General features: G+C 51.8%; 9 protein-coding genes across 18 annotated transcripts; 6 read left to right on the forward strand and 3 right to left on the reverse strand.

Annotated features, from left to right (window-relative positions):
- Nucleotides 1-28,660: 28,660 nt before the first annotated feature.
- Nucleotides 28,661-38,549, reverse strand: IZUMO2 (IZUMO family member 2; the record flags this gene model as incomplete). The annotated part of the gene is made up of 3 exons (XM_082861925.1): nt 28,661-28,758; nt 38,047-38,121; nt 38,318-38,549. The coding sequence occupies 3 exons, from the start codon at nt 38,547-38,549 to the stop codon at nt 28,661-28,663; spliced, it is 405 nt and encodes a 134-aa protein (XP_082718051.1).
- A 29,223-nt stretch (nt 38,550-67,772) lies between these two features.
- On the forward strand, nt 67,773-158,976 carry MYH14 (myosin heavy chain 14). 4 transcript variants are annotated; one of them, XM_082863465.1, is made up of 43 exons: nt 69,380-69,434; nt 69,977-70,030; nt 72,878-73,288; nt 78,036-78,192; nt 81,252-81,279; nt 81,409-81,511; nt 82,205-82,228; nt 83,787-83,879; nt 84,250-84,313; nt 86,903-87,001; nt 87,958-88,098; nt 98,677-98,772; nt 101,047-101,165; nt 102,396-102,548; nt 102,758-102,931; nt 103,229-103,402; nt 105,439-105,553; nt 108,888-109,075; nt 112,345-112,466; nt 114,762-114,831; nt 114,969-115,129; nt 116,183-116,291; nt 119,055-119,186; nt 120,024-120,230; nt 122,823-122,960; nt 124,768-124,891; nt 125,450-125,621; nt 127,557-127,769; nt 128,345-128,489; nt 129,152-129,358; nt 133,724-133,828; nt 133,921-134,073; nt 135,304-135,552; nt 139,966-140,178; nt 142,486-142,698; nt 143,869-144,030; nt 146,268-146,396; nt 146,980-147,068; nt 147,153-147,276; nt 154,084-154,292; nt 156,026-156,134; nt 157,811-157,983; nt 158,143-158,976. In XM_082863465.1, exons 3-43 carry the CDS (start codon nt 72,881-72,883, stop codon nt 158,300-158,302), a joined length of 6,024 nt encoding a protein of 2,007 aa, XP_082719591.1. In that variant the 5' UTR covers nt 69,380-69,434; nt 69,977-70,030; nt 72,878-72,880; the 3' UTR covers nt 158,303-158,976. The 4 variants fall into 4 exon arrangements, with proteins under 4 accessions (XP_082719592.1, XP_082719590.1, XP_082719591.1 ...); XM_082863466.1 differs by lacking the exons at nt 69,380-69,434; nt 69,977-70,030 and adding an exon at nt 67,773-67,801; XM_082863464.1 differs by lacking the exon at nt 69,977-70,030 and having other exon boundaries at nt 69,344-69,434.
- A 3,773-nt stretch (nt 158,977-162,749) lies between these two features.
- KCNC3 (potassium voltage-gated channel subfamily C member 3) lies at nt 162,750-174,493 on the reverse strand (the record flags this gene model as incomplete). 3 transcript variants are annotated; one of them, XM_082863472.1, is made up of 4 exons in its annotated part: nt 162,750-162,886; nt 166,984-167,175; nt 168,364-169,471; nt 173,597-174,493. In XM_082863472.1, 4 exons carry the CDS (start codon nt 174,491-174,493, stop codon nt 162,750-162,752), a joined length of 2,334 nt encoding a protein of 777 aa, XP_082719598.1. The 3 variants fall into 3 exon arrangements, with proteins under 3 accessions (XP_082719598.1, XP_082719599.1, XP_082719597.1); XM_082863473.1 differs by lacking the exon at nt 162,750-162,886 and adding an exon at nt 166,643-166,746; XM_082863471.1 differs by lacking the exon at nt 162,750-162,886 and adding an exon at nt 166,643-166,746 and having other exon boundaries at nt 168,319-169,471.
- A 16,704-nt stretch (nt 174,494-191,197) lies between these two features.
- On the forward strand, nt 191,198-197,330 carry NR1H2 (nuclear receptor subfamily 1 group H member 2). Its single transcript, XM_082863484.1, has 9 exons — nt 191,198-191,328; nt 191,819-191,880; nt 191,964-192,083; nt 192,402-192,692; nt 192,775-193,034; nt 193,248-193,427; nt 194,089-194,188; nt 196,259-196,467; nt 196,783-197,330. Exons 2-9 carry the CDS (start codon nt 191,838-191,840, stop codon nt 196,927-196,929), a joined length of 1,350 nt encoding a protein of 449 aa, XP_082719610.1. The 5' UTR covers nt 191,198-191,328; nt 191,819-191,837; the 3' UTR covers nt 196,930-197,330.
- Nucleotides 197,331-208,083: 10,753 nt separating this feature from the next.
- POLD1 (DNA polymerase delta 1, catalytic subunit) lies at nt 208,084-224,410 on the forward strand. The gene is made up of 26 exons (XM_082863470.1): nt 208,084-208,286; nt 208,649-208,762; nt 210,767-210,913; nt 210,999-211,124; nt 211,195-211,363; nt 211,454-211,535; nt 211,611-211,740; nt 212,313-212,479; nt 212,740-212,844; nt 214,164-214,304; nt 214,384-214,494; nt 214,822-215,013; nt 215,111-215,199; nt 215,268-215,384; nt 215,569-215,682; nt 215,997-216,144; nt 219,657-219,752; nt 219,869-220,006; nt 221,121-221,296; nt 221,614-221,766; nt 221,907-222,009; nt 222,828-222,960; nt 223,049-223,162; nt 223,482-223,534; nt 223,609-223,706; nt 224,273-224,410. Exons 1-26 carry the CDS (start codon nt 208,085-208,087, stop codon nt 224,376-224,378), a joined length of 3,324 nt encoding a protein of 1,107 aa, XP_082719596.1. The 5' UTR covers nt 208,084; the 3' UTR covers nt 224,379-224,410.
- A 1,894-nt stretch (nt 224,411-226,304) lies between these two features.
- Nucleotides 226,305-230,621, forward strand: SPIB (Spi-B transcription factor; the record flags this gene model as incomplete). Of its 3 annotated transcripts, XM_082863496.1 has the most annotated exons (5): nt 226,305-226,358; nt 227,960-228,032; nt 228,322-228,533; nt 228,940-229,090; nt 230,323-230,621. In XM_082863496.1, the coding sequence occupies 5 exons, from the start codon at nt 226,305-226,307 to the stop codon at nt 230,619-230,621; spliced, it is 789 nt and encodes a 262-aa protein (XP_082719622.1). The 3 variants fall into 3 exon arrangements, with proteins under 3 accessions (XP_082719622.1, XP_082719623.1, XP_082719624.1); XM_082863497.1 differs by lacking the exon at nt 226,305-226,358 and having other exon boundaries at nt 227,967-228,032; nt 228,975-229,090; XM_082863498.1 differs by lacking the exons at nt 226,305-226,358; nt 228,322-228,533 and having other exon boundaries at nt 227,967-228,032.
- Nucleotides 230,622-233,968: 3,347 nt separating this feature from the next.
- MYBPC2 (myosin binding protein C2) lies at nt 233,969-258,260 on the forward strand. Its single transcript, XM_082863469.1, has 28 exons — nt 233,969-234,002; nt 235,121-235,210; nt 235,730-235,816; nt 235,966-236,114; nt 236,429-236,546; nt 237,359-237,407; nt 237,595-237,654; nt 239,801-239,994; nt 240,242-240,374; nt 242,543-242,667; nt 242,758-242,863; nt 244,363-244,535; nt 245,983-246,148; nt 247,224-247,330; nt 247,569-247,598; nt 247,794-247,933; nt 249,048-249,207; nt 249,297-249,401; nt 249,849-250,037; nt 250,490-250,624; nt 252,106-252,273; nt 252,429-252,517; nt 252,618-252,813; nt 253,071-253,210; nt 254,440-254,599; nt 254,961-255,097; nt 256,633-256,819; nt 258,172-258,260. The coding sequence occupies exons 1-28, from the start codon at nt 233,984-233,986 to the stop codon at nt 258,180-258,182; spliced, it is 3,423 nt and encodes a 1,140-aa protein (XP_082719595.1). The 5' UTR covers nt 233,969-233,983; the 3' UTR covers nt 258,183-258,260.
- A 1,343-nt stretch (nt 258,261-259,603) lies between these two features.
- On the reverse strand, nt 259,604-263,877 carry GARIN5A (golgi associated RAB2 interactor 5A; the record flags this gene model as incomplete). The annotated part of the gene is made up of 4 exons (XM_082863506.1): nt 259,604-259,859; nt 263,053-263,183; nt 263,514-263,671; nt 263,835-263,877. The coding sequence occupies 4 exons, from the start codon at nt 263,875-263,877 to the stop codon at nt 259,604-259,606; spliced, it is 588 nt and encodes a 195-aa protein (XP_082719632.1).
- A 253-nt stretch (nt 263,878-264,130) lies between these two features.
- On the forward strand, nt 264,131-270,825 carry EMC10 (ER membrane protein complex subunit 10). Of its 3 annotated transcripts, none has more exons than XR_014327049.1 (8): nt 264,131-264,328; nt 265,578-265,650; nt 266,497-266,606; nt 267,506-267,610; nt 267,914-268,095; nt 268,257-268,350; nt 269,648-269,880; nt 270,026-270,825. XR_014327049.1 is itself a non-coding variant. In XM_082863495.1 (8 exons), exons 1-7 carry the CDS (start codon nt 264,215-264,217, stop codon nt 269,426-269,428), a joined length of 765 nt encoding a protein of 254 aa, XP_082719621.1. In that variant the 5' UTR covers nt 264,131-264,214; the 3' UTR covers nt 269,648-269,719. The 3 variants fall into 3 exon arrangements, 2 of the variants coding, with proteins under 2 accessions (XP_082719621.1, XP_082719620.1); XM_082863495.1 differs by lacking the exon at nt 270,026-270,825 and adding an exon at nt 269,342-269,428 and having other exon boundaries at nt 269,648-269,719; XM_082863494.1 differs by having other exon boundaries at nt 269,648-270,825.
- Nucleotides 270,826-280,672: the final 9,847 nt, after the last annotated feature.

Here is a 280,672-nt window from a genome sequence, read left to right on the forward strand (position 1 = left end):
TGCCGAATGTGGGAAAGCCTTCACCCAGAAAGCAAATCTGATGCAGCATCAGAGAACTCACACTGGGGAGAAGCCTTATGCTTGTGATGTGTGTGGGAAAGCCTTTGGCCTTAGAGCCCATCTCAGTCAGCATCAGAAAATTCACACCAAGGAGAAACCACATCAGTGTCCACATTGTCAGAAAGCCTTGTGCTGCTGCTTAGGTCTTAGCCGACATCAGTGAGTTCACACTCCAAAGTAGCAGGTAGCAATTCTGCGCATGGCTGCTGGGTGGCAGCAGGATCCCAGACATCTGAGAATGTGTTCATCCGAGGCCTAAAGTTGAAACCATCCCAGTGTAAGCCCCTCCCCCCCAAGAGTAATAAATCTCTTTATTAATAAAGATTGATTAGAAAATTTGCACACATGAGTTTCATTAAAACAATGAAAACACAAACATTGAGAAGCTGTGGAGCTTTTGAAGTCAGAGTTAGACTGGAGCCAGTCTGCTGAGTTAAATCTCAGCTCTTCCATCTGCCACCTAAGTGACCTAGGGAAAGTCAAGGAACCTTTCAGGGCTTCAGTGTCCTCATCTGTAAGGTGGGCAAAATAATAGCTACCTAATTCATAGGGCTGTTGTGAGGATAAAGAGATGTGAAGCACTTTAGAACTAAGTGCCCAGCACATAGTAAGTACTCACCAAGTGTGAGCTACAAACACACATCAGATATAACAAATACACACTTTTACATTAAAAGGAAGAGAAAATTAAGCAACCCTCTATCTTTATTTCACTGCAGTTAACGTTATTACTAATAACGTGCATGGCTTTTATTTTTAAAGTTTTCCACCAAAATATCCTTGGCTTCGTTGGATCCAAAAACCCAGCACTTTGCTCTTAAAAAAAAAAAAAAAAAAATGCCTAGCCTTTTTCTTCCCTCCATCTCTCAGCTCTGTCCTAGTACTTTCTTTCTTTTTAAATTATTTTATTTGTTTATTTTTTTGGCTGCATTGTGTCTTCGTTGCTGCACACGGGCTCTTCTCTGGTTGCGGCGAGTGGAGGCTACTCCTTGTTGCGATGCACAGGCTTCTCACTGCGGTGACTTCTCTTGTTGTGGAGCATGGGCTTTAGGCACGCAGGCTTCAGTAGTTGTGGCACACAGTCTCAGTAGTTGTGGCTCACGGGCTCTAGAGCACAGGCTCAGTAGTTGTGGTGCATGGGCTTAGTTGCTCCACGGCCTGTGGGATCTTCCTGGACCAGGGCTTGAACCTGCATCCCCTGCATTGGCAGGTGGATTCTTAGCCACTGCACCACCAGGGAAGCCCTGTCCTAGTACTTTCTTAACCCACAAAAAGCCAAGAAGAACATGTAAACTAACATTGCATAGCAAGAACTTTCCACTCCTAACCTCCCAAACCTCTCACTCAAAAGGACCACCTCCCATATCCACATGCCACCCCTTCCCATAATCTCCTCCTACTTAAAGTTGTTGGTTAAATGATGAGACCCACTTTATCGTGAGAGTTAATACCGTAAACAGCTGGGAGTTAATACCGTAAACAGTTAGGAAAGCTGCATTGGATGTCGCTGTCTCCACACAGTTCACACCATTTATACAGAAGATGTGCTTGGTAGCAAAAACTGTGATGCACAGAAACGACTGCTGGAATGTTCCTCCTTTACCAGTTGTCCAAGGTGGCCACTCACCAGGCGCTTCCCTAGGCTCCAGGGTGGGGAACACCAATAGGGTAATCCCTGCCCTTGCCTTGAAGCTTCTAGAATCAAAGGGAAATGGATGGCCTCGTTTCCATTGCCAAGTGACGTCTTAAAATACCACATTCTCTTATATGACAGCAATTCCCCTGAGGATTGTTGGCGAGCCCAGTGAGGACACAGTCCTTCCTGTTGGAGCCCCAGAGTTCACTGCTCACCTTGGCCAGGCTTGTTCCACAGCTGAGTCTCACCGCAGGGAACCACACCGCCAGCTCTCTTGATGGCACCTCCTCGGCCCTGAGCTTTTGTGTCCCACCAGCTAAGTGACCCAGTCACCTCTTTGCTGAAGCACAATCTTACAAAGACATTGGACTCTTGACACTTTTAATATTCTTTCATATTTTTGGTGCTAAAAAAAGTTCAGGAGTATGTGCTCTGGGCTCTTAGGATTTTCAAACCTTGCACCTTGAGTTGTGCTGGTTGGTTTTGTCGTTGAAACTGGGACCTTGTTGGCTGACCGTTCACACCACAGTGGGGAGTGTACTGGTTTTCAAATGGCGGAAACGTCCAACTCCCCACCTGTTGTATCTGGGCAACAGGCCTGATAGATACCTAAGGGGCAGGGCAGGGCAGGGGCGGAAACTCAACTTGATAAGTGTGTTCAACCAAGAGTTTTGACACCACAGATAGAGGTCAGAGGTCTTGTAGAAAGTTGGCAGCCATTGTATGTGGGGGGAGGCGGGGGGGCATCTATGTAACTAGTGACCTGTGTTCTGCGGGCCAGTGTAGAAATGCCCGACCTCATGTTTGCGTGTTGGTTCTCTGATTAAAGTTTTGAGTTTCTAAGTGTTGGTTGCTTTTCTCAGCTCAGTGCCACACACCTGGGCAGAGGCTGGGCATGCACAGTCACTACCTGCCAAGTGCTCACATTCTAGGACGGGAGGGCTCCTAATGGTGAAAACCACCCCACGATGAGATGGTTAAATCTGTTTTCCCAAAGTCTGGGAGGGGCAAGGACCACCAGGGAACCACTCAATTTCAGTTGGTCCTCAGCACATCATCAACTGGCACTTTTCCATTCTCATGCAATCCTACTTGATCAAGGAGGAAGCGTGGACGGCATGTTTATTCCTCTCTAGTTACAAAGATACAGTAGGCCTCAGGCTCAGGCAAGAGTTGTTGCTAGAATTTAATATTGTTTTGCTCTCCTGGTACTTATTTTACTTCCCCTCTCCCCCTTTTTCCTCTACTGACAAGAGATACCAGTTTCTCACTCATGGTAGTGGTAGGAAGTCCTCTTTAAAAATAAATTGATCTGTTTTGTTTTGTTTTGTTTTTAAGCTGATTTAAAGGAAAATGCATGGCACACAACTACAGCAAAACAAATTGACGGTGGTATGTCATCGAATGAGGTTGGGGAACACCCGGCTAAGGCCTAGCATCCTGCCAATGGACTCTTAATTGTATCCATCAGGATGAACTAGATTATGCTATGGTCACACAGTTGTGTGTCAGATTTTGGTGGCTGTTTATTTCCCTCATGTCATGCTACATGTCCACTGTGGGCTGGCAGGGGTGGGGAATGGGGTGGGGCTGGCATCTTACTCTATCCAACCCGAGAGACCAGTGTTCCCTTTTTGAGTCTGTTGATCCCTCTTGGTCACCCCAATGAGAAAGTAGCTTTAACACTTAGCCTCTCCCCAGGACCCCAAACTCTGCACTTTGGGTGGGCAATGCTATCCACTGAAAATGTGCAAATAGTAGTTTTCGTTGCATTTACTTTTACAGCAAACTTCCATTCACGGCAAGTGATACCGATTGTTCAGTCACAATTGCGGTTGAAAGTTTCAAAGGGGATGGAAATAAATAGAATCTTGGGACAGGCAGTGGCGTCTTAGGAGGATGGAAAGGGGCCGCTCTGCATAAACCAAGGAGGTGGGATGTGGATGCCTAATGTTGAGAAGATACTGTTCTAGGAAAATCGTACCTAGGAGTGGTGGTTGCAAGGAGCTGGAGAAAGGGGCAGTTTTACAAGCTGAAAACAGTTGTGGGGATGGGTGGTGGTGATGGCCACACAAGTGATGAATGTATTTAATACCATTGATCTGTACACTTACAAATAGTTAAGATGGTAAATTTTATGTGTATTTATCCACAATAAAAAATTGACAAAATTAAATGGATCAGAGATATATCTAAATGTAAGAGCTAAAACTATAAACTCTTAGAAGAAAACATAGGTATAAATTTTAATAACCTTAAATTAGGTAATGGATTCTTAGATATGACACCAAAAGCACAAGCAAAAAAAGACAAAAAAGATAAATTGGACTTCATCAAAATTAAAGACTTTTGTGCTTCAAAGGACAACATGGAGAAAGTGAAAAGACAACACAAAGGATGAGGACAAATTGTTGCAAAGCATATATCTGATATAGCACCTGTAGCTGGGCTATATAAGGAACCCTTATGGCTCAATAGTAAGATAAATAATCCACTTAAAAATGGCAAAGGATCTGAATATAGATTTCTTCAAAGAAAATACACAAATGGCCAATAAGCACATGAAAAGATGTTCAACATCATTCGTCATTAGGGAAATACAATCCAAACCACAATGAAATACTACCCACTAGGATGGCTATAATCAAAAAGACAAGTATTGGTGAGGATGTAGAGAAACTGGAACTTCATACCCTGCTGGTAGACTTGTAAAATGGTTCAGCCACTTTGGAAAACAGTCTGGCAGTTCCTCAAAAAGTTAAACCTAGACTTACCCTATGACCCAGCAACTACACTCCTAGGTATTTCCCAAGAGAAAAGAAAACACATGTCCACATAAAAACGTGTACATGATTGCTCATATCACCATCATTTATAATAGCTTCCAAGTGGAAACTAATGTCTATCAACTGATGAACTGATAAATAAAATGTGGTATAATCCATACAATGGAATACTGTTTTGCAATAAAAAGGAATCCAGTACCGATAGATGCTACAACAAGAATGAACCTTGAAAACATTATGCTAAGTAAAAAGATCAGATATAAGAGGCCCCATATTGTATGATTCCATTTAAATGAAATGTCCGGAATAGGCAAATCCACAAGACACAGGAAGTAGATTAGTGGTTGCCAGGGGCTGGGGAACGGGAGGATCGAGAGAGGCCGGCTAAGGGATTTCTTTTTTAGGGTGATGAAAATGTTCTACACTTGGGACTTCCCTGGTGGTCCAGTGGTTAAGACTCAATGCTTTTACTGCAGAGGGCATGGGTTCAATCCCTGGTCAGGGAACTAAAGATCCTGCATGCCTCGTGACGTGGTTAAAAAAAAAAAAAAGTTCTAAACTTGTTTGTGGTGATGGTTGCACAACTCTGCGAATATACTAATTATTTGTGCTGTGAATGAAGAAATGTGCTTCACCCTCCATCACTGAAGGCTTGTTACCCTGGAGGCAGCCTCTGGGGGTCATCTTCCCCAGAAAGCCCTTCCAAAGTGGGAGATCTTGCCCCACGTTTTGAACCCTCAACTGTCTGAACTGTGACTGAACCCAATTCACAAGGGTCAGATCAGGGCTGGGGCCAGCAGGTGGGACATAACAGCCTCGGTTGCTCAAGCATCTGCAAGGAGGGCTGGGAACCCATTAAGTGTAAATGAGCACCACGTGAGCAGTAATCCAACCTGTCATTCAGCTCAGCTTTCCTGAGCTCTAACCCATGAGGATGCAGGACATTACACTTCTGTGCTCCATCTGATAATGATCTTAGGCTCCCTGTTCCTGGACCATGTTACAAGAACGGAGCTTCTGAAGAACTATGGCCAAACAGGATGCCCCCCCCCCCCACCAAATTTGCTTTGAACATCCAGACTGATGTCGGCACACACACACAGCAAGAAGGTATGAAACGATTTACTAGTCACAAAATGTGACTTTCTTTAGGGAGCAGGCAGGCTTCCCAAGCTGGTTCGAAAGTGGCTTGAAAGAGAGCAAGGACCGGCTTGGGGTTAGTATAGTGGTTAATGGGTGGGGCCAGGGTGAGGGTTCCTGCCTTTGGTTTGAACTTCCCACTGGCACCAAAAGAGGGCACAGCCAGGCTTTCCAATCTGCTTCCCCAGATGTGGGACACGGGAAAAGGGAGGGGTGAGCCTCAATGCTTTCAGCAAACATTGAAAAAAACGGAGTTGGGAATTCCCTGGCAGTCCAGTGGTTAGGACTTGGTGTTTTCATTGCCTGTGGTCCCAGGTTCAGTCCCTGGTCGGGGAGCTAAGATCCCGCAAGCTGCGTGGTGTGGGCAAAAAAAAAAAAAAAGAAGAAGAAAGAAAGAAAAACGGGACCTCCCTGGCGGTCCAGTGGTTAAGACTTTGTCTTCCAATGCACGGAGTGAGGGTTTGATCCCTGGTCGGGGAGCTAAGATCCCACGTGCCTTGTGGCCAAAAACCCAAAACATAAAACAGAAGCAATATTGTAACAAATCCAATAAAGACTTAAAAAAAAATGGTCCACATCAAAAAGAATCTTAAAAAGAAAAAGTAAAAAAAAATAATGGAGTCACTCTTTATTACATGAGGACTTTTTTTGTTGTCTAATAGCATTTCGTTGCTTGGCTTTGAAAATTATGTGTAGGCCTACCTATCTGCTGGTGAAAGAAATCCCAACAAGATAGAAAAGAGTTGTTCCCTTTGTACCATAAGCTGCATAAAAGCAGATCTCCACTGAGTCAGAAAACTTCCGTGCTTGATAAGTTTCAGCTGTTACAGAGGGACAGAAAGACCTGATAAACTCACCAGGAAAACACGGCGTCACAAGGCTTGGGCCATCCCATTCCTGAGAGATCATTTACACCCGTTACGACAAGGAGTGAGAGCCAAAAAGTGACACATGCTTCAGTCTTGTATTACTCATAAAACAATAATAACGATAAATTTCTTATTACAAAACATTTACTAATTACCTTCCTTAGAAAGTTAGCTTAGAAACTGAACTGGTTCAACACCATTTAATTCAGCCAATGAGTCCCTAAACCAAGAATGAAAGATCAGTGAACAGCCCTGGACGAATCTCCACTCTTCTCTAAGCCTCACTTTCGCCCGTGGACTCAAGAAGGATATTGGATAGGAGGATTCTCAGGACAGTCAGCGAATTCCGCCTACTCCAGCTTCATTGGCTCAATTCCACCTGAGGTCCCGCCTCTTTTCCAGGGTCGCCCTCCCGTCCACGCCCATTCCAGCCAATTCCCGCTCTAGTCCTGCTCATAACCCCGCCTCATAACCCCGCCCCTACAACCGCCTCGCCTCAAAGCCCGCCCCCCTTCCAGCCTCAGGCTCCTCGACGGCATGCCCCAGCCTCGCCCAGCTTCTCATTCCCCTCTGTCCTCTAGATCAGCGGTCCCTAATCTTTTTGGCACCAGGGACCGGTTTCGTGGAAGACAAGTTTTCTACTGACCTGTGGCGGGCGGTGGGGTATGGTTCAGGCGGTAATGAGAGCAGTGGGGAGCCCCAGATGAAGTTTTGCTCGCTCGCTGTTCACCTCCTGTTGTGCCGCCCGGTTCCTAACAGGCCATGGACTGGTGGGTACACCAGCCAGAGGGTTGGGAACCCCTGCTCTAGATGGCCTAAGACTCCGAGACCGCTCCGAGCCTCTCTTCTGGCCAAAGACGGGGAGGACACAATGAGTGTCATGGACACTCGTATCCTGAAGTACCTGGCAATTTGGTCTTGGACTGAGAGTGGGTCCCCCACAGACAGTCCCCACGAAGGCGGTGCCGCGGAGTGCGCAGCCCCTGTGCCATGAATGCCTCTGCGCCTGCGCAGGCTCCCTAACTACATTTCCCAGGTCCTCGCGGGATTCCGGCTCCTCAGGGCGACGGTTCTCTGAGGGCAAAGGTGGAGGAAACCCTGGAGTTCCGGGGCGGCCTCCGCTTTGGGTACAGCGGTGTCAAAGGCTTCTTCTATCTTCCGTAGGCGGAGTGGTGAAGGAGAAGGTGGTTACACAGTTCGTTTCCTCTCGACCAATCACAGGCTGCGTTCTGAAAGCTAACCACCGCGCGTCCGTTGTCAGGGCAACCGTCAATTCCGGAAGCCTGTCTTCATGATAACTGTCCAAGCACTGACGCTAGGCGAGGGGCCCTCTTTATTTATTTTATAAAATAAATAAATAAATTTATTTATTTTTGGTTACATTGGGTCTTCGTTGCTGCGCAGGCTTTCTCTAGTTGCGGCGAGTGGAGGCTACTCTTCCTTGCTGTGCGCGGGCTTCTCATTGCGGTGGCTTCTCTTGTTGCAGAGCTCGGGCTCTAGGCGCGTGGGCTGCAGTAGTTGTGGCACTCGGGCTCAGTAGTTGTGGCTCGCGGGCTCTAGAGCGCAGGCTCAGTAGTTGTTGCGCACGGGCTCCGCGGCATGTGTGATCTTCCCAGACCAGGGCTCGAACCCGTGTTCCCTGCATTGGCAGGCGGATTCTTAACCACTGCACCACCAAGGAAGTCCCAAGGGGTCTTCTTTAAAGGCGTTTCTAAGTAGTAGGGATGCTCAACAAAACAGCGTGCTTTGCTCATAAAACTTAATGAAAAATGTGTTACAGCACAAAGAAGGGAGAAAAACTGGGTAGGGCGGGACTGAAAGGGTTGATGTGAGGAAGGTTTCTCAGGGGAGGGGTCTTGAATAAAGCTTTGAGGGATGTGTAGGAGAGCGCCAGGAAGAGAAAAAGGAAAAATGCTATCTTTATTTATATATCCGGCCAAAATTTAAAGCTGTATGATATACTTACCTTGAGGGAGTGGGGAAACTAACATTCTCTTACCGTGCAAGTGGGGATGGGAATGGCTCAGGCTTGAAATAAATCAATCAGTCAGTGACTATTTTCTGAGAACCTACCACGTTCCAGGCAGTGCTCTAGGCGCTGGAGATATAGTGGTGACAGACACAAAGGACCTGCCTTCAGGGAGTCAGAGCAGGCAGTAAATAGGGGACCTATAATAGGAAATTACGGTAAGTACTATGAAGTAAACAGGGAAGTGGCTGAGGTAGGAATGAAAAGGTGATCAGGCAATATAATTATTTGAGAAGATAATTGTGAAATAAAACCATATAAATCACAAGTAAATTGTAGGGAAATATTAATGTATAGCAGGTGGAGCTTGCCTTACCTGTAGATTTCTTCTTCCTAGTGTTTGTGAGGTGGAGTTGGGGTTTTCTCTTACTTGCCACTGAAGGCATCCTGAAGTACTAGGATAAACAAGATGAATGCCTTGTTTTGGTCCTTTTGGCTACTTGAGCTAGTAAACTGTCTTTCTTGTTTGAACTCTTTTAAGTTTTCTGTTATTTGAAACCTAAAACATCTTTTGTAATATAGCTTATTATTCTCATTTAAAATATGAAGAAACTGGATCAGACAGCAAGGCAATGGCAAAGGCAAGATTCAAAATTAGGTTCTCTTAGACTAAGAATTCAATTATTCTACATCAGTATGTTAGTACAGGAGGGGTGAATCTTCGAGAAGGGAGTGGACCAAGTGTGCTGAGAAATTTACATATATGGTGGAATATATTAGGATGGGTGATTTAAAGATGCTACACTGCTGGCTTTGAGGATGAAGGGGCCACAAGCCAAGGAATGCAGGTGGCCTCTAGGAACTGAAATTTTATACCATAAGCCATAAAAATGCAGAAGGAATAAACATTTACTTGTTAAAAAATCGTAACAGTACTAGAATAAAATATAGAACTTTCTTCATAATCCTGGGGGGGTGAGGCAGGTTTTTCTTAGTGTGAAGCTGGTCCAAGAACTATAAAAGAAAATACAGATAGAGTTGAATACCTAAAAAGTTTAAAATTCTGTATAGCAAAATACACCATAAACAAAACTGGAAGAGAAATAATAAACTGGCAGAAAATATTAGTAATGTATATACCAAAGAGTTAGTATATGTAATACATAGACTTGCTCCTATAAATCAATAAAAAAGGCAGCCCAATTAAAAATGGGCAAAATATATAAATAAGCAATTTGAAGAAGGCAAAACATCAATAAAGGCATAAGAAGATCATTAATCTCCCTACCAATAGGACATTTTTACTTATTAGATGAGAAATGTTAAAAATAATAAAAGACTAATACCGAGTATTTGTGAAGGAAGTGGAGGAAAGAAATAGGCACTCATGTACACTTTCAGGAGTTTTGTAAATTGGGTCATCCTTTTTTGGAGGATTATTTAGCAATAACTATCAAAATTTTAAACATGGACATTCTATGATCCCACAAGATTACTTCTAGGAATTCATCTTATGGAGATAATTTGCACAAGTGTCAAATAATATATGTCCAATGATGGAAAAGAAAATAAAACAACCCAAATGCTCATTAATAGAATTTGGTTAAATAAATTCAAGAAACTCTAGCATGGACTATTATGCAGCTGTTAAAAGTGGCAAATGGTGATACATATATATATACATATATACATGTGTATATATTTTTGTACAATATGTACTATATATATATTTTGGATTGTCATGGGAAAATATTAATATTATATCAAGTGAAAAAAGTCACTTAAAATCACGTCTGTGATTATGCCATATAAATAATATTTTATGTACATATATATTTCATACCAACAGAAAGGGAGAAACAACAGAAAACAGTCTAGAATCTTTGGAATGAAGATTTATAGAGAGCCATAGTGTTCTTCATTCTTGTGTTGTTTGAATTATTCACAATAAACGAGTATTTCATCAACCATGAAGGAAGTCACAGAAGAAATACCTGAGCAAAGACTTTTAAACATGGTAACTACCAGTGATGATGTTGGTGAGATGCAGTCCCATCCACTGCCAATCAGATGCAGAAATTTCAGGAAGCCATTAACTATGTGCACAGGGTCATTAAAATGTTCTCTTTGACCCCACAGACTCCCTGCCAGGATTCTACTTGGGAGCTGGTAGGGTGCTCAGCCTAAGACTTCAGTAGAAGGGATGTTTATAAAAGTCAAAAACTGGAAGCAACCAAAGTATCCAACAGGGGACTGGCTACTACTAAACACAAACTATGCAAAGCCCCCAAACATCAGGTTGTTAAAGATTATTTAATGACGTGGGTATTTAATGATATCGGTAAATCATATTTAATGATAGGGGCCTGTGATATAAAGTTAAGTAAACACAGAAGTATGCTAAACTGTATATTAACTATGTCCCAGATTTATTAAAGCATTATAATACTGTGATTAAGTTTTAAAAATAGCAGAAGTATACCAAAATGTTAAGAGTTATCTCTGGGTAGCACTGGCCTTTGCATAAAATCTTCTGGATTTCTTGGATCTTGTAAATTTTTTATAAAAAGCATGTACTGGTTTTTATAATAAGATAATAAACATTATTTTAGGAAGGAAATGTTATATGTGAAATGTGTTCAATCCCAATAGAAGTTCAATGCATAGCTCCTGGAGCTTGACTACTTGACCTTGAGTTCAGGCTCCATGACCTCATAGCTGTGGGGCTTTGTCTACATTATCAGCATGCCTCGGTATCCTCATCTGTGAAATGGGATAATACAGCCCTGAACATATGTGGTTGTTTGAAGAATGAAAGGAGTTCACACGTACCAAGGACTTAGCACAAAATTGGCACACAGTAAGTTACTGAAATCACTGGCCATTTTATATGTTTGACATGGGAAAACATTATATGATTGATGTTCAGTGTTGGTTATAATGTAACAGAACTGTAGTCCTCACTTCCTAGCTTGCTCCAGGTAGATTAGGTCCAGCCCCTTTAGAAAGCAATTTAACAATATGTTCCAGGAACCAAGAAAATGGTTAGAGTCTTGATTCTGTTATTCCCATCCTGGGAATTTGACTTAGAGAAATAATCCCCCCAAAAGGAGAGAGGAAGTTAGCATGGAAATACTCATTATTACATGGTTCATAATTGGGAAAATTGGTGAATAACCTGTGTCAATCTGGGGCTTAGAGCAAAGTCTAAATGGGGGCATGGATTTATAGATTATTCTATGCCCACCAAAGAAACATCGTTAGCCCTAATAATGATGAGGATGGAGTTTACGTGGTGACAAAGGACAATGTCATGGTATAGTGAGGGCAAAACAGAGAAGCCAAAATTGTTTCTGATTACAATTAAATAAAGTAACACTTATTTTAAAATGATATTCAGAAGGAAAGATGAAAAAAAATCAAAACAACCTGACTTCTGAGGATGGCCAAGTTGTAGGTGAGTATATAGCTTTTTGTTTTATGATCCAAAATTTTCAACATTAAAAAATATGGATATGGAATACAGAGTGAAACGAAACCAGAAAGACATAGACCCAAAAATGACTAGTGGGTCTCTCTGGCCTGTGGGATTATGGGGAATTGGTATTTTAGTTCATACTTCTCTACACTTTTCAAATTATCCTTTAAAATAAGCTTATCTTATTCTACTTTAAATTTTTTCCTGTTATAAAAGTGTATGTATTATTTTTCTAATAGAAAATACTATGTTTCAAAAATATGAGGGAATAAAAACCTCCTTTTGAGCATGACTAAAATCAGAAAATGATGTCTAACAGGGCAATTACTTTGTAAAGCACAATTCCTGGAAGTGGAAAAGACAGAAACAATAGGACATAAGAAATGGCTGGAAATATGTGAAACATATTCCATGTTTAAGCCAACTGCAGATTTTTCAGTGAAATTTGTAGCTTAAAGTTTTAAAGGAAACTAAAATCACCTGGCATTTATCTTTAGTTACATATATTTGTGAATTTTACTCTAACAAATGAATCTTTCCAGCTGTGTTTGTTTTTTCTTGAATTTCCAGGCTCCAATTTAACACATAATGAATAAATTTTAAAAGCTCAGAGAGACCTTATTAAAGATCCCAGATGAAGTTGCAGCCTATGTAGACCACCCCATACCTACCACCATCCAGGGACGTTGTAGGGTTGAGAAATGGGGGGGAAGCTTAGATTTTAGGGGGGAGCCCTTTAAATGATCAGAAGCTGTCTCTGCTGGTGATAAACAGTGCCATCCTCCTTCTAGGAGGCAAAAAGGAACCAACTATCTCAATATATAGTGTTATGGCTCCTCTCTGGGAAGAAGCTTCTACTGCTGATGAAGGCTGAACGGAACCCAGAAGAAGAATCACCAGTTTGTTTCATTCTCAGGCTCTCTAGTCAGCATGAGTTCTCTGATGATCACTAAGCTGCATGTTCCAAGCAAAGGCTTTCTCAAAATTACCGCAGACATAGCCATCATGCACAGTGTGAAGTCTCTGATGTTCGGCCAGGTGTGAACCCCAGCTGAAATCCTCTCCGCATTCTTTACATGCATAGCGCTTGCCACCCATATGAACTTTCTGGTGTTGAACGAGGTGTGAAATCTGGGCATAGGTTTTCCCACAGTTCTTACATTTGTAGGGCCTCTCCCCGGTATGAATCCTCTGATGCTGAATGAGGTGGATACTTTGATTGAAGGCTTTCCCGCATTCCTTACAGGTGTAGGGTTTCTCGCCAGTGTGAATCCTCTGATGTTGAGTTAGGGATGAGTTGTGACTGAATGTTTTCCCACACTCCTTACACTTATAGGGTTTCTCGCCCGTGTGGATCTTCTGATGCTCGATGAGATGGGCGCTCCGGCTGAAGGCTTTCCCACACTCACTGCACTCATAAGGTTTCTCTCCGGTGTGAGCCCTCTGGTGTTGGATGAGGTGGGAAATCTGGGTGTAGGCTCTCCCGCAAATTGTACACTCATAGGGCTTCTCCCCGGTGTGAATTCTCTGGTGGCGCATAAGTGAGGAGTTCTGGCTGAAGGTTTTCCCGCATTCGTTACACTTGTAGGGTTTCTCACCAGTGTGGATCGTCTGATGTTGAGTAAAGGAGGAGGTGTGACTGAAAGCCTTTCCACACTCATTACATATATAGGGTTTCTCCCCCACGTGAACGCTCTGGTGCCTCATGAGGTGGGAGATCTGCGTGTAAGCCTTCCCGCACTCATGACACTCATAGGGCTTCTCACCAGTATGAATTCTCTGATGCTGAGTCAGGGATGAACTGTGGCTAAAGGCTTTGCCACACTCGGGGCACTCGTAAGGTTTCTCTCCAGTGTGGACTCGCTGGTGCTGGGTCAGTGACGAGCTGTGGCTGAAGGTTTTCCCACACTCGTTACACTTGTAGGGTTTCTCACCAGTGTGGATTGTCTGGTGCTGAGTCAGGGAGGAGGTGTGACAGAAAGCCTTGCCACACTCACTGCATTTGTAGGGCTTCTCCCCTGTGTGTATTTTCTGGTGGCGGGTGAGGTGGGACACCTGGGAGTAGAACTTCCCACACTGGTTGCATTTATAGGGTTTCTCCCCAGTATGGCATCGCTGGTGTTTGATGAGGGAGGAGCTCTGGGTGAAGGCTTTCCCACACTCCTTGCATTTGTAGGGTTTCTCTCCAGTGTGGATCCTCTGATGCTCAGTGAGCGATGAGCTCTGGGTAAAGGTCTTGCCACATTCGTTGCAGGCGTAGGGCTTCTCTCCTGTGTGGATGATGTGGTGCTGGATGAAATATGAGCTGTTGCTGAATGCTTTCCCGCACTCGTTACACTTGTAGGGCTTCTCTCCAGTGTGAATTCTCTGGTGTAGGACATAATCCGAATGGTAGATGAAGGCTTTCCCACATTCCGTGCAGTTAAATGGTTTCCTTTGGTGTTTCAGGCTCTTTCTTGACCTGGTCCACTTCTGAGGATCCTCTCCCCCAGGCACTCTTTGCTTCCCAACGAAAGCTGAGGTCTGCCTGAAGTGTCTCAACTCACCATGGGTGTTTTCCTCGGGAGTAGTAAAGAACCATCTCAAACGCCTCTCCTGCTTTCCCTGGTCTTCCAGTTGACGGCCGCATGTCCAGGAGTCCCCCAACTTGGTGTCTCCAAGCACTGCCCTTAAAATGCCCTCCATCTTTCCCATTGGGGAAGCCACGTCTTTGGAAATACTCTTTTTTGGAAGTGTCTCCTGAGTAGTTTCAGAGTTTGTCTCCAAGTCTGAAAGAAATGGAAAATATGAACTTCATCTGTCCCAGGACAAAAGAAGCTGGTTATTTAGATCTGGCATTGTAATTTTTTTTTTTTTTTTTTGGCTGTGCGGCTTGTGGGATCTTAGTTCCCCAACCAGGGATGGAACCCGTGTCCCCTGCAGTGGAAGTGCAGGGTCCTAACCACTGGACCGCCAGGGAATTCCCTGACATTGTAATCTTAAAAAGAAAGATTTCAAAGTTTATATTGCTAGTTCTAAAGGCATGTTGTGACACAGAAGAATGGTCTCAGTATATTCTAAACATGCAAAAAAATGAGTTGCAAAGCAGTTTATATGCACAGTGGTTTCTTAGCCATATGTGTAATACATTTTCACAAATCGATAAGAAAAAGAGAAACAATCTAATGAAATAGTGAAGCAGGAATGTGAATAGACATTTTGCAGAAGAAAAACAAGTGGCTGATAAATATGTGAAAAATATGCTCAACATCAGTAATAGTCTAAAAAGTCAAATTTCTCAGATGCCATTTGACACTTTTTACATTGGAAAATATTAAAAATATCCAATGTTGGCAAACGAGCATGGTAGAAGCATTCTCACACTATGTTGGTGGACATGTGCAGGGAAAGAGTTAACACAGAAGGTCCACTTTACTCAGTTTTTATCTCTGTAACCATGGCAATGACCCTTAGCTAAGCTCTGAGAATTGAATTCCTGGTATTTTACATAATTACTGGTTAATGATCTTTTTCTGTGTGCTCAAGACGATGGGTCAAAAGGTACTAGGCTGTCAGCATTGTTTACTGTATAATTTGCTGGGATTTAAAAAAGAAAATCAATATTTTCTTGGCCACGTGGCATGTACGATTTTAGCTCCCTGAGCAGGGATTGAACGCACGCCCCTTGCATTGGAAGCGCGGAGTCTTAACCAGTGGACTGCCCGAGAAGTCCCAGCATTGTTTACTGTAAATGGAAGATTCATGATGCCCGTCTGGTGCCTGATTTGGGGTCTTCACCACGGCTGGTCATGTAGCAGGTATGTGCTAATGATATCAAGCATCTTTTCTTATGCTTACTGATCATTTGTGTGTCTTTGAAGAAACGGCTACTGAGATCTTTGGCCCATTTTTAACTGGATTATTTGTCTTTTTATTGTTGAGTTGTAAGAAGGATCAGTCCCTTATCAGACATATAATTTACAAAATTTTTCTTGCTTTCTGTGGGTTGCCTTTTCATTTTCTTTATAGTGTCTTTTGAAGCACAAAAGTTTTGAATTTTGATAATGTCCAATTTATTTTTCTTTTCTTGCTTGTTCCTTTGATGTCATATCTAAGAAACCATTGCCTAATCCAATGACAACAGGATTATTTTCAAAATCCCGCAGAGCATTTAGTTGCTATGACTCTGTTTGGGGTGATCCCACAACCATCCACTAATTTGGTGATTTTTCTGGAAGGATTTACATGACTCAACAACAAGTTGTATGCACAGCTAAAATTTCTTACAGCAAAGTATGTAACAAATATGTGTGTAGGTGAAGGCTAGAGAGATGATGTGAGGGCTTCCATGTCAGCCTCTCTCTGCAAGAGTCACTTGGATGTGCTTTTCTGTACTGATGTGAACTTCGGAGACACATGGTAGAGGTCTTCACCCAGGGAAATCCACTTGAGTCTTAGAGCCTAGAGTTCTCTAATTCAGTCCCCAAAATAAATTCAGTGAAGCGGGTACTATCAGTGTCCCCAGTCAATGTCCCCACTTGACAGATAAGCACCAAGAGCTTAAGTCACTTACCCACAGTCACACGGCCTGACAGTGGCAGAGCTGGGATTTGAACTCAGAGAGTCTGGCTCCAGAGCCCACACTCTTCACTGCCACATGAACAAGTGCAGTAATAGCAGCTCAAGCAAGGAGCTGTGAAAGCACCGAGAAGGGGCAGGTCACTCAGCCTGGAAGTCAGGGAAGGCCTCCTGGAAGAAGTGACCTGTAGCCTTGAGGATCATGAAGGTGTCTGCCAGGCAGACAAAGCAGGGAAGGGTGTTCCAGGCAGAGGGAACAGCATGTGCACAAGCCCAAAGGTGGGAACACACATTCAAGTTCAGAGAGGAACAGGCACTTCAGGGAGTGAGGTCAGGGCGTGAGGTACCAACACCGGTGGATGGTGATGAGAGATGAGGCCAGAGACAGAGTAGGCTGGATCACACAGGGCCTTGATGCCAGGTGTGCGGCTAGGACTTTGTCTCAGGGTTACTGGGGAGACAGACACATGAGGGCTATGAGCAGGGGAGGGACGGGATCTGGGGCTGTGTGTAAGATGAACCAGAAGACTGGAAGCTGGGAGGCCAGGGAGGAGGCTGGGGTGAGGGTCCAGGTGAGGGTCGCTGAGGGCTGAGCCAGGGCTGTTGGCGGGGGGTGGGGTGGGGAATGGGGAAAGAGAGCGGGCAGGAGGGACGAGACTGGGCCCTGATGGGCTATGGTGAGTGAGGGGGTAGGAAGGGGTAAGTACTGGCCCCACAACAGGATGGACAAGTGATGGAAAAAAGGATGCTTCAATTCCCTCCTCTGATGAGGTCACGGGCCAGTAGGGGCAGAAATCTGGCCTCTTCCTGTCCCCCAACACGTCAGGCCAGATCCCACTTCTGGGTCTCTTACACAAGTGATTTCCAATAAATAATCATAACGATAACCATTGTAGCCTCTTCTTTTTTTTTGGCCACGTTGCGTGGCTTGTGGGATCTTAGTTACCCGACCAGGGATTGAACCTGGGCCCACAGCAGTGAAAGCCCAGAGTCTGCCATGGAACTCCCCATCGTAGCCTATTCTGAGCAGAGGGTTCTGGGTGCCCTCTGTATGTATTAACTCACTTATTCTTCCCAACCCCAGGTGCTATTATTGACCCCATTTTGCAGATGAGGAAATTGAGGCACAGAGGAGCTAAATGACTTGCCTGAAGGTCACACAGCCAGGAAGCAGTGGAGCTGGGATTTGAACCCAGCACCCACAGTGATAGCCTGTATGGTACACTCCCTCACTCTCAAGCGACCGTCACTGATCATGACAGATGGAGGGTAGGAAGACAGCTCGCATCTGCTGGACATCCTCACCCACCTGAACAGGTAACTCGCCAGGCTTCTCTCCTCTCCATCCTGGGCTCTTCCCCTCGCTCCAGACGGGAGATCACATCGGGTTTGGACCCAGGAAGCCCTGCCCCTGAAAAAAATGTGAGACTTGGCCATGGGTGCCGCAGTCACAGGGAGGCCTCAGGGCTGGGCCCCAAGCCCTGGGTCTGCAGGGGAGATGCATACATTGGACACCTACTGATTAGAAGATCTGCAAGACTCGTTTATTGAGTGCCTACTACATTCCAGAGAGAACCTGAGCCCTGACATCACTGTTTAAGGCTCCAGCGCTGTGTTCAAGTTGAGTGAAAAATACACATAGCATTTCAAGGACTTGATATGGAGAAAAAAGGAAACAATCTCACCTAATAATTCATAGATTGATTATGATGTCAACATGTGCCTAAATGATCATATTTTGGCTAGGCTGGGTGCAACAAAACAGATTACTAAAATTCATCTCATCTGTTTCTTTTGACTTTTTCAGGCCTGCTGTCTTTGAGATCACTAATTCCTCTCTTCCTGCAGTGGGGGAATATTACGCCCCCAGGAACCTCAGCATGTGGCCTGATTTGGAAAGAGGGGCTTTGCAGATGTAAACGGTTAAGATGGGGTCCTACTGGATTCGGGCAGGCCCTAAATCCAATGACTGGTGTCCTTATAAGAAGAGGAGAGACACACAGACACATTTGGAGGGCAAAAGGCCAGGTGAAGATGGAGGCAAAGATTGGGGTGATGCAGGTACAGGGCAAAGAATGCCAAGAATGCCACGAGTCTTCAGACGCTGGAGAAATCCAGGAGGGACTCTCCGCAGGAGTCTTCAGAAGGAGCCCGGCCCTGCCTGCACCTTGGTTTTGCGCTCCTGGCCTCCTGAACTGTGAGAGAATACATTTCTGCTGTTGTGAGTCCCCAGGTTTGTGACAATTTGGTACAGCCGCCCTAGGAAACAAACATACTCCCTAATGATCATTCCTGTGAGCAAACATGCTGAAAAATCGCTCCCACCTTAAATGGAGAAGCGGAGGAGGAAGAGAATGGAAGGGGGTAACACTGAGGAGGTGGGCAGGGGCCAGGTCACATAAGGCTATGAAGCAGTGGGTACAGGCCATGCCCAGGACTGGCCTGGTGACTGGATGGGCGGAAACTGTCCCTGAGATGCGGGAACCGGAGGAGGAGTGGGTCCAGGGGGATATGGGGAGCTCAGTGGGGACAGGGAGCATGGGATCTCCCCAGGGAGGTATTCTGCAGGCCACCAGCAGCACAGATTGAAGCTCGGGGGGCAGACTGAGGGGACCTCATCTGTATGTGCAGATTGTGCAGAAAGAGGTTTAACACAGCAGGCTGACTGCTCTCCGTGGCAAGGCCTGCTTGCAAGGTTGCCCTTGCTGGCATCTGGGAACCTGGGTTTCAGGAGGGTTCCAGAACTCTCTAACTGATAAGAGGGACTCCCTGTGCCTGAACTGTTTGTTCAAAACAATGTGTTTTCTCTCCTGGGCATATATCCAGAGAAAACTCTAATTCAAAAAGATACACGCATACCCTACTATGTATAAAATAGATAACTAATGAGAACCTATTGTTTAGCACAGGGAACTCTACCCAGTGCTCTGTGGTCACCTAAATGGGAAGGAAATCTAAAAAAGAGTAGATGTAGGTATACGTATAACTGATTCACTTTGCTGTACAGCAGAAACGAACACAACATTGTAAAGCAATTATACTCCAATAAAAATAAAAAAAAGGGCTTCCCTGGTGGCGCAGTGGTTGACAGTCTGCCTGCCGATGCAGGGGACACAGGTTCGTGCCCTGGTCCGGGAAGATCCCACATGCTGCGGAGCGGCTAGGCCCGTAAGCCACGGCCACTGAGCCTGTGCATCCGGAGCCTGTGCTCCACAATGGGAGAGGCCACAACAGTGAGAGGCCCACGTACCGCAAAAAAAAAAGACGCACCCGTATGTGCATAGAAGCACTATTCACAATAGCCAAGATGTGGAAGCAACCTAAGTGTCCATCAATAGATGAATGGATAAAGAAGATGTGGTACATATATACAATGGAATATTACTCGGCCATAAAAAGAATGAAATAATGCCGTCTGCAGCAACATGGATGGACCTAGAGTTTTTCATACTAAGCAAAGTAAGCCAGAAAGAGAAAGACAAATACCATATGATACTTATATGTGGAATCTAAAATATGACACAAATCAACATATCTACGAAACAGAAACAGACTCACAGACATTGAGAACAGACTTGTGGTTGCCAAGGGGGAGGGGTGGGGGAGGGATGGATTGGGAGCTTGGGATTAGCAGAGGCGAACTATTATACATAGGATGGTTAAACAAGGTCCTACTGTATAGCACAGGGAAATATATTCAATAATATATAATATATATTTATCCTGAGATAAATCATAATGGAAAAGAACATGAAAAAGAATACATATGTATGTATACCTGAGTTACTTTGCTGTACAGAAGAAATTAACACCACATTGTAAATCAACTATACTTCAATAAAATTTAAAAAAAAAAGAAGAGGGCAGGGGCACAGGCTGAAGATTTTGTGGGACAGGCAGAGGACTTGGGGCCCTCGGGGATGCTGGGACTCTGGGAGAAGCCAGCAGAGAGACAGAGAGATGGACAGGGGCCGCCCAGGAGGGTCCGGTGAGAGGTGCAGAGAGGACCCCCGTGAATGCCCACAGTTAAGCAGTGGGTGGGCATGGAGGAGATGAGGGCTGAAGGGGGCATCCTGCCTCTTCCTGGGAGGGCAGGGGGCAGGGCCTCACCCAGCGAGAGAAGGTTCTGGTAGTTCTCCAGCATCACATCCCGATACAGCTCCCTCTGGCCAGGCCCCAGCTGGCCCCACTCCTCCAGGGTGAAGTCCACAGCCACATCTTTGAAGGTCACCGATTCCTGCAAGGGCCAATTTTATATCATGGACAGGCACGTCTTTCCAGAACTCTGGGGTGGGACAGGTCACGTGTCAAGAGCCTACCACTTGTTCCCTGCGCTGGAACGTTCTGACTTGGCAGATTTGGGACGACTGAATTAAACCGGCCCATGGGAATGAATGTAAAATGTCTAGGTAGGGCAGCCGTTAGCCCACAGGCACCTTGGTAGAAAGTAGAACAAGGTTCCCCCCACCCCCCACCCCCCGCATTCACATGACTCTTTACTGCCATCTGTTGGAAAATTGTTATAATACACCAATTATTTCTAGCATGTGACAGTTGACTGCCATCTGCGTGTAAATTGCTATAATCAATATACCGATGTAGGAGGTGGAAGATGCAAATCATGCCACTGAGATGAGGCACCCTTGTGCAGTACGTAACCTACACACCTGTACATGACAGCCCTGAGAAACACTTTTAAAAAACTACCGGACTTCCCTGGTGGTCCAGTGGTTAAGACTCCGCTTTTCCAGTGCAGGGGGGCACAGGTTCAGTCCCTAGTTGGGGGATTTCTGCATGCTGTGCGGCGCGGCCAAAATAAAAAACAAACTACCAGTCATGGTATGTCGGAGCTACTCCTAAGTCGCACTCCTTCCCACACTCCAACTCTGATCCCAACCCCCACTCCTGATTCCAAGAATAAGGCTCAGGATGAAGCAAAACCATCCACTGTCCACTTCACCTGGTAACCAAAAGGCTGCTGAGCATTAGATGATTGATTTTTAGACCGTGTCATAATGTCCCATCTCAGAGAATCCTGCCCCAGACCCCGCACCTCCCAGTCTCAGAGAAACTCCCATCACTGTATCTCTCCCAGTATTGGGAGGGGCAGAAGATCTTGGCACAGGCAGAGACGTGGAAAGCCATCTGGGGTCCACAAAGTCATCTCGGGGAAGAGGGAGCCCAGACTCACCTGGCCTTTGCCCGTCAGGGTCCTGATGGCCATTGCTGGGTCCCAGGCATGCACCTCCAGAAGAAAGAACCAGGTCTAAGTCTGCAAAGCTACAGGAGGAAGATGGAGCAGAGAGGGGGTCAGTTCTGGCCTAGACAGACAGACACTTTGCCAAAGAGGCCTCATGACAGAGGGGCCCCTGGTCTCCTGAGAGCCAAAGCAAAGGCTCAGGGCAGGGTGCCTGAGGCCCCCGTTCTTTTTATATATATATATAATTTTATTTTATTTATTTTTGGCTGCATTGGGTCTTTGTTGCTGTGCGTGGGCTTTTCTCTAGTTGGGGCGAGCGGGGGCTACTCTTCGTTGCGGTGAGCGGGCTTCTCATTGCGGTCGCTTCTCTTGTTGTGGAGCATGGGCTCTAGGTGCGTGGGCTTCGATAGTTGAGGCACGAGGGCTCAGCAGTTGTGGCTCGGAGGCTCAGCAGTTGTGGCGTGCGGGCTTAGTTGCTCCGCGGCATGTGGGATCTTCCTGGACCAGGGCTCGAACCCATGTCCTCTGCATTGGCAGGGGGATTCTTCACCACTGCGCCAACAGGGAGGTCCCGAGGCCCCCATTCTGTAGTGATCACCACTAGTAATCAAGGGGCTCAGCTCACTGCACCCAAACAGCAGCTCTCAGAGAAGTAACTACAGTTATCCCCAGATGAGGAAATCCAAGCACAGGAGGTCATGGCCATTGCTCAAGGTCATAGAGACGTCAAGTGTCAGAGTGAGATTCAAACCCAGAAGTCTGCCCCCAGAGCCAACCCCTCCTTTTTTTTCTTATAAATTTTATTTATTTTAAAAAATTTTAATTTTATTGGAGTAGAATTGATTTGCAGTGTTGTGTCAGTTTCAGGTGTGCAGCAAAGTGAATCAGTTACACATACACACATATTCATTCTTTTTCAGATTATTTTCTCTCATAGGTCATTACAGAATATTGAGTAGAGTTCCCTGTACTATACAGTAGGTCCTTGTTGGTTATCTATCTTATATACAGTAGTGTCTTATAATTTTTAAATTGTGGTAAAACACAGAAAATATACCATTTTAACCATTTGAATATATACAATTCAGTGGCATTTAATACAGTCACAACGGTGCGCAACCATCACTGCTATCTAGTCGCAGGACATTTTCATCATCGTCCTAAAAGGAAACCTTGTACTTAATCAGTTACCCCTGAATCTCTCTTCCCCCATGCCAGCCCCTCCTCATAACCACTAACCTTTCTGTCTCAAGGGATTTGCCTGTTCTGGACATTTCGTATCAATGGAACCATACCATATGTGACATTTTGTGTCTGGCTTCTTTCATTCAGCACAACGTGTTCAAGGATCATCCATGCTACAGCATGTCATCAGTGTCTTATTCGTTTTTATGGCTGAATAATATTCCATTGTGTGGATGGACCACATTTTGCAGAGCTCCTTCTATCTGCCCTAAAATCCAAGGATCCTGGACTCCTGCTTAAGATGTCATTTAAAGAAGGATTCCAGCTGTTGAGATGAAGTTGAAGAATCCTTTACAAAGAGAAGTTGGTGCTCAGATTGTGGTCACCCCCATTCGTTCGTCAAACATGCTCTGTGCCCCATGTGAGTAACAGGCTCCATTTGGGGTTCTGAGGGCAGAGAGATGAGTGAGATGTGATCCTGCCCTCGAGGGACTTCCTGCCTGTGAGGGAGACAGGCCTGGACATAGACCAGGTGGTGGGCTGAATAATGGTCCCAAAAGATATCCCTGGGATGCACTACTGGGCATGTACCCTGAGAAAACCATAATTCAAAAAGAGTCATGTACCACAATGTTCATTGCAGCTCTATCTACAATAGCCTGGAGATGGAAACAACCTAAGTGTCCAGCATCGGATGAATGGATAAAGATGTGGCGCATATATACAATGGAATATTACTCAGCCATAAAAAGAAACGAAATTGAGCTATTTGTAATGAGGTGGATGGACCCAGAGTCTGTCATACAGAGTGAAGTAAGTCAGAAAGAGAAAGACAAATACCGTATGCCAGCACATATATATGGAATTTAAGAAAAAAAAATGTCATGAAGAACCTATGGGTAAGATAGGAATAAAGACACAGACCTACTAGAGAATGGACTTGAGGATATGGGGAGGGGGAAGGGTAAGCTGTGACAAAGTGAGAGAGAGGCATGGACATATATACACTACCAAACGTAAAATAGATAGCTAGTGGGAAGCAGCCGCATAGCACAGGGAGATCAGCTCTGTGCTTTGTGACCACCTAGAGGGGTGGGATAGGGAGGGTGGGAGGGAGGGAGACGCAAGAGGGAAGAGATATGGGAACATATGTATATGTATAACTGATTCACTTTGTTATAAAGCAGAAACTAACACACCATTGTAAAGCAATTATACTCCAATAAAGATGTAAAAAAAAAAAGATATCCCTGGGATGAACTTTTAAAAACAATTAATTAATTAATTAATTTTTAAATTTTTGGCTGCCGTTGGGTCTTCTTTGCTGTGCTCAGGCTTTCTCTAGTTGCGGTGAGCGGGGGCTACTCTTTGTTGCATGTGCGGGCTTCTCATTGTGGTGGCTTCTCTTGTTGTGGAGCACGGGTTCTAAGCGCGCAGGCTCAGTAGTTGTGGCTCACAGGCTCTAGAGCACAGGCTCAGTAGTTGTGGCGCTGCGGCTTAGTTGCTCCGCGTCATGTGGGATCTTCCCGGACCAGGGCTTGAACCCGTGGACCCTGAATTAGCGGGCGGATTCTTAACCACTGCGCCACTAGGGAAGGCCTGGGATGAACTTTTGATGTGATTAAGTTAAGCATCTTTTCTTTCCTTTTTTGGGGGCTGATGAGTTCCTGAATGCAGCCAGCCTCTCCTGACTCAGAGCAGAGCGGGTTGTGTGCAGACCACACCCACTTGTAACATTTGTAACAGAGCCAGGCTGTGAGCTCAGAGCCCCAGCAAGTTCTTAGAAAAACCAAGCTAAATATGTGACCTTTCCACAGGCTGCCTGGAGGGATGGATATCTGTGGGCTCTGGAAAGCCCCATACACTGCAAGGTAGATAAAAAACACTAGGTTTGAGTCTTCGGGCAGGACTGTAACCCCAGCCTGGAACACTGCCTCTCAGGTTAAGCCTCTTGAGATGGGAAGATGATCCTGGATTATCTGGGTGGACTCTGAATGCAATGACAAGGGTCCTTATAAGAGGGAGGCAGAGGGAGATCTGACACGGAGGGGAAGCCCATGTGATGGAAGTAAAGAGGAGCAGAGTCAGAGAGACAAGGCACTATGCCTCTGGCTTTGAAGCCGAAGGAAGGGGCCACGAGCCACGGGATGCAAGCAGCCTCTAGAAGCTGCTAAAGGCCAGGAAACGGATTCTCCCCTAGAGCCTCTGGGGGAAGCATGGCTCTGCTGACACCTTGATTGCTGCCCAGTGAAAACCAGTTCAGACTTCTGGCCTCCAGAACTGTAAGAGAATATTACATCTGTATTGTCTGAAGCCCTAAGTTTCTGGTAATTTGTTAGAGCAGAAATGGGAAACTAACACGGTCCAGAAACAAAGACTCAGAGCCTCACGTGCTTCCAGGCTAACAGCTGCACGTACACCCAGCTACACAGGAACGCACCCACCTGAGGGCTGAAACCAGTGGGTGAAATTTTGATGAGGAACAGAGGCTTAACCACCTCCTCATGAGTCCCTTATTACAGCAGTGCCCCCTTATCCGCGGCTTCGCTTTCCACGGTTTCAGTTACCTGAGGTCAACTGTGGTCCAAAAACACTGAATGGAAAGTTCCATAAAGAAACAATTCACAAGTTTTAAATCACACACCATTCTGAGTATCGTGATAAAATCTTGCGCCGTCCCGCTCTATCCCACCTGGGGCATGAATCATCCTCTTGTCCAGCGTATCCTGCCCCACAGTCACTTAGTAGTTGTCTCGATGGACTGTCGCGGTATCACAGTGCTTGAGTTCAAGTAACCCTTATTTTACTTAGTAATGGCCCCAAAGTGCAAGAGTAACGATGCTGATAATTCGAATATGCCAAAGAGAAGCTGTAAAGTGCTTCCTTTAAGTGAAAAGGTAAAAGATCTCAATAAAGACGGAAAAAAATATCAGACTTCCCTGGTGGCGCAGTGGTTAAGAATCCGCCTGCCAATGCAGGTGACATGGGCTCGAGCCCTGGTCTGGGAAGACCCCACATGCCGCGGAGCAACTAAGCCCGTGCGCCACAACTACTGAGCCTGCGCTCTAGAACCCACGTGGCACAACTACTGAGCTCGCGGGCCACAGCTACTGAAGCCCGTGCGCCTAGAGCCCGTGCTCCATAACAAGAGAAGCCACCGCAATGAGAAGCCAGCGCACCGCAATGAAGAGTAGTCCCCGCTCGCCGTAACTAGAGAAAGCCTGCGCACAGCAACGAAGACCCAACACAGCCAAGAATAAATAAAATTTAAAAAACAAAAGAAAAAAAATCATATGCTGAGGGTGCTAAGATCTACGTTAAGAATGAATCTTCTATCTGTGAAATTGTGATGAAAGAAAAAGAAATTCAGGACTTTGCTGGTGGTCCAGTGGTTAGGACTCAGCGCTTACACTGCCATGGCCCCGGGTCCAATCCCAGGTTGGGGAAGATCCCACAAGCCGCGTGGCCAAAAAAACAAAAAAACAAAAAACCCCCAACAAACTGCAAAAGTTACAGCCACAGCGCATAAGCATAAGTGCTTTACAGAAGAGGCATTAAATTTGTACAATGAGATTTTTTGAGAGAGCCCACATTCACAAAACTTTTATTACTGTATATTCTTAAAGTTGTTCTATTTTATTATTAGTTATTATTGTTAATCTCTTACTGTGCCTAATTTGTAAATGAAATTTTATCATAGGTACGAATGTTTAGAAAAAAACTGTGTGAAAATTAATAAAAGTGAACCTCATTTAAAGTGGAGTTGGGGGACTTCCCTGGCGGTCCAGTGGTTAAGACTCCATGCTTCCAATGCAGGGGGCGTGGGTTTGATCCCTGTTCAGGGAAGTAAGATCCCATATGCCGCGTGGCGCAGCCAAAAATTAAATTAAATTAGATTAGATTAGATCAGATTATTTAAAAAGTGGAGTTGGGAGGCCAGGAGGGGGAGTTCTCAAGCAGCACCACTCCACAACCATCACAGGCCCTAATGGAAGAAGCTTCAGCAGGAAAGAACCATCTATTATAGGCCCCAACCAGAAAAGATGTACATTGCATCCCCTACAAGAAATCAACTACCACAGCAACTAGGCCAATGAGAAACCATCACCACTCTGAATTCTCACTTTTCTCTAATGGACTTTCATTCAAAAGAACTCCTCTCAATTTCCTGTGTTTTTTTTTTTCTCTATAAGATAAAGTTCCTCTCTTGTTTGTTGGACTTCCTATGGCTTTTGCTATAGCCTGCTTGTCCCGAATTGCAATTCTTTGCTGTTCCTGAATAAGCCCATTTTGCTGGTAAAATAACCCGCTGCTTTATTCTTTAGGTTAACAACAGTATATAGAGGGTTCAGTACTATCCAAGATTTCAGCCATCCACTGGGGGTCTTGGAATGTACCCTCCGAGGATAATGGGATCTACTGTAATTACAAAACGAAGAGGATAACTTTTTTTTTAATTAATTTTATTTATTTATTTATTTTTGGCTGTATTGGGTCTTCATTGCTGCGCGTGGGCTCTCTCCAGTCGCGGCTAGCAGGGGCTACTCTTCGTTGCGGTGCGTGGTCTTTTCATTGCGGTGGCTTCTCTTGTTGCGGAGCATGAGCTCTAGGCACGCAGGCTTCAGTAGTTGTGGCACACGGGCTCAGTAGTTGTGGCTCCCGGGCTCTAGAGCGCAGACTCAGCAGTTGTGGCGCAAGGGCTTAGTTGCTCGGCAGCATATGGGATCTTCCCAGACCAGAGCTCGAACCCATGTCCCCTGCATTGGCAGGCGGATTCCTAACCACTGCGCAACCAGGGAAGCCCGAGGATAACTTTTTAAACGGGAGAAACTTGGCAGATGCCACCTTAGCCAAGTGATCGAGGCCAATGTGACCAGTGATGGGCAAGCGGACATCACAGGCTCCTGCTCTGTTAAGGACACAGCATCATTCCTAAGGTATTCCTGTCAAAAGCAGGTAGGCTAAATCTAATCACAAGGAAACAAACAACACATCCAAACTGAGGGACATTCTAGAAGTATGTGGTCTGCAATCTTCAGAATTGCTAAGATCATGAAGGTCAAAGAAAGACTGAACAACTGTTCCAGGTTAACGGAGACTAAAGTGTCGACAACGAATGCAGTGCATGACACGGGATCTTCTTTTGCTATTAAGGACATTATTGGGACAATTAGCAAAATCTGAAAAAGGCCTGCAGATTAGCTAATCAATAGTATTGTATGGATGTTCATTTCCTGATGTGAGCGTAGTGCAATGGTTTTGGAAGAAAATGACTGTTTTTAGAAAAGACACACAGACTTATGGAGGCTGGGGGCACGCAGAGGCCCAGAGAGAAGGGGACAGACACAGAGAAAGAGAAGCAGAGACACAGGGAGAGAGAGAGAGAGAGGCAGAATGGGGGTTGGGGTGGTGGTGGGAGATTAGAGAGGGGAGATGAGACCCAGAGGGGCTAGGGCTTTCGGGTCAGACATCCCTGGTTTCACACCATGTGGACAACTCAATCGGCATTGTGATCTGGAAGAAGCCATGGAATCTCCCTTGCCTGTTCTTCACCTGCTAAGTGAGGAAAAGGTACGTTCTCCCTCCTGGGAAATGGCCGCAGAACCGCACTCGGCTAGACTCCTGGAAAACAGCGGGCTCCCAATTCCTGTGCGCTGAGTCCATGGCAGTGGAGCTCTGGGGCAGTCTCACGAGTGACAGGAGGGGGCGGGGCGCCGCCCACAGCGCCCTTCCCCTCCCACCCAGGCAGACTCGGTCCGCCTCCTGCGCGCCTGCCTCAGTCAGCCCACACCCACCGGCAGCCTCTCGGGTCCGCCAGTGCGGAACTCACCTGTGCGCCTCCGCAGGTTGTGCACGGCGGCCAGGCCTTCCCGCCCTCCTTCGGGCCCCGGAAGGCGCCTGCGCGGTCGCTGTCTCGGAACCTCAAGTCCTGGTTCTTTAAACTGCGCTCCGCAGCTGGACTGTATTTCCCAGAAACCACTGCGGCTCACGCTCCTCTAAGCCTAAGGTCTCTGAGGGCAGGGGAATGCTGGGAAATGGAGTCCTCCAGTAGAACGTGGGGCGGGAGAAAGAACGCTGTAAACAGCTACTTGGCAGCTGGCCGAAACATGGTATTTGGCAACTGTATGGCTGTACTGGCACCGTGAATATTTCCATTATAGCCAGAGTTTTTCACTGCCCTCCACAGGAGGCGACATCATAGTCCAGTTAACCCATCTAACTCAAATTTCTCCTACCAAAGCAAAAGTTTTCAAGACACCACCTAAACTGATGGTGAATGAATCGAGACTCTGTTACTTAATTATTCAATTTCCCTGGGCAACCGCCTTCCTGTTTGGCTCAGTTTCATCCATCACCTCTTAAAGGGCAGCGTGGTAAAGGAAATAGACCCCTATAGTGGGAGCTGGAGATGGCCAGGAATGCAAGGATGCGCTGGGTTATTATAAATTCGTCTGTTAATATATCAGAATAATAAAATCCTGTTGCTGAAACTCAGACTCTGTTCATCGGTGCTGAATAGAAACGCGGAGTCAGAGTTTTGGGTGAAGTAGAAAAGAGTAGCTTTTATTGCTTTGCCAGGCAAAGGGGCCACAGGGGGCTAATGCCCTCAAGACTGTGTGACCCACCTTGGAGTGGGTAGTGAGGAGTTTTACAGTGTTCAAGGAGCAGGGAGTGATCAGCTTGTGGACAATTCTCGGATTGCTTGGCATCAAAGTGAAGTTTCAAGCATCATCAGTCTTCTGGTTTCAAACAGTCTAGGGTCTATGTTCTTTTTTTTTTTAAAATAAATTTATTTATTTTATTTATTTATTTTTGGCTGTGTTGGGTCTTCATTGCTGAGTTGCCTTTCTCTAGGTGCGGTGAGCATGGGGCCACTCTTCCTTGCCATGTGCGGGCTACTCATTGTGGTGGCTTCTCTTGCTTCCAAGCACCGGCTCTAGGCATGTGGGCTTCAGTAGTTGCAGCAAGTGGGGCTCAGTAGTTGTGGCTCACAGGTCCTGAAACACAGGCTCAGTAGTTGTGACACACGGGCTTAGTTGCTCCGTAGCACGTGGGATCTTCCTGGACCAGGGATCAAACTGATGTCCCTTGCATTGGCAGGCGGATTCTTACCCACTGCGCCACCAGGGAAGTCTACCTCTACTTTTTTTTTTTTTTTTCATTTTCTCCTCTTTTTATTAAGGATTACATAATCTTCACAGAGTTGTGAACATTGCTGCAACTTTAAAAACAGTTAACTATAAAGCATCACACAAATGAAACCTCTTTTTATGAATTCTTTGAATTCAGATAAACTGAGTCACTCTATAACCCTTACACACACCAAAATACAATAATTTTTATATTGACAGTCACATGTTCAATCTGGTTGGGTTTATCATATTGACAAATGCACATGTCTCCATTTCCCTTTCCCTAAAATTGGGGTGAATTTGGCTTCAAAGGAACTACTTTTTTTTTAACATCTTTATTGTAGTATAATTGCTTTATAATGCTGTGTTCGTTTCTGCTGTATAACAAAGTGAATCAGCTATATGCATACGTATATTCCCATATCCCCTCCCTCTTGCGTCTCCCTCCCACCCTCCTTATGCCACCCCCTAGGTGGTCGCAAAGCACCAAGCTGATCTCCCTGTGCTATGCAGCTGCTTCCCACTAGCTATCTATTTTACATTTGGTAGTGTATATACATCAGTGTTACTCTCTCACTTTGTCCCAGCTTACCCTTACCCCTCCCTGTGTCCTCAAGTCCATTCTCTACGTCTGTGTCTTTATTCCTATCCTGCCCCTAGGTTCATCAGAACCTTTTTTTTTTTTTTTTTTAGATTCCATATATATGTGTTAGCATATGGTATTTTTTTTTCTCTTTCTGATTTACTTCACTCTGTATGACAGACTCTGGGTCCATCCACCTCATTACAAATAGCTCAATTTCGTTTCTTTTTATGGCTGAGTAATATTCCATTGTATATATGTGCCACATCTTCTTTATCCATTCATCTGTCAGTGGACACTTAGCTTGCTTCCATGTCCTGGCTATTGTAAATAGTGCTGCAATGAACATTGTGGTACATGACTCTTTTTGAATTATGGCTTTTTCAGGGTATATGCCCAGTAGTGGAATTGCTGGGTCATACGGTAGTTCTATTTTTAGTTTTTTAAGGAACCTCCATAATGTTCTCCATAGTGGCTGTATCAATTTACATTCCCACCAACAATGCAAGAGGGTTCCATTTTCTCTACACCCTCTCCAGCATTTGTTTGTAGATTTTTTGATGATGGCCATTCTGACCAGTGTGAGGTGATACCTCATTGAAGTTTTGATTTGCATTTCTCTAATGATTAGTGATGCTGAGCATCTTTTCATGTGTTAGTATATCTTCTTTGGAGGAATACCTATTTAGGTCTTTTGCCCATCTTTGGATTGGTTTTTTTTTTTTTTTTTTTTTTGATATTGTGCTGCATGAGCTGCTTGTGTATTTTGGAGATTAATCCTTTGTCAGTTGCGTCGTTTGCTGTGCAAAAGGTTTTAAGCTTCATTAGGTACCTTTTGTTTATTTTTGTTTTTATTTCCATTTATCTAGGAGGTGGGTCAAAAAGGACCTTTCTGTGATTTATGTCATAGAGTGTTCTGCCTATGTTTTCCTCTAAGAGTTTGATGGTGTCTGGCCTTACATTTAGGTCTTTAATCCATTTTGAGTTTATTTTTGTGTACAGTGTTAGGAAGTGTTCTAGTTTCATTCTTTTAAATGTAGCTGTCCAGTTTTCCCAGCACCACTTATTAAAGAGGTTGTCTTTTCTCTATTGTATACTCTTGCCTCCTTTATCAAAGGTAAGGTGACCATATGTGTGTGGGTTTATCTCTGTGCTTTCTATCCTGTTCCATTGGTCTATATATCTGTTTTTGTACCAGTACCATACTGTCTTGATTACTGTAGCTTTGTAGTATAGTCTGAAGACTGGGAACCTGATTCCTCCTGCTCCGTTTTTCTTTCTCAAGATTGCTTTGGCTATTCGGGGTCTTTTGTGTTTCCATACAAATTGTGAAATTTTTTATTCTAGTTCTGTGAAAAATGCCAGTGGTAGTTTGATAGGGATTGCATTGAATCTGTACATTGCTTTGTGTAGTATAGTCATTTTCACAATGTTGATTCTTCCAATACAAGGACATGGTATATCCCTCCATCTGTTTGTATCATCTTTAATTTCTTTCATCAGTGTCTTACAGTTTTCTGCATACAGGTCTTTTGTCTCCTTAGGTAGGTTTATTCCTAGGTATTTGGTTCTTTTTGTTGCAATGGTAAATGGGAATGTTTCCTTAATTTCTCTTTCAGATTTTTCATCATTAGTGTATAGGAATGCACAAGATTTCTGTGCATTAATTTTGTATCCTGCTCCTCTACCAAATTCATTGATTAGCTCTAGTAGTTTTCTGGTAGCATCTTTAGGATTATGTATGTATAGCATCATGTCATCTGCAAACAGTGACAGTTTTACTTCTTCTTTTCTGATTTGGATTCCTTTTGTTTCTTTTTCTTCTTTGACTGCTGTGGCTAAAACTTCCAAAACTATATTTAGTAACAGTGGTGAGAGTGGGCAACCTTGTCTTGTTCCTGATCTTAGAGGAAATGGTTTCAGTTTTTCACCATTGAGAACAATGTTGGCAGTGGGTTTGTCATATGGCCTTTATTATGTTGAGGTAGCTTCCCTCTATACCTACTTTCTGGAGAGTTTTTATCATAAATGGGTGTGGACTTTTGTCAAAAGCTTTTTCTGCATCTATTGAGATTATCATATGGTTTTTATCCTTCAGTTTGTTAATATGGTGTATCACATTGATTGATTTGTGTATATTGAAGAATCCTTGCATTCCTGGGATAAACTCCACTTGCTCATGGTGTATGATCCTTTTAATGTGCTGTTGGATTCTGTTTGCTAGTATTTTGTTGAGGATTTTTGCATCTATGTTCATCAGTGATATTGGCCTGTAGTTTTCTTTTTGTGTGACATCTTTGTCTGGTTTGGGTATGAGCGTGATGATGGCCTTGTAGAATGAGTTTGGGAGTGTTCCTCCCTGTGCTATATTTTGGAAGAGTTTGAGAAGGATAGGTGTTAACTCTTCTCTAAAGGTTTGGTAGAAGTCACCTGTGAAGCCATCTGGTCCTGGGCTTTTGTTTGTTGGAAGATTTTTAATCACAGTTTCGATTTCAGTGCTTGAGATTAGTCTGTTTATATTTTCAGTTTCTTCCTGGTTCAGTCTCGGAAGGTTGTGCTTTTCTAAGAATTTGTCCATTTCTTCCAGGTTGTCCATTTTATTGGCATATAGTTGCTTTTAGTAATATCTCATGATCCTTTGTATTTCTGCAGTGTCAGTTGTTACTTCTCTTTTTCATTTCTAATTCTGTTGATTTGTCTTCTCCCTTTTTTTCTTGATGAGCCTGGCTCATGATTTATCAATTTTGTTTATTTTCTCAAAGAACCAGCTTTTAGTTTTATTGATCTTTGCTATTGTTTCCTTCATTTCTTTTTCATTTATTTCTGATCTGATCTTTATGATTTCTTTCCTTCTGCTAACTTTGGGGTGTTTTTGTCTGCTAACTTTGGAGTGTTTTTGTTCTTCTTTCTCTAATTGCTTTAGGTGTAAGGTTAGGTTGTTTATTTGAGATTTTTCTTGTTTCTTGAGGTAGGGTTGTATTGTTATAACCTTCCCTCTTAGAACTGCTTTTGCTGCATCCCATAGGTTTTGGGTCATCGTGTTTTCATTGTTATTTGTTTCTAGGTATTTTTTGATTTCCTCTTTAATTTCTTCAGTGATCTCTTGGTTGTTTAGTAGGGTATTGTTTAGCCTCCATGTGTTTGTATTTTTTACAGATCTTTTCCTGTAATTGATATCTAGTCTCATAGCTTTGTGGTCAGAAAAGACACTTGATATGATTTCAATTTTCTTAAATATACCAAGGCTTGATTTGCGACCCAAGATATGGTCTATCCTGGAGAATGTTCCATGAACACTTGAGAAGAAAGTGTATTCTGTTGTTTTTGGATGGAATGTCCTATAAATATTAATTAAGTCCATCTTGTTTAATGTGTCATTTAAAGCTTGTGTTTCCTTATTTATTTTCATTTTGGATGGTCTGTCCATTGGTGAAAGTGGGGTGTTAAAGTCTCCTACTATGAATGTGTTACTGTCAATTTCCCCTTTTATGGCTGTTAGCATTTGCCTTATGAATTGAGGTGCTCCTATGTTGGGTGCATAAATATTTACAATTGCTATATCTTCTTCTTGGATTGATCCCTTGATCATTATGTAGTGTCCTTCTTTGTCTCTTGTAATAGTCTTTAAAGTCTATTTTGTCTGATATGAGACTTGCTACTCCAGCTTTCTTTTGAGTTCTATTTGCATGGAATGTTTTTTCTATCACCTCACTTTCAGTCTGTATGTGTCCCTATGTCTGAAGTAGGTCTCTTGTAGACAGCATATGTACAGGTCTTGTTTTTGTATCCACTCAGCCGGTCTATGTCTTTTGGTTGGAGCATTTAATCCATTTACATTTAAGGTAATTATCAATATGTATGTTCCTATTACCATTTTCTTAATTGTTTTGGGTTTGTTTCTGTAGGCCTTTTCCTTCTCTTGTGTTTCCTGCCTAGAGAAGTTCCTTTAGCATTTGTTGTAAAGTTGGTTTGGTGGTGCTGAATTCTCTTAACTTTTGCTTATCTGTAAAGGTTTTAATTTCTCCATCGAATATGAATGAGATCTTTGCTAGGTAGAGTAATCTTGGTTGTAGAGTAATCTTGGTTGTAGCTTTTTCCCTTTCATCACTTTAAATAGGTCCTGCCACTCCCTTCTGGCTTGCAGAGTTTCTGCTGAAAAATCAGCTGTTAACCTTATGGGATTAACATATAACCTTGTATGTTATTTGTTGCTTTTCCCTTGTTGCTTTTAGTATTTTTTCTTTGTATTTAATTTTTGATAGTTTGATTAATATGTGTCTTGGTGTGTTTCTCTTTGGGTTTATCCTGTGTGGTACTCTCTGTGCTTCCTGGATTTGATTGACTATTTCCTTTCCCATGTTAGGGAAGTTTTCAGCTATAATCTCTTCAGTGGTCCAGTGGTCCAGTGGTTAGGACTCCACGCTTTCATTGCCGAGGGTGTGGGTTCAATCCCTGGTTGCGGTGCAGCCAAAAAATAAAAAAATAAAAAAAGAGAAGTGATGAGGAAAGTCCTTACCATTATAAGTCCCTTCCAGTTGATGGGTACCAACCTACCCATCCCCTTCCCCTTACCTCTAGGACCTCAGCTTCTACATCTCTCCCTCTCTCTCCACTCCAGCCTCCCTGGCCTCTTCAAGGTTCTGTGAATATGCCAATCACAGTCTCATCTCAGGCACTGCAGTCGCTGTCCTTTCTGCCTACAGCCTTCTAGCCTAGACTTCTACCCTTTCATAGCTGCTTCCCCCTCTCCTCCACATCTTTTCTCACATGCTGACCTTTCAGTGACATCCTTCTTGGCTGTCCTATTTTAACCTGCAAGCCCTGCCCCTATTCCCAGTACTCCCCATCCCCTGGTCCCTGCTTTATTTTTTTTCTCTGTAGTATTTGTCCCCATTTGACATGTTATATTTTACAGTAAAGGGTTAACTCAGCAGGTCTGAGTTTTCCAAACCCTGCACATTCCAAAAAAAAAAAAAAGGCTTGGTTCTTGCCTCGTTCCTGGGAGGTAATCTCTAAGTCCTTGGAATATCCCACCTGTTAAGTGTGTCTTTCTTTACTTGGAAGCCTTGGGTCACACCACACCGTCTGTGCTAACAATGTGATTCATGGTGGTGGCCTTGGGCCAACACAGTAGCAGCTTGACCTCTGGTGGGGCTGGAGACAGAATAACTGAGAAAAGACACTTGGGTGCTCCTTGCCTATGTAACCAACCCCAATAATATAATAATAGTTGGTAAAATCATTGGCCTGGACTCTTCAAAAATGTCATCATCATAAAAGACAACTGAATGCAATGCATGATCCCAGAACAGGTCTAGCACTGAAAGAAAACTAGCCATGAAGGGCATGACTGAGACAGTTGGGGAAATTTTAATGAGGTTTGAATATTAGAGGATAGTATGGAATTGATTAAATTCCTAGGTACACTCACTGTGTAAGAGAATGTCTTTCCTTGTTTTTAGGAGATTGTCTGATTGCCTGCTGAAGAATTTAGGGTTGAAGTATCACTAAGTCTCAGATGGTACACACACACACACACACACACACACACACACACACACACACACACCAAATGTGGCAATGGTTACCATATAGTGAAATGTTAAGAATGGTGTATAGGTGTTTATTGTACTACTCTTGCCACTTTTCTATCCATTTGAATTTTTTCAAAATATAAAAATCACTTTTTTTAAAAGGTGAGAGTTTAAAAATGACTGATGTTCAGGCCCCGCCCCCTGATATTCTGATTTAATTGGCATGGGCTGCTGCCTGGGCTCCTGGATTGTCTTAAAAGTTCCCCAGGGGATTCCAACCTGCAGCCTGAGTTGAGACCTCCTGCTCTAAGCTTTTTCTGCGAAGGTCCAGACAGTCAATATTTTCAGCTTTGAGGGCCATATGGTCATTGTCCCCACTCAGCTCTGCCTTGGAGAGCAAAAGCTACATAGACAGTAAATACATGAATGGGTGTGGCTGTGTTCCAATAAAACTTTATTTGCAGATTTGGCCCCCAGGCTATATCTTGCCAATTCCTGCTCTAGACAGAGACACAAGATGCAGCATAATCATCTTAATAACTAACATTTATTGAGCACTTACTGTGGGCTAAATGCACCTTCACAGACCTCTTTATGGTTCTCAGTGACTATGGGGTGAGTGCTATTATTCCCATTTTACAGATGAGGAAACCGAGGCACAAAGATGTTAACTAGCTTGCTGAAGGTTAGCCAGGCTTTGATTCCAGGGCAGTCCACCCTCAGGACCTCCACTGTAATTTCTACACCTCTCTCAAAGGTCTGGAATGAGAACCCAAACTCACTCCCTGTCCGCCAGCTGAGAACAGACCTTCCAGTGTTTAAAGTTCCCAGGAAGGGGCCTGGTCAAAGGGGACTATACACATTTGGATTTTTTTTTTGGACAGCTTTACTGAGACATAATTCACATACTATACAATTCACCCATTTAAAGTACACAATTTAACGGCTTTTAGATTATTCCCAGAGTCATGTAACCATCGCCACAATTTTAGAATATTCATTACCTCTCCCTGCCCCCGCAAAAGCCCTGCACTCCTTAGTATGCATTGTTTTTTAAAGTTTCATATTCACTAAATGGTAGGGCAATTCTAAAAATTGAGATAAAATTTAATTTTTTAATGTAATTAAAATGATTGTTATTTCCTCCTGATTCTGTGACTACTGCATATTCGTTATTAAAAAGGGGAGGGAGGGAAAAAGAAAAGGAAATGGAAATCCACAGCAATTTGACAAGCATAGGCAAGAAAAGCATACATCACCTTCTGTTCCCTTATCCTAGGACAACAGACATCAGTATTCTGCGAATCTACCCACCGCCCCACCCCCATTCCTCTTTCAGGGCTCGCTTTATACAAACTACACACACACAAATATTTCATATCTTTAAAAAAAAAATGGTGGGCTCTTCCGTGGTGCCCTTCTCCCTGCTCCATCCCTCAAAGTGGGGTGAGGTTCCTGGGGCTTAGATTCGTCCTCCCACCCCAGTCCACAGGGCCCTCTACTGCCCTCCCGTTGGGAACTGTCTTAACGGCCACAATGATTTCCAAGGACCAACCCTGAGAGTGGCGTCCCAGGAGCCGCTGAATACAAAACCAGGAGAAACCTCATGGGGTGATGGTTACGAATATAAGGGTCTAAGCTGGATGTCCCAGGTTCAAATCCTCAGCTCTGTTATTCCTAGCTGTGTGACTTTGGGTATGTCGCCTAACCTCTCTGAGCCTCAGCCTCCCCCTCTGTAAAGGGCAGATCACAATACCGCCCACCTTGATGACCTGTCCTAGACTTTTCTAGAACTCTGACACAGTAAAGGCTGTACAGCGTGTTTGCTTTTATTTTTACATCAAGAGAAGGCGTAGTGAACCGGTGGAAAGGAAGGGAAAGGGGGTTGGAAAAAGGCTTTCCCTCTTAGCTCCTACCTCTAAGAGAATTAACCATTAAGTTGTTTGTTTGATTCTTGATAAAGGATGCCACAAGGTCCAGGTGCTCTATCCCTGGGGGCGAGAGGGGAGGAAATTCCAGTGGGTCCCTGCGAGAGCCAAGTGATCCCCTCCAGCTCCCTCCGAGATGGGCCCCGCCCTCCCCCTTGGGGGCGTGGTCCCCAAAGGTCGGTCTCCCGGCCCAGCCTCGGGCTGCCCCACTGGTCCCTTTCTCCACCGTGCTAGGCACCCTCCCCTCCCCAGCACTCACCCACTCTCCCCACAAAGGCGTTCAGCGCGTAGTCCCGGAAGAAAGGCCCCTCCATGCCCAGCAGCAGGGCCCGAGCGCGGGCCTGCAGCTGCTTTTGATGGAAGCGGTCGGGGATGAGGGCGACGCGCAGCTGGCTCAGGGCCTCCCGCACCGAGTGGTCACAATGCAGGCAGCCCCAGCCTCGTCGGGCGCTCAGGTCCAGGAGCAGCAGAAGGGCTAAGGTCAGAGGCATGGCACGGCCTTTGTGACTTCACAGAGAACCCGGTCGGCCCCGCCCCCCAGCCAGGGGCGGAGTCAGTGAGGCCCGGGGAGAAACACTCCGTGAGTGCGTGAGTGCGCAGGCGCGCGTTTGCTGAGCACCTGCTTTGTGCCAGGCGTGGAGCTGGGAGCTAAGGAGAGAATCTCAAAAAGCAGAGGTCTGCCCTGCCTTCTTGGATCTTACATTCATTCTTCAAACTTATGTGTATTGAGCACCTACTGTGTGCCAGGTCTGCTCCAGGAGCTAGGGTTAGAGCTGAGAAAAACAGGAGATCCCTGCTCTTTTCAGAACTTACATTCTTCAATTCAACAAATATTTATTGAACACCTACTGTGTACCGGGCCCTGTCCTAGGCGCCTGATGGAGCACTGAGGCAAACAGACACAGTCTCTGCTCACGTGGAGTTTACAGTTCAAGACCTGTCAATGGAGCACCCACTATCTCCAGCGGAGCGCTGGAGATAGACTGAATGAGATGGACACAGTTCCTGCTCATGGGGTTCCTTCTAGCAGGAGTGGAAGGATGTGCACGGGAGAGAAATGTAAAACCTAGTAAACAGATTAGTAAATAAGATCATGACAAACCGCATTAAGTGCTGGGAAGTAAATAAACCATATGATATATCATGAGTTCCCAGTACGCTAGTGCCCGGAGGTCAGGGTTTGTGTTCCCTGCCCTTGTCCAATGCCTGACATGTCCTAGGTGCTCAATAAATATTTATTGAATTCAATGAATCCACAGAAGACGAAAACGCACCCTGTTTTTTCCCTGGATTTTTTTTTTTTTTTGGAAAAATCTTCAAACCTAGAGAAAAGCTACAGGAACAGTACAATAAACACTTGAATATGCCTTATTAACACTTGCATCCACTGTCTCTCTCTCTCTCTCTATGTATATATTATATAGAGATTGTTAATTTCGATTAAAAATGGGCAAAGGATTTGAATAGATATTTCTCCAAAGAAGATATAAGAATGGCTAATAAGTACGTGAAAAGATGTCCAACATCACTGAGCATTAGGGGACTGCAAGTCAAAACCACAATGAGCTACCATCTCACCCCCATGAAGATGGCTACTATCTAAAAAACAGAAAATAATGTGTTGGCAAAGATGTGGAGAAATTGGAACCCTTGTGCACTGTTGGTGGAAATGTAAAATGGTACCGCCGCTATGGAAAACAATATGGACATTCCTCAAATAATTAAAAGTAGAATTACTATATGATGAAGCAATTCCACTTCTGGATATACATCCAAAAGAACTGAAAGCAGGGACTGGAAGAGATCTTTGCACACCCATGTTCTTAGCAGCATTATTCACAAAAACTGAAATGTGGAAACAACCTATCAATTAACAAATCGGTAAACAAAATGTGGTATATACATGCAATGGGATATTATTCAGTCTTAAAAAGGAAGGAAATTCTGACATATGCGACAACATGGATGAACCTTGAGGTCATTATGCTAAGTGGAATAAAGCCAGTCACAAAAGGTAAATACTGTATGATTCCACTTATATGAGGTATTGAGAGTACCTAGAGTAGTTAAATTCACATTCAGGATATTTAACATTGGCTTGATCGGTTCAACCATATTCAGACTTTCGTAAATGCCTCCTGACTCTTCTCTGCTTCAATATCACCTCCTCTGAAAAGTCCTCCCAGATTACCCCCTCTCTGTAAAGCATGCCTGCCTCTTTACTCTCTATTTTAGGAATCGGCAAACACTTTCTGTAAGGAGCCAGGTTGTAAATATTTTCGGCTTTGTCGTCCATAGTTCTCTTGCTACTGTAACAGGAAAGCAGCCACCGACAATATAGAAATGAATAGATGCAGCTGTGTTCCAATAAAACTTTATTTATAAACACTGAAATTCGAATTACATATAATTTTCACGTGTCACAAAATATTCTTCTTTTGACTTTTTTCAACCCTTTAGAGATGTAAAAGCCATTTTCAGCTGAGGAGTCATGGTTTGCCATTAACTCTAATTATCCTGTTAGTTTCTTCCGCAGCTTTAATTACAATTTATAATTCTTTTTTTGTCTTTCTCCTATATCATCCAATAAACCCCTTGAGGCGAGGAACCACATGTATCTTGTTCACCAGTATGTCCCCAACCCCTAGGAGGGAATTTGTAATAGATTTAAACTTAGATTTAAAAAAATGGAACCTCAGTTCAGTTATTGGGAACCCTTTAAACATGTTTGGAACAACGTAAGTATGGGAATCTACCTCTTCTACTGTAAATGTTATGAAATCTAAGTAGAGATCAAATGTTTTTAGTGAAAAAATTAGTGTCCGCATTGACCTGGGCTGTCCTGAGAACATTTTGAAGGCTTAGTACAATAAAAGGTAAAAAAAGAAATCTCAATAATTTTTATATTGGTTGCACGTTGAAGTGATCGTTTTTTGGGCCTATTAGGTTAAAGAAAATATTATAATTAGTGTCACCTGTTTCTTTTTACCTTTTTAATTTGGCTAGCAGAAAGTTTGAAATCACATGTGGGGCTCGAATTATATTTAAATTGGACATCGCTGGTGCCTAATAAGTATCATTTGAATTGAATTAGGTGTGATTAAAGTAACTGGGGTTAATGGGGAGAATCACTCAAGTTGTAATGAGGAGATTAGACCACAAGGGGGTGCTCACACCACACTGAAATTCTCTTTTTCCCACCTGAGAAATCTCACTCTTGGCCTCCTGCTGCCCTCGCCTACCTTTCCCAGGATTAGCCACTTATAATAATAGCTAATGCGCTGCAGATGATACTTTGAGATACGAACCGAGATATGAACTTGCCCGGCCTTTCCCCTTCCCCCATTACCATGCCGCAGGCAGGCAGTAGTGAGTCAAGGGGGGCTATTTGCCCCAAGGTAAGGAGTTGTCAGAATGGGACTGAAAATAAATGTGGGGAAACAAAAGCTGCAAATTCCTCTGCTTCTAAGCCCCAAAGCCTCAGGTCCAGGTGGGAGGCAGGAAGAATCTGGAAGCAGAACCGGTTTTGTTTCTCTGATGATGTAGCCACGCTAAAGGGCCATTTGGTAAAACTTCGTTAACTTAATTACCTGCAGATTTCACAACCTGGCAATTCCACTGTCTTTGGTGAAGAGGCTGAAGAAGTTCTCACGCTCGCCCATCAGGGGCAAAGATGTTCATCCCAGTGCTGTTTATAGTGGGGGTGGGGGGAGAGGGTGAAAGGCAAGCTGGTGTCCATCACTGGGGAGGAGGAGGTGCAGGGGAGGGTGGAGGTCCAGGACGGAGGAGTCTGTGGGTGCGAAGCAACAGACCAGGCTGTGCACACAGCAAGAATGCATCTGAGTGAAAATAGTAAGAAACAACCCAATACTGTTGACATAAATGTAAAATTTATATGTCCCAAACAAAAATACACAATGTGTAAGAGCACCTACAAACGAAAGAACCACAATAAACATGATAAAATAGTGACTCTGGCTGGGAAGGAAAAGGAAGCAGGTGGTGAGGGCAAAATGGAGTAAATGAATAAGAAATAAATAAAACTAACACTGGGTTTTGTATGAACCAGGTGGTTAAGTGTGCCTCTGGGGTCAGACTGCCCACTTTAATTAATTAATTAAAATTAAGCTCTGCCTCTTAATTACTGGGGGCCCTCAGTGAAATTAGGTAATTTCTCTGTGCCTCAGCTGCCTCATCTATAAAATGGGATGATAGGAGTGCTGACATTACATTACGGGGTCGTCCCGACAAGAATGAAATAACATAAAACGTATAAAGAGTTTACATAGTACATAGCAAGTGCTATTACCTGCCGGCTATTTTTTACACATTTTATGAACTGAAGATTATTTACTTAATCTTCTGCACCTGAGGTTGTTAGAAATGTAAGGGAAAAGGGAGGCCCTCTGAGCTGGAGGGGAGAGAGATGCGAGAAGGAGAGAAAATAAAAAATTTGGACGTGAATGTGGGGCCTTCTGAGTCTGGCAGAGGTGAGGCGACCTGAAAGATGCATGCTGTATCAGTGTGGGCTGGGTTATGCTGCTGTAACAAAGAGCACAAATGCCTCAGTGGCTTAAAACAGCAAACTTATTTTTTTGCTGTGTCATTACGGTTGGCTGGTCAGAACTCTGGGGCGGGGAAAAAAGAGGAGAACCCACAGTTGTTCTTAAATGCTTCCACCCTCAAATGACACCTGCTTGTTGGCCAAACTGAGTCACAAGGCCACATCACCCTTCACAAGAGTGAGGAAGAATGATCTTTTATGGGCCCAGAAGGATTGAGAGTTGGAATATTTGTGAGCAGCTTGACTGACCAGCTCAAAACCCTCTTTAAACTTAGGGACCTGAGAGCTGAGAAAACTCATCCTGAACGTCTGGGGTTTGCTCAGAAAGAAGACAAACCTGTCAGAGAAGTTCCCTCATGCCATCAGGGTGGGGCAGTGTAATAGTCACTTACTGCTGTAACAAAGTACTGCCCCCCCCCAAAAAAAAACAACAATAAGCATTTGTTATCTCACAGTTTCTGTGGGTGAGGAATTGGGAAGTGGCTTAGCTGGACTGTTCTGGCTCAGTGTCTCATGACGTCAGCTTGGGCTGCAGTCATCCATCAGAAGGCAAGACTGAGGCTGGAGAACCTGCTTCGAAGATGGCTCACTGGCAAGTTGGCCCTGGCTCTTGGCAGAACGCCTCGTGTCCTTGCTATGTGGGCCTCCCCACAGGCTTCTCAAAGGTCCACAGGATAGAGTATCTGGCTTCCCACAGAGTGAACATTCCAAGAGAAAGCCAGGAGGAAGTCGTCATGTCTTTTGTGACTGACCTAGCCTCCGAAGACACACACCATTACTTCTAGTATATTCTGTTAGAAGCAAGCCATTGAGTCTGGCTCACATTCAAAGGAAGGGGAATCAGCCTCCACCTTTGGAAGGGACGAGGGTCAAGGAATTTGTGGATATATTCTAAAACGACCGCTGGCAGCCGTATGGTGGAATGGTGGTGTGTGCATTTGGCCATCAGAAGCCTCCGTAAACGTCCTATAGGCTCCGGGGCACAAAGGAAATGGGGTAGAGACTGCTGGTTGCCACCCAAATCGGATCCCCCCTTGAGCATGCGTTAAGTACCACACATCTTCCTAGCTACTCATATACGTTCATTCAAGTCATTCTCATGACAACCACATGAGGTCATGAACAATACCTTACATGTATTGAGCCCTTACTAAGTGTCAGGCACAGTCCTAAGTGCTTTACACGTATCAACTCATTTAATCTCACGACTCAGTGAGACAGGTACTGTTTTGACTCCCATTCATAAGTAGGAAACTGGATCAGAGAGGTTAAGTAACTATTCTAAGGTGGCACAGCTAGTTAGTGGGAGGGCTGGGCTTTGAACCTGGGCAGTCCGGTTCCAGGGTCCAGGCTCTAGAACACAACTCTGTATTATAAAGAAAAGACTTTATGCTTTATGCGCACATTGTGATTGTAAAAAGTGGTACCCGCGGCTCAGATATTTTCAGAGGTTTTGCTGTGCTCCGTGAACCTTGTAAAGTAATTGACATAAAATAGTGTATCGCCCAAATGAAGGCATGACTTGGCACGTTTAATGGGCATGCCTCTTTTTTTTTTAAAAAAAAATTACCATTTGACAGATGTGGAAACTGAGGCTTAGCAGGGTCAAGCCACTTGTGCTGGGTCGCGCAGGTAGAGACAGAAGCAGGAGTCGGACCGGGCAACCAGGTTGGGGTCCTGACCATGAGCCCCGCTGGGCAACACTAATGGCCCTGTTTGGCGTTGGCTGAGGCAGGCAGAAAAGAATGCCAGGGAAACGGTCGGAGGGATTTGGCTTTGAGCCCGGTGGAGGAGGAGGTGGAATTAGAAGAGGCCGTGCCAGCGCCTGGGGTGGGGATGGGGGAGGGGGGCTGTTTCCCACCAGCCACTGTCCGTGCCCAGCCCCCTCCCCAGTCCACATCGCGTGGCTCCAGAAAGAGTGGCCTGTTCCCTAGCGCTGCCGTGGGAGGAGAAATTGGGACAAGCTCTTTGGAAAGCTGGCAGGATCTACAAGAGCTGGCCGTCCGCGTGTCCCCTCTGTGTGTACCGGTGAGAAACGGGTGCACGCGGCCGCCAGGGGACACGAATGCCCACAGTCCCCACTCTGTGAGGATCCCAAGCCGGAAACCACCCAAATGTCCATCAACAGGAGACTCACTAGATAAACCTACTGTGTTTTTTTGTATTGATTAAACTGCATTCCTGTTTTCATGGTTTTTTTTTTTTTCATTTAAAACTAATAAGTGCTTCCCTTCGTTTTCTAGTAACTCGGTGTAAATATCAGGTGTTGCAGCTTTATGGTGTTTAAAATTTTAAAAAAAATTTTTTTAATTGAAAAATTATTATTATTATTTTTTCATTGACATTGTCTTTGTAAAATATTTTAGATACCGTATTCTTTTTTTTTTTTTTTGCGGTACGCGGGCCTTTCACTGTTGTGGCCTCTCCCTTTGCGGAGCACAGGCTCCGGACGCGCAGGCTCAGCGGCCATGGCTCACGGGCCCAGCCGCTCCGCGGCATGTGGGATCTTCCCGGACCGGGGCACGAACCCGCGTTCCCTGCATTGGCAGGTGGACTCTCAACCACTGCGCCACCGGGGAAGCCCCATTTTCACCATTTTTAAGTGTACAACGTGGTGGCATCTAGTACATTCACATTGTTGTGCAGTCATCACCACCATCTGTCTCCAGAACGGTTTTCATCTTGCAAAACTGAAACTCAGTACCCATTAAACACTAAGTCCGTTTTCCCCCTCCCCTCAACCGCTGGTATCCAATATTCTACTTTCTGTCTCTATGAATTTAACTACTCTAAGTATCTAAGATAAGTGGAATCATGAAATACTTGTATTTCTGGGACTGGCTTATTTCACTAATGTCCTCAAGGTTCATCCACATTGTAGTGTGTGTCAGAATTTCCTTCCTTTTTTTCCTTTTTTCTTTTGTGGCTGTGCCCAGCAGCATGTGGGATCTTAGTTCCCCGACCGGGGATCAAACCCATGTCCCCTGCAGTGGAAGCGTACAGTCTTAACCACTGGACCGCCAGGGAAGTCCCTTCTTCCTTTTTAAGGCTGATTGATATTACATTGGTTGGATAGACCACATTTTGTGTATCCAGTCATCCATCAGCAAACATGTGGGTTGCTTTGACATTATGTGTTATGTCCTTTTCTGGATGTGTGTTATATTTCACAATAAAGAAACTTCATAACTAAATAATGTGCATCAAAAAACTAAAAGTAGAGTTGCCATATGACCCAGCAATCCCACTCCTGGACATATATCCAGACAAAAGTACAATTAAAAAAATACATGCACCCCTATGTTCATAGCAGCATTGTTCACAGTAGCCAAGACATGGAAACAACCTAAATGTCCATCAACAGATGAATGGATAAAGAAGATGTGGCACATATATATGGATATAACTGAGCCATAAAAAAGAATGAAACGATGCCATTTGCAGCAACATGGATGGACCTAGAGATTATCACACTAAGTGAAGTGTGTCAGACAGAGAAAGACAAATATCATATGATATCACTTACATGTGGAATCTAAAATATGACACAAATGAACTTATCTATGAAACAGAAACAGACTCACAGACATAGAGAACAGACTTGTGGCTGGCAAGGCGAAGGGGGTGGGGGAAGGAAGGATTGGGAGTTGAGGATTAGCAGATGCAAGCCATTATATACACAAGGGATAAACAACAAGGTCCTACTGTATAGCACAGGAAGCACTATTCAATATCCTGTGATGAACTATAGTGGAAAAGAATATGAAAAAGAATGTATACATGTATATGTAAAACTGAATTACTTTGCTGTACAGTAGAAATTAACACATTATAAATCAACTGAACTGCAATTTAAAAATTAAAATTAATGTGCAGTGCTATTTGCTGAATTAATAGTGTACACACTGTCTCTCTCTCTCACACACACACATGCACACACACACGCACACACACACACACATCCTGGCCTGGGCCTTGGTGTTGCCCCGAGGCAGAGCTGGGGCCCATCACCTGGGGCATCTCTGGGGTCACTTCTGCCCTGGTTCAGTGAGTCTCACACCCACAGGGTGGGGCACTGTTACACCCACAAGCTACTGTTACACCCACAAGCTCCAGGCTCCAAATACTGTCACACCCACTGTCTGGGTTCCTCTCAACTCTTGTCACCCAGGCTGGGTGGGGGGCTATGACATTTCTGTTCAGACTTTGGCTCTGAGGCTGCTCCTGGGGCCAGAGCGCCCCACACCCTCCCCAGGTCCTTCCTGTTCTTCAAGCTCTGTCCCTCACTCTGTTTTTCTCTCTTTTTGTCTTTCCCTTTGTCTGGTCTCTGTCCTCCATCTCTGGATCTCCATCTTCCTGTGTCTCTCCTTTTCCTTGGCTTACTTTTTCTTTTCTTTCCTTCCTGGCGTCCTTTAACCTCTGTTCGAGGAGCCACACACTTGCTGTGTGACCTTGAGCAAGAGCCTTTGCCTCTCTGTGCCTCAGTTTCTCATCTGTACCACAGCGCTTGCAGGGCCGATGTGAAGCTGGAGGGAGTTACCACGTGTCCCAAGGGCATCTGGTGTACAGCTAGTGCTCAATCAAGATCACGGCCAACATTGGCAACTCTGCGCCAAGCCCTGGGCTAAGATTTAAGACATAATGATTCATTTACTCCTCACAGTATCCCTATAAAGGAGGTAAGGTATTGCCCCCAGTTTACAGATGAGGAGACTGAGGTTTACAGGCTAGACTTGCCCCAAATCAAACAGCGAGTAAGTGGTGGGGCCAGAATTTGAATGCAGGTCACCTGGCCCGACCCCTAACCCTGAGCTATGAGACTTCTAGTGTATTAACTGTTATGTTTATCAATAAATATCAGAATTTCTGAGGTACTACTGACACCTGAGGCTGTATGATTCATCTCGTGGGGGCCATCCGTGCACTGTAGGATGTTCAGCTGCATCTCTGGGCTCCATCCACGAGATGCAGGTATCACCCCCATAAACATAAGCTGAAAGCAGCAGGAGAGGTATTTCATTGATCTACTCAGAAATTCTGATTGGGGAAGACTCAGACTCTGTCCACTCCCCTAGCCTCCTCCCTGGCCTCCCTGCCTCCAATCTCCCCAACCAGCCCATTCCCTCCAGGACCCCAGAGCTGATCCTGCCCCTCCTTTGCTCACAGCCCTCTCATAACTCCCCAGTGGCCCCAGGACGGCACCCAGCCCTTCATTGGAGACACGTGGCATCACCCCCTCTTGCACGTCTATATCACCATGCCCACGAGATGCGGGCACTCGGGGATAGTCTGACTCACACCTCCAGACTTTGTGCAGGCAGGTCCCTCTGCCCAGAATGCCCTCCCCATTCTCTCCTTCCCTACCTGCCCAGTGGACTCAACTCCATGCCCGAGTCACAGCCTGGCATGTGCCCTTTGACCAGCTACTCCAGTCTAGGAATTCAGCCTTCAGATAACAGTCACACATGAACTTGAAGAACCAAGCACATGGATATTCACCTCAGCACTGCTAATCCTAGCAGATTAGAGGGGAAATAACCTAAATGTTCATCAGGAAGGGACTTCAGATAGATTCCAGGAGGAGGCTGTAAAGTAAACAAATTTGATAGCTGCCCACAATTACGAACAGAATCCTCTTCAAATATGTTACTAAGGGAAAAACACAAGGTGCAAAATCAAGCGTACTCTGTGCCCTGCCCCTCCGTCGCTCGCTGTGTGAGCTTGGGAAAATCACCTCACCTCTCTGAACCTCCATTTCCTCGTCCATAAAATGGGATATTCATAATCTCAAAGGTTGAGGTGAAGATTACATAACAAAACATGAGGGGGAGAACCATATATATAAATATAAATATTCAGAAAATGTGAGCTTTTAACGTTAAGGCAGAGGTTGGCAAACTTTTTCTGTAAAGGGTCAGTTAGTAAATATTTTTTGCTTTGCAGACTATGTGGTCTCTCTTGCAATGACTCAACTCTGTTATCATTGTGCAAAAGCACCATGCGTCAAAGAATGGACGAGGCTGTGTTCCAATAAAACTTTATTTAATATAACAGACAGCTGGCCCATGGGTCATAGTTGACCCGCGTATTAGCATTGAAGAAGAGGCAACTGTTTATTTTTACAGGCTTTGTATGCCCCTCCAGCCTCCAAACTCATTTCCCTTTATCAGACAATATTGTGGTATTGGTTTCTCTTTCCCTTTAGGGGTCAGCCCTCCCCACGCCCAGACCTTGAACTCCCAGGTCAGGAGCCTTATCTGAGCTCTGTGGGTCTCCAGAACCAGCCTCCACCCCTGTCCTAGGAGCACAGCAGAAATATTTGTTGAATTCATCCATTCATTCATTCGTTCATAGAGACAGAGCATGCCAGGCACTGTTCTAGACACTGAGGCTATAACAGTGACCAACACAGACACAAACCCCTGGAGCTTATGTTCTAAAGGGGGAGACAGACCATAAATAAAATAAACACTTAAAACATGTAACCTATTAGATGGTCTTATGCACCACAGAGAAGTAAATAAAGCAGGAAAAGAGAATGAGAGTGTGTCGGGGGGGTGTTGATAATTTCCATAGTTCTGCCAGGGGAGGCCTCATTGATGAAGGTGAAGTCTGGATGGAGATGAGGGAGTGAGTCATGGGAATATCCCAGGGGAAAGCTTTCTGGGCAGCGGGAACAGCAAGTGCAAAGGCCCTGGGGTGCGAACGTGCCTGGCATTTTCAATGAACAGTAAAGAAACCAGTGTGATAGCAACTGAGTGCATGATGGAAAGAGTGGAAGATCTGAGACAGGGTCAGAGGGGAGACGGGGTGGGTTGTACAAAGCCTTATGGTGAGAAGTTTGCTTTCACTCTGAGTGAGGTAGAAGCCAGGTGGTATCTTAGTCTGCTCAGGCCGCCATAAAAAATACCATAGACTGGGTGGCTCCAACAACAGGAATTTACTTCTCACAGTCTGGAGGCTGGGAAGTCCAAGATCAAGGTGTCAGCAGATACTTTCCCCAGTAAGAGCTGTCTCCCTGGCTTGCAGACGGTGGCTTCTCCCTCTGTCCTACGGCAGAGAGAACACGAGCTCTGTTTTCTCTTCCTCTTCTTATAGGGCCACAACACTAATCCCATCCTGGGGGCTCCAGCCTCATGAACTCAGCTAAACCTAATTCTCTCCAAAGACCCCACCTCCTAATACTGTCACACTGGGGGTTTGGGGCTTCAACAGATATGTTTTGGAGCGACACAAACATTCAGTCCATATTGGGAGAATTTTGAGCAGAGGAGGGATGAGATCTGTCTGAGGTTTTAACAGGATTCTTCCGGCTGCCAGGTGGGGAATAGGCTGTGGATGGAAGCGGAGAGCCCAGCAAGGAGGCAATAGATAAATCAGGAGGTGATGGTGGGCTGGACCAGGGTGGTGGCAGCTGGGTAATGGGGAGTGGTGGAAACTGGAACATATTTTTGAAGGTACAGGCTACAGAATCTATTGACAAGTTGGTTATGAGATGTGAGAGAAAGTGAGGAATCCAGGATGACTCCAGAGGTTTTGGCCTGGAAGGATGGACCTTCCTCCCCCTGAGACAGGGAGACAGAGAGGAGGAGGTCTAAGGATGGTGGGGTAGGCTGAATAATGACACGCCCCCCATAGATGGCCAGGGCCTAATCACCAGAATCTGTGAGTATGTGACGTTACATGGTAAAAGGGACTTTGCAGTGGTGAGTTACATGAAGGATCTTGAGGCAGGAAGATGATTCTGGATGACCTGAATGGGCCCAGTATCATCACAAGCGTTCTTGTAAGAGGGACGCAGGAGGACCAAAGGCAGTAGTATGAGATGTAACCATGGAAACAGAGGTTGCAATGGGCCATGAGCCAAGGTGTGCAGGCAGCCCCTAGAAGCTGGGAAAAGGCCAGGAGACAGATTCTCCCCTCAGAGCCTCCAGAGGAAACAGCCAACAAGCCCTGTCGACACCTTGATTTTAGCCTAGTGAGACTGATGACAGACTTCTGGCCTCCAGAACCGGAAGAAAATAAACTTGTGTTGTTTGAAGCCACGAAATGTGTGAGAATTGGTTACAGCAGCAACAGGGAACGAAGACAGAGGGGGAGCGGTTAGGAGTTCGGCTCGGGACAGGATGAAATGTCTGTTTGACACCCATGGGGACATGTCAGGCGGACAGGTGGGTAAGTGAGTCTGGGGTTTAGAGGAGAGGTCTTGTTGTGAACAAATGAATGAATGAAGTCATCTCGGTCACTCCAGAGGGATCAACGGCTCCCTATCTGCTCTCCCTACCCTGCCCCCGCCAGTCCATTCTCCATTCTTTGTTGTGGGGACCCTTCTGATACAAAATCCCATCCTGTCCTCTCCGCTTCAAGTGTCCGGAGGCTCCCTGTGAGCTCAGGATTCCGTCCACATTCCTCGCCACTGAGCCGTGCCCACATCTCCAGCCTCACCTCACACTCCATCCTGCTTGCTTCTCTCCAGCTGCACTGACCTTTCTGTTTTCTGCGTGAACCTTGTATCTTCCTGTTACGGGACCGTTGCCTATGCTGTTCCTTCTGCCTGGACCACCTTTCCCTCCCGTTCTACCTAATAACTCCTGCTCACTCTTCAAGTCAAAGCTCAATAAGGACACCTCCTCAGGGAAGCACTCTGGATGGTCCCAACAAGGTCAGATCCCTCTGTTATATATTCTCAGAGCATCACGCGTCTTTCCCTGGAAGCCGTCGGCAGGGAGGGGATTTTACATAAGAAGGAAGCTCTAAGAGGACAAGAACTTCCTGCCTGCTGCACCCCCAGCATCTAGACCAGCACCTGGTACACAGTAGGTGCTCAATAAATATTTGTTGGATGAGTGAATGAATGAGCAAATGTATGAATGACAAAAATAACAAGGATGCGTACTGACAGCCACGGACTCAGAGAGGAAGGGATAAATGTCAACCCTTTGGCAAAGGAAGCATGGGCTGGGGATGGTGTGAGGGGAGAGAAGGAGACGGATTTGGAGAGAAAGAATGATAATAACCTTGGCCGAGAGAAGGAAATCCAGCCAAGAGAGTGGAAGCTTAGTCCAGACCTAAAAGGACTCCCCCTTTTTTTTTAAAGAAGATGTTGGGGGTAGGGGATTATTAATTACCCCTCGCTCGTTTCTGTGCGAGTGCTTTCTCTAGTTGTGGCAAGCGGGGGCCACTCTTCATCGCGGTGCGCAGGCCTCTCACTATCGCGGCCTCTCTTGTTGCGGAGCACAGGCTCCAGACGTGCAGGCTCAGTAGTTGTGGCTCACGGGCTCAGTTGCTCCACGGCATGTGGGATCTTCCCATACCAGGGCTCGAACCCGTGTCCCCTGCATTAGCAGGCAGATTCTCAACCACTGTGCCACCAGGGAAGCCCCAGGACTCCACTTTTAAGCTGCATTGTCCAATGTGGCAGCCAGTTGCTACCTCTCACTCTTCTTTTTTCTTAAAATTTATTATTTTTTATTTATTTACTTTTGGCTGTGTTGGGTCTTCGTTGCTGTGCGCAGGCTTTCTCTAGTTGCAGCGAGCAGGGGCCGCTCTTCATTGCAGTGCGTGGGCTTCTCACTGCGGTGGCTTCTCTTGTTGCGGAGCACGGGCTCTAGGCGCGCGGGCTTCAGTAGTTGTGGCTTGAGGGCTTCAGTAGTTGTGGCTCGCGGGCTCTAGAGCGCAGGCTCAATAGTTGTGGCACAAGATAAGGAAAGGCGCACCGTGCAGGTGAGGCAGGAGATAGACGGGCTGCAGGCTGAGCCGCTGGAATTTATCCTCTGTGGACAGATACTCCAAGATGAAGACAATAGCAGGAGAGAGGAGCTGAGCCCTGCCCAGATAAGAGATAAGTAGACCACATATTTCTCATTCTCAAGGTCAAGGAGACCTTCCCAACTACACATGTACAGAAAGGCTCCTCAGAGGTCGAAAAGGGAGGGGGCGCCTTCCCATAGTAGGTGCTGTCAACCTACCCATAGACCTCTTTGCTAGAATCCATCTTGGCTAAGAGATGTGCGCGCACGCAGGGGAGGACCCTGAGATATACGAAATACAGACTCAGAGCCAGGCAAAGCAAGATGATTGACCGAGGAAACCCGGAAGAATTGTCCCATATAAGTGATTCAAACTACCATGAGGGCGCGACTCCCTCTCTGAGCCCACTCATTTGAGTCTATTCACACGTACCCTTCTTCCTCCTAATAAACAATTTATTTGTTTCACTACTTTCTCTTTGTGGGAATTCATTTCTACACAGCTGATGGGCCAGGGCCTTGTCACTGGCCAATGGTCCCTGGTGGTCTAGTGGCTAGGATTCAGCCTTCTCACTGCCATGGTTTGACTTCAATCTCTGCCTGGGGAACCGAAATCCTGCTTCAAGCCGCTGCAGGCTGAGGCCACCTGGGATCACAGGGACTTCTGTCTTGTTCAGTGCTGTATCCCCGGCGCCTGGCACACAATAGATACCCAGTATATATATTTATTGGATGAATGATGAATGAATGCATGAAAGAACGAGTAAGTGCAGGAATGGAGTAACCAGGACACGTGCTTGTCTTTTGAAGATAGTAATGGAAGGTTAGACTCCTGGCTGTGTGGCTTCGGTCAGGCAACGTCAGCTTCTTGGGTCCTGGTAGCCAAGGGGAAGAGAATTTGGGCAGATGGAAAACCTGTTTATAATGATCTGACCCTGGAACTTAACTCTGTTTTGCCCATAAACACAAAATACTTCTTACTCAGTCTGAGTTATACCAACAGTTCCAGGGGTGTGGCTGGCATGTACATTGAGAGATTTTGCTCCATCGTACTCTGAGATCATCAGAAGAGTTGACCGCGATTTTGGAAAAAAATCCCACGTCTGACAGCACAGTATCTCCTGGTTTTTGACTTCATACGTATCCCCGTGTCAGGCTGGGTTTCTAGCTGTTGCTTTCATGTTGATTGCTATCCGTACATTGTCATCCATGCAAGCCCTGGCTATTTCTTTATGTAGGCTGGGTCTCAAACTTTAATGAACATATAACTCCTCTGGGGGGAGGCTGTTCAGAGGCAGATTCTGATTTACAAGGTCTGGGATGGGGCTGGAGAGTCTGCATTTCTAACAAGCTTCTCAGATTTGCTCTGCGGCCGGTCCATGGATTGCACTTCCAGAGTAAAGTTCTGGGGTGGGGTTTCTCAGCCTCTGCACTGCTGACGTTTGGGGCCCATGATGCTTCGTCGTGGGGCAGCCCTGTGCATCGTAGGATGTAGCAGCGTCCCTGGGCTCTACCCAGCAGCACTCCTTACCAGTCATGACAATTGTCTTAGTCTGTTTGGGCTGCTATAACAAAATACCATAGATAGGTAGCTTATAAACAACAGATATTTATTTATCACAGTTCTGGAGGCTTAAAGTGGAAGATCAGAGTATCAACACGGTTGGGTGAGGGTCACAGACTTCTTATTGCATCCAAACATGATTGTAAGGGTAAGGGGGTTCTTGGGGTCCCTTTTAGAAGGGCACTAATCCCGATTGTGAAGGCTCCATCTTCATGACTTAATCACCGCCCCAAAGTCCCACCTCCAGGTACCATCCCTTGGGGATTAGGATTTCAACATATGGATTTTGGAGGTACACAGACATTCAGACCTTAGCAACAAACAAAATGGTCTTCAGACATTGTCAAGTGTCTCCTGAGTGACACAATTGCTCCCTGTGGAGAATCACTGATCTAATTAGAAAAAGATCAGAAAAAGTTTGACAACTCTTGTTCTAGAATGTTCTTAGCAGCCTTATTGTAATACCCCCAACTGGAAATTACACAAATACCCATTCACAGTTGGATGAATAAATAGACAGTGTTGTATTCGTACAATGGAATGTCATCCAGCAGGGGCTGACAAACTTTTTCTGTGAGGACCAAATAGTAAATATTTTCAGCTTTCTGGGCCATATGGGCTCTGGCACAGCCACTGAGGCATGCAAGCAGCTACTGACAACAGTAGATGAATGGGAGTGACTGTGTTCCAATAAAACTTTATTTATACAAACAGTCAACAAGCTGGCTCTGACCCCCAGGCTGTAGTTTGCCAACACCCACCATACAGCAATGAGAATAAACAATCCACAACATAGAACCTTGATACATTATGTTAAATGAAAGGGGCACAGACTGTCCAATTCCATTTATATGAAATTCAAGAACAGGAAGAACCGAAAGAAAAAAAAAAAGAGAGAGAGATGAAAAGAGAAAAAAGAACAGGAGGAACTAATCTATGGCGATAGAAGTGAGGACAAAGGCGACCCTTGAGGGAAGGAACACAAGGAGAGCTATCCTGATTTTTTAATCTGGCTTCCTGGACATGCTCGCTTTGTGATAATTCATTGAGCTGTACACCTACGGAGTGAGCCCCCCTTTTGTGTGCATATTATTGTAAATAAAGATGGCAGGGGCGTTGGCCGGGATACAGCAGCTGGGACTCACTAGAGGCCCCTGATCTCTCGGTGGCATAGGGATCTGACGGCTTCGCAGCCTCACAGCTGTTGGGGCTTCTCAGAACCGCTGACAGAGTGAATTCGACAGGGTGTAAAAATTCTCAGATTCTTACGAGAACCACACCCCCATGAGTCTACTCCCTTTTAATCTCACCAGTTTCAGACCAGGAAATGAGCAGGAAAAAAAAGCAAATTAAACACCTCCAAGATACCAGGGGAAATGTCGTAAACACCAGGCGGTGAAATTTATATCTGTTACTCCTAGGAGAACACAGTCAACTCCTCTCCTTCAGGCTATGACTCGAGTGACAGAGAGACCTTCCCAGACCACTCTATCTAGGGGAGCAGCCCCTCACCCCACCACTTCCTGTCCCCCTTCTCTGTTTGTGCTTTGCCTTAGTGTGTGTGAGGGGTTGAATTGTGTGCCCCTCAAGAGGGTGTGTCGTAGTCCTAGCTTCCAGTAGGTCAGAATGTGACCTTATTTGGAAATAGGGTCATTGCAGATGTAATTAGTTAAAATGAGCTCATACTGGAGCAGGGTGGACCCCTAATCGAACGGGATGGGTGTCCTTATAAAGAGAACACCATGTATAGACAGAGATGCACAGGGATAATGCCATGTGACAACAAAATTAGAGACTGGAGGGGCACAATTGCAAGCCAAGGAGTGCCAAAGATTGCTGACAGCCATCAGAGGCTAGGAAGAGACAAGGAAGAATTCTTCCCTACAGGTTCCAGAGGGAACATGGCCCTGCTGACAATTTGATCTCAGGCTTCTGGCCTCCAGAACCATGAGACAGTAAATTTCTTCTTTTTTTAAAAAAAAAAATTTATTTATTTAATTTATTTTGGCTGCATCAGGTCTTGGTTGTGGCATGTGAAGTCTTAGTTGCGGCATGCGTGAGGGATCTAGTTCCCTGACCAGGGATCGAACCCAGGCCCCCTACAAAGTCTTACTCACTGGACTACCAGTGAAGTCCTGAGACAGTAAATTTCTATTGTTCTAAGCCATCCAGTTTGTGGTACTTTTATTTATTTTTTTAATATTTATTTATTTATTGGCCACACACATGGCATGTGAGATCTTAGTTCCCCAACCAGGGATCAAACTCATGCCCCCTGCAGTGGAAGCACAGAGCCTTAACCACTGGACCACCAGGGAAGTCCCTGTGGTCCTTTTTTTAACGGCCACACCAGAAAACAAATAGAGTGTGCATTACCATCTGACTTATTTACCTTGTTTATTCTCTCCCCACTGGGATGTAAAATCCATGAAGGTAAGGATTTTTGTTTGTCTTGTCCACTCCTGCATCACCATGGACTAGCACAGAGATTGTCATTAGTAGGTGCTCAATAAATATTTGTTGAATCAATTAATTCATTAATTTTGAAAACGTAGAGTGAGCACTTTCTTTTATATCAATGCACTGCGTGGACAGAGAGGGTGTCTAAGGCATTGATGCTGCCCTTGGTGAGCTCCCATCCTAAGAGGACAATTACAAAATACAGACCAAAATAACTAGACAAGTCTGCATGAAATGAGTCTGGAGGACAAGGCTCTGGAGATTTAGGAGATAGAGCAGTGAGGGTTAGGCGATGAGGGAACACTTTAAGGAGGAATCTGGATTTCAGCTAAGCCTTGACAGGTTGAATTATGTCCCCGCCCCACCAAAGATGTTGGAGTCCTGACTCCAGGGACCTGCAAATGTGATCTTATTTGGAAACAGGATCTTTGCAGATGCTCAAGTTAAACTGTGATCATTAGCGTGGACACTAATCCAATATGACTGATGTCTTTATTAAAAAAAAAGGGGAAACTTGGACACAGACACATACAGAGGGCAGATGATGTAAAGACATGGAGAACATTATCTACAAGGCAAGGAATGCATGAGACTACAAGAAGCTAGGAGAGAGGGCTGGGACAGATTCTCATAGCCCTCACAAGGAACCAACCCAACCTGCACCTTGATTTTGAACTCCTACATTCCAGAACTGTGGGACAATACATCTGTTTTTTAAGCCACTCAGTTTGTAGAACTTTGTTCTAGTCATCCCTAGCAAACTACTACAGATGGGTGAAATTCAGATATGTGGAAGAGAGAGGTTGGGCATTCAAGGTGAGGGAGCAGACTGGGCATAGGTAAGGAGGCAGGAAACCACTGGGCTTACACAGAGAAGAAAGCACAGGTTAGTTTTATGGGGCTGTGGCATGCAGTATTATAGGGTGCTGCATCTCTAGGACACCTAACCCAGACATCTTAACCTTGCATCTCTAGGACACTTAACCTCCTTCTCAGTTCCAGACACATATCTCTTCTCCTGGAAGAGGGGATATTTGAGTTAGGTGTTAAAGGATGAATAGGAGTTCACAAGGGAGAGAGGGGGAGGGAATTCTGGGTAAAGGGGGCAGTGCTTGTACAGAGATGAAAATTGAAGGGCTGGGATGTTGTCCTAGAAGCACTGGGGAGCCCTGGGAGGACTGAGCAGAGGATGAGCTCTGGGTGTAGAAAGACCTGGGACCACATGGGGGACAGGCCAGAGGGGAAATCTGGAGGCCTGGGAGGAGGATGGGGTAAGAGCCTGAACTGAGGCTGTAGCCATGGGGATGGAGAGAAAGGCTTGGGCAGAGATGGGAGCCAGAGGGCCCAGCTGTGGGAGAGGTGCAAGGAGGAGAGAGGCAGTGATGATGGTGCCTCTGTTATCTAACCTAGACAACTGGATGTATGGAGAAGCCATTTACCAAGAGAGAAAATACAGGTATTAGAGCAGGTTTGGCAGGAAAGATAATGAGTCTTGTTTTAGGGTAGGTGCACAGAACATTTATGAGAGACTTCCTTCCAGGATGTCTGGCCCCAAGAGGTGTGGAATTTAAAGAGTTAATCCCTCTGCTATTTGGAAAAGAAAGGGCTTGGCTGGAGTGTCTTTCTCTCTTGCCCCTCCTTTATGTCTCTGGGAATAAACATATGTCAGATAACCTAGTCAAGAAAGCACCTGGCACTCAGTAAATAATCATTAGATGGTAATTGTGTATTTTTTTTAATGTAATGAGTGGAATGGTTGGAATTTTTTCTCATTCTTGCCACTTCTTTATTTCTTCTTCTCTTCACCCGCAGTGGGAAGGCAGTTGTCTGGCATAATAACACATTTGTGTAATCTTAAGAAAGGCAGTCACTTCTGCAAGAGACAGGTTGATTTCCCTGTAGATACTTCTAGAATTTTCCACGAAAGGGAAACGTTGCATGTCTGTGCTGCCAACATGGTAGCAACCAGCCTCACGTGGCTGTTGAGCATTTGAAATATGGCTAGCAGGACTGAGGAATTGAATTTTCAAACTTATTTAATTTTAATTCATTTAAATAAACTTAAACAAACTTATGTGACTAGTGGCGACCATGTTGGGCAAAGTGGTCCTAAAACTAAACCTACTCCCCAGGAAGTGTAAAGAAATACCCTGCTTTCCTCAAAGACACAGAAAGCCTCAAGGACTTCTGAGGTGGCAGTGGGGGGGAGATAAGAGAGATAGAAGAATAAAAAAGAGGGACAAGTTGGGAACTTTCTATGTGGATGACAGGAGTGTGAATTGAATCAGTCAAATAAAAAAGGCACACATCCCTCCTGGAACTCAGAAAGAAAAAGACAAAAAAACCCAATTCAAATATGGGCAAAAGATCTGAACAGACACTTCATGAAGGAGAAAATACAGATGGCCAATAAGCTCATGGAGAAATGGCCAACATCATTCGTCATCAGGGAAGTGCAAATTGAAACTGTAATGAGACACAGCCCATCTGCCATGATGGTTGATATTAAATAACACTTAAAATAAGTGTTAAATGTTGGTGAGGAGGTGGAGCAACCAGAATGCTCATTCACTGATGGTGGAAACGTAAACGGCAGGCAGAGTCATATCCCCCAAAGATGTCCACATCCTGATCCCCAGGACCTGTGAACATTACCTTACGTGGCAAAAGGGACTTGGCAGATGTGTAAATTCAGAATCTTGAGTTGGGGAGATTATCCCGGATTATCCAGGAGGGTCCTGAATGTCATCACAAGGGTCTTAGTAAGAGGGAGGCAGGAGCGTCAGGGTCAGAGAGGAAGATGGAAACAGAGGTTGGAGTGATGAGGCCAGGAGCCAAGGAATGAAGGCAGCCTTGAGAAGGGTTGGAAATTAAAGTTCCAGATCTGTGCTGCTGACATGGTAGCCACAAGCCTCGTGTGTCTACTGAGCATTTGCACTATGGCTAGCGACACTAAGGAACTGAATTTTCAATCTTATTTCATTTTAATTCATTTAAACTTAAACAGACTCATGTGACTAGTGGGCCGCCATACTGGGCGGTATGATCCTAAAACTCAGTCTAAGGGATGGATTAGAGCCTCCAGAAGAGACACATTTCCGCTGACACCTTGATTTTAGACCTGTAAGACCCATTTCAGACATCTGACCTCCAGAACTATATAATTTGTGCTGTTTTAAGCTACTAAGATTGTGGCAATTTGTCATAGCAGCAATAGGAAGCTAATACAGCCACCTCAGGAAAAGATGTGGCATTTTCTTAGACATTAAACCCACATCCACTCTGTGACTAAGAAATTCCACGCTAGAGAAATAAAAACATGTACCCACAGAAAAGACTGGTAAAATATTTGGGGGGGGGTAAATTCTATAATAATTTTATTTATTTTTTTATGGGTGTCTTTTTTTAAACATCTTTATTGGCGTATAATTGCTTTACAATGGTGTGTTAGTTTCTGCTTTATAACAAAGTGAATCAGCTATACATATACCTATATCCTCATATCTCCTCCCTCTTGCGTCTCCCTCCCACCCTCCCTATCCCACCCCTCTAGGTGGTCACAAAGCACCGAGCTGATCTCCCTGTGCTATGCAGCTGTATTGATAGCAGCTTTATTCATAATAACCCCAAACTGGAAATATGTGTCCAATAGCAGGAGAAGGGATCAACAAATGTGTACGTCCATACAATGGGATACCACACAGTGATAAAAAGGAAGATACTACGGATTCATACAGCAACATGGATGAATATCAAAACCACTTTGAGGAGTGAAGGAAACCAGACACAGAATATTACCAACTGTAGGTTTCTGTTTATGAAAAGGTCTAGAACAGATAAAACTTAATCTATGGTGATAAAAATCAGAGCAGTAGTTGCCTGGGGTCGGGTGAGGGGCGGGGTGGAGTCAGGGATTGACAGGGAAGGAGCATGTGGTAACTTTCCGGGGCATGAAAATGTTCTCTATATTTTCATAGTTGGGTATATATTTGTCAAAACGTATCGAACGGTATCTTTAGGACTTGTGCATTTTGCTGTATATACATTTTACCTCAAAGAAAGAACCATTGAAGAAATAACAAACTCTAGCTGATAATGTGTGTGTTGAAGTGTGTAGGATGAACTGGACTGATGTCTGCAAATTATTTTAGCGAATGAGCAGACTGCCATGTTTCTCAACTTCAGCGTTATTAACATGTGGGGTCAGAGAATGCTTCGTTGTGGGGGACCGTCCTGTGGGTTGCAGGATGCTAATAAGATTCTCTCCCACACACACAGGTTGCGACAATAAAAAAAAAAGACTTCCAGACAATGCCAGATGTCCCCCCAGGAGCAAATTTGCTCCTGGTTCAGAACCACTGAGATAGAGCGAAGGAAAAAGGGATACATTTGTAATAAAGCACATACAGTAAAATGGTACAACTGTGGGATCTAACTGTGTGTTCATTGCATACTTGTTTTCAATGTTTCTATGTGCTTGAAATGTTTCATAATAAAAATTAGGGAACAATGCACGTGCCCTACGATCTACCAGTACTAGTACTAGTATCCACTAGGGAGAAACAATTGCTCTGTATTCATAAGGAGACATATATGAGAACATTCACCATTCCCCCATTTCCTTATTTATAATAGCAAAACGCTGGAGACAATCTAAGGGGTTCTATCAGTGTAAATGTCCATCAACCCCATCAACTGGGGATTGTGTAAAATAAGCCACGATGCGTTTGTGTTACGGAATTCTGTGCTGCCTTTTTTTTTTTTTGAATGAGAAAGACATGAATGGACTGACACAGAGAAATTTTTAGGACATATGATCAAATGTAGCGCTGCCTGTAGAACTGGGCAACAGAAACTACAAAAGGGGCAAGGGAATTTCAGGGGTGATGGACCTGCCCTGTATTTTGATCGCGGCGGTGGTTACACCACTGTCAGCACTTGTCAAAACTTCACAGACTGTACACTAGAAAGAATGAATTTTACCTAGGAAAACTATACATATATCTATGATATGATTATACATTTGTCTATAAATTATACCTCATAAACTTAATTATTCTGAGAAAGAGCCCGTAGGTTTTATCAGATGCTGAAGGGATCCACGACAAAGGAAGGCTTGTCTGGTGTGCAAAGGTGAGCTCACGTGGGTGAGGTGTGGGCATTGCCTGAATCACCTGTCACAGTGGGAATGGAAGAAAGGAAAAGAAGGACATTCCAAGGAGAGGTCCTTGCATGGGCTCAGGCTGGGGCTCAGAGGTGGGTCCTGGGACAGGTGTGCCCCCAGGAGGCTGGAATGCAGGGGAGGGGGAGACGAGGAGGCAGGAGGCAAGTTGAAACCAGATGGGGACCCTTGGCATATATAGTTTCCACCCTGTCACCAGGCTATTATCATATACAGCCTGCTATATATTCATTAATGATACACCTGCCTTATCTGCCCCCTCAGCCTGCATTTCGTTCAGGTTAGCAGATGGTTCTGGAGGCCCGAGGGACACCGGCCGCTGTGTCGGGCTCCGAGGAACCCGAGGGGAACCGACCCTGGTCCCTGTCCTTGAGGAGTTCCAGCCCCGCGGGGGAGATAGACAGCTGAGTGCCCTCACCTGGGGAAGAGGCTATACTGGAAGGACCCCAAGCGCTGGATGACAGAGCAGGAATTGCCCCTTGATCTGGGCCAAGTTGCTTCACCTCTCTGAGCCTAATATCCAAGACAGTTTTATACTGCTGCATAACAAAAAATTTAGTGACTTAAAATAACACATATTTATCATTTCATAGTTTCTGTGGGTCAGGAAACTCATAAAATTACATAGTAAACTTTTTGTGAATACACACCAAAATATTACCAGGGGTACATCTGGCTAGGGAAATGAGATGGAGGATGCTGGTCTATAAAGGTACCTGCAGACATTATTCCAATCCAGTGTGATCAGAGCCCATCCATCCATCCATCATCAGTCCTTCCGTCCATCTGTCCAGCTGTTCCACCATTTATGCATGAATTGATTCTTCCATCCATCTGCCCACTTATTTATTCATTGTGTATACCTCCATGCATTCATTTATTAATCCATCCATTCAAACATCTATGCCCTCATTCATTCATTTATTCCACCAGTTACACATCCATCCATTCATGTGTTTATTCATCAGTATCCACGGTCATATGATCTTTCCACTCCAAATGTCACCTCCTCAGGGAGCCTTTCCTGACCCCCTTTCTGAAAGAACATACCCCACCCCTTCCCTCTCTTACCTTCCATTGCTATTTCTTTGTAGCACTTGCTCTGACTTGTCACTGTGCTCTGTAATTATGTGTTCACTTGTTTGGTGTCTGTGTCCACCACCCAGAAAGTATTTGTTGAGGATCTACAGAGCGCCAGGCTCTGTTGTAGGCACTGGGAACACAGCAGGGGACAAGACAGACAAAAATCCCCACCCACACAGAGCTGACATTCTAGTCGGGGGCTTCAGGCAATAAACAATAAGTGTAATAAGTAAATTACTGGCAGGTTGGAGAATGCTTAGTGCTGTGGTCAAAGAAAATGTAGAACAGGTGAGGGGTATCAGGGGTCCAAAGGAGAGGTTGCTCAGAGAAGTCCTCATGGAGGAGGTGGTATTTGAGTAAAGACTGGAAGGAGATGAGGGAGCCAAGTGGTTTTCTAAGGGAAGTGCATTCTAGTAGAGAGAGAATGGCACGTGCAAAAGTCCTGAGGCAGGGCTGAGCCCTGTGTGTTTGAGAAGCATTGAGGAGGCCAGCATGGCTGGAGCAAATTAATCAAGGGGGAGAGGGTGGGAGCTGTGGATAGAGAGGGGACAAAGAGGGCCTGTTGGTATAGGGCCTGTGGGACCTGGTGAGGACTTTGCTTTAACTTTGAGACTGGACCCAGGGGTGGGCCCTGAGCAGAGGAGGGACAAGATCTAACTTAGATGTGAACAGCTTTCCTCTGCCTGCCATATAGGAGTAGATTAATATCTGAATTCTCTGAGGGCTGAGACTACATCTTTGTTCACTCCATCTCCTCGGCTTCCGGAACAGGGGTCTGCAAACTACAGCCCACAGGCTAAATGCTCCCACTTCCTGTTGGTATAAATAAAGTTTTATTGAAACAAACCCACACCCATTCATTTACATATTGTCTATGGCTGCTTTCCTTCTCTGCCACCAAGTAGAGTAGTTATAGCAGAGACCATCTGGCTCTCAAAGCTGAAAATATTTACTGTTTGGCTTTTACAGAAAACGTGTGCAGACCCCTGGTCAGGAACAAGACCTGGCACATGGTAGGCACTCAGTAAATATTTGTTGTCGCATAACTGAGCCTGTCACTCATCTGTGACCCACACAAGGCTGCCAGATTACTCTTGTCTCAAAGCCAGTTCCAGTCACATGCAGGAAAACAACAGCCCAGGGACCAAAAATAAAATACTGGAACCAATCACATCTTTGCCACAGAGGAATTGCCCAGGCAGGAATACAGTCAGGACCCACAGAGAAACTTAACACACTCTTTGTCCCTTTCTTTTTCTCTATTAAGACTTGGGGCTCCTTAACCCCTGCCAGGCATGGAAACTGCTCCCCCATTTTTTTCTCACTTAAAAAATCCCCCTAACCCTCTTCCATAGAGAAGCCCCCTCCCTGACTCTCCTGTCTCCTCCCGTCTCAGCTCCAACATTTCGTTTCTGTACATGAACTTAGCTCCCTGCTGTTTTTTTCCCACACTTGTGCTGCCCATTACTAAGATTCTGCATAACAAGGTAGTTATGAGTTACGAATAATGGGGCTGTTTCAGCTGGAAGGAATCCCGCTGGTGACTGAAAAAGCTCCCACACTCCTATTTCCTTTTCTTCTTATACACATTTATCCCAGTATTCTATCCATCCCCATTTTCCGAGTTCCCTCTCTACTGCAGTTTATCCTGCACCCTCGGGACCCAGAGAGGAATCGGACCTGGTCCCTCATAGCCAAGGACTCACAGTTTAGTGGAGACAATCCCAGTGCCTGGGGCGAAGAGGTGGATGCATGGTGGGGATGCCTTGACCGTCAAGGGAATGAGTTTGAAGTTTTATCCTGAGGACCCTCTCTGGCAGACTTGGATGGAGGCCAGATGGAGGGCTCTGAGGCAGCAGAGTGTCTCCTTCTGACCTGGTTTCCTGGGTCTCAGCTACATTCTGGTGGTTTCACATAGGGATCCACAACGCAAGCTCTGGGGCCAGACTGCTTGGGTTCAAATCCAGGCTCTCATGCTTTCTAGCTGTGCAGTCTTGGGCCGTTTTCCCTCAGTGTCCTCACCTATAAAATGAGTATGACACTAGTACCTACCATTTAGAGTTATTGGGAGGATTATGGGACTTAGTACATATAAAGAGCTTAGAACTGTGCCTGGCACACAGTAGGCACTCAGTAAATATCAGCAACTATTAATGTGCTTAGTACAGGCATCCAGCTCATAGAAAACCCTCAGCAAAAGGAAGCTCAATATTATCCTTTGGTGATGTCATCACTTACCCACATAGATCTCCAGTTTAGACCCTCGGTGGGAATGATGACATCACTAGTTGCCAGGTAGATTTAATCCCAGAGGGTGTTGATGACATCACCAGTCACAAGGCAGGAAATGGTTAGAATGTGCATGCCCGAGGCTTCCTTCCTGTTTGAACTTCTGTTGTGTCCCAGGCCACACTCTTCCCTGGGGCACATGAGCTTTTCATCTATTTGAGTCCAGTTTTCTATCAGTCAAATGCAGATAATAAAAGTATCAATCTCGTAGGATTGTTGAGAGAATCCAATGAGTTAAATACATACGAAGGGCACAATGTCAAGCACACAGTCGGCACTCAATAAACAGCAGCTCCTGTTAGCCTCACGGCAGGAGGCTTCCATGGTGGACACTCGGGCCAGAGTAACAGGTGCTCTCCTCTCTGTCTTGGTTAACAGCACAGACTCAGGAGTCTGACCTACTGCCGTCTGAGCCCAGATCTGCCATCAGGAGCAGGTGGGAGACCCTGGGCACATTGCGGGACTGTAAAGTGAGGTAATGACAGTGCCAACTCATAGGACTGGCATGAGGAGGCATTGACATGATGGTCATGTTCCCAGCACACAGTCAAGCTTATACCCGTGAGCTGCGTTATCACTGAGGATGTCCTTGGAAAGGTCCTCCCCTCCTTGGAACTCAGTTTCCCTGTCTGCAAAGAAATGGGCAGTGGCCATGGCAATCTCAAGGCTTCTTGCCTACAAGGACTCACCTTTGCCATTGCTGAGCAAATGCGCTGGGAGTTGGATGCTCTCACTTGTATCTGCTCTCAGCCCAACTCCAGCTCTCTCCTTCTGTCTCTTCATTTCCCACCTCTTACCTGTCTATTTTTCCCTTTCTCTGGCATCTTTCCCTTGCTCTGGACTTTCTCTCTCTTGTTTCTCTCCTGCATGCTATCAGCAGGCCATTTGCAGAGCAATAAATATCAACAGTAATCATCATCATAATTTGTTTATTTAGTCTTTCCCCGAGGCCAGGACTGCTCTAAGCTCTTTGCACGTATTAACTCATTTAATTCACACAATACAAGGACTTGTTACTATTGATTCAACAAACACTTATTGAGCGCCTACTGTGTGCCAGGCCCAGAGGAGCCAGCATGGAGCAAAACAAAGATCCTCATCCTTGTGGGGCTGACGTTCTAGTGGGGAGACAGAAGATAAACAGGTAAACAAGTAGAAAAAAAAACAACAACCAAACAAACCTCTACTCGTGCTATGAGGCAAAAAAAACAAAGCAAAGTCAAAGGGAGAGAGAGTGATGAGGGGAAATGTTTTCTACAGAATGGTTAGGAAACACCTCCTGAAGGAGGTGACATTGGATCTGACCTGATGACGTGAGAGGGAGGCAGCCATGCAACACCTGGGGGAAGAAAGATTCCTGGTGAAAGGAACAGCCAGTGCAAAGGCTCTGAGGCAGCACCATGCCTGGGGAGTGTTTGAGGAATTGAGAAACAGCCAGAAGGCCTGTATCACTGGAGCTGAATGAAGGGAAAACAGTATCACACAGGGCCCCTGGGGACCACATCATGCAGGGCTTTGTGGGCCATAGTGAGGACTTTCGCTTTTACTCTGAGAAGGAGCCATGAAAGGTTTGGAGCAGAGGAGGGGCACGGTCTGAATAAAGTCTGATAGGATCCCATGGGCAATAGGCTGTGGGGGGAGGGGGAGAGGGAGGTGAAGGTAGAGGCAGAGAGACCATCCTCCCCATTTTACAGATGCAGAAATAAATGGACCCTCACAAAAGGCCAGCAAAGCGGGCTCAAGCCCACACAGCTGTTGAGCAGCAGAGCCAGGTTGGCAGGCTGGCTGGGACTTGAGCCCCAAGCAGCCACCCCCACTGCCAGCCCAGCTGCTCACTCCTCCTGGAGCCTCAATGTACACCTGTAAACTGGGGACACAGCTCAGTGGTGCAGGGCTCTCCAGCGACATGCTGGCTTCGGACATGGACACCACCTCGGGGTTCAGTGGAGCCTTCACTCTGTGACCTTGGGCAGGTGCCTACCTCTCCTGAGCTTCAGTTTTTCCATCTGTAATTTGGGAAGCATTAACTAACGCCTGGGTGTAGCCTGGTGGTTAAGAGCGCAAGTTCTAGCGTCAGATTTGGCGGGATCTGAGTCCTTGCTCTGCCACTTGCCAGCTCCATGACTTTCCGCAATTAAACACCTTCTTTCTAAGCTTCGGTTTATCTCACCTGGAAGATGAAGCTCTTAACAGCACCAATTCCAAGAGGTAGTTGCAAGGATTAAATGAGATCATGCAGGTAAAGCGCTTAGCACAGTTCCTGTCATACATCGGGCACTCAATAAATGATCATTATTATTACTGACAGTAATGCCCACACCTCTGGGTGGGTGAGAGCCTGGGAGAGTGCCTGGTGGTACGCGGTCGGCGTTCGACAAAAGTGAATTCTCTCTCCCTTCCTTCATGTCCGCCGGCTCCCGGGGGACCCAGGCATTCCGGCCTCCGGCCGCCCCCCCACGCCGACCCTTACAAAGGCCCTCATTCATGCCTCGTGCACAAAGCGGCCCATTCACCCGGGTCCCTTGGGCTTCCCGCCCCTGGCCGCCCCCCGAGTCTCGCCATTGGTCTCACCCCTTGCCTGTCAGACTTTGGGTCCCGCCTATGACCGCGCCGCCTAGCTCCACGCTCCGGCGCCGTTCTTTTCCCACGGCTGGCACACTCCGGCAACTTCTGATTGGCCCCGCCCGCCAGCCGCTCCTCTTGATTGGCGGGAGCGTCCCTCGTGGGCGGGTCCATAGCTTGTCGCAGCGGGCGCCTATTGGCCCCTTTTGCGCTTGTGTGGGTGGGGCTTTCCTGACTGGCCCGCCTCTCTTTCTCCCAAGGCCGAAGCCTCTGGACGGCCCTGGAAGCCGGTGAGTGAGTGCCCGGGGCCAAATGCCCGCCTGAGGCGGCGAAGTGGGACTGGGCCCGGGGAGGCTGGAGCTTCGGGGCTCCGGTCGGGGCTCCGGAGGCCGGCGCGAGCTGCGGGGGAGGGGCGGTGACGCGGACAGTCACCTCGGGCGAGCCGCCGGACGGCAGCGGGGGTCGAAGGGAGGGGGGTGGGGCGGGACGCCTACACTCCCCCAACTCGAGCTCCTACTATGTGCGAGGCCGGGTCGGGGTCCTCGCCGGAGCCCCAGGCCTACTCCGCAGAAGGGGAAACTGAGGCTCGCTTTGGGACCTTGGACGCTTTAATACCTGAGTCATTGCCTTCAATCCCCCACTCCCAGATGACAGTGTCTCTATTTTCACGTGTAAAAATTGCGGACCAGAGACAGGGATCATCATGACTGGCGGAACAGAGGGGTGGGGAAGGACATCTTTGAGCCCCCACGGTGTACTTGGGTGCTTTTATTTTTCTAACTAAATAATTACCTTTAATTATATTAACTCGAGATGGGTTATATTGCACCCATTTTACAGGGAGGGTAAACAGGCTGGACAGAGGCGGTGACTGCAGGGGGACAGGGTTGAGAACAACACTTCAGAGACCAACTGTGTGCTGGATTCCTTTACCTTTTTAATCCCACAGTAGTCCCCCAAGGAAGACTGTAGTCTCTAATAGATGGGGAAGCAGGTTGAGGGAATTACCAGTTGGGAGGAGGAAATTGACATCTTTGAGGACACGTTGCTCTCAAATCCCCTCTTTAGAATGACAGAAAATGGTCTGGGCTTGAATCCCATTTCTCCCTTTTACTGACCATATGACCTTGAGCAGTTTACTTCGTTCACCTCTCCATGCCTCAGTTTCCCCATCAGAGAAGTGGAGATTCTGACTGTCCCTATCTTACTGTTTTTCGAGATCATTCTATGAATTTGGACAGCTGTTCTAAAAGCAGGAAAACACCCGGCACATAGTAGGTGCGCTTACCACTATTTAGTCCTCAGTTCACCCCTGAGAGAAATGAACTGAAGCTGCAGAGCCTAGAAGAACATTTTGTCGTCTTCTTTGCTACTCCTAGTGCTTTCTGTGGATTGTGTGGGCCCATTTCCAGGGTCGGGGAACCTGAAGTTCAGCGAGATTAAATGATGTCGTGAGGCATTACTTGTTTAAGCGCTGGGCTGGGCACTTTCTCCCACATCGGCTTATTCATTTCATTGGCCTCAATTCGCGGAGAGGAAAGCCGATGCCCAGGAAGCTTGAGCGGGATTTGAACCCCCGGAGTCCTCAGCCCCCTCTGACGCGGGTCCTTGACATTTGCTCGCCAGAAGAAGGAGGGGCCCCTGGCGCTGCTGCTGCCGCCGCTGCCGCCCACCTGGCAACAGGCTTATCCCCGCCTCCCGCCGTCCCCCTGTCTAGAGCCTTGCAACTCCAGGACCCGCCCCCTTCCCAAGCCGGGCAGGTGCTGGGTGACATCAGAGCCGGGCTCCCTCCCGGTGACGTGACGTGGCCCCGCCCCGCGCTGGACCGCGGAGGTAGCCGCACCTGAGAGCTCGGAAGAGGACTTGGGTTCCCGTGCCTCCTCCCCATCTTCCCGCTTCCTGTACCAAGCCGGCGCCCCCCAGGTAGCCCCGAGGATCCGCGGGTTGAGGGGACAGCTACACGGGCACTTGGGTCTCAGGGAGATGGGGGTTGGGTGCTGAGATTCCGAGATCTGAGGAGAGGGGCTGGGGGTCAGGAATGCCAGGTCTGATTAAGGACTGCTCTGGGAGTCTGGGCTCCTAGGTCTGGAGGGAGGAAGGCACTGGTGCCAGGACTCTGTGTCTGGGAGCCTGAATTTGTGGGTCTTGAAGGAGGAAGGGGCTGGGGACCTGGACTCCTGGGTCTGGGGGCCCAGGTTTCCGAGTCTGGGGGCAGAGCAGACCCCTGAATCCTAGCACTAGACTGAGGTCAGAGGGCCAGATGCCAAGGGCCCCAGCCCCTGCCCCTGCCCCAGGGGCGGGTCCCTAGCTCCTTTTCCTTTCCAGCCCGGCAGTCTCTGCCCCTCCCAGGGTAGGTGCTTTCACCTGCGCTGGTGACAGAAATGAGCCCTGGCAAAGGTGTTCCTGCAGGCTAAGGAGGGTGGGGCTGCCAAAGGGGCAGGCCCACCTCATCAGAGCTGTATCAGCCCTCAGAATCTGGATGTCCCAGGCGTCTTCAGCTCTAGCCCGCCTGCAGTAAGGTGAGGGGGCTCGGACTCCTGGGTCCAAGGGAGGAGGGGGCTGTAGGTTCCGATTCCTGGATCCTGGATGAGTAGCCTGCTGGGGGCCCAGACTCCTGAGTCTGGAGGAGGAGGGGGCTGGGGGCCTGGACTCCAAGGGAGGAGGGACTGGGGGCCCAGATTCCTGGCTCTAGGGAGGGGAAGCATAGGGCTGGGTGATTGCAAAAAACTCCCAAACCCTTCCTGGTCAAAGGCCGCAGGCTGGAGAGGAAGTGGGTGGGGTGAGGGTGGGGGTAAAGTCCCAGGGATGGGCCTTGGCTATGAATGGATCAGGGCCGCTGGCTGTGAATGGATCAGGGCCGCACGGGAGGCCTGGGGTGAGCCTGGGCAACTTGGGGCCTGGGAAGTGGAGAAATGGTATCCAGCGGTGGGAGAAGCCTGCTGTTGGAGTGCAGGGGCCTTGGGTTTGAGGCCCGAGAGCATCAGGACCAAATGAGAGCATCAGGGCCAAACGTCACGGGGTGGGCTGGGGGCCTGGGACTGCTGGTGGTGAGGAGAGGGTCTGGGGGGAAGAGGGACATGTGGCCTGGAGCTGAGATTCTGGGTGAGGGAAAGACAAGAGCCTGATGGGACCAGATTTAGGGATGCCCCAAGAGGAGCTGGGTGTTTGGAGGGACTTCTGCAGGGATATGTCGGAGGTGGGGGGGCCTGGAGGGCAGAGGCAGAGGCACCGAGGTGGGAGAGACAGAACACTGGGGGGTTCCTGTGACAGGGGTGGCGGTGGCCAGGCCGTGATGTGGCCGTTTGAGGAGAGAATAGAGGCCGACTTTTTTCCTGACCTGTGCTTAGACTGCTGTAGAATTGCCGTGGTCTGTTCACTACTGGTCTGCAGCCCCTTTAAGGGCGGGGAGGAGTCTAGCACAGGCTGGCTCCCCCAGTGCCTCCGCTATCAGCTCACAGCTCATCTTGGGTTCTGGCTGTCTGAGCCTAGAACTGTCCGAGACTAGATCACCCCCAGACCAGGAGCTCCTCCAAGCAGGGCCCTGCCTGACTCACCTCTGGGTCTCCAGACTCACTCTTGGCAGAGCCTGGTACTTGAACAGCCTCAGGGAGTGTTGAGTGAATGCAGAAGTGAATGAATGGGGCCAGTCTCCCCATTATAAAGAGAAGGAAGTCAGGTCACAGGGAAGGAAGCCATTAACCGAGGGATGAGATTCAGGTCTGGTCCCTAATCTTACCTTACCTACCACCCTCTCTGCCTGGATCACCTGGCACCAGCCACACTGGCCTCTCACAATGCCACAGACATACAGGCACACACCTGCCCCAGGGCCTTTGCACGGAGCTACTCTCCCAGCCTGGAATGCTTTTCCTCCTGACGTTCCCATGGCCTGCTTCCTTCATCTCCCTCAGATCTTTATTCTGATGCCACATCAAAGAGGCTTTCCCTGGCCACCCCAATTAAAACTTCAGCTCCCCTCAACCCCTAACATCTCCTGTTCCCTGCTTCATTTTTCTACTTGGCGTGTATCATCATTTAACATACTATATAATTTACTTAGTTATCTTTGAATCCATCTCCTGGGATTAGAGCAGTGCGAACTCATACAAACACAATGCAAGCCAAATGTGTAATTTAAAAATTTCTAGCCACTTTCAACATAAAAATGTAAAAAGGAACAAGTGACATGAATGTTAATGATGTATTTTATTTAACCCAATACATCCAAAATATTATCAGTGCAATATGTCATCCAATGTAAAAAACACGAATGAGCTTTTTGTCGTACTGTCTTTGAAACTGGCTGTGTGTCTTATGCTCAGAACCCACCTCAGTTTGGATTCTCCATTTCAACTTTCCAGTAGCCACACAGGGCCATGGCTCCCAAAATAGCCAGAGCAGGGCTAGAATGTAAACACCTTAGGAAGGCAGGGATCTTTTTCTGGCTGGTCTTTGGCTATATGGCTGATGCCTTGAATAGTGCCTGGCTCACAGCTTGGCTTATTAGAGAATTAATTCTTAAAAATCTGTTTTATTGAAGTATAGTTGGTTTACAATGTGGTGTTAATTTCTGCTGTACAGCAAAGTGACTCAGTTATACATATATATATTCTTTTTCATATTCTTTTCCATTAGGGTTTATCACAGGATATTGAATATGTGTCCCTGTGCTATACAGTAGGACCTTGTGGTTTATCCATTCTATATATAATAGTTGGCATCTGCTAATCCCAAACTCCCAATCCTTCCCTCCCTCATCCCCCACCCCTTGGCAACCACAAATCTGTTCTCTATGTCTGCGAATCTGTTTCAGTTTCGTAGATAAGTTCGTTTGTGTCATATTTTAGATTCCACATAGAAGTGATATCATATGATATTTGTCTTTGTCTCACTTCACTTAGTATGATAATCTCTAGGTCCATCCATGTTGCTGCCAATGGCATTATTTCATTCTTTTTTTAATGGCTGAGGAGCATTCCACTGTATATATGTACCACATCTTTGTCCATTCATCTGTTGATGAACATTTAGGTTGTTATTAAAGAATTATTGAATCAGGGATTCCCTGGGGGTCCAGTGGTTATGGCTTGGAGCTTTCATTGCTGTGGCCAGGGTTCAATCCTTCGTCAGGGAATTAAGATCCAACAAGCCACGTAGTGTGGCCACACACACACAAACAGAATTATTTAATGAATGAATGGATAGAGGTGAATGGGTGGAATGAGTAAAGGAAGATCTGTGGATCCATTTTGCAGACGTGTAAATCGAGGTCTGGTGGAGAAAGGCAGTGGCGACTGCCTGGGGGATCTGGGGTGGGGATGGAGCCCCCCCTTCCCTGAACCTCGCCCTCTGCTCTCTCCCTGCAGACCATGGCAGCAGTGACCGTGTCGGTGCCCGGGCGGAAGGCACCCCCCAGGCCTGGCCCAGTGCCTGAGGCGGCTCAGCCGTTCCTGTTCGCGCCCCGTGGGCCGGGCGTGGGGAGTGTGCCCGGGGGCTCGGCCATGTCCCCGCAGGTGGAGTGGACGGCACGGCGCCTGGTGTGGGTGCCTTCGGAGTTGCACGGCTTCGAGGCGGCGGCCCTGCGGGACGAGGGCGAGGAGGAAGCCGAGGTGGAGCTGGCGGAGAGTGGGCGGCGGCTGCGGCTGCCGCGGGACCAGATCCAGCGCATGAACCCACCCAAGTTCAGCAAGGCCGAGGACATGGCTGAGCTGACCTGCCTCAATGAGGCCTCCGTGCTGCACAACCTCCGCGAGCGATACTACTCCGGCCTCATCTATGTGAGTGGCCTCCTTCCCCGGGAGGGCATTGCGCGGGGTGCGGGTCTGGGTGTCAGCACCACAACCTGAACCAACCTGAGCCTGTTTATAATCTTTATCCCATGTCGAATGACTCTGCCTACGCTTACTTGCCAAATGATAAACTATTGCATATCGAGAGTGCCTCAGACCCCACTGGGGGCGTCCTGTAATATTATAGGGTAGATGCTCCTTATTATTTTCCTTAAGTTAAAAAAATTCTGAATCCTCAAATAGAACACATCCAAAGGTTTTGAGAAAGGGATATGGATCTGTAATGATAATTAAAGGGAGCCAGTGAGTACGGAAAACTGCCTGCCTGGCTCTGTGCATTTGTTTCCTTTCATCTTACAAATAGTAGAGTGTTTTATACCTAAAAGGAAACCGAGGCCCAGAGAGATTTAATAACAGTAAAAACTAACATTTATTAAGCATGTACTAGGTACTCTAAAATATATTGTTTCAATACATTTGCACAATTATAAAGCATTTTGTCCCCATTTTACAGATAAAGAAACTGAGGCACAGAAAGGTCAAGTTCCTTGACCAAGGTCACCCAGTTGGACTTGGCAGACGTGGGTAGTCTGGCTCCAGGCCCCACCACTTTGCTATGATGCCTCTTAGGATTAAGACGGGATTGATGATAGTGAGGTTGACTATGGTCTAGTCTCTGTTAAGCATTCACTGTCTCACATTAAAAGCAAACAGGTGGAGTAGGGCGGCAGTTCTTAACTCTGCCTTCACGTTAGAATCATGTTAGGAATTTTTTTTAAAAACCGACACTCAGGCCCCGCCTCACCCCATTTAAATCAGGCTCTCTGAGGGTGTGACTGGTCTTGTTAATAAGCTTCCAGGGTGGTTCTAAGGGACAGCCAAAGCGTTATTCAGGGCAAACAGGATTGGAGAGAGTGACAAGGAATGTGGACTATAATAATGAGAAATAATGATCATGGGTGGCTAGCAAATATTTATCAAGCACTTGTGATGTGCCAAGTGCTGTTCTAAGTGCTTCCTGTGGGTTATGAGCTCACTTCTGGGGCGGAGCTTGTTCTTATCACCTGATGTTTCAGGAATGTTAAGTGACTTGGGTCCCAGGTCACATGGACATGAAGGATTTGAACCCAGGCAGCTGGCCCCAGAGTCATGCTCCAAACACTGGCTTAGAGTGCTGGGGTCTCACTACCTTACTCATTTCAACTGACCCCACAAGAAAAACTACAGAATACCTCGCTAAAACCCTAAAAGGAAAAGTGCTGGTTTTATATTTTTTAAAAAACCACAAAACTTTAATGAGAGTAATAAAAGAATATTTCAATAAATGGTGAGATGTATCAAAAAATAAAGGTAAATAAACTGGCCCCAGTATCCACCCCATTAAGGGTCACAAGCACAAGATTAGAATATTTTTTATGAAATCTGATTCCTGTTTGGGGAGGAGACTAAGGTTGTGAGAGGGACAGTGGCTGGCTCAGGGACCCTCAGCTTTTGGTGGCAGGGGTGGGATTTGAACTGAGGGCTGTCTGGCCCTGGATGGAGGTGGCAGCTTCTCCAGGCTGTACTGGGCCCTTATGATTCCTCACTAACCTTTGCGAGTCCTGGGAAAGAGACCTCTGTACAGGCCACTCCCCTGGACCTCACCAAAGACAGGGGATCAGAGGGGCACCCAAAACACTGAGCCACCCTTTTCCTGTTAATAAACACTCTGAACCCTCATGGCAACTTTGTAAGGTATCTCCTATCATCCCCATTGTGCAGCTGGGGACACTGAGCCTCAGAGAGCCTCAAATCCTGGGGCCAGGATTTGGACAAAGCCCCACCAGCTATAAACCAGCTTAACTGGGATTTGAACCCAGGCCATCTGACTCCAGACCCTACATCCTATCCACTGCATTAGGAAGATTATTGGGAAAGTTCAGGGGAAAAAATGGTAAGGCCTGAGCTAAGGCTATGGCCCAAGAGCCAGAGAATTGGGACCTGAAAAATGAAAGTGAGATAGAAGATTCCAGAAGCCCAGACAGGAAGCAAATAGGGCCTTAACAATAATCATTGGCAATTAGTGAGGGCCTGCTTTCTCCATCAGGAGCTGTGCTAAACTTCTTTCCAATATGATCTGTTGACCCCCTCTCCACGTAAGGCTGTGAGGTAGGGGTTATCACTTCCTTTGTCCACGGCTTGGAGAGGAGAAGCCATTAGCTCAGGAGTAGCTAACAGCTAACATATTAAACACACACAGGGAGCTCCCTGGAGGTCCAGTGGTTAAGGCTGCAGTGGCAGCGCAGTTTTGATCCCTGGTCGGAGAACTAAGATCCTCGCATGCCGCGCGGCCAATAAATACACAAACAAACAAATAAATAAATATGCATGCACAGGGCTCCAGGGCCCACGCTGAGCCCTGTACTTGCAACGGGAACTTGTGGATGGCTCCCAGCAGCCCTCTGGGGAAGCGCTGTTCCCGTCCCTGTGTGATGAGAAAATGGGACCCAGAAAAGTTAAGGTGCTTTTGCTCAGGCCACACAGCTAGAAGATTCGATTCAAACTCCACCTTGTTCGTCCTTGGGCCCTGCTTAGTAAATACTAACTGGCCAACTGGTGACGGGGAAGACAGCGCTTCCCAGTGCAAGGAGTGGGGGGCGTCCAGGGTTCTAGAAACCCAGTTTCTGTCGCTAATAGGCTGTTTGGCCTTGAGTGGCTCAAGGTCTCGGTCCCTTCACTGGGATGCTCAGGGCAGGAAGGGAACCCATCTGCTGGACACTGGCCATGTTCTCTGCTCCGTGAGGCACTGGAAGATGCATGGTGGCGTGCCACTCTCAGAATCCTTCTAGACTGTGCGGGGGGCGGGGGTTACAGCTCCATTTTACCAGGACTGGCAACTGAGTCTCAGAGAGGGCGAGCCCCTTGTGCTAAGTCACACAGGGCTCGAAACCCAGGATGACGCGGCATCCGAGTCTGAGTGAACTCTTAGCTTTCAGGTGGGATGGGAACGTGAGCGTCTTGGGACCCATGGCTGGAGTGCCTTTCATGGGGCCCCGCCTTGGGCTGGCTGGTTTTTATTCATTATCATCCTTAATCCCCACAGCCTCTGTAATGAGGTGGGGAGGGTTTCTCAGGGAGAAAACCGAGACTGTGGGGAGAGCCACGGGGCTGAGGAGAGGGGGAGGCAGGGAGCTGCACCCGGTGGGTCTGCCTTCAGAGCTCCGAGGGCCGGAGCAGCTACCCCAGACCCGGCCAGCCAGGTTTTCCGCAGCTGTGCCCCGGCCACTCAGGTGTCCCCGACCCTCTCTAGGCACACCAGCCTCTGCCCTTTGCCCCCTGGCCTTGGCAGCCAGCTCAGGTTCCATCTGGGGTGTCGCCCTGGCCACAAGGTACGGTTGGCAGGAGGGGGCTGAGATGGGGAGTGGCACGGGTCGGGGAGGCTCCTCTGTCAGCCAGGAGTGGGGGCCTGGGCGCCAGCAGCCATGAGATACCCTCCCTGGGAATGTGGTCCGGCCGCCCTGCCCTCGAGAGCTCCTGGGAGCTGCTGGCAGGGAGGGCAGACACCCAGCAAACCGGTTGTGCCACCCGCCCTCCCATCCTTAAGAGCTTGGCACCTGGGAGCCGGCAGCCTGTGGTGGCCACACCCTCGCGCTGCCTGAGAAGCTCTAGCCATCTGGGAGCTTAAAGCAGCTCTGCTACCAACCAGCAAGTAACCGGCTAGCCATTTAGCTAGCTAAGTAGCTAACTAGCTGGCTAAGTAGCTAACTGGTTTCATAGTTAACTAGCTAAGCCCCTAAGCAGCTAACTCTCTGCTGGATTAGCTAGCTTAGTCCAGCTAACTTAGCTCCTTAGCTCTCTGGGTTGGGTTAGCTAGGTGATCAGCTAGCCCTCTAGCTGTCTAACTGCCTCTATCCATCCTAAGTGCGTCTTGTCTACCCGAGACTCTGTCCGAGCTGGAACAGTTCTTAAACCGTTACAGGGTCCTGCACTCAGGCCCAACAGCTGTGTGGACAAATTCAGGGTGTCCATGAACTTGGATGCAAAAAAAAAAAAAAAAATCACATCTTTATTTTCACTCACCTTGAGAACCTGTTTAGCACTTCCTCCAATAAGAAGGAACCACCAAGACGGTCGTGGAAGCAGGTCCTGTGAGTCTGTTATGAACAGAAACTGCAGACACGCTCTTGTTGTGTTTCAGCTGCTGCAGATACTGGGAGCACCCTTCCAGAAATATTCTATGTGTATTCAAGCAAATTCATAAAAATATTCTTCGTGTACCCCTTTCAGTGCAAACAGTTCTTACCTTGTCTCCTTTCCGTGATAATGTTTTGGAGATAGTTCTCTACCTGTATACAGTACACCAGAAGCATCACAGGAATCCATTATATGACCGAGCATCCAGATTGTCTCCAGTCTTTCGCTGTTTTAAAAATGATGCTACAGATGAACTTGCACATGGTCCTTTCACGCATGTGCGAGTCCAAGCAGTGACAGGGCTACAGAGCCTACATTCTCTCTCTGTGTGTGAATCCTCATCTGTACAGCACCTTTGTGCAGTTTGGAAAGCTTCTTTTCAACCATCCGCCTGAAACTGTAACAAATGTTCAAATCTACATTGTCATGGTGAATGGCAGCCCCTTTGCCAGATGTCCTTGTGCAGTGCACAACCTGCCCAGCTGTACACGGCAGCCCCATGCCGCCCTCTGGGCCACAGGCAGGCAGCTAGCTGAGGCCCTCTCGTTCTTGCCCACTGCAGACCTACTCCGGCCTTTTCTGTGTGGTCATCAACCCGTACAAGCAGCTTCCCATCTATACGGAGGCGATTGTGGAGATGTACCGGGGCAAAAAGCGCCACGAAGTGCCGCCCCACGTGTACGCGGTGACTGAAGGGGCCTACCGAAGCATGCTGCAGGGTGAGTGTGGGGCTTGGGCTGCTGGAGGTGCCCCTTCAGTGGGGACTGGGCTGGGGGTCAGGATCAGATGACAGGTCAAGGGTTTCAGACACTGTGAGGCGGCTTTGTGGGGCAGGAGGTAACACCAGTGGAGGGCTGAGTGGGCAAGGCTCTGGGTCCTACCAGATAGGCCCCTTTTTATCTGTCTCTCTGTTCACCCCTTCCCTCAACGAGTCTCATTTGGGACCTCACTGTTGCCAGCTCTTGCAAAAATTCCTCTTGAAACAGTGATTCTTAAGACTGTTCATTCATTCAGCATTTATATTGTTGACATGATCTACATTGTCATGGGTGAATGGCTGCCCCTTAGACGACGGGCAGCATGGCGTCGCTGTGTACAGCTGGGCAGGCTGAGCACTGTGCAAGGATGTTCCTCAGAGGGGCTGCCATTCACCCCATGACAATGTCGATCAGTTCAGGCAAAATTCCATAATTCCCATGTAGTATTCATACTAAACTCATTAGATATTTATTATGTATGCACACATGCATATATATATATATATATAAAATACCTGCAAATACCTGCATTATGCACTCAAACATATTTATATATAATGTTTTTATAGTCATTATAAATTTGTATTTAGTCAGAGGTAACATTTTATTTGGTTATATAATCTAATTTGTTACATATTTTTTATACTAGTTAATATAACAGGAATAAATGTTCAAGAAAATAAGAGTGAGTGCCTACTCTGGGTCAAACACTTTTCAGGGATGAATACCTTTAACATCACAGCCACCCTATGAAGGAGGTGTGCTCGTTATCCCTGGTTGCCAGATGGGGAAACTGAGGCATAGAGCAGCACAGTCACTGCCCACCGTCCCACTGGTGGATCAGTGGCTGAGGTAGGGTTCGAACCCAAGGCCCCCAGCTGCAGCTTGCGTGTAGGTCACACTGTGGATCATGTCCTCGTCCTGGGCTGGGCACTGTTGAGTTTTGACATGTGACCCTCCTGGATTCTGATACCTGACCCCGACTCAGCCTCTTGCTTGCTGTGTAACCCTGGGAAAGTGGCTGTCCCTCTCTGAGCCTCAGTTTCTTTTCTTTTCTTTTTTTTGGCCACACCATGAGGCTTGCAGGATCTTAGCTCCCCGACCAGGGATTGAACGTGGGCCCCAGCAGTGAAAGTGCCGAGTCCTAACCACTGGACCACCAGGGAATTCCCCCTAAGCTTCAGTTTCCTCGACCTGTAAAATGGAGACAATAAACTCCAACTGAACAGAATGTAATTCATTCAAGAAACTTCAATTTGAGCCCCTACCATGTTGTTCCTCCTTGTGCTGAGCATGTGAAATTCAAAGACATGAGAGCAAGATTCTGGATCCCAGGTTCAGCCCTGGATACAAAACAGGCCACAAAACTGTATTATATACTAGCTGGTATATTAAAAAAAAAATTGAAGATTCTCTCTGAGTTCTGACTATGGCCCTGTGAGGTAGGGGCTGTTTTGAGCCCCATGTTTCATCTCCGAGATTCTTTTTTTTTTTCTGGCCACGTGGTGCAGCTCGCGGGATCTTAGTTCCCCGACCAGGGATCAAACCCGGGCCCCTGCAGTGAAAGCACCAAGTCCTAACCACTCTGCCCCATTTTTCAGATGGGGAAAGTAAGGCACAGAAGACCTCAGAGACTGACGCAAGGTCACACAGCAAGGCGGGGAGGTGGCTGGGCCTTGAACCCATGTCCATAGGCTCCCAAACCAGGCTGCTAACTCTGAGGCCCTATTGAATGCAGCCCTCTCTCTGGCTTAAAACCACCCAGAGACCTCCTGCCCTCCTTAAAAACCATCCAGACCCTTTAATCGTGGTCTCCAAACCCATCTGCATCATCTCCAGCTCTGCCCCCTCCCCCAGCCTCACCGGCCTCCTTGCTGTCTCTCAAACATCTCCAGCTTGATCCCACCACAGGGCCTTTGCACTGGTTGTGCCCTCTGCCTGGAATGCTCTTTCTCTGCTTCCTCGACCTTTAGGGCTGAGCTGAAACAGCACCTCTTCTGAGACGCCTTGTGGTCCTCAACCCCTCCCCTCAGTCACTTCTTATGACTCTAGACCAGGGCTTCTCAACCCTGGCTCTGTTGACATTGGGGCTGGATGATTCTTTGGAGTGGGGGGTCGTCCTGTGCATCATGGGATATTAAGCAGCATCCCCGGGCTTTACCACTCAAACCTGTAGGACAGCCCTCCCAGGTTGTGACAACCAAAGATGTCTCCAGACATTGCCAACTGTCAAACCTCCATTTTTAGTTTATGGCGGGGGGGGGGTTGTTGTTGTTTTGTTTGTTTGTTTGTTTTGCTGTGCTGCATGGCTTGCGGGGATCTCAGTTCCCAGACCAGGGGTTGAACCCAGGCCACGGCAGTGAAAGCCCAGAGTCCTAATCACTAGGCCACCAGGGAACTCCCCTAGTTTATGTGCTTTTATCCCCCACTCAAGCGGATGCTCCATGAGGGCAGGGACCTTGCAAATTCCCACTGCCCTCGGTGTCTGACACTTAGTAGGTGGTCAGTGTGCATTTGTTGAAGGGTTGTGTCAAGCCCAGGGCGAGCGCAGGAGGAGATGGTGGGGACTGAGCTGTGCTCTCTGCCCTCAAGTTGGGCAGATGACCCACCAATGGGCCACCAGTCACCATAACTATGATTCTGTGGCCTGTTGTCCATTAGAGGCTGAGCCTGGGGTCCAGGATCTCACTCTCATGTCTTTGAATTTCACACACTCAGCACAAGGCAGCACACGGTAGGGACTGAAATTGAAGTTTGTTGAATGAATCACATTCTGTTCAGTTGGAGTTTGTTGTCTCCATTTTACAGGTGAGGACACAGGCTCAGAGAGACGTAGCTGCTTTCCCAGGGTCACACAGCAAATGAGAGGTTGAGTTAGGGTTAGGTATTAGAATCCAGGAGGGTCACATGTCAAAATCCAAGCTTTTCCTTAGCCCTTCGGAAGGATTTTGAAAAGAGGGTGGCCAGTGTCTCGCTGGAGAAATCCTCCCAGGTGACACGTCCCCCTCTGTCCCCTACAGATCGTGAGGATCAATCCATTCTCTGCACGTGAGTAATCCTGAAGGACTTCCTGGAGGAAGCGGGGTCCCGGCTGGGAGTGGCTCTGCTTGGAATGGGCGGGGCTTACCTCGGAACATTGCTGACCCTTTTTGTTTCCCTTTGTGCCCCCCCCCTTAGCGGGGAGTCTGGGGCTGGGAAGACAGAAAACACCAAGAAAGTCATCCAGTACCTCGCCCACGTGGCATCATCGCCAAAGGGCAGGAAGGAGCCGGGTGTCCCGGTAAGTGACCTGCCTTGGGACATACTCTGGACCCTGCCACCAGCAAGGCCCCCTCCATCTCAGGTTCTGCTTCCCCCCATAACTAACTCCCTGCCTCCCTCATGGAGGGACACAGTTGTGGGCCTTCTCCTGGCTGCCCGTGCCCCCTGCGTCCCTACTGTGTGCCTGATATAGTGCTGGGAGCAGAGGCAGGGTAGACACAAAAATGTGAAGGCCAGTCCTTGGCCTCACTGGCCCTTGGAACAGCACCTGGCACACAGTAGGCGCTTACATTCCAGAGCATCCACTGTGCGTCAGGCCTGTTTAGGTTCCGGCAATGCCCAGGTTTGCTCTGTAAGTGAGCATTTATGTAGTGCCAGTCCCTTTGCTTCTATTACTGTAACACGCCGGTGAGGTGGGTGTGGTCTTCCTGCGTTAAAGACGGGAAGAGTCACAGCTGGGGTGAATTGGTTGTCCGAGGCCGCACACCCAGGAAGGACCAGCCTGGATTCAAACCCCAGGTGCTGTGGGTAACCCTCCCCCCCCCCCGATGCCACCCCACTCCACATGGCCAGTTTCCCCAGCCCCTTGTCTCTCCGCCTCACCCCACCCACCACCTGAGACCACCAGTTCACCTGTGTGTCTGTCCACGTTCCATGTGCTGTGTCCTGCTCCGTGTCCCGGTCCGTGTCTCGTGTCCTGTGACTTCCTCAGGCCTCCACCAACACCGTGTCTTATGTGAGTAGTGGGGAATCGCCTCGAGTCCTGTCACCCCTCATACCACCTGGGTCACCCCAAACCACAGTCTTCCTGGCAGACAGGGCCCCCTCAGACACCAATGGGCACCCCTGCCAGGAAGCCACATTGCCACTTATGACAGTCCCGTGCTGTGCACGCCCAGCCCCACGCTGCCATTTCACACAACCCTGCCGTGTGCACACAGGCCCCCCTCACCGCACTGTTGCTTACGGCAGCCCTCCTGCATGCACACACCTAGGGCCCATGCTGCCATTCAGTGTGGTCCTGCCGCACATGTGCAGACCCCAACCACACAGCCGTTTCTGTTAGCCCTACTGTGTCTGTGCAGACTGGCCACAGATCCCAATGCGAAACAACCCAGAGGCCCAAACTGCCATTTATTGTTGATCTGCTAAATTTGTGTAGACAGAGCCCACAGACACCACGAGTTCACACAACCCACAGACCCACACTGATACTTACGGTAGGCTTGATGTGTACACCCAGCTCAGGCTAGTGTCTGAGGGCTCACAGGGCATTTGAAGAAATAGTTGGTGTCTTTGAGAGCCTGGCTAGGAAGGAGGGGAAGGGGATTGCTGTTGACTGAGCACCTACTATGTTCCTGGCTCTGCCACTGAGGTGGCTGTAGGGACGTTCAGAATAAGATCCCTACCCATGGGGGTGGGGGGAGGGATAAACTGGGAGTAGAGGATGAAAAGATGCACATTACCATGTATAAAATAGATAAACAACAAGGATTTACTGTATAGAACAGGGAACTATATTTAATATCTTGTAATGAACTATAATGGATAAGAATCGGAAAAAGAAGAATATAGGTATATACATATATATGTATAACCATATCATCCTGCTGTATACCTGAAACTAACACAATATTATAAGTCAACTATACTTCAATTTTAAAAAAAGGTTCCTATCTTAAAAAAATAAATCAATAAAAAATCCCTACCCATGGATCAGCCTGACTGGGGGAGGAGACTACCAAGCTCCCAAACAGTTTGAAGCAGTACATGGATGGTGTAGATGTTTCTTTAATTCTACAAGTGATACATGAGTACATATTCACTGTAACAACAACAACAATCAGATAAAGTGAAATCCTTCTCTCAGTCCTCCTTCCTTGGAGTGTCTTATGCTGTTGACAGTTTGGTGTGTATCCTTGCAGGCCTTTCTCAAATGTTTACTGACGTGTCTATCCTTATAGAAATAGGAGTCCTGTTTTGTGGTGTGCTTTTCCCTCAGTTTATTTTTTATTAATGGGATCACACTGTAGGTATTTTCCTGCAGCGTGCTTTTTGTTTTGTTTTGTTTCCACTAACAATGTATCCTGGAGATGTTTCCTCAGATGTTTCCTTGTTCCCTTCCCAGTAGACTGAAGGGCAAGACCCAGATGCGGGAAAGAGGGCACACACCCGGACACACAAAGGCCCCCCACACACAGACACTCAGCCAGCTGTGACCCAGACCCACCCCCCCTTACAGCTGGGCCAACCCCCCTCCCCCCACTGACGGGTCCTCCCCCGCGCCCCTGCAGGGTGAGCTGGAGCGGCAGCTTCTTCAGGCCAACCCCATCCTGGAGGCCTTTGGCAACGCCAAGACAGTAAAGAATGACAACTCCTCCCGATTTGTGAGTGCTGGGGGAGGGCGGTTCCTGGGCCTGAGTCAGTGAAACAGGAGCTGGGAGTTTAGGAGGATGGGGGAGGGGAGGCAGGATGTATGGGTCTGTTGAAGGAGGAGGGGCCTGGGGGCCATGGCTCCTAGGTCTGAGGGATGAAGGAGCTGGGGACCTGGGTCCCAAAGAAAGAAGTCAAAGGGGCCTGGACCTTGAATTCCCCTAGGAACTGCCCCCCGAACTGGAACCTCACGATTGGAGTGGGGTTCAGTGGAGGGAGAAAGCAAGAGGCAGCCCTGGCTCTGGGAGGGGTGAGTGTGGGTTGGCGGTGCTCTCTAGGCCCACGGGATCCTTGGCTAAGTCCCTCCACCCGCTTCCCTCGCAGGGCAAATTCATCCGCATCAACTTCGACGTTGCCGGGTACATCGTGGGCGCCAACATCGAGACTTGTATCCTCTCACCGCCCGGAGGGGTGCCTGGTGGGGGGACGAGGGGTGGCAGCCAAGGAGGGTGGCTCTTGGGATCTCACCGCTTACGGAAAACAGGCGTCCACACTCGTCGGGAAACCTGGCTCCCTGCAGCTCAGAAACTGTGCCTCAGTTTCCCCCTCTGCACAAGGGGAAGGATCCTACAACCTCAGGAAGGGGCAGAGGCAGCATCTCCACATGAAGGGAGGAGGGCAGGGCCTCCCGGAGCTTTTAGGAGAAGGCCAGCCCAGCCTCGCTATGGGGCGGAGGGTCGGCTATGACTTAACCATAGAGAAAGGTCGCGAGCGCAGGCAGCAAAAGGGGAAGGCGTGTGGGGCTGAATGGGTGGGGGGGCAGAGGCCTTGCCCCATGGAGTCACACGGGACATGCTTAATTCCCAGGTATGCCAACACGTGTGAAATGTTTTCTACCAGGCATGCTCATCAGCGACTCCGTGCCCAGGGTTTTTACTGGGGGCTGATCACATAGGCACCCTCTCCCTGGCACGTACCCAAATTCCGGAGTCCCTGAAGGAAAGCGGGTGTTCAGAAGAAACCATGTTGTTTTGCACAAATAGTTTAGGTGCAGGGAGCCCCTCCTATCAGCCAAGGAAGGCTGGGAACCCTCCCGAAATCCAGATTCCCAGACACCAGCCAGAGGCGGGCCTTGCAGGCCGGCTGGCTCAGGCCAGCTGTGTCAGACCTTTCCCACACATGCTCGGTAGGAATTTAAAAGATAAAACCCAGAAGCTCCAGGAGTGCAGAGCTTAAGAGAACGAGCGAAGAAATCACACCCACCCGCTTTCGAACCCAGCTCTGACGCTTTGAGGCTCTTGAGCACGTGATTTGACCTCTCCGGGCTTCAGTTTCCCCCTCTGTAGAAGGGGACGGATCGTTGAACCTACTCTGGAAGGGTCTGAAGTGAGGCAGGTTCTTAGCGTGGCCCCTGCCACATCGTAAGCACTCAAGCATGAGCTCTCTGGGAACTCCCTGGCGGCCCAGTGGTTAGGACCCGGCGCTCTCACTGCCGAGAGCCCGGGTTCCGTCCCTGCCTGGTCGGGGAACTAAGATCCCACAAGCAGTGTGGCACGGAGGAAAAAAAAAAAAAAAGAATGAGCTATCATTATTAGGAATGAATGATTAGATTAGCAGTGTCCTTATAATGTTAATATTGATATTCATAACAAATCACATCCCCATCCCCTCGGTATCTAAGCTCACTGTCTCCCCCCACCCCCCGTAGTCGGGGGGTGGGGGGAGGGTTGAGAAGCAGTGTGTTGGTGAAGGGTTTTTCCTAAGAGGGCTTAGGGAGTAAGGAAACAGGGATCTCGCTGTCAAGCAGCTGGGCCCCATGGACTCTGCTGCCACCTGGTAACTTCTTCCTTGGGCTCAAGGCCTCATGTCCCCTGCCGCCACCAGCTTCTGATCCCCACAGTTCCTGCGGCCCGTCACCCCTCTGCATCACGGTTCCTGCTCACACAACTTCTTAGAGCTCACGGCTCTCCCTGCCCCATCCATCCTGCCATCCCAGGCCTCCACGGACCCCGGAGTCTTCTCTGCCTGCTTCCAAACGCTAACTTTCTCCCATCCACACTCCCCATCCAGTTGGGGCTGCCCCCACCAGGCACGGCCCTCCTTCCTGGCTGTCTCTGCCTCGGGGCCAATGACCAGCCTGTGGTCATTGGTGTTCGCGGGGCAGGTGCCACCCCCGGGGTCAAACAGATGGATCCCGGGCTTGGCCTGACCCCTCACACCAGCATCAGCATGTCCAACATTTCTTGAGGGTTTACTGCGTGCCTAGCAGTGTCTTGAGAACTCTCCATATGTTAACTCAGTTCCTCGTCTCTGTAACCCTGTGAGGCAGATGCTGTTATCCCATTTCACAGATGAGGAAAACGAGGCTCGGGGCTGTCATCACCCAGGGTCTCACAGGTTGTGCATGCTCCCTTCACCCCACCTTGCCCTGTGGGACCTCCTCCCGTGGGTCCTCCCTGTCTCACCCAAGCAGGTTAGCGCCCCAGGGTTTTGGGTCAATGGTTTGCAGTCCATCTTGGGCGAGGCTCCCCAAGGCAGGTCCTGCATTATGACAGTTGTGCACAATATGTGCTCGGAGGTCCCTGAGTGAAGGACACAGACGGCTACACCAATTATCAGATGTTTTATTTTCCTTTAAGGCGTCTCACCAATTTTCAGTGTGTAAACGTGCCATGTGGCTTTCCCAGAGGGAGAAGCTGAGAGCCCCAGTAGTCATACGGGGAAACTGAGGCTGAGAGGGTCATGACAGCAGGAGGTATTCTTATCCTTGGTAACGAAAAACCAGGCACAGCTTCAGTGTTTGACACATAATAACTCATTTACCCCGACAGCACCTCATAGACTCATGGACGGGTGTTAGTATCGGGCCCCTTGCACAGATGAGGAAACTAAGGCTTGAGGCTTAAGTGACACATGTCGAAAGCCACTGGTCCAGTTAGCGACCAGGTCGCCAGCCGGGGCTATGAGTGACTCCACTGTTCCACGGGATAGCAGGGGGTTCCCCTCCATGTAGCACCTTAACTCACCCCCCGCCCAGACCTGCTGGAGAAGTCGAGGGCCATCCGCCAGGCCAAGGACGAATGCAGCTTCCACATCTTCTACCAGCTGCTGGGAGGCGCCGGGGAGCAGCTCAAGGGTTAGTGTCCAGTGGTTCCCCACCCCTCCCGGGGGTCTGGGTGGTAGCCGCGTGTGGACCCCCTGGGGCGGAGGACATGGGAGGCACTAACCTTTGTCAAGCACCTGCTTTGTGTCAGGCTCCTGCTGGGTGGTGGATTCTCTCGCCTCCCGGATCCCACCGCCCCTGGTTTCTGCCGCCTCTCGACTCCTGCTACCCCCAGACTCTGCTGCCCTCTGGTTCCCGCTGTCTCCCGGGTCTTGCTCATGCCAGCTACGTGGCCACGTGTCGCCTGCCCACAGTCACTTCTCTCCTGAAACTCCGGGGCTCTGCTTACTCCAGCGGGTGCTGTAACAACTCCAGCTTTGCCATCTCGTGGTTCCCGAAGATCGTGGTTTGCGTGGCTTGTAGGCTCCTGCTGCCTCGTGGCTCCTGCCTGAGACTCCTTCTGTCTCCTGCTCTGTGCTCCTCCAGCCCTCTGGCTGTGGAAACACCCCAAGGCTGTCTCGTCTACAGTGGCCCCGCTGCCCTGTGGCTCCCTGTCATTCTGGCTTCTTCCACCCTGTAGCTTGGGCCGCCTCCTGGCCCCTCCGCACCCAGCCTCCTGCTTACGGTGGCTTCCGAACCCTGTGCCATCGACCCCTCCTGTCCCATGGCTTCTGCTAACTCAGGCACCCGCAGCCCTGTTGCTTCTGCCAGTGGGCGGCTCCTGCCTTCTCTGGGCAACTCTGCGACTTGAGGATCATTATGGAAGGAGGGAAGAGGAAAGGTCTAATATGTGCTAAGTACCCACTTCACGCCTGGCCCTTCCCACCAAACCCTTGAAGACTGGATCCCCACTCATTTGACAGAGGAGGAGACCGAGGTTCCTAGTGGGGAAGTGATGCTCTTCCTGGGGTGGCTATTGAGGAAGCCGGGACTTGAGTCTGACTCTACAGCTCATTCTTGACCTTGGCCTCCCCCCGTTATTCCTACAGCCGACCTCCTCCTGGAGCCGTTCTCCCACTACCGCTTCCTGACCAACGGGCCATCATCCTCTCCGGGCCAGGAGCGTGAGCTCTTCCAGGAGACACTGGAGTCCCTGCGGGTCCTGGGATTCACCCACGAGGAAATCACCTGTGAGTGAGCCATGAGCCCAGGGCCCCCCATGAAGGATGGGGGTGGACACCTGGCCATTCATTGCTTGGTTTGAAAACTAAAACAGGGAACGGAGGAAGGAGGAAGCTTTAAGTAGGGGATCGGGAAGGACACACTGAGATGGTGATGTTTGCGCAAAGGCCTGGAGAGCCGAAGGTGTGAGCATTGGTGCTATCTGGGAAGAGCGGTCTAGGCAGGGGGAAACAGCGTGTGCAAAAGCCCTGAGGCAGGAAAGGTGTGGCATGTTTGAGGAATTGAAACTTCTCGAATGGATTCAATTAGTGGGTGACCCAGGGGAGTGGGGAGATGGAGCCACAGAGGCAGGTGGGGTCTCAAATGCCAGCCTGAGGGGCTGGGATTTGTCCTGAGGGCACTGGGGAGCCATGGGAGGGCTGGGAGCCGTGGAGGAGCAGCTCTGGGCCGTGTGGAGGATGGACTGGAGGGCAGGAGGAGGCTGAAGCGAGGGTGCAGGGAAGACCCTGCCCCTGGCCCAGGGTCTTCCTTGGTTGGTCTGGGCTCGGGGGCACTGGGGTGAAATACTCAGCTCATTATCTGTGTTCTGCTGCTTTGCCCCCCACCTTTCTCACCAAACAGTACATTTTGACAGTAGTTCCGTTGCAGTACTGTATTCGTTTGCCAGGGCTGCCATCACAAAGCACCATAAACCGAGTGCCTTAAACAAGTGAAATTGATCATGTCCCAGGTCTGGAGGCCAGAAGTCCAAGATCGAGGTGTTGGTGGGGTTGGTCGGTCCTGGGAGAATCTGTTGTCTTCCCCTCCCCTAACTTCTGGTGGTTTCCTTGTTAGAAACGTCACCTGACCTCCGCCTTCAGCTTCATGCGGTGTGCCCGCCTCCCTGCCCAAGCATCTGTATGCAAATCTCCCCTTTTATGGGACACCCGTCATTTTGGATTAGGGGCCACCGCACTCCCGTGTGATCTCATCTTAACTTAAATAATTACAGCTGCAACGACCCAATACCCAAATCAGGTCACATTCTGAGAGGTCCCAGGCATTAGGATTTTAATGTATTTTTGGAGGGAGTAGGGGGACACGATTCAACCCATTATGCGCACATAGAGGGGGAAATCTCAGTCTTTTTTCCGGCTACCTGGCATTTCATTGTCTGGATGAATTGTGATTCCTTTCACCAGTCCCGTGGAGACCTTGATTTCCAGTTCTGAGCGGGTCCGGGGCTGGGTCTCATTCTCCTCTGGTCTCTGGGGCTGCGGAAGGCCTCGGGAGCCACTGTGGGCTCCAGGGCCAATGGGGAGGGCTGGAGACCCAGTGCCAGGTTGGCTGTCCACCCAGGCAGCAAACGGGCCAGCGTCCTCAGGCATATTGACACAGGGTCCCAGGCCTCCCTGCTAGATTTCCCAACCACGGGTTGCGTAACTGCCCTGCTCCTCCCTGGGCAACTGACAAACAAATTCAGATGGAGGCCACAGTGGGGGCCTGAGCCCCTCAGGTACCGCCTGCCCTCCTGACACAGGTCACCTCAAGTAACCCTCCTGCCATGTGGTGGGCGCGGGTAGCAGCTCCAATTTTTCCAGTCCCGAAACAAAAATTTTGCAGCACCGTCGGCATGTAGTGACATAATCTGAATATGATCAAAGGTCATCGTGTGAAAACCGAGTCGCCCTGGGCCCCTCTGAGCCCAGTTTTCCACTGTTAAGTTTCCTGCATCTCCTGCCAGAAATATTTCAGACATGTAAGAAAAGACACACATTATTCTCCAGCCCCAGGGCTGATGTTCTTCTGTAATGTGGATCAAAATGTTACCGAATTTCTGGGACTTCCCTGGTGGTCCAGTGGCTAAGACTCTGCGCTTCCACTGCAGGGGGCATGGGTTCAATCCCTGGTGGGAGAACTGAGATCCTGCATGCTGCCCGCCCACCCCCCCCCAAAAAAAAGATGTTACTGTATTTCTCTCCTGATTTAAAAGTTCCTGCACAGTGGTTGATCCAGATGGGCCCCACCTCCCTGACCTTCCTCCCAGTACCCGCTCAGAGGGACCAAGTAACAACGAAAACACCTGGCATATCAGGCCCCGCACCCTGGCCTGGGTCCTGGGCGGCACTGGGGTAGAACGCTCAGCTCATCACCCCCCGTGCTAGCGTGGGCTTTGTCCCCTACTTTTCCCACCAAACAGCGTGTTTGGCAGTCATTCTGGTTTTGTAGGTATAGGTGAATTTCAGGTTTTTTTGTGGTTGCAGAAGGTTTCACTGTTTAGATGAACTGTGATTCTTGTAACCCGTCTGTCCCTTGCAGACACACCCTTCAGGTGACTGCCTCCTATTGCTGTTGGAATCAAAAAGTGCCAGGAATATCCTTATAAGTAGATCTTTGTGCTCGTGGGCGAACAGAACTGCAGGATCAGTTCTTAAGCCACAAAATACTGAGTCCAAGGAGAGGTGCAGTTTTTGGTTTTATCCGGCTTTCACGGAACTCTAACAGCCTTATTGAGATATCATTCACATACCAAAACATTTACCTATTCAAATTATATGTCAGGGAATTCCCTGGCAGTCCAGGGGTTAGGACTCCGCACTTTCACTGCCAAGGGCCCAGGTTCGATCCCTGGTTGGGGAACTAAGATCCCGCAGGCCCTGTGGCGTGGCCAAATACAAGCCAGTGGCTTTTAGTACCTTCAGAGCTGTGCAGCCATCCCCACAATCAATTTTAGAACATTTTCAGTGACCCAAGAAGATAACTTGTTCCCCTTTGCGGTCGTCTGCTGGTTTTCCAATGCCAGCCCCTGGCAACCACAGATCTGCTTCCTGTGTCTATGGATTTACTTATCCGGGACCTTTCATATAGATGGAATCATACAATATATGATCCTCTGTGGTTGGCTTTCTTCCCTCGACATGATGGTTTGAAGTTTCATCCATGTGGTCGTATGTATCCGTGCTTCCTTCCTTTTTACTGCTGAATAATTTTGCTTTTTACCTTTTTCTTACGGAACCTTTCAAACAGGTATGCAAGTAGAGAGCAGAGGGTCGTGAACCCCCCACCCCTCCCCCAGGAACCTGGCACCAGATCCAGCAGTTAACGGGCTCATGACTTCTTGGCTTTCAGCTCTAACCCCCAGCCCCTTTCCCTTCCCCCAACCCCACTCTGTTTTTTTAAATTGTACTGAATCGACCTCGCCGCTGTCCAGAAGGTGGCGCTAGTTTCCAGTTTCTCCCACCCTGTGTCTGGAGCACCTGTTCCCCCGACATGGTTGTCAGCAACCACTGTTGTCAGCTTTTTTGCTTTTGCTGGTGTGGCAGGTGGATGGGGTCTCATAACAGTGTGATTTTGTGTCTCACTTCCAAGGAGTGGAGCCAGCCGGTCACCTTTTTTCTAGACTCTCCTTTGGAAGAAAGAGGAGACAGAGATGGGGAGTTCCTTGGCGGTCCAGTGGTTAGGACTCGTAGGTTAGGGATGGCCCTGGGTTCGATCCCTGGTCGGGAAACTAAGCTCCCACAAGCCTCATGGCATGGCCAAAAAGAAAGAAGGACACAGAGGTCCAGGGAGGTGGGGTGTCTGCCCTATAGGACTCACTGCCTTTGATGAGGTGGTGGTGGAACCCGGGTCTGACTCCAAAGCCAGCCCGTGATCCGTTTCCAGAGAGGCAGGTGGGCGCCTCTGGGTCGCCCACGGGAAGCCCAGGGCAGAGAGCGTTCGGGGCCAGTGGAAGCAGGACCTCCACGCCCCTCCTCACTTCCCATCCACGTTGGCGCCGTCAATGCCACTAGGGAGGTGGAACAGGCAGCCTAGCGCGCAGGGAGGTGAGCTCCTGTCACGTGAGGCCGTCGTAGCCTCGCCAGCCCCGCGCCCCCGCCCGTGCAGGTTGGGGCTTGCTTACTGCCGGCTGGGTTGAAGTCAACAGCCGGAGCTGACTGCCAACCCCTCAGGCGTCAGGTTCGCCGGGTGCTTGGAACCCACGCAGGTTCCGAAGCCAACCGTAAAAGGCCACCGGGGGAACTCGAGTCTGAGTCGGGTCTGAGCTGATGTTAAGGATGAATAATCATCCGGTTTGTTAGGGGTGATGATGCCTTTGTGAGTCTATCAGGAAATGTGCTCATTTATTTATCTTTTGGGAGGTACCTCGCTGCCCTGCCGCAAAACCTCCCAGCGTTTCTGGGACCCTGGGCTGTTCCCGACACCCCAGCCCCCTGACCCCCCCCCCCCGCCGCCCAGCCCCTCCCACTGCCCAGCAGGGGAAACCTAGGCCCAGGAGGCCACTGGTTGCCCCAGGTCACGCCTCAGTAATGTACCCCCCACTAGTTAACTCTCGGCCATTTGTTCATTCGTATATCGATTCATTCAACACATGATGGAGTCTGCGGGCCAGACCCCTGCAGACGCTGGGAGAAATGAACTGTGACCAAGACAGAACAAGCCCCTGCCCCCTGGAGCGCTGAGACCCAGGGAGCATCAAATCACACAAGTGGATTAAAGTTGATCCCCTGGAAGAGCGATGGCTGGAAGGTGCATGGAGTAGTGACTGCGTGTCAGGGGGGTGGGGGGCGGGGTCTCGGAAGGGGCGGGGCAGCCCCTGGAGGAGGCGGCGCTTGGCTGAGCCCCGATGGTCAGGCAGGAATTAAGCCGGTGTAGGTGGTTCTGGACCGCCTCTATGGGGAGGGAACTCCCAGGGCAAAAGCCTGGGGGCAAGAGAGAGTGTCAGGTGTTGGCGGGGATTAAAGAGGTTGGCCTGGCTGGTTGGAGTAACTGAGGGGACCCGAGGCTGGAGCAGGTGGGAGGATCGGGGACAGGGAGCCGAAGACCTTGGTAAGGGATAAGATTGAATCCCAAAAGTAGTGGGGACTGTGGAAGGCATTCTTCCCCCCAAAGTGGCAAGCTGAAGTTCATTCGTGAACACATTTATGCAGTGCTTACTGTATGCAGAGGATACAGTTAGAAGGTGAATAAGGAACAGATACTTTCCACAAGGAGTTACGATCCTGATGGAGAGCGAAAGGAAAAATTCAGATTTGTTGCACACCTCAGCGTGCCCCGAAAACTATACCAAAATCTTTTTTCCCTGGGGGACTAGAATTCATGGACCGTAAAATTCGCCATTGTCAAGTATACAGTTCAATATTTGTAACATATTCACAAGGTGGTGTGAATCATCACTGCAATTTCACTGACTAATTCCAGAAACGGAGTCTTTTCTCAGCAGTGATCTTTTTTTTGACTACATTTCAAGGGGTATGAAATTCAAAAAGAACTAAAAGTCTATGATCATTCCAGTGTCCCGGGCTCCCAGGGGGCCACCTCTGTTAGCTGTTTCTTGTGTGTCCTTCAGAGTAAGGCTTCTTGAAGCTGTCAGGCCAGTGACCAACACCCCCCCCCTTCTGTTTTCAGGGATTTTTTTAACCTCTTTTTTTTAAAAAAAATACTTATTTGGCTGTGCTGGGTCTTAGTTGCGGCACGCGGGATCTTTGTTGCAGCATGTGAGATCCTTTTAGTTGTGGCATGCAGGATCTTTTAGTTGTGGCATGGGGAATCTTTAGTTGCGGCATGCAAACTCTTAGTTGCAGCATGTGGGATCTAGTTCCCTGACCAGGGATCGAACCTGGGCCCCCTGCATTGGGAGCGTGAGTCTCAACCACTGGACCACCAGGGAAGCCCCCTAACCTCTTTATTTATTTATTTATTTATTTTATTTTTTTATGGTACGCAGGCCTCTCACTGTTGTGGCCTCTCTCGTTGCGGAGCACAGGCTCCGGATGCGCAGGCTCAGCGGCCATGGCTCACGGGCCCAGCCACTCCGCGGCATGTGGGATCTTCCCGGACCAGGGCATGAACCCGTGTCCCCTGCATCAGCAGGTGGACTCTCAACCACTGCGCCACCAGGGAAGCCCCCTAACCTCTTTATTTTGAATAATTTCAGATTTACAGAAAAGTTTTAGAGTACACAGAATCGCTGCATACCTTCTCCCAGATTCCTCAAACATTACCATCTTGCCACATCTGCTTTATCCTTGTCTGTCTTTCTGATTACTTGTTCTGAGCTGTTCGAGAGTAGGGGTGTAGCCCGGGGATCCCTTCACCCTTCATATGTCCGATGACCACTGTCACAAATGACCACAAACGTAGTGGCTTATAACAACACACATTTATTCCCTCACAGTTCTGGAGGTCAGAAGTCAAAAATCAGTCCTACTGGTTAAAGTCAAGGTGTCAGCAGAGCTGGTCCCTTCTGGAGGCTCTGGGAAGAATTCGTTTTCTTGCCTTTTTCAGCTTTCAGAGGCCACCCATATGCCTTAGCTCATGGCCCTTTTCTGCGTCTTCAGAATGCATCACTCTAGGGACTCCCCTGGTGGTCCAGTGGTTAGGACTCTGCGCTTTCATGCCAGGGCCTGGGTTCGATCCCTGGTTGGGGAACTAAGATCCCGAAAGGTACGCGGCGTGGCCAAAAAAAAACCAAAATGCATCACTCTAACCTCTGTTCATGTGGCCTTCCCCCTCTGCCTCCCTCTTATACGAACGCTTATGATTACGTTTCGGACCCACCTGGATAATTCAAGATTAATCTCCCGTTTTAAGATCCTGAATTTCATCACATCAGTAAAGTCTATTTTTCCCTGCAAGGTAACATTCACAACATTCAGACCGTGGACATTTTGCGGAGAGGGGGCATTACTCATCTTATCGCCCCCCCCCCACCGAATCTGTCTGTGCTTATTTCCTAAGAACATTCTCTGACACAAACACAGTACAGTATCATCATTAGGAAATTAACATTGGCACTGTTAGTGCTGTTATCTAATCCACAGACCTTATGCCAACTGTCCCAATAATGTCCTTTATAGCAAAAAAAAATTTTTTAAGTTAAACAAACACACCCACACACACACACACACACACTTCCCCAGTCCAGGATCACACACGTTGCATCTAGTCGTCACACTTTACTCTCCATCCATCTGGAACCGGTCCTGAGTCTTTATCGTTCGTGACCTTGACACTTGGGGAGATTACAGACCAGTTGTTTTGTCAACGTGCGTGTGTTTCCTCGTGATTAGATTCGGGTTACGCATTTTTGGCATGGGTCTCCCAGAAGGACTCCCCCCTCCACCTTCCGCCACTCCCTTTTCCTAAGTAAACTTTATACAGAAGTTTACGTAGCACAGACACCGGAAAATGAGCGCGGTGCCAAAGCGCCCAGCTCAGGGGAATTTCTGCAGGTGACACCCCATATCACCCACACCTCGAAGCCCCCTCAAGCCCCTTCCCCTCGCCGCAACCCCCATCACCATTGTGTTGGCATCTAACAACATGGAGTTGTTTCGCCCGCTCTTGAATTTGGAACAAACAGACCCGTACAGTCCGTGCACTTTTGAACCTGGCTTCTTCCTTGCAATCCTGTGAGTGTGCCATCTGTCCGAGTTCAGTGAGTGGCCAGAAGGGGGCTTCTGAGGGGCTGGCCCACTGGTGTGTTCGTTTTGTAAGATCTCACTGAGCGGCATGGAGGTGCTCTGTGTGCTTTTCTGTGTGTGCGCTCTACATTCGTACAAACGTCCGGATTTTATGCTAAAAGAGGGACGGAAAGGGCTGCACGGCTGTTAAGAATACAGACCCCAGGGCCAGACCGCCGGGTGTGTCTCAGCCATGCCGCTTATGAGCTGGGTGATCCTGGGTAAGTTGATTACCCGAATGTGCCTCGGTTTCCCTGTCTGTCAAATGGGGGTTTTACTGTTTCCCATCGCAAGATGCTATTGCAGGATTTGACTCAGTGAGTTGTTCCGAAGGTGACATGAGGTCATTTGTGAGTGTTTGGAACAGGACCTGGCACGGAGTAAGTGAAAATAGATCAGTGTCCTTTTGAGTCCGTAAATCATGGAGACTGTTCTAGGAGGAACGTGGATGAGGTAGCTGGGTGTTGGCGCTGGTGTGAAGCATCACCTCGAAAGCAGCAGACAGGAGCCCAGCCTGATGTAGGCGTGTTATATGGTCCACTCCAAGGAGCCCAGCCTGATGTAGGCGTGTTATATGGTCCACTCCAAGCCGCGGGCAGCTTTGCGGGTGGAGACGAGGAGGCTTTGACGCGATGACCAAATCTTGATAAGTTCTGAACAAAACCAAGACCAGCCTTCCCTCGGATTCCTCAGTGACTATCCTCCTAGAAAATGCACTGTGTATTAAAACCAAACACAAAACACTTTTGTGTGTATACATAAAACTGCTGGGGTTAGTCTCAGAGCATTCCAAACCATGATTTCACAGACGTGAATGTCCACTGGGACGTTTCGCAATCAAACGGAATGTGGGCAACTCTTTGTGATACAGAAGGGCAACTCCTCTGGTTCCCACCTGCCCAGTCTCTGTGGCATCCAGAAACATTGCCAGGGTGGCCCCCATCCCTATGCTAACCAACCCCTGCACGTTCCCGAGACGTCCTCTAGGGGGCAGCATTGCCCACTCACGGCGAGATTTCTAGCCGCTTTGCGCAGACGTGCAAATATTAATACAATCGATCTTCTTTTACGATGTCCGAGTTGGAGAATTCACCTACACACGACATTTATTCGTAACCCCCAAACCAGCAATCCTGGTGCTTTTGTGGTCATTGCTGTCATGCATAGAGGAGTGAAAGTTTTGAGTTGCCCAGTGTGCACCCAACTGAAGTCTCACGGGGTGACATTCAGCCTTCTTGTTCCAGCCCATACTGTAAACCACTGTCCTTTCTACAGTCTGTTGAGTGCCATGCTTTTCACTTTTGGGGTGCTTTTTGGTTGGTGATTTCACTGTCTGAAATGTCCCCCTAAATGTAGTGCTTAATGCTGTCTGGTGTCCCTAAGAGCAGGAAGGCTGTGATGTGCTTTACAGAGAAAATACGTGTGTGAGAAGAGCTTCCTTCAGACTCCAGTTGTAGTGAATGTTGGTCGTGAGTTCAGTGTGAATCAATGCTGTATATCAGATAAGATGTCTTTAAAAAAATGTTATTGAAATATAGTTGATTTACAATGTGTTAATTTCTGCTGTATACCAAAGTGACTGGGTTATATATGTGTGTGTGTGTGTGTGTGTGTGTGTGTATTCTTTTTCATATTCTTTCCATTATGGTTTATCACAGGATATTGAAGAGTGTTCCCTGTGCTATACAGTAGGACCTTGTTGTTTATCCATCCTATATACACTAGTTTGCATCTGCTAATCCCAAACTCCCACTCCTTCCCTCCCCTACCCCCCTACCCCTTGGCAACCACAAGTCTGTTCTCCGTGTCTGTGAGTCTGTTTCAATTTCATTGATATGCTCATTTGTGTCGTATTTTAGGTTCCACATATAAGTGATATCATATGATATTTGTCTTTCTCTTTCTGACCTACTTCACTTACTATGATAATCTCTAGGTCCATCCATGTTGCTGCAAATGGCATTATTTCATTCTTTTTTATGGCTGAGTAGTATTCCATTGTATATATGTACCACATTTTCTTTATCCAGTTATCTGTCAATGGACATTTAGGTTGCTTCCGTGTCTTGGCTTTTGTAAATAGTGCTGCTGTGAACATAGGGGTGCTTGTATCTTTTCAAATTAGAATTTTGTCTGGGTATATGCCCAGGAGTGGGATTGCTGCAATTCTATTTTTAGTTTTTTGAGGAACCTCTATACTGTTTTAGATAGTGATGCACCAGTTTACATTCCCATCAGATAAGGTGTCTTTAAACAGAAACACACATAAACCAAGGTGATGCATTGATCAGTTGATGAAAATGTGACCAGAGGCTCCCAGGAACCAAACCTGTATTCCCCCATAGGAACGTTTGTTCACATTCGATAATTCAGTGTTTCAGGTGACGCTATAGAACATAATTACCAAGAATAAGGAAAATTGACTGACCTTGACATTTTCTGCCTTTTTTTTTTGCATAGATAGTGGTTGCCGTATATACCATTCTGCACCTCGAATTTTTTACTCGATATTTTAGAAATCTTTCCATATTGCTAAAGATCTTCCTCATTCATTTCTCTAAATCCTTTTAAATCTTCTATGCATTGCTCTATAAAATGGACATGAGCAGACACCAAATGACGATAAAGCAAACTTTGAATATAAAATACAGAATTCAGGGACTTCCCTGGAGGTCCAGTGGTTATGACTCCGCTCTTCCACTGCAGCGGGCGCGGGTTCAATCCCTGGTCAGCGAACTGAGATCTCTCGTGCCACGCAGTATGGCCAAAAAATAAAATAAAATACAGAATTCATTTATCCATTCATGTATTTAAGACCTGCTTGGTGTCAGGTGGTGGTATAATTTGACATAAGGTTTTTAAGCTAGATTTCTTTTTTTATTATCTTTTTTTTAAATTGAAGTATAGTTAATGTACAATGTTGTGTTAGTTTCAGGTGTACAGCAAAGTGATTCAGTTATACATACATATACATATATCTATTCTTTTTCTGATTCTTTTCCATTATAGGTTATTACAAGATATTGAGTATAGTTCCCTGTGCTATACAGTAGGTCCTTGTTTAAGCTAGATTTCTAAGGGGCTAGTTCAGACCACATGTCAGGACCCTGAGCCTCGCTGATCTGTGTCTCTGCTGCCCCTTAGCCATGCTGCGGATGGTCTCGGCCGTTCTCCAGTTTGGCAACATCGTCCTGAAGAGAGAACGGAACACCGATCAAGCCTCCATGCCTGACAACACAGGTACCACCACATGGCCTGCTACCCACCTACGTACAGAGCATCCTCCCTTCCCAGCCAGACCCACCTCCCATCCAGGACCACCCTGATTTCCTGCCCTTGCTGAATCTTTACCAAAATAACACCGTCCACTCTTTTCTTGATTATAAAAAGTGTGAGCTCTGCTGAAAATTTGAACAACACCAGTGTGCCAAGGTGGAAGGGGGCGCGGACAGCAGGATCCTCTATCATCCCAGCCCCTCCCAGAAAACCAGCATTAGCACTGGCCATATCTCCTCCTGGCCTCTGCGCTCTGCATATATATACTTTTGGGGTTTTTTTGCCTTTCAGCAGAAGTATAGTTGATATTCCTTTTTTTATCAAAATGGAAATAGCTTTGCTTCTTTATTATTATAAAATAATACAATCTGAATGGGGAAGAAAATATGGCAAGACAGGGAAGTATAAAGGCAGGGAAATTACCCATAATTACTGCTAACACTTTGGGGGCATTTCTCTCTGGGCTTTGTTCTACGTCTGTATCAATGTGGAAATAATTATCACGGAAATGGAATCTTGCTTTACACCGCCTTCCCCTCGAGATGGGAAGAGCTTTCTGTCCTGATTATGACACCCTATGGACTATTTTCAAAAGCTGTGCAACACAGAACATATGAAGGAAGGGGCATCTCTCACGATGTCATTGATCTGAGCTGTCCCTGTGACATCTGGGGGCCAGGTTCACACACGCAGCAGGTGTGCTATACATACTCATTCGTTTGATTTACAAAATTGGGGTCAGACCTTATAAACTGTTTTGAAACCTGCTTTCCCCCCACCCCCTTAATGCAACGGGGGTAACTTTTCAAGGTTATTAACTAGAACTCTACTGGGGTTGCTTCACCTGGGCTCTGTGAGGAGAACTGTATGTCAGCATAATTAATCTCCTTTGGAATCCCTTGTATTTCCTTTTCTGCATTTGCAAACATCAATTGGAGAAACAGCCCCCAGGCTCCACCGGCTGGCAAAGTACACACCAAGGGCTTAGAACCCTGTTAAGTCACCCTGTTACTGGCAGCATAGTACTCCATGCTGTTTTTTCAGTTTTTAAATATTCCCATATAATGCAGAATCACTGTAGAAGAATTAAAAATTGCAATTGCATCAGAGGGAGGGGGAGAGAGAGAGAGAGAGAGAGATTGATTTAAATCCTCATCACCTCTCAGAAATAACCACTGTTGACATTTTAATGTGTCTCTTCCTCAGTGTTTTTCTCTTTTGCTGGGGCTGAGTATTTGTAGTAACTATCTTCCTGTGACGCAAGTGATAGAGGCTCAAAAACACTTCTTAATGATCATTGTAATTCAGAGTCGAAAGAAGAAATACACCTGCCCACACAGCCTTTCCTCCATCTTCTGCCAAAACAGCTATTAACATTTTGGCAATTTTTTATTCCTACAAAAATAGGGAAGAGCAGTGAATTTTTAAAGATTTCTTTTAGGTTTGGCCACCTCACTGAACTCTTATTCCAAGAGTTTTCCCCCAGCATTTTATTGAGACATTTTCCAACATACAGAAAAGTTCAAAAAATTTTATACCGAACACTCAGATCCACCACCAAGATTCTACCACTGACACTTTACTACACTTGCTTTATCGAATATCTTTGCATCCTCTGTTCATCCGTCTCCTCTTCTGGCGCGTTTCAAAATCTCAGATATTGGTACAGACCCTTCAGCCTGTATATCATTTACTGGCATCCAATGTTTGTTTACAGTTCTTTCATGGACTGGAAGTGAAACATACAAATCATGAGATGTACATGTCTTAAGTGTACCGTGTAATAATTTATAATGATTATTTATTAAATAATAATTATTTATAATGCTTATATTATTAATTAGTAATAATAATGTTATAAATAATTATTATTTATAATAATCATATTTGGTGACTGCAGAACATTTGTTCAAATGGATGCACCCTGACTCTCTAACCAATCCCTAGCTGTTGGACGTTCAGGTTGCTTCCTGGTTTTCTCCATTGTAAACAATGCTGTGACGGACATCCTCCTAGTCCAGCCTTTGCCCACATCCAGAATTATTTTTGCCAACTTAGGGTTCCAGGAGGAGAATTATTGGGCTGGAGAATGCACACACCTTTAGGACCCATAATGCTTCTAGCGGGAAAGGCCGGTGTTCCACCGACAGTGGGGGGTGGCACCCTCTCCCCCCTCCCCCACTCTGCACTGTCCCCACCTCCCAGTGCTGATCGCATCTTGGTGCCTCTCGCCCTCAGCTGCGCAGAAGCTCTGCCGCCTCCTGGGCCTGGGGGTGACAGATTTCTCCCGCGCCCTGCTCACCCCCCGCATCAAAGTTGGCCGGGACTACGTGCAGAAAGCACAGACCAAGGAACAGGTGGGCAAGGCTGGCAGCAGGTGGGCGCAGGGAGGGCCCTGGATTTTTAAGCAGCTTATGCAAGTTTTTTCTCGCTCACTCAACAAACTTTTGCTGAGTGTCTGTTCAGTTACCGACTCTGGTCTAGGTGCTAGAATAAAGGCAGTCATGGAAACAAAGACCACGCCTTCAGGGAGCTCAGGCTGTAGTAGGGAATCAGATAATAAAGGAAGAAACGGGTGCTTTCTTCAAAGGAGGGGATTGAGGTGCTCGGGAAAGTCTTCTCGGAAGCGGTGACATTGGAGTTGAGACTTGGATGGTTCAAGACAAAGGGCATGTGTAAAGGCCCTGGGGCTGGAACAAGCTTGGCAAGTTGGGAACATTAAGGAGATCAGTGAGACTAGACAGTGGGGGAGAGGGCGGTAGAAGCTGCAGTCAGAGAGGTTGGAAGGGGACAGATCACATGAGGTCTTAGGAGCCACAATAAGGAGGTGAGTTTTATGCAGAGTGCAGCAGGAGGCCAGTGAGGATTTAAGCCAGGGAATAACTTGGTTCAGTTTGTCTTTATAAAGATTCCCTTGTCTACTGTGTGGAGAATTGGGTCCGGGGGGACCCAGTGGAAGCAATGAGACACAAGGAGGCCACTGTCATAGTCCCGGCAAACGATGACAGCAGCACAGATAAGGGTGGTGGCAGTGAGGGTGGGGAGAGGTGAACACAGACTAGATGTTTTCAGAATTCCAGTTTCGGGGCAGAGGCCTCTGCCTGACCCCAGGCTGGGCTCTCGAGGTGCTAGGACAGAGAAGGCACAGTGACGGATATGAGCTTGGGGATCACACTGACCTGGGTTCTGCTCTCAGTCAAGGTACTATTGATAGGATCCATTTTACAGATGAAGACACTGAGGCACAGAGAGGTTTATTCACATGCCTGAGGTCACACAGCCTCTAAGTAGCAGAGCTAGGATTCCAATCTAGATGTTGGTCTCCAGATTCCACCCTCTTACCTGTTCTGCCGTGGAAATTGGTTCAAGGGTTGGGTGGAATATTCATGAACTAATGTGCCCCCAAGCACTTCACACAGTGCCCGACGCACAGTAGGGCGTCACTAATGATCTGCTGTTGTTAATGTCACTGCTCTTGACGAACCATGATGGGGCTCCGTCCACACCCAGTGTCTCCTTGCCGGCAGGGCGGGGTCGGGGGGCACTAATGTGGAGGCTGGGCCCTCACTGTGTGCCCTGACCTGCAGGCTGACTTTGCGCTGGAGGCCCTGGCCAAGGCCACCTACGAGCGCCTCTTCCGCTGGCTGGTCCTGCGCCTCAACCGAGCCCTGGACCGTAGCCCCCGCCAAGGCGCCTCCTTCCTGGGCATCCTGGACATCGCCGGCTTTGAGATCTTCCAGGTCTGCGCTTTGTGCCTGGCTGGGGGCTGGGAGGGCTCCATCAAGCTGGCCCTGTCCCCCTCTCTCTGGGTCCCTGTCCCCCTCTCTCTGGGTCCCTGTCCGCCCCTCCCTGGGTCTCTGCCCCCCTCTCTATGGGTCCCTGTCCCCCCCGGGTTCCTGCCCCCTCCGGGTCCCTGTCACCCTCTTTCATGTGTCCCTCCCCCCCGCAGCTGAACTCCTTCGAGCAACTCTGCATCAACTACACCAACGAGAAGCTGCAGCAGCTCTTCAACCACACGATGTTTGTCCTGGAGCAGGAGGAATACCAGCGCGAGGGCATCCCCTGGACCTTCCTCGACTTCGGCCTCGACCTGCAGCCCTGCATCGACCTCATCGAGCGGCCGGTGAGCCCACGGCTGCTCCACCCTCCACGTGACCTTGGTCCAGCTCCTCACCCCACCGGCCATCGGTTAAATGGGGAAAACGGCATAGATCTGTGTGGCTGCTGGATGATTAGAACCCGGAACATGCCTGCCACAGGGCGTGGCTCGAATCAAAGGGCTAATCGATGGCTATAACGGTTGTTCTCATGTTTGCTCGTAGGTCCCAAGTGGCACAAGAACTAAAAATTAGCAGCAACCTAAGTGTCCAGTATTTGGGGATCTGACTTAACTCTTCTGCCCTCCTCTGTTAATGGTCAGGCCAACCCCCCTGGGCTCCTCGCTCTGCTGGATGAGGAGTGCTGGTTCCCAAAGGCCACAGACAAGTCCTTTGTGGAGAAGGTGGCCCAAGAGCAGGGTGGTCACCCCAAATTCCAGCGGCCAAGGACTCTGCGGGACCAGGCCGACTTCAGCGTGCTGCATTATGCGGGCAAGGTAGGGAGCAGGGGCCAGCCTTGGGGGCTGTGGGTGGGAGTGAGGATGAAGGGAGGGTGCAGAGGGAAAGCAGGGGCCACCTGGTGTCCACTGGGACAAGTCACAGCCAGGCCAGGGGTAGGAAAGCCCTTGGAGGAGTGAGGACTCTGTCTGATGAAGTCAGCAAAGGCTTCCTCAAGGAGGGGATATTTGCAGTGGGTTTCGAGAGATGGATAGGAGTTCACCAGGTGGAGAATTAGGTGCATTTTATTCACTCATTTGGCCAACATATGCCTTTTGTGGGCTCAGCCCTGTGCTGAGCAAAGCTGGGGACCCACGTCAGATATGATTCTGTCTTCACAAAGTTCCTTATCTGGGAGGGAGACGAAGACAGACCATCGGGATATAAGGCCGATAAGTGATTTAATGGGGCCAGCTATGGACAGTGTCAAAGTCCAGAGGAGCAATCCCAGGGAAGGTCTCACAGAGGAGAGTGATGCTTGATCTGAACTCTAAATCAAGGGTCAGCAAACATTTTCTGTGAATAGTTTCAGTTCTGTGGGCCAGTCTCTGGCACAACTACTCAATTCTGCCATGAGAGCACGAAAGAAGCCACAAGTTCACACATAAATGAAGGCCATATTCCAATAAAACTTTATTTATTTTATTATTTTTTAAATTATCTATCTATTTAAATTTACTTATTTATTTTTGGCTGCATTGGGTCTTTGTTGCTGCACGCAGGCTTTCTCTAGTTGCAGCAAGCGGGGTCTGCTTTTCGTTGTGGTGCGCGGGCTTCTCATTGCAATGGCCTCTCTTGTTGCAGAGCACAGGCTAAGCACACAGGCGTCATGGTGTGTGGGCTCAGTAGTTGTGGCTCACAGGCTCTAGAGTGCAGGCTCAGTAGTTGTGGCACACGGGCTTAGTTGCTCTGCGGCATGTGGGATCTTCCCGGACCAGGGCTCAAACCCGTGTCCCCTGCATTGGCTGGCAAAGTCTTAACCACTGCGCCACCAGGGGAGTCCTATTTATTTATTTTTGGCTGCGTCGGGTCTCAGTTGCCGCACCCTGTGCGGCCTCTTTGTTGTGGCGGGCGGGCTTACTTGGCCCGCGACACGTGGGATCCTAGTTCCCCAACCAGGGATTGAACCTGCGTCCCCTGCATTGGAAGGCAGATTCTTAATCACTGGACCACCAGGAAGGTCCCTAAAACTTTATTTATAAAAGGAGGTGGATTTGCCCGGGAGGCCATTGTTTGCCAATCCCTGGTCTAAATGATGAGTAGGGACTTCCCTGGTGGTCCAGTGGGTAAGACTCCATGCTCCCAATGCAGGGGGCCTGGGTTCGATCCCCGCTCAGGGAACTAGATCCTGCATGCCACAACTAAGACCTGGTGCAGCCAAATAAATAAATATTTTAAAAAATAATAATAGAATAAATGATGAGTAACCCGTAGCCAGAAAAGAATGGGTGGAGGGAACGGCATACACAAAGGCTGAGGGGTAGGAGACCCATGTGTTCTGTTCTAGAACTCAGTTGTTTTCCAGACATTTGCTAAGATTTCCTGTGTGCCCAGTCCTCTGCTGGTTGTGAGTCAGACTCAGGCCCTGGCCTCTGGAAGCCACCATCTGGTGGGGGGGAACGCGTGCAGGGAATCGTGGTGGTCAAGACTGTGATTCCGTGGCAGGGAGCTGGCCACGTGAAAATCCATGGAGAGGGAATCACAGGTGGCGGGAACGGCAGGGGTCAAAATCCTGAGGTGGAAATGAGCTTGCACGTTTGAGGACCAGAGTGGCTAAATGAATAAGGAAAGAAGTGTTGGTGGATGAGGTCCCAGAGGTGGGCAGAGTCCTCTTAAGGGAAATACAGAAAGGGAGAGGGACCATGCTGCGGGTGGGTGCAGTTCAGGATATGGGCACAAGGTGTCCACCAGTGCTCTCTCCTGAGTGGTGAGCCCCAGAGCTGGGAATCTCAGAGCTTCTGGGAGGCTCCCTGGGAAATCAGCAGTGCTGGTGAACCCACCATCCTGCCACCCTCCTGTGCCCAATTTCATTCAGGTTGACTACAAGGCCAATGAGTGGCTGATGAAAAACATGGACCCTCTGAATGACAGTGTCGCAGCCTTGCTTCACCAGAGCACAGACCGGCTAACGGCAGAGATCTGGAAAGACGGTAAGGACCAGCTTCCACAGGCCCTGTCCCTGGAGCTCTGTGCATCCCTTCTCCCAACTCACAGTGTGAACACTTTTGTTCCAGACCTGAGTTGTCAGCTCAGAGGCAGAACTGGTGCCAGTAGGCCAGACAGCCTTACAGTAGTGATTCCAATTAGTGATTGCTTGATTGATATCTCAAACCAGCATCACACTCAATGATAAAACACTCCTTCTTAATCAGAAAAAGACAAGGATGCCCACTGTCAACACTGCTGTGAAACACTGTTTGGGCGATAATAGTTTATGCAATCAGACCAGAAAAAGAAATAGGTATATGAATATTCAAAAGGAAGCAATGAAGTTATTAATTGTAGATGGCATGTGATCCCTAAAAAAAAAACAAACAAGAGATTCGACTGAAAAAGAATTAATAACAACAAGAGAACTCGGAAGGGCAGTATTTACAGGTTAGTCAACTTTTAGGCTTTGCTTTCGTTGATCTCTCCCAAAGTTCCCTTCAGGGATTCAGGGAAGAAAAAAAAGAGCAAAAACCCAGGTATGGTTTTGGAGTTTTCCTGCTCCAACAAGGCCCGTGTGAGTTTGGCCATCAGTCTTTTCAGACTGACACTTTCAGACCAGCAAGCCCTGTCCATCCTTGCCCTCCATCCTTAGAGGAGGTTTGAGAGATGATTTTATAAAACGGACATAACCAGCATCTTGGTTTCCTGATTTGGGTTTCCAGAATCTGTCAGTTTGCCTTAATCTTTTATTGAAGTGAAAAGTATAGTGGTAGAAGCGCCAGCCCATGCAATTGGACAAGAGAACAAAATAAGCAAGATGAGTCATTCCCAAAACAAACTCACAGAGTGAAAGGGCGTAGCACACCTTGATATGGTGAGCTGATTTTAGACAGGGTAATTTGATGTTAGTATCTCATATAGTTTATACAAGAGGGATTGAAAAGCATTGTTTGATGTTCAGTAACAGAACCAGATTCTGCCGAGAATCATCTCCTTCAGACTGAAAATCTTCCCCGTCAACTTCTTTAAGATTTGTGCCATGTTCATGGGCACATGATGTTCCCCCTAATCCTTCACATGCTCCACCCTATATATGCTCGGCTCTCAAAGTGTTCCAAGAGAGAAAGTAGAAGTGGCAAAGCCTCTTGAGTCCTAGACTGGAACCCCACACAGTATTATTTCCTCCACAGTTCTTCTGAACAAAGCAAGTCACAAGGCCAGCCCAGATTCAAGGAGCTGCAAGTCACAGAGAGGGGTGGGGGATTGGGGCCATTTCTGCATCAATCTCTACTACAGCTGCCCTGAGCCCAGAGTTGGCTTTGCTTTCGGGCATCCTGACAGCCCAGAGTTGGGTACCCAACATCCTGGAAGCCCAGGGGAAAAGGCAAATGAGACAAACTCTCTTCAACAAGCTGGGTGGGAGCCTTGAGTTAGTCCTTGAGCTTCCTGGTGGCCAGGGCAAAAGGGGATACCTAATAAAACAGATACAGACTCAACCTATAGGGAGAGAAGTTTTTTCCCCCCGGGTATTAAATTCGAAGGGGGCATTCGCCCTTTCAGCCAACATTGATGCCCTCATAAAGCTGAACAGGACAGTCTCCCTGGCTTTAAAAGTTCATGGCCAGGATCAGGTTCCTCCTCCTGCTTTGCTCTGCGCTGTTGACTAATAACCCTTTCTTCTTTTTTCTTCCTGCCTCTTCTCATGCTGCTCCCTTTGCACCTCCCATCCCGTCTCCCTGCCTCTCCCCCCCTCTGTCCTCACCCCCACCCAGAGCACGGGGGCTTGCAGCAGTTCTCTTTCCTGGGCTCCTTCCCACCGTCGCCCCCAGGATCTTCAGGGAGGCGCGGCTCTGCCATTTCTCCGTCAGGGGGTGGGTGTTGCTGTGCACCAACGGGTGAGACTTGCCAGACGAGGAGGGTGGGCCCTTTGGACGGGGAACCTGGTTTTGAACGTCTATCCCCTTTCCTTACCATACAGAGATCTTTCCCTCTTCTTTCCTGTCCCCACCCCTTGTTGACTCCCTTAGCAGTTTCCAGACTCTTTGTAGCAGCACAAGGCCTTCTTCTAACTAAACCGCATGTAAAAGTGCAAACAACTGTGATAGTATCAGCTGGCACTAATGGAACCCATACTGTGTGCTGTGCACTGTGCAAAGCCCTTTTACCATTATTAACACATGGAATCCTCTGAACCACCTAATCAGGCAGCTGTTAGTACTGTTACCCCTCTTATATGGATGAGGACATGGAAGCACAGAGAGGTTAAGTCACCTGCCTGTGGTCACACAGCCAGTAAGGGACAGAGCTGGGATTTGAACCCAGAGCCTCTGCTCTTGCCTGTGCTATAAGAACTTAATAAATGATAATTATCCATTTGATAATAACTAGGAGCATGGCGGTAGGAGGGAGACTTGAACCTGGGGAGGAAAAATGCCATATCTGAGCCCCCACTGTGTGCCAAGCACTGCCCTCAGAGCGAGTTATCTAGTTGACCGTGATAACCCTTGTGATTGGGGGTTGCAGGCCATCAGATTCTGCCCCAGCTGCAGGTTCTTGAGAAACTGGGAAGGATTCAGTACATAGAATTTGAGACAAAGGAGTGCATGTTTCTCACGAGTTGAAGTGACAGCATCAAATGACAATAGGGAAAAAAAATTATCATGAAATCAGGGCTTTCTGGGAAAATGGTGACTATGGAGGCAGTTTGCCTTATTTTATGTTTTTTCATTTCTTTTTATTTATGTATTTTTAATTTTTGCCTTATTTTAAATATTGCCTTATTTCAAATATCATAATAAAGCCAGACTTCATTACATTGTTAATGTGACACTGTTTCAAGTTCCTGAAAATGCAGCTGTGGTTATCGCCCTTTTCCCTCTCTGTGCCTCAGTTTCCTCATCTATAAAATGGGAATGATTTTTATAGGCTTATAAATAAGCTGATGTTTGTCAAGTGCTTTGAGCAGTGCCTGGCAGAGAATAAGTGCTAAGGAAGCATTTTCTATCTTCATCATCATCATTTGCTGATAAGGAAAATGGAAAAGAAGGGTCAGAGACCAGGGTTCGAGAAGATTCATACTGCCTGGGTTCAGATCCTGGGTCTTCAGATCCTAAGCTGTGTGGCCTTGGGCACAGTCTTCCATCCTTCTGAGCCTCAGTTTGCTGGTCAGTCCAATGGGCTGATAACACCTACCTTACTAGGCTGTGAGAGGTGTTTCATATGTAAAGTGCCAGGTCCTATAAATAATAAGATCCTTGACCTTTGGCCAACCCAGCCCCCTAAAACTGACCTTTGACTTTACTCTCTCTCTACATCTGTTTCCTCCTCCCACAGTGGAGGGCATCGTGGGGCTGGAGCAGGTGAACAGCCTTGGGGATGGCCCGCCTGGTGGCCGCCCACGCCGGGGCATGTTCCGGACGGTGGGACAGCTCTACAAGGAGTCCCTGAGCCGCCTCATGGCCACACTCAGCAACACCAACCCCAGCTTCGTCCGCTGTATCATCCCCAACCACGAGAAGAGGGTGAGTGACCCAGCCCGGGGAGGGAAGGCAGCTCTGGCAGTGGGTAAAGTCCCAGTCGCTGGATGTGGCTGGAACCATGTCTGGCCCCAGGCTCACTTCTGACTGGCTGTGTGACCTTGAGCAAGTTGGTTTCCCTCCCAGGCTCAATGCCCTGTTAGGAAAATTCATTCATTCATAGGACTTAAGTTTTACTGAGCACCTACTAAGTGCCAGGTAGTGGGAATACAGTGAAGTCAGGGAGGGCTCCCTGGAGAAGGTGAGGTCTGAGCTTGGAAGGATAAGTGGCATTCTAAGCAGAGAACAGCTTGTGCAGAAGCCCAGTGGTTGGTTGGAGCATGAAAGGTACAAGGGATGGAAAAAAGACCGTTGGAGCTGGGAGTGTCATGTAAGTGTGGGGAGACCATGCCTGGCCTCCTAGGCCACCAATAAGTTTTCTTGTTGGGAAAATCAGAGAATAGGCCCTGTAGAGAAGGGTCAGCATAGTAGAAGGTGAAACTAGGTGCCTGGGGCTTATACTGTCCTCAGAAAGCAGGAGCTGTGGTTATTGAGTAGGTGGATCTGTGTTTCTCATAGCTGTAAATACCATATTTTATCAAATCTAAGACACATTTATTGTGACATTTTAGCATCTCTGAAGTTGGGATGTGGCTTACAGTCGAAGGCCTGTCAGAGTTTAATTGACAAGAGCTTTTCTTTCTTGGTGGTATATAAGATAACAGTGTGTTTTACAATTGATAGTGGCTTTTATTTGATGAAATATGGCATACATGGACTCAGCCACTTCTCCAAAGAGCCTTAGTGGAGAATGGTGCTTACAGTCTAAGATCTGGGTGCTAGGTGTGCTCCATGGTATCAAGGTGTCACTCCCAGGACCTCAGTAAATAGAGCTATGTACGTACACACTAATGTACATGCATGCATACACATGTATATATGTGTACACACATACATGTGTACATACACTTAAACATCTATGTTTATTTCTGTAACTATCTTTATATATTGAAAACTATGAGTTCCCACCAGTATGTCAAGTTTCAGTCCAACATCTCTTTTTAGCAACAGTGAGATCCTGTAATATAGCACACATTTACTAGTTTTCTCAGTCCCCTTTTATGTAATCAGTCTCCTGACCTTGCTGGGCACCTCCCCACTCAAGCCTGCCAAATGTCTTGTTGAAGGGTGGAATGGAGGAAGGAAGGATAGAAGGAAGGAAGGAAGGAAGGAAAGGAGGGAGGGAGGGAGGGAAAAAACCAAAATGTTACTGTGAGACCATCCTATATATTATTTCCAATTTCCAGCTATTTTCAGCCATTTCCTTGGGGCTCTTTTGAGAGAGCCACTAAGATGGCTTAAGCAAAAGTGAGAATGTATCAGGAATTCCCCGGCGGTCCAGTGGTTAGGACTCCACGCTTTCACTGCCGAGGGCCCGGGTTCCATCCCTGGTTGAGGAACTAAGATACCACAAGCCACAGGGCACGGCCAAAAAAAAAAAAAAGTGAGAATGTATAGATTCACGTAATTGAAGATTCCATGACTAGGTTCAGGCACAGTTGGATCCAGGTGCTCAAACGGTGACGTCAGGAATCTTTTTCCTCTGCTTGGCTCTGCTTTTCTATGTGTTGCCTCCTCTCTGATGAATCTCTGTCTCCATTCTCAGGGTGGCAACGGCAGCCACCAGTGGCTCCAGACTTTCATTCTTTCAGTTCAGCAACCCTAAAGGAAAGAGAGAGCCTCTGGCAGCATGGATGTAGCAGAAGTCCCAGGGCTGGCTTTCACTGGCCTAGGATGGCTCTTGTGCCCACCCTTGAACCAGCCTGATTGGCCTGGCCTGAGTCACATGACCATGTCTGGAGCCAGGATGAGGCCAGTCCTAGCCACTCATGGACTGAGAGCATAGGGGGAGGAATAGCGCCCTCCCGCCCACAGAATGGAAGTGTTATTACCAAGGAATAGGGAACATATATAATAATAAATAAACAGAAACTCCCTTCTCTGAGGGCAGGGGCTTTTATCTCCTTTTTTACTGCTGAGTCCCCAGTGCCTAGAACACATTGTGTGGCAGACAGTGAGTATTCAATAAACATTTGATGGATGAATAAATACATATATGCTTAGATAGCCCTTGAAAAAGATACAGAATGGTGGTTCTCATTTTTTAACCCTCATCGCCACCAGATATTTATATTCTGCCCTAGCCTGGGGCCAGGGCTTTTTTTTTTTTTTTTTTTTTTTTTTTTGGTTTTGTTTGTTGTTTGTTTTTGCTTTTTTAAGCATGTGAGGGGACTCCAGTGTGTAGTCTGGGTTGAGAACAACTGATCTAGAAGGCTCCATAAAAACCTGGGTATTGTGTTGACCACTCTGGGGGCCTGGGCAAGGCAAGAGTTGTTTTTCAGAATGTGTAATTTGAATTTTTTTGTAGTGTTTAGATTTTTACCATTTGTGTATTACTTTGGGGGAAAAAAAAAGCAGGTAAGAGAAAGAAAAGGCAATGAAAGCTCACTACCAAAAATAATGATGTACGTGCTTTGTTCACAGATCACCTTCCCAGACTGTCCTATGCAAATTCAGCACTCTCCGTCCTCCCTCCCCTCTGCTCCTTGCCCCTTCGCACTTAGTACTCATTTACTTCTGACGTTTGTGATGTCTTGACCTCATTTATTGTCGACCTCTCCCAGTGGATAGTGAGGTCCCTGGGGCAGGCGTTTCTGCCTGGCATGTAGTAGGTGCTCAGTAAATTATAGGTTGAACCAGATGAAATTGCCAACCTTTTTTTTTTTTTTTAGGTTTTAGATGTGTCTCTCTTTTTTTTTTTTTAACATCTTTATTGGGGTATAATTGCTTTAGAATGGTGTGTTAGTTTCTGCTTTGTAACAAAGTGAATCAGTTATACATATACATATGTTCCCATATCTCTTCCCTCTTGCGTCTCCCTCCCTCCCACCCTCCCTATCCCACCCCTCCAGGCTGTCACAATAAAGACGCAGACCTCCTAGAGGACAGACTTGAGGTTATGGGGAGGGGGAAGGGTGAGCTGTGACAGGGCGAGAGAGAGTCATGGACATATACACACTAACAAACGTAGTAAGGTAGATAGCTAGTTGGAAGCAGCCGCATGGCACAGGGATATTGGCTTGGTGCTTTGTGCCAACCATTTTTGACCTGCCCAAACTGCCATCCACCTGAGTTCCCCTGACGGCTGCCATCCAGTGAGTGGCGCCCCCGTGTGGCAGCCACTGACCTCGCATGTCTGTGACTGCTCTTTGCAGGCTGGGAAGCTGGAGCCGCGGCTGGTGCTGGACCAGCTGCGCTGTAACGGCGTCCTGGAGGGCATCCGCATCTGTCGCCAGGGCTTTCCCAACCGCATCCTCTTCCAGGAATTCCGGCAGAGGTGAGCGGCATGGGGTGGGGTAGGGCTTGGGTGCCTGCATCCAAAGCACCCCAACTGCTACTTCTGGGAGGGGTCAGGGGTGGGGCCTCAGCGCCAGTGGAGGGGCGGGGCCTCCGGGCAAGTTCCTTTGGTTACAGAGTCTCAGCTTTCTCCTCTGTGATATGGGACAGCAATGCCCCCATTCACTGGACTCCCCAAGAGAAAGGGCATAGAGTACTATGTTGCGATCTGGGTATCTCAATCGGCATTTCTTATAAAAATGCAGTCGAGGACTTCCCTGGTGGTACAGTGGTTAAGAATCCACCTGCCAGAGCAGGGGACACAGGTTCGAGCCCTGGTCTGGGAAATTTCCACATGCCACGGAGCAACTAAGCCCGTGCACCACAATTACTGAGCCTGCGCTCTAGAGCCTGTGAGCCACAACTACTGAGCCCACGTGCCACAACTACTGAAGCCCGTGCACCTAGAGCCCATGCTCCACAACAAAAGCCACTGCAATGAGAAGCCTGCGCACTGCAACAAAGAGTAGAAGCCCGCGCACGGCAACAAAGACCCAATGCAGCCATAAATAAATAAATAAATAAGTTTATTTTTTTAAAAAATGCAGTCGAATAGGAGAGAAGGAAAAAATATCAACATATAATAAGCCAGTAATATGGTGAATATGATAACAAAAATTATGCTTCATGCAAGCTGTATATAGCAGCACCATGCAATAGAAAGAGAATGTGAGCCCCATATACAATTTAAAATTTTCTAGTAGCCATATTTTTAAAAGTAAAAAGAAACAGGTGAAATTAATGATAACAAGAGTTTATTTAACCCAGTACACCCAAGATATTAGATCATTTTAACATGTAATCAATATAAAAAATTAGTAGTGAGACATTGTGCATTCTTTTATTCCTACCGAATCTTCGAAATTTGGTGTATGTCTTACACCTGTAGCACATCTCAGTTCAGACACTGAATTTCCAGTGGTCAAAGTGAAATGTAGTCCTATCAAAACAATGAAATTGTGGGAACTCCCTGGCGGTCCAGTGGTTAGGACTCCCTGCTTTTACTGCTGAGGGCACATGTTCAGTCCCTGGTTGGGGAACTAACATCCCCACAAGACGAGCGGCCAAAAAAAAAGAAAAGAAAGAAATTGTGTTGAACAGAAAAATATTTTACACTACTTCAGTTTTTTTCTTTTTTTTTAATATTTATTGATTTATTTAGCTGTGCTGGGTCTTAGTTGCAGCATGCAGGATCTAGTTCCCTGACCAGGGATCGAACCTGGGCCCGCTGCATTGGGAGCGCAGAGTATTAACTACTGGTCCACCAGGGAAGGGAAGTCCCCCCTGCTTCAGTTTTTAAATTTAAATTTCACTTAGTTAAAATGAAATGCAGTTAAAAATCCAGTTGCCCAATTGCCCCAGCCATGTTTCAGGGGCTCAGTAGTTGCGTGTGGCCAGTAGCTGCTGCACTGGACAGTGCAGGTCTGCAGTTTCATACTCAAAGTGTGGTCCCCAGGCCAGCAGCATCAGTATCACCTGACAGCTTGTTGGGTATGCACATTTTCAGGCCCCACCCCAGACTTACTGAATTAGTATCTGCATTTTAACAAGATCCCTGGTGACTGAGAAACTCTGATACACACACACACACACACACATACACATACACATTTCCCAATCACCAGTCAAAAAATACCGCATATTAATATATGACATTAATATATAATATTATGTATATGATATATGTGTTTGTGCATATATGTTGTACATCTAATATGCATTATTTTTAATGAAATGTCAGGATCCAGGGAGAGGGCATGGCAGGAGAAAGGCTCTGAGGACAGACACATGTGTGCTTATGAAACGTACTTTTAAAATTTGGAGTTGCACTGAGAAATGTGAAAGAAACAGCTGTAAAGCACTTAGCTCAGGACCTGACACGTAATAAGTTCCAGAGCATCAGCCCCTATTTGTTGTTTCTCACACTTCCGAGACACACCTTTCCTTTACGTCTCAATGACCTGTGGTGTTGGTGTAATTAAACACTCGTAATCAGCACGTGGTGTGTCCTAGGAGTGGACACACCTAGGACATATTGATGATGTTGCCATTGGTGGTGGTGTTAATGCTCTCAGCCTGGTGTGTGGCCCTCGGTAATACTTAAATATTTGTTTTTCTTACTGTTCCTATTGTTATTGTTATTATTGCTATTTGTCACTCTGAACCCAGTGCCTGGCCATGGTGACAGTTTGCTGTTACTCTTCACCCCTCCCCCACCCCTCCCCACCCACTTCAGGTACGAGATCCTGACACCCAATGCCATCCCCAAGGGCTTTATGGATGGGAAGCAGGCCTGTGAGAAGATGGTGAGTGTGGGGTGGAGGCTGAGGGTGTGTGCATGAGTGTGAACGTGTGTGCACAGTCTCAGGTGGTGGAGGAGGTTGAACTGGAGCCTCCCCTTTCATCACCCTTCCTCCTCATGGCCCCTCCCCCACTCTCACAGATCCAGGCCCTGGAATTGGACCCTAACCTCTACCGCGTGGGACAAAGCAAGATCTTCTTCCGGGCAGGGGTTCTGGCCCAGCTAGAAGAAGAGCGGGACCTGAAGGTCACAGACATCATTGTGTCCTTCCAGGCAGCTGCCCGGGGATACCTGGCTCGCAAGTGCGGCTCCCCACTATCTCTTGGGGTCACATTGGCCAAGGCTGGTTCAGGGAGGGGTTGACCAGATGGCCCCAGAGGCTGGGTCAGGGAGGCTCCAGGATGGTAGCAGATCAATTGGCTCCAGATGTCAGGGCCTCCAGGATGGTAGAAGGGCTGAGAACAAAAGGATGGAGCCACTGGACGCCCAGGCTTCTTGGTTCTAGAGTCCCTGAGGCTTCTGAGCAATGCTGGGGACACAGAGAAGAGCTAGACTCAGCCATAGTGTGACCAGCCATCCCGGTTTGCCTGGGACTGGAGGTTTCCCAGGATGCATGATCTTCTGTGCTAAAACAGAAAGTCCCAGGCAAACCAGGCCCGTGTGATCACCTTAGTGGCCAGTCCCTCAAGGGACCCCAGTCTGGAGGGGGAGACATACACGGGCTCAAAGTGTCACAGTCCAGGGCGAGATGTGCTTTGATGGGGGTCATACAGGTACAGCAGGAGGCCCTTCAGACCAGGTAGATGAGGGAGGGTGGGAAAGGTGTTCCAGGCAGGAGTGACAGCTTGTGCCCAGGCCCAGTGATGTGAGAGCCTGGTACATTTCAGGAATGCAGGGAGTTTTCAGCAGAGTCCCCTTCTCCCTTGGAACTGGCCCAGAGGAAGGATCAGAGAATAAAGGACTTCTCAAACACCAGGCAGAGGGGCAGGGACCATATCCAGGGGCACTGAGGAGCAGGAGAGGGGTAGGTCAGCTGTGGACATAGAAAGCCCTCTCTGGAGGCTGGGAAGCTGGGGAGGAGGCTGGGGTGAGGGTCCAGTGGGTGGAAGAGGAGGCTGGGGCTGAACTGGGGCTGGGGCTGTGGGAACAGAGGAGGGAATAGGGCAGAGAGAGTCAAGGGCAGAGAGACTGATAGACGGAACCCAACAAGATTTACTGATAATAGAGCAGTGCTTGCACACAGTAGGCATTTAATAATGGTTGACTAATTGAAGAGAGCTTTGCTCCCTTGCTAAGGGGACAGGGCCTGGAGGGGCTGAGTCTCCATTGTCCCACCCACCCATCTCCCGACCCAGGGCCTTCCAGAAGCGCCAGCAGCAGCAGAGTGCTCTGAGGGTGATGCAGCGGAACTGTGCAGCTTACCTCAAGCTGAGACACTGGCAGTGGTGGCGGCTCTTCATCAAGGTGAGGGCACCTGGAGAGGTGGCCCAAGTGGCAAGGAGACAGGTCCTTGGGGCCAGGTCTGCTTGGGCAAGTGACTTTCTTGGTTTGGGCCTCAGTTTTGTGCATCTGTAAAATGGGACTAATCAGCCCACCTTTTGTTCATCAGGATTCTCGAGGTAACAAGCGACAAAAAATCTGACTCAAACCAACGTGGTTAAAAGATACGGGACAGCTTTAGGTGCAGCTGGATCTAGGGTTGAGTTGAGGTCCCTAAGACCCCCTAGGATTCAATGATTCACTGGAAGGACTCACAGAACTTAGAAAAGCTGTTATGCTCATGGTTACAGTTTATTACAGTGAAAGGATGGACATTAAAATCAGAAAAGGTAAAAGGCGCACAGGGCAGAGTCCAGGAGAGACCAGACACGAGCTTCCAATTGTCCACTCCCAGTAGAATTGTACAGATAGGACTTAATTCTTGTAGAAATGCTGTATGACAGCACATATGGAATATTGCCAACCAAGGAAGCTTACCCAAGCCTTAGTGTCTAGGGTTTTCATAGGCATGTGATTGACCCCCTTGACTGTCCATGTGGTTGACCTTAGTTACTCCAGCCCCTCCAGAGGTCAAGGTAAACAAAGGACTCTTATCAGGCAGGATAATCCAAAGGTTTAGAGATGATCTCCCAGGAACCAGCCAAGGGCCAGTCCTTTCCTTGAAATATGCAGGGTTTGAACAACCCAGACCTGCTGAGTTAACCCTTTATTGCACAAGGGCCCAAACAATGTTAGTTATCTGACATTCTGTGCCTCCCATGTGACTTTCCTCCATGATGATCCCTGCAGACTTTTCCCACATGGCGGCCACCAACCAGGCCACTGTGGTCTTTTCTTATCACAGACCTCCAGCCAGAGTCCCAGGTTTCACTCTCACTGGCCTGGCTGGAGTCATATGACCATCCCAGAACCAGTCAATACACATCAGATGAGCCAGGCCGGCATCACATGCCTCCCCAATGCAGAGGGGCAGAGCCAAGTGTGTGAGCTTCGAGGCAGGGTGTTCTCCCAATGGGAAATTGGAGAGCAGGAAGGAGGATGGAGATTTGGAGGCAAAAACACAGCTGTTCAGTGTAATTCTGAATATGACGTCTGAACTGTCAGCCTACATGCCCTCAGCCCATGTTAACTGAGCACCTACTATGTGCCAGTAACTTTTGAGGGTACAATAATAAAATGGTAAATAAAAACAGACAATGCCCCACCAACAAGGACCTACTGTATAACACAGGGAACTATACCCAATATCTTGTAATAATCTATAATGGAAAAGAATCTAAAAAAGAATATATATATATATATATTAGAATATATAAGAATATATATAGTTATATATAACTGAATCACTATGCTGTGCACCTTAAACTAACACAACATTGTAAATCAACTATATACTTCAATTAAAAAAAAAAATACAGTGCCCTGCCCCGTGGAGCCCACAGTTTAGGGCAGGGGTTGGTAAGCTATGGCCCATGGGCCAGACACCTGTTTTTGTAAATGCCCATTGGTTTGGTTACTGTATTGTCTGTGCCTGTTTTTGAGTTACAGCAGCTGAATGGAGTAGTTAAAACAGAGACAGGATAGCCTGCAAAGCCTCAAATATTTCCTAGCTGGCCCTTTAAGAAAAAGTTTGCCTATCCTAGGTCTGGGGACAGGAGGTGTGGTTTGCCAGGTGTCACTGAAAAAAAATACACAACCTACAAGTTGAGAATTATGTTTTGTTTGGGGCTTTACTGAGGACTTTAGCCCCGGATACAGCCCTCAGATAGCTCTGAGGGACTGTTGCAAAGAGGTAAGGGAGGAGCCGGGATATATAGGAGTTTTGAAGCAAACAAACAAACAAAACCAGGTAGTCAAACATCAAGATTACTGCTAATTAAAGAAAAACCAGCCACCTTGAGTTAATGAATTTAGCGCTTTTCTCTGAATGGGAAGATGCAAGAGTCTGGGCTGAATGAAATTATTCCTTTGATATGCACCTTAATGACCTAGGGCCAGTATCCTGTTTTCCTCCATCCTGAATCCCCTCAGGGTGCACCGTTGGGGGCAGCTGCAGCGGCTCACGGCTTGACGGCCTCAACATCCTCTGTTTACTGATATGTCAGGCGATGTCCGGCAACGTTCTTGGTCCACACAGGCATCAGTGAATGAATCCCACAAATAAACAGAAAGTTATAGTTGTGATCAATGCTATGAATTAGCTCAGAAAGGAAGATAATAAAATAGAATCAAATACAGTAGAGAAGTTGAGAAGAATCGGAGTTGAGGAGAACCAAAGAAAAGCAATAGAACAGACGTGAGCAGAGTATATCCCACTTAGCAAAGGGGAGGGTGGTTTGGTGAAACTTTCATTTCGGTTATTCATGTTGGGGGGCGGGGGCTGGCCTGTCACTCCAGCCTGGAATCACACAGTGTAAAGTGCATCTCTCACTATGGACCTTGGACCAAGAACTTTGAGGCACAGTGTCTCCTGTAGGCCAAGGGACCCTGTAGCAAAAAAGGGACACATTTAGTGCTGCTTGTAATGTACCCCGGACTGTTCTAGGCTGTTGGCAAATGTGAAGTCATTCACTCATTCCGACTGATGAGGTCACAAGGCCAGTAGTAGAGGAGCTGAAATGCGAACCCAGGAATGCGGCCCTGCTCAGAGCGTGAGTTCTTAGCTCCTGAGCCCAGCGGCCTCCCACGGTGGGAGCCAGTCACCCACCATCCCTCCTGTCCCCCTAGGTGAAGCCACTGCTGCAGGTAACGCGGCAGGATGAGGTGCTGCAGGCACGGGCGCAGGAACTACAGAAAGTGCAGGAGCTGCAGCAGCAGAGTGCCCGCGAGGTGGGCGAGCTCCAGGGCCGGGTGGCGCAGGTAAGGGGCGAGGTCCCCGGGTGAGGGCGTGGCGGTGGGAGGAGCCGATGGTGGGCGGGGCTTCCAGCTGAGCTGGGTCGGGGGCAGGGGTAGGTTGCGGGCTGGCGGAGAACCGAGGTTTACTGGGGCCGAATGGGGGCGGAAACTGGTGTGGTTGAGCAGCGAGATGCTGGGAGCGGGGCCCTGGGGATGTAGCCAGGGTATTGAGTGGGGGTGGGGCTGGTTGCTGCAGAGCCAAGATGATCAGGAGGCTGGTCCAGCATCGGGGCAGGGCAGGGGCTGGGCTATCCTACACAGGCGGTGGACTTTTAACTGTTGCCAGTATTTCTGGAATCTTAAAATAACGCTGAAGCAAACCCCTTCTTGAGCATTTTTCTGTTTGTTTTTTCAGAATTATTTCCTTTGGTTAAATTTCTAGGCGTAGGAGTATTAAATGCACTGTGAGCTGATAGAACGTCCTCCCTGGGGCTATTTGGAGGATGGACTGGAGATGGAGAGACTGGAGGCTGGGAGAGCGAGTAGAGAGTCCACTGGGAGAGGATGAGGCTCAAGCCTGTTAGGGTTATGGGGAGAGAGGAGGGGGGCAAGAGGGATGGAGCTGGGGACTGATGGGCTGTAGGGAGGTGAGGGAGAGGGAGGCCCCCAGGGGTCTGACTTGGTGACTAGGGGTCATCCTGAGATGAAGAGCAGGATGGGGGACTGTCTTCCGTCTCTCCCTCCTGCCCCCCAGGCCTCAAAGGGCAAAGTAACTCAGCGGGCAGGAGGGACCTTGTGCTCCACTGAGGGCCATCCTGGGAGCACTACCTAACGGACGCTGACCTCCCACCCCATCCCCAGCTGGAAGAGGAGCGTGCCCGCCTGGCAGAGCAACTGCGAGCAGAGGCAGAATTGTGTGCTGAGACTGAGGAGACCCGGGGGCGGCTGGCAGCCCGAAAGCAGGAGCTCGAACTGGTGGTGTCGGAGCTAGAGGCCCGTGTGGGCGAGGAGGAGGAGTGCAGCCGCCAGCTGCAAACCGAGAAGCGGAGGCTGCAGCAGCACATACAGGTCTGGCCCCGTGCGCCCGAGGCCGCCTCCCCCACCCCTTCTGTTTACCCCACACTCCTTTGCTTCAGCAAACCCTGCCTCTTTTGGCCATGAATTGGAAAAAATGAAACAAAACAAAACTCAGCTCCAAGTGTCTTAAGCAAAAAGAATACTTTTTTTTTTTGGCTTTCGAATTAATGGGGGACTCTAGAATGTGTAAGCTTCAGGCATGGCTGGATCCGGGTGCTCAAGCAGTAGCTTCAGTACTCTGCCTCTCTCCATCTCCTGGCTCCATTTGCCTCTGTGCTGCTGCATTCCAAGGCAGGCTGCCCTGCCATGGTTCCCCTTCAAAATCCATTGTGTATTTTACACTTAAGGCGCGTCTCAATTCAGATGCTCAATTTTCATTGGCAGGACTTCATCTGCATTTGTGTTTCATAGCTTCTTCTGTGAAAAAAAGTAGATTAACATCCCCACGTTGATCCAAACATACTTAAAAGTTCCCCAATAATTAATTGAGTGACTGGTTTTAAATTTAAAAGAAATGGAATTAAATTGAAAATCCGACTCCACAGACTGGTCACATTTTAAGAACTCAGTAGTGCTTTAATCACCTCCTCTTGACCCCATTGGTGAGGGGGGCGGGGATCCTGCCCTGTGGTTATGGAGATGGCCTAACACACCACACCTGACCCTGGACAGATGCGATAGAAAGCACGTTATTAGTCACAAATGGTCACAGCCTGAGGGAGGCAGACACCATGGCACAGAGAGTCACAGTGGGGTTGCATTCAGGAATGGCATGAACAAGCTGCAGCTGTGAGAGGCAAGCCTAGTAGTAACAAGAGGATGAGGTGACCCCTGGTTCCTGCAGCAAGATATGATTGGTTTGTTTATTTATTGATTGATTGATTGATTATTTTTTGGCTGTGCCACACGGCATGCGGGATCTTAGTTCCCCGACCAGGTATCGAACCCATGCCCCCTACAGTGGAAACGCAGAGTCCTAACCACTGGACCACCAGGGAACTCCCGATTGGTTTGTTTTAAATAATTCCAAGGACTAGCAGGTAACTGAAGCCTACTAGATAGGGATAAGCAGGTACCCTGTCTGGTCCCCAGGATACAGAGGGTTATTGGTTAGGGGACCTTATCTTTGGTAGCAGGGCAGGTAGAAGGACTTGTGATTAGGCCATTATAGGGACTCCCAATTTTACCAGCCATCAAGGCCACACGTAATACTGAATTTTTTTAAATTGAGGTGTAATTGACATATAACATTATATTACTTTCAGGTGTACACATAATGATTCGATATCTATATACATTGCAAAGTGATCACCACAATAAGTCTAATTTACATCCAGCACCTTAAGTAGTTAGAAAAAGATTTTTCTTGTGATGAGAATTTTTAAGATCTACTCCTTTAGCAATTTTCAAATACACGATAAAGTATTATTAGCTACAGCCGCCATGCTGTACATTACATCCCCATGACTTATTTCATAACTGGAAGTTTGAGCCCCTTCACCCATTTCTCCCACCTCCCTACCCGCACACCTCTGGCAACCACCAATCTGTTCTCTGCATCTATGAGCCTGTGGGTTTTGTTTTGTTTTGTTTCGTTGTGCCACTCAGCTTGCGGGATCTTAGTTTCCCAGTCAGGGATTGAACCCAGGCCCTCGGCAGTGAGAGCGCCAAGTCCTAACCATTGGACCACCAGGGAATTCCCTGAGCTTGCGTTTTTCTGTTTTTTTGTTTTTTAAAATTATTTATTTATTTATTTTTGGCTGTGTTGGGTCTTCGTTGCTGTGTGTGGGCTTTCTCTAGTTGTGGCGAGCGGGGGCTACTCTTCCTTGCCGTGCATAGGCTTCTCATTGAGGTGACTTCTGCCTGCTGTGGAGCACAGGCTCTAGGCACGCAGGCTTCAGTAGTTGCAGCAGTTGGGCTCAGTAGTTGTGGCACACGGGCTTAGCTGCTCCGCGGCATGTGGGATCTTCCCGAACCAGGGATCGAACCCGTGTCCCCTGCATTGGCAGGCGGATTCCCAACCACTGCACCACCAGGAAAGCCCTGAGCTTGTGTTTTTTTCTTGTTTTAGTTTTGTTTCTTAGATTCCACTCATAAGTGAGATTGTCTGGTATTTGTCTTTCTCTGTCTGACTTATTTCCCTTAGCATAATGCCCTTGAGGTCCATCCATGTCATTGCAAAATATTAAATCTTAATTTCCAGTCTCACACCACAGATCGCCCCGCGTGCCTGGTGACTGCCGTAGTGGACAGTGCCCATCTCTGTGATATGTTTATTTATGATGTTTATTGTTTATAATCTTCACACACACATACAAGAATGTGATTTCAATGTGATAGACAAAGATTTTTATCTATCCTAATACCTCAAACAGTGCCTGGCCCCCACCAGGCACTCAATCAGTGTTTATTGACCCAATGAATGAAAAGTAAGCCTTGGATCCTTCCCAGCCCCACCCAGACTGTGGACCTGTCTGAGCCATGAGCCCCGGAGATCCGTGAACCATCCCCTCCACCCATCCTTCCCATCACACTCCAGTCCCCAGCCGCTGGGTCCTCAACCCTGCCTTCTCCCCACTGCAGGAGCTGGAGACCCACCTCGAGGCTGAGGAAGGGGCCCGGCAGAAGCTGCAGCTGGAGAAAGTGACGACGGAGGCAAAGCTGAAAAAGTTTGGGGAGGATCTGTTACTCTTGGAAGATCAGAACGCCAAGCTGAGCAAGGTGGGTGGGCTGTGAGCCCCAAGGGCAGGGGGAGTGGGCTCACTGGTGAGCACAGGTCCTTCTCTGCATCCCCCCCAGCTCGCCCCACCTCTAGGGGTCTTCAAACTCTCGGTCTTGGCTGTGTCTCCTTTGAACCCTTTCCATCTCCTTGCGTCTCTGTCACAGCTTCACTCAAGCTGGTATTTATTGAGCAGCTATTATGTGTCATTATCTATCTCTGGATCATCCGACACCCCAAAGCCGCATCGCTGAAAACAACCCCCGTTTCATTACATCCCATCGTTGTGTGGGTGGGCTGGACTGTGGTCCCCTTAGGCAGTCGCGATGACGTAGTGGCGGGCGCTGGAGGGCTGGTGTCCAGGTGCTCTTTTGTGTGACCTCTCTGCCCACGGGAGAGCCTGGGTTTCTCACCTGGCAGCTCAGGGCTCCCAGAAAAAGAAGTGGAAGTGGGCAGGTCTCTGAAAGGCTTAAGGCTGGAACTGACACGGCATCACTTCCCTTGAATTCTATAGATCAGGTGTTGGCAAACATTTTCTCTAGAAGGCCAGATAGCAAATATTCGGGCCTTGGCAGGCCACTCCGTTTCTGTGACAACCACTCAATTCTGCCATTGTAGCATGAAAGCAGCCACAGGTAGTCTGTGATCAAATGGGCGTGGCTGTGTCCCAATAAAACTTTATTTATAAACACAAGCAGTGGGCCATATTTGGCCTGCAGGCTGTGGTCTGCAGAACACTGAGCTTAAAGCAGACTCAGTCTAGATTCAAGGGTTGGGGAATTAGACTCTGCCTCTGGCTGGGGACATGGTGAAGAGTCTGCCACCATCTTTAACCTGGCACAGCCAGGACTGGACTAGGCACAGGGGATATGGCATTTAACTAACTAGAAAACCATTTCTGTCCTCACAGGGGCATGGGGGGAGAGGGAAGCTAGATGAGTCACCCCAGGAAATCAACATAACCACACATCATGAACTAATTATAAACTGTCAGAAAAGAACAGAAAACCATGGAAGTGGGGTGGCCTGACTTGTGCTAGGGGTAGTCAGGGCAGGCTTCCTGGAGGCAATGGTGCCTGAGTTGAGAGCTCAAGGATGCAGTTTTTTGCAACATTCCTTGGATGCAGTGGCTCTTCTCTTCTACTCTGTTCTATTTGTTCCTTTTTGAGGTAGTGCTGACCCACTGCCTTGATTTCCAAAACCACTGACAGTTTGAAAAGTGCTGCTCAGAAATAAATTAAAAAATAAAATAATAAATAAAAATAATAAACAGAAAGAAAAAAGAAAAGAGTTGCTCCAGGCCAGTGCTTCTCAAACTCCACCGTGCCCAGGAATTATATGGAGAACTTGTTAAAATGCAGATTCTGATTCAGCACGTCTCGGGTGGAACCTGAGATTCCATTCCTTGCAAGCTCCCATTTGGTGCTGATGCTGCTGGTCCATGAGCTGGACCTGTAGTAGTCACAAGGCTCCAGAACTCACCCATAAGTGCAGCACATGTGCAAAGATGTTCACTGCAGTGTTGTTTATAATAGCAATTGATTTGAATTAACCTCAGTATCCATCTGTGGGCCAATGGGTTAATGAATGGGAGTGTCCTTCAAATAGTGGGAGTCTCCACAGTTAACAGGCGTGAACCCGGTGGGGGTGGGACGGGTCCCTGGACCCTAAAGAATGCAAAAGGAGGGAAGGGGGTGGGAGCAGGACAGGTCAGGGAAGGATGGAGATAAGCAGAAACGCAGATGAGAATGATATCAAAGATGAGGGTCGGGCCCCTGACGCCCCACCCCCACCTCCTACCACCCTCAGGAGCGGAAGCTGCTGGAGGAGCGTCTGGCCGAGTTCTCATCCCAGGCAGCTGAGGAGGAGGAGAAAGTCAAGAGCCTCAATAAGCTTCGACTCAAATACGAGGCCACGATTGCAGACATGGAGGGTGAGCACCTGCCCCTCAGTGGGGGCCTGTGCACACTCCAGCGGGGTCAGGGGGCTGTGGGGCCTCAGTGGTCATATCTGTTAAATGGGGGCAGGAAAGAAGACTCGGGACAGGTTAGGTGTCCTCCCAGCTCTTAAGTTGTTTCTGTCTCTCTCCATCCAATTCTCTCACTCTCTCCTGAGTGTCTTGGGTCACTCTCTCAATCTGACGGTCCCACTAGCTGTTTCAGACCCTTTTTTTAATCTCTGTCCCTTGCTGTGGACTCAGAAGCAGAAACAGAAGGGAGAGAGCACAGGAGGAGGCCGGGGAGGCAGGGAGGAAAGGGCAGGGCAGAGAGAGCCAGCAAGCAGGAGCAGGGGCTGTCCCTGGGGGGCGGAGGGGAGAAGGCATCTGGGGGTCTGGGGACCAGTGGGCGATCCCAGGGATGGGGAAGCTGGGAAAGAGCGGGAGGGGTGGAAAGAGACGCTGAGCTCAGCCTGACTGCGGGGCCGTGGGTCTCCGTGGTGTGCGGGTCTGGCTCCCTTGTGCATGCCCCACCCCCCCACCTCCCGCCTCCAGATCGCCTCCGGAAGGAGGAGAAGAGCCGCCAGGAGCTGGAGAAGCTGAAGCGGCGGCTGGACGTGGAGGGCTCAGAGCTGCAGGAGCAGATGGTGGAACAGCAGCAGCGGGCGGAGGAGCTGCGGGCCCAGCTGGGCCGCAAGGAGGAGGAGCTGCAGGTCGCCTTGGCCAGGTGCGGGGTGGGCCGGGTGGGGTGCACAGCACGGGGGCGCCCCCTGCCAGCGTTGGGGGCGCCCGGCGAGACCCTCCCGCAGGTACAGAGCTCGGCCGAGCCGCTCAGCAGCCGTGCACACCCACTCTGAGCCTCCGTGTCCCCTTCTGTAAGATGGACACAGAGTTCCAAGCCCACCTGGTTAAGGGAAAACTGAAACCAGGCCCTACGTGTCTGGTGACTTACACAGTTTCTTGCACAGAGGCAAGGAAATGCTATTTCTTCTTCTCCCACAACCCCAGCCTCTCAAAACCAAACAGCCCAGAATCCGCTGTGATTGGATAGGTGGTCTGGCCATCTTAGGAATCATAATCGTCATACTTATAGTCATTCACAGTTATTGAGCACTTACTGTGTCCCAGATACGATGCGCAGTGTTTCAAATGCTTTTCACCCACTGTGCTCCATGCGACCTGAGGTGCCCTTGTGTATGGGCGCAGCTTGATTTCAGAAAGGTTACAATGTGGGGAAAACATGCATCTGAGAATCGATGGGACACGGGGTTGGTGGAGGGGGGTTAAGAACACGCACCCTCCAGCCTGACTTCTGGGTTCAAATCCTGGCTCCTCCCCTTTTTGGCCATGTGACCTCACCTGGGTGACATCACCTCTCGAGCCTCAGTCTCTCTATCTGGAAAAAGGGCATGATTATAGAAACTCTCCTAGGATTAGTGTAGGGATTAAATGAGAAAGGGCTGAGAACTTGCTTGGCACACCCTAAGCCCTCATTAGATGCTGCGTGTGTCTGTTCCTACCTTCCGTTATTGCCGTTGTTATTTTTTTCCGTTTTCTTTTGTATTGAGGTGAAATTCACATAACAAAATTAACGATTTTAGGGAGTTCCCTGGTGGTCTAGCGATTAGGACTCCGTGCTTTCACTACCGTGCTTTCACTGAGATCCTGCAAGATGCATGGCACAGCCAAAAAGAAAAAAAACTTAACCATTTTAAAGCATACAGTTCAGTGGCATTTGGTATGTTTGCGATGTTGTGCAACCACTACCTCTATTCAGAACATTTTCATCACCTCAAAAAAAAAATCCTATTAAGCAGTCACTTCCAGTTTCCCCTCTCCCCTCAACCCCTGGCAACCACCAATTTGCTTTCTGTCCACATAGGATTTGCCATTTCTTACTCTTTCACATCAGTGGAATCATATAACATGTAGCCTTTGGCGCTACATTGCCATCCTCGCGGTAGCCCTGTGAAGGGGGGCAGTCACGCTTTCTCACAGACCAGGAGCCTGCAGTTCAGAGAAGCTGTCACTTGCCAGGGCAGGTGGCCAAGCAGGGCACCTGTGCATCTCCCTGAACCATTCTTACAGGGTTTTTTTGTTTGTTTGTTTTTTCTTTTCTTTTCCTTTCTTTTTTTTTTTTTTTGGCCGCTGCGCACAGCTTGTGAAATCTTAGTTCCCAGACCAGGGATCAAACCCACGCCCCCCTGCAGTGGAAGTGCAGAGTCCTAACCACTGGACCACCTCCCTGAGCCATTTAACCCAGAGTCCACGCTGCTGCTCCATTCAGCTTCTCTTTGCAAGAGGTCGATCCCATAGGGGTTATGAGGCGGGACTCTGGGGTCAGCCACCCGCTGACCGTGTGACCAGGGCAAGTACTTTCCCGCTCTAGGCCCTAGTTTCCTCATCTGGCATGAACGTTACACAAAATGATAAAGTGCTCTCAAGTGGCAGGAACTTAATAAGTGTCCCTGTGATTACTGGTGGTGTCATCCCCATTTTACAGCTAAGAAAGCTGAGGCTCTGAGTACTGGAGACACATGCCCAAGGGCAGAGCTGGGCTTTTAACCGGGGACTGGCCGTGTCTGTCCCCTCCAACCCCTAGAAATCGTCCCCACCCCCTGCCTGCCCCTATACCAACCCCCTGGTCCTCGTCCACCCCCAGGGCAGAGGATGAGGGCGGGGCCCGGGCCCAGCTGCTCAAATCCCTGCGGGAAGCACAAGCGGGGCTGGCCGAGGCCCAGGAGGACCTGGAGGCTGAGCGCGCAGCCAGGGCCAAGGCAGAGAAGCAGCGCCGGGACCTGGGTGAGGAGCTGGAGGCGCTGCGGAGCGAGCTGGAGGACACGCTGGACTCCACCAACGCGCAGCAGGAGCTCCGGTGAGGCTGGGTGGCCTGCAGCTGGCACGGGGGGGCACATGGGGGCTGGGGGCGGGGCAGGGAAAAGGATGTGGGCCCAAGCTCTCCATCTACACAGTTGTTCAGTCGTTCAACAGTTGTTTATTGGACACTGGATCTGGGCCCAGCGTGGGCCACGCTGGGGACAGAGATGAGTCAAGACTCGGGCATTGCCCTCAGGAACTCCCAGTCCAGGGGTAGGCAGATTCGGGCAAAGACAGACACAGTGCAGAACAAAGTGAGCTTTAATGGAGTACGACAGGGCATCGTGGATGATCAGAGAGGGCCCTTGTATCACTCTATGGGAGGGAGTCCAAAAAGACTTCTTTGAGAAGGGGCCTTTTGAATAGGGTTTCGAAAGATGCGTAGGAGCTCACCCTTAAAGCCACCCTTCTTCTGCAGCATCACTGCCCAGATCCCTTGGGGAATGTAGAGTGAGGTCCCCATCCTTGGAGGGAAAGAATAAAAGGAGGCACAACCAGCAGTCAGGGGCTCCCTCAAAGTCCCAGCCTTCCTCTATTCTGAAATTCTGTTCCCTTCCCCTTCCCCAATAAAAGGTCCAAGAGAGAACAGGAGGTGACAGAGTTGAAGAAGGCTCTGGAGGAGGAAACGCGCGTTCATGAGGTGGCGGTGCAGGAGCTGCGGCAGCGCCATGGCCAGGCACTGGGAGAGCTGGCAGAGCAGCTGGAGCAAGCCCGGAGGGTGGGTTGAGGTGGGGAGGAGTGTCTGGGGAGCCATGGGGAAGGGAAGCAGGATGCTGGGTTGGAGGAGGTACCTCTGGCTGGTTCTAGGCCAGCCCATTTTTCTCCTCACGTATCCATGTCCCTGATCCATCTTGCATTCAGCAGATGTTAATTGAATATGTAGTATATTCCCGGGTTGGTACTGGGGGTGGGGGCCCCAGCTGTGAGCCAAGCAACCAATACCCACTTCCGTCGTGGAGCTCACTCTCTGCAGGCAAGGCAGAGAGTAAACAATCTAAACACATTCATGATATATAGCGGGGTCATAAGTGCTACGGGAAGATGATGGACAGGAAAGGGGTTTCAGAGTGCTAACGGCCAGGCGGGGGCGTGTTGTGATTTGAAATAGAGAGGCCTTGGAGAGATTCAGTGAAAAGATGACATCTGAGTAAAAAACTGAGGGGGGTGATGGGTGAGCCATCCTGGCATCACAGGGAAACATGTTCCAGGCAGAGGGAACAGCCAGTGCAAAGGCCCTGAGGCAGGAATGTGCCTGGGTCTTTAAGGAACAGTGAGGAGTTCCAGAGGGAATAGACAGTACAGAGGACTTGGGGCGTTCATGTGCCTGGTCTGGTAGAGAAAGGGAATCATAAAATCATTGCTGTCTCTCTCCCCCACCAGAGCAAAGGTACATGGGAGAAGACCCGGTTGGCTCTGGAGGCTGAAGTGTCTGAGCTACGGACGGAGCTAAGCAACCTGCAGACCGCGCGTCAGGAGGGTGAGCAACGGAGGCGTCGCCTGGAGTCACAGTTGCAGGAGGTGCAGGGCCGGGCTGGCGATGGGGAGCGGGCACGAGCAGAGGCTACTGAGAAGCTGCAGCGAGCCCAGGTGAGTGGGGCGGCTAGGTAGGGGGTGGTCTCTGCTGTGTGGCTTTGGGTGAGGTGCCTGCCCTCTCTGGACTTCAGTTTGGTCCACATCAACCCTACTGTCCTTTCCAACTTTTCCAATGTAATCACACATTAATAGCTAGTATTTGGTGAGTGATTCCTATGCACCAAACATCCTGTGTATTTTGCCAAAGGCTCCTCCTAATGCTTCTTTGAGGGACGTGCTAGTATTGTTCCCATTTTACACACAAGGAAACTGAGGCCCAGGGAGGTGAAGTTGATTGTCTTGGGTCCCTCAGAGCCAAAGCGTGAACCCAGGCATGACTGATCCTGTATCTCTTAACCCTGCCACAGCGCCCACCCTCCACCCTCTTATCTTCTGGTCTTAAATAATCCATGGTCTGATTAGAAAAACCCAGCGTGAATACTTGGACCTGTGTCAGGACAATATCATACTATGACTGTTAGAAAAAATGTGGGTTTTTAAAATTTTATTATGTTTTTTAACTAAGCGACCAATACCTGTTTATTACTGGGAATACAAAGAAGCAGAAACAGGGTAAGAACGACTTTTAATTCCCCAACCCCAAGGTGGGGAAAACACTGTTACCGTTTTCAATTTCAGGATTAAAAGAGTGTATAGTTAAGGTGAAAGGTAAGTCGATATAACAAAGAGACTCCAGAATTCACCAGCTTGAATAAAAGACATGTGTCTTCCGTCTCAGGAAATAGGCTCAGAGTAAGCAGTGGAGGCTGGCGGGACACTTATGCTCCCTGAGGTCACTCCGTTATCCCTGAGGGCATTGACCTCACCTTCAGAGTTAAATCTGGATTGTGGGCACCTGTGTGCTCCAGCTTAGGAAGGGGAAAAGCGGATGGGATGGAATTTGCATATATCACTTTGCTTGCATTCCATTGGCCATAACATAATCACATGACCACAGCTAGCTGCAAAGGAGACTGGGAAATAAAGTTTCTAGCTGGCAGCCATGGGCCTACCTGACAGCCTGTCACAGTGGGACCAGGGGAGAAGGGATTTGGGGGGACAGCTAGGGGCTGCCCCCATGGAATTAAGCTATGTAGTGCTCATTCTCCTAAGCACTTTATGTATTACAGAAATAAAAGTGACACCAAGAGTAGAGTCTGGTGGCTGATAGCAGGAGTTCTAGGTTGCACTGGTCAGTAGAACTTTCTTCAGTGATGGAAATGTTCTGTAACTGCACTATCCACCTGGCATGTGAGGAGTACAACTGAGGAGCTGGATTTTCATTTTATTTAATTTTAATTACTTTAAAGTTAAATAGCCACCTAAGGCTAGTGGCTACCATATTGGACAGGGCAGCTCTAGAGCCATTCTGCCTGGGCTAAAATCTCAGTTCCACCACTTGTAGCTGTGTGATCTTAGGCAAATTGCCTAACCTCTCTGTGCCTTGGCTTCCCTTTATGTAAACTTAGACTAATAATAGTATCTACCTCATAGGGTCGGTGTGTGAATCCAGTGAGCCTAAACTTGGAAAGCTTTTAGAATAGTTCCTGGGCTCTCAGTAGGCTCTCAAAAATTGTCAGGTGTACCTATATATTGAGCACAGGTATATGCCAGGCACTGAGCTAGTCACTTTACGTTCATTATTTCATTGACTCTTCAAAGCAGCCCTGGGAGGTAGGTCCTGTTATCATCCCCATTTCACAGATGAGAAAAACTGAGCACCAAAAAGATAGGAATCAGGCACTTCCCTGGTGGTCCAGTGGTTAAGACTCCATGATCCCAATGCAGGGGGCCCGGGTTTGATCCCTGGTCAGGGAACTAGATCCCGCATGCATTCCTCAACTAAAAGATCCCTCATGCCACAGCGAAGATCCTGTGTGCCATAACTAAGACCTGGCACAGCCAAATAAATAAGTAAATAATTTTTTTTTTTAAAAGATAGAAATCACTTGCCCAGGTCACACAGCCAGGAGGTACCAAGGTCAGCTCAAAATATCATTTTCAGAAGTTCAAAGCATGACTGTCATACAAAGACATAATAAGCCCATGTCAAAGATTTATTTAAAGCATTAATGAACCATAAAAAAGAATGAAATAATGCCATTTCCAGCAACATGGATGGACCTAGAGATTATCATACTAAGTGAAGTAAGTCAGACAAAGACAAATATCATATGATATCGTTTATATGTGGAATCTAAAAAAATGATACAAATGAACTTATTTGCAAAACAGAAGCAGACTCACAGACATAGAAAACAAACTTATGGTTACCAAAGGGGAAAGTTGCAGGGGAGGGGTAAATTAGGAATTTGGGAGTAATATATACACACTAATATATATAAAATACATGAACTACAAGGATCTACTGTATAACACAGGGAACTATACTCAATATTTTGTAATAACCTATATGAGAAAAGAATCTGAAAAAGAATATGTGTATAATGTATGTATAACTGAATCACTTAGCTGTACCCCTGAAACTAACACAACATTGTAAATCAATTATACTTCAGTAAAAACATAAATATTAAAAAAAAGCATTAATGAGGGATCCAGCAGAATGTCAAAGATGTTCAAGGAGAGAGACAACAGCAAATTGGTGTGTGTGTAGCCAGCAAAAGAGAGGATGCCAGAACGGAATGGCGCAGTCAGAGACAAAACCGGTTCACGTCCCAAAGGGCAATCAAATGTAAGCTTTATAGAAGTGTAGTTGATTTACAACGTGTTAGTTTCAAGTGTACAACAGAGTGATTGATTGATTGATTGATTTTTGGCCGCGTTGGGTCTTCGTTGCTGCACGCAGGCTTTCTCTAGTTGCTGTGAGCGGGGGCTACTCTTCGTTGCGGTGCGCGGGCTTCTCATTGCGGTGGCTTCTCTTGTTGCGAAGCATGAGCTCTAGGCGCGCAGGCTTCAGTAGTTGTGGCACGCGGGCTCAGTAGTTGTGGCTCGCGGGCTCTAGAGCACAGGCTCAGTAGTTGTAGTGCACGGGCTTAGTTGCTCTGCGGCATGTGGGATCTTCCCGGACCAGGGCTCGAACCCATGTCCCCTGCGTTGGCAGGTGTTAACCACTGCGCCACCAGGGAAGTCCCAGTCCTGTCCTTTCTAAAGGATGCCTGACCGCTGCCTTTTCTTATTTCCAAGTTTTCAGATAAATTTTCTTACCAGCCAGAATTTGAACCCAACCTTGTTTGTTAAGTGAACCTCAAAAAGGGAGAGAAGAAGTTTCAGGGTAACACACATGTGCTGGAGGCACTCACCCAACAAACATTTTCTGAGCACCTACTGTGTGCCAGGCCCTGTTTTGAGCCCTGAGGACACAGCAGGGAACAAAGCAGATGAGGTCCTACCCTATGGAGGCAACAGTCCAGGGGGGAGAAAGTGGTAAGCTGCTGCCCGATTCCTACAGCGAAGGAACGTGAGACCAGGAGCTGCACCCAGGATCATTGTGGTGGTGATTTGCATGCCAGGGGAACAGCTCTATTGTAATATAACTCACATACCGTATAATTCACCCATTTAAAATGTACAATTTGAGACTTCCCTGGTGGTCCAGTGGGTAAGACTGTGCTCCCAATGCAGGCGGCCTGGGTTTGACCCCTGGTCAGGGAACTAGATCCCACATGCCGCAACTAAGAGCCCACATGCCACAACTAACACCCAGCACAGCCAAAATAAATAAATGAATATTTTAAAAAATAATAAAATGTACAATTCAGTCATTTTTAGTATATTCATAGAGTTGTACAGTCATCACCGTAACCTAATTTTAGGACATTTTCATCAGCCCAGAAAGAAATCCTGTACTGTGCAGCCATCATCCCCCAGTCCCACCCCCTGCCCTGGCAACCACTAATCCCCTTCTTTTGTCTCTCTAGACTTCCTATTCTGGGCATTTCATAGAAATGGAATCATACGATATTTGTCCTTTTGTGTCTGGCTTCTTTCATTTAGCATAATGTTTTCAAGGTTCATCCATGTTGTAGCATGTGTCAGTACTTCATTCCTTTTCATGGCCAAATAATATTCCATTGTCTGGATAGACCACATTTTGTTTATCCAATCATCCGTGGATGGACATTTGGGTTATTTCTGCTTTTCAGCAATTGCGAATAATGCTGTCGTGAACACCCCTGTACAAGTTTTTGCCTAGACTTCTTTTCATTTCTCCTGGGTGCACACCTAGGAGTGGAATTGCTGGGCTGTATGGAAACTCTGCATTGAGCCATTTTAAGGAGCTGCTAGACTGGTTTCCATGGCGGCTGCACCTTCCATGCTGGTGCATCCTCACCAGCAATGGTGGTAGGGATTAGAGGCAGAGGAGCAGAGGGGTTGGCTGGCTGGAAGCCGCCATCAGAAGATGTCCCTTCCCTGCAGGCTGAACTCGAGATTGTGTCTGGAGCACTGAGCGAGGCCGAGTCCAAAGCCATCAGGCTGAGCAAGGAGCTGACCAGCATGGAGGCCCAGCTCCACGACGCCCAGGTGATCCCAGCCCACCTCTCACCGCCGGGCTCCCCCCAGGCCTCCCCACGCTCCTGCCCACACGTAACATCCATTCTCCCATCCATCTTCAGGAGCTGCTGCAGGAGGAGACCAGAGCGAAGCTGACCCTGGGGTCCCGGGCCCGAGCCCTGGAGGCGGAGGCGGCAGGGCTGCGGGAGCAGCTGGATGAGGAGGCAGCTGCCAGGGAGCGGGCGGGCCGTGAGCTGCAGGCTGCGCAGGCCCAGGTGAACAGCCCCGCAGGGAGATCTCAAAGGGATGCCCAGTCTCCCAACCTGTTCATCCTGGGTTCCCCTGCTCCGGGGTGGCCCCGTTGCCCAGCATATCATAGGCCAGACCCCTTCAAGCCATACCCGCCTCTGTCTCTCCCTCAGCCCCAGAGCCTGTAGGTGCAGACCCCCATCCCTCCTGTCCCCAACTCTCTGTTTCATTCCCTACTCTCTGTCCCCACAGCCCCAGCCACCTGGATCCTTATCTCAGCCCCCCTTCAAACCTCCCTGCCCCTAGTCTCTCCCCTTCCAGCTCATACTTCACATGGTCTTTCTACACCCTGAGTTGACCCTGCCCTTCCCTAGCTCACAGACCTCCCATGGCTCCCCAGCTCCCCCCAGACAAAACCCATGCCTCTCAGCTGGGTGTCAGAGGCCCTGCACTCTCTGGGCCTTCCTTCATGTTTAGCTGTATTCATCTCTCATCTCTTTTTTCACTTCTCTTGGGAGCACCCTTTTCATTTTTCAGGACTTAGCATCAGCCTCTCCTGTTCTGGGAAAACCCTGACCATTCGGCTCTGGGCTCCCACAACCCTTCTTTCTCCTTTGTCCCCACTCCAGTCACCCTGGCTGGAACTGTCTTTGCCCATGAGTCCCCCCATCAGACTGGGAGCACCTTGAAAGTGGGACCCCATCAGAGTTAGCTCTGGATCCCCAGCATAGGCCAACATAGAGCCTGACATATAGGAGACTTTGAGAAATGCCTGTTGAATGAATGAGTGATGAATGTATGCTTGCAAATATCCTTCTTTAACTGGAAAACTCCTATGCATACTTCAAGATCCATCACAAATGCCCCCTCCTCCAGGAATTCTCTCTTGAATGTTCTAAATAGATTTTTGAACCCCTCCTGTGGACTCCCATGGGTCTCATATTTCTTTTACCTTAGCCTCCATCACCCTGGCTGTGATGTTCAGTCTCCCCCACCAGACTGGGGGTTCCCCAGGACAGAGCCCAGGTCTGATCCATCTTCTGGGCCCTGGTGGGAACCATTTTAATCTCCTGGAGGAGCTGGGGCTCATAGAACTCACAACCTCATCCCTACTCATGAGGCAGAAGTGCCCAATGAAGTGAATTATTTCCCCCTTCAGGCCTCAGTCTCCTCATCTGGGAAATGGGGCCCCACCAACTCACACCTGGATCGCAGCCATGAGTGACACCCTCCGTCTCTCTCCTCCCCCACCCCAGCTCTCAGAGTGGCGGCGGCGCCAGGAAGAAGAGGCGGGGGCACTGGAGGCAGGGGAGGAGGCACGGCGCCGGGCCACCCGAGAGGTTGAGGCCCTGACCCAGCGCCTGGCAGAAAAGACAGAAGTGGTGGAGAGGCTGGAGCGGGGCCGCCGGCGGCTGCAGCAAGAGCTGGACGATGCCACGGTGGACCTGGAACAGCAGCGGCAGCTTGTGAGCGCGCTGGAGAAGAAGCAGCGCAAGTTCGACCAGGTGAGGCACCTCGGGTTACCCAGCTGGGAAATCGGGATGCTGATCCACGCTGCCCATGGTCATTGTGAGCAATCAGTAACATGTGATGTCACAGCTCAGCTGTGAACTTGGGAGGACCTTAGGGCCAGATGCCTCTTCCCTCTGAGCCTCTGTAAAATAGGACACCCATCCATCCTGGCTTATGTCTCTTGCCCCAAAATAATTACTGGTGGTACCCACTTTTACTCCCAAAAGAGTCCTGAAGGTACACCAGAAGGTAGTAGGAAGATGAAATGAAATAACACACCTTGCTTCTCCTGCTGACTCCTGTGGACCTCAGTCAAACTGCTTGTCCCATTTCAGCCTCAGTTTGCCCATCTAGGAGATGGGGATAATGTTAAGCAGCTGGCAATCTGAGGATGGAATAAAGTTCTCAGAACCCCAGAGCATTAAGATCAGGCAACCCTGAGGTTCAAATCTCAGCTGAGCCCCTTTCTGGCTGTGTGGCTTGGGCAAATTGCCCGACCTCTCTGTGCCTCAATTTCTTCATCTGCAAAATGTGAGAGTCCTTATTTTGCCTTCACTTTTGAAAGGTATTTTCACTGACTGTTGAATTCCAGGTAAACGGTTTTATTCTTTCCACACTTCAAAGAGATCATTCCATGATCTGTGGCCTCCATTGTTTCAGATGAAGAGTTAGTGGTCACTCAAAGCATTGTTTCCCTGCAGGTAGTGTGATGTGGTTTTCTGGCTGGTTTAAATTTTTTCTCTTTCTCTTTGGTTTTTAGCAGTTTGACTATGATATCCAGCTGTGGGGTTTTGTATTTATCTTTGCCAAGCTTCCTATATCTTTGGGGTGGTGTTTTTGATCAGATGTGGAAATCTTCAGCCATTATTTCTTCAAATATTTTTCTGCCCTATTCTCTCTCTTTCCTCTTCTTCTCAGATTTCAGATACATGTGTGTTTGACTGCTTAATATCATTCCATAGATCAAACATTTTTTAAATGTTTTTTAAAAATTTTTTGTATCTCCTAGAGTTCTATATAAATTATTTTTATATAAATCTCATTTTTGACTGGCTTCTTTCACTTGGAAAAATTACTTTGAGATTCATCCATTTTTTAAATAAATTTATTTATTTTATTTATTTATTATTTTTGGCTGTGTTTGTTCATTGCTGCACGTGGGCTTTCTCTAGTTGCGGCGAGCGGGGGCTACTCTTTGTTGCGGTGCAGTGGTTTCTCTTGTTGTGGAGCACGGGCTCTAGGCGCGTGGGCTTCAGTAGTTGTGGCACGTGGGTTCAGTAGCTGTGGCTCATGGGCTCTAGAGCACAGGCTCAGTAGTTGTGGCACACGGGCTTAATTGCTCCACGTCATGTGGGATCTTCCTGGACCAGGGCTTGAATCCATGTCCCCTGCATTGGCAGGCGGGTTCTTAACCACTGTGCCACCAGGGAAGTCCCTCATCCATGTTTTTGCATGCATCAATAATTCATTCCTCTTTTTTTTAACTGCTGATTATTATTCCTTTATAGACCACATTTTGAAAAGTACTATACTGTTGATGAACATTTGAGTTGCTGTTTCTAGTTTTTGACTGTCATGAATAAAACTTTAACCTTTCCAATAGATGTAGTGGTTTTACTTCACATTTCCCTAATAAACGATGTTGAGCATCTTTTTATGTGCTTATTTACCATCCATACCTATTCTTTGGTGAAGTCCCTGTTCAAATCTTTTGCCTTTTTTCTTTTTTAAAAAAAAGGATTGTTTCTTTTCTTATCATTGAATTTCGAAAGTTCTTTATATATTCTGAATATGAGTTCTTTATCAGATATATTGCTTGGCAAATATTTTCATCCAGTCTGTGGCTTGTCTTTTCATTCTCTTCGTAGAGACTTTCAAAGAGCAGAAGTTTTTGTTTTGTCCAATGTTTTAATTTTTTATTCTGTGGATTATGCTTTTGGTTTTGTGTCTGAGAAATCTTTGTCTAACTTAGGGTCACAATGGTTTCCTTCTATGAGTTTTTTTCTAAAAGTTGTCTAGTTATAGGTTTTACCTTTAGGTCTATGATCCATTTTTCTTTTAATTTTCTATGATCCATTTTGAGTTAATTTTTATATATGGTGCTATCATAGCTCCAAGTTAATTTTATATGTATCTGGATATCCAGTTGTTCAAACACTATTTGTTGAAAAGACTCTCTCCACTGACTTGCTTTGCACAGATAGTGAAAATCAGATAGCATTAGTTCTGCAATTTTTTCTTCTTTTTCGAAGTTATTTTACCTCTTCTTGGTCCTTTGCATTCCCATGTGTATTCAGTAGTTTACAATCAATTTGTCAATTTCTACAGCAAAAAAAAAATCTCCTTGGTTCGAGATTGTTTTGAATCTATAGATCAGTTTGGGAAAAATTGATGTCTTCATGATATTGAGTTTTCTGGCCCAGGAACATGATATATATATCCATTTATTTAGATCTTCTTTAATTTAATCTCAGAAATGTTTTATACTTTTCAGTGCCCATCTTTCACATCTTTGTCCAGTTTATTTCCACGTATTTCATTTTTGATGCTATTTTAAATACTATTTTTATTTAATTTCTGATTGCTAGAATATGGAAGTGTAATCAATTTTGTTTATTGATCTTGTATCCTACGATCTAGCTAAACTCACATTTTGGTGCTAGTAGGTGTTTTATAGGTTCCGTTGGATTTTCTACGATTATGTTTTCTGTGATTAAAGACCATTTTACTTCTTCCTCTCCTTTTTTTTTTTAACCTTTCCTCTGGGACTCCAAATACATGTCTGTTTGATTGCTTGATACTGTCTCACAGGTTATTAAAGCTCTGCTAATTTTTTTTTTACAATATTTTTTCTTTGCTCTGTTAGATCATCTCTATTGACCTGTTTTCAAGTTTACTGATTCTTCTGATGTGTGTCCATTCTGCTCTCAATTTCATCCAGTGACCTTTTTATTTCAGATATTGTATTTTGAAGTTCTGGCATTTTTCTTTGGTTCTGTGTTACAGTTTCAAATCCCTCCTGCAATAACCCTGCCTCTTCACCCATTGTATCCATCTTGTCCTGAAACTTACTTAACACAGTCAAAGTGCTTGTGTGATAATCCCAGTATCTAGGTCATCTGTGGGTCTGTTTCCATGGACTGATTTTTCTCTTGACTGTGAGTCCCATTCTCTTCCTTTTTTGCATGTCGTGTAGGTTTCATCGTCAATTGCTGTGTCTTAAAAAACAGTGAAGGTTGAAGTACATTTTAAAAATTTATGTATTTTTTTCCTGCCATTACCCCAAGAGGAAGAAAGGAACACCATTTCCTCAGTTGTTTATCTAGAATGAGGGGCTGATCAGTCGACCCATTTAAGAGGGTTTTTTTTTCAACTCAAAATTTCCTTTAACTTTTAAAAATTGAGGTATAGTTGATTTACAATGTTGTGTTAGTTTCAGGTGTACAGCAAAGTGATTCAGATATATGTGTGTGTGTACATATATATGTATATGTGTGTGTGTGTGTGTGTGTGTGTGTGTGTGTGTGTATATATATATATATATATATATATATATATATATATATATATATATACAGGCACATATACACATTGTTTTTCAGAGAATTTTCCATTTAGGTTATTACAAGATATTGAGTATAGTTCCCTGTGCTGTACAGTAGGTCCTTGTTGGTTAACTATTTTATACATAATAGCATGTATCTGTTAATCCCAAATTCCAAATTTATCCCTCCCCCCTTTTCCCCTTTAGTAACTGTAAGTTTGTTTTCTATGTCTGTGGATCTGCTTCTGTTTTGTAAATAAGTTCATTTGTATCATTTTTTTAGATTCCACATATAAACAATATCATATGATATTTGTCTTTGTCTGACTTGTTTCACTTAGTGTGATCATCTCTAGGTCCATCCATGTTGCTGCCGGTGGCATTATTTCATTCTTTTTTGTGGCTGAGTAATATTCCATTGCATATATGTACCACCTCTTCTTTATCCATTCATCTGTCAATGGACATTATGTTGCTTCCATGTCTCAGCTGTTGTGAACAGTGCTGCTATGAACATAGGGTTGCATGGATCTTTTCATATAGTAGTTTTCTCTGGATATGTGCCCAGGAGTGGGATTGCAGGATCATATGGTGACTCTGTTTGTAGTTTTTTAAGGACCCTCCATACTGTTCTCCATAGTGGCTGCACCAGTTTACATTCCCACCAACCGTGTGGTCCACTGAAGAGTTGGGCTGCTTTGGGACATGGTTGCGACTTTAATCCCTCTACCTCCCTCTTGTGTCTCTGCCTCTGTCTGTCTGTCTGTCTGTCTCTGCCCTTGGCTGCCCTGTCTTCCCCATCCCCCTGTACATTCCTTTCAGCTAACCTGTCTCCCCCACCCCATCTCCCTCACCCCGGAAGCTCCTGGCGGAGGAGAAGGCAGCCGTCCTTCGGGCGGTGGAGGAGCGCGAGCGGGTCGAGGCGGAGGGCCGGGAGCGTGAGGCCCGGGCGCTGTCACTGACGCGGGCGCTGGAGGAGGAGCAGGAGGCGCGGGAGGAGCTGGAGCGGCAGAACCGGGCACTGCGGGCCGAGCTGGAGGCGCTGCTCAGCAGCAAGGATGACGTCGGCAAGAGCGTGAGCAGCCCCCCGTCCGGGGACACACACGTGGCAACACAAGCACCCGTGACGCTGGGGCGCACATACACACGTGTGTGCTCTCCCACACGCAGGGTGAAGGGAACCAGCGTCAAAGCCCCACGTTCACGTACCAGACGTACGTGTTCATGCACACGCGCAGAACGGGAGGAGAATCTTCTGCCAAGCAGACGCGTGCACACAACACACACAGAAAGTAAGGAGAGCCAGTCGTCACCGTGCATGTTCACGGGCACAGAACAGGAGGAGAATCTTCCAGCAAACATATATGTTCACACACTGAACATGAGAGCTGCTTACAGAACATACGTATTCACCTGTGTGTTCATGGAATGTGAGGCGAATCTTCCATTAAGCACGCTTGCTCATGTGTACACACAGAGCATGAGAACCACTCATCTGTGTGTATGTGACTCAGAGAGAAAGAAAAAAGAAAATGAAGAAAATGTACCACAACATACAGCCTGAGACTCACTCCACAAACATGCGGATGTGCACGCACAACACACAACACACACATATATGCACATACACACACCACACGCACATTATACACATCGCATACATACATACCACACACACACCACACATATACCCCCTCCCCCCCCCACACACACACTGTGAAGACACCCCGCCTTGCCACCCCCCAACTCCACTGAGCACACACAGGCTCCCCTACCAGGTCTCTATCTTCCCCCAACTCATACATCCCTCCAGGGCCTGTGCGGGGGTCTCCCAGGCCAGTTCCCCATCCCCCCTCGCCCAGCCAGTATCCCAGCCTCCCAGGCTTCTGAAAGGTCTGAGACACCCTCCACACCATCCTTTTTTCATGTGCGCAATAAATATATTTGTGGAGCATGTAGCAGAACAGGCCCAGGGCCACAAGCCACCCTGGCTAATGACGGGAGGCACTCACGGAAGGCGTGTTTAGTTGGGTCCCTGGGCAGACACAGTCCCAGCATCCTTCCTTATTGCCGGGGGTGCAATGGCCGAGGGCTTTATTTTCTCCGCATGCTCTGGCATTAATCCAATGGAGCTTTCAGCCAGGCCTGGAAAGAACCTCCATCCCCATGACACACCCTTGGCCTGCAGCCCCAAGGATAATCCAACTCATGCTCAAACTGCTAAGGCCTGTCCTTTGGGAAAAGTGTTAAGTTATATATAGTGACTCCAAAGGCCTTGGTGGGAAGTAGGATGTTGATGGGAGAAGTTTGAGTCCTTCAAGTCAACCAAGTTGATTGGCAGGTGCCAAATAAAAGGGGGACCAGTTGGACCCTTCTAAGCACTGAAAGTAGATACTGTCACTGACCAGCATTTTCATGAGGGTAATTAGGCAGGGGTGATAAGCAGATATAGTCCCTGCCCTGTGGAGCGCACAGGCCAATGTGGGAGGGGGTGTTGCCCAAAAAGACACATAAGCACATAGTAAAGGACCACTGTGACTAGGGCTGAGTCAGAGAGCGACTCAGTGCCAGGAGCATGGGTAACAGGGAGGCCCTGACAGGCCAGGGGATGCCTCTCTGAGGAGGTGACAATTAAGGAGAGGCCGTGGAGGGGTGTCTTTGAGAATTCATAAGCCCAGGTCTGCTTTCACAGGGTCTTTGGGGTTTTCATTTACACCTCCCTGAAAGGTCTGGAAAGCCCCACGCTGAGAAAAAAATAGTAGTCGCTAGTGGGTTGGTAATATCCCGGGGAGTCTGGCAGGAACCAACACTGCTAACTCTGGAGCTACGTGCCTTCAACACATTTCCACACGCGATTCCTGAAGGTGAAGCCACAACGAAGTGAGCTCACAAACCAATCACAAGACCAGGAATTCCCTGGGCGTCCAGTGGTTAGGACTCTGAGCTTTCACTGTCAGGGCCCCGGTTCAATACCCAGTCGGGGAACTAAGATCACACAAGCTGCGCAGGTCCTGGCCAAAAAAAAAAAAAAAAAAAAGATCACAACACCTACGAGGAAATAATCCACCATGAGTGAGAGTCAGCCGACCTCACAAACACTGGAATTGGATTCTCAGGAGCTTCCGATAATAGACTTACGGTGCATAGGTTATTAATAAAATATGTTCTAGGATGATCCAGAATGAGACACACAGTAAGTAGGTGCTCAGGAAATGTTGAACGAGTGAATGAATGAGCGAACTAGGATGGGCACGTCAACTTGCTGCCTCCCCCTCGTCTGTCCAAGCTTCCCTCCCCTGTAGCCTAGGATAGACCTCGGGTCCTGGCGTCCCCATTCCTCGGTGCCCCAGGTGCCCCAGTGCTAACTCTCCCTCCCCTCCAGGTACACGAGCTGGAGCGAGCCCGCCGGGTGGCCGAACAGGCAGCCAACGACCTGCGGACACAAGTGACGGAGCTGGAGGATGAGCTGACGGCGGCGGAGGATGCCAAGCTGCGCCTGGAAGTGACCGTGCAGGCCCTCAAGGCGCAGCACGAGCGGGACCTGCAGGGCCGAGACGAGGCTGGTGAGGAGAGGCGGCGGCAGCTGGCCAAGCAGGTACAGGCAGGGCGCCCGTCCAGCGAGGGATGCCCTGGTGCTTACAGGCAGCAAGGGAGGCCGGAAGTCTCACCCACCCACCTTCTACTCCGTGTTTCTACCCAAGTCCCTCCTGCTAGCCAGCCAGCCTCCTGTTTCCCAACCCACTCACCCATCATGACCCATGAGCCCACACGCACATCCTGTTGACCCATTCAGACACCCTCCATCCGCCAAAACCCTCCACCCAGCTACCACCCCATCTACTGAGCCACCCGGCCGCCCATATACAGCCTCCCCAGCAACCAGCACTTCTACATAACCAACTCTGCATCTGACTTCCCCTCCATGCACCCAACACCCGCTTCCAATCAACCTCCTGTCCCCAGCCCAGTCACTCCACTATCTAGCCCTCCACACCCACAACCTACCCAGGCACGCATCTACTCATTCATTGACCAGCTCATCTGCACCCCACTTCATCCACGACCTTCCTCCCATATTCATTTACTCCTTCACCTGCTTCCTCATTCATTCCATCTCTTTCTCTCTGTCTCTGCACCATTCATTCATTCAGTATTCATTCAGTGGAGGAATTTCCTGTGGTCTGCAGTGGGCAAGGTTCTCCGCTAGGTGATGTGTGCTGAGCCTGGGAGGGGCGGGTCAGCTCTGAGTGTCAGACCCCTCTGGGGCCATGTGGGCAGCAGACTGGAGCGGGGAAGACTGGAGCTGGGAGGCCCTGAGAGAGATGAAGACGTGATCCAAGGCGGGGGGTTGAGGGTGTCTCTGGGTGTTTTTTTGATCTCGCCTGGCTCCACTGATCCAGCCATGGGCTCATCCAAAACTTAGTCCTGGGGGCACTGGGGAGCCGCAGGAGGGCCATGAGCAGGGGAGGGGCAGTGTCAGCTCTGATTGTGGAAGGACCCTTCTGGAGCCATCGGGAATGGGCTGGCGGGGGAAAGATGGGAGCAGAGAGGAAGCTGGGGCAAGCGGGGAGGGTGAGGCCTGAGCTGGGGCTGTGGGGTTGGAGAGGATGATGGGGTTTGGTGGTGGAGAGAGGCAAGGGGCAGGAGGAACGGGGCTGGAGGCCTGGGCCAGGGCTGGAGGGTAGACATCTATGTCACTAGCATGTAGAGGGAACCTGGGCCTCCCGTCCCCTGAGCCCACCCCTCCCGGCCTCCCCCGTCCCAGCTGAGGGATGCAGAGGTGGAACGCGACGAGGAACGCAAGCAGCGTGCTCTGGCCGTGGCCGCCCGCAAGAAGCTGGAGGCCGAGCTGGAGGAGCTGAAGGCCCAGACCGCGGCCAGCGGACAGGGCAAGGAGGAGGCCGTGAAGCAGCTTCGCAAGATGCAGGTAAGGGGTGGAGCTTAAGCTTCGGACCAGGGAGGGCCCCACCTCCCTCCGGCTCCAAAACCAACTGGGGCCCCGCCCTCTCGATCCCAGGAGCTGCACCCAGCGTAGGCAACAGCTTTGTAAACATCCATGCCCCAAAGGCTCATTGGGTTCTTTTCCTGTTTTTTACTTCCTTTATTTAAAATGCATAATGTGTAAGTGCAGTTTCCTCATTGTATTTCATTTTTGAAGTGGAAATACCTTAGGGTTCCCCCCCAGCCCCATTATGAAACTTATACATGGTTGTTTAAAAAGAATTTTTTTGGATGATGATGTGTCAAGGTAGGTTCATCACTGATACCTACCATCAAGGTAGGTCCCACTCTGGTGGGGAATGTTAATAATGGGGGAGACTGTGCATGTGTGAGGGTAGGGGCTGTGTGGGAAATCTCTGTACCTTCTGCCCAAAACTGCTGGGAACCTAAAACTGCTCTCAAAAGTAAAGTCTATTTTTTTAATATAAATTTATTTATTTATTTGGCTGCATTGGGTCTTAGTTGCTGCACCCGGGCTTTCTCTAGTTGCCGCAAGCGGGGGCTGCTCTTCGTTGCGGTACGTGGGCTTCTCACTGCGGTGGCTTCTCTCGTTGGGGAGCATGGGCTCTAGGCACGCGGGCTCAGTAGTTGTGGCACGCGGGCTCTAGAGCGCAGGCTCAGTAGTTGTGGCTCATGGGCTTAGTTGTTCCTCAGCATATGGGATCTTCCCGGACCAGGGCTCGAACCCGTGTGCCCTGCATTGGCAGGCAGATTCTTACCACTGCACCACCAGGGAAGTCTCTATTTTTGTTTTTTTTAAGTATAGACCTGGCCTGTCCAATACAGAGGGTACCAGCCCCATGTGGCTACTGGGCATCTAAAATGTGGCAGGGGAAAAAAAAAAAGGGAATTCCCTGGCGGTCCAGCGGTTAGGACTCTGCTCTCACTGCTGCGGGCCCAGGTTCCATCTCTGGTTGGGGAACTAAGATCCCACAAGCTACCTGGTGAGGCCAAAAAAAAAAGGTGGGTGGGTCCAAAATCCAAGTTACATGCTAGATTCAGAAGACTTCATAAAGTAAAACATCTCAATAATTTTCACATTGATTATAAATGGAAATAATAATATTTTGGATATATTAGGCTACATAAAATATAGTATTCAAACTAGTTTTACCTATTTCCTTTTACCTTTTTAATATAGTTACTAGAAAATGTTAAAGAACGTAGGTCCTTGCAGTGTATTTCTGTTGGGCAGCACTGATGTATGAAGATTCCTCCCAAAAAGTGAAAATTATAAACCATGTCATCACTGAGCAAAAACCCCTACACTGAAAAACTATTATAATCAAGCAGATAATAATAATGTGAGTAACAGTGATGGTAGTTACCCTCTACTACCAAGCCTGCCCGCTGTCCTCACTATATCAACAAACTCTCGCTACACCATTGTAAAGATAGGGTGGGGATTTTTGTTTTTAACGGCGATGGACATTTCGTTTGTGTTTTATTTTTATTTTAAGCACCTTTGAGGAGAAAAACCCTTTTACCGGCATCCCTACACACTCAATAATGTGACCAGGTAGCTTGGGACTTTCCTAGCTGTCCAGTGGTTTCGACTCTGCGCTTCCACGGCAGGGGGCGCGGATTCGATCCCTGGTCTGCGAACTAAGATTCCGCGTGCCACCTGGCGCGGCCAATCAATCAATCATCAATAACGTGGCCAGGTATCAAAGTGGCTAAAAGGGTGAACTCCAGGGCCAGACAGCCTGGGTTCAGGTCCTGTCTCTGCCACTTACCACGCTGAGCACGTTGCTGAACCTCGCTGTGCTTCAGTTTCTCCATCTGTAAACTGGGGAGGAAAATAGTCCCCACCAACTGGAGTTGTGAGGATTAAAGGAGTCAGTGTGTCTGTAGAATAGAGCCTGGCCCAAGGTAAGTGATCGGTGTTTCCCATCCCTATTATTACTGCAGAGCCCAAATACTATCCCCATTTTAGGCTTACTTTAATTTTGATGTGCTTCTTTTTTAAAGAGGTGAGGCCCCGAGATGGGAAGGGGCTGGCCCAAGGTCACACAGCCAGCGGCCGGGGGCGGGGTGCAGAAGCCCAGGTCCGCAGGGCTCTGCTTGCTCACGGGGAGCCCCCACAGGGCTGATGCGAGGGTAGGGGGCGTCCCCGTGAGTCACGATCAGGCTGGGTCCGCTCACTCGCTAAATTCCTCCCAGGCCCAGATGAAGGAGCTGTGGCGGGAGGTGGAGGAGTCGCGCAGCTCCCGGGAGGAGATCTTTGCCCAGAACCGGGAGAGTGAGAAGCGCCTCAAGGGGCTGGAGGCGGAAGTGCTGCGACTGCAAGAGGTGATGCCAGGATGAGCGGGTCCGTGGGGGAAGTGAGGGAGGCGGGGCCTGGGGGGAAGCTTGGGAGCCCAGAGAGGGTCCTGAGGCGCAGCCGCAAGGCCCTCTCTGGGGCGGTGTGGGGCATGGACTAGGGGGAGAATGGAGGCTGGGAGGCTGGGGAGGGAGGATGAAGCCTGAGCCAGGGCTGTGGGACGCAGAGGAGGGACCAGGGCAGAGTAAAAGGGCAGGACAGACAGGGCTATGGGTGGTAAGGAGGCAGAGGAGTCGAGGAGGTCTGGCCCGATGACTGGGGGAAACTGGAGGAGGAACTGGCTTGAAAGGAGATAGTGGGCTCAGTGAGGAGGCTATGAGGGTGAGGGACCTTGAGGGGCAGCAAGAGGTGGACACGGACCAGGGGCTCCGGAGACGGATTTAGGAGACATCTGCCTATGGACTGAAGTTCATTCCAAGGTTATACAGGGGCAGCATGTTCAAGTGCAGTGAAAAAAAGGCCAAGAGACTTGAGGTGTGAGGGGCAGGAAGACCAGTGCCCAGACAGCCTCCCCTCACCACAGCTGACCACCCCCTCTCTCGCTCATCACAGGAACTGGCCGCCTCAGACCGTGCCCGGCGGCAGGCCCAGCAGGAGCGGGACGAAATGGCAGATGAGGTGGCCAACGGCAGCCTTAGCAAGTGAGTGGTCCCTGGTAATGTGGGGCAGGGCGCCCTCCTCTGGCCATCCTGCTCTCTCACCGCCCCCGTGCCCATTCTCCCTAGGGCTGCCATTTTGGATGAGAAGCGTCAGCTGGAGGGGCGCCTGGGGCAAATGGAAGAGGAGCTGGAGGAGGAGCAGAGCAATGCAGAGCTGCTCAATGATCGCTACCGCAAGCTGCTTCTGCAGGTGAGCACAGCTGGGTCACCACTGCCAGCCTGGGTCCTTGCTGACCTGGGACCATAACACCTTCAGTTCTCTTATTCAACAGACGTAGGAAAAGGGAATATTTGAGTTGGGTTTTGAAGGTTGAATAGGAGTTCTCAAGGTGGGGGAGACATTGATGCATTCATTCACTTGTATTTCTGAAGCTTCTCAAAGGCTGGATTCAGGGATCAATTATGTGGAGTCTCTATCCTGCAGAGTTCCCTGGGGAAACAGACAGGGAATTACACCATGACATTACAGAGTGACATGTGTGATAATATAAGTATTGAGGGCCCAGTAGCGAGAGGGAGAGAACTCTCTGCAAGAGAGGCATTTGCAAGAAGGGGCATTTGTCTGGGTTTTAAAGATACATAGGAGCTAGGCAGACAGACAAAAGCATATTTCATTTGTTTATTTATTTATAAATATTTTATGAGGCTTCTGGAGGCCCATATCCTATTCTGGGTGTGCTAGGGACCTAGAGATGGATCATTCCATGTCTCTGCCCTTAAGGACATCCTAGTCTGATGGAGGAAACAGCCTATCCCAATACCGAAATTCAAATGAAAATGGAGGAAGCACAGGACACTGTGAGAATGTAGAGGAGACTGGATCAGTATCCAGCCTGGAGGCTGGGGGCTATCAGGGAAGACTTCCTGATAGAGGTGATTCCTTAAGAGGCCTTGTAGGAAGTTAAGAGTTTGCCAAGCAGACATTAGAGGGGTGAGATTTCCAAAGAGAGACCTACATCTTTATTATTTCATACATTTTAAAAGATACATTTTGAGACCTCTCATGCTGGGGACTCAGAGAGGAGTAAGAACCCAGCTCAGCCCTTGGGGAGCCCCTAGACCAGTAGGAGAAGCAGTCATACACCATGATGATGCACTCCCATCTTACTCAGAGTAAAATCTCAGTCACCAAAAAGGCCCCACACTCTGGTCCCTGGCTAATTCAGACCTTAGTTATCTCTAACCCTTTCTCCCCTAGTTCACTCTGCTTCAGCCACACCAGCCTCCTCACTATTCCTTGACTATGCCTAGTTTATTACTACCTCAGGGCCTTTGCACTTGCTGTTTCCTCCTCTTGGAAAGCCCTTCTCCCAAACCATCACACATCTCACTCCCTCAAAACAGCCTTCCCTGACCACCCTGTGTAAAACAGCCACCCTCCCTCCCATAATTTCTGTCCATTCTCTCTGCTTTAATCTCTTCATATCACTTACCACTGCCTGGCATTCTATTATATATTTACTTATTTGTCTTGTGGTCCATCTTCCCAACAGAGTATAAGCACCTTGAGCATAGGGCCTCTGTCTTAGTTTTAGTTCTTAGTTTTTACCTCAAACAGTACTGGGTGCTCATTATAAATGAAATAAATAAGCCAGTATATGCCTAGTGGAGAGCCCGTAGGATACTACAGTCATATAAAGAATGATGTGACTTAGCCCAGCCCACATCTTTGGCTGTTGGTGAAAAGGAGAACCTTTCAAAAAAAATCAAAATAAAACTTTTTTTTTAAAACCTATTTCCTATTTATTTATTTATTTTTGGCTGCATTGGGTCTTCACTGCTGCGCACGGGTTTTCTCTAGTTGTATCGAGTGGGGGTTACTCTTTGTCGTGGTGGCTTCTCTTGTCGTGGAGCACGGACTCTAGGTGCGCAGGCTTCAGTAGCTGTGGTGCGCGGGCTCAGTAGTTGTGGCACACGGGCTTAGCTGCTCTGTGGCATGTGGGATCTTCCTGGACCAGGGATCGAACCTGTGTCCCCTGCATTGACAGGCGGATTCTTTTTTTTTTTTTTTTTTTGCGGTACGCGGGCCTCTCACTGTTGTGGCCTCTCCCGTTGCGGAGCACAGGCTCCGGACGTGCAGGTTCAGTGGCCATGGCTCACGGGCCCAGCTGCTCTGCAGCATGTGGGATCTTCCTGGACCGGGGCACGAACCCGTGTACCCTGCATCGGCAGGCGGACTCTCAACCACTGTGGCAGAAGCGAAGTCCCCAAAATAAAACTTATAAAAGACACAAAAAGAAATCCATAAGAAAATGGCAAATATTGAAGACAGGCAGAGAAGATCCAACATATGGATAATAGGAGCCCCCAAAGAAGAAAATCAAAGCAAGGGGTCAGAGCAAATAACCAGAAACCATAATGCAAGAAAACTCCTAAAGCAGAAAAGTTTGTAGCCACTGTGTACCTGAAGATATTGACCCATACTAACTCATACCATGATAGATTCTAATAAAAACCCTTGGACTTATAAGAGAGTGAAAAATTCTTTAGCCATCCAGGAAAAAATAAACAAGTGATATATAAGAAAAAGAAAATTAGATTGTCATCAGATTTTTCACAGCAAGACTTTATGCTGGGAGAAAATAGAGGGATATAGTTATGATACTCAAAGAAAGAAAATGTGAGGCAAGGATTTTATATCAAGCAAGACTTACTTTCTTTTCTTTTTTTTTTTATGTGCAGATATTTGGGGTTTTTTTTTAATATAGTTGATTTACAATGTTGTGTTAGTTTCAGGTGTACAGCAAAGTGATTCAGTTATATATATGCATATATATTCTTTTTAAGATTATTTTCCATTACAGGATATTGAGTATAGTTCCATGTGCAATACAGTAGGTCCTTGTTGGTTACCTATAAGATATAAGACTTACCTTCATGTATAAAGGACATAAACAAGTTGTCAACGTGCAAGAACTCAGAGACTGTTATTCCCAGGAGCCCTTCCTGAAGAATCTAGGAGAGCAGCAGTCCTCAAAGTGTGGCCCCGAGATCAGCAGTATCAGCCTCACCTGGAAACTTGTTGGAAATGCAAGTTCTGGGGCCCCAACCAAGCGAATGAGGAACGAATGAATGAGGGATGCTGGAGGTGGGGAAACCCAGGAATCTGTGTTTTAACAAGCTCTCCAAGTGGTTCTGAGGCATGAGGAGTCAGAACCACTGCCCTGGAGATCCAGGTTCAGATGATCAGGGTCACTAGAGAGACATCAGCTAAAGAGAGTACCGAGCATACAGTCTGCCCGTAGCTCTACAACTAAGTGAAGGCTGAAAAGGAATAAGAAGGATAATTGGCTAAATGCTCATTTATTTATAACACAACTATTTTTTAAATGGAGAGAATGGGCAAATATGCAAAAAAAAATTTATTACTATATTCAGTAATTATATTGGTAATAGTAATATTATGTGTATAATGTGGGATAAAGTAAATGATTAAGGATGGGATATTCTAATTCTATCATCTCTACCTGTGTTCATAATCTGAGGATCATCAGCACGTGAGAACCAATATATAGATGTCATGGAGAACAGGCTAAGTTAAAAACAAACAAATAGGGAGTTCCCTGGTGGCCTAGTAGTTAGGATTCTGGGCTTTCACTGCTGTGGCCCGAGTTCAGTCCCTGGTTGGGGAATTAAGATCCCACAGCTGTGTGGCACGGCCAAAACAAAACAAAACAAAAAACACACAAAAACCCTCTAGTCCCAAATTTGACTTGGATGTATTCATGTGAACTTATGGGGTAATTTGTATAGATCCATCCTATCTCTGTCCACCAAAAAAGCCTCTAAACAATAACCAACCCAAAAGCAATGAACATCGTGGTCTAGAAATACCATTTCCCCCACTAAAAGAAAATGGGGCTTTTTTTTTTTTTTTTTTCAGAAGAAATGGCTCATTCCAGATCTGAATCAGGAAATGAATCGGAGTAGCCTGGACCATCTTGTCATACCATGCCTTAGTCTGCTCAGGCTGCCATAACAAAACACTATAAACTGGGCAGCTTCAGTAAGAGAAATTTATTTCTCACAGTTCTAGAGACTGTGAAGTCCAAGATCATGGTGCCAGTAAGATAGGTTTCGTTCTGAGGCCTCTTCTCTTGGCTTATATGTGGCTATCATCTCATTGTGCACTCACTGGCCTCGACTTTTTGTGCATGTGGGGGTAGAGAGAGAGCAAGCTCTCTGGTATCTCCTTACAAGGGCACTAATGCCATCGTAGGGGCCCCACCCTCACATTTCTCATCTAATCCTAATTACCTCCCAAAGGCCTCATCTCCAGGTACCATCACATGGGGATTAGGGCTTCAACGTATGAATTTGGAGGGGACACAAACATTCAGTCCATAACACACCCTGGTTATCTCAAAAGCACTTAGAAGTCAACCTGGAAAGGCTCCCACTGGCCCTAAATGGAGCAACTTGAGCTTCAACAAGGGTCAGAATCGCACTGCTTTAAATCCATCAAATCTGTTTAAATACACGAGTTCACAATGATATTTTAAAAAATACTAATTAGTCACTGTATTAATTTCCTGAGGCTGCTGTAACATTGCCACAAACTGGGTGGCTTAGAGCAACAATAACTTATTCTCTCACAGTTCTGGAGGCTAGAAGTCCAAAATCAAGGTGTCATCAGATTGCTTCCTTCTGAGGGAGCATCGGTTCCAGGCCTCCCTTCCAGCTGCTGCTGGTTGCCAGCAATCCTTGGCTTGTAGATGCATCAGCCCAATCTCTGCCTCTATCTTCACACGGCCTTCCCTGTGTCCTCTTTATGTGTCTGTGCCTCCTTCTCTACTTGTAAAGACACCAGTCATATTGGATTTTGGGCCCACCCCAATCCAGTATGACCTCATCTTCTTTTAACAAATTACACCTCCAAAGACTGTCTTTCCAAATAAGGTCACGTTCTGAGGTTCCAGATGGGCATGAGTTCTTGGTGGACGACTGTTCAACACGGTAGAGTCACCTTCATAAAATGATATGGAACCATTTCATTACCTTGAAAACTCATAGAGAAAAAGAATTAATTCCCTGGACCGAGCTGCCTATTTGAAGGAAACCGAACACAGAAGCATGCTGAGTTAGACCGTGAATGTGTAATCAGGAAAATACAGATGCAGAGAAACTCTGTAGGTCAGACAGCCCAGATTCTTCAACAGATAAATTGTAAGGAAATAAAAGGGATGGAGTAGGGAACTGTAGATTAAAAGAGACTTAAAAGTCATATACAAATTTTTAAGAAGATTTTTTTTTTAATTTTTATTTTTATTTGGCTGCATCAGGTCTTAGTTGAGGCATGTAGGATCTTTCGTTGCAGCATGTGGGCTTCTCTCTAGTTGTGGCATGTGGGTTTTCTCTTCTCTAGTTGTGGTGCACAGGCTCCAGGGTGCGTGGGCTCTGTAGTTTGTGGTACGCGGGCTCTCTAGTTGAGGCGCTCGAGCTCAGTAGTTGTGGTGCATGGGCTTAATTGCCCTGCGGCATGCGGGATCTTAGTTCCCCAACGAGGGATCGAACCCATGTCCCCTGCATTGGAAGGCGGATTCTTTACCACTGGACCACCAGGGAAGTCCCTTAAAGCTTTTTTTGATGTGGACCATTTTTAAAGTCTTTATTGAATTTGTTACAATATTGCTTCTGTTTTGTGTTTTGGTTTTTTTGGCTGTGAGGCATGTGGGGTCTTAGCTCCCTGACCAGGGATCGAACCCACACACCCTGCATTGGAAGGTGGAGTCTTAACCACTGGACCACTAGGGAAGTCCATACAAGTTTCTTTTTTTTTTTTTTAATGGGCAGGATTCAACTATAGAATCTAGGGATGCATCTTTGAGTAATAAAACTCGAAAAAAGAGCAAGGAAGTGATCACCCCCAAAGTCAGGATGACATACTATTTGGGGGAAAAGGAAGAGGTTGTTATTAGGATGGGTGCGTAAAGTTCTGTTTCTTGACCTGGGCAGGGGCGACAATGATGTCTGCCTTTTATAAACCCATTAAGCCATATATTTGATCTGTTTTTTACTTTTTCTATATCACGGTTTTATTTTCCAAAAAAGGTTTAAAAAAAAAAAGCATATGCTAATCACCACGTCGATGTCTTCCTTTGAGGGTGAAATGAAGTAAAGTATGAATCAGACTGGATCTGACTAATTTCTGTGTCCCCGGCATAGGACCTCACTCAGAGTAGGAGCTGAATAAATAAACAGGCACTATTATTAGAGGTATGTTTACACATTCCCAATGTAGTAGCTCCTGTTCATTGAGCCGGCATTTCTCAAAACGGTCCTGCATATCATTCGTTTCAAAACCACCTGAGATGCTTGTTGAAAATGCGGATTCGTGGACCCCATTCCAGACCTGCTGAATCAGAATCTCTGGAGCGGGGCGACCCTGCAGTCCACAATTTTTTAACAAGCTCCCCAGATGAGCCTGGTGCGAACAAAAGTGTGATAACCCGGGCTTCCCTGGTGGCGCAGTGGTTGGGAGTCCACCTGCCGATGCAGGGGACGCGGGTTCGTGCCCCGGTCCGGGAGGATCCCACGTGCCGCGGAGCGGCTGAGCCCGTGAGCCGTGGCTGCTGGGTCTGCGCGTCTGGAGCCTGTGCTCCGCGGCGGGAGAGGTCGCGGCAGTGAGAGGCCCGCGTACCGCACACAAAAAAAAACACAAACAAAAAAAAAACTGTGATAACCCTTGGAATAGACGCATTCACAGTCAAAGGTAGAAGTTATAGCGTTTAAACAAGTTTGTGATAATCTTGTGGGCTTACTAAAATAGCAAAAACCTATCTAAAAGGTTAAAACCCAGGGCTGGCACTGCCATTGGCTGATGAGCCAATTGGAGAAAAATACACATTACCATTTGTTGAGTATTTAGTATATACCAGGTCCTGTGCTGTTTATGTAACAATCATCAACTCACTTAGTTGTGGGAGGTGCCTGCATTTACCTCCCACCTTCCCTCTGAGACTCCACCATGACAGTCCTGCCTTTCCCACTGATGCAGGTGGAATCACTGACCACAGAGTTGTCAGCTGAGCGCAGTTTCTCAGCCAAGGCAGAGAGCGGGCGGCAGCAGTTGGAGCGGCAGGTCCAGGAGCTCCGGGGACGCCTGGGTGAGGAAGACGCTGGGGCCCGGGCCCGCCAGAAGATGATCATCGCTGCCCTTGAGTCTAAGCTGGCCCAGGCTGAGGAGCAGCTGGAGCAGGAGAGCAGGTAGGCGGGAGGGGAAGGCACGGCTGGAGGGCAATCCTCACATTCTGGTCAATGAGATGAAGGGGAGCTGTGTTACAAGCACATGGTTTAGAAACATCCAAAAGGCATCATAATATTAATGGTTGATGATTTCCTATGTCATTTAGGATGCTTTGTGCTGCAAGTAACTGCATTCCCACTATATAATTTAAACAGTAGTGTAGCAGTTAGCTATAGCTGCATAACAAACCACCTTAAAATTTAAGTGGCTTAAAACAACAATTTTTTATTATTGCTCATGAGTCTTTGGGTTGGCTGGTAGGTTCTGCTGCTCTGAGCTTGGTGGGCCTCACTCATGCATCTTTGCTCAGCTGAAAGTCAGCTAGATGGATTTGCTGATCTTGGCTGGGCTCTCGTATGTCTCCAGCCTGGCCTGGGACAACTAGGCTAACTTGTCTCTGCTCCAGGTTGGCCCAGGATTGTGCACATGACAAAGTGAAGGTTCCAAGAGTGAGGGCTTCTTGGGGTCTAGATTTGGAACTGATACAGTGTCACTTCTGTCACATCCTGTTACTAAAGCAAGTCATGTAGGGAATCCCCCGGTGGTCCAGTGGTTAGGGCTCCTCCACACTTCCACTGCAGGGGGCATGGGTTTGATCCCTGTTCTGGGAACTAAGATCCTGCATGCCGCACATGGCATGGCCAACAAAAAAAAAAAAAAGAAAGAAAGAAAGTCATGTGGCTGGCTCAGATTTAAGGGAATGTCCAGTCATGGCTGCCAAGCACTGCCCATTGCTAGGGGCCCCATCACATGGACTTCACCCAGGTGTGGATGAGCAGGGACCGTGGGGACGGGGGAAATTAAGGAGACGGGAGGGAAGAGAGGGAGGTAAGGATGGCCCCAGGTGTCTGACCTGCATATCTAGGTGGATCATGGGGGATTAGGAGGAGGAGCAGGTTTGGGAGAAGGCATTGAGCCCAATGCAGGGTGTGCAGGGTCTGGGGATAGCTGAGGCTGGGGGCTGAACCAGGCTGGAGCTCAGGAGACGGATTTAGCAGACAACAGGCTGTTGATGGTTGTAGAAACCTGGGGCACAGCTGAGCTTGTCCAGGGAAAGTGTGTGAGTGAGAAGGGGAGAAGACAACAGAGATGGTTGGAGATGGAGCTTTGGGCTTCCAGACTGTTCCACAAACACAGAAAGCTAGAGAAAGAAATTGAGAGAGAATTCCAGGCCAGGTAGAGGGAAGGTCAGGTGGGAGATGATGAGTCCTGAACTGGGGGCTAGGGCTGTGAGGCTGAGGAGGGGACAAGACAGAGTCCAGGGGGCAATGGGACAGGGTTCGGTTACTAACAGGCTGGGGGTGGGGCAAAGGAGAGAGAAGGGGTGAGGACAATGCCTGGTGGTCTGACTTAGGGACTGGTGGTCAGTGGGTCAGTCCCCTGAGAGGAGGAAGACTGGGGGCGGGGTGGTGGGGGAATACAGGTGAATATGAGAGACTGAGTGGGATATGGAAAACTGGTATAGCCACGGAGACCCTTTAGGACCTTCAGGCATCTTACTAGAAGCTAAGGACTAGATTCCCTGGTGGGAGCCTGGGTGCCAGTGTCTGGCCTGAGTAGACTGTGGGAGCCAGTTGTGGGTGGAAAAGAGGGCAGAGGCCACTCTGAGAGCAGGTAGCCACTGGACGAGGCTTGGGGGACTGAGCCCCAGGTGAGCAGCTCTCCTGGTTCTCCCGTTCATACCTCTCCATAGGGAGCGCATCCTCTCTGGCAAGCTGGTGCGCAGGGCTGAGAAGAGGCTTAAAGAGGTGGTGCTCCAGGTGGAGGAGGAGCGGAGGGTGGCTGACCAGCTCCGGGACCAGGTGAGCAGCTGATGTCATTGAGGTGCAGTGGGAGTGGTGGGGGGACCACTGACAGAGAAGTAGCACATGCCATCTCTGGAGGCAGTGAGTTCCCATCACAAGAGAACGTGTGGGTGCTGGGCTGGAACTGAGTGCAGACACCATCCTGGGGCTTGGTGCGTCAGCAGAGAGCTGGAATCAGTGACTTTGTGATCCATAAATTCTGGAATCCAGGAAAGGCCCTGGTGGGGACCTTAGACAGCCAGGGAGAGGGAAGAAGTTAAACCCTATCCAGAGGCTTGGCCACAGCTAAAATAACAACACCTGCTGTTTACTGAGTGCTTTCTACGAGCCAGGCAATATGCTAAAGACATAACATATAGTACACTTAATTCTTATCCGAACTCTATGAGGTAGGTTAAACTATTATTTTCCCTCTAATTTTGGTGAGAAAACTGAGACAGAAAGGTGAATTAACTTGCTCACCATTATTTATTTAGTAAGAGATAGAGCCAGAGTTCACACTCCAGCACTCTGGCTGCAGAGTCTGTTTTCTTAATTATTTATTGAGCAGTTACTGTGTCCCAAGTAGTATGCTACTTGCTTTTTACAAAATACATGCTTACGTTCCCTCATCAGCTCCATTTCACAGGCGAGAAAATGGAAACTTTAAAAGGGGATATAATTTGCCCCAGAGTCACACAGTCAATAGAGAGCCTGGATCAGATCCTCTTGCCAGCTTCCACCCCAGGCTCAAATGTGACTGATTATAGTTGCTGTGCCCTTAAAAGCTCAGCTGTGTTTTATTCCCCATTCATCTCACAAAACAATTGTTGAGCACCCTCTATGTGCCAGGCACTGTGCAGGGCTTTGGAGATGTGGCTGTGAATGACACAGAGAAGGACTGTGCTCTCAAAGAGCTCACATTTTCAACGTAGGAAAAGAAAGATACCATAAACCTATAAACAAGTAAAGATGATTACAGATTGTGACAGGGGCTATGAAGAAAAAAGAGAATGAAGAGAGAGGGGGACACAGAGGACTGGGGAATCCCCCCTAGATTGGGGGTGGGGTGTCAGCAAGACCTGTCTAAGGAAGTGACAGTTGAATTGATACTGAAGGGTGAGAAAGAGCCAGGAAGAGGGAACAGCAGGTGCAAAGACCCTGGGGTATGGAAATGAGCTTGGTGAGTTCCAAGCCAAAAAGCAGACCAGGATTGCTTGAGAGAAGAATGAGGTTGGGGGGTTGAATGATAAGAAATGAGGTCAGAGGAGTTGGCAGGAGACAGATTAGGTATGTCCCCTCCATGGAGAGAGAGATGGCAGGGTCTGGGGAGGGTCTCAGTGAAGATGGTCTGATCAGTGTGTTTATGGGAAGAAGACCCTGCAGGGCCTGGAATGCCAGGCTGAAGGGCTGAGACCTTGTCCCAGGGGTACTGGGGAATCACGGAGGACTTTGAGCAGGGAAGGGGCAGGGTCAGCCCTGAGCATAGAAAGATTCCTCTGAGGCTGAGTGGGGGATGACCTCACATTTGAATCTGAGGTGGAGGCTGGTGAGAGGATCTAGGAGAAAAGAACAAAGCATGAATAGATGGCAGGGCACAGGACAGAGTCAGGATGTAGGAGGGATGAGCTGTGGGGAGCTCTGGGTGAGGGTAGCACCCAGAGAAATGACCCGGCCCCCCTGCTCACACCAAGCTGGAGAAGGGGAACCTTCGAGTGAAGCAGCTGAAGCGGCAGCTGGAGGAGGCCGAGGAGGAGGCGTCCCGGGCTCAGGCAGTCCGCCGGAGGCTGCAACACGAGCTGGAGGATGTCACAGAGGCCTCCGAGTCCATGAACCGGGAGTTGAACACGCTGAGGAACCGGCTTCGGTAAGGCCACCACCCCGCACATGCGCACCGTCGCTCCATAAACCCCAGTATCTCGCTGTCCCCTCATCTCTCTGTGCCCCCCTCCCCATTTTATTCTGTCTCTCCATATCTCCCTATCTCTCACTTTTCTCTCTGCCCCCTGGTCTCTCCTCCCCGCAGACGCGGCCCCCTCACCTTCACCACCCGCTCAGTGCGCCAGGTTTTCCGACTGGAGGAGGGCGTGGTGTCCGACGAGGAGGCGGCGGCGGAGGAGGCGGAGCCGGGGTCTGGGCCACTGCCCGCGGAGCCCGAAGGGTCCCCTGCGGCCCCAACGCAGTGACCCTACCCTGCCTGCAGCCACCGGGCCCTCCCTCCCTGGCCCCCTTGGTGCCTGTCCCACGAACAACCCTCTGGCTTCTTGCACTTTGGAAATGGTGCCACTCTCTGGCATAACAGCACTTATCAACCCCACGGGGGGTGGGGGCGGGGGGGGGGTCGCCTGAGACTTCCCGTGAACCCCTAAACACAGAGGAGCGGGCAAGCAGGGAGGAAGGGACTGGGGCGCTCTCGCTTGGGAGAAATTCGGGTATAGTTGGCAAGCTGGGGTCCCATCCCGCTCCAAATCCTTCCTTCAGTTATGAATGATCTATATTAGGAAGGGAGCATGGCTCCCCTGCCCTCCTCAGCCAGGGCTTCCCACGCCCCTTCCCCCTCCCTCTCTCTCCTCCCTCTCCCCCCTCCCGCTCCCTCTTTCCCTCTCTCTCCCCGTGTCTTTCTCCACTTAGTCACTGACCCCGGAACTTCTGAGCAACAGCACCCTGAGCCCCAGGCCACCACCAGCCTTTGACCCTTGCAGAGGGGCAAGATAAGGGGACCTCACGCCTTCCCCTCCCCCCATGCTCCCTTCTGGTTGCTCTTGTGTGATCACAGTTCAGTTGGAGTTTCTCATGGGAGTTGGAGGAGGCCCCCATACCCTCCCAGGCTCCAGACTCTGGCAGAAATAAACTCCAACCTCGACTGGACCCCTCGGGGGCTGTATGTGTTCCTGCAGGGGTAGGGGGACAGGGTGGGCAAGGGGCAGCGAGTGGAGGGGGGCAGTCTGCTGGTTCTAATCCAACTGGCCAGTGTCGGGGGACCTCACGTGTACCCAGCATTTAATGTGAAAGAACTCATTTTCCCCTCACCCAACCTTCCTCCAAAGTATCCCCTGCATTATACAGACGGGAAACTGAGGCTCAGTGCTCCAGGGTCCCTTGCTCCAAGCCTCTCCACCAGCGAGTGGCAGAAGGGCTGCTGCACTCTAGCTGACCCTCAAGGCTTTGCAAAGCAATGATAGTGGTGACTGTTGAGCTGTTTGCTGCGTACTATTTGTTTAGCTGAGCTAAACTTGGGACATTAGTCTCAACCCTCAGCACAACCCTTAGAGGCAGGGATTTCATTGCCTTCCAGTGTCTAGAACAGTGCCTGGCACGTAGTTGGCCTTAGTATGTTTGCTGAATTAATAGATCACCCCCCCTCGCCCTTTTAGAGTGGTGGAAACAAGCCCAGAGAAGTTGAGAGACTTGCCCAAGGACACACAGCTACTAAGAAATTGAACCCAGTCTGACTTCAGAGTGGGTAACTCCTGAGCCCACACTCCTTTTCTGGGGACTAGTCACCGGCACATGACCCGGGAGCTCACATGACCCAGGTGCCCTCACAGACTTTCCAGTTAGGGGTGTGGATCCCCATTTTTACCATCAGGGAAACTGAAGCAGGTACTTGCCCCCGCCAAAATCACAAGGTGAGAGCCGGCGATGAGGGGGATGTCTGGACCCTCAAAGTGCAGGCCCTTGCCATCTTAATACGACCCTGCTGTTCTGTCCCAACCTTCTGTCTGCCCCCAGAGCCCCTAGCCCCATCAGGAGACCTTCTCTGGAGACAAAGAGGATGAAACTTTTAAATGAAAAGGAAACTTTTATTTTGGTGGGGAGTGAGAGGGTGGGTGGGAAGGGGGCATGACACTTTTTATTTGGGGGGGGTGACATGCGGCAGCTTCTGCAACGGGCGGTTCATGCACCCAGGGTGGGCGTGGGGGAGGCTTGGGGGAGGGGCCGTGCCGACCCCTCCCTCCCTGCCCTGGGGGTGGGCTGAGAAGACCCGCCATTAGCACCAGAGTTGGACGATTTGCAGACCTCCCCTCCCCAGACTGACTCCGGGCACCCTCCCCCATCCCTGAGAGCGCCCCCTTGCCACTCCCCCCCACCCCAACAACAGGACAGGCCCGCCCCGCCCACTTTTGAGTGAGAGAAACTTATTGCTGTGTGTGTGTTGGGGAGGAGCCGCTGTATTCAGAAAGACCCCCCGCCATTCATTCCTTCCCCAATCACCCCGCCCCCGCCCCGTGTCCGTGCGTTCCCGGAGCGCAGGAGGGGCGCGACATGCGTGTGGGGAGCGCGTCATGCAGCGCATGCGTGTAGTTGCAGGCACCCTGGCGGCCGGGGGGAAAAGGAGAGTCGGGACTTGGAAGTTGTCCCTTTAGCTCTCTCTCTCCCTCCCCGAATCCCACACTGTTGACTTGGGGGATGGGGAACAAGAATAACGTGTGTAGAGGTTTATAATGGTTGTGACTATTTTTAAAAGCTGAACTAAAAAGCTGGGTACGTGTGGCAGATTGGCGAGCAGTGGGGAGACGTTGGGAAGAGGTCCGTACCCTTTAGAAAAATCCTCACCCCCTTTCCCTGCACCGTTCGGCTTCCGTGAGGGTCAGGGGTATCTGGGGTTTTGTTTTGCTTTAAGAAGTTAAACCCTTTGGCAATATAATCAGTCTCCAACCCCATACCCTGGTGTTTAAAGCCCCTAGCCCTTTGCCCCGCCCCACCCCGCTCCCGCCAGAACCCGCCCCACCCCTCACCCCTGGTTCGCCAGGGTTTAGGGTCCAAGGGAAGGATGGGCGGACTCAAAAATGCCCCTTGCATAGGAATCGTTGTATCAAGAATCGTTCTCAGTGACACCCCCACCACCAATCCTCAGGCGAGGGGTGGGGGGTTCCTGAGGCCGTGGGAGCAGAGGGAGGGAGGTTGCTAATTCCATGGGCCCCAAGCTCCAAAAGGGGTAGTCCCTTAAGGATTCTGGGACCGATATGGTCCCTGGGCTTGGGGTAGGTAGCGCATCCTTCTTGAGCCAGGATGGGGTATGAGAAATAATTTTCCACCCGCGAACGTGGGGGGTTGAAGAAGGCCGGGGAAGGGCGAGCTGGGATCCCAGCCCAGGTAGATATGTGGTTTCCCAAGCTTCTGCTATTCCAGCGTCCCTCCACTAGGGAACAGGCTCTACATTTTAAATGTAAACACCTCTAACCTAAATAAACGGTGTCCTGGCCAAGCAGCAATTATGTGCGAAATGCCAGGAAAGACAAAACTTTAAAAATAAGTGTTTGTCCTTGTACTGCCTAAAACCTTAGCACATCGCCAGGGGTACAAATATGACTCTCTGGGAAACACTGGCGTCTATGAAGAAGGTGCCTTTGGGGCACCATTTAAAGAAAGGGGCTCTTGGAGGGTTAGGCATAAGAAAGGGGGTGCCCCGGGAAGGTCTGGTTCCCTGGAATTGCAGACAGATTGAGCTTATCTTGAAAATTCTAGCGTCAGGGGAACCTGAGGAGGATGTCTGATGTCAGATTTAGGGGTGTCCAGGAAATGTCCAGAGTGTGGGAAGGATTTGGAAGCATCCCAAAGGCTGAAAGTGAGCTGAAGGGCTGGATCAAGTCTTGGAGGTTTGAGGTGCTGGGATGCAGCTCAGGGAATGGGTGGGCGGTGAGGGGGGGGGGCGGGGGGGGGCGCGGTGCGGACAGCATCTGTGTGCAGCGGTTAAGTCCCAGGAGCGTGTGGGGATTTGGAGGATGCGGGATGCCAGACTCAGTCTCAGGAATTCTGGGGGCAGGCCTCATGTGATGGGAATCTGGAGGGGGTGTTGGGGAATTTTGTGTGCTAGGGCCAGAGCATCCCAGGAATACTGGGATGGGAGGTCTCAGTCCATGCAGCAATAGAGGCGTGCAGATCCCCGGGGGTGGGGTGGGGGGTGGGGGAGGAGGAGGAAAGAGTGAAATTCACCAGAGGGATGCTCCTAAGGCCGAGGGAGCAGCTGTCCTCAGCCCACCCCTCCCCCCGTGCCTCCGCTTCTACCGTGTGAGCTCGGCTCCGGTTTTTGGCTTGGGTGACTGTTCCTCCTTCCCCCACATTGCTGCTTTTTTTTTTTTTTCGTGATGGGTTGCCCTCCTGGGGTGAAGGGTAGGAGGCCAGGAGACCCTCCGGTAGCTTAAAGGCTAGCCCGACCCACATGGAGGTCCCCACCCGCTTCCCAGAATGCCCCTTCCCTCGCACGCAGCATGCAGCCCCTGGCGGCTTATTGCTGAGGTGGAGTTGGAGAGGGCGGGGATCCAGTTCGGGGGAGGCATGCAGAGTAGTGGGGAGGCGCCCCAAAATGTAATTGATATAGTTTGGACGTATTTACACGAGTCGATTCGGGGCGGGGGGGTTCCTATGGTTCATGGAGACCTGAGAAGGCTTTTTTTCAGGAGGGGCGAATAGTTGGGGGGATGGGCTTTGGCTCCTCCCCCCCTCCATCCTGGGGGCCCAGGTGGAGGTGAGGGGCCCGGGGGTGTCTGCTGGCATCGTCGTCTCGGTTGCATATTATTAATGACCGTTTGATTTAAAAAAAAAAAAACCCTTTCCCCCACCCCCCACCCCCAGCTCCTTTGACCTTCTTCCCTGTCACCCCCGAGTCCCCCCACGGGGGGGAGGGGAGCGCTAGAGGATGGAGGGCAGGGTTGGGGGAGCGCGGCGGGCGGCCCTGGGAGAGCCAGGGGGAGTGGCAAGGGGGGCGAGGCGCAGGGACACCCCGCTCAGGCCCGCGATGCTGCTCAGGCTGCGGGATTTCTCGTAACCTGGGGGGGGGGGGGCGAAGGGCAGAAACACGGGGAGGAATCGAGGAGATAGGGGTGCAGGGGGAGGGTCCAACAGACAGAGGGACCCCAAGACAGAGAGAAGCAGGAGGGAAACAGAAGGGATATGAGATGGAAAAAGAGAAGACAGAGACAGGAAAAGGCAAGAGACAGGAAGAGATGGAGAGGGCGAGTCAGAGAGAGAAGGCAGGTGAGAGAGACGGTGAGGGAGACAGAGGATAAGAGATGGAGAGACAGACACCAAGACACAAAGTGACAGATGGCAAGAGACGGAGAGATGGACAGAGGCGGACCAAGGAGACGGAGAGAGAGAGAAGTGAACAAATTGGACAGTCAGTCGGCGTCAAGGAGAAAGGTTCAGACATGGGGAGGGGGGAGAGACTCAGGGTTAGGAGGCAGGGTGGCAGCCACCGAGCCTCCCCCACCCCCCCCACCGCAGCCCCCCTCAACTCCCCTCCCCCCTGTTGGCCCCCTCGTCTGAGGCAAAACGGTGGGGGGCAGCGAGGCAGATGGTGGGCAGCACGGGCGTGGGGAGGGAGCGTGGGTGGAATGCCAGTGGGGGAGCAGCCGGTGGAGAGGCCTTGGGAGGGAATGGGTGGGGCTGCAGTGGGTAGGGGGCTAACCTAGATGTAGAGAAATGAAGACAGGCGGGTGGGGACGCTGCGAGGGGCTGAATGGAGCACAAGTTGGCAGTGCCTCCTCCCTGGGCGGGGCGGGGGTGGTGCAGGAGGGCAGCTCCTAGAGCAGTCTGATGAGGGCAAGACTCAGCTGAAGGCTGTAATGGGGTATCTTAAAGGGTCAAGAAGCCTTTAAACGAGAACCTTCTGATGGGAAGGTCCTGACAATGTCTTGATAGTCAAAGGGATCTAAGGTTTAGGGGCACATGTGGGGTTTCTTGAAAACTTAGGAATGTCTGAAGCGTTCTGCCACTGTCTGGGCTCTTCTAGGGCTTTGCTAGGCAGTACGAAGGGGTCTGTCTGGACGAGGGCATCTTGACTGTTGGAGAGAGGGCCTGGGGGAGGTTGGAAGCCCAGTATCTTGGGAACACCCCCTCCCAGCCATTCCCAATTGCTAACCTGGGGGGAAGGGGCAGGGGGGGACCGAGGGTCTCACGAGGTCTCAGGCGGTGACAAGAGCTGGGGACAGAAATACACAGAGTCACGGGGGGGGCGGGTGGGCAGGGGGAACCCCCCAACACAGCCTCACTGTTGGGGGGACGGAGAAAAGCTGAGATCTCTTCCTCCTCTCTGGTGTTTTCCGGGGGAGGGGAGCAGTGAAATGGGGGCGGCCAGAGACATCAAATATGGAAGGAGCTTCCGGGGTGGCTGAGGGGGAAGGGGAGGATGAAGGAAAGAGGAGGGGGAGGGCTGGGGAGGAGGGGGGAGCGCGGGTCAGTGCGGGAATCAGGTGGTTGGTGAGGGGAGACGGAGAAGGGAGGGGTCATGGGGCGGGTGAGGGTCAGGTCAGGAGGAAGGATCTTGGTTGGGGGGTAATAGTGGAGGGTGGGTCCTGGAGGAAGGTTAGTTAGGAAGGGAGGCGTGTGGAAGAGGGAGGGATCCAGGACCTTGGGGGAGGGAGTTCAGTCAGCCCCATCAGCTCCAGCCATAATTTGAGTTCAATGAATGGATTTTGGCATCCGAGGCAAGAGAAGCAGGGAACTCCCCCCAACTGCCCCCCCAGTCCTCCCTCACCCACATTCCCGAATCCTCCCCCCTCCCCCTGCCCCTCAATTCCATAGGGGCCCATCCAGACCTGGGAGTGGGGAACAAAGGGAGGTGGGTAACAGGACTGGGTGCAAGCAGGGGGAGGGGTGAGATGGGAGCGGGGAGGCAGGGGGTTGGTAATGAGATGAAAGTGGAGGATGATGGAGGTGGGGGGCGGGTTGCAACAAGGAGAGGTCTGGGGATGGAACAAGAAGAGCCAGACAGTCCCCTCTGGACTAGGACCCCAGAAGCCTGGGTTCTTGTCCGCCATCTGCTCTGTGGCTGGGGGTCGGCCATGGACCTCCCTGAACTTCTGTAAGACAAGGGGGTTTAGATGCGGCTGTCCTTGGAGGCTCCCTAAGTCCTGCTGTGGCATCTCCTTAAGCTGCCGGTAGGGATTCTTTAGGATGTATCTCTATTGCGAAGGGAGATTCCACAGGCATGTGCTGAATGAATAAGCGATGGATCAAATGCTTTCAGGTGGCCTCCCATCATTTTTAAGATCAAATCCAGCCTCTCACCATGGCCAAAAAAACCTTCCCCCCCAGACTCCTCCCCTCTCCCTTAGGCCACTCAGCTCCAGCCACATTTCCCTCCTCGCTGTTCCTTTAACAGACCAAGCTCATCCCACCTCAGCACCTCAGGCAGCACCTCAGGGCCTTTTCACTTGCTGTTTCTTCTGCCTGGCTGGAGCTTTTTCAGCTTTCAAGTTTCATGCCACCTTCTCAGAAAGACTCTCACCCCTTATCTGACCTGGCCAGAGTAATTATCCTTTTGTTTGTTTTCTGCTTCCTCCAATCATGGAGTGGCAGACATTCGCTGTAAAGGGCAAGATGGTCAAAATTTTCGGGGCTCTGTGGGCCATACCATCTCGGTCGAAACTATTCCAGTCTGCGGTTGTAGACAGTGGCTGTGTTCCAATAAAGCTTTATTTACAAAACAGCTGGTGGACACATTTGGCCCGTGGCTGTAGTATGTTGACCCAGGCTCTAGAGTAGCAACTCTGTGATGGCAGATTCTTGCTTTGTGCCCTGCTAAATCTCCAGTGCCTGGAATTCTACCCTCAATCATCAGTTGCTGCATGCATGCATGAATGAATGAAGTTAGGGGTTCGCTGGGGTTGTTGTGAGGATTACAGAATATATGTTGGATTCCTGGCACGTGGAAAGTGCTTCGTTATGTTTGCTGAATAATTCATCTACCGTCTCCTCACTCTATCTCCCTCACCTCCCCCACTGGCCAGTCCTGACCCTGCTCTCTTGACCCCTGGCCCCCCGACTCTGTCTCTTTCCTTCCTCTCCACCCCCATAGCCCTGACCCCAGCTCAGGCTTTGTCCTCTCCCCCTGGACCCTCATCCCAGCCTCCTGAACTGCAGTCTCCCCACTCAGGTGCGTCCTCACGAAGCCCCAGAGCAGACCCGCCTCTCCCCAGATCCTGGGACAAGGCTCCTCAGCCCAGCCCTGCTTCTCGGCCTCAGTTCTAGGTCTGTGTCTGCCTCTCCCCCAACCTGAGAGCTCGTGGAGGGCGGGGGTGCGGTTGGATTGCTCACTGCTGAATCCCCTGGGCCTAGCGCTGCGCCGGGAGCCTGCGTGTGCTTTGTCAGTGCTGGCCAATCCACAAGGGACTGCGTGAGTGGCTGAGTCTTTCCCACCCCAACCTGTGCCCAGAAGGATGTCCTGGGTGTGTACCCCATTTTCTTGGTTAAATAAACAAAAGCAAAACCAAGGGGGGAGGCAGGGAGAGAGATGTGGATGGGGCTGAGAATGGGGGTCAGTCGTAAGGGCGGGGAGGGAGGTCAGGCACATGGTGGGGAGGGTTGGGCTTAGTTCTAGGGGTTAGTGAGGGGCACCGCAGGTCCTGGGCAGGGGGGTGCGGGGCCAGTGTCAGGGCTGGGGGTTAATTGGATGGAGCTGTTCGGAGTGAGGGGACAGGAGTCTTGGTCAATGGGGGCTGCATGTTCTCAGATGGGTTAGTCAGGAGGGAGGGGGTTCAGAGGGTGGGGGCTACTTACCCTGGGGGGAGGGGGTTCGTCCACTAGGGGGATATCCAGGCTGCAGCGTTGGCGTTGAGGTCGGGCAAGAAGCTTGGGGGGCCTGGCTTACGCCAGTCTTGGGGGGGCAGTGGGGGAGCACCAGTGGCTGGGGGTGGGGGAAAAGGCCAGAGGGTCGGGTGGGGGGGACATGGAGATGGAATAAAGACAGGTGAAGGGTCAGTGGTGAGGAAATTTGGGGGAGGGCGTCTAAGAGGGAGGGAATTTGGGGCCAGGAGATGGGGGAAGGGAAGTCCAGCACCTCCTCCCTCATCTCCCTCTCTCCCCTCCCCTGGGGGAGGGGAGGAGAGGGAGGGTCCCAGGGGGCCAGTGGAGGGCACCTCACCTTTCCGGATGGAGCCATCAGGGGAAGGGGCATAGTCAGTGAGGAGGAAGCAGGCTCGGTCCCGGCTGTAGCGGCCCCGGCTCCCGGGGGTGATGGGGCTCTTGTCTTCTGGTGACATGGCGGGCTGGTCAATAGCTGGGCAGTCCTCGTGGGCAAGCGCAGCTGCTGCAGGGTCCCCATTGGGGCGGGGATCTGTGTCCCGAGGGTCAGACAAGAGACACAAAGGAGAGAGTGAGGTGTGGGAACTCATGGAGAGGGCAAGGTCAGCGAGGAGAGGTGATGGAGGTGCAGGTGGTTAGGGGGTGTGGCTGGTGGGTTTGGGGAGTGGGTCCTGGGTGGGGAGGGTGTTGAGTGTTGGGAAGGACAAAACGGTAGGGAAGGGAGTTGAAGGCTAGGAAGTGGGGGTCAGGCGGGGTGTTGGGTTCTGAGAAGGGCAGGACTGAGGTAGGGTGTCGGGTGTTTGAAGGGACAGGGACGGGGGGAAGAGGTGGTTGGGAAGTGAACCGGGTGCTGGGAAGGAGGCTGAGACAGAGTGGAGGGTGGGATGGTTGGTTGAAGTGGACCGAATAGGGCACAGCTGGGGTAGGGTGCATGGTTTGGGATAGGTTTGGAGGGATGGCTGGGAGGGATGCAGGGGGCTGGGAGGTGGTAGTTTAGGGAGGGGTGTCGGACGCTGGCAAGGGCACAGTGGGAGGCGTTGGGAAGGTGACAGATGAGGGAGGGGGGAGGTGGGGGTCCCCCAGGCTCTGACTTTAGCTATTTTTAATTGGTGTGAAACTGGGTCAGCGGCTGAGGGAGCAAGATGGGGGCCGGGCAGCCCAGCTCCCTTTCTTGACCTACTTACGGCATGGGGGTGGGGCCCCCCAGCCTCTCCCTTCCCTGGGACTGATGCCCCAATCACTGCCTCTGAGACACAGACTCCCCTGGGGGGGGAGAGATGAGCACAGGCTCAGGCAACTTTCCTCTCCCCTCACCTCCTTCATCAGACACTGCAACAGTGCCCTGGCCTCGGTCTCTGGCCCCTGATTCCCATGTGAGACTCTCTCCCTGTGCTCTGAACCACCCCCCATCTCTCTTTCTCTGAGTCCCTCTCACCATATGGCTGATCGCTCTGCCCCCCACCCCCCTGGTTCCCCTGAATACCTTGGCTGCAAGTCTGTCTCTCCCCAAAACCCTCTTTCACACGAAATCTCTGTTTCTCCATCACTATTTCCGTGCCTCTTCTCTGGCCTCAGCAATTGCTGTTCACTGTCCTCTCTTCCGTCTCTGTTGCTGACCACCCCATCTCTCCGGAGTCTCAGCAACTACCTCCTGCCCCCCTCACAACCTCCCCACCTCTGCCTGCGCCCCCCACCTCCACCCCTCGCACCCCCTCCTCACCTGCCCGGTTGATCTCAATCACTTCCTCCTGAGCCAATGGGCAAGGCTCCCCAGGGGCAGGCAGAGGAGGCAGCCCCATGATCCCGAGCCCACCCGCTCCCCCCCTGAGCAGCCCGGGGTGCGTGTGGGGCCCTGGTGGGTAGGCCCCTGCCACAGTCACCCCCATGGAGGGCGGGGTGATGGGTGGTGGAGGGCTGATGCTGCCGCTGCTGTGGTGAGGATGGGGCGGGGGCGGTGGTGGTGGGTCGGGCTTGCAATAGTTGGGCGAGCCGGGCTGCGGAGGCCGGGGAATATGTTTATTCTTCTTCTTGGGCAGCTTCTGTTTGGCCATGGCCAGCGAATAGTACATGCCAAAGTTGTTGACAATGACGGGCACGGGCATGGCGATGGTGAGCACCCCAGCCAGGGCACACAGCGCCCCAACCAGCATCCCTGACCACGTCTTGGGGTACATGTCTCCGTAGCCCAGGGTTGTCATGGTGACCACGGCCCACCAGAAGCCGATGGGGATGTTCTTGAAGTAGGTGTGGTTGGAGCCCAGGATGTCATCGGGGTCAGCGCCAATGCGCTCAGCATAGTAGATCATAGTGGCGAAGATGAGCACACCAAGCGCCAGGAAGATGATGAGTAGCAGGAACTCATTGGTGCTGGCACGGAGAGTGTGGCCCAGCACGCGCAGCCCCACGAAGTGCCGCGTGAGCTTGAAGATGCGCAGGATCCGGACAAAGCGGACGACCCGCAGGAAGCCCAGCACGTCTTTGGCGGCCTTGGAACTGAGGCCCGAGAGCCCCACCTCCAGATAGAAGGGCAGGATGGCCACACAGTCGATGATGTTGAGGCTGCTCTTGAGAAATTCCACCTTGTCTGGGCAGAAGGTGATGCGCATGAGAAACTCAAAGGTGAACCAGACGACACACACACCCTCCACGTAGGTCAGGAAGGGCTCCGTCTCCACCTCCACATTGGTGATGTTCTCCGGCGGAGCCCCAGGGATCGGGGAGGCCTGCGTCACTGTCTTGTTGCTGATGTGGATGAAACCCTCGTGGGTCTCCAGGCAGAAGGTGGTGATGGAGATGAGGATGAAGAAGAGGGAGGCGAAGGCCACGTACTGCGGGACAGGACAGGAGAGAGAGGGCAGAAGGTGACCCAGGCATCTGGTCAATTAGCCATCTCCCCGAGACCCTCCCAGAGGCCCCTTTCCCAGACACAAACTCCAGGGAAACCCAGGTGTCCCAACCCCAGTGCCTCCATCACTTCTTGCATCCTGTTCTCTCTAAATCTTGCAAAAGGATCAGAGGCAGCTCTCCCCCAGCTCGGGAGAAGAGCTGGCCCCAGAAGCAGCAGCAGATGGGCCACTTCTTTCCTGGAAACAGCAATTTTTGCCTCCTTGCTCTGTCTCCTAGACCATCCCCCCCGCTCCTGTTCCCTGTGTCGTATCTCAGGGGTCCCTGGCAGGGTCCAAGCATTCTGCTGGGGGATGTGGGTAGGGAGACTAAGATCATACATCCTGTGTCTCAGAGGCTTTGGGGCTTAGCTTGGAGCTGAGGGAAGGCGAAGGGGAGAAGGTGGGTCGGAGGCAGAACCAGGAGGTGGTTAAGAGTAAGAAAGCCTGGGTTTGAATCCAGCTTTTTCCCTGCCTAATTGAGCAAGGAGATTAATCTTTCTGAACCTCAAATTTTTTACAGGATTATTGTAAGGATTACATTAGATGAGTATACAAAGGGCCTGACTCCAAAACTAGTGCTTGGTCTAGTGTTTGGAACCTAGTAAGGCTTGAGCCGTTATTAGGGTGTTGCGGCATCAGTTAAAGGGAGCCAAGGTTGAGGCCTCAGATAGGTGCCGGTGTTTAAGGACCCTGATGCTAATGACTGGGTCTCAGAAAAGGGAGAAGGCTGAGTGAGGCCCTCACCCAGAGAGAACAGCGCAGAGTTGGACCCACAGAGGGGAGGAGGGATGTTAGGTCCCTGAAGGAAGAAGGAGGTGAAGGGTCAAGACTGAAAAAAGGGAAGATGATAGGGGTGGGGTTTAAGGCTCTGGAAAGGAAGGGAATGTCAGGGGCTTGAACATAGGGCAAGGGGAGAGGGCAGGGCTAGGCCCAAGGAGAGGTGAAGGGGCTTGTCAGAGGTTCAGAGATATGGGGGCAGGGGTGCCTGGTTCATTTCAAGATGGTCCTGAGCCCAATGGTGTGGGTTTTGATGAAGGCCTTGAGAAGAGACAGGGTCAAGCTCTTGGAGAAGGCCCCTAGAAACTGTAGTTGGCTTTATCAGATATGTAGAAGGGAGGTCGAAGGAGTGGGGTTAGTCCTTAGAGAAGGAAGGGGATGGGCTTTGAGGCAGAGGGGGCTTTAATCAGATGGGTAGAGGAGAGATGGCCTGGGGTGCAGAGAAGAGAGGAGAGCCAGGGTTGGCTCCCGGGCCAGCACTGTCCCTCTCAGCACTCCGTTTCCTCCACGGGATGGGGGGCAAGTTCCGGGCTTGGGAGACCTTGACTTTAATCTGAAGTGCAGAGCCGAGAGGCGGGCCAGCGTCCGCCTCAGAGATGACCCTAGATCTTGGGGTGGGCTAGGGCTCAACTCTGGCCCTCTGCCCCGCCCCCCTCTTCGTTTCTCCGCAGTGGTTTAAGAGGCCAGAGGCCTCCGCAGAGCGCATGCCTGGTGCTCCCCCGCCCCCCTCCGAGCCGGGCGCAGGGCGCAGGTTGCGGCACCGCAGTGGGGGCGGGCCGGATGGACCAGGGGGCGGGGCGCGCGGGGGGCAGCACCACGGACAGCTCCCCCACCGCAGTGCGCAGCCGCAAGGCCTGAGAGCTGTCTTAACCCATTCCAGGCCGTTGCCGAGCAGGCAGTGCGCAGCCGCAGTGCCGCTTCACAGCGGGAGGCCACAGGCCAGGAGCTTAATTAACTCCTTCCCTCCCGCGACACAGAAGGAAAGGTGGGCACCCGTCGCAGTGCGCAGCTTAGAAGCTGGACAGCGTCAGGACCCCCTTGTCCAGAGATGCTTCAAAAGCAGAAGGCGTAGGAGGGCATGGAGTCCCTGTAAGAAGGAAAGAGGAGATTATGGGGAGAGGCGTGAGGGGGAGGTAGAGCCGGACCCTCCACTTTGCGTTGGCCTCAACTCTCAACTCTCAAACTCTCATTTGGCGGCCAGAAGATGCTTGGCACTACGTGGACACTCAAAACTCATCTGTAAAGTAAATGAATGTCCCCCATAGCTGTCCCAGACCCCTAGTTTCACCTCAGAACACTTCAATGGGGTCACAAGAGGGAAGGGCTCCCCAGGCCATGGGGGGAGGGTGCCGCTGAGAGGCCTGAGGGGGCATATAGGGCCACGTCCTTTCTGCACCTCCTCTCCCCCACCTCCCCCCCACCCAACCCCAAATCTTGCCAACTCAGCGCTTCCCGGGGACCAAACTTTATGCGGTGCCTCCGGCCCCCCTCCCCCTCGCTCCCTCCCCCAGTGCGAATGCGGCACTGCGGGTCCTCCGTGTCCTTCCTGGCCGGCCCAGGACGCGGCACGGTGGGGGGAGGGTGCCGGACCGCCTCCTCCGAGTGTTTGGGTCCCCAGGAGGCTAGAAAGGGGCCTGGAGTCTCTCCTCTTTCCCTCCTCTCTCTAATTTCCCACCCCCACATCTTGAACTGTCCTCTCTCCTCCAACACAGGGAGGAAGTTAAGAGGAGGAAGAGGTTCAAATGAGAAACAGGGGGAAGGATAGCTATTTAGCCTGGGAAGTTACAGATGTTTGAGGAAAGTTTTTTGGGGGGAGAGACGAAGAGAGCTTTGGGGGAAATATGGAATTTTGAGAGAGATAAGACTGGAGAGAGGAGAAGGTTGGAGTGTGGGCTCTTTGGTTCACTTTGCGGGGGGCGGAGGGGGGTCTGAGAGGCCCAGTCCTGTGCTTTGGAATGGGTAGTGGGGGGGGGGGTTAGGAAAGGGGAAGTGAGCAGGGCTTGGGGAGGGGCGTCAGGTGGGAAGATACCAAGGTAGATCAGAAAGACCTGGGAGCTATTTTGAGGAGGAAGTTTTGGGGCTGATAACTTGAGGAGGGTCCCAAGGATTGAGGTTAGGTAAAGTTCTGGAGCGGGAAGGAAAGTCATTTACCCACTAGGAAAGAGGCTGGGAGGCTGAGGGTGGGAGGAGGGCGTCCCAGAGATAGAGAGTGGGCTATGCAGTTTAAAGATGAAGGAAGAAGTTGGAAGAATCTGTGGATGAGAGAGAAGCTATTCTGGAGGGCATATGGGAAGTTCTGGAGAGGAAAATCATATCATGGGGGCTCAGGACTCTTCTGGAGACATTGAGGAGGAGTGTGAAAGCCTTGGGGGAAGTCTGGAGCTGTATGGGGAAATCCTCGGGAGGGGAGTTGGTGTGGAGGATGCAGGAAGGGATGTGAACACAGAGGGGGCAGCAGGGTCCCAGGAGAGAAGAAGCCCCAAGACTCTGTTGCAGTGAGGGGGAAGTATACTAGCCAGAGCAAGTGGTTTGGAGGTTCAGAGGAGTCCAGGGGACTCTGAGATTGGGGTGGGAACTATTCTGAGACTTTAAGGGCAGAATAAGCAAGGGGGGTTCAAAGGTAACCAGGAGACTCAAACTTGGAGATAGGGAGGGGATGTGGAGACGGGCAGAAGGAGAATCAGAGGTGCTGGGAGAGGCTTCAGGACTGACGACTGGAAGCTAGAGAGCAGGCTTCAGAGGGTCTGCAGGGGGTGGAGACAGTATTCACAGGGCCTGGGACACTTTGAGGGTTAGAAAGAGATGTCTTCTGAGGATCTAAGGAGGTACAAGAAACTGAGGGCTGGACAAGGGTCTTCTGAGGGTCTGAGGGGTGGCCAAGAGAGGTGAGAAGAGGTTAAAAGGGGCTAAGAAGACTCAGGGTTGAGGAAATGTCTTCTGAGGGTCTCAGGAGGGGTCCAGGAAAGGCAGATGTGGGGTTGTTCAGGGGGTGTGTTTAAGAGATTCATGGTCAGAAAGGAAGTTTCTAAGGGCCTACGATGGCCTAGATAAGCTGGGTGGGGTTTAGAGAGGTCTGGAGTATTCTGAAGGTGGCAAAGAGATCTTCTGAGGATCTGGGGATGGCCGGGAGACGGGGGTGTGTTCAGAGTATGGGAGACTAAGAGGCTAGGAGGCCGAGAGACCAGGAAGGGCTGGGAAGGACCAGGGATTAAGGGCGAGGATGGGGCGTTTCTGAGGGTCTGGGAGCTCCAGGAGAGGGGAGGGGGATGGGGGCTCCGAGAGTACGCTCACCCTGGCGGCCCGCGACGAGTAGGGGTCCTCGAAGAGCGCCCACACGCGGGGCTGCCAGCGACGCCACCACGTGCCGCCCGCGCCGCCCGCGCCCCCTGGCGGGCCCCCGGCGCCGCCGCCAGCGTCCTGGAAGCAGAGGCGCTTGAGCTCGCCGCCCGCGCCGTCCAGGCCGCCGCCGCCCGCGCCCGCCTCGTCGTCCAGGCCCGCGTCATGGGCGCCCGCAGCGTTGGCAGCGTTGGCGGCGCCCGAGGGGTCAGGTGCCTCGAAGGAGTCGAGCGCTTCCTCGGCGTCCCGGTGCTGCCGGTAGGTCATCCAGCAGCAGGCCTCCACGTCGGTCTCGTCGATGCCCCAAAAGCCGAGCTCCTCCTCGAAGAGCGGCCCGCACACGTCGGCCGGGCAATGCAGCTTGCCAGTGCGGTAGTAGTTGAGCACGTAGGCGAAGACACCCGGATGCCGGTCAAAGAAGAACTCATCGGCGCCCGGGTCGTAGTCGAAGCGCGCCGCCGCCTCGGGCTCCGTCAAGCCGGCCAGCCGCGTCCCCGGCAGGGTGCGCAGCGTCGAGCGGTACGTCTCATGGCGCACGCCGCCCACGTTGATCACGATCTTGCCACTGTCGCCACCGCCGCCGCCGTGCCGCCCCATGGCCGCCGCCGGCAGCCCGGGGCATGGCTCGGCGCGCCGGCCCCCGGGCCCGCGGGGTGCCGGGCGGCCCGCCGGGGACGCGGCGGGGCCGGGCTGCGCAGGCTGCTGCTGCTGCTGCAGCGGCGGCGGTGGCGGTGGCGGTGGCGGCGGGGGCAGCGGCAGCGGGGACTCGGACGGCTGCGGCGGCGACACCGGCTGCTGTTTGCTGGACCCCTGGCGCCCGCGGAAGGATGAGACGCAGACTGAGCTCAGCATTGGATGGGGGGCGGAGAGGGAGGGGCGGGGTATCAGGGGGCGGGGCCGCAGGGGAGAGAGATGTGATTGGGTGATAGGAGGTGATGGAGGGAGGGGGCGAGACCGCAGGGAGGGAGAAACTGAATTGATTGGCCTGGGAAGAGGTGGGGGCGGGGCTAAAGCTGAGAGAAGGGCCCGGACTCCAACTCCGCCTAGCTGGTCGGGGCGGGGCCGCAGATGGAACACACCGATTGGGTCTTTCTGGGATAAGGGGCGGGGCCGAGCGAGGTGTTAAGGCGGGATGGGAGGCTAAAGTTGCCTGGTTTGGCAGCACTGGGAGAACAGAGGAGGCGGGGCTAAATATAAGAAAGAGATCTGATAGAACTAAGAAAAGGAGCGGGTCGGGCAGAGGAAGGGGACAGGTCCGAGCTATTTAAAGGGGCCTGACTGTCCGTGACTGGCGGAGTCAGGGGCAGGGCCACAGTCGGGGCGGCCGTCTGGATTGCATAGTGACGGACCTAAAGAGCCGGCAAGCAATACCCGGTGAAGTGGGGCAGATGGAGACTGCCGGGTTGAGCTCCTAACATTGATTGGACGGGGCAGAGCGGATCTTAAGAAGAGGCAGCGCCACAGAAATTAGAAACAGTCCTAATTGGGCTGGGAGAGTGAGGGGGCGGGACTGAATGAGGGGCGGGAACTGGAAATGGAGAGTGGCACTAGACTGGACAGAAAGGGGACACGGCAAGGGGAACAGGGACTGAGACCCAGTGAGAAGGGGCGGAAATGGGCGAGGCCTGGAAACCTGAGAGCTTCTGGCTAGGACTAAGGGAGGCGAGGAAAAGAAGGGGAAGGGTCGGAGCTGCAAACGCGGCCCGTTTAGCCGTGGCTGGGCCGGGAGAATGTCAGGAAGGATTCGGAGGGACTGCGGGAGGTGGGTGGGATCCACGAATGGTAAAATAAGTCTTGAATGGGCTGTGGAAAGGCAAGACTAAGGGAGGAGAGGCGCTTTAAGGGATTTGAAAGCAACCAGGCTAGGTGGGGGCGGGGCAGGGCTAAAAGTGTAGAGAATGGCTAAGGAAAAGGTGAGACCTGCAGAGTACAAAGCTACCGGGATGGACGGAGCGGTGGGACCTAGAACGGGAAGTCTTGGGGGCCAGAGAACCTGGGAGATAGTTCTAAGGGTCAGTAGGGCCTTAGAAGGGGGAACGAGGTGAGGGAAAGTGGGCGAGGTCTAGATAACGGCGGACTGCAGCCAGCAGAACCAAGGGATGGATGAGAACTGGTAAGGAGAGTCTTAAGAGAAGCGGAGGGGAGAAACCAAAAGGCCGGGAAACAAAGTCTAGACTGAGGCAATAGGCGGGGCCAATAGGAAATTGGGCGGGATTAGGTTTCAGAGAGTCCTGGTGGGAGGGCAGAAAGTTGGGGCGGGGCTAATGGTGGGCGGGGCCAGAACTAGGCGGACGGCCCCGGAGCCGGTCAGGCCCCGCCCCCTGGGCTGGACTGGACCCCGGGTGGTAGAGCGCAGGCGCGGGGGCTGGGGCGGGGCCAGCGGCTGCGGCTGGGGCTGCGGCGGCAGGAGGCTGTGCCTGTGGGAGGGAAGTGGGTGGGTCAGGGGCTGCGGGCGTCCCAGGTCTGCACTGCTCCCAGCCCGCCTCCTCCCTCTGCAGGTACGGCGGCTGGCTGGTATCGCCTCCCTCTCCACCCCGACTCCCGCTTCTGTGTCTCTTAGTGTCTCTTTTTCTCCCCTTTTCTGAATATTTGTCCCCCCGTCTCTGCCCTTACTCCTCTGAGGCTCTGGCCCCTCCTTACTCTGCGCTCCCTCTGGTTCTCTGTCCCATTGTTCTCTGTATCTGTCCCCCTCCTTCTGAGTCTTGCCCCTCTTCTCTCTAAGCCTCAGTCTCCTCTCCCCTGTGTCTCGATCTCCCCACCCCCAGTCTCATCTTGCCCTCTGGACCTTTTTCTCGGATTTGCCTCTCTCTGGGTCTCTGTCCCTCCTCTTTGTGTCTCTGTCCCCCGCCATCCCAGGGCATCCCAGGCTCCCTCCTCTCTCTGGTCTCTGCCCATCCATCTGGGTCTCCGTCCCCCTAGCTCTTGTTCTTTTACTACCTCCTTCCCCGTGTCTTTTTCCCCTCCTCCGTCTCTTTTCCCCCTCTGTCACTGCTTTTTCTCTTTCTGTCCTTTTTCTTTCTTTCCCTTCCCTGGGCCTCTATCCCCCACCCCCACCCCGTGCCTCTTTCACCCCTTTCTGAATCCCTGTCCCCCTTTTTCTGGGTCTCTGTCCCCACTTCTTTGGGGCTCTGTCCTGCTGTCCTTCAGTCTCTGTCCCTGCCTCTGGATTTCTGTCGCTTTCTCTCAGGCTCTCACCGCATCACCGTCTCTAATCCTCAACCTGGCCAGGACTCGAGGCTGCGTCACTGCAGAGAGTTGCAGAAGTGGGGCCCGTCCTGCGGACCAGGGAGGTAGTTTACCTCAACTCCCCCCACTGCCCCCGATCCACTGTTCTCAGGCAGTCCTCAAGCCCCCGTGGGACCCAGGAGGGTAGAGAAAAGACATCGGGGCTTCCTACTCTGCTCTGCCCCGGATTCTGGTGTATCCCCAGGCAGAAGCAGTGAATCCTGAGGTGAGGGAATGGTCTTGGGTTGAGTGAGGCTTCTAGGCAGGTGGGGCGTGGGGGTGGATGCTGGGGCCGGCGTTGGGTAGGCACTAGGAGCTGGGAGTAAGGGCTAGGGTAAGGACCTAAGTCAGCCATCCTCCCTTATACCCTCCCCCCACCCTACCCAACTCTACTTTTCTCTTCAGCCTTTGATAGCAGCCAGGCAGGTGCGGGCTGGGGCAGAGGGAAGTGGGGAAGGCAGGGATGGGGTGGGGGGAGCGAGGAGGCTGGAAGAAGGGAGAATAGGGAATGAGACTCGGGATTAAAGACCGTGGGATTGGGGGAAGAGGCTCGGTCAAGGATGATCCAGACTCCATCAGGCCCTGGGAAATTTGGGTGCCGTCACTCCCACATGGCCCTCTCCAGGCCCCACCAGGGTATGCGGGGATTTGTGAGCCTGAATTCTCCACCCATAGGGGAGGCTTCTGGAGGCATAATGAGGGCTTGGGTTATGGGACACCCAGCTCGGCAAACAGGCCAGAGGGACGTGGACTCGATTTTTAGCGACGGACACCAGGGGAGGGGAGGCCAATGTCTGTTCGCGTCTTCAGACCCTTTCCCCATCCCTCCTCCTTCCCAGTCTATCCCTTCTCAGGCCTTCAAGGCACAAAATTCCTGAAAGCCCCAGATTCTCACCTCAGTCATCCTTGGCGCCGCCTCCTAACTCTCCCTCCTCCATTCCCCAAAGCCCTGGAATTGGGGAAGGGTCTTCCCCTTCCTGACTTCCAAGACCCCTTCCTTGTTCCTCCGCGCCCATTCCTATCAGTTCTAAATCCAGGAAAGACGATCTTCCAGGCACTAAAGCTGAAAATGTGGGGACTCTGCCTACGATCCTTGGTCCCCCGAGACCCTCCAATTACCTCTCCGCTGTAACCTTTGAGTCCTCCTCTCCCGAGTCCCCCGCCTCCAAAACTGGGATTTGGGCTGTCTTACCGCCCCCGGACCCTGTGCCTTCTCCCCCTCCCCCGTACTCACCCCAAGTCGAGGCGGGGCGGGGATGGGGGAATCCGGGATTAGCGATGGGGGGAGGGGTGACCCAGCCCCGCAGCTCTGGGCAGCGAGAGGCTGCGGAGGAGGGTAGTGACATCATCGCCGGAGGAGGGGCAGCCCAGCTCCCCCCAACCCGGGGAATCCCAAGGGTAGAGAAGAACAGGAGATTAAGTGTGCGGGAATGGTATCTCCTCCCCTTAGAACAAGGGTTGGAAAATCCTTTACGATTTCAGCCACCCCCCACTGCCACCTGTCGCTGCCGTCGCGACCTGTCGCCTCCCACGCGTGTTGTGGCTGCCCCCGCCCCCGTTAGGACGTGAACACCGCCTAGACTACAACGTCCGTGATGCTCCGCGGCGTCGAGTGCATTTGAGGAGAGGCAGTGTAGGCGAGAGGCTTCATGGGCTTCGTAGTATAGGACCCTCGCACCAGTGTGCGCCTTGGAGAGGAATGATACCTTTCTCCTTCCTTTCTTTCTCAACTCCAGAGAGCCGGACACTAACTTTTTTCTGAAAAAAATCACGCGCTTAAAAAAAAAGGGGGGGGCTTCCCTGGTGGCGCAGTGGTTGAGAGTCCGCCTGCCGATGCAGGGGACACGGGTTCGTGCCCCGGTCCGGGAAGATCCCACATGCCGCGGAGCGGCTGGGCCCGTGAGCCATGGCCGCTGAGCCTGCGCGTCCGGAGCCTGTGCTCCGCAACGGGAGAGGCCATAACAGTGAGAGGCCCGCGTACCGCAAAAAAAAAAAAAAAAAGGAAGAGACCCAGGTAAGTTTAATAGAAATAGATTTTTACTGAGTATCGGGGGATGCACATGCGCATAACCAGGGCCTCAACCGGAGAACTGCGCCTGCGCAAGCCCACCCTTTCACTGTCCTGCTCCACGAGCTCGAGCGCGCCCAAGCCCCACTCGCGCCCCGCTTTTCCTGTCGCCACGGTCGAAGACGGCCACGTAGCTGCCCAAGAAGACATCGCCCCGCAGAGGGGCCCTGCGGGCGGAGGCATGTCCAGAGCCTGGAAGCCAGACAAGCAGAGACGGACGCCACCCCGAGGAATCTACAGGGCGACAAGACGGATCACAGGTGTCGTGTCACGCCCACCGGTGTTCCTTCTTCCTACGAGCCAGAGCTTCGCCCCGCCCACTACCGTGGGCACTAGAAATGTTTATGTGGTTCCTGCTTGGCCCTAGTGATGTCTCACTCCCAGCCCCACCCTCTCAACCCGTCACTGACGGGTCATTGTGACTGCCACCTACCTGGATGAGTCCTGGGCCGTGAGGTTAAACCAGACCCCGCCAAGGAGGAAGGAGACTGGAGGGAGCGTTGGGCTTTTCGAGCACTGGATGAGGTACGGAGGGAAAAGAGGAGCAAGTAGAGACGAGGGATTCCTTCTTTGCTCAAATTCTTTCCATGACTCCCAGTGCAACAGGGAAATGTCCGTTTTGAGCAGCTAGGTATTCAGGACCTTGTGTGGTCAGGCTCTGCTGTCTTCTGTAGCCTTATTGGCTTTTCCCTCACTCCTATATAGTTGTTGCCACTTCCCCTAGGCTCCCATTTGATCAAAACCTCTTTTCCTCTAATTGAAAATCAAAAACTGGTGGCCCACGGGCCATACTGGGCCTATATGTGTATGTAATTAGTCTTATACTAATTATAAGTTTACTCACTCTCATCCTGTCCTGTCCCCGGAGTCACTTAGAGTAGACACTTGGGAGGTGTCCTTGCTTCCCCTCACTAACCCCTGGCCTGTCACTCACAAGGTCCAGTGTTTTCAGCCCGTGCATACCTCTTAGCCATGCAATTCCCACCCGCAGGCCAGAGCATCCTGCCCAATGTCCACGATTAAATCCCTATTAGCCTCCCCAGCCCACACCCACCAGACACCAGGTCCTCACCTCCCCCATTAGCAGGGGGACTCCCCCAGTGGCTGCCTGCAGGGCCCGGATCTCCTCAGTGGGTCCCGTGATGAGAGACGTGCCTGTGTCCAGAATGGCAGCACAGCCCCGGGCACAAAGAGTAAGCCCTGTGCCAACCTCCACACTGTGAAGCAGAAGGAGGCAGTCATTAGAGCCAGCATCCTAGGAGGCCAGACCCCCAGCCCCCTCCTCCTGCAGAGCCAGGAGTCCCGGCCCACAATCCCTCCTCCATCAGACCTAGGAGTCTGGGTCCTCGGCTCCCTTCACACCAGGACACTGGATTTTAGGCTCTAGCCCACTCCTCCCAGACCTAGGAGGCCAGGTTCCTCACCACTCCATGTGGATCTGCCAGTAGGCAGGGATCGTGACTAACACAAAGGTGAGGGGTGGGGTGTAGTGTGCTGGGTCCGAGCCACCCAGGACCAGCTCTCCACCATCAGCTGCCTCAGGGTCCCTGCAGAGGCAGACAGCTGTAGGTGTCGTGGGCATTTCTCCTGCCAGCCCCAGGAGTGGCCAAGGGAGGGACTTCTGCCAATGGGGTGGTGTCTGGGTTCTAGGTGGGATAGTGGGATGCAGGCAGGGCCTTGATGTTGGGACTGGAAGCAAGGCAAGAAGTGAAGAGAAATGGGGCTTTTCTTGGTGGAGGTTAGGATTTTAGGGTCTTGGGAGCTTCCTGAAGTGGGCATAGGACTTCTTGATTTGACTGCAGAAGGTAAAACTTTTGGGGGGAGTGGAGCATTGAGGCTTCTGAATTGGCCTTGGTAGGTGTGATTGTGAGGAATCAGTCTCCCCGAGTGGATGATGAGACTTTCTGAACTGCATGTCTAGAACTTCCGGGGAATTAGACTTCCTCAGTTGGCTGAAAGTGATAGGAAGGCGGAAGGGGGGGGGCGGGCACTTCCTGGAAGTGTGGAAGGTCAGGATCTACTAAGAGGTGGGTGGGGGGATTCCCTGGCTGTCCAATGGTTAGGACTCCGCCCTTCCACTGCAGGGGGCAAAAGTTGCAGCAGGGGGCAAAAGGTTAGGACTCCGCCCTTCCACTGCAGGGGGCAAAAGAGGTGGGTGGGACTTCCTGGGTTGGACGTCCGGATAACTGAAGGGGCACAGAATTTCCTGCCTGGAAACTGCCCGGAGAACAGCTTGGGCTTTCTAAACATAAGTTTTAAGCTTCCTAAAAGGTAAATGTAACTTCTTAGATTAAAATGGGCAATTCCTGACTTCTGACATGTGTTCTCCAATGGAATTGGGATTTCTTTATGGTGAAGATGGGGTTCTTAAATTCAGTATTTGATGGGGTAGGGCATGGAATTTCCTGGTTTGAGTTTGAAACATGGAACGTTTTAAGTGACGGTGAGTTTCTTTAGTAGGTCTTAAGGTGTTGCTTAGTGAGTGGAACTTATGAATAGGGTTCATGTGTTTCTTATATTGGGGCGGTGACTTCCTGAAGGAGGGCAGAACTTCCTTCTTGGGGCTAGGACTCAGAGGAAGGTAGACCCTCCGCCATTCCCTGTTGAGGTAGAAGGAGGAGACAGGCTTATCCAGAAGCCCCTGGTCCACCAGTCTATCCAGCGGGGGCCGAACTCCTCCCACAGCCAGAGCGGGAAAACCGAAGCCCAATATCCCATCGAAGTGGGCAAATGTGAAGACCAGGCTGGGCTCCCACAGGGCCTCCCCAAAAATCACCGATGCACCTGTGATTCCCCCAATCTGGGGTAGATTCAAATGGAGTAAGTTACTTCCGGGAGGACATTACCTACATGTCTCTGAAGTCTCCCAAACCAAGGCATGAATCCCAGGTCTGGGGACATCTGTAAACGACTCCAACTGCCTAGGAAGCTTTGCCTTGTAACTTGAGAAGGCCCGCCCCTGTCTGGGAAGCCCCGCCCTCTTCCCCAGGAAGCCCTGCCTCGCAATTCAAAAGCCCCATCCGTTTACCCTGGAGGCCCCGCCTCTTCAAGCCCCTCCCTAAACCAGATAATCCTAGAGGTGGGCTTCTCCCAGGCTCAAGCCTTCCCGGGGCCAAGGTCACGCCCAGTCAGCTTGTCCTCACTCAGGATGCCTTCTGGGCGGCCAGTTCAGTATTGAATGGCAAACTTGGTCCCATTGGGCCGGAAGGAGCTGGAGGCTTTGGGGTTGAAGCGGTGGTGGAGACATCTCTGGGGACCCGTGCGGACCCAGGCGTCCTGCGGCTCCGTTTTCTTTCCCCGAGACTGCGCCCTGTTCACTGCCTACTTCCAGGTTTGAGAGGTGACTAAGACACGGAGTTTCTTGGTGGGTGATGTGGGAGTGATGGGTGGTATTTTGGGAGGAACGTGCCAAATATTTTGGTAGGGTCGCCGGAAGTATTGGCGTGCCTCACTCCCGACTTCGGTGGTGGTGGAGAGTCTCCTGTGCCCCTCCCTTACCCATTCTTTACTTACAACTTTCACTTCATTTTTTCTCATTAACCACAAGAGTTTTCTGGGGCAAACAAATGTATGGCCGGGACGTTTGTGAAAGGTCTGGGGGAAGGAAGAGAGGGTCAGACTAGACGTCTTCTGCCCCATATTAAGTGGGACTGCCAAAGTGTCAGGACCCCTGATTCCTATTGTTTTATCTGGAAAATACTGAAACACACAAAAAGTCCATAGCCCTACCACCATTGAAAAAGCATAAAAATAATTTGCAGTGTCTCTCTGTCTGCCCCCTTTTCCATAATTAAGTTTCTCAAGTATTTAGGAGCACCCAAAAACCCAGTTTAAGCGTGCCCTAGATTTCTGGGTACCACCCTCAGAGATTCTGATTCCAGAGGCCTGAGACAGAGCCCAAGAATCTGCGGGAAAAGCAATTCATTTACATGATTACAACTGTGTTAATGTTATTTCCATTTACAAGGACTGGGTAGACCTAGAGAAAAGCAAACTTGGGAGAGTGTACTAGTTAGTTAATGCTGTGTAAAAATCACCCCCAAACTGAGTGATTTAAGGCAGAAATAATCATTTATTATTATTTGGGGGGGGGGCTTTCTGCGTTAAAAATTTGAAAGTAGCTTGACCATGCAGTTCTGGCTCATAGGGTTGCAGACAGATGTCAGCTGAGGCTGCCGTCATCTGAAGGCTTCAGTAAGGCCAGAAGGTCCGCTTTCAAAATGGTTGGGGCCCCACCTCTTGAACTTGGGTTTCCTTTAGGATGTTGTAGCAGGAAAGTCCCTTAGGTAGATGCTGGAGGAAAGTGATCTTCAGGGCGAAGTTGCAAAGAGGGAGGGCCTAGGACCCGCAAGTTTCAGGAAGCATCCTCAGCAGCACCGCGGGGAAGTGTGGGCATTCAGTGAAGAGGAATCCTAAAGGAACAAAGGCTTAAGCATTGTACAAAGAATGATGCAAGAGAGAGAAGGAAACATTGCAAGAGGGAACGTTTTGAATAGGGAGAGAAGGGATTCAGTGCCTATGTGGAGGGGTTGGCCTCTTACAGATTGTCCAAACATGGTCATGGGAGGGACAGCAGTGTACCTCTGAAGGTGAGCCAGTAGTGTCCCTAAGGCAAGCATGGGGACGTTTCTTTCTGACTGCTTCTATTTTTTTCAGCAAAAGAAGAAGTGAGAACAAAAAGGGCGAGGGCTTCTAGAGGTTTAGAGAAAGAAGATGAGAAAATGATTTCTCAGGGACTGGAGAAGAAAACTGTGACAGCCTTGCAGTTTGGTTCTGAGTGTTTGCAGTCACACATCTGAAGTGTGTCCACTCACAAGCTCAGCTGGGTGAGAGCAGGCACACAGAGGCAGTGAGTTCATTTTAACCAGAGTTGGGGTTTTGCCAGGCAAGTATGACTGAGGGAGAAAGAGTAAGGGCATTAATGTTGTTTGTGCAAGGGCACGATTATGGTGGTTGACCACAGAATCTATGCAGCCTAAGGAAGGGAGGACATGAGAGATAAGGGAAACAGGAAAAAAAGGGTAGGATCAAAGGATCAGAGGTACCAAAGGCATTACAGAATTGAAAGGCCCTATATGATTAGGCCGCGTCCCCTCCCTGACATCATCTCTTCTCACTCCCCCTCCTTCACTCTTGGCTGTACCTCAAACATCCCAGACATACTCCTGCCTCAGGGCCTTTGCACAGGCGGTTCTGTCCAAGTGTTTCCCCTCCAGAAAACCTTACTCACTCCCTCTCCTCCTTCAAATCTTTGCTTAAATGTCACCTTCTTAGTGAAGTCTACCCTGTTTACCCTATTGAATATGTCAACCATCCTCCCCCGGAATTTCCAATCTCCTTTACCTTGATCTATTTTTTCCCCATAGCACTTGACATCTTCTAACATTTCATTAACTGAAATTAACACGACATAATTAATGTCATCAGTAGTAAACCACGTGCTTCTTAGAATCAGTGATACTTTTTTTTTTTTTTTTTTTTGCGGTACACAGGCCTCTCACTGTTGTGGCCTCTCCCGTTGCGGAGCACAGGCTCCGGACGCGCAGGCTCAGCGGCCATGGCTCATGGACCCAGCCGCTCCGTGGCATGTGGGATCTTCCCGGACCGGGGCACGAACCCGCGTCGCCTGCATCGGCAGGCGGACTCTCAACCACTGTGCCACCAGGGAAGCCCAGTGATACTTTTAAATTAATTTATTTATTTATTTTTGGCTGCGTTTGGTCTTCATTGCTGCGCGCAGGCTTTCTCTAGTTGCTGCGAGCAGGGGCTACTTTTCGTTGTGGTGCGCGGGCTTCTCATTGCGGTGGCTTCTCTTGTTGAGGAGCTCGGACTCTGGGCGTGCGGTCTTCAGTAGTTGTGGCCCGCGGGCTCAGTAGTTGTGGCTCGCGGGCTCTAGAGTGCAGGCTCAGTAGTTGTGGCGCACGGGCTTAGTTGCTCCACGGCATGTGGGGTCTTCTCGGACCAGGGCTCAAACCCGTGTCCCCTGCATTGGCAGGCGGACTCTCAACCACTGTGCCACCAGGGAAGTCCCAGTGATACTTTCTATACTGGTGATTTACTTATTATCTTTAACATTTGTTTCCCCATTAGAATCTGATCTCCACAACGTCAGGGATCTTGGTCTGTTTCACTTGCCACTCTGTCCTCAGCACCTAGGACAGCGCCTGGCATCTTGCAAAGGGTCAATAAATATTTTTAACAACTCACTTTGAGCACTCGTTGCGCTGAGGGATTTCCCTAACACAGCAGATGGAGGGCCAGTTTCTCTACAGTAACTCTCCCCACATCTCCCCCTCCTCTGTCTCAGCAGTTGGAATACTCAGTCTTTTTCTTTTCTTTTCTTTTAAATTTTATTTATTTATTTATTTTTGGCTGCGTTGAGTCTTCGTTGCTTCTCGCGGGCTTTCTCTAGTTGCAGCTACCGGGGGCTACTCTTTGTTGCGGTGCGCGGGCTTCTCATTGCGGTGGCTTCTCTTGTTGCGGAGCGCAGGCTCTATGCGCGCGGGCTTCAGTAGTTGTCCCAGACCAGGGCTTGAACCCGTGAACCCCTGCATTGGCAGGCGGATTCTCAACCACTGCGCCACCAGTGAAGCCCGGAATACTCAGTCTTGACACCTCAGACTCCCCCCACCCCAACCTGGCTTTTGCATCTTCCGGCCCCAATTTTTTTTTTTTTGGCCGTGCTGCGCGGCATGCTGGATCTCAGTTCCCCGACCAGGGATCGAACCCGTGTCCCCTGCAGTGGAAGCAAGGAGTCTTACCCACTGGACCACCAGGGAAGTCCCCGGTCCCAATTCTTACTCTCTAAGATTAAGTGGTTTCTGAAAGGTCCTGCCTGCAAATCCGTAAATGCTCACACGGTGGTTGTATGGGCCTATTTTCTCAGACAAGATCTGCTCTTTCCCCGACCCGCCCCCTCATCAGAGTCTTTTCTTTTTCTTTTTTTTTTCTTCAAAGAGTTCTAGTTTATGATTTAGTCAAACTCTAGGAATTATACTCGTAACAGGTAGAAATGTAAAGCCTTGGGATTATTCTCTATTCAGTAAAGGAAAAAATATTTTCTGATCAGTCTATTTTACGTGAATTCTGATAATACAGTTTCATTTGTTTTTCCACATAAATTTCCCGAAAATGTTTTTAAAAATTAGTGTACACGCTACAAAAATGGTTGACTCTACATGCATCATTTTTACATTGACAATAATATTTCATCAACTTTCTTGTAGTTATGAACCAGTCTCTTAATTCAACTTAATTTACTGAGATCCAACAAGTATTTTTAAGCACCTTCCCCAAGGCAGCAATTTTTTTTGAAAAAAATTTAATTTTTAAACTTTACCTCCCTCCCTGGTTTCTTGAGCTGAAATCCTGGAACACATGGGTCTCTTTCAAGCCTCCCTGCTTTTGTCCCTGTGTTTCCCATTGCCTGAAATGTCGACACAAAGAAGTCAGGTAAGTTAGTCCTCTCTGACTGCCCCCTGCCTAAGGTAGCTGAGAGATGTCTTCCGAACACACTCAGCAAATGAGACCTGGATCACCCCTATTCTGTCAAATAGTGATTTGTAACCGGGTCGACCTCCAACACCAGACCAGGAGCCTTCGAGGTAAGTCTCAGGCCTGACACCTTTCTCCAGACTCAGAACAATCAAGCCTCAAGATTCGACTGGATAAAGAGCTACTAGATTCTTCTTTTCTTTCTTTCTTTTTGGAGATTGTCCTTTTTTTTTTTTTACTTTTTAAGGAATGTTTGTGACAATTGCATATAATTTTCAAGGTTAATGACATATTGATTCACAATAATGAAAGTCTCCTTTATCTACGTATTAGTGTCCTGAAGGTCGCTTAATTTACATAATCATAAATTACATTTCAACTGTCTTCATGAGCTTGTTCACCATTTGATGAACACGTAAACGGTAATTTTATTTGGGCTCAATTGTGTACATACTGCATTTATGCAGCATTAGAAAATAGCATTTAGGGGACTTCCTGGTGGTCCAGTGGGTAAGACTCCTCACTCCCAATTCAGGGAGCCCGGGTTCGATCCCTGGTCGGAAAACAGATCCCACATGCTGCAACTATCCCTGCGTGCTGCCTCAGAGACCCTGCACAGCCAAAGTAAGTAAATAAATAAATATTTTTTTAAGTTAAAAGAAAAAAGAAAATAGCATTTTAATCTAACCAGCAAGTTAGGCTCATTACAAAAAATAAGAATATCGGTTAAAAGTCTTTTCTTTTTTTAATTTTAATTTTTTTGGCTGCGCCGCGTGGCATGCGGGATTTTAGTTCTCCGACCAGGGATGGGACCTACGCCCCCTGCAGTGGACGCGCTGGAGTCTTAACCACTGGACCGCCGGGGAAGTCCCTACTAGACTTTTCTGGGGGGCGGGGGGCGGGCGTGGGTTGAAGCTCCAGACACCTTGGAGTCAGCCTCCAGGCCTGGCTTTTGCTCACTGCCCTTATTACTTTTGCTGGAGTTCCACTGGCCAGAACTGAGTCACGTGATCACAGCTAGCTGCAAGGGCAGGTGGGAAATGTAGTCCACTTGTGTCGCCCTGGACAAGGGACTGTTTTGTGAATTCTCAGCCAGTGTTGAACACATTTAGCCCACAGGTCCTCATGATTGGATCTGTGTTCCCTCTATGATCTTATCTTGTATCTTCATCCCACCCCACACAGCTCCAGCCATTCTGGCCTTCTTTGCCTGTTTTAGAACAAGCCAAAAGTATTCCTACCTTGTCTTATTGATAAGTGTATTAAGAGTTGGTCAGGGGATTTCCCTGGTGGCCTAGTGGTTTAGATTCAGCGCTTTCACTGCTGTGACCCAGGGTTCAATCCCTGGTTGGGAAACTGATATCCCGCAAGCCGTGCTGCCAAAATGAAAAAAAAAACAAAACAACAACAAAAAAAACTAAAACAAAAAAAGACTTGGTCATAATTTTGGAAAAATCGCTTCACTCACTACAACACTGCCAGAGACATCTGAGTTGATGCTATAGCATTCCTGCGTCAGACTGCACTGTAGCTTTCAAATTCACAGCACTTCTATATTTTGAAGTAAGATTTGGCTGCCATATTTTTTATGTCATCCACCTTTGTTGATGTACATATCATTTTGTTACAGATTAGCTGTTACTCCCAAACCCACAGACCACAGTGAGGGCAAACCAACCAAAACATGGGAGTTTGGAGCAGAGAAAGGTTTATTGCAGAGCGATGCAAGCACAGGCGGCTCATCTTCCAACCCTGAACTCCCCAAAGGGTTTCAGCAGAGTATTTAAAAAAATTTTAAATCTTATATTGGAGTGTAGTTGATTAACAACGTTCTGTTATTTTCAGGTATACAGCAAAGTGATTCAGTTATACATATACGTGTATCTATTCTTTTTCAAATTCTTTTCCCATTTAGGTGATTACAGAATATTGAGCAGAGTTCCCTGTGCTATACAGTAGGTCCTTGCTGTTATCTATTTTAAACAGTAGTGTGTACATGTCAATCCCAAACTCCCAATCTATCCCTCCCCCCTCATTTTTTTAAAAAATAAATTTATTTACTTTTGGCTGCGTTGGGTCTTTTTGATGCATGCAGGCTTTGTCTAGTTGCGGCGAGTGGGGGCTACTCTTCGTAGTGGTGGGCGGGCTTCTCATTGCGGTGGCTTCTCTTGTTGTGGAGCACGGGCTCTAGGCTCTAGGTGCACGGGCTTCAGTAGTTGTGGCACGTGGGTTTCAGTAGTTGTGGCTCGCAGGCTCTAGAGCACAGGCTCAGTAGTTGTGGCTCACAGGCTTAGTTGCTCCGCAGCATGTGAGATCTTCCCGGACCAGGGCTCGAACTCGTGTCCCCTGCATTGGCAGGCGGATTCTTAACCATCGCACCACCAGGGAAGTCCTACCCACCCTCATTTTTAAAGGCAAGTTGAGGGAGGGGCAACCCAGGGTATGTGATCAACTCGTGCATAGTTCTCTGCTTGGTTGATGTTGAGGTAACAGGGCAGTTAACACTATCAGTCCTTAGGTGCCAGTAGATCTGGGGGCTATGATCATCAAGTAGTTAATTTCTTACATTTGGTGGTGGTTCTTAGCATCTGAAAAACTCAGGAAATATGCATGAGAGACTATTATCTGTGTATAGTATCATGAGATATTATTATACTTATGAAACTGTGTAACTCAAATTGGGACTTGAACCCACAGGCCAGGACTCAAATCCAGCCAAAACCTAGATTGGGACTCGAACCCAAGATCTTTTAACAGAGATCACACACCTGGTCTCAGGACTTAATGAAGCTCAGGTTCTTGATGTCTCATCACAGAAAGAATTCAGTGAGAGACAAAGTGATAGTAAGAAGTGGATTTATTTAGAGAGAAACACACTCCATAGACAGAGTGTGGGCCATCTTAGAAGGCGAGAGCGGCACGAGGATATGGGGTTGTCAGTTTTTATAGGGGTGGGTAATTTCATAGGCTAATGAGTGGGAGAAGTATTCCAGCTATTTTGGGGAAGGGGTGGGGATTTCCAGTGATTAAGCCATTGCCCACTTTCTGACCTTTATGGTTGGACTTGGAACTGTCATGGCGCCTGTGGGTGTGTCATTTAGCTTGCTGATGTGTTACAATGAGCGTATACTGAGGCTCAAGTTCTAGTGGAAGTCAACTTGTCCGCCATCTTGGACCTATTTGGTTCTAATCAGGTTTATGTCGTGTCCTCGGGCTATGTCATTCTTTTAAAGGTTATGCCCTGCCCCCTTCCCTCCTGTTTCACTTCAGAGAGAATCTACAGCAGAGGATATAGTGGAGGGGTCTGTCATGGGAAGGCCCGTTAGGGTCCTGCTTGGTTACAAACTGAGACTGAGAGCGATGTGACTTGCCCCAAAACTGTTGTCCATCTTCAGTCTATTTCAGCCGTTTGCACTTTTCTAACAGTGAAAAGTTAAAAATAATTTTCACCAGAATAAACATAGCTCACACATACTGGGCTCCTTATTTGAGGCTGGCCAGGTTCATGGTTTTTACCTCATTTAATCATAATGACAATGCAACAACAAACTCTTGTTGGTCCCGATTTACAGATGAGGAAACTGAGGTGCAGGGATAGTAAGTAGCTTGGCTCAACATTACACATTGAGGAAGTGGCAGAGACACCCATTCCGTCATGCCCCATGCCCATGTTAGCCACTCGTTTTATTGGTAAACATCCTTGGATGGAAATTTACACAGCTTGAAGGCCACGCTGGAATGGACAAAACAATCTACAAAAGAGTATGGAGCATATATCCCCATTAAAAAACAATACATATATGCTCAACATAGATCTGATTATCACGGTGGGAAGACTTTGGAACAATTTCCATCTTCTACCTGTTCAAGTATTCAGAGTTTTTTTTGTTTGTTTTTGCCCTGCTGTGGGGCTTGCGGGATCTTAGTTCCCCTACCAGGGATTGAACGCGGGCCACGGCAGTGAAAGCGCCCAGTCCTAACTACTGGACCTCCGGGGAATTCCCGAGTTTTCTTTAAACGCTATTATTTTTATCTTTTTCGTATAGGAAGGTTACTTTTTAAAAGAATTATTCCTATTACCAAATTATTTTTAAAATATATTTTTTCCAGGTTTTTTCTAGGTCTAGGTTTGTAATTTAACTTACTTAAAACCAATAAGCGGCGCACCTCCAAAATCAGAAAACTTATAACAACCCAGAAGGGACAAACATGCTTTTAATAAGCCGTGTGCGAAAAGGATCTGTAGTCGTGGAGATGATGCAGAGTAAATCTTTGGCTTGCAAGCCCAGAGAAGCACAGGGCAGAGTTTAAAGCCACGCAGAGCGGGGCGGGAAGCTTTGGGTCTTGCCATGCCGCCCTCTTGCCCAACGCTTGATTGAATGGGTCCGGAACTCTTCTGCCAGCCCCCAGTGGAACTATCCGGAAAGGTAAGCTTCCGGTGGGTACGCGACTTCCGTGCGGGGCAGCTGATTAGGCTAGCCCTAGAGGGACCGGAATTCCGTCACCCTGACTCCCCGCCCACTCCCGGAAGTGACGCACGGTGGGGTTGCCGGAAGAAGTGGCGAAGTTAGTTTTGAGGGGATCCGAGTCGCGTCGGCGTGCCGGTGTATACAGAGGAGGAGGAAGAGAAGCTGACCCAGGGTACGCAAGCAGGTGCACTCGAGTGTGGGGAGACGCGGGAGGACCCCTGGGCCTGGGGCTTCCCGATGTTCCCCGCGCTGCTTGGCTCAGCCCCCTTCTCTCCTTCCACCGTCTCCTCTCCGTAGCTCGCGCAGCCCCCGGCTGTTTCCAGGGCAACGGGAGTAGGGGACCCCACGAGAGGCCGCCCACGAGACACTCGCGCGCAGCCATGAGCCCCGCCCCCCACTGGTGCTCGGAGAGGGGCGGGACCTGGAGAGAGGTGTGGGGGCGGAGTATGATGGGAGGAGGTGGGGCGGGACCTGGAAGGGATGGGGAAGGACCTAGAAGGAAACGATATGTGGGCGGAGCATAATAGGAGGAGATGGGGTCAGAATGAGAGGTAGGGGTGCTTCCTCGGCAGAAGTGGGGTGAGGAAGTGAGGGCCGAGCACTTGAAGCAGAAGGGACAGTATCTGGAAAAAGCCGGTGGGCGGGATCTAGAGTGGAGGGAGCCTAAAGGAGGGTCAGAGTCTAGAGGAAGGAGGGGCTTGAGACCCACCTGAAGGCTGTCCTGGAGCAGAAGGGGTCAGGCCCTATTGGAACTGGATGGGAGGGTATGCAGACTGGCAGGGACTGGGGGTGGGGTGTGTATGCAGTAGGGGAAGAGTCTGAGAGATGGAGGAAAGAGAGGTAGCCCCATGAAAACCTGTGGCTGGCCTAACCTGACCCTCCCTGGCCCCGCAAGGCTCTCAGTCCCCCTGTATTCTGCAGGCTGCTCCGTGACCCCACCATGTCCACCCCCGCCACGAGTTCCCTGGACACCCCCTTGCCTGGTGAGTGACCCCTTTCCCAACCCAGCCATCCCCCTGCCAGCAGATTATTGTCAGGAGAAACTCACTCTGCCTCCCTCTCCCAGGAAATGGCCCTAGCACCCCCTCTTCTTCACCTGATGGAAAGGAGGATGGCCCTGAGCCGTGCCCAGGGGCGGATCCTGATGTCCCAGGCACTGATGGGGCCAACTCAGCTTCCGTCGTGGGTGAGACGGGGTCCAGGGACATGGGCTGGGAGTTGGTATGGAGGCTTAGGGAGGGATCTAGAAAGGGAGAAAGATCAGAAATGGGGATGGGCAACCCCAGTTTCTTTTTGATTTTTTTCTTCTCTTAGTCCTTGACATCTCTTATTTTGACCCATTCTTTGGGATTCACTGACATACACATCTTTCCCTGTGAATTGCCATCTCCCTGGATCACTCTCCACACTCTGACTCTTTGCCTCCGATCTCTCATGGACCTGTCCCTCTGGCTGCCGTTTTTCTCTGTGGCTCTGTCTCTCATGGCTTGTCCACCAACGCCAGTCATCCTAGACACAGCAGAGGAGCCGGAGCGCAAGCGAAAGAAGGGCCCGGCTCCAAAGATGCTGGGCGACGAGCTGTGCCAGGTGTGCGGGGACACAGCCTCTGGCTTCCACTACAATGTGCTCAGCTGCGAAGGCTGCAAGGGCTTCTTCAGGCGAAGTGTGATCCGAGGCGGGGCCGGGCGCTATGCCTGCCGGGGCGGTGGAACCTGCCAGATGGATGCCTTCATGCGGCGCAAGTGCCAGCAATGCCGGCTGCGAAAATGCAAGGAGGCTGGGATGCGGGAGCAGTGTGAGTGCCGGGGAGGGAGCAGTGCCAGCCTGGCCCCTGCCCAGGCCTGGGACCTCTACTGAGGGCTGTGTCTCCCCAACAGGCGTCCTCTCCAAAGAACAGATCCGGAAGAAGAAGATTAGGAAGCAGCAGCAGCAGTCGTCACCCACAGGGCTGGGAGTCAGCAGCAGCTCAGCCTCTGGGCCTGGGGCCTCCCCTGGAGGGTCTGACGGGGGTGGCCAGGGCTCCGGGGAAGGCGAGGGTGTCCAGTTAACAGCCGCTCAGGAACTAATGATCCAGCAATTGGTGGCGGCCCAGCTGCAGTGCAATAAACGCTCCTTCTCTGACCAGCCTAAAGTCACGGTACAGCCCCTTCCACAGCCTTGAGGGGCGATGGGCCCAGGAGGGTCAAGCTCAGAGGGCCACAGTCTGGGGCACGGGGAGAGAATGAGGCTCCAGAGGGCAGGAGCTTTGAGACGGGGGCCTCCTAGGGTGTAGGCTTTGCCTCAAGGGGCCCCCATAGCCTTGGGCTTATGGGAGAAATCCTGAGAGTAACCTGGCCCCCCACGTCCCCAGCCCTGGCCCTTGGGTGCAGACCCGCAGTCCCGTGATGCTCGCCAGCAGCGTTTCGCCCACTTCACGGAGCTGGCCATCATCTCAGTCCAGGAGATCGTGGACTTCGCCAAGCAGGTGCCTGGCTTCCTGCAGCTGGGTCGCGAGGACCAGATCGCCCTCCTGAAGGCATCTACCATTGAGGTAATGGCCGGCCCGCCCAGCCTCAGGGAGGCCCTTCCATCCTGCCCTCAACGAACCCAAGAGATAAGCCCCAGGACAGATGCTGGGAGCATAGTGACAAGCCAGACTCTGGTCCTTGCCTTGGTGGGGATGGTATTCTATAGGAGAAGATCAAAATACTAAACAAGTCATCAGAGCCTCCCACGAGGCAAGGAGAGAACGGAAACAGGTCTGAGGCTGAGAATAATTGAGGGTTGGGCTGGAGGGACACACTTTAGGGAATGTGCTGAAAGGGCTTATTTAGGGAGTTGACATTTGAATCAAGTAATGGTAATGAATAAGCATTGAGTGCCTAGTGTATGCCGCGCGCTATTCCAAGTGCTGGGTACGTGGTAGTAAACAAAACAAAGAGCTCTGCCCCATGCCTCCTAACCACCTGGGGAGAGTGTCCTGAGTGGAGGAGGCTGGGGGTGCTGAACCTGGAGGAGGGAGAGAGCTCGGAGTGTCCAACACGCTGACCGCAGTCCGTGTGGCCGTGAGAACGGCGGGGCGGGGGTGGGGGTGGTGAGGGATGATCCCGGCAAGATCAGGGCCCCCATTCAGGCCAGGAGAGGAAGGACAGTGGCTAAAGGGTCACAGAGCTCCTCAAACCCCTGCCCATCCCTCTCCCCACCTCTCTCAGATCATGCTGCTGGAGACAGCCAGACGCTACAACCACGAGACCGAGTGCATCACGTTCCTGAAAGACTTCACCTACAGCAAGGATGACTTCCACCGCGCAGGTAAGGCCAAGTGCAGGCTGGGCGGTGGGGGCGCAAGTGGCGCCTCTGCTGGGTCCCTGCTGGCTGGGAGACGCGGGGCCCTCTCCCCTGTGTGAGCCTCTGTTTCCTTATCTCCCAAGTGGGGTGAGGGTTGAGCCCACCTTGTAGTGAGACAAGAGCACGTTTATTGAGCACCAACTCTGCACAGTGGGACATAGCGCAGGATGAAACAGAGGGGTCTCTGCTGTCACATAGGGCATCTTGGTAAGAATTAAGAGAAGACACTCTCTCCTCAAGCCTGGTCTCACATGAGGGAGGCTGGATCTCAGTCCATCAGGAAATGCACAATCTCCCCAACCGTACAGGGCAGCCCTGGTCCCTGCCCTCCAAGAGCACTTCCTTGGGGATGTAACCTAGTCAATGGCCTTCTGGAGGAAGCGTAGTTGAACTGAGGCTAGAGGAGTGAGAAAGATCACCTAAAAAGGAGGTGAGGAGTAGCATTAGCCACCAGGGAATGCACGTGCAAAGGCCTCGCTCCCTCGGCCTCTGGGCTTTCTTGGTAAGTCTTGTTCTGTCCCATTCTTTCTCCCTGGGGCACCTCTCTGTACTCCTGGACGTCTGCTCCTAACTTCATCTTCCCTTTAACACTTGGCCCTTCCAACACCCAGGACAGTCCCAGTAACCCTTTGAGTATAAGCTTGGCAGGGGAGCACTGGGTTGTAGGGGAGTGTTTCTGGCAGGGAGGTCAGCATGTGCAAAGGTCCTGAGGTGGAGAAGAGCTGGGCGGTTTTAAGGAACCACAAGGAGGCTTGGAGCACAGGGAGATGGGGCTGGAGAGGAGGTTGGTTCACATCACGTCCCCCGCATCCTCTGCCATTACCGCAGTCTGGGCCTCAGTTGGTTCTTCCTGGAACATTGCAGGGGCCCCTCACTGGGCTTCTACCTCCACCCCAACCCAGTGTGTTTGTTCACACAGTCGTCAGAAGAATCCAATTAACAACCAAGTTAGCTCATGTCCCTCCTGTGCTCAGAATTGTCCATGGCTCCCATCTCACTGGGAGAAAAGCCAAAGTCCTCACCTGGCCCACCGGCCCTGCAGGGTGTGGCCTCGTCCCTCTCAGCCCTCATCTCCCACCCTCTCCTCTCACTCACTCTCCTGCAGCCACACTGGCCTCCCTCTTACTGGAACCCACCAAATGTGCTCCCGCCTCAGGGCTTTTGTACTTGCTGGTCCCTCTGTCCAGAACTAGGGTGACCAACTCATCCCAGTTTGCTTGGGACCTTCCCAGCTTTAATACTAAAAGTCTCAGGGCCCAGGAAGACTAGTTCCAGGCAAAAAAGACGGGTGGTGCCCTACCTGGAACACTCACACATCCTGGTAACTTGCTCCCTCCTCTCCTTGGGGTCAGACACCCTGCATCGAGGGAGGCCTTCGTGCAATGTCACCCTATGGTGACCATCTTGTCTAAGATGTTGACACGATTCTCGTGGGCCCCGATTACCCTTCCCTGTGTTACCTTGATTCATAGAACTCAGAATCATCTCACAGGGTGGATAATTTCCTTACATATTCATCTACTGTCTGTCCCTTCGAGCCCCAAAGGTAAGTTCCACGGGAGCAGGGGGCTTTGTCTTATAAACATCTCTCCCCTGGGGCCTGGCATGCAGTAGGTGCTCAATCAAGTTTGATGAATGAATGAGCCACGCCTGGGAATGAGTTTGGGCTTCACTCTGTGAGCAGGGGAAGCCACCGCAGGGGGTGACATAGTGTGACCTAGGATTAAACTTCTTTCGTTTTCCCAAGGAGAGGAACCGGGAAGGCAGGAAGGGAGTGAAGGCGGTGATGGGGTGGTAGAAAATCCTGAGTTAAGTGTTCACGCTCATTACTCGTTCCTTCATTCGGGCGAGAGGTATGGCACACCTACTACGTGCCAGGCACCCTGACAGGCAGTGGGATTACAGGGTGACCAGCACTCTCTCCCTGCTGCTGTTTCGCTCACCCTGCTGAAGGCGGGCAGCGCCAGGGGCCAGGCATGGGGGCCGGTTTCAGGGTCAGGGGGGTTCATCGGGCCGGGCCTCCCACCTCCGCAGGCCTGCAGGTGGAATTCATCAACCCCATCTTCGAGTTCTCGCGGGCCATGAGGCGCCTGGGCCTGGACGACGCTGAGTACGCCCTCCTCATCGCCATCAACATCTTCTCGGCCGACCGGCCCAACGTGCAGGAGCCAAGCCGAGTCGAGGCGCTGCAGCAGCCCTACGTGGACGCGCTGCTGTCCTACACCCGCATCAAGAGGCCACAGGTGCCAGAGCCTAGCCCCTCCGGCTTGGGGAGGGACAGGAAGTCCAGACCCGTGTGGGTCAGCCTGGGGCCAGGGGCCGGCTGCCTAGTCCCAGCCCAGCTCTGTCGCCGCCCCCGGCGCCCCTGACAGCACTCTGAGCCCTGGTCAGCATCCTCTCAGCGAGAGTGTGTCCTCAAGCCCCTGTCCCCTCCACAAGGAGCCAGGCCTAGTCCACGCACGGGGCGCCACGCTGTCTCTCCTGGCTCGACCCACGGAGGGGCCCTCCTGGTGGGCTGAGGGGCTGACCCGCGCCCACGCCCTCCCGTCCCCCCGCAGGACCAGCTGCGTTTCCCCCGCATGCTGATGAAGCTCGTGAGCCTGCGCACGCTCAGCTCCGTGCACTCGGAGCAGGTCTTCGCCCTGCGGCTCCAGGACAAGAAGCTGCCACCTTTGCTCTCCGAGATCTGGGACGTCCACGAATGAGGGGCCCGGCCACCCTGCCCCACCACCCTGCACCCTCCAGTGAATGAACACTGCGGTGGGGAGGGGCCGGGCTGGGCCTGGGGTCCTGCCCTGTGGCTTGGAGCGCAGGCCCTGGCCCCGCCAGCCGTCAACCCTCAGGATGAGCCCCAGTCGGGGTCCAGGAGCCTCTCTCCCCGCCCACTGAGTCTTCCTGGGAGGGGTAGATGGGTCATGGATCCCGACCTCTCCCAGCACTCCCAGCTGCCCTCCCTGCCCAGCTTACACCTCAAGCCTACCACGCAGTGCACCTTGGGAGGCAGGGGAGGGCCTGTGCCTCCCGCAGAGCCCGAGAGACACAGGCCCCCCTCCCTCTGCTCCTTTTATTTAATAAAAACTAAAAAAAACAAAAACAGGAAAATAAAGTATGAATAGAAACCTGCCCTGAGCCAGAGTGAGTCTGAGGTGGGGAGGGGCTGCCAGGGTCTTCATGGACACCAACCCCCATGGACCTGGTGCTGAGCTGGGAAGGGTTCAGGGTGATGCGACTAGGCGCTATGGGTGCCTAGGAGAGGCCCCTGACAACCTCACAGTCGCCTCCCGGTGGTCGGAGCCCGCTCCTGAAGGACAAGGAGGGTTTAAGTGGATGAGGAGAAGGGGCTTTCATTCAATCAAGTATTGGCTGAAGTCTCTTGTGGGCCAGGCACTGTGCTGGCCATCCTGGGGTCACAGATGTCATTCATTCAGCAAAAATGTGTGAAGCATTTTGGGACTTCCCTGGTGGCGCAGTGGTTGAGAATCCGCCTGCCAGTGCAGGGGACACGGGTTCGAGCCCTGGTCCGGGAAGATCCCACATGTGGCGGAACAATTAAGCCCGTGCACCACAACTACTGAGCCTGCGCTCTAGAGCCCGCACACCACAACTACTGAAGCCCACGTGCCACAACTACTGAAGTCCATGCGCCTAGAGCCTGTGCTCCACAACAAGAGAAGCCCCCCACAATGAGAAGCCCACGCACTGCAATGAAGAATAGCCCCTGCTGGCCGCAAATGGAGGAAGCCCGCATACAGCAACGAACACCCAATGCAGCTAAAAATAAATAAATTAAATTTAAAATGTATGGAGCATTTACTATGTGCCAAATACAATATTAGGCCCTGGAAACATCAGTGACCAAGATAAAGTCTCTCCTTGCAGCCACCGTGGGAAACAGTATGGAGGTTTCTCAAAAAAACTAAAACTAGGGGAATTCCCTGGTGGTCCAGTGGTTAGGGCTCTGAGGGCCCGGGTTCAATCCCTGGTCAGGGAACTAAGATCCCACAAGCCACGTGGCTCGGCCAAACAAAAACAAAACCAAAAGCAAAACTAAAACTAGTACTCATCACAGGGTGCAGCAATCCCAGTCCTGGGTATATATCCAAACAGAACAAAAACACTACTTCGAAAAGATACATGCACCTCAGTGTTCACAGCAGTATGATTTAAATTACCAAGATATGGAAGCAACCTAAGTGTCCATCAGATGAATGGATGAAGAAGATGTGGCGTGTATATACACAATGGGATACTACTCAGCCATAAAAGAATGAAAGTTTGCTATTTGCCGCAACCTGGGTGGACTTGGAGGGCATTATGCTAAGTGAAATGAGAGAAAGACAAATACTGTATATTACTTATATGTGGAATCTGGATACAACAAAGTAGTGAATGTAACAAAAAGAAGCAGACTCACAGATAAAGAGAACAAGCTAGTGGTTACTGGTGGGGGGGGGCAACAGGGGTGGGAGAGTGGGAGGTGAAAACTATCGGGTGTAAGATAGGCTCAAGGATGTGTTGTACAACACGGGGAATATAGGCAGTATTTTGTAATAACTGTAAATGGAAGTAACCGCTAAAATATATATTAGGGAGTTCCCTGGCGGTCCTGTGGTTGGGACTCTGCGCTTTCATTTCTGGGGGCCGTGTTTGATTTCTAGTCGGGTAACTAAGATCTCGCAAGCTGGGCAGCACGGCCAAAAATAAAATTAAATTAAAAAAATAAAACAATAAATAAAAAGATCAAGTCCCTCCTTGGAGTTGTCTACCAGTCAAGGCTGGTAATGGGGGGCTGAGCAAGGACTGCTAGAAGGTAAGGGAATAGGGGCTTTAATGGGGTCAGCACGGGGCAATGTGGGAGCTGGAAGAGGAAGTCCGGCAAGGCCTCACAAAAGGCCCAGATGAGTTCAAAGTAAGGAAGGGCAGTGGAGTTCTCCTAATGTCTCCTTCTCTTGCTCCATGCCTTGAGGGGACACCGAGGTGAGCTGGATGGACAGTCCTGGTCGAGGGTGAAGAGGGTGTTGCTTGGAGGAATGGGTTGGGTACTGAAAAACATTGTTTTTTTTAGAAGGGGGAGAGGGAACAGCAGAAGTGAGAGTAGTTACAAGAGACGGTCCCATCCCAAGCAGTGTGCCTCTCGCCTTACAGGTGTGCCCGCCCTGCGCTGAGTCCAGTTTGTAGACGGGGAAACTGTGGCTGTGAGACAGGAGAACCGACCAGGCCAGGATCTGAGCGCGAACGGGCCAGCCTCTACGGAGAGGGAAAAGGTCTGGCTGCGCGAGCTGAAGAATGAACAGTGAGTGCCCAGGTGGTCCTACCGAGCAAGGCCTCGGCCAGGAGGCAGGTGGGGAAGCAGAGGAGGCGCGCCTAGCACCTTAGAACTGGCGGAGTCGTGGTGACGGCCAGCGCCCAACACCGCTGCGCGCGCTCCGATAACACTGGGTGGCGACGCTTCGGCAGGGAGGGGGCGTGGCTTTGACCCGCATACGTCATAAGGGGCGTGGTTCGGCGAGGGTTCGTCAGCAAGGGGACTAGACCACAGCCCGCGTCTGAAAGAGGGGGCGTGGCCTGTGCCCCAGAGGTGGGGGAAACAGGGCGTGGCTTTCCCCTATTCGTGCGGTAGGGGCGTGGCCCGGCTCGGCGTGCCTCTACTCTGGGCATGCGCGCGCCGGAGTCAGGGGTCACGGCGGCGTGGGCTGTGGCGGGAAACGGCGTTTGAAGCGGGTGAGTTACGGGAGAAGGGGAATTGCAGGAAGTTCGGCCTGGCGGGGAAGGGGGCTTGAGGAGCTGGGCACGTGGGTCTGAGAGAGGGTTGTGAGGGGTCGCGTGGGGCGTGACGGCGAGAGGAATCCCCTTGGCTTGGGGGCGCGCGGAAGAGGGGCAGGGGCCTGTTGTGGGCGCGTGCACGGGGACGCGCGGGAAGATGAAGAGGGTGGGGCGCCCCTTCGGCATGCGGGGGGCGAATGCGCTGGGCTCCGTGGACTCACCCTGGAGGGTCTTTGGGGAGACCGGTTCCGGAGGCATTGGGGACTGAATGGTGCACGTGGGGGCATAGCGACATCTTTTATTCACTAAATATTGAGTATTCTGTGCCAGGCACTGTTCTAGAAGCAGAAGCTACAACCGGAACAGGTTAGAAAAGGTCCCTGTCTCAGGGGGAGACAGACAGTAGACAAGTAATAAGTATAAACGATAAAGCAATGCTTTCAAGCCTGTGATACCTTATCCCAAGTGAAGTAAAACAGAGTAGCCTGCTTCTTTAACTAGAGTGATCAGGAATCGTCTCTCTGGGGAAGTGACATTTGAGAGAGAAGTCAGCCACGTAAAGAACGATCCGGGCAGGGGGATCGTCCAGGGGAAAAGCCTCGAAGTAGGAAGGAACTTGGAGTGCTTGTAGCTGGAGGGAACAGGTGAGGCTGGAGACGGGATAGAGAACCAGATCCTGCAGGGCCTTGTAAATCTCGGTGTGCGGTTAGCTTTTATTCTAGGTTCGATAGGGAGCCCGGGGGAGGTTTTAAACATCCCAGCAACGTGACCCTCCCCTGCGTTTTAAAAAAAAGTCCCTGGTGGCTGGCTGAAGATAGGATTGTAGCAGGAGCAAGAGTGGAAGGAGGGAGGCCAGTTAGGAGGCAGGAGGGGACCGTAGGTGGCTCCGCCTGCAGTGCAGGTGGGGAGAATCCATCAGGCGTAGGTTGTGTTTGGGGTTTGAGCCCGCACGATGGGATCGGGTAGGAAAGGGGAGCCCGAGATTACTGCGGTTTGCGGTTTGAGCAGCAGGCTGGAGAGAGAAGGCTGAGGGGGAACAAGTTTGGGGGTGCCACCCTGAGGGCAGAGCTTAGGTGGAGTGAGTGGGCAGGGTGATGTCAGTGTGTCAGGTTCATGGCCACACCCACTTCAGGAACCTCTTGTTGCCTTTTCTCCCCCTACTTCCTGCACTTCCCCACCCAGGCCCCTTAGGTTCCTGTCCCATTCAGGGCCTTTGCCATGCCCTTCCCTCCTCCTGCAATGCTGTTCCCTCTCTTCATTCCTTCAGCCAGCTGCTCGTGTGGCAGGGCCTTCGTTAGGCACTGGGGAGCCAGTGATAATTCAGTTTGGCTGGGGGAAGGACAGGAAACCTCAAGCCAGGGCGCTCTGAGCTATAAAGAGGTAGTGCTGGTCTTTGGGAGCCGAGAGAAGAAGGCCGGGACTCAGTGCAGACTTGTGGAGTCGGTGACACTGGAGAGGAGTCTAAACTGACACAACTTGAAGTGGCCTGCGTTCCAGGCACCGTGCTGGGTGATGCTGGGGACCCAGAGAAGCATCAGCCCTGCCCTAGTCTCAAAGGTTCTCTGTCTGTTGAGGGAGTCAGACAAGCCCACATGGTCCCCAGCCTGTGACAAGGGCAGCGGGATTCAGAGAGGCTCAGAGGCAGGACAAGACCAAAGAGTGAAAAGTGTGTAGTTTTCTGGGGGGCAAGAGTGAATAGGTCCATCTGTCATTATTTAATCAATCCCTCAGCAGATGTGTGTGAGCCCGGATACGGGGGTGAGCAAGCTGATGAGCCTGTCCTCATTCTGTCTCCCCAACTGGGCAGAGGGCAGTTCACCCCCATACCTCTCCTGGCACACCTGGAGGCCGCAGTCTGGAGCGCTGGTTTCCGGTGGGGCTCAGGCGCCAGCCTGCTTGGGTTTGAACCCTGGCTCTGCCCCTCTGAGCTAACTGTGCCGCCTTGGGCAGGTGGCTCACCTCTCTGGGCCTCAGTTCCAGTCATTGTGTTGGAGGGTTAATAGCAGCACCACCCTCAGAAGTTTTGGTGAAAATTCTGTGAGTTCCTTCCTTCCTTCCTTCTGCATTCGGAAAATGTTTATTGGGCACGTACTCGGTCCCAGGCACTCTCCTGGGGACATGAGATATAGCAGGAAACAAAGATGAAATCCCTGCTCTCACAGTGTTTCCATTCTCCTCGTGGGGAACAGACAATAAACAAAATAAATAAGCAGTGGTGCTCAGACTTGAGCAGCATCGGAGTCCCTGGAGGGCTCGATATACAGATTGCTGGGCCCCACCCCCAGAGGCCCTGGTTCAGTAGGAATGGGGCCTGACAATCAGCATTCAGACAAGTTCCCACCAGAAGCTCATGCTGCAGGTCCAGGGCACCACACTTTGAGAACTCTTAAGACCTGCCACAGTGCACCAGACAGCGACAAAGACCAGCAAGAAAAGTAAAGCAAGGGAAGGGGTTGGAGAGTATCAGCATGGGGCAGGGGGCTGTATTTTTAAACAGGCCTCACTGAGTAGGGGACATTCGAGCAAATGAATACCTGAAGGAGGGGAGGAGGGAGCCATGGGAAGATCTGGGAAAGAGCATTTGCAGAGCAACGGGAACAGCTTGTGCAAAGGTCCTGGGACAGGACCAAGGCTGGAGTGTTTAAGGAACAGAGAGGAGGCAAGTGGCTGGAGTGAGCAAGGGAAAGAGGGCGGAGGTGGTGTCCGTGAAGGGTGGGGTGCAGTTGTGCAGGGTCTTGTGGGCCAAGATGAGGGCTTTGCTTTTAACTGTGCATGAGATGAGAGCCAGGGGCAGCATCCGAGCAGAGCAGGGAGTGGATGATCTGACACACTTGTATGGGATCCCTTTGGCTCCTGAGTGGAGAACACTGAGGGGGCAGGGTGCAAGGACGGAGATGGAGGTGGGGTGGGGGAAGAGGCTGTTCATTCATTCAACAGATATTTCTTTTTTTTATCATAGTCGTTTTATTTTAATTTTTTAATTCTTTCACAGGGGAATGGGAGCCCTGAAGACAAATTCCCCAGGTGTGGGGGAGGAGGCTTTATAAGCTGGTTCGGCTGGGAGAGGTCAGGAATCAGGGCTGTTGCAGTAGTCTGGGGGATAGGGGAGGTCTGAGGATGCTGATGGCAGGAAGCACCCTTTTTTTTTTGGCCTTGTGGTGGGGAATGTGGGATCTTAGTTCCCTGACCAGGAATGGAACCCGCGCCCACTGCGTTGGAAGTGCAGAGTCTTAACCGCTGGACCGCCGAGGAAGTCCCAACAGATATTTCTTGAGCGCCCTCTATGGTCCAAACGCTGTTATTGACACCTGTGATACTGCAGTGAAGGAAACTGCCTCCCTGCCCGCTAGGAGCTCATTTTCCAGCAGGGGGAGCCAGACAAGCAGCAATGCACAAAATAAAGCGGCCAACCATTTTAGGGAGCCAGAGGGACCAGACTGGGAGGCCGAGAAGCGGTGGGACTCCCGTCCGTTGGAAGGCAGAGCTGATGGGATTTGCAGATGGAGTGAGCGTGTGGTCTGAGGGGAAGAGAGAAGTTGGGGTGACTCCAAGGCTGTTGGCTTGATGGGAGCTGCCGCTTACCGAATCGGGGGAGATGGTGTGGTGCGAGGAGCACGGTTGTGGGGAGATCAGGAGCCCGGCTTTGGAGTCTGGGGTGCCTGAAGGGACCTGCTTACAGTGGGCAGTTGGATCTGTCAGTCTGGAGGCCGGGCTGAAATCTGGGCCGGAGACACAAAAGCGTAGAGGTGGCATTTAAAGCCGTGAGGTTGGGTGGGATGGGATGACAACCTCGAGGGAGTGAGTCACAGAGAAGCTGGTGTCTGACCCGAAGCAGACACTCATCGTAGTGTGTTACTGCTGGATTCGCTCGCTGTTCAGTATTTGCTACTGAAGCGTCGAGAAAGGAAGAAGCTCACAGCGTTTGCCAAACTCCAAGCTCTGCGCTGGGGCCCCTGAGGGGGGACACCCAGGGGCCTCCTTCCTTCTAATGCTGCCTCGCCTGACTGAGCTAAGGGCAGTGCCTGGGATAGGGAACTAGTCCAGGACCCTAGATTTTGCTCCGGTGACAGCTGCCCTCCCATCGTACCCCCTGGCCACAGCCCAGTGACCCAGGGCTGCCATTCGGCCCCCTTCTACCTCTCTCTGCCAGGCCAGGTCTGGCCACTCCTCCAGGCTGCTGGAAACCCCTCAGCTTCCTCTGCTTCACCCGGGTTTCTCCCCCAGGTCCTGACTCTCTGCATCTCTCACAGTTACTTCAGAGGGCGCAAAAGGAGAGCTGGTTCAGATTCTTTCTCCTTATACAAAACCCGCGTTTGCACGGTCATAGCAGCACTGTTCACAAGAGCCCAAAGGTGCAAACAACCCTCGTGGATGAACACAATGTGAGATAGCGACGCGGTGGGGAAATATTCAGGCATTAAAAGGAACGAAGCGCTGATCCGTGCTACGTGGGTGGGCCTTGACAACATCACCCACAGGGAAAGAAGCCAGACACAAGACTGCACTTCTAGGAAATGCCCAGGACAGGCAAATCCATCTAGACAAAGTGGATCAGTGGTGCTTTGGGGGAGGGGGGGAGGGGGATGGGCTGACTCCAGAGGGTCTCTTTGTGGGGTGTTGAACGCGTTCTAAAATGGACTGTGGTCATGGTTGCACAAGTCTGAATATACTAAAAACCATTAAACTATACACTTGAAATGCGTGAATCATATGGTATGTGAATTAGCTCTTGGTCAAACTGTCTTCTCGCCCCAGGGAACCAGTGTTGCCAGTTTATTACCCATCCTGCCAGAACTCTGCATGAAAAGCCAACATCTTTAGATATATTCTCCCACCCACCTTGTGAAAATGTTATTTTTATTTTATGTGTTTCCCTCCAACTTTTTTTTTTTTAATTTTATTTATTTATTTATGGCTGTGTTGGGTCTTTGTTTCTGTGCAAGGGCTTTCTCTAGTTGTGGCGAGCGGGGGCCACTCTTCATGGCGGTGCGCGGGCCTCTCACTATCGCGGCCCCTCTTGTTATGGAGCATAGGCTCCAGACACGCAGGCTCAGTAGTTGTGGCTCACGGGCCTAGTTGCTCCACAGCATGTGGGATCTTCCCAGACCAGGGCTCGAACCTGTGTCCCCTGCATTAGCAGGCAGATTCTCAACCACTGCGCCACCAGGGAAGCCCTCCCTCAAGCTTTTAATTTTGAAAAATTCCAAGCCTGCAGAGAAGTCCCAAGACAAGAACAATTAACACCCATGAGCCCTTTGCCTGGATTGGCCAGTTGTGAATGTGCTGCCTCATTCGCTTTATCTTGACGCATGTACACTTTTTTTTTGGCTGAACTATTTGCAAGTTGTAGTCATCATGATACTATAGGATAATTATAATCAGGCCATTTACCATGAGGCATACTGTAATCTCATAGGCAATCCTTATTCAATTTGCCTAGTTGTTCCAGTGATAGCCTTCAGAGCTATTTTTGTTTTTTTAATCCAAGATCTGACCTTGCATTTAGTTGTCATGACTACGTAGTCTCTCCTTTAATCTAAAACAGTTTCCTGGCCCTTTTTCCCCCCCTTCGTGACTTTGACAGTTTTTGAAGATTCCATCTTGCAGGCCAGTCTTGTCTTTGGTTTGATTGTTTCCTAATGATTAGAATCAGGATAAACATTTTCTTAGACACCTTTTTTATATATATATATATATATATATATATATATATATATATATATATATATACATACACACACACACACACATATACACACACACACACAAAAGTTCTCTTATGTACAACATTCTGCACTTTGCTTTCTCTACCTAACAATGGGTCTTTGAGAGTCCTCTGTCTCAGTACATAGAGAGCTTCCTCATTCCTTTATAGAGCTGCATAATATTCCATGGAACGGAATTCATGTAACTTATTTAAACAGTCCCCCAGGGGAGGACATTTAGGTGGTTTCCAGTCTTTTGCGACTGCAAACAATGCTGCCGGAAATAACCTTGTAAATGCAGGTTTTCATTATGTGATAGTGTATCTGTAGCATAAACCCCTAGATGTGGAATTGCAGCCTCCCCACTTTTATTGCTTTTACTTGAGGTGCTATTTACATATGGTGAAATGCACAGGTCTCAAGCGTACAGTTGGATGTACAGCACATTTCCATCACACCACAAAACAACCTCATGCCCCTTCCCGGTCAGTCTCTCCCACCCCAGAAAAAGCCTGATTTCTAGTACCATAGATGAGCTTAGTCTATTCTATAACTTTGTGTAAATGGCATCATACAATATATACTGTTTTCTTAAATTGAGGTGAAATTAACCATTTTAAGGTGTGTAGTCAGTGGCATTTAGTGCATTTACAATTTTCTGCAGCCACCACCTCTGTCTAGTTTCAGAACATTTTCATCACCCCAAAAGTAACTCCCCATTTCCCCAGCATGTACTCCTGTGTCTGGCTTCTTTTATGTACTTTTTTGGTAACATCTTTATTGGAGTATAATTGCTTTACAATGGTGTGTTAGTTTCTGCTAATAACAAAGTGAGTCAGCTATACATATGCATATATCCCTGTATCTCTTCCCTTCCCTCTTGCATCTCCCTCCCACCCTCCCTGTCCCACCCGTCTCTGTGGTCACAAAGCAAGGAGCTGATCTCCCTGTGCTATGTGGCTGCTTCCCATTAGCTGTCTATTTGAAATTCGGTCATCCTGTGAGTATATCAGCGGCCACCTCCTTTTTAATGCTGAGAAATGTACCATTGTATGCCACCAACATTTGCCATAACATATCCCCAGTCAGCTCAGAATTTTTCCATGCTGTGTTTGTTGAGGTTTAGGCTAAGCTGCTATAATAAAGAAACACCAAGGCACAGTAGCCCAGGAAAGATACAAGTTTATGTCTCCCCATAACCATCCAAAGGTAGGCAGCTCTGCTCCAGAAGGTTGTCAAGGGCTCAGGTTCCTTCCATCTTGGAGCTCTGCATCCCCTTCAGTGTTGTCCTTGTCCCCGTGGTCAAGGTTGGCTCACTGCCGCCACATCCACGCTCCAGCCATGGGGAAGGGGGAAAAGGCTGGAAGGCAGGCTTTCTTTTCAGGCTGTCCCAGAAGCTGCACACCTCACATTCACCCCCATTCCGTGAGAAGGAACACGATCATGTGACTACCTCTTGCAATGCACCTTGGGAACTGTAGTCTGAGGCTGGACTGCCTATGGCAGCTCCAAGGCAAGGGGTCTGTTGCAAAAAGGACTAAGGGGAGACTGGATGTGGGGGGATAGTTATAAGATCCAGAGGTGTTCCCTTGCACCTAGGGCAGCTGACCTGTCTCCTCCCCCACTCTCTCCCAGCTGGGTCTGGGTCTGCTCTTAGTTTTCATAATCCCCTCCGTCCTGGCCTGATGCTGGGAGAAGTGTACTTTTTTACAACTTATTTTTCTAAATAAATAACTAATTTAAAATTTTTTCATTTTTAATAACTTCAAATTACAGGCCTGAAGGAGGCGCTTCCCAGCTGTTTGTAGGAGGAAGGCCTGGGCCAATGGGGAGAGGGGCAGGCGAGGGCATTGAGGACAGGGGCTTATGGGGAGGAAAGGGATGATCTGAGGACCACGTCTGTGATGAGAGAGGGTGGAGGGTGTGCAGGGCTGGTGTCAAGGGGTTGGCAAGGGGCAAGCAAACGAGGACAAAAATCATGTGGAGGGCTTGAGCATGTGAGGAAAGGGTTAAACTGAGCTGGGCATTGCTGATGATCGTTGGGCATCTGGAAGGTGCCAGCACCCCCCGAGCCTGTGGCGGGGGTTGGGGTGGGGAGAGTGTGGGGGGGGATGGAGAGTCATGTTACTCTTCAGGCGCTCCAGAGACTGACTGATTGATTGATAGTTATTTTTTGGCTGCGCCACACGGCTTGTGGAATCTTAGTTCTCCAACCAGGGATTGAACCCGCACCCTCAGCAGTGAAAGCACGGAGTCCTAACCGTTGGACCCAGGGAATTCCCCACTCTGGAGATTTTTTTTTATTTTTTTTAAAAGCTCATGGTCATGGTGGGTACATGGGAGGCCATGGAGAGGATGGGCACCCTCACCCTGCTCCAACTTGCCCCACAGGATGGATGGTAAGCGGCGACCAGGCCCAGGGCCTGGGGTGCCCCCAAAGCGGGCCCGTGGGGGCCTCTGGGATGAGGATGAGGCATATCGGCCATCGCAGTTCGAGGAGGAGCTGGCGCTGATGGAGGAGATGGAGGCAGAGCACAGGCTGCAGGAACAGGAGGAGGAGGAGCTGCAGTCGGCCCTGGAGGGGGCTGCGGACGGTGAGACCTAGAGCAGGAGCCCCTTGCACCCCACGCCTGTCATGCCTCTGAACCATGGAGCTGACCTGTAACCTCTGACTGCCAGCCCCTGGCTCACTTTGAGCTCCACAAGGGGCTGACCTTTGACCCCATGTCAGTAGGCCACCTCTGTTTCCTGTCACTTCCAGTCTAACTTTGACCCTTGACTCCTGAATCTCTCTCGAGTTTCTGGCCTGATCCAGGCCACGACCTCCACCTGACTTTCTTTTCACAAGTCTGATGCCACCTGAGGGATCACTGGCAGGGCTGGGAAGGCACTTAGTACTTATTTCCGAAGCAGGACCACAAACCCATGGAGCCTTGCTTCCCTCTCCCGCGTCCAGGGCAGCTCTCCCCGACAGCCATAGATGCCCGGTGGCTTCGGCCCTCCCCACCCCACCTGGACCCCCAGACGGAGCCCCTCATCTTCCAGCAGTTGGAAATCGACCATTACGTGGGTGAGTTTGGGGGACAGAGGCCTGGTGGGTGGGAGGAGGGGCCCTGGGCTCCCGGGTGGAGGCTGGGTCAGGTCAGCCCCTCTGGCTCTGTGGGAGGAGATGGACACAGATAGTCCCCGCCCAGGTGACCAGGGCTGCGAGAGGGAGGGACAGGGCTGGGGTGGGGGCATCCTGGAGGAGGGGGGCATCTTCTAAATGAGGCCTGAAGGAGCTGGCTCCTCGCAGAGGGGAGAGGCGTGTGGTGTGGTATACATTCATCCATCCAGTTGGTCAGGAACAAATGAATGTCTGCACTGAGGCAGCCCTGTTCCAGGCAGACCAGGTCCCTGCGCTCAGAGGCTCACGTTCTAGAAGGAGAGGCAGAATAAGAAAGGAAGTGGAGGGAATTCCCTGGCGGTCCAGTGGTTAGGACTCTGTGCTTTCACTGCCGAGGGCTCAGGTTCAGTTGCTGGTCGGGGAGCTAAGATCCCACAAGCCGCATGGTGCGGCCAGGAAAAAAAAAAAGAAGCGGAACGTGAGGTGGTGGTGAGGGTAACCGAGGAGCATTGAGTAGGGCAGCGGTGCTGGACCTCGCGTCATGGAGGTGCAGGAAGGCCCTTCTGAGGAGGCAACAAGGAACTCTAGGGGTGTCTGGGAAAGCGGGATTCCCGGCAGAGGGTCCTGAGGAGGGAGCAGGTCTGGTATGTTTAAGGAACAGCCAGGAGACCAGTGAGGCGGGAGCGAGGGGTGAAGATGAAGGTGGGAGGTCGCGGGAGATCCTGTTGGCCCACTGAGGACCTCGGGGCTCCATTCTGAGAAAGCTGGGGAGCCTTTGGGAATGGGGAGAGCCCCTCTAAGCCCTGACTTGTGTTTCGAAGACTCCCTTGTACGAGAATGAAACGACAAGCCACAGGCGGGGAGGAAACGTTTGCGGTCCATATGTCTGACAAAGGACCAGTGCTGCGAATAAAGAACATTCAGATCTCAAGAGAAAGAAAACAATCCAGTTCGAAAGTGGACAGAAAACTTGGACAATTCGCTAGAGGATCTACGATGGCAAATAAGCACATGAGGTGATGTGCTGTGTCATCAGATATCAGGGAAATGCAAATGACAGCCACCATGAGACGCAAACGCACAGCTGTGAGGAAAGCTAAGGTGAAATATACCAACGCCAGCAAGTGCAGACAAGGCTGCGCAGGGCCAGGAGCTCCCTGTGCTCGGTGGGGCCACAGTTTGGTGCAGCCGCTCTGGGAAACAACCTGGCAGTTTCCTACGGAGTTCAACCTACTCTTTTTTATTTTTCTGGTGGTAATTGAATTTTTGGTTTTTTCCCCAAGCTTTATTGAGATGTAAGAGTTAAACCTACTCTTACCATAGAATGTGGCAGTTCCACCCCTAGGTATTTACCCTAGAGAAACAAACACCTACATTCAAACAAAGTCCATGGATGCTGATAGCTCTATTCATATCCACCCCAAACCAGGAACAACTCACATGTCCTGCAGCAGGTGAATGGGTAACATATCACACAGTGGTTCTCCACAATAAAAGGGAACAAACTTGACAAATGCAGCGACATGGCTGGATACCAGAGGCGCCATGCTGAGCGCAAGAAGCCAGGCCTGGAGGGTTATGTACTGTTTGGCTCCATTCTGTGGACGGCCTCAAAAAGACAAAATCAGCATGGCAGAGAGCAGACCAGCCGCGCCAGGGGCGGGGTGGAAGCAGGTGTGATTACAAAGGGGCAGCGTGAGGGAGCCGTTTGGAGTGACGGGACCGTCTTGTACCCCAATTTGGTGGCGGTTACACGAATCTATCCCTAAGTTAAAGCTCGTAAGGCTGCCCACACAAAGTTGATTCTACTTTTGAAATTTGCGAAAAAGGTGGGGTGCTCCCTCTAGCTGTGCAGTGGGAAAAGGACTGTAAGGAGGACAAGGGTAGACACGTAAACCAGGAGGGAGGCAGGAACACCTTTGAGGTGTCCGAGAGAGCAGCCCCTGCCTTACACTATGACACCCCCAGGCCTAGCACGGCCCCTGCCTGGGGTGCCCCTGCCGTCCCAGGACTCCGTGCCGGTGATCCGCGCCTTCGGGGTCACCGACGAGGGCGTCTCTGTCTGCTGCCACATCCACGGCTTTGCGCCCTACTTCTACACCCCGGCACCCCCCGGTGAGTGGCCCCGACCCCGAAGACCCCTCCTCGCCCCTACCGCTTGGAGGCCCCCTGCACTTCTGACGGGCCCTCCCACACCCAGGGTTTGGGCCTGAGCACCTGAGCGACCTGCAGCGGGAGCTGAACACGGCCATCAGCCGGGACCAGCGCGGGGGCAAGGAGCTCACGGGGCCGGCCGTGCTGGCCATGGAGCTGTGCTCCCGGCAGAGTGAGTGCTGCCCCAGGGGCCAGGTGGGTGGGGGTCCCTCCAGGCCGGTGCCAACCCGCTCCGTCTGCAGGCATGTTTGGGTACCACGGGCACGGCCCCTCCCCGTTTCTGCGCATCACCCTGGCGCTGCCCCGCCTCGTGGCTCCCGCCCGCCGCGTCCTGGAGCAGGGCATCCGCGTTGCCGGCCTGGGCACCCCCAGCTTCGCGCCCTACGAGGCCAACGTTGACTTTGAGATCCGGTATGGCCCCCGCCTCACCTCTCCAACCTTCGCCTCCTTCCCCTCACCCCCCAAGGCAGCCTCTGCCCACTGACCCTCGTCCCCCTGCAGGTTCATGGTGGACGCAGACATCGTTGGCTGCAACTGGCTGGAACTCCCGGCTGGGAAATACGTCCTGAGGCCGGAGGGGAAGGTGCGTGGGTCCCGGGGTGGGGTGGGGGTCACAGAGCCGGGACCCTGCAGACGCTGACCCACCTTGTCCCCACAGGCCACACTGTGTCAGCTGGAGGCGGACGTCCTGTGGTCGGATGTGGTCAGTCACCCACCAGAAGGGCAGTGGCAGCGAATCGCACCTCTGCGGGTGCTCAGTTTTGATATCGAGTGCGCGGGCCGCAAAGGTGTGTCCCCGGGGCCTGGGGGTCCTCCCTCCCTCCTTCCGGATGTTAGTGATATGCCAGTCTCACCCCGGGAGTCCCTGCATTTCTTAAGCTCACTCAGGGAGAAGGGAGTAGACACACAAGCAGACAGGTTATTAAAAGACTCGCAACGCAAAGGAGGAAGGTGATGGAGACAGACAGGGCTGCTTCGGACAGGTGGGCAGGGGAGGCCTCGGGCGAGGGGCTAAGCTTCGTGAAGAGGGAGGGGCTGGGGAGTGGGGCGGGGAGAGCATTCCCTGCAGAGAGAGCAGCGAGTGCAGAGGCGCTGGGGCAGGTCGGCCCAGTCTGTGAGGGATGGGTAGAGGGCCCAGTCTGTGAGGGATGGGTAAGAGGGCCCAGTCTGTGAGGGATGGGTAAGAGGGCCCGGAGCTGCAGGCAGTGGGGAGCCAGGGTGGATTGTGCAGGCTCTGCAGGCAGTGGGGACAGAAACGAGCGGGTGGGCCAGGTGAGATTTAGAGGTGCACCCACCCGATGTGCCACGAGGGAGCATCAGGGGTCAGGTCTCTGCCTCCCCCTCCTCCCTCCCCTTGCAGGCATCTTTCCGGAGCCTGAGCGGGACCCCGTGATCCAGATCTGCTCCCTGGGCCTGCGCTGGGGCGAGCCAGAGCCCTTCCTGCGCCTGGCGCTCACCCTACGGCCCTGCGCCCCCATCCTGGGCGCCAAGGTGCAGAGCTACGAGCGGGAGGAGGACCTGCTCCAGGTGGCTCTCGCTCCGTGCCCCCCAACCCCCATTTTCCTCAGCTCCCCACACTGCACCTCCCAGGCGCAAGGCCGTTTTCTGAGCCGTTTCCCCTGTGGATTCGTTATTTTCAGAAGCACCTTCCCAGTCTTTCTTCCACGGGTGGGAGGGCTCTTGGGCTGCTCTTGGGGGCTTCCAGAACATTCCAGGAGTGGGGAGGATCCATGGCAGGGGGTTGACCAGGATGACAGCCTGGGTGACCCGGTGTGCTCCTGCCTCAGGCCTGGTCCGCCTTCGTCCGCATCATCGACCCCGACGTGATCACTGGCTACAACATCCAGAACTTCGACCTTCCGTACCTTATCTCCCGGGCCCAGATCCTCAAGGTGTGGCGGGCGGGCGGGGGCGTGGGGCTGCCCTCAGACACCCCACCGAGGGCTCAGGCTGTGGGCGGCTGCCTCCCTGAAACCCGGGCTCTGGCCCCGTCCCTGCCCCGTTCAGAGCCCAGAAGGTTTCTGTGGCTTTTGCAGAGGCGAGGAAGCACTCGTGGTTAAGTCAGAAAAGGCTTGTGTATTTGGAGGGGCAGATTGAAGTGGGCAGGGGTGCAGCGCCTTGTTCTTCAGGCTTTAAAATATGTCAACAAAAAATAAGGGAAAAAGGGGGTGTCCTTGAAGTAGGTGGCAAAGCCTTGATGCTTGAATCTGGTGTGGGCCTGGGGGGTCGTGTGAGCTTGCAGGGGCTGCCGTAGCAAAGCCCCACGGTTGTGTGTCGTCTCAGTGTGGAGGCTGGAAGGCCAGTCAAGGTGTCACAGGGTTGGTTCCTTCTGAGGCCTCTCTCGTAGCTTCCGGTCGCCTCAGGCATTGCTGGAGTGTACGTGGCACTCTCCCTGACTCTCCCTCCTGTGCATGCCTCTGTGCTCCGATGTCCCCTTTTTCTAAGGACACAGTCATATTGGATCAGGGCCACCCTAATGACCTCAACTTAACTTGCTCACCTGCAAAGACCCAATTTCCAAATGAGGTCACATTCTGAGGTGCAGGAGTTAGGACTTCAGCATCTTTTGGGGGGACCCAGTTCAACTCCTAACGGGGTATATATTGTATTATTTTCTTCCTTTTCTCTATGTTTGGCCAGTTTCATAATGGAAAAAGCAAACAAGCACACTTTAAGGCCCCCGGCAGCTCCAGGGAGAAGCCCACCCCTGTCGGCCTGGCATCTATACTCCGGCCTCCGCTCCCTGCCCTTGCCCTCCAGCCCCAGCCTCGTTGCTCCCAGCCCAGCTCAGGCCTCTCCTCCACACCTGGCCCCGGCTCACGCACTGTCGCCAGTGCAGACCTGGTGCTCCACACCGTGTCCTGCCGTCCTCCAGGCCTCCCACCCTGAGCACCCGCTGCCTCCCCGTCAAGCTAGCACCATCCCCAAGTCTGCCCCTGCCCCCGCTCCCGCAGCCCCTGGGCACCATCCTTGCCCCTTCACGCCCCAGCCCTCAGGCCCCTGACTCTCCCTGTCCCAGCCTCCCATCCGTGCCTGTCCAGCCACAGAGGGTCCTTCTGCCCCAGAGCTGCCCCTGCCCGCGGGGCTCCCAGCAGGAAGAGAGGGTGGCACCGCAGGGGGTGTCATGGGTTGTCTGGTTACCATTGCTGTGGCTCGGCCATGCGGATCCCTCCGCCACAGCCCCCGCTCTCCCCATGTGCTGTGCCCCCAGGTGCAGACCTTCCCCTTGCTGGGCCGTGTGTCCGGCCTCCGCTCCAGCATTCGGGATTCGTCCTTCCAGTCCAGGCAGACCGGCCGGCGGGACAGCAAGGTGGTCAGCATGGTGGGCCGCGTGCAGATGGACATGCTGCAGGTACGGCAGGCCGGGCGGGGGCCGCCCTCACAGGGCCGCTTCCCCGGGGCCGCCGCCCACCCGCTCCCGCTCGCTGCAGGTGCTGCTGCGGGAGTACAAGCTCCGGTCCTACACGCTCAATGCCGTGAGCTTCCACTTCCTAGGCGAGCAGAAGGAGGACGTACAGCACAGCATCATCACTGACCTGCAGGTGCCCGCGCCGCCCGACCCGCTTCCCGCCATCCCTTCTCTCCCCACCCTCCCGACCTCGGCCCTCGGCGCCCACCTACCTTCCTTGCCCAGGACATCCGCCTGCTCTCCTGACCGTCCCCTTTAGCTCCTACCTTCGACCTCTGATCTCGCCCCGCAGATGGGACCCCTGTCCCTACCCACTCCCGCGACCTCTGGCATGGCGACCTTTGTTCCGCTGCCCTGCCCCGACCTCTGGGCCTCACTAAGTCCTCAGGCTGTGCCCTTCTTTCCTCCTTCCTCCCACGCTGTCGCCTCCCTGTCCCCTAATGCCTGCCCCCGTCCCCAGAATGGGAACGACCAGACGCGCCGCCGCCTGGCCGTGTACTGCCTCAAGGACGCCTTCCTGCCCCTGCGGCTGCTGGAGCGCCTCATGGTGCTGGTGAATGCCATGGAGATGGCGCGCGTCACCGGCGTGCCCCTCAGCTACCTGCTCAGCCGCGGCCAGCAGGTCAAGGTCGTGTCCCAGCTGCTGCGGCAGGTCAGCGGGCGGAGCCCAGGGCGGGCCTGGCCACCACGCTCCCTGCTGAGGGGCCCTGCCCGCGCCCATCCACAGTTCCCGCCTTCTGCCCTCCCAGGCCATGCGCCAGGGGCTGCTGATGCCCGTGGTGAAGACGGAGGGTGGCGAGGACTACACGGGGGCCACGGTCATCGAGCCCCTGAAAGGGTAAGGCCCGGTGGTGGGGTTGGTGGGGACAGGGGGGCTCCCCGCCCTGACTCCTCCCGGCCCCCCAGGTACTATGATGTCCCAATCACCACCCTGGACTTCTCCTCGCTGTACCCGTCCATCATGATGGCCCACAACCTGTGCTACACCACGCTTCTACGGCCCGGGGCCGCCCAGAAACTGGGGTATGGTGGCCCCGCTCGCCACGTGTACCCCGAGACCACCCAGGGGCCGGCCTCAGGCTGGCTGGGGCTGGGGATCCAGAGCTAGTGGGGAGGGGAGGGGACTGGCAAGAGGTGGGGGGGTCCCGAGAGGGGATGGAGGAGGAGCCAGGGAGGCCAGGCGTCACCCCCACCACCTTCGGCCCAGCCTGACCGAGGATCAGTTCATCAAGACACCCACGGGGGACGAGTTTGTGAAGACGGCGGTGCGGAAGGGGCTGCTGCCCCAGATCCTGGAGAACCTGCTCAGCGCCCGGAAGAGGTGGGCTCTTGAGCCCGGCCGCCCACCCCTGCTCGTAGCTCAGCCTTGCTGAGGCGGCCTGGCGATCCCTGTCCGTCATGGGTGCACTTAGCTGCAGCTGTGCCTGAGTTAGAACAAGGCACCCCCTGCGGGCAGCTCCCTCCAGCCCCTGTGCTGGGCACCTCTGTGCGGTGTGCAACCTGCACAAGTGTATGTGACACCCCTTTCTAGAAAGGCACCCTGACCAGTGCCCAGGCCCGGGCCTCTCGTCTGCCCCTGAGGCCTGAAATGCCACCTGAATGGCCTTTGCCTCCCCCTTCTCCTTCTCCTCCCAGGGCCAAGGCCGAGCTGGCCAAGGAGACAGACCCCCTACGGCGGCAGGTCTTGGACGGGCGGCAGCTGGCACTGAAAGTGAGCGCCAACTCTGTGTACGGCTTCACTGGTGCCCAGGTGGGCAAGCTGCCATGCCTGGAGATCTCACAGGTGAGTGCACCGCAGCAGGTAGGGGACAGACAACCACCCCTTAGGGAGAACCAGGGCTCAGTGTAGTAGAGGTCAGGGCCCAGATCGCCCCAACCCGCTGACCTTTTGGAGAGCGAATGCTTGTGTGATTGGTTCATGCGTTGGTTCAGCAAACACTTGCTGACCGTTCACTGTAGGTTGGGCCTCGTGCCCTGTGGGTCCAGCAGGTGACACAGTGGATGAGAGTTCCTCCCCTGGTGCCCAGCCTTGCGGGGACACAGATGGTGACAGCAGTAAATGTGTATGGGAAAGCAGTTGGTGCTCTGCAGACAGATAAATTCCGGGAGGGCTGGGGTGGAGCAGGGCGGGGCGGGGGAGGCAGAGGCCGAGGGACTGAGGGAGGGAGGCAGCTTTGCTCATTCTTTTCACCTGTCACACAGTCACCTGACAGCCCCTATGTCCCTGGCAGTCTCCACCCCAGCCCACCTCCTCCCCTGGTCCACATGAGGGTGGGGGAGCAGAGAGCAGGTTCGCTCCCTCCTCCTGATGGGAGAGCAGGGCCGTGTTTCTGTCGGGGGGCTGGGGCGGGGCTGGGGGCTAACCCAACGGCACGGTCAGGCTCTGGCCGTTAATTCGCGGTGTGTTCTTGGTCACAGTTGGAACAGGCACGAGGGTCCCCTGTCCCGTCCCTGTGTGAGGATCCCAGGGAAGATGCTTGGCCGGTGCTAGGGCAGTGCTCTGCTTTGAGAGGGAATGTGGGCATAAAAGCCCACTACCTCCCTCCCCGCCACAGCAGCATCCTAGGCCTGTTTACTCTGCTGTTCATACGGAAAAACAGACCCACGGCACGACCACAGAGCGCCTGAGTCTGAGGTTCTGCCACGCTGGGATCAGTGCCTCAGCTCATGGCCTAAGAGATTCTTAGAGAGGTCTTCTGTCTAGCTCCTTCCCCTGGGGTTTGGGTCCCTGCACATTCCAGACTTGGTTACCTCCAGCCACGGGGAGCTCCCTTCCTGAACATTGTGTCAGTCCTCACATGGCTGTGGGTGGAACACCTGGAAGAACTGGCAGTGGGTGGGCCTTATGCTGGGAGGGGCCTGTGCACACACACACCCACTTACAGTTCAGGGACCCCCAAGCCCATCCTCAGATCCAGTGATTCACTAAAAGGGTTCCGAGAACTCAGAAAAGCTGTTATACTCATCGTTATGATTTATTACAGTGAAAGGATAGGGATTAAGACCAGCCAAGGGGGCTTCCCTAGTGGCGCAGTGGTTGAGAGTCCGTCTGCTGATGCAGGGGACACGGGTTCGTGCCCCGGTCCGGGAAGATCCCACATGCCACGGAGTGGCTGGGCCCGTAAGCCATGGCCGCTGAGCCTGCGTGTCCGGAGCCTGTGCTCCGCAATGGGAGAGGCCACACAGTGAGAGGCCTGCGTACCGCAAAAAAAAAAAAAAAAAAAAAACCAGCCAAGGGAAAGGCACATGGGGCAGAGTCCAGGGGAGACCAGGTGGAAGCTTCCAGTTGCCTTTCCCAGGGTAGTCCTGCAGACAGCACTTATTCCTCCCAGCACTGATGTGACCATACACACGGTACTGCCCATTGGGGAAGCACCCCTGAGCCTTGGTGTCCTGGGTTTTTACTGGGGGTCAGGTGCATGGAGCGCCATGTGACTGACCTTAGTTACTCAGTCTCCAGTCCCTCCAGACGTCAAGCTGGATATCATGTGGCCCAAGGCCCCACCACAAATCACGTTAGCACAGATCACCTGATGTGACCCAAGGTCCCAGATGAACAAAGACACTTGTCAGGCAGGACACGCCAAGGCCTTAGAGCAGCGGTGCCCAACCTTTTTGGCACCAGGGACCGGTTTCGTGGAAGACAACTTTTCCATGCACCTTGCGGGGGGGGTGGTTTGGGGATGATTCAAGTGCATTACATTTATTGTGCACTTTATTTCTATTATTATTACATTGGAATATATAATGAAATAATTATACAACTCACCGTAATGCAGAATCAGTGGGAGCCCTGAGCTTGTTTTCACTTGCCACTCACTGATAGGGTTTCGATATGAGTCTGCAAGCAACTGATTTATTTTGGTCTCTGTGCAGTCAGACCTCTCTGTTAATGATAATCTGTATTTGCAGCCACTCCCCAGCGCTAGCATCACCGTCTCAGCTCCACCTCAGGTCATCAGGCATTAGATTCTCACAAGGAGCACCAAGCTAGATCCCTCACATGCGCAGGTCACAGTAGGGTCCGCGCTCCTGTGTGAATCTAATGACACCGCTGATCTGACAGGAGGCCAGCTCAGGCAGTAATGCGAGCAAGGGTGTGGGGGGGGAGCAGCTGTAAATACAATCGAAGCTTTACTTGCTGGCCCGCCTCCTGCTGTGTGGCCTGGTTTCTAACAGGCCACGGACCGGTACTGGTTCATGGCCCGGCAGTTGGGGACCCCTGGCTTAGAGGTTCCCTCCCAGGAGCCAGCTGAGAGCCAGGCCTCTCTTTGAGCGAGGTTAATCTTTTACAGTAGGCCACCCTTACTGCTCTTACTGGCCCTTCATAATCTCTGGGGGCATCTCCCATCCTCCTCCATGGAAAGAATTGGATGTCTGGCTGTCAGGTTCCAGCCCCGAGGGGAGGCCAGGCAGGAGGGTGTGGCTTTGCTTCCCCTGGGGCTTCCTCATAGCAGCTGCTGCTTCCTGGCCTTGTCTCTCTGTCATTTCCCTCTCAGCCCCTTCCCTCTGTCTCTGTTATGTCTCTGTTTTCTTAGCCTCTTTCCCTATTTCTATCTCTCAAGCTTATGGGGGCAGCAGAGTGGAATAATAAAAAAAAAAGAATACTGAGTCATTCCAGAAAGAAGTTAGAAAGAAAAAGGAACATAGAACTGGTGGGACAAATAGAAGACAGTTAGTTGGATGGTAGATTTAAGCTCAGATGTAATCAGTAATTACACTAAACATAAGTGGCCTCAATGCTCTAGTTAAAGACAAAGGTTTTCTGGGCGGATCCAAACAAAAACAGAAGAGTCATGCCTGTTTCTCCTTAGTGTGTCCCTTCTCCTCCCCCAGCTTCCGTTTCCTTATTTGGAAAGGAATGGTCTTTCCATGGCCCTGGTACAGCACCCTACCTTTGGGGGGACATTTCTGATTGCCCAAGGATAGGGGGATGGGACCAGGAATGTCAGTGGTCCTGCACCACGGAGAGCTGCCTGCAGTGTCCGCAGATTCTCAGCACCTCCGTGGAGAGAAACACTGAGCTGATGGCCTCTTCTGGCTCCAGCCTTTCCACCACTGTTTGCTGCAGTCAGTTCCTCCTCTGTGCCCAGGGCTCTGGGCCAGGGACCTACTTCCAGCAGACCATTGAGGAGCAGCTCAGTAGCCGCATTTTGCAGATTTGGAAACAGGCCCAGAAGGGCAGTGGCTCGTCCATACTCACACCTGCAGAAAGCAGCAGAGGTGGGTCCCTAAGCCCGTGTTCCCTGGGGACGGCACCTGGGCCCTCACTCTGCCTGATTCTCTCTCTGACAGAGCGTCACTGGGTTCGGGCGCCAGATGATTGAGAGAACGAAGCAGCTCGTGGAGTCCAAGTACACGGTGGAGAACGGCTACAGTGCCAATGCCAAGGTCAGGGGCCTCCTGCCTGCCCACTGCTGGCCTGAGACAGGCCTGGGGCTGGTGTGGGAAGTGCAGGGGCCGCCAGCATCTCCCCAACCCTCTGGGTCACACGTGCCCCTCCCCAGGTGGTGTATGGCGACACTGACTCTGTCATGTGCCGATTTGGCGTCTCCTCTGTGGCTGAGGCCATGGCCCTGGGACGGGAGGCTGCGGACTGGGTGTCTGGCCACTTCCCCTCACCCATCCGGCTAGAGTTTGAGAAAGTAAGTGGGGGCCCCCCAGCGCTTGGAGTGGGCAGACGTGGGTCTTGCCAGTTTTGGGGGGGGGGTCTCTGCTTCTCAGGGTGCCTGCAAAGTTTGAGTGCATTTGGGTAGGGTTCTCCTACTGCATCAGCGTCCAGGAACGCCCATTGTTGCTTATGTCTCCATTTCGAGGTGTGCTGATCTGGGTGCCCTGGGTATCCTATTCTTTGAGTTCATCAGCCCCAGTTTTATTTATTTATTAAAAAAAATTTTTTTGCCCATGCTGTGCGGCATGCAGGATCTTAGTTCCCCAACCAGGGATCGAACCCGCACCCCCTGCTGTGGAAGCATGGAGTCTTAACCACAGGACTGCCAGCGAAGTCCCTTATTTTTAAAAAATTTATTTATTTAAAAACTCTTTTTCGTAAGCCCCAGTTTTGAGGTATTGTGTTGCCTGGATCCTCCTGAGTTTGGGGACCTTGGTTTTGGAAACCCCCAAAAGCCTTGGGCTTTGCTACGCAGAACGGTGTCTGTTTCCTAAAGACCCCGTCGGTCTCGGAGCGTCTCTGGTTTTCAGGTGTTTTCAGGGGCTGTCCTGTGCAGCAGGGGCCCTGACGCGGCAACTCCTGGATCGGGGTACCGCTGTCCAATGCTCCCTGCCTTCCAGCGTGCGACAGGCTTGGGTCTGGGAGCCCTCACGCCGGATTCATCCCCCGCGTTCGAAGCTGGGGTCAGGCCTCGGGGTACACCTCTCAGATTTGGAGCCTGTCCCTGCCCCAGGGCTCACTCCCTGCCCTTAGTCTCCTGTCTTTGAGGGGGTGCTGCCTGGTCTCCCCCGTCTGCCTCTGGTCTGTTTCAGGCCCCCATTTGGGGCTCTCCAGACTTCACCCCAGTGTCTGGATCTCGGGTTTTAGGGTCTAGCTTTATCCCAGCCCATTTCCGACTTGGGGGTCCCTGGAGTGCTGAGGGTGTCCCCCTGAGCTGAGGTGCTGGGGTCTTAGGGTCCATCTTCCCGTGTCGCAATCCTGTGTCCCAGGGACCATCCCTGTCTGGCCCTGTCTGTTTCTGGGGAAGCCCCAGGATGGGGCACTGGCCCCCACAGCCTCAGGGGCTCTCAGCCGCGGGTTCCCCCCAGGTCTATTTCCCGTACCTGCTCATCAGCAAGAAGCGGTATGCGGGCCTGCTCTTCTCCTCCCGGTCTGACGCCCATGACCGCATGGACTGCAAGGGCCTGGAGGCCGTGCGCAGGGACAACTGCCCCCTAGTGGCCAACCTCGTCACCGCCTCTCTGCGCCGCCTGCTCATCGACCGGTGTGTGAAACCCGCACCCGGACCTGGAGCCCGGCCTCTCTTCCCTCAGGCCCAGGAGCCCAGCCCCCAGCCCCTCCTCCCTTGGGGACACAGGTGTCAGGCCCAGCCCTTTGTCGGTGGCGGAGCTGTGGAAAGAGTGTGGGGTCGGACAGCTGCGGGTTCCGGCCCTGCCTCTGCCACTTGGCAGCCTGCGGCCGGGCAGGGCCCCTCCCCGCCCCTGGAGCGCATCCTGGTCCCCCAGCCTCAGTGCAGTGGAGGTGCCAGCCGGGCGGCCACAGCCACTGGTGACGCCCGTTCATCCGTCCGCCCCCCTGCAGAGACCCCGCGGGCGCCGTGGCGCATGCGCAGGACGTCATCTCCGACCTGCTATGTAACCGCATCGACATCTCACAGCTGGTCATCACCAAGGAGCTGACCCGCGCAGCCGCAGACTACGCGGGCAAGCAGGCCCATGTGGAGCTGGCTGAGAGGTCAGCCCAGCGCGGTAGGGGGCGGGACCGGCCAGAAATAGCCCCTCTCCTTCCAGCTGGGCCCACCACTTCCTACCCCCCAGCCTGCCCCCACCGTCCCACCTGCCCTCACCCAGCCTGCCGCCCCGGTCTCCCCGCAGGATGAGGAAGCGGGACCCCGGGAGCGCGCCCAGCCTGGGTGACCGTGTCCCCTACGTGATCATCAGTGCCGCCAAGGGCGTGGCCGCCTACATGAAGTCCGAGGTCAGGCCCACCTGGGCTGCCCGCTCCCGCCCAGCTCTCCTCTGCTCTCACTTCTGCTTTCCAGGCCTGGCGGGGAGGGTGTTTCTCTCCGCAGGCCCCACGGGGCCTTGAGAACCGCCCCGCAACACACCCGGGGGAGTTGGCTCCACAGTGCTTTGCTCCGGGCCTCCCGGTACCCTCTGGAGAGGCCCTCCACCCCACCCCCCTTATTCTGACCCCCTCCTGGCTCCATCCTGCAGAAGGGGGCCTAGCCTCACTGCACAGAGCGAGAGTGTCTGTCTCACCACCTGTTTCTGTGTCTCTGACTGACTCCTTGATCCTGAATCTTCAACTTGTAATTCTCTTGGATTCATACCTCCCCTGTCCTACCTGGATGTCCAGTGACCTGTGACCCCACCCCCACCCCTTTGTCAGTCCCTAGTTCCTGTCCTGCTACCTCTTATCTTGGCTTCCAACCTTCAGCTCCAGCTCACATCCACCTTCACATCTCCTGTCCCCACCGTGAACTCTGACCCTTTCCTGGTGACCTGAGGGCTCCTACCTGTGGACCCTAGCATGGATCACAGGGCCCGTGGCCAGGGACCCCCATGACCTCTGACCCCATCCCAGTCCGGGCCCAGTGACTGCCCCCCACCATTGCCCCCACTCATGGCTGGAAGACGCACGGCAGCTCCCGGTGCCCTTCACCCTGGCTGCCCGCTGTTGACCTGCCTGGCAGGGACCGCAGCCCCTTATCCCTTCCCGGGCCCCTGTGTGTGTGGCTGCGGCCCCTCCACTCTGCCCCCCTGGTGAGACCACCCCGGCCCCTCTGCCCGCAGGACCCCCTCTTCGTGCTGGAGCACAGCCTGCCCATCGACACGCAGTACTACCTTGAGCAGCAGCTCGCCAAGCCTCTGCTGCGCATCTTCGAGCCCATCCTGGGCGAGGGCCGGGCCGAGGCCGTGCTGCTGCGTACGGGCGGGGGGCAGCCGGGGCAAGCGGGGTACCGGGGTGGGGGGCGGGGGAGGGCACCGGGCCCACCGCCTGCCTTCACACGCAGGCGGGGACCACACGCGCTGCAAGACAGTACTCACGGGCAAGGTGGGTGGCCTCCTGGCCTTCGCCAAACGCCAAAACTGCTGCATTGGCTGCCGCACTGTCCTCAGCCACCAGGGTGAGCACCGTCCCCGACCCCGAGCCCGTTCCCCTGCCCTCCCACCTCTGCCGTCACCCGAGGTCCCCGGCACCGGCCCCACGAGCTGCCATGGCTACCTGGATAGGCCCCGGCCCCTGGGTGGGGGGCTCCTGTCTGCAGGCAGCCCCACGAGGGTCCTGGGCCCCCCGCCCTGGGAGTTCCCCAGGGAGTTTTCTCCACACACTTGCTCCCTTGTTCTCTCATCGATGGGGACTTTCAGAAGCCGGGATGGGCAGCGGGCGGGGAAGGGGCAGGGGTGGGGCGGCCCAGGCTGACCTGCCCCCCTCCCCCACCCCAGGAGCCGTGTGCAAGTTCTGCGAAGCCCGGGGGTCGGAGCTGTATCAGAAGGAGGTGAGGGATCAGGGGAGGTGGGGAGGGGCAGCTGGGGGTGCGCAGGGCCGCCCACTCAGCCCTTCCATCCCCAGGTATCCCACCTGAACGCCCTGGAGGAGCGCTTCTCGCGCCTCTGGACCCAGTGCCAGCGCTGTCAGGGCAGCCTGCACGAGGACGTCATCTGCACCAGGTGGGCATGCCTGTTGGGCCCCAGCGCTAGACTGCCCAGGTTCCTCTGAGCTGCCGAGGCCTATGGACCAAAGCCCTGGCTCCGGGCTCTCAGGCTTCGGCGCCCCCCGCATCGCCGACCCTCGGCGTCCTGGCCTGCAAAACGGGCCAGTGCCCATCCCAGCCTTCTTGGGGTGGGGTTGGGGGCTGCTGAGTGGGGGGTGCTAGGCACCCAGTATCTGCCCAGGAAATGGGGAGACACACACACACACACACATACACATGGTCCTGGCCCCCTCCGCCAAGGCGGGGCCAGCCTTTCCCCAGGGAACAGGTGGGCGGGGCGGGTTCCCACGCCAGGTGCCAGGTGATATACGGCTGGTGGCCCAGCGCCTGAGTGAGCACCCGCTGTTATCGGCTCCCCCCATGCCCGCTGAGCAAACAGCCCATCGTGGGAGGGGAGGTGGGTGGGCAGCATACAGGGGCCAAAGTCCTGGGAACGGCCCCTGCCCCACCACTGGGCTGGGCAGTGGGACTCTGGTGTGCCCGGGCAGGGGCAGTGGCCCTGACCCCCGTCCTCACCCGCAGCCGGGACTGCCCCATCTTCTACATGCGCAAGAAGGTGCGGAAGGACCTGCAGGACCAGGAGCAGCTTCTGAGGCGCTTCGGGCCCCCCGGCCCCGAGGCCTGGTGACCTCTGACCTCGGCCGACTCCCCACAGGGGCCTTGTGGGGTGGGATGGGCGGAGAATTAATAAAGTTCAGGCCTTTTGTTACCCGGTGCTTTGTGGTCCCTGGGGGGTCGTGGTCCACTGTCATAAGCTCTGGCCCAGATGGGTTAGCTCCACTCAGTGGGATCCACTGACCCCCAGGAGGCCCTCACCGGACTCCCTCACCCTCCCTGCAAGCTCCCTGGGCCGGGTCTCACCCCACCCCCGCGAGCCCTCCCTCGAGGCCCAGTGAGCAGAGCATCTATGGGCACAAGCTCCTCCGGCCTGGCTGCCCCGCCCTCCAGGTGCTGACCTGTTTCCTCCAGGCCTGGGGCAGCCCCTGGCTTGGAGGCTCCCGCTCCCCGGAACGACCAGGGGGACCCCCCTCATGTCACACACCCACAATGTTTCCACATCGGGGTCTCCACCGGCTTCGGCCCTGGGTTTTTCTCAGGGACCCCAGCCCAACCCACGTCTACTCTGAGAGCCCGGGGCCCCCCCACCTCTGACACCCCCAGTGCTCTCGTCAGCTGGCGGTCTCAGCGTGCCCCCAGTGCCTGGCAACCCACTCCCCTCTGGTTCCTGGGTCCAGAGCCTCCCCCCACCCCCCCTGCCCACAGGACCCCTTGATCCTTCCTTTACTTTTTCAGGGTCCCCCCAAATCTGGCTCCTCTCCCATCTCCACTCCTTAGGGTCAATCCCCCCATCCCAACCCTGGGGATCCCCAAATCCAGACAGACCCTGGGCCCACCCTCCCTGCCACGTGACCAAGGGGTTGTGCAATCCAGCCCCCTCCCCTGACTCCCTCCCTGAGGGGATTTTTGAGGCGGGCTGAGCTCACAGCCGCCGGCACCCCTGCCCCCCCCAGGGGGCTGGGCCAAGGTATAAATAGGGGTGGTGTCTGCAGGCGGCAGCGAGCCCAGCCCAGCACCACCATGCTCACCCTAGAGGCTGCACAGTAAGTGGGGGCCACCCGAAAGTGGTACTCAGGACCCCTGCCCTGCACCTCACCTTTGACCCCTCTGCCGGGCCTGCCCCACCCAGGGGGCAGGTGGGTGGGAGGGGAGGGAGGTCCACACTGTCTCTCGCCCCTCCTGGATCTCTTTCCTCTGCCACCTCGATTCCTTCCTCCGTCCCATCCGTGTCTCCCCTGGACCCCAAAGATCTCTTTTCCTTGGGATGCTTGCTTCTCTGCCCTGCTGTCCTCTCCCAAGTGGCCCTCCATCTCTGTCTCTGTCCCCATCTCCTCGGAGTCTCACTGCATCCCCGACTCACTCACTGGGTCTGCTCACTGTGCTGCTTAGCACATCTTTTCTGTTTTGGGTCTCTGTTCTCTGCCTCTTGCTCCCTCTCTCTGTGTCTTTCTCTGTCTCTCCAGTTTGTTTCATCTCTCCTTCTGTCTCCCCGTCTGTCCCCCACCCCATCTATCTGTGGGGCTTAATAAATACTTCCTACATCCCATGCCATGTGAATTGTCTCTCCACACCTTTCTCCCTTCCCTCCTCTCCTCTCCCCTCTGCTGAACCTCTTCTGTGTTTTCCCATCTCTACCCCGACGTCCATCTCTCCATCTATCTCCTCCGGTCCAAGATGGACCCATTTAACCGACTCGCTCACCAAGGCCCCCGCCCCGCCCCCACCCGCCCTCGGGCGCCCACATCTCTCCGGGGACTTTCTCTCCCTCACTTTCCCTGCCCCCGCCCAGCCTCTGTCTATGCAAATCCCGGGGGAGGGGGAAACATTTGCCTGGCCCCCGCCCCCCACTTCCTGTCCTGGTGGGGGTGAGTGTGGTGGGGCTGGTCTCACACAGAGACACGCAGCAGTGAACGAGCTGTGGTGGTCACAGCTGCAGTCGCCTGTCCCCCATCTGCCCAACCGCTTCGAGACTCAGGAGGCTGCAGGCTCCCCTGACATGCCCCTGTGTCTCTCCCCCTCCAGGCTTGACGGGCCACACTTCAGCTGTCTGGTGAGTTGGGGCCCTGGGGGTCAGGGAGGGGTGGGGGGACCCACGTGGCCCATCGCGACCTCCCTGCCTCAGTTTCCCCCTCCACTCCTTCCTGTCCCTTTGTCTTTCTGACTTTTCCTCGGTACCTCCAAGGACCCCCTTCCTACCCATTCCATCACAGAAGTTTTCCTAACATCTCTTCTCTTCTCTCAGACTCTGGTCCACTTCCTCGAACGGGGAGGGGTGGGTCTTTGTGTCTTTGACTTTGTGTCCCTTCCTCCGTCCATCCCACATTTAGTAAATCTACTTATTCCTTCTTCTCTTCTCTGCTTTACTTCGTATTTTCAAAAATTGAGTCTGGACTATTTCAGACGTGCAGAATACTATACCCCACCCCCAAAAACCCACAGCTCAGTCCAAGAAATAAAACCCCACTCACGTGCTGGAAAGAAACCCCCCTGTGGGTGCCCCTTCGCCAGCACATCCCACCCTCCTCCAACTTGAAGAGTTTTGCTTTAAAAAAAAAATTGAGGTTTGTCTTACAAGTCAAGAAAGAGACAAATCTTGTGTACAGCTCAATGAGGTTTTAACTTAGGCACACACCTGTGTAACCACGAACCAGACTGCGATATAGAACATTACCATCACTCCGGAAGATTCCCTCACGTCCCTTCTCAATCAATACACCCCTCTGATATTTTCCACCACGGATTAGTTTTGCTTGGTTTTGAGCTTTATATAAAGTGAATCACACAGACCTTTTGGGTCTGGTTTCCTCACGCGACATCAAGTGTGTGTCAGACGTTGGTCCTTTTTTCTTGCTGTATAGTACTCCATCCTAGGAACGCACCGCAGTTTGTGTGTCCATTCTCCTGTCTCTGGGCACTTGGGCCGTTTCCCGTTTGGGGGCTGTTACTAAAGCTGCGCTGATTGTTCTTGAACAAGGCTGTTTCGTGGACATACGTTTTCAGTGCTCAGGGGTAAATACCTTGCAGTGAGATCACTGGTTTATCAGGATGGCATATATCTAGTTTTAGACTTTAATTGCTAAAGCAACATGATTCTTGGGATGAATCGGAGTGATATGGAGGTGGATAAAAAAAACATGGAGAGCTTCTTTGCCTCTGTTAAAAACACTTCTGTGCCTCTCACCCTTCGGCCCCCTCCCCCTCCCCCAGGCAGGCAAGACTGGGGGAATTCATCTACACCTTCCCCAGCTGCTACAATGTCACAACTGTGTATCGGTGAGGTGCTGGGATTCCCGGAAGCCCACAGTCTTAGTAGGGGCTGGCTGCTGTGTCCCTTTGCGAGACCCTGGTCTCTTTCTATGTGTCCCTACCTGTGTCTCTCATTCTGTGTGTGTGTGTGTGTGTGTGTGTGTGTGTGTGTGCGCGCGCGCGCGCGTCTGGGTCTGGGCCTTTGTGTATTTCTGCTGTGTTGTATCTATCTCCCAACTCTGTATCTCTGGATGTCCCTCTCTTTGCCCTTGTCTCTGGTGCCTAGTCTCTGTGTCTCTCTTTCTCTCCCTCTCCCAGCCTGTCATAGTCTCCCCGCTGGTCCAGGGTTGGGTGGGGTCTCCCTGCAGCCTGGGTTGACCCCTTTTCTTTCCCAACCCCTATCAGTACCCAGATGGAGTCTTCTATGACCTGGACAGCTGCAAGCACTCCAGCTACCCCGACTCAGACGGGGCTCCTGGTGAGTGATCCTGGCTCAGCACCCTCCCCACCTGCCCCTTGGGCCCATTTTACAGATGGGAGAGCTGAGGCCCAGGGGAGGCTGTCACCTGGCACAGCAGGACGAGGTTAGCTCAGGCCTCCAGACCTCCTCCCCTTTCCTCTCCCAATCACCCGCTTGCCCATGCAAATCCTGGGGTCAGAGATTTGCACAGCCCACAATGGTCCCTCTGTGCCAGTGCAGGGGCTTCCAGGGGGAGGGGGCCGAGGCCAGACCTCTCAGCTTCTGATTCAGCGCCCTTCCCCCCCAGATCTGTGGAGCTACGGCCTCAGTCCAGCTGTCCCAGCCGCCTCCTATGAAACCTTTGACCCGGCTGTGGCCACCTTCAGCCACACCCAGGGTGTCCAGCTCTGTTACGGACCCTCAACCTACAGCCCTGTGGGGAACCTGGACCCGGCCCCCAGCCTGGAGGCCCCGGGGCCTGGCTTCCCAGCATACCCCATGGAGGACTTCACAAGCCAGGTGAGGGGCAGGGTGACCATGAAAATCCCCATCATTCGATTGAGGTTTCCTAGGTGCCAGGCACTGCATCAAAACCTGTGCACACAGGAACCGCTTCATCCCTCTGACGACCCTCTAAGGTTAAGCAGCATTATTACTCCATTGCACCATCGAGCCAACAGAGGCACAAACGTGGGTCAGGGGCAGCACCAAAGGCCATCATCTGTGTGGAGCAGGCTCTCATGGAGGTGGCCCGGGCATCCCCTGGCCACGCCATGGAGATCTGAACCGAGGCCAGAGTGCAGGCTGTGAGCAGAGTGGGGAGGGCCACGGCCGGGGCCCAGGAAGAAGCCAAGGGACGAAAGCAGAGGGAGTGAGAGAAGGGGGACCTCCCTCTGGGACTACAGGTAACCCTGACCTTCCACAGACCCTGGGTCCCCTGGCGTACGCCCCATACCCCAGCCCCGTGCTGTCAGAGGAAGAGGACCTCCTGCTGGACAGTCCCGCCCTGGAGGTCTCGGACAGCGAGTCAGATGAGGCCCTCATGGCTGGCCCCGAGGGGAGGGGATCTGAGGCAGGTATGTGGGCGCAAGTGGGGTGGGAGGGACTCCAACTGGAGATGGGGGTGGGAGGTTAAAGGAACCATGTCTTCCCAAGCAACTAGTATATATACTCCAGCGCTGAGGGCAGTTCCCAGATCTGCCATCTGCTGGCTGTGTTGCCTTGGGCAACTGTCTCTACCGCTCTGTGCCTTGGTCTCCTATCTGTACAGTGGGGATGACAGTAATAGTGTCTATTGCTGCTGGTTGGGAGAATTAGGGGGGATCATACATGTCAATGAGATAGCAGTGTTCGGCACAGAGTTTGGCACTCAATAAATCTTCACCATCGTTATGGACACAGTAGCAAAAGAAATCATCACAATATCAACTCCCATCTATCATTCAACCCCTGCTTCCGCCCCTGTGCCCTCCATTACTCACAACCCCTGGAAGTTGGAATTATTAGTTACCTTCCCTATCTGGGCCTCAGTTTCCCATCTGTAAAATGGGCATTGTTATTATCATCCCTATCTTGTGGGGTTATGATGAAGATTAAAGGAGCTCATAATTGTTCAGTGCCTAGAGCAGCACCTGGTACTAAGCGCTTCAGAAAGATTTGTAAAAACACACACACGAGCCTCATTTTTAGCTGAGGAAACACCAGCTCAGAGAGGTTAAGTCACCACCCCAACGTCACACAGCTGGAAAATGGCAGAGGTGGGGTTCTTGTATCCAGTGCCTGCTATGAACCCCCCAACTCTGTGGGGCCCTTGCTGCTTAAAGGAGCCCGGGAGTCAGACCCCTTGGCCTCTCCCAGGATCCCAGTCCCCGCGGAACTGACACACTGAGTGACCTGGAGCTGGAGAAATGGCCACATTCAAACCCACTTCAGATCTCTTCACCACAAGTCAGCTCTGTCATAAGTCTTTGAGGAGCATTGCCAACCCATTTCACAGATTCATCCATGCGCTCAACAGATACGTGCTGGCCACCAAGCAGTCACAGGACAGAGACACATCCTGAAATATAAAGCAGGGATGGGAGATGAGGGTTATGGGGTGGCACATTCAGGAAAGGGGAGCAACTTGCCCCGGATGGGAGTGTGGCACAGACAGAGCCAGGCAGGTGTACCTAGCAGCCACCTTCGTCACCCCAATTCTCTTTATGGGGAGACAGAGGCTTGGCGGTTCCGGGGCGGGGTGAAGCGGGGAGGGGGTGGGGCGGGGCCCGAAGGATGCTTCAGCTAACGCGCCCCGCACCCGCCGCAGGGGCCCGCAAGAAGCTGCGCCTGTACCAGTTCCTGCTGGGGCTGCTGACGCGCGGAGACATGCGCGAGTGCGTGTGGTGGGTGGAGCCGGGCGCCGGGGTCTTCCAATTCTCCTCGAAGCACAAGGAGCTCCTGGCGCGCCGCTGGGGCCAGCAGAAGGGCAACCGCAAACGCATGACCTACCAGAAGCTGGCGCGCGCCCTGCGCAACTACGCCAAGACCGGCGAGATCCGCAAGGTCAAGCGCAAGCTCACCTACCAGTTTGACAGTGCGCTGCTGCCCGCCGCCCGCCGGGCCTGAGCCCGGGGCGGCCTCTCGGGGGCTCTCAGGGGCTCCACGCCTGTGTCACGTGGGCGTCCCCACACCCTAGGTCCTAGGACCCACGGATCCCCCATCCTGGCTTCGGGGGCGGGGCGCTGCCACAATCCCTAAGCCCTGCCCAGGGTCCCTCTGGGATCCCCCCAGTCATGTCTGGGGCCTCTTTGGGATTCCCATGTCATGTCCAGGGGCCCCAAGATCTTCATGTCTTGGGTTGAAGGACCCAGAGACGACTATACTTATGTGTCTGTGTGGAGGGGCGGGGCAGGACAGTGCTTCCAGAGTCCCAAGAGCTTCTCTGGGATCCCCTTGTGATGTCTGAGATCCCTTGTGTGTCTGCGATCTCTCAGTCTCGTCTAGGGGAGGGTGAGCCTACAGATCATCACACCAAGAGGGGGACTCTGCCAGCAACCCTAAGCCCTGTCCAGGGTCTTTCTGGGATCCCCTTCTCATGTTTGAGTCCCTCCTGTCCCATCTGAGATCTCCTAGTTATGTCTGGGTCCCTCTGGGAACCCTTTGCATACATGTCTCTGTGCCCATCTGTGACTCATTCTGTCTGTCCCCCCAAATCCCTTTGTCATTTTTGAGATCCCCTAATTCTCTGGAACCACCCTGCTATCACTTGTTTATGTCTGGAATTCTCCGGTCACATCTACGGTGCCTCTGGGATCCTTTTGTCATGTCTGAAAACACCCTTGTCAGGTCTGGAGGGCGGACCTCAGTGAACCTTGTTGTATCCGGGCCACCTCAGCGATGCCCTTGTTTGTCTGGAATCCTCCAATCACATCTGAGGCCCCTCTGGGATCCTCATCTGGTATGCCCTTTTGGGGACCCCACCAACAGCTCCGAGTTCTCCTGGGGACCCTCCGCCTCCTGTAATGCCCTCCCTAGGGCCATGCTGGCGATCAATTCTGGCCACTCAACTGATTTCTGGGTGACCGTGGCAGCCCTCCCCATGTCAGTTCTAACCAGAGACTTTGCACCATCCAGCAACAGTGGGCCAGCTTTTCGATGTGGAGAGGCTGGAGCAGGGTGTTGGCCGCTTCTAATGGGGAATCTGTTTTCCAATCTGCTCAAGTCCCCATCGCCCCTGGCTGTCAAACCCCGGTGGCTTCTCTCAGTTGTCCGTTCGCCCCAACCATTCTCGTGTGAATCCAGCCTGAGCAGAAGAAGACCGGATGAGCTGTGGGAGCTCTGATTGGAACCCTCGGGGGGTGTCAGAGGCTGTGGGCTAAGAAGCCGGAGTCCCAAGTCCTTGAGCCTGGGTGGCTGGGGGGTCTAGGGTGAAAGACTTGCTGCTTCTGGGCCAGTTTGGCCCTTCTGTGAAAGGGGAGAGGAGGAGGAAGATCTCGGAAGGCCCTCGCAGCCCTGTCAAGCCTTTGATACATCTCCTGAAATCCACCCATCCACCCACTGGTAGCCAGAAGGAAGTCGAGGAAGGAGCGTCAAGGATCCAGAGAGGGAAGAGGTCCTTGAGGGGGGCATACAGCGGCTGGTAGCAGAGCCCAGGCTGGGACCTGCCCTCGAGGACAGCACACCCCCCTCCCTGGGGCGGTGCCAGGGACAAAATGTCTTTTGGGAGGGCCTCCTCTTGCAAATGAGGTACCTTTTACGAAAACTATCATCATCACCCCAAGTTTGGAATAAAATAAAGTAAGTCAAGGTAGACCTTCTAGGACCCTTTGTCAGGGACCGCAATGCTACCCATCCATCCGGGCCTGCTGGCCCTCAGAGACACTGGGACGGCGAGGGGGGAGATAAGAGAGGAGATGCAAGAGGCAGTTAGAGCCAAACCAGGCCGAGCCTTGAAGGCCGCGGTCAGGGCTTGAGATGCAGGCACTGGTGGTTCGATTCAGTTTTTGTCTCCGTCTCTTCTTGACGATTGGAGTTCTTCCCCACCCCTCTTCCTGATTCCCTTTCCGTCTGGGTCTTGTCCCTCGTTTCTGAATTTCTGCCCTCCTCCGGATCTCTGTCCTCCTCTCGCTGGATAAGGCCCGCGGGTAGCGAGCGAGGCTCCCAGCTCTCCAGGCGCTCCACCAACCTGCTGGGCCCGCAGGAGCCGCGCAGCAGTCTGCCTGGCAACCCATGACGTCACAAGGGGGCTGCCTTCGGGTTGGCTCCGCGCTCGGTGGAGGCGGGGAATTTTCCAGCTCTTAGGGGGTTTTGGAAAAGAATGGTGTGGGTTGGGGGGGGGGGGGTTGGCGATAGGCAGGAAGAAAACGGTGAGGGACTTGTCTTCAATAACACCGGGTCTTCCAGCCGGCGTTACTTCCCCGCCTGCCCTCCGCCTTAACTCCAAGCCACACCCACCTCGCCCTCCTCTCCGAAACACCTGGTGTCCTGGAGACCCTCTCCTCCCGCAATCCCCTCATCTCCTTCACCTCCCCGCACCCCCGCGTCCGGCCACCACTACCCCCATTCGGAAAGCCACAGGCACCCCTGCCGGGAAGCGCGCCAATGTCTGGGCAGCCCTCCAGGGCCTTCCCGGTCTCCCCACCCGCCCCCGCTGGGGCACCCGCCCCCTCCCCCGCCTCCGGTGCCCGCCGCGCCCGCTCCGGGAACCATCGCGGGGAGCCCGCAGGGCGCGGTCCCACGAGGGGCCGCGGCCAATCCGGGGTCCCAGGTGGCCGGGGCCCCAAGCCATCATGTATGCCCACGCCCGGGGGTGGGACTCCGGAGTCCCCGACACTCAGTGCCCTCCCTGCGGGCACAGAGACCTCCCCCCGCCTCCCCCGCGGCCATCCTGCCTACCCTGGGAAACCGGACCCTCCCTCCCGGCTCTGGTTTCCCGAAAACTCCTGACTTGCAGATACTAAGAATGGCTTTCTAGACCCTGTCTTCCCCACCATCCTCAACCCCCATGCCGGAGTTCTGGCTCAGAGCCCTCACCCACTTCAGACCCCAGTCCTTTACTGTCCCTCCGCCTAGGACCCAAGAGTCCAGGCCCTCGTCCTTCTTTCTCTGGGACCCAAAAATCTGGACTCCAGGTCCCTTCTGCACCTGGACCCACGAGTCCAGGCCCTCAGGCCCCCTTCCCTCAGACCCGGGAGTCACCCGCCTCCGGCACGTCCTCCCTCGGACCCAGGTGTCGGAACCCCAGCCCCTCCTCCCCGGGGACCTGGCATTCAGCCATCTCTCCTTGTCCAGCTGTTATTTCTCGGCCTTTCGAACACACAGGCGGAATGTGGGGCTGCAGGGGAGGGTGGGGAGGCGCGTCTGATGCCTCCCAGGGCCTCCTGGGAGTCTCGGGACTCCTTAAAGGGCTCCCCCCGGGGCCCACCTGTCCTCCTTAAGGCCCATCGGGACACAGCTGCGGTCAGAGGAGAGGGAGCAGGTCCGCCGACATGCCTGAGGAAAAACCAGGTGGATTTGGGGACTCCCTCCCTATGTGGAGACGCGATTCTGTTTTCTGAATGGGGACTGGGGGCTTCTCCCTCCATAGGGTTGGGAGAATGGGGTGCCTTCTCTGTGTGGGGAGGAGCTCCCTTCCTTGTGTGGGATAGGAGGGTCCCATACTTGTGTTAGGTGGGAGGGGGTTTCCCCTTCCCTGTGGGGTGGCAGGGGTTCCTTTCTCTGGGGAGTTGGGGGTTTATCTCTGGGTGCAGATGGAGATTCTCTGATTATGAATTTGTGTCCCTTTTTCTCGTTGAGGATGGGAGTCCTGTGGTTGTAGACGGCGGAGTCTTTGCAGGGCGTTTGGGGTCCTCTACATTTGGGGATGGGGTCTTCTGGGAAGGGACCAGGGTCACTTCTCTGAGTGAGGATTGGGGTCTTTCGCTGCAGGGGAATGAGGTCCTCAATGTGCCTAGATATTAGAGGTTCCTCTCTGTGTGGTGAGGAGAGACTTCTCTGTACAAGGTTGAGGGGACCTCATTTCAATGGGAATTGGGGCTTCCCCATGTAGGAATTAGGGGACATTCTCCATATAGAGGCCGGAGAGCCTTTCTTTATGTGCAGTTTGGGGGCCCTTCTTTGAATGGGACTGGAGGCATTTCTTTATATGGGGTTGCGGCTTTCTCTCTATGAGGCAGTGAACAGAGGAGACACAAGCCCCCAGGGAGGACCCCTCCTCCCGGGGTGTCCAGTCCGCTGGCACCAGACCAACCAGGCTGAGGGATGGTGGTCCAGCCCCTCGCTGCAGCTGGGGCCCCAGCGGGCCAGGTGCCAGCAGGCAGGACGGGTGCAAGATGCTGTGGTCAGCACGAGTATCCAGTTTCCAGCCCAGGGGAAGAGCTAATTATACCTCCAAGACCTAAAAGGTCAGAGCCTGGTGGCCTGGGTGGATGGGGCATGGCCTGCCTGGGGCAAGGAGAAACCGGATCTCACAGACTCTGGGATTAGAGATAAATTTACACCTGGACTGCTGGACTCCAGATTCCGGAGGAGGAGGAGGAGGGGGGGCCCAGGGACCTGCACTCCTGGGTTCTGGAAGAGGAGAACGCTGAGCAGGTGCTCAACTGTGAATATCTCCTGCCTCACAGCGGCCAAAAATGCCCCCGCAGGCAAAGATGCCACCAAACCGGCTCCCAAGGAAGCCCCGCCTCCAGAGGCTCTTGCAGAGCCCCCCAAAGGTGAGATGGTGTTCCAGAGGGCCGGGCCGAAGCTGGCACCTCATCCCCCAGCCTCCGCTGGCCCCTCTGCACCTTCCCGCTCTCTCTCCTTTAGTCCACCCTCCCCACAGCTCCAGTGCTGACCGCCCTCCCCTGCTCACAGCCTTCCCTGGCTCCCCAGTGCCTCCAGGACAGAGCCTAGCCCCTCAGCCTGGCCTTCAAGCCCCCAGCAACTGGCTCATTCATCACCGAGTCCTGCCCAGCTCTGAATGCCCCAGTCTATCCTCTCCTACCCCAAAGCCCCATTTAAGACCATCCGGTTCACAGATGGGGAAACTGAGGCCCAAAGGGGCGGGGAACCTGGTCACGCAGCTACCTGCATGAAGCGTGATCTCTCCCAGGTCAGGAGAAGCCACTGTGCCCCAAGGTCTTTGACTGCTGAGCAGAGGGTCCCTCATTCACTCTCAACCCCGCCCCCAAAGCGGCCTGCCGTCCCCTCCCTGGCCGGCCTTAGACCCCCTAATCCTGTCCCCTGAGCAGAAGCCCCACCTGAGGACCAGTCTCCCACCACTGAGGAGCCCACCGGCATTTTCCTGAAGAAGCCAGCCTCTGTGTCGGTGGAGACTGGTGAGGGGTGCCTCGGGGAGGATCGCGTGGGGGCTGGGCTCCTGGGTCTGAGGGAGGCGGGGCTGGGGTCTCCCGGCTTCCCAGTCCTCTCCGCAGAGTCTTATGACTCCTGCCTGGCCATTCCCTCCCACCCCTCCACCCCCACCCAGGAAAGGATGCCGTGATCTTGGCCAAGTTGAACGGGAAAGAGCTGCCGGACAAACCAGCCATCAAGTGGTTCAAGGGGAAGTGGCTGGAGCTGGACAGCAAGAGTGGGGCCCGATTCTCCTTCAAGGAGTCCCACGACTCTGCCAGCAATGTGAGGACCCTGTGGGGACTCGAGGGCTTGTGGGCCAGGGCTGGAGATCGTGTGGAGCTCCTTGGTAGGGGTTGTGCCGGGCAGGAGGGAAGAATGTTTGGGCCGGGGCAGGGTGCACCTGGGCACGGCGTGTGCGTGCCCAGAGAGCTCTCAGGGTCAGGGACGCAGGCCCCCAGAGGCCAAGATTGTCCAGGCATGGGAAGAGACAGCTGGCCCTTCCTGGGGGCACTCAGAGCTGTGAGGTGGGCTCTGGGGGAGGTGGTGTGGCACTGGGGGTCGGACATGTGCACCCATACCCCTGGCCTGGCCCCCAGGTATACTCCTTGGAGCTGCACATCGGGAAGGTGGTACTGGGTGACCGCGGGGATTACCGCCTCGAGGTCAAAGCCAAGGACATCTGCGACAGCTGTGCCTTCAAAATTGATGTGGAGGGTACGCTGGCGGGGGTGGGGGCCAGGGGTCTTGGGTCTGGTTGGCGGGGGATGGATCTGTCAGCCAGGTGTGGGGAGAGTATACTGATGTGGGGACAAGGCGGGCACAGGTTTTCGGAAGATGGAGCACAGAGGCAGGGGTCAGGTTGTTCAAAATAGGGGAGACGATCTACCGGCTTAGAGGGTGAGGAGGTGTAGATTTGGGGGTGAAAAGGTTCAGGGTTTGGGGGTGTTCACGTGGAACTTAGGAGGTGAGTTATGTAGATTCCAGGGTCACAGTGTACAAGCTTGAGAAAGTGGCAGTAAGGGCTCGGGAAGAGAGGGTGTCCCAGGTTTTTTTTGTTTTTTTAAAGTATAATTTCCATTTTATTGTCTACTGTTTATTTCAGGGGAGTCTAAGGATGGCCAGGTTTAGGGTGAGGGTATACAGGATTGATGGGCGGCTACACAGATTTGGGAGCATGTGTGTGGAACTCTGAGAGTGTACAGGTTTTGGGGCATCAGCAGCTCAGGATGTGTGGGGACTTAAACATGGAGGGCACAGGGAATGAGGCTGCCCAGCCCCGGGGAGAAGGGCCAGCCGGCCCAGGTGTGAGGGGGATACAGGCCGCTGAGAGAGGGTGGTGCATGGCAGCCAGGGAAATGCGTCTACAAGCAGAGGGTGTCCAGGCCCAAGTGAGAGGGTGTGCTGGCCCAAGAGATGGAGGAAAAGGGGTCTGGGGGAGGTTGTGCAGGCCCGGGGTGGGCACTCTTGGTCTTAGATCAGGCCTTGCCTCCAAGCTCACCTTCCCTTCCCCCATTGCCTCTCCCCAGCGCCCAATCAGGACTCCGCTGGGCAGAGTCTAGAAAGCTTCAAGCGTTCGTAAGTGACCCTGGACCCTGGGGAGGGGCAGGAGTATGTCCTGGTGCCAAGGACCATGGGAGGGTGTCCCTTGGGAGGGACAGCTGTGGGAGAAGGGGAGGATCAGGGAGGGCAAGGAGTGGGGACCCAGGGTGAGTCTGAGGGTCGGGACCTCCATGGGGTTCACACTCCCTCTCAATGGCCACAGGGGTGAAAAGATGCCGGAAGGCAAAGGTGAGCTGGATTTCAGCGGCCTGTTGCAGAAGAGGTGAGTCCACCCCGCCTGGCACAGAAAGGGGAGATGGGGCCTCAAGGAGGAGAAGGATGGTGGGTGAGGCCCCCCTGCCCCCCGTTGCTTCCGCACTGCCATCCCAGGACTCTGCCTCCCCTCCATCTACCCATTCCTTGCCCACCCAGCCACCTGTCCATTCACCCATCCACCCATTCACCCACACCCCTACCCACAGCCCCACCCAACCAACAATCTGCCCATCACTTCTCCTACCTACCCACCCTTTAACCCATCGTCCTCACATCCACTTTCCTGTCCACTCAGGCTCCAATTCACCTACTCATCCACCCGTTCACCCAACCAACCATCCATCCATCCACTTGTCCATTCACCCACCCACCAGGCTGTCCACTCATCCAGCCAGCCAGCCAGCTATTTATCCATCTACCCATCAACCCACCCACTCATCAGCCTGCCCACTCATCTATTCAGGCAACCAGCTACCTATTTATCCATCTACGAATCTACCCATCCACCTACCTGCCCACCGCCCATCCATCTGCCCACATATCCATTCATCTACCCGCCTCTTCCCACTTGTCCGTCCATGCATCGGCCATTACACTCAGCCACCCATTCATTAACCCATTCATTCATCCTTCACCCACCTACCGCATCATCCACTTCCCCATCTATTGAGGCACCCATCTATCCACGTTTCCACCAGCCATCTGTCTACCATGCATCCACCTTCCCATCTGCACCTGTATCTCTCTTTCAACTGAGTCCAACATCCCACCCATCTACTCATCCACCTACCCATCTAGCCAGGCTTTCCTCTGTCAACTGTTCACCTCTTCAACGGCACACCCATCCTCCCAGATAGCTCCCTGTTAGACTCATCTATATGAAGTTGCTATTCTGTAGGTAAAAAATGATTGAATACTGGCAATTTCATATTATTCTACATGATGCTTGTCCAATCACTCAGTTATTCATTATCTGCTGGTCCACGGATCCATCCTTCTACTCACTCAACTATCTCCATAACCAAATCCCCAGAAACTCCATTTACTAATAGATTCATCTGTTTGTCTTTACCCAGCCAACCATCTTCCCAGGCATCTTCCATCAACATGTTCACCCAACTGCTCACCCAGCCATCTGCCACCAACTCATCAATCCACCCACTTACCCAGCCATCCTCCATCAACCCATCCACCTGGCTTAATGCCACCCATCCCCTACCAACCTACCCATCCATTGACCCATTCATCCATCAACTTAGCCATCCATGGACCCCTCCATCCATTTACCAGTTCCCCACCTAATGCTCTGTACATCAATCCAGATATTCATATGTCCCCCAAATTCACCCACGCATCTATCCTTCTTTTGTTCCCTCCCCTTCCTTCCTTCTTTCCAGAGATTCACTCTCTCTCACTCATCAAACATCTTCTGAGGCCTCCCGTCTACCAGGCCCTGATGAGGGGACAGGGAGAAGTTTGACTGGTTCCCTGACACTGAGTCGCTCATTGCCTTGGGAAGATGGGTCTGATCCAGCAGACACAGACACAGACCACAACTGTTTAGTGTGGTCAGAGAGAAGGTCCCACGAGGGCCTTGTGAGAGCTCAGAGTGAGGGCAACTGAGGTGCTGGCAGGACAGGGGGTGCCTCATGGAGGAGGGAACTTCGGTACTAGCATTTGTAGGATTGAAGAGCAGGTGGAGATGGGTCATCCAGGCAGGGACAGACGTTGTGCAAAGGCTGGGATGCAGGAGCGAGCCCAGAGTGCTCAGGAAAAGGCAAGTAGGGTGGTTTGGATAGCTGTGGGAGTGTGATGGGACAGAGGGCGAGGTTGTGATTTCGAGGCTGAGTGGCTGGGGTTTCCTCCTGAGGGCAATGGGGAGCTATGGAGGAGTTTTGAGCAGGGAAGGGGTGGCATCTGATGTGGGGGTCAGAAATAGCCCTCTGGGGCCGAGTGGAGAACCGACTGGAGGTGAAGAGATGAGATGAGGTCAGGAGGCCAGGGAGGAGGCTGGAGCAATGGCTCAGGTGGGACAGGATAAGGAATAACAGACCCAGAGAGAGAAAGTGACACAGCAAGTGAGTGGAGAAGGCAGAGGGAGACCCTCACCTCCTCACTCCCTGGTGGCCCCGGCCTGTTCTCTCCACCTTCAGGCAGGTGGTTGAGGAGGAGAAGAGAAAGAAGAAAGATGACGATGATCTAGGCATCCCGCCTGAGATTTGGGAGCTCCTGAAAGGGGCAAAGAAGAGCGAGTATGAGAGGATTGCCTTCCAGTATGGCATCACTGACCTCCGGGGCATGCTGAAGCGACTCAAGAAGGCCAAGGTCGAGGTCAAGAAGAGTGCAGGTCAGTGCTGGTCTGAGGGGAGACGGGCCCTGCCCATAGGGACTCCAGCACCGTAGGTATCTGATGTTTGGACCCTGGACTTATCTTTTGGAGGTCCTAATCTGAGGAGTAATAGAGATGCCAGTTCTCAGGGGCCTCCAAGTTCACAGGAGGCTCTCTGACCTTGGTGGTCTGGGGAGGGAGACTTGACAGCTCAGGACAGTGAGAACCTCTCAGCTCCATCCTGCTTGCATCCCTCAATCTCCAGCCTTCACGAAGAAGCTGGATCCAGCCTACCAAGTGGACAAAGGCAACAAGATCAAGTTGGTGGTAGAGATTAGCGACCCAGACCTTCCCCTCAAGTGGTTCAAGAACGGCCAAGAAATCAAACCAAGTAGCAAGTATGTGAGAGGGGCAGTCCCCGGGTTGGGGGGTATCCAAGTCCCAGAGAGAGAGTCCAGAAATAGGGCTGGCCACTCTTAACCCAGAAGGGGCACTCCCTCATCCACATGAAAAGTGCAAATACCTCGGTAGAAAAACAGACAAAGGCGATGAAGGACAGGAATTCAGTTAGAAGAAACCCAAGTAGCTAATTCACTAAGTACATATTCAACCTTGCAAACACAACCACCACCACCACTAATAATAACGCAAGTCAAAACAACGGTCTTGGGACTTCCCTGGTGGCCCAGTGGTGAAGACTCTGCACTTCCAATGCAGGAGGCCCAGGTTCGATCCCCGGTCAGGGAACTAAGATCCCGCACGCCACAGCTAAGACCCGGCGCAGCCAAATAAATAAATAAAATAAATATTAACAAACAAACAAACAAAAACCCCACCAACGGCCTTTCTGCTCTCCAAATGGGCAAAAACTTTACAAAATGATAAAATCTGGACTCCCCGGGCTGTCCAGTGGTTAAGACGCAGCGCATCCGCTGCAGGGGGCGCGGGTTCGATCCCTGGTTGTGGAACTGAGATCCCCGTATGCCTCATGCCGGGGTGCAGCCCCCCCCCCAAAAAAAGGATAAAACCTAGTGCTGGAGAAGACATAGGGAAATAGGTCCACATGTTACTGGTGGGAATGTAAATTGGCAAATCTCCAAAAGGGCAGTGTATTCTAAAGCCTTGATCTGTTTTTAAAATATTTCTTCATTTTGGCTGTGCCAGGTCTTAGTTGCGGCATGCGGGATCTAGTTCCCCGACCAGGGATCGAACCCAGGCCCCCTGCATTGGGAGAGCGGAGTCTTACCCGCTGGACCACCAGGGAAGTCCCCCGAAAACCTTTAGATCGTGCAAGCCTAGGTATTTATCGTAAGGGCATGATCATGGTTATGCATATTTAGCTGCAAGGATGTTCACTGGAACATGTGCTGCTGTAGCAAAAAGTCAAATAACCAAAACATACCATTCCATGTTAAGGTGCTGTGCGGTCACGAAAAAAGATATTCTAAAATTTATACTAACATGGGAAGCTGTTCAAGATTAGTGTTATGTTGTTCTGAAGCAGAAACTAACACACCATTGTAAAGCAATTATACTCCAATAAAGATGTAAAAAAAGAAAAAAACAGATTAGTGTCATGTGCAGAAGCACAGTGCTCATCTCTGCTTCACAAAATGTTAATCTACATGTAGATTAGATATAAAAAGATTGGAAAGAGGGAGGCCAAAATATTTGTAGCTGTTATCTCTTGATGATACAATTATGGATGGGTTCTATTTTTATTATTTTCCCCTTGGCTGTGTTTTCCAAATTTCTCATCACGAGCATTTTGGATAAGATAAAAATTATGTTAATTAAGTTACAGGTTAGGCTTCCCTGGTGGCGCAGTGGTTGAGAGTCCGCCTGCCGATGCAGGGGACGCGGGTTCGTGCCCCAGTCCGGGAAGATCCCACATGCCGCGGAGCGGCTGGGCCCGTGAGCCGTGGCCGCTGAGCCTGCGCGTCCGGATCCTGTGCTCCGCAACGGGAGGGGCCACAGCAGTGAGAGGCCCGCGTACCGCAAACAAAACAAAACAAAACAAAAAAAAGATACAGGTTAAGTTGCTGTAACAGAGTCCCCAGAACATATTAATTTAGAGAGAAAGATATTTCTGGCGGATTGAGCTAGACGCAGGTTCCATATTTTTTGGCTACACCATTTCTTGTGGTGGTGTCCTCATCTGCATGATTGAAGCGGGTCATGGGCACATCTGTGTCTATCAGACAGGAAGCTGGAAGGAGAGAAGTCTAGAACAAGCACTGCAAAATTACAGATGACCTTGCAGTTATGCCATCACATCCATTCACATTCTGTTGGTCCGAGCTCAGTGGTGCGGCCCGCCAAGCCACAAAGGAGGCTGGGAAATGTAGTTGTCTAGGTGGGTCGCTGTGTGTCCCTGCTAAATGGAAGAAGACGGATATGGGTGGACGGTCAGTATTTCTGCTGTGGTTACGTAAATACTAGAAATTGGACCATCGATCTCCTCCCACACAATTTGGCTCTGAGAGGGAGTGGCTTGTCCAGAGGATAGATGGGTGGACGCAGAATCTCCCCCATGCCCTGGCTTGAGCTGAGACTTCTGCGTCAGGCACGTGTTTGAGAATGTTGGTAAGAAGCGAATTCTCACCATCAACAAGTGTGCGCTGGCGGACGATGCTGCTTATGAGGTCGTCGTCAAAGATGAGAAGTGTTTCACTGAGGTCTTCGTCAGAGGTGAGGCCGGGATTTGGGCGTGAGCTTGGGGAGTGGGGCTCTGGAGGGGATCCTGAAACTACTGACCTCCTGTCGCCCTGCGCCCCACAGAACCCCCAGTCTTGATTGTCACACCCCTCGAGGACCAGCAGGTGTTTGTGGGCGACCGGGTAGAAATGGCAGTGGAGGTGTCAGAAGAGGGTGCCCAAGTCATGTGGTAAGTGACTCTTGACCCCTGATCTCCACACAGATGCCCACAGTGTCTTTGTCTCAGTCTTGATCTTTAGGACCTCTCTCTTTTTTTTTTTTTTAATTTAATTTTATTAATTTATTTTTGGCTGCATTGGGTCTTCGTTGCTGCGCGCGGGCTTTCTTTAGTTGAGGCGAGCAGGGGCTACTCTTCCTTGCAGTGCGCGGGCTTCTCACTGCCCTGGCTTCTCTTGTCACGGAACACGGGCTCTAGGCCCGCGGGCTTCAGTAGTTGTGGGGCACAGGCTCAGTAGTTGTGGTGCACGGGCTTAGTTGCTCCGCGGCATGTGGGATCTTCCAGGACCAGGGCTCGAGCCCATGTCACCTGCATTGGCAGGCGGATTCTTAACCACTGAGCCACCAGGGAAGCCCCAGGACCTCTCTTGAAGATTTCAGACCTTTAACCGGTAGTTTCCAGGAGACCTCAGCCTTTCTCTATAAATCCTGATCCTCACCCATGACCTCTTTCTGAAACTTCTGACCTCTCCCCATCCCATCCTCTTCCAGGTCTTTTTCCTGATCCCTGCTATTTCTGATTCTTTAAGTTATTTATTCACCCATTCAACCAATTATCCATGCTTTGACTATTCATTCATGTATCCATCCATCCATCCATCTCCCCAGCCCCCAATCCATCCATCCATCATCTCCCCATCCATCCCATTGATTCATCCATCCATCCACCCACCCGTCCACCCACTCACCCATCTACCCATCCATTCGTCCATTCTTACATCTATTCCCCCTCCAACGAGTCTTTATTGAGCACCTGTTGTGTGGTGGCACTCTTCCATGTATTGGAGAGAAAATGGAGAGAATATATATTAACCTGCCCTTGTGGAGTTTATGATCTGGCCAACTGCTGGGGTGGAGTGTGTGTGTGTGTGTGTGTGTGTGTTGGAGACAGAAACAGGCATTAATAAAGTCATCACACAAATAAACATCAAAGTTTTATTTTGACAAATATTGATATTGCAGAGGATCAATAACTGATGCTATAACCACTTTTTACTAGGAGAAAAGGACTCAGGAGGTCAGGGAAAGCTTCCTGGAGGAGGTGACGATCGAGATGAGGTTCGAATGATGAGGAGGTAGAAGTGAAGTGGGAGGACCGGCCCAAGCAGGGAAGCACCATTTACTGAGGCCACAATATTTGACATCTCTCTGTGACCCCGAACTTCCTCCATGTTCTGACCTCTCCCCATGACCCTTTTTTGTGTCTCCTGACCTCCAACTGAGACCTGTGGCCTGTCACCTCTTCTTCCTCTTTTTCTCCCCAACCCCCACCTGTGATCCATCCATTCTAGACACCTCTGTCAACCTTTGTCTCTCCTCCTTTGCGTGATCTCCCTTCTGACTCCTGATTCCTGCTCAGGACTGTCTGTCTGGCCCCTCACTCACCTCTGACATCCAGACTCCAGCCTAAGCGGGCCCCTCACTTCCCCCCTTCCTGTCCCCTCCACCCAGGACGAAAGATGGCGTGGAACTGACGCGGGAGGATTCCTTCAAGTCCATGTACCGCTTCAAGAAGGATGGGAAGCGTCACATCCTCATCTACTCGGATGTGACCCTGGCGGATAGTGGTCACTACCAGGTCATGACCAACGGCGGCCAGTGTGAGGCGGAGCTCATCGTGGAAGGTAGGGGGCCTCCCGGTGGGGCAGGGAGCCGCATTGCGCCTGCTTCAACGCGCCACTCGAAGTTGCCCAAGCCCCAAATCTTGGGGCTGTCCCTGACTCCTTCTTTGCCTCGTACCCTACATTTGATTCACCAGCAAATCCCGGTGGCTCCACCTTCCAAGGATATCCTGAATCTCACCACTTCTCTCCACCTCCATTGCCCTCACCTGGCCCAGGTCTCCATCCCCCACCCCCATACCCTGGACTGTGGCAATAGTCTCTTCACTGCTCTCTCTGTTTCTACACTTGCGCCTCAACCCTGACTCCAGCCAGAGTGATCCTTGTAAAATGTCAGGTGGTGAAAACTGAACACATTCTGTGGTCTAGTTCACAGGACTGGACCCATGTCGGTTTCCTGGTTTGGATAGTGGACTACAGTTACGAGAGATGTCACCATTGGGGGGAGCTGGGTGAAGGGTACATGGGACTCTATGTGCTATTCCCCCCCCCCTTTTTTTTCTATGTGCTATTTTTACAAACTCCTGTGAGTCTGTAATATTTTCAATATAAAAAGTAAAAAAAAAAAAAGCCCGAGTCATTAATAAGCCAGATAAATGATGGTAGTTCCCTCTGTAGCCATAAAAAAGGACAATTTTTAGTTAGTGATTTGGAAGGGTTTCCGAGATGTATTGTTAGGTGAAGAAGCAAATATGCCACTATTTGTATGGAGGGGAAAGAGGGGAAGCAAGGGAAGGAGGGAGGGAGGAAGGAAGGAAAGAAGGAAAGAAAGAAAGGAAGGAAGGAAGAGAAAGAAAGAAGGGAATGAACTGTGTGTACATCTTTGCTTTTCTGGCTATGAACTGGCTATAGTGTCTTTGGAGAAGGGATCGAGACCGGTACGATTGGAAGTGGGTGGGTGAGAGATTTCCCGCTCTATACCTACATCCTCTTATCATTTTATTTTTAAGCCATACAAGTGCATTGTTTTATTTAAAAAATTAAAAAGAAAATGTCAGTCAGATCGCAGCCATGTTCCCAACACCCTCCAGCAGTTTCCACCTCACTCGGAGTCAATGCAAAGTGCTCTCCATGGCCCACGGGATGTGTCCTGCCTGTGCCGTCTCCCACGTCTGCTTTGCTCCCTCCGCACCAGCCTGCTGGCTGTTTCCCAAACCAACAAGCCCTGCTTTCCTCGCAGGGCCTTTGCACATGCTGCGCCCTCTACCTGGGAGCCTTCTGCGGCCTCCCTGCCATCCCTCAGGCCTCATCGCTCCCTCTAGTTATTGGTTTGTGTGTTTCCCATTCACTGTCTGTCTCCCCACTAGAACGTGAGCTCACGAGGCCCACAGATTGTTTCACGGCCAGAATCCCAAGAACCTGGGACACTGCTTGGCCCGTAATGGGTGTTCGCCAGTCTTTGTGGACTGCCCGCAGTTTGATGGCCCCATCTCCTTCCCTCCCCCTCCAGAGAAACAGCTGGAGGTCCTGCAGGACATCGCAGATGTGACGGTGAAGGCCTCAGAACAGGCCATGTTCAAGTGTGAGGTGTCCGATGAGAAGGTCACGGGCAAGTGGTACAAGAATGGGGTCGAGGTGCGGCCCAGCAAGAGGATCACCATGTCCCACATCGGGAGGTGCGGACTGGACTGCGGACGTGGTCTGCAGACTTTGTGGTCTAAAAGAACAAGGGTTCAGGGAATTCCCTGGCGGTCCAGTGGTTAGGACTCTGTCCTCACTGCCATGGCCTGGGTTCAATCCCCGGTCGGGGAACTAAGGTCCCACAAACCATGCAGGACTGCAAAAAAACAAAACAAACGACAACAATAGAACACAAGGGTTTATTTCATTGTGAGTCTCAGGGTTGGTGGGAGGCTGGCTGATCTCGGATGCCCGTCTTCCTGGGCTCCCTCAGGCCCTCACCTGGGTCAACTGGGCTGCCTCCACTCTGGTTCGTGGGACGTCTCATTCCCCAGGAGGCTGGTCCTGACATATTCACGTGGCCAACACAGGTGTCCCGAGAGAGAGCAGAAGCGAAGAGGGCCTCTGAGGGCTGGGCTGGGCGCTGTCCCAGTGTCACTTCCACTATATCCTATGGGGCAAAGGAGGTCACAGGCGGCAAGGTCTCCTTGCAAGGGTCACAGCTACAGGACAGGAAACTTGTGACTATATTTGCAAACAGTCAATTTTGGCGGGGAGGCCATCTGGCTAGGGAAACGGGGCTGGGATTCAAAGCGTAGCACGTGGACACCTGAGATAAACACCTGGTAATCTGCAGAATGCCGAGAACCACTGTGATGCCAGCAGAACATCGTGCCCCTGTGGATTTCCTGATAATAGCTCTTGGCAGACGTAGACTTTTGCTGGGTTCTGTGTGAGGCCCCTGCCTGCTGATGGTGTCAATAATGCTGAGAACTAATCTTAATGCTTTACAGCGCACTTACCAGGTGCCAGGGAGTCTTCTAAATGCCTTACAACAACCCCCTTGTAGATTGTGAACATTACCTCTATTTTATAGATGAAGAAACGGAGGCACAGAGAGGTTAAGTGACTTGCCCGAGGTCACACAGCTAGTAAGGGGCAGAGCGAGATTTGGGTCCAGGCACTAGCATTGCATTGAGCGCGGGGATCGCACTGTGGCGCGTGTGTCTCCGCGGTGGTCCCCAGGGCGACCTGGCCTGACCTTTGCCCTGCACCCCCCATTCCCCCTAGGTTCCACAGATTGACGATTGACGACGTTCGCCCTGAGGATGAGGGAGACTACACATTTGTGCCCGACGGCTATGCCCTGTCCCTCTCGGCCACACTCAACTTCCTGGGTGAGGATACCTCCTTGTCTCCCCCTGGGTGCCAGCGCACCCGCCCTCCCAGACCCCAACCCCCTTCAGGATTAAGTTTCCCTAACTGTACGCTGGGGGTGACAGCAGGTGCTTGTGGGAGGAGGGACAGTCATGGGCCTGAATCCACCTCCCAACCCCTCAGGTCCCAGGGCGATGGGGTGTGAGGGGGGGATCAGGGGCCCCATAGACCTAACCATCAGTCTTCTTTGTCCTCCAGAAATCACGGTGGAGTACGTCCCCAAGCAAGGTAGGGACCAGAGGCTGCTGTGGTCCTTAGGCTGGGGGCCTGGACTCCTGGCTCTGAGGGCAGAGGGGCAGGGGACCTGGACCGCTGGTTCTCTGTGGCTGTTGGAAGCCAGCTTCTCAGGAGATCCTCTGGAGGGGATGGGGAGGGCCCAGCTGCCCACTCCCAAGTTCCCCAGAATCTCTCTTCTGCCACCAGAGCCACCAAAGATCCACCTGGACTTCTCGGGCAAGACCTCGGAAAACACAATTGTGGTCGTGGCTGGAAACAAGCTGAGGCTGGACGTGTCCATCACAGGGGAGCCCCCTCCTGTCGCCACCTGGATGAAGGAGGATGAGGTAGGTGGAGCTTCCCCTGTGCCCTGACTTCTCCCTCTCAGCTCTGCTGGGGGACTTTAGGCAAGCTGGTTTCCCTCTCTGAGCTTCAGTTTCATTGTCTGTAAAATGAGGAATTTGATTCCTTCTTCAGAGGGTTGTTCTGAAGATTGGAGATTATGTTTGTTCACCACATGGTTCTGGCCTAGCACGTGATGAGTGCTCCAACCATTCATCCATCCACCCATCCATCCATCCATGAACCCATTAATCAGTCAATCAGTCCTGCCATCCATTAGTTCATCCATCCAACCATCTTTCCATTCATCAGTTCATTGATTGATTAATGAATTCATCCAGTAATTAATCCATTTGTCCATTTATCCATGAATCAATCCACTTATCCATCCATCCATCCAACAAATATTTTCATCTTGTATGTTCCAGGCCCTGAAACAGTTCAATTTTTCTTCTGTCCTCTGGGCTTCCGTTTCCTCTTCTGTAAAACGGATAGACTTGACTCAATCTTCATTCATTCCTTCACTCAGCAAACACCCCCTGATGTTTCCTGTATGTCAGGCTCTTGCATAGGCATTGAGGATACAACCATGAATCAGATGCAGCCCCTGCCTTCCTGGAGCCTTCACTTTTGGAGAGAGGCAGACACGTGCCCAAACAGTCACAGTTCAGGGTGATCAGGGCTGAGAGAAAGGGAGGTACCAGAAACTATGAGGATTCTGTCATAGCAGTCAGAGTGGGCTGTCACTTTCAGCTGAGGGCAGCCAGGAGTGCTTTCCAGAAGAGGCGACTTCTGGGTGCGTTCTAAAGGATGGGTAACGGTATAGCAGAGAGAGAAGTGGGTCAGGGCATTGCATGCCCTGGGGATCAGCTTTGCAAAATCTTGGGGATGAGACAGCCTGGCGTTTTTAATGAAGGGTGGTGTTTGGAAGGCAAGGAGGGAAGTGGCGGGGGGTGATGAGGCTGGGGGCAGACCCAGCAGGTCCACTTGTGCTGGGTCCACAGCCTGTGTATTGTGTGGTCACGGGGAGCCATTGGAGACTGTTGGGCAGGGGAGGGGTGGAGGCCGGTCTGGGTTTTGAGAGAGGTAGAAAAAGGCCATCTGGTGGGCTGTGTTCAGGTGTTCTCAAGCACTGAGGGCAGGGTCCACATCGAGAAGCAGAAAGACACCAGCAGCTTCGTGATCGAGAGCACGGAGCGAGCTGACGAGGGCCGCTACACCATCAAGGTCACCAACCCCGTCGGCGAGGACGTGGCCACCATCTTCCTGCGGGTTGTGGGTGAGCAGAGGGGAGCAAGGGGGCTGAGCCAGGGGGGGTTCCCCGAGGCCATGAGGTGTCCTCTGACCATCCTGCCTCCCCTTCCCCAGATGTCCCAGATCCCCCGGAGGCTGTGCGTGTCACATCGGTTGGAGAAGACTGGGCCACCCTAGTCTGGGAGCCACCCAAGTATGACGGGGGACAGATGGTCACCGGTGAGTGCCCGTGTGCCACAGTGCCCATGACCTCTGATGACCTCCCCGTCCCCTGACTTCTCCTTGACCTCCAAGAGTCCCTATAGCATCCTCAGTGACCACCCTCGGAAACTCGGTTTTCCATCTTCAATATCTCACGATCCCTTTTGCCTTCCCTATCATTCTTTACTCCCCAGCAACCTGGGAACCCTCACTTTGGCTAACAGCCTAGGCTTTTCTGTGACTCCCTCCTTACGCCCTGATTCATGACCTGTGGCCCTTCTTGATCCCTGGCCCCATGACGGTAACCTCTGACTGCTCTGTGACCCTGAGACCAACTCAAGAGTCACGGCCTCAGACCTCTCAGAGTCATGTGACCTTTTGATGTGCCTTTGACTGCCCCAACTGACCTGGGACCCCAGGCCTCCCCATGACTTCCCACTTCTCTCTGCTTGCGGGGGCCTCCAGGGTACCTCCTGGAGCGGAAGAAGAAGGGCTCTCAGCACTGGATGAAGCTGAACTTCGAGGTCTTCACGGAGACCACCTATGAGTCCACCAATATGATCGAGGGCATCCTCTACGAGATGCGGGTCTTTGCTGTCAACGCCATTGGGGTCTCCCAGCCCAGCGGCAAAACCAAGCCCTTCATGCCTATTGGTGATGCCCCTCTGCACCCTCACCTAGCCCCCGTCCACCTCTGACCCATGGCCTGCCCGTCACTGATGTCTAACCCTACACCCTGGCCTTGACTCCCTTGGCTCCGCTGACGTCTGTCCCCTCTCATCCAACAACTCAAGACATTGACCCCCCAGCCCCACGCATCCTCCTGACCTCTTCCTGACCCAGTACAGCAGCCACCGACCTCTATGATCCTAGACTCCATGCTGTCCCCCGAATATGGCATTGACCTCTGACCTACCACACAGACACCTATCCCTGCCCTTGGAGACCTCACGATTCCTTGAGATCTTGTTGTAATGACCCGTGATGCCACATCCTTGCTCCCTGACCTTTGGCCCACCATATTGATCCCTTTCCTGACCAGTGACTCCAGCTCTGACCCCTGAGCCCTCATTTACCCCACCTCCCCTTTCCCTGGATTCTTACAGCACCCACAAGTGAACCCCAGCACCTGACAGTGGAGGATGTGACGGACACCACCACCACCCTCAAGTGGCGGCCCCCAGATAGGATTGGGGCAGGTGGCATCGATGGGTACCTGGTGGAGTACTGCGTGGAAGGCTGTGAGTTACCCCGTCTGGCCTGGTGGGGGGCGGTGGCACACACAGAGTCCCAGAGGCCTGCAAATAGGGCAGTGCAGGGACAGATCTCTGCCATAGCGAACGGCCCTTCTGTCTGTGCCTGCCTGAATCCCTGGGATGGGATGGGTCAAACCAGGCCCCCAGTGACCGGCTTGTCCTCTCTCCCTCCCCCTCTCCCTCCCCTACACCCATCCTCCACACAGTGATACCTTTTTATCCATCCATCCAAGTATTTATCTACTACCTATGTTGCTCCTCCTGTGTTCTATCTAGTTATCCATTCATCTACCCATCCAACCAATCTTTCATCCATCCATCCATCCATTCTTCCATCCATGTATCCTTCCTTCCTTCTTTTCCTTCCTTCTTTTTCACCTATTTCTCCCTCCCTCCCTCCCTTCTTTCCTTCTTTTTCTCCAGTTGCCCACCCAGTCATCCATCCAACCATCTCTCTATCCATCTGAAAATTTTTTGGATCATTTAACTATCCATCCATCCAGTAACATTGTTTTCATCCATGTATCTGTCGCTTCACCACTATGTTTCTTCTCTCCCTCTCTTCTTTCCATCCATCCGTTTGCCTGTATGACCATCCAACCGTCTAATTATGCATTGTTTCTCCATCTGTCTGTCCATCCACCTATCCATATTTCCACACATCCCACTCTCAATCCTCCACGGAACAAACATGTATTGAGCACTGACTCCATGCCAGGCCCAGTGCCTCGGCTCTGGGGATATCTCAGACATGGTCCTCTCACTGGGGAGACAGACAAGATCTCCGACATGGTCCTCTCACTGGGGAGACAGACAAGATCATTTTGACACTGTATCCCAGGCTTTAAGTCAGACAGTTGTGGGTTCCAATCCTGTCCCTTCACCTTGTAACTGTGTGACCTTGGGCAAACCTCTAAGCCTCAGTTTCCTCATCTAAAAATGGCGAAAGCAGTTTCCAGTGATGACAGGATTTGGGGATGCATGTAAATGATGGAAGGGTGGTCTCTGGTCAATTTCTTCCTTTTCTCTTCCCAGCACTCTTTACCCAGTTCCTACCCTTGCCCACCCCTCCCCAATCTGTCTTTCAGAACCTATTATACTTTTGTTAGAGTTCACCCTGTTGATTGTTGGTCTGACTCACACTGGTTCACCAACCCATGGCAATAGAACCACGATGGAAAAGCCCATTTGCAAGCAGGAATCCGAGGAGCTGTCTGTAACTACCACCCCAACCCCTTACCCTCTCTGAGCCTCAGTTTCCTCATCTCTAAAATGGGGATAACAGAATGGAGGCAGGAGTTAATGCGCTAACATTAATTAGCTCCAACCTGGTCATAAGAAATGCTCAAGAAATGTCAGTTGCAGCTATTCACTGTGGTGGGGCCCTAGGCGCTGAAAGGACACAAACGGAGGGGCCCCTAGGAAGGTCTTGAAGGAAGATGCCCAGCCTCGCTCCTCTCTCCTAGCTGACGAGTGGGTCCCTGCTAACACGGAACTGGTGGAGCGCTGTGGCTTCACTGTCAAGGACCTCCCCACGGGAGCCAGAATCACCTTCCGCGTCGTTGGGGTCAACATCGCGGGGCGCAGCCAGCCGGCCACCCTGGCCCAGCCGGTCACCATCCAGGAGATTGTGGGTGAGGACTCCTGACCCCCGACTCTGCTCTCCTAAAGACCAAGTCGGTGTCATCATTAGGGCCTCCCCCGACAACCTCATCGCCCCTGGTCTGTCTGTCCCTCCGTCGAGTCCCTCTGCCCGGCGCTGAGCCCCTCCCTGGGTTTGTGCCCTCAGAGCAACCCAAGATCCGGCTGCCCCGCCACCTCCGCCAGACCTACATCCGCAAAGTGGGGGAGCATATTAACCTCGTCATTCCCTTCCAGGTGCGTCGAGCTGGGGTCGGGGGTGGGGCAGGGGTGAGGGGCCAGCTTCTGCGGGTGAGACCCGGGCTAACCTCGCCGCCCTCCCCGCCTTCCCGCACAGGGAAAGCCGAGGCCGGAGGTGGCGTGGACGAAGGGCGGGGCGCCCATAGACACCTCCCACGTGCTCGTGCACACCAGCACCTTAGACACAGTGTTCTTCGTGCGCGAGGCTGCCCGCTCAGACTCCGGGGAGTACGAGCTCAGCGTGCAGATAGAGAACATGAAGGACACGGCCACCATCCACATCCGGGTCGTGGGTGCGCGGCCCGCAGGCGGCGGCGATGAGGGGGGAGGGGAGGAGATGGGCGGGGATGAGGAGGACCCAGGACAGGGGAAAGTGGAGAGACTGGGACCGGGGAGGGTGTGAGGTGGCAGTGGGTCAGAAGGGGAGGAAATGGGAGTGGGAAAGAGCCTAAGAGAGATCAGAGGGTGTGGGGATGGACAGGGGAGAGGAGGTGAGGCACTGGACCTTTAGGGATGCTTGGGGTGACATAACACGCGCCCCATCTTCCAGAAAAGGCAGGGCCACCGGAGAACGTGATGGTGAAGGAGGTGTGGGGCACCAACGCGCTGGTGGAGTGGAAGCCCCCCAAGGATGACGGCAACAGTGAGATCACCGGGTATTTCGTCCAGAAGGCCGACAAGAAAACCATGGTGAGAGACTAGAGGGGCCCGGGGTGGAGTGGACTTGGGGGGAGAAAAGCCGGCCAGATTGTCAGAGCAGGTGTGTTCTTCCCATTTCCCAGCTGGGGAAACTGAGGCACCGGGAAATTTGGGAGAGTGGGCCGGGACAGGGAGGAAAGCCTTTGGGCTGAGATTTGGTGCATAACAGATTTTCTTTTTCTTTTTTTTGGTGGTGCCGGGCGGCTTGAGGGATCTCATTTCCCCGACCAGGGATTGAACCCGGGCCCAGTAGTGAAAGCCTGGAATCCTAATCCCTAGGCCACCAGGGAACTCTTTAATAGGTTTTCTTTTTCTTTCTTTTGTATTGAGGTAAAATTCCTCTAGCCAGATTTAGCATTGACCGTTTGCAAGTGGCATTTCACACCTTCCCAATGTTGTGCAGCCACCCCGTCTCTTTAGTTCCAAGACATTTTCATCGCCTCAAAAGGAAACCCCTTGTCCGTGGAGCAGCCACTGCCCTTTCCCTCCCACCCAGTCCCTGGCAACCCCCCATCTGCTTCCTGTCCCCGTGGACCGGCCCCTCCTGGACATTTCTTATGGACACAGTCACACACTCTGTGGCCTTTTGTGTCTGGCTCGTTTCACTCAGCACCGTGTTTTCCAGGTTCATCCCCATTGTAGCAGGTATCCGTGCTTCGGTCCTTCTCATGGCTGAGTACTAGGCCTGGTTTTTGTTTGTTTGTTTTTTTGCGGTACGCGGGCCTCTCACTGTTGCGGCCCCTCCCGTTGCGGAGCACAGGCTCCGGACGCGCAGGCTCACGGGCCCAGCCGCTCCGCGGCAGGTGGGATCCTCCCGGACCGGGGCACGAACCCGTGTCCGCTGCATCGGCAGGCGGACTCTCAACCACTGCGCCACCAGGGAAGCCCCTAGGCCCTGTTTTTTTGTTTGATTTTTGTTTTTGGCTGTGCAGTGCGGCTTGCAGGATCTTAGTTCCCCTACCAGGGATCGAACCTGTGCCCCCTGCAGTGGAAGCGTGGGGTCCTAACCACTGGACCGCCAGGGAATTCCCCTACCAGTCCCTGGTTTGAATGGACCATGTTTTGCTTGTCCATTCATCCACTGATGGGCACCTGGGTTGTTCCCACCTTCCGGCCATTGTGAACAGAGCTGCTGGGGAACGGTGGGTTTTATGAGCGAGGCGCCTGCTTGGGTCCGTGTCCCTGACTCTCCCGGCCCCTCCCTGTCCCCCATGCCGTAGGAGTGGTTCAACGTCTACGAACACAACCGGCAAACCTCCTGCACTGTATCAGACCTCATCATGGGCAACGAATACTATTTCCGAGTTTACAGCGAGAACATCTGTGGGCTCAGCGACTCGCCTGGCGTCTCCAAGAACACGGCCTGCATCCTCAAGACAGGTATGGCTACTGCCACCGTTCCGAGGGGGTCAGTCCCAGTTCCCCCTCTCTCTGTTTCTTTTTTTTTTTTTTAATTGGAGTGTAGTTGATTTACAATGTTGTGTTAGTTTCAGGTGTACAGCTAAGTGATTCAGTTATACATATACATATATCCGTTCTTTTTCAGAGTCTTTTCCCATATAGGTTATTACAGAATAGTGAGTAGCGTCCCCTGTGCTCTCCAGTAGGTCCTTGTTGGTTATCTATTTTCCATGTAGTCTCCCTCCCTGCACTCAGAGTTGATGGCAGCTGGTGCTGGAGGAGAAGTGGTCCGGGGACAGTGAAGACCAGTCCCCTTACAGGTGTATCACCCCTCCCCCAGGTGTCACCTTCAAACTGCCTGAGTACAAGGAGCATGACTTCCGAACGCCTCCCAAGTTCCTGACGCCTCTACCTGACCGGGTGGTCGTGGCTGGTTACGCTGCAGCTCTCAACTGCGCCGTCAGAGGCTACCCGAAGGTGCCGTGTGTGTGTGTGTGTGTGTGTGTGTGTGTGTGTGTGTGTGTGTGTGTGTGTGTGTGTGTGTGTGTGTACGCACGTAGTGTGTGTAATGTGTAACCCTGTAGGGAATTCATCATCGAGGTGAAGCCCCATTGCCTGCCTGCCACACGGGCTCTTCCTCCCTGAGTTCTCTCTCTGCTCGTGGGATTTGCTCACTTTTAACCCACTTCCTGTCTCTCTGCTCTAACCAGAGCCCAAGTCTCAGCTCACTCCACTGACTTCCCTCAAAAGCAGAAACCTTTGGGGTGGAGGGGTCTAAACCTGCAGGGCTCCTTGGCGTCTTCCTGCCCTGTCTGGTTTCCAGACTACTGTCTGGGAATGTGGACACTTGCAACCTTGAACTCCAAGGACCCACCTAGACCAGCGGCTGGCAAACTACGGCCCTCGGGCCAAATCCGCCTGCCACCGGTTTCTCAGAGATATTTTTTTTTTGGCTGTGCCACGTGGCTTGTGGGATCTTAGTTCCCCGACGAGGGATTGAACCCGGGCCCTGGCAGTGAGAGCGCCGAGTCCTAACCACGGGACCGCCAGGGGATAAATAATTTTTAAAACGTTTTTTTTCTTTTTCTGTTTTGTTATTTTGCTTTCACGTTAATGGTTTGTGTGTGTCCATGACCCAGAGACCACAGAGCCCCCAAAGCCTAAAGTATTGACTGCCTGGCCCTTTTGACACATTTTGCCAATCTTTAGCGTCAGCTGCTGTAGGCATCCCGTGGATTCTTTCCTTCACCTCCGCCATCACCGCTGTCTACTGCTTTGTTCACTAACTCCACCCATTCATTCATTCCGCTCATTTCCCTACCAATCCATTCATTTATTCAGCTCATTCATTTGCTTCATTTATTTACATCATTCATTCATTCATTCAACACACGTTTTCAGAGGCTTTCTATGTGCTGGTGATTTGAACAAGGAGTTCCCGTATGTTGGGGGAGACCGCCATGCATTCGAAGTCACACAAATGACTATAAAATTATAAAGGGTGGCGAGCGTGCTAGGGAAATGCAGGCAGTTGTGAGAGTGTAAAGTGGGGCATTCCTGTTCCAGTCTACGACCCGGGAAGTGACAGGGGAACTGAGACCTGAAAGATAGGCAGGCACTGGTTAGGTGAAAAGAGGAGGGGAGAGCAGTATTGGAAGAGGCAAGAGCCAGTGCCAAGGTCCTGAGGCGGGAGCCTGTCTGGTCTGTTTGAGGGACAGTGAGGCAGCCCGTGTGGGCAGAGCAGATGGAAGGAAGGGGTGGGAAGTGAGGGCAGAGGAGTAATGGGGCCAAATCATGCAGGGCCCTATGGGCCACCACGAGGGGTGGGCTCTTCCTCTTACTGAAGAGGAGACTGAGGGTCAGAGAGGAGAAGTGACGCGTCCAAGGTCAGCCAGTCAAAATTAGGAGGTGGCACAGCCAGAAGGAGAACCCAAATCTGCCTCCCAAGGCCCACTTTGCTATCTCCCAGGGTACCCTCCGTCACATGGCTTCCTCTCCACTCTCCTCAACAGCCCAAGGTGGTCTGGATGAAGAACAAGATGGAAATCAGCGGAGATCCCAGGTTCCTGACGAATAACTACCTGGGGGTCCTGACGCTGAACATCCGCCGCCCGTCCTCCTTCGACTCGGGGACTTACTCGTGTCTGGCCGTCAACGAGCTGGGGGAGGCCCTGGCCGAGTGCAAGCTGGAAGTCCGAAGTGAGCGTGGGGCGGCCCCCAGTGCACCCCTGCCGACCCTCATCCACTCCCTTTACCAAGCTAACGGGAGGCCGGTCCTGAGCAGGGCTGAGACCAGAGCCTACGCAGACCCGGGCCCCCGGGAGTATGATTGGGAAGCCGATTCAGACCCCAGCAGGATGTTTCAGGGTGACACGTGGGGGAGGGAAGGCAGCACAGGGTATTGTAGGGGTGGGGGAGGGAGAGCGCCTGACCCGGCCTGGGCAGGAGTCTGAGGTTTTCCAAAGGAGCTGAGGGACAAATAAGAGGTGAATGAGGGCGAGAAGAACTTAGCAAATGATCACTAAGGCTTCCAGTGTGCCTGGGGAGGTGTGTGGCACAGCACTGAAACCAACATGGGTAGTGGCAGAGGACGGGGGGCTGTGGGAGCCCCGAAAAATGAGCCCCCTCCAAAGCCTGTCCCTGTCCCCCTCCAGTCCCCACCTCTCTGCCCCACAGCCCCAGCCTCATCTGTCCTCCTTCCTGAATCCTGCGCCAGCCTCCTCTCGGGCCTCAGGGCCTCCAGCCTCTCTCTCCGGTTCCACCTCCGGGCCCTAGAGGGTGCCTGGCCCATATCCACAGTTGACCTGCTCACAGGTTTCCCCAGCAGCCCCGGAACCCTTCATCCTGGGGTCATGGTCCTGCCTCTGCCACCCCCAGCCCCTCTCCAGCCTCAAGCGCCCCCATTTTCCAGCCACACCGAGCAGTTGGCGGTTGGACAAACTGGTTGTGCCTCTCCTGCCCCTGGGACTTTGCACGTGCTTTTCCCTCTACCCAGAATGCTCTTCCTTGCATCCTCCGCCTTGGGCTTCAGTCCAGCAAGCATCCACCAGCCGAGACTCGTGGGGAGGCCGCTAAGCAAGTCCCTCAGAGGCGACTGACATTCACAGGGGCTTCCAGAGTCCCTCCCTGGCTCTGACGACAGCCCAGTAGACAGAAGGGGCTGCAGACCCTTAGCAAAGCGTCCAGAGGGATCACTCCAAGCACCTCCTGCCTGTCATTCCGAGGCGCTGATCTGCCAGGCCGACCTGTTGATAATTCTGCCGTCCCCCTTATCAACTATTGAATCCGTTCAGAAATATCCCTACTTCAAGATTCCAGTGACGGCTGGTCTCCAGCAGCTGCTCTGTAATCAGAACGTCCCAGTTTGGGGTTCAAAACTACAGGAATCAGGGCTCTATGGAGTTGGGTTGACCAGGTGCCGAGCTAGGTGATGAAGGGAAAACCTGCTACCCGTGCTGGTCAAGTGAATCCAGCGGGCACAGGCCCGGGGGCAGGGGCGGGTGGTGGTGGGACAAGCATTTTTACCACCCTTTTCTGTTTTCCCCCCACAGTGCCGCAGTGAAGCGCTCTCTCCCACCTGCCAAGATAATTGGCTGCTGAGTCCTAACCCAGACCTCCCCCAACACGTTTCCCTTTCCCGAGTTATCAATGAGAAGATCATAGTCTTGTCTTGGACTCCCATATGTCTGTCCTTCTTGAGTCTGTAGCTCCGCCTTCCTCCTCCTGTAGGGCTTAGTCACCTGGGGCTGGGTGATGGGGACAGCCAGGTTGGAATGGCAACCACGATGAGGCAGCCCTGATGAAACAGACCGCATTGAGGCCGCCATCTTGGAACAGCCACTTTCGCGAGGCTACCGCGTTGCCATGGCAACTACAAAATCACGGGGGGGACCTGACACCCTGTGGAGGCAGCCCTGTTAGCCGAGCTACTGGGAGTGGGGAGGAGGTGGGCTGGCTGCAGGGGCCAGATGCAGTGGGCAAAGAAGAACCAAAGGCCAGACTGGGGAGGGCTACTCTAGTGAGGTAGCCATGATGGAGTGGTGAGCGCTGGGCCTCAGTAGCGGCCCGAGGAGCCAGACACCATGACCAGAAGACCGCGCTGGGGCAGTCATACTGGAAGAGCTGTTTCTGCCATGTTGAATCGGTGACGATGGGGAAACTGCTCGTGACCGGGTGGTTGGTTCTTAAGTGGCCGATCCTTATTAACTTTAATAATTCATCTGTCCGGCCCCGAGGTAGGGTACACTTTGATCTCTGGTCTTTTAGTGGTCTCAAAATAATGTTGGAGGAATCAGAGTCCCTAGAGTTCCGAGGTCTGTGGGTCCAGTCTGGCTTCCATGGCTTGAAGCTGGGTACAAGAGTCTGTCTCGGAGGCCCTGACTGCGGACGCACCTGCCGTTTGGGGGTGGGTGAGTGGGCACTCTGTACTTCCTGGGAAGGCCTGGGGAGCAGGGTGTCTCGAGAGGAAGAGGCCCCATACGTTCCAGTGTCCCCACCTTCAAGGACTGGGGCATTTCCCCTCCCCAGGCCTTACACGGAACTGGCATCTTGTCTGGCTGACCCCACTCCTTCAGGGCCTGGGCACTCCCTCCCCAGATCCCACCATGCTAGGTCAAGGGGAGCGAGGCTGGGGTGGGGGGATGCCCAGTTAGGAAACCATCACCACTCTTGCTGGTGCGCCAAGGTCCTGCAGACCTTGCCCTGCTTTTGAGAGCCTCCTGTCCTCTGGGTACAGATGCCACACACTGTCAGGACTTAGGAGTCTGGGTTCCTGGTCACCTCCACTCTCAGACACAGGCATCCAGATCCCAGGCCCTCCTCCCTCAGACCCAGGATCCAGGCCCCCATCCCCTCCCCCTTCAGACCCGGGAGTCCCCGCCCCCAATCCCTCCTCCCTCAGACCCAGGAGTCCCGCCCCCAGCCCCGCCCATGCCCCTCTCCCCGCTCCTTGCAGCCCCGCCCTGCTCCGCTCACCTCGTCCGCTCACTTCCTCCTGCTCGGATCCTCGTCCTTGTCGTCCTCCAGCGCCGAGCACTCCTGCGTGAAGGGTACGGCTACCTGGGCCGAATGGAAGCGCAGGCGGTAGAGCAGCCGCACCCACTGGCCGAACTTGCGGTCGCGGGTCTCCGGCGGGGCCCGCAACTGCAGGTAGAAGGCGCGGCCGGTGCGGAACTTGACCTTCAGTTGCCAGCGGCTTTCGTCGTGGACGAAGAGCTGGACGAACTGCAAGGGGAACAGCCTGGCGGGCGGAAGGGGCGGCCTCAGCGTCTTACCCTCCCCGGCTTCGCAGCGCCCACCCCAGCGCCCCTCTCCCTGCCCGGAAGGATCCTTTTCCACTCTCTCTGCCTCTTGCATTTTATCCATCCCCAATTTTCTGCCATACACAGAGCCCATCCGTGTCTCCCGCTGGTCCTCCCTCCTAAACGCGAAACTCAGGTTGCTGCTTACTTGAATTTTCCATTTGTATGTTGGATCGACATCGGACACATAAAATGTCCAACAGCCAAATTCCTGATCTTCCGCCAACCCCAAAGCTGCACCTCTTCGTCTTCCCCATCTTAACATCCTCCCACTTGCTCAGTCAGAAACCGCGGGAGGCGACTTTTTCCCATTCTCAGCCAATCCTACCAAATCCTGATGGCTCCACCGTTAAACCGTAGGCACAGTCCGACGATTTCCAAGTCCCTCCACCAGCCGCCCCCGACCCCCGCCGTCCGGCCACCGTAATTTCCCGCCTTCACCCCAGTCTGTTCCCACGCGGCCGCCAGAGGGCGCCAATCAACACCCGCGTTAGCTCAAATCCCTCCCGGGGCTCAGAGTAAAAGCAGAGTCCTCGCCTTGACTACAAGGCCCTGCGGGATCTGCCCGCTTTGTTCCCTCTCTGCCCCCCCCACCCCCACCCACTCTCCTCGCTTACGCGGCTCCAGCCATACTGGTCTCACTGTCCCATAAACACCTGCTAGGCTTGGTCCTACCTCAGGACCTTTGCACAGGCCGTTCCCTCTGTCATCCTCCAGCCATCCCCATAGCTTGGCCCCTTCCTCTCTTAGAGAAGATCTGTTTACAACCTCCAGCCTATATACAACTACATTCGCCCTTGCAGACCTCCCCATGCCCACCCCCATGCCCCATCTGTCTCCACAGACCTCACCCACTGGACAAATTGACATCTATTCTGTCTGCTTTCCTAGTAGAAAGTGAGCTTGAGGGCAGAGATTTTTGGTCCAATTTTGTTCAGTGCTGCTTCCGTAGTACCCAGAGCTGACCCATGGTCAGTGCTGAGTGAATGCTTGTGGAGTATCTGAATAAAGGAATTGCTCAGGCCCCCAGCCTGATTCAAGGTCCAACAAGGCAGTGGAGGAAACAATCCAGACAGGATGGGTAACTTGGCCCAGATCACACAGCAGGGACTTGAAGCCAAGTCTTACCTATGTTCTTAACAACACTGGGTAGCCACATACGACTCCCCTCAGGCCCTGCAAGATTACCTCTAGAAACTGGTCTTACAGACACCCTCGCAGCTGAGCACATGGATGTCCCCTGCCTGCCACACTGGTTGTCACCCCAAGGCACAGGGCACATCAGAGTCCCTCAGTAGGCAACTCGATCTATAAGTATGTTCCCCAAATGGAAGAATAACAGCTGACATTTCCAGAGCGCACACTCTGTGCCAGGTGCTGTTCCAAGAGTTTTACAGACATTTAGTTTATCCCCTGACAGCCCTGGAAGGTGGGCTCTCCTCTTATCCTCATGTTGCCGATGAGGAAACTGAGGCCCAGATGGGTAGGAAACTTGGCCAAAGACAGTGAAGAAGAGGTGAAGCCAGGATTTGAAACCAGGCCGTCTGAAGGCAGCCATTCGTTGAAGGACATTCCCTATTACATCATCACAGCAAGAGGCTGGATGCAAGCTAGGTGTCCATGGGGACGGAGTTTGTTGAATTGTGTGTGTCCAAAAATGGATCTGTGTGCACTGGCACAGAATCACTAAGGGCTGGAAGCTGGTTAGAAGTGAGGGGCTGGGGGATGTGTCTTGAGGCTGAGTTGGCAGAGCAAGCTCAATGATTTTACTTCGATGGTATGTTTTCTCTGGGGCTGGGAGGGGAGAGTGCTGAAGGAGGTGATGAGGGTCAAAACCCCCCTCTCAGCACCATCCTTAGCATCCTTCCAACTGCAGGTTGTGACTCATATGGTGGGATACAATTAGCACTGAAAAGAAAAGGAAGATGGTAGAGAATGTCCCAGTACAAGGTTCCGGCATCAGAATACTGCTTTGTGAAATGTTTTAAACTTATTCGGGGAGGATAAATAAAGGCTGTAAGTGGCATCAAGTTTGTTGAGGTCAGAAGCAGATTCTACCACCAAATGAGTTACATCCAAAATTGCAGACAGGGGCTTCCCTGGTGGCGCAGTGGTTGAGAGTCCGCCTGCCGATGCAGGGGACACGGGTTCGTGCCCCGGTCTGGGAAGATCCCACATGCCGCGGAGCGGCTGGGCCCGTGAGCCATGGCCACTGAGCCTGCGCGTCCGGAGCCTGTGCTCCGCAACGGGAGAGGCCACAACAGTGAGAGGCCCGCGTACCGCAAAACAAAACAAAACAAAATTGCAGACAAAGGATTGTGTGCATGCGTGCGTGCGTGCGTGCGTGTGTGTGTGTGTGTGTGTGAGACAATGTGACTCCATCCTTCCTTCCTTCCTTCCCGCCCTTCCCCCGTCCCCCTTTCTTTCATTATCTGTGAGATGTAGCCAAAAAGTGAAAGCCACCAGCAGAATGTTTCTGGAAATATACTCTATGCCTGTAAATGTCTTGGTATTTGCAGCTGGAGTTGGAGACAGGAGCCTAGGATGGAAGAAAGGTGTATTTTGTGCTATGTGTGTTTTGTACCTTGGAGTGTATTTGCATTACTTTTTCAATCAAAAAAACAAAGACCTGAAGGGGCAGTGTGGAGTGTGGCCCAGGAGCTCCAGAATCATGAGGTCAGCAATCCTGAGGAGCCCAAGGTTCTGATCCCAGGCCACCCCTGACCCACTGTGGGACCCTGGGCAAGTGGCTCCCCTCTCTGGGCCTCAGTTTTTCTTATGGATGGGCCTAAGGGGCCCCACCATATGACAGTAGGAGGTCAGAGAAGAGATGATGTGCATGGTCAAGGGGACGCCTGGCATGCAGTAAGTCCTGCATAAATGGTCATTCTCCTGATTCCTGCCAGGGTGTAGCTGAAGACAGTCCCCCTCATGTCTATCTATCCCTGATTCCTGGCTCCTGTGGATGGCCCTGTCTTTGTTCTCCTGGGTGGACAGTAGCCCAGAGAAGGCTAGCAGCCATCCATGGCTCCTGGCCTTGGAGGTCGTGTGGGTGAAAGGAGGTGCTGCAGGGGGCCTAGGATGCCCAGAGCTGGGGAGAAAGGAGGTCTAGGCTGGGGTGGGGGCAGTCACCCGAAGAGCTGCAGGCGTCCGTTCTCCTTGGCAGGGCCCGCCAGAAGCAACAGGTCTGGGAGTTCCAGGGCTGGACTGGAGGCTGCCACCCCCATGGTGACCTTGTTGGCAACTTCTCCTAACCGGGTCACCTGGGGCCGGGGGGTCAGAGGTTAGAAGCCAGATAGATGGGGGGCGGGATTGGGGAGGGATCAGGAATTTTGGTAGGGTTAAGGGTCAGGAACCAAGTAAGTTAACCACCAAGATGGGGATCAGAGATCCTGGGGTCAAAGGTCAAGAGTCATATGGGTATGAAGTCAGGGAAAATGGACCGAGGGAATCAAAGGCCAGGGTTCATAGGGAAGCAGGAATTTCAGGAGGTGGGCATTAGGGGGAGTGATCAGAAATAGGGCGAACAGAGGTTCCCCAAGTCAGGAGGCCGGGGCTCAGGCCTGGGCTCGGAGGGCCCTGGGGCTCCACACCTGCACGAAGTTGCTCTCAAAGATGGGTAAATCCCGCAGCTGGTCGAACTCGCCGCTCAGGAGATGGCGTTGGAGCCGTCCCGGCCGGTGCGTGGGACAGGCTGGAACCAGGGGGCGTTCTACATGGGCGGCAAAGTTCGCAGGTCTGTTCCAGGAGGCTGGGCCAAGGTCCCCGGGTCAGCCCCGCGCTGAGGGTAGAGGGTTCCCGGCTACCGGTCTCCGTATCGCAGGCTCCATCCCTCACCTGGTTCCCTCACCTGGTCCAACCCCTCCAGGCCCGGCTCCGCCTCTCACCTGCCATCCCACCTGGTCCCGCCTCACCTGCTCCACTAGGGGCCGGCTTAAGCTCGTGCCACCGTTTCATCGCAACGCCCCGCCCCTTGGGGGGAGCGGAGGGAGGCGCCCACGGAGAAAACGGGAGGGCGGGGCCCCGGGCTCTGTGACGTCACAACGCGACGGACCGGGTGTGCGTCACGGAGGAGACGTCCGCGATTGTGGCGTCATCCAAGGGGCGGTGCCCGGAGACCCGGATGGAGCGGCGCCCGCCCCGTGACGTCAGGCGCCGGTAGCGGGCGGGCGCTAGTGCGCAGACGCAAAGAGCCGGCGCAGGCGCACGGGCGACGGGATGCGGGCCGTTCCTCCCGGCGTGCTCTGCGGCGCCCGGCTCACTCCAGCCCTTTGGCTGGTGGGACGGGTCCGAAATGGCCGCGCCCGGCGCTGGGGCGACTCGGCTGCTCCTGCTCTTGCTGATGGCGGCAGCAGCCCCCAGCCGGGCGCGGGGTAGTGGTTGCCGGTCCGGGACCGCTGTGCGGGGCGTGAGTGCTTATTCGCTATGCACATAGGGCGGGGTTGACGGAAATCGTGGGTCTTGGGCCTTTAGGTCGGTTAAGGTGGGAACGAAGTTGCGCAGGACCGAGAGGGAAGACGAGGTAAAAGAACCGGGGAAAGCGAGGCTGCAGTTCTGCGCATTCATGAGGCCGCACAACTGGGAGAAAGCGAGAGGATAGTTAGGAAGGCTTTAGCTCGTGAATATGCATAAGGGGGCGGGGCTCCTTATGGGATTTTGCCATCCCCTTTCTGGGCCTTAGCTAATCCCATTTTGGTTTTGTATTTTTTGCGGTACGCGGGCCTCTCACCGTTGTGGCCTCTCCCGCTGCGGAGCACAGGCTCCGGACGCGCAGGCCCAGCGGCCGTGGCTCACGGGCCCAGCCGCTCCGCGGCATGTGGGATCCTCCGGGACCGGGGCACGAACCCGTGTCTCCTGCAGCGGCAGGCGGACTCTCAACCACTGCGCCACCAGGGAAGCCCCCTAATCCCATTTTGGGATGGGACTTTGGCACCTGGGCGTTGGGTGCGGTGAAAACGAGGCTGCACCGAAAGAGAAGGTTGGGGCAAGAACTTCCTTAACATTCGGACGCTAGGGATCCTCAGTCATGAATATGTTTGAGGAGGTGTGGCCCGGGTGGAATCTTGGCAAATCAGACGTCGGGGTGGCTAAAATTAAAGAGGCGGGGGGGGAGCTCTCGGAGGAGTTCCGCCTCCCGAATATGCATGAGAGGGCGGGATCTTGAGCTCGCGGATTAAAATCTGGAACGAGGTAGCGCAGGCTTGAGGATGTAGAGAGTCAGGAGAGATGTGGAGAGTTGGAGAAAAGGAAGGCGTGGAATCTTGAATGTGCTTGAGAGGGGTGGAACTCGGGCGGCATCGTGGCTATTGGGGCTGTGAAGGTGAAAACGAGGTCACGTGGATATTAGCTTGGGAAGGATGCCTTTTAACTTATGAATAGTTACGATGCTAGGTGTGAAAGTGACCTGGAGATAGTTGCCTTGGAAACGAGGTTCCGCTATTTTGCAGGCTCTGGTTGTCTCTGGCCTGTCCAGATCATGAATTTTCATGAAATGGGCGGTTCCCGGTGGAATAGTGGGCAAGCGTCAGTGTTTGGATGTGGGTATGGAAATAAGGCTCCTGCCGCAGCCTGCGGGTCTGTCTGTCCTGGGGTCCGTGGGTCCTGCCAGACTGAGGGCTCTGATGGTCCTTACCTGGGGCCCTCTCTATCACCTGCAGGCGGGGGCGGAAAGTCGAGAGGGTGAGGGCTGCGGCGCCGTGGGGCTGCTGCTGGAGCACTCATTTGAGATCGGTGAGTCCAGCAACGTCCTGACCCGGACACTTACCCAGTGCCCTGTGTCAGGAACTCGGGTGCCACTCAGCGTGAGATACGCCATCCATTCACTTACAGCTTTGCACTTGGGAGTGTGTTTGCATTACACTGGGGAGGTGGGGGCGGCGGCGAACAGAAGCTCTGTCTTTGAAGACTCCCATACCTGTAAGACAAATGCCAGTTTCAGAAAGGTCGGTATGGCAGTAATAACCTCAGAGGCGACTTTGACCAATTGCCCCATGCCCTTCCCTAGTGGTTAGATGTATTAACTCAAACATCTATATTAACTCAGACATCCTCAGAATAGTCACCCAAAATAGGTGTTAGGGATAACCCCGTTTTCCAGAAGAGGAAACTGAGGCGCAGCGGGATACCAGACAAGGTCCTTTTACAAGTGAATGGTAGAGGTGGGATCTTCTCTAAAGCCAAGCTTAAACTGCCACATTTCAGGCATCCAGACTCCCAGAGCATAGATGTCAGTGTGGCCCAGGGGCTCATAACCCAGTCTGAGGCCTCAAGCTCTGGGGGCACCTGTTTTAAACACTGAAGCTCGGACCCTCTGCAGACCTCCCCAGTCAGACCCTGGCATCTGCCCAAGAAAGCCCGGTGGTTGGGAGCTCCCGAGCTCTGCAGCCCCTGTATTCCATAGCTGGGGAAACTGAGGCCCACTTAAGTCATGTGAGCGACTCTGGGTCACCTGGCAAGGCAGAGGCAGGGCTTCAGAGACACGTGGGGCTGTCCCCAGTTTTTAGGTGGGAAAATGGGGGCTCGGGATGGGGAAGCAACCTGGTGGCTGCGAGGGTTGACGTCCAGGCTCCCGCACAGATGATAGTGCCCACTTCCGGAAGCGGGGCTCGCTGCTCTGGAGCCAGCAAGATGGCACCTTGTCGTTGTCGCAGCGGCAGCTCAGTGAGGAGGAGCGGGGCCAGCTCCGGGTGAGGACGGGACCCCCCGCTTTGCTGGGGCTGGGGGCACGTGCCTCAGAGCACAACACGCGTACTTCGGGGCCTCTGCCTGAGCTGTTTCCTCTGCGCAGCACCCTCTCTTCCCCACGGTTTTCATGCAGTCAGCTCCTCTCGCTCTGCTGGATTCAGCCAAGGTGCTTCACACTTAGTGTAAGATTTGCTTGTGAGGAGAAAGGGATTCCCACGGCAGCATGGTTAAGCAGGAGAATGTTACCTCTCCTGTGGCCCTGCTTTGTGGCCTCCTCCAGGTCCGCCTGGGTCCTCCCTAGGGATGGTGTGGGGCTGGCGGGGGCGGCGGGGAGGTTCCAGGCAGCAAGGTAGAGGAGGGGAAGAAGGAGGGCCAGAGGGAACAGCCGGCTTTGGGGGAAAGCTCGAGAAAGCTGCCACAATCCACTTCCACTCCGTCCCTTTGACCAGTTGGAGCTGCAAGGGAAGCTGGGGACGCAGGCTTTATTCTGGGCGGCTGCGGGCCCATGGGTGCCAGCGCTGTGGGAGAGATCAGGCTGAGGCCCGCCCTGGCCAGCCTTCCTGCGTGGTGCCCACGTGATTCCTGTCACAGTCGCCCACAGTGAGAACTAGCCGCTCATATAACTGGGGAGGTCGGGTGTGGGGCTGGACCCAGACCTGCGGGAAGTGTCCTCGGGACTTACTCTGTCGCTGGGCTGGCCTCTGCTCTCCTCGTGGTGGTCTCCCCCCGGGTGGGGCACCCAGTGGGAGGAGTCTTGGGCTTGGCCGGGCCAGGGAGTGGGGAATGCTGGCTGGGCGAGACTGGGGAAGGGCCTTCTGGTTGTGGGCCCAGTGGGTGTCCAGACCGGGTGGGGGCTGGGCACTGTCCCTCTCACTGCCACCCTCCCCTCTCTGCCCTGCAGGATGTGGCAGCGCTGAATGGCCTGTACCGTGTCCGGATTCCACGGCGGCCTGGGGCCCCTGACGGCCCAGAAGCCGGTGGCTACGTCTCCTCCTTTGTCCCCGCGGTGAGTCGGTGATGAGGTCAGCCCCCATCCTTGCTTTTCCCGCTGTTCGTGCTCCAGCATTTAAGGACCTCGCCTTGCCCTCAAGGGTCTCCCGGGCTGGAGGGGGACAATCCAGTTGGTGGGCCCTGGGGAGGCCGTTGCTTCTGCTGGAGGTTGGCAGGGGGCCATGGAGGGCTTTGAAGGATGCTTCGGGGGCCCTGTGGGGTGGGGAAGGAGGCTTGGGGGGGTGGCTGGTGTCAGCGAGGCCTGGGCAGCAGCCCCTGCTGGCCTCCCTCCTCTCACCCCCCTCCTCTCCTCCCCCAGTGCTCCCTGGTAGAGTCGCACCTCTCGGACCAGCTGACCCTGCACGTGGACGTGGCCGGCAACGTGGTGGGGGTGTCGGTGGTGACATACCCTGGGGGCTGCCGGGGCCACGAGGTGGAGGACGTGGACCTGGAGCTGTTCAACACCTCAGTGCAGCTGCAGCCGCCGGTCCCGGCGCCAGGGTGAGTACGGGTGCGGGGCGGTGGGCAGAGCCAGCCCTGTCCCCGCTGGCCCGGCCTTCCGCTGCCTCTCACTCCGGCCCTGCCCCTCCCCCCACCCTTCCAGGGTGCCGCGGGGTCTCCCGGCCCCTCATCCCCTCTCCCCCTTCTACCCCCACCCACAGGCCCGAGACAGCAGCCTTCATCGAGCGCTTGGAGATGGAGCAGGCCCAGAAGGCCAAGAACCCCCAGGAGCAGAAGTCCTTTTTCGCGAAATATGTGAGTGGGGTTCTGCCCGCCCCTGGCCCCTTCCCCAGCGGCTCCCCCCCGCCATCCTGAGCCCCCCTGCCCTGCTCCCCTTGCCCACGGCCCTCCGCTGGGCCTCCAGTGTGGAGGGCCTGCTTGGCTTCTCTGGCGTGTCTATGCGCGTCCTCCTGGCCCCTGGCTTGAGCCAAGGCCTGGACAGAGGAGTGAGGACTGGAGCCCCGCACCCTGGCCTGCCGGCGTCGGCTTGTGGCGGTGCTCACGGGGCATCCGGTCTCAGCAAGTGGCCGGCCCGGAGCTGGGCAGTGAGGGGGACTGGGGACAGCCCCTCGGGTGCCGCGCTGGAGCACACAGAGCACAGGCAGGGTCAGGGTTGCCTGTTGGGAGGGAGCGCACTGAGGAGGGCGTGGTCAAGGGAGGGGCGGGGTCCGACCTTGGAGGAGGCTGGGACCAAGGTCTGGGGGAGAGGATGAGGCCTGAACCAGGCTGTGAGGCTGGGGTGTGGGGGGCACATGGCAGAGACCTCGAAGGAACAGGGAGGTTTGGAAAGGAGGGAGCGGGTGGGCTCCGCCAGCCAGCCTGGGGGGGGGTAGGTGGAGGGGCTGTGCCGGGAGGTGCCCGGGAGGCTGGGAGCTGGCAGCTGAGGGTTAGCCTGTGCTGCTAGAGCAGCTCTTGAGGCCCAGGGCCCCGGGCGCTGGGGGCGCTGGGGCTGGAGGAGGTGGTCCCACCCCAGGCAAGGGCAGGGGACAGTGGAAGCCAGTGTGGCTGGGCCCTCGGGGCCTCGGGTGGGAGGATGCCGAGCCTGACTGCGCTGAGCGCCGTGTCCGTGGGGCCTTGGTTAGTGTGCCGGGAGCTCCTGATGTCAGGAGAGCCTAACTGCCGAGCTGCAGGGAAACTGAGGCCCAGAGAGGCCAAGAGCTCGCCCACCCCTGGCTCTGCCCTCCCTGATGGCCGCGGAACGCCACAGCTGCCACTGGCCCTGACCTGCGCCCCCCTCCCTCCTCAGTGGCACCTCATCCTGGGGGGGGCCGTGTTGCTCACAGCCCTGCGTCCTGCTGCCCCCGGGCTTGCACCGCCACCGCACGAGGCCTGAGTGAGGACCGAGCCCCCTCCCGCCTCCCCCGTCCCTGCACCCCGCCAGCCCTTCCCCAACCCGTAGTGGAGTAGGGGACCTGGGCCCCCTTCCCTCACTGCCTCCCCTCACGCTGGCCCCCGCCTTCCCCACCCTGGGCCGGACACTGCTTATTCTCCCCTCTCTTCTTTCTGTCTCCGTTTGTCCGTCTGTCCTTCTGCCATCCTGTCTGGCTCACAGTGGATGTACATCATTCCCGTGGTCCTGTTCCTCATGATGTCGGGAGCACCGGACGCCGGGGGCCAGGGTGGGGGCGGCGGCGGCGGCGGAGGCGGTGGCCGGTGAGGGGCCCAGGGTCCGTGAGTGCCCCGTCCTCTTTACCTCAGCGGACGCCCTTCCTGCCCAGCGTGCTCGTGTCCTTGGTCATCACAGGAAGGATTTGCCGGCCCCTCCTGTCTCCCCGTCGCATGAGGGTAGGAGAGCGCCCCCTCCCCAGGAGTCCCTTCCCTCTGAGCCTTGGCGTCACTGGTGGTGGAAGGGCGGCGGGTTCTGGGTCCTGCTGCACCCCGCCCTCCCCTGTGGCCCCGCTGTAGCCCCAGAGGCTTCCCTTTGCCACAGGATAGAGCCCAAGCTCCTGGTCCAGCTCTGACCTCACTTCTGGTTCCCCCCACCCCACCCCCTGAGGCCTGCAGTTTGGGAACATGCCTAGTTCTCTCCAGCCGCTGTGCCTTTGTCGTGGTCTTCTCGCCCTGCCTGGCCAGGTTAAATGATACCCCTAACTTGTCTGACACTGGATTGGGACACCAGCCTCCTGTCTGTCTGCCCTTGAGGGCACCCTGGGGCTCCTCGCAGCCCAGAGCTGGCACAGAGCAGGGGTGGGCTGGCCACGGGTGCCCCCTTTTCCATCCCTCCGTGCAGCCCTGTCCCCTGTTTTGGCCTATATCTGCCCACGGCTGTTAGTGGGAGTTGAGAGTTCCTGCCATCAGGATGCCAGGCCCTCCATAGGCTTCTGGGCTTGAAGAAGTGATGTTGAAAGTCAAAACAAACATTTAGTGGAGTCAGGGGCCAGATGATGTAAATAGAATCCCTTTCCTGGCCTGGGTATCTTCCCTGGGACTTTGCTGGGTCCTTGCTATCTATCTCCCCTTCTCCTTTTGTCTGTTTAAAAACATTGACAAGGCAACATATTGAAATAGGTAAACATTTTGGAAAGTTACAACTTGCAGCAACCCAGTGCAACTGTTGACTTGGCTAAGAGGCGGTCAGGATGTACCGGCACTGCTGAATTCCCCTGGTCATTGTGTGTGCTCTTCAGAAACACCAAAAAATGGCCGCCGTTGTCACGGTAACAGCTGCGTCAGGCTCCACGGTGTCTGTATAGCAGTTTATTAAACTGTCCCCCAAACGTTCAACGTTCAGCTTGCCTCCTGCTTTATGTGGTTATAAATAGCGCGACATCGCGGCTCTGTCGCTGATCTGCCTGTGATGTGACTTTGAATGACTTCCCGCAGACTCGTGACTCGAAGTAGAATACCAAGGCAGATTAGAGACGTTTTGTGAACAGGGGAAACAGCCGAGGAAGGTGTGCAGTGGAGCCTTGTCTCCGTGATCACTTGATCATTTTAGTCCATTTGTTTTCCCTCCCGGAGTGTCTGTGCGGACACCAACTAACAGGAACATGTGCTCTTTCCCCCTCCTCGTAGCAAAAGTACCATGTTCGAGGTTGTACACTGTCCCGTGCTTGCCACTTGCCTCGTGCGCTGTATCTTCTGCAGTTCTTTCCTTGCCCAGAGAGTGGCCTCATCCTTCGTGTGCCGCCAGAAAGGGACGTTACGCTCATTCAGCCCGCTCTCCTCCAACTGACTTTCTCACGAAATGCACACGTGCCTGTGGAGCATGGCAGCACTATTGGGATTTTCTGAGAACTCTTCTTGTCCTGTGCTCCATGGCAGCATTTGTGTTTTTGAATTCGTCTTGTGATTCATCTGATACTGCTGAGACCTCCGTGTGCCACCTCCGTCCTCTGATGCTCCTGGACCCTGATCCTGCTGCGCCTCTTCCCTGCAGCCCCGTGGGAGCTCAGAGCCCACCCCCTGGGGGGCCAGCCACGCCCCTCTGCACAGTGACAAGTGGCCTGAGAGCCCCAAAGCCTCCCGCTGACTCACATTGCCTTGGTATTTTTTTAAATTAATTTATTTTATTTATCTTATTTTTATTTTTGGCTGCATTGGGTCTTTGTTGCCGCGCGCAGGCTTTCTCTAGTTGCGGCGAGCGGGGGCTACTGTTCATTGCGGTGCGCGGGCTTCTTATGGTGGTGGCCTCTCTTGTTGCAGAGCATGGGCTCTAGGCGTGCGGGCTTCAGTAGTTGTGGCACACGGGCTCAGTAGTTGTGGCTCGCGGGCTCTAGATCTCAGGCTCAGTAGTTGTGGCGCACGGGCTTAGTCACTCCGCGGCATGTGGGATCTTCCCGGACCAGGGCTTGAACCCGTGTGCCCTGCATTGGCAGGTGGATTCTTAACCACTGCACCACCAGGGAAGCCCCCATTTTGTTATTTTTTAGTGGCTCGAGGTTTGAGGTCTTTGTCAATCTGATTACATTATTTTTATTTATTTATTATTTATTTGGCCGTGCCGGGTCTTAGTTGCACATGCGGGATGCGTAGTTGTGGCGTTTGAGCTCTTAGTTGTGGCATGTGGGATCTAGTTCCCTGACCAGGGATCGAACCCAGGCCCCCTGCATTGGGAACGTGGAGTCTTAGCCACTGGACCATGAGAGGAGTCCCACATTCTTTTTTTCTTAGACTTTTTTTGACTGCTCTCAAGCCAGCAAGGTTACCCTGTGGCATATTCTAGTCAGTGTCCGACCTCGTGCAGGCTCCCTGGGGCTCTCTTCTGATTAAACTTCTCATCTAATTCTTGCCCATCCCTGGAGAGCTTAGTCACTGTTTCTTTTTCTTTTTTTTTTTTTTTTGAGGTACGCGGGCCTCTCACTGTTGTGGCCTCTCCCGTTGTGGAGCACAGGCTCCGGACGCGCAGGCTCAGTGGCCACGGCTCATGGGCCCAGCCACTCCGCAGCATGTGGGATCTTCCTTGACCGGGGCATGGACCCGTGTCCCCTGCATCGGCAGGTGAACTCTCAACCACTGTGCCACCAGGGAAGCCCTAATTTTAGTATTTTTAAAGAATCTTTGCCACCCCCAAATTGTGCATTGTAGCAGGTAACTTCAGGAAACAATTCTAGAGGTTTCTTTATTTAGCCCATCAGAGAGGCTCCAGGTGAGGATCAAGGGCCAGTGACTGGGGCCTCTCGGGCTGTGAACATTCACCTTTGTTTGCACCCAGCTTCCATTCAGCAAGGTCACTGCAGAGGAAACAAACTCAGTTTGGCCCAGTTCCTGGAAATAGGCTCCCTAGCAAATTGTGTAAACCAAATCCCACTCGCCTTCATTTCCCAGAGCAGCGACGCGTGCATTTCCATGGCAGTGCAGGAGAGAACCTGCCCGTAGCATGACTGGGAAACACCCACGAAGTCTGGAGATTTAAGTTGGCACACCAAGAAGCTTGCTGAGTATGATGTTTATGTATTGGTTAGGAGTCAAGTTTTTAATTTTTACAGAATTTTGCAAATTCTCCCCCTCCTCTCCCGCAGCCCCTCTGCCACCCCTGGCACTGTCCTCTTTTGTCGGGGTCATTCCCAGTGTTTATTAGAGCTGGTTGCAGTTTTGTCCTTTGCCAGTAGGTGGTGATGGACGATCACACCGAGTCTGAGAATGCCTCTCGGGCGGTACTGGGGGAGGTCAGGCATCATGCTGACCCATGTGGTCCGTCTCAGCGGAGAGAAGGACCCTAGAGGGGGCACTGTCGATCCTTTGGGAAGGTTGGGGTTCCCATGAAGTCTCTGTCTTAGCAGGTGCTGGTCCTCAGGAACACCAGGCGCCTATTTTCTCATCTGTGAAGTGGGGTCGTGTGAGGTCCTCCCAGCGGCTGCTGTGCTTCACGCTGCCTGAGGAAGAGAACATGGTGGAGGGTTGGGCAGGGGAACGGAGCAGAGGCGGCAGCCCCCTTCCCAGCAAGCTCAGGCCGGAGAGTCGAGAAGGAGCAGCTTCCCAGCCAGCTGCAGGGCGGCCCACCCTGCCCTGCCCTGCCACTTACTTGCTGTGTCTTTAGGCAGCTCCCTGCCTCTGAGCGCGGCCTCGTTCGTCCTCCCTGCACCTGGGGCGGACTTGATCCCTCCAGGCAGTGTCCAGAGCCCGGGGCAGACAGACAGAGAGAGAAAATGGGTGTCACAAAGGCCCTTCCACCTCGGGGACTCTGGCCTGACAGCCCGGCCCCGGGCTCCCTGGGTTGGCTTTGCCATCTGCTCAGAACTTGGAAACCTCAGAGCCCCAAGGGCAGGAGAGGGAAAGGGAGAGAGGAGCCCCTGGAGCCCTCAGGGCGAGGACACGCGGGGGAGGGGGCGCTGGGCAGGGCGGGGCAGGGGCCTCCGGAGACAGAGAGAGGAGATGAGAAGACAGATTGGGAGAGGAGACAAAGGAAAGGAGGAGAGAGACTGAAAGAAGGTGCGAGGGGCTAGAGAAAGAGAAACTGTAGAGTGAGAAAGAGGAGGGATGAGGGGAAGGAGAGATTCAGCGAGGAGAGGAGAGAGAAGAGACGGACGGATGTGAGAAGGGGAGAGGGGGCCACTCAGAGGGGAGGACAGGCAGAGAAGTGGGAGGAGCAGAGACAGGGAGGCCCCGAGAGGAGGGCGCAGAGAGGGAGAAACAAGGAAAAGAGGTGGGAAGAGAGCTGGGGAGGGATGGGGAGGGGACGGGAAGGGAGAGGGTCAGAGAGAGATAGGAGGAGGAAGAAAGAAGGAAAGAAAGAGGAAAGGAACAGAGGGAGGGGAGAGAAGAGGCGGGGCCGCCAGGAGCACAGAGGGGAGGAGCGGGAGGATGAGCAGACAGAAGAGGAAACGGAGGGAAGAGGGGGGAGGGGGCATTGAGACCAGAGCGGGGGGAGCAGGAGAGGGGGGAGGGGGCATTGAGGCCAGAGGAGGGGAAGCAGGAGAGGAAGAGGCAAGTGGTTTTGAAAGAGAGAAAAGGGGCGAACTGGAGCGGGGAGGATGAAGGGAGCAAGTGGAAAAAAGGAAAGAGGCAGAGGAGAAGCAAGATAGAGAAAGTAGAAGGGAGACAGGAGAGGAGAGAAAGCCAAGGGCAGAGACACAGGAGCGGGAGAAAGAAAAGAGGGAGGCTGGAGGAGAGAAGAGATGGGGCGAAGGGGGGAGAGAACCGCTCCGGAGAGAGACCCGAGAGGGAGGGGACGAGCCGGGAGACAAGCGAGCGGAGAGAGAAGGGGTGTGAGCCCTGGGGAGGTTCCCAGAGAGCCGGGGTGGGGGGGAAAGAGGGAGAGATTCAGGGAGACCCGAGAGGGAGGGGAGGAGAGACCGAGGAAGAGAGAAAAGGATGGAGGGGATACGGTAAAAAGTAGATGCGAAGAGAACGAGTGTGTGTATATATGTGTGTAAGAGAGAGAACGGGTGTGAGAGACGGCACGGAGAGAGAGGCAGAGAGAGTGGGAGAGGAGGAAAGGAGAGAGAAAAGGATGGAGGGAGGGGGGAGAGAGGAGGGAAAGGGAGAGAGAGGCGTCCCGCCAGTGTCACACACACACACTCTTGGAGGCCAAGGGGAGGGGCAGAGGGAGGGGGAGGTCCAGGCTGAGGAGAGGATGGAGGGAGGCCAGCGGGGAGGCACGTGGTGGCAAGAAGGGACCGGGGAACACGGAGGAAATGAGAAAAGTGGAAAGTAAGGCGAGACTAGGCTGCAGCGCGAGGCCAGGAGGCGCCGGGAGGGGTGGGCGGTGGCTTTTCAGACCCCAGCCAGGCCCATGGAGGACAGTCTCCCTCCTCGACACCCGGGCGGCCATCCCGAGGGCATTTGGTGACTGAGGAGAGAAAAGAGTGACAGCAGGGAAAACAGAACAAAGCCAAAGGTGTGACAGGAAAGAGCCGGGTGAATAAAGAGGGAGAGAAGGAGTGGGGCTCAGAAAGGAGAAGGGGGAGAGAAGGAGTGGGGCTCAGAAAGGAGAAGGGGGGAGAGAAGGAGTGGGGCTCAGGAGAAGGGGGGAGAGAAGGAGTGGGGCTCAGAAAGGAGAAGGGGGGAGAGAAGGAGTGGGGCTCAGAAAGGAGAAGGGGGGAGAGAAGGAGTGGGGCTCAGAAAGGAGAAGGGGGGAGAGAAGGAGTGGGACTCAGAAAGGAGAAGGGGGGAGAGAAGGAATGAGGCTCAGAAAGGAGAAGGGGGAGAGAAGGAGTGGGACTCAGAAAGGAGAAGGGGGGAGAGAAGGAATGGGGCTCAGAAAGGAGAAGGGGGAGAGAAGGAATGGGGCTCAGAAAGGAGAAGGGGGAGAGAAGGAATGGGGCTCAGAAAGGAGAAGGGGGAGAGAAGGAATGGGGCTCAGAAAGGAGAAGGGGGGAGAGAAGGAATGGGGCTCAAAGGAGAAGGGGGGAGAGAAGGAGTGGGGCTCAGGAGAAGGGGGGAGAGAAGGAGTGGGGCTCAGAAAGGAGAAGGGGGGAGAGAAGGAGTGGGGCTCAGGAGAAGGGGGGAGAGAAGGAGTGGGGCTCAGAAAGGAGAAGGGGGGAGAGAAGGAATGGGGCTCAGAAAGGAGAAGGGGGGAGAGAAGGAGTGGGGCTCAGAAAGGAGAAGGGGGGAGAGAAGGAATGGGGCTCAGAAAGGAGAAGGGGGAGAGAAGGAATGGGGCTCAGAGAGGAGAAGGGGGGAGAGAAGGAATGGGGCTCAAAGGAGAAGGGGGGAGAGAAGGAATGGGGCTCAGAAAGGAGAAGGGGGGAGAGAAGGAATGGGGCTCAGAAAGGAGAAGGGGGAGAGAAGGAATGGGGCTCAGAAAGGAGAAGGGGGAGAGAAGGAATGGGGCTCAAAGGAGAAGGGGGGAGAGAAGGAGTGGGGCTCAGGAGAAGGGGGGAGAGAAGGAGTGGGGCTCAGAAAGGAGAAGGGGGGAGAGAAGGAGTGGGGCTCAGAAAGGAGAAGGGGGGAGAGAAGGAATGGGGCTCAGAAAGGAGAAGGGGGGAGAGAAGGAGTGGGGCTCAGAAAGGAGAAGGGGGAGAGAAGGAATGGGGCTCAGAAAGGAGAAGGGGGAGAGAAGGAATGGGGCTCAGAAAGGAGAAGGGGGAGAGAAGGAATGGGGCTCAGAAAGGAGAAGGGGGGAGAGAAGGAATGGGGCTCAAAGGAGAAGGGGGGAGAGAAGGAGTGGGGCTCAGGAGAAGGGGGGAGAGAAGGAGTGGGGCTCAGAAAGGAGAAGGGGGGAGAGAAGGAGTGGGGCTCAGGAGAAGGGGGGAGAGAAGGAGTGGGGCTCAGAAAGGAGAAGGGGGGAGAGAAGGAATGGGGCTCAGAAAGGAGAAGGGGGGAGAGAAGGAGTGGGGCTCAGAAAGGAGAAGGGGGAGAGAAGGAATGGGGCTCAGAAAGGAGAAGGGGGGAGAGAAGGAGTGGGGCTCAGAAAGGAGAAGGGGGGAGAGAAGGAGTGGGGCTCAGAAAGGAGAAGGGGGGAGAGAAGGAATGGGGCTCAGAAAGGAGAAGGGGGGAGAGAAGGAGTGGGGCTCAGAAAGGAGAAGGGGGAGAGAAGGAATGGGGCTCAAAGGAGAAGGGGGGAGAGAAGGAGTGGGGCTCAGAAAGGAGAAGGGGGGAGAGAAGGAGTGGGGCTCAGGAGAAGGGGGGAGAGAAGGAGTGGGGCTCAGCAAGGAGAAGGGGGGAGAGAAGAAGTGGGGCTCAGAAAGGAGAAGGGGGAGAGAAGGAGTGGGGCTCAGAAAGGAGAAGGGAGGAGAGAAGGAATGGGGCTCAGAAAGGAGAAGGGGGAGAGAAGGAATGGGGCTCAGAAAGGAGAAGGGGGAGAGAAGGAATGGGGCTCAGAAAGGAGAAGGGGGAGAGAAGGAATGGGGCTCAGAAAGGAGAAGGGGGAGAGAAGGAATGGGGCTCAGAAAGGAGAAGGGGGAGAGAAGGAGTGGGGCTCAGAAAGGAGAAGGGAGAGAAGGAGTGGGGCTCAAAGGAGAAGGGGGGAGAGAAGGAATGGGGCTCAGAAAGGAGAAGCGGGGAGAGAGGGAGAAACTGAGGGAGGCAGAGAGGAGGGAAGGGAAGCTTTGCCCCCTCTCGAGTGATAGCGCGCCAGGTCACGGGACAGCGTCCCCGTGTCCCAGTTAACGATGAGCTGCAGGCGGCAGAAACGTGCAGCTGATGGTCCCAGGACCTGGCAGAACATGAAATGAATTCCGTAAGCTGTGAAACATTAATCACAGGACCGTCTGTTCCGAGACAGGATAAAAATACCACCAGCGCGGGGACGCAGCCGTCCCGCCCCCGTTGGTTACCGCACGGGCCTCCCCAGCTGTGGGAGTCGAGCAAGGACGGGACAGGGACGGGGGACAGGGGCAGGGAGAGCGGGGAGGGGAGACGCTGCAAACCCCAGGTGTATGGCAGCAGGTGTGGGAGAAAGAGACCATGAGAGACGGAGACGAGGCATGCGGTGAGGGCTGAGGGGGCGGTTGGCCCCTCACGCCAGGGAAGGGAGGGCACAAGGACAGGGTGGTAGGAAGGGCAGCGCCGGGAGAGAGGCGGGGAGGGGGGTAGACGGCGGAGGAGAGAGTCAGGAGTAAAAAGCCAATGGAAAGAAGACACAAGGAAAACTGAGTGAGAGCGAGGCTAGGAAGGGAAGGAAATAGGAGCCCCTGTGGGGGAGACGGGAGGAGCAGGAGAGGCTGGTGTGAGAGGTAAACGTGAGGCATAGGGACGAGGCGAAGGGGACGAGGGTAGAGAGAGGAGACACCGCAGCAGCCGAGGAAGGGGGAGCGGAGGGCTAGCCCGAGAGCCCAGAGCGGGAAGCCCAGGGCTGGGGACTCCGCACCCCATCCCATCGGGGGTAGGAGGATGGACGGGGTGGGAGCCAGGAGCGGGGGGCGGGGCAAAGGCAGAAGGAAAAGCAGAAGGGCTTCCAGAAAGGCTGAGAGTGGCAGTGCAGGGGAGTCGAGCTGGGGCTGCGGCGGAGGAAGGTGTAAAGGACGGATAGGAGCGCGGTTTAAGGAAGAGAAGTGGGGTGGGGGAGGAGCGTGGGGGTGCGTGAATTAAAGAGGAAGAAACTGAGGATCAGGGTGAAAGACAAGGGTGAGAGGAAGGAAACCTGTGAGCGGGTGGCTGTGGAGAGACGGACAAATGGACAGAAGGTCGAGACAGATCAGAAGGGGGAGGAGGAGGGGGAGGAGGAGGAGCGGCTGCAGGAAGAAAGAATGAAAAGGACCTGATCTAGGTGTGCGCGAAGCAAACGGCAACACAGTGTGAGGGAAGTCCTTTCCGGCAGGACGATGCGTGTGTCAAGAGAAACTGATGGGGCAGAGGCAGAGGAAGTGTGTGAGAGACAGGGGCAGGAGAGAAAGAGAGAAAAGATGGAGCGAGAGGTGCGGAGAGAGCGAGGTCCAGAAAATGGGAGGGAGGGGAGAAAGAGCTAGTGAGAGAGAGAGATTGGGAATCGGAGGGAGATCCAGAGAATGGGGGAGAGAGGGGGCCGAGTGGCGGGCGATCCCCCCCCCCACCCCCCCCCCTGCCTGAGCCTGTTTCCTCAGCTGCTTCTCGGGGGCGGGGGCGGAGCAGAGCGCGCAGGGAGGTGAGGGAGGGGGCCACGAGGGCGACAAGTCAGGACTCAATGACCAGAAGCAGGATGAGCGCCCCTCCTCCCTCCCGTGGGCGTGTTCTAGCACTGTCTATCCTCCTTTCTCTCCTGGTCTCCTTCAGTCACCCCTCCCTCCCCCGCCCTAGGGAGTGGCTATTGTGATCCACATTTTTTTTTCCCCAATGAGGAAATCCAAATGGAGCCCCAGTCGGTCATCAGCTCGCGGTGCCCAGCACCATGAGGTGAAGATGATGGGCCCCTTCTACAGCCGTGGTGGCTGAGATCGCTGCCTACATCCCTTCCTTCTGGAAAAATTGAGAGCTTCCGCTGCAGAGAAGGAAGAGGAGGGGGCAGGGGAGAACACAGGGTCTAAGGAGAGGCAGCAGCGTGTGTGAGCTGCCCAGCACGCAGTTGGTGCTTAATTAGTGCCCCTACCCTTTCCTGGTGGAGCACGCGGAGAGCAGGAAGGGAGAGAAGAGGCGGTAGAGAGGAAGGGAAAGGGAGAGGGAGAGAGTGTGAGGAGGGGACGCTGGGCTTGTGAAGAGCCTGGCACACAGCTGGTGCTCAATCAATGCCCATTCATTCCCTTCGTCAGGAGAGAGGAGCCAAGTCAGAAAGGAAGTGAAGAAACCACCACAGAGGAGAAACGGGAGGAAAGACAGCCAAAGGAGGGAGGGCCAGGGGTGGAAATAGCTAGGAGTACGGTTGGTGCTCTTCAGTGTTGGTTCTCTTCCCGGGAGAAAGAAGACAGGAAGAAAAGGAGCGGGGAGGGGAAACGCCAGCAGAGAGAACGAACAGGAGAAGCTGTGCTGGAAGGAGACAGTGTAGGTAAAGCAGTAGGCATACAACAGGCGCTTAATAAATGCCTGTCCCCTTTCCTAGCAGCGAGCAGAGGAGGCAGCCAGGAGGAGGAAAGCAAGCAGAGAGGGAGAGAGAAGGGAGCGCAGGGCCTACGGGGCAAGCCGGGACAGACAGACAGCTGATAGGAGTAGCACACAGCAGGCGCTCAGTACCTGCCTAGTTCCTCCCCCAGGAGAGAGCTGACAGGGCAGAGAGGAAGGGGAGAAGCTGGAGGAGAGCAGGAACCAGGGAGAAGAGAGGAAATGAGGAAGAGACCATGCGAGTGTGTGGGTGAGGCACACAGGAGGTGCTCCATGAATGCACACTGTCTTCCTTGGAGGAGAAGGCAAACAAGAGGAAGAGGAAGACACTGGTGAGAGGAAGGTTGGCCGAGGAGGCAATAGGATGGAGCAGAAGGGAGGAGGTGATGTCAGAGGAGGCAGTTCCGGCAAATCATGGGGCACATAGAGGTGCTCAGTTAATGCTTGTTCCCTTCCCTGAGGAAGGCCCAGAAAACACAGGAAGGGAGAAGCTGGCAGAATGAGCGGGGCAGGGAGAAAGAGGCAAGAGAAGATGAGGTGGGGTGCAAATCGCCTGGCATACAATAGGTGCTCCATAATTGCTTGTTTTCTTCCCCCCAGAAAGGAGAGACAGCAGAAAATAAGTCAGAGATGAAGGAACACGGAGAATCGAGGGGGAGGGAGGGGGAGTGGAAGGAAATTACCAGGCACACAATAGGTGCTCTATAAATGCCCAGTTCCTCTCCTGGCAGAGAGCAGAAAGAAG

The sequence above is a fragment of the Leucopleurus acutus genome (genome assembly GCF_964270905.1).
Source record: "Leucopleurus acutus genome assembly, chromosome: 20".
NCBI lineage: Eukaryota > Metazoa > Chordata > Mammalia > Artiodactyla > Delphinidae > Leucopleurus > Leucopleurus acutus.

Excerpts from the sequence above, each read along its gene's own strand:
- MYH14 (XM_082863466.1), top strand. The coding sequence starts at position 72,881 with ATGGCAGCAGTGACCGTGTCGGTGCCCGGGCGGAAGGCACCCCCCAGG. Across the intron at positions 84,314-86,902 it reads GGGCGCCAACATCGAGACTT|ACCTGCTGGAGAAGTCGAGG; the intron begins GTATCCTCTCAC and ends CCCCCCGCCCAG. Across the intron at positions 157,984-158,142 it reads ACGCTGAGGAACCGGCTTCG|ACGCGGCCCCCTCACCTTCA; the intron begins GTAAGGCCACCA and ends TCCTCCCCGCAG.
- MYBPC2 (XM_082863469.1), top strand. Across the intron at positions 246,149-247,223 it reads ACCATGTCCCACATCGGGAG|GTTCCACAGATTGACGATTG; the intron begins GTGCGGACTGGA and ends CATTCCCCCTAG. Across the intron at positions 250,625-252,105 it reads GGAGTACTGCGTGGAAGGCT|CTGACGAGTGGGTCCCTGCT; the intron begins GTGAGTTACCCC and ends CCTCTCTCCTAG.
- NR1H2 (XM_082863484.1), top strand. The coding sequence starts at position 191,838 with ATGTCCACCCCCGCCACGAGTTCCCTGGACACCCCCTTGCCTG. Across the intron at positions 192,693-192,774 it reads GGCTGGGATGCGGGAGCAGT|GCGTCCTCTCCAAAGAACAG; the intron begins GTGAGTGCCGGG and ends TCTCCCCAACAG. Across the intron at positions 196,468-196,782 it reads CCCGCATCAAGAGGCCACAG|GACCAGCTGCGTTTCCCCCG; the intron begins GTGCCAGAGCCT and ends GTCCCCCCGCAG.
- POLD1 (XM_082863470.1), top strand. The coding sequence starts at position 208,085 with ATGGATGGTAAGCGGCGACCAGGCCCAGGGCCTGGGGTGCCCCCAAAG. Across the intron at positions 211,536-211,610 it reads TCCTGAGGCCGGAGGGGAAG|GCCACACTGTGTCAGCTGGA; the intron begins GTGCGTGGGTCC and ends TTGTCCCCACAG. Across the intron at positions 222,010-222,827 it reads CCGCCTACATGAAGTCCGAG|GACCCCCTCTTCGTGCTGGA; the intron begins GTCAGGCCCACC and ends CTCTGCCCGCAG.
- EMC10 (XM_082863494.1), top strand. The coding sequence starts at position 264,215 with ATGGCCGCGCCCGGCGCTGGGGCGACTCGGCTGCTCCTGCTCTTGCTG. Across the intron at positions 265,651-266,496 it reads GGAGCACTCATTTGAGATCG|ATGATAGTGCCCACTTCCGG; the intron begins GTGAGTCCAGCA and ends GCTCCCGCACAG. Across the intron at positions 266,607-267,505 it reads AGGAGCGGGGCCAGCTCCGG|GATGTGGCAGCGCTGAATGG; the intron begins GTGAGGACGGGA and ends TCTGCCCTGCAG.